Here is a 233,912-nt window from a genome sequence, read left to right as displayed (position 1 = left end):
GCTTAGGTATTTCTTCGACTTGTCCACTCATCCTGCTGGTGATGCTGCTGAGAAGCATAAGTGTAGCCGCAGAGGAAAAATGCGTTGTATGTCAACCTCTTCAGGTTTGAAGCTGGAGAACCCGAGGTGGACAGGCACCCTAGGCAACCCAGCGTCACTCTGCATTTGGGAGCCTTTGTAAGTATTAGGGAACACATGCAACCACGCTAGGTAACCCACACACTACAGCTCCTACACTGAAGAGAGCTGTGACTGAGGTGTGTTCGCAGGGAGAGCGCATGTTAGAACACTGTAGCCCTGTGACACTTAGAATCCAAGAGAAATTTCCACGTGGTCCCTCTAGAGTTTAGGACAAGGGATTGGGATAAGGGATGGACTAAGAACCACAAAGCTCCAGTGGAATCAGGTATGGAGCATTTCCATCTACCAGCTCTGTATTTCATGGGTCTTCTCTTTGTCAGGACTTTCTGTTCTAAGAGGAATGCTACACAATCTTGCACCCAGTTCTATTAGACGTTTGACCCAATAAGTAATTTTATTCACTCATAGGTGGCCACATTCATTCAACAATACTTCTGAGAACCTGCTCAGTACCAGGCAACCACCAAATAGAGTAATACAGTCATCAAGAGACAGTCATGGTCATAGTGTTGAGGTTAGAGTGGCAAAGAGAGACACGTGACTCACGGAGTGACTAATAGCACAAGCTTTGAGGTTGATTATATCTGCCCTCAAACCTTGATGCCACCATCTACAAGCTATGTAATCTTGGGACAGTTATCTAATATCTAACCTCTCTTGAGCTCCTTCTGATGGAAAAAGTGAAGATGATAACAGTAAATGGAACTATATCTAATTTCAACCTTTAAAAAAATAATTGAATAGAAAATTTTTAAGACACCTGGCAAGTAAGTTTCCAAATGGTTGCTTGCTTGTATGCTTCTTTAGTCATGTCTGAGACTCTGTTACCGAGTCCAAGCTTGCTCTGCTCACTGCATGATAGGCCAATGAATCCAAGAGAGGAGGTGTTGCGGCAAGGAAGAGACTTTAGTTGGGAGCCAGCAGACTGAGAAGATGGCAGAGTAGCACCTCCAAATAGCCATCTTATTGGGGTCTGGATGCCAGGTTCTTTTATAGACAGAGAGAAAGAAGCAATGAGGAACTAAAGTCAAAAGGCAGAATAGAGAGGGAGGGGCAGTGGGGAAGTAAAGTGAAAGGTTCTTCAGTCTTGCAAAACATCTCCAAAGGGATGTCCAGCCTTCAGAAGGGTTGTGTTAATCTCTTCTATTCACAGGTGGGCAGGGACAAACAATCTGTCCTTGAACTGAACAAAGGCAAATTAATTTACATTAAACCAGAGGGGCAGGCTCCTCTAAACAAGCCATTGAGTATGATTATAATAATAGAGGTAAGTTAAACAGTTTCCAACCTGGAGTCAGAATTGGCTTTCTTCGTGCAGCGTTTGCAATCCCATGGACTGTAGCCCGCCATGCTCCTCTGTCTATAGGATTATCGCAGCAAGAATACTGGAGTAGGTTGCCATTTCCTTTTCCAGGGATCTTCTGACCCAAGGATCAAACCCGTGTCTCTGGCATCTCCTGCACTAGCTTTTGGATTCTTAACCACTGAGCCATCAGGAAAACCCCACACTGTGGAGATGCACTCACCCTATTCTGGTGGCAGGGAAAGCTTCCCCAAGGAGCCTTTTAAATCAAAACCCCCAAAGAAGACCATACATTAACCAAGGTGAAGAGCAGAGTCAAGAAGACAGGCCAGAGAGACTAGATATTCATGGAGGGTGTATTTGAGGAGAAAGGTTGAGTCAGGAATAGTGACCCTCTGGCTCTTTAGCTGCTTGTTCTCTTGTCTCATCAATTTTCTGTGCCTCTGTTCCATTCCTTTTCCTAAAACCCAGTTTCCTCATGACTGCTCCTCACCCAAAACTTCAAGAAACCAATGGCTTTAGTTTGGTTTTGGTGCTAAACTCAGGGAAAATGGATCTTATAGCTCCAGTGCCTGCCACTGCTTGGGGGGCTCAGTCTCTCGTCTTTGAGTTCAGATTCTCATGAGAAATTTCAATGGGCTCAATCCAGATTATAGACTGATTTCTAGATGCATAAAGTCCTCCATCCCCAAGAGTCAACAGGTGGGACCACATAGAACACAGTTTCTAGGGACCACCCCCTTGAGGATGGTTCAGTTCAGTTCAGTTGCTCAGTCGTGTCCGACTCTTTGTGACCCCATGGACTGCAGTACACCAGGCTTCCCTGTCCATCACCAACTCCTGGAGCTTGCTCAAACTCATGTTCATCGAGGTGGTGATGCCATCCAACCATCTCATCCTCTGTTGTCCCCTTCTCCTCCCACCTCCAATCTTTCCCAGCATCAGGGTCTTTTCCAGTGAGTCAGTTCTTCTAATCAGTTGACCAAGGTATTGGAGCTTCAGCATCAGTCCTTCCCATGAATATTCAGGACTGATTTCCTTTAGAATTGACTGGTTGGATCTCCTTGCAGTCCAAGGGACTCTCAAGAGCCTTCTCCAACACCACAGTTCAAAAGCATCAATTCTTCGGCGCTCAGCTTTCTTTATAGTCCAACCCTCACATCCATACATGACTACTGGAAAAATCATAGCTTTAAGAAGACAGACTTTTGTCGGCAAAGTACTGTCTCTGCTTTTTAATATGCTATATTTGTCACAGAGTTTGTCACTGAGGAGGGTAGAAGATTATTTAAATAAAGAAGAGACTGTGTCTGTATCAGGTCAATGGTAGGATTTTCCAGTGTCTTGCTGCTCAGAGCGTGGTTCCTGGACTACAAGCAGGCCATTACCTGCTAACTGCTTAGAAACGCAGAGCTTCAGTCCTCACCCTAGATCTACTGAACCACAATCTGCATTTTAATAAGATCCCCAGGAGACTCAGAAGCCAATAAAGTGAGAAAGGTGCTTTTTTCATACACCTCCATTTTTACAAATTGGCCACACAGATGACCCAGCAAATAACCATCACTTCTCATTTGCTGATCTTTATTGTGCTTCAGGCACTCATTCCGATGCAACATTCTGGACTTTGGCAACACCCAGAATGGCACTGTGTTTGAAACAGGCCGAGATGGACCATTTATTAAGCCTTCTCCTCCAATCCCTTTCAATCTTTCACTCCTGGCCAGTACATCAGTCCCTTGGTCACTTCAGTGTCTCCAGTTTTTTGGTCTCTTGACTCCTCAGTGGATCTAGTCTCTCGTTTTCACTTTCTTCCAGCTTAGATTCTGTGTTCTCTCACTGCAGTCACTCTTGTGATAGTATCTTCAGTTCTCTTATCCCACACCTGGGCAGAAAGTCCCCTAAAATGCTAACCCTTCTGCTTTCTCAACACCTGTGGCCAGGTGTCTAGTGCAACTGGAGGGGGAAAAAATCATAAATGTCCCTAATTAGAGTAATTTTAGATTTAAGGCAGCCAACCTCAACTATGCCCTTAAAACCATGTGGAAGTCCTGTGTTGCCTGGACAACTGTGCTGTGTGTAGTCCACGCTCCCTGACCCTCAGCAGATGACTCGGCTGCCTAGTTCACAGGGGAAAAACCAAAGCCATTCCATGGGAATCCCCTCTACTTCCCAGCACACCTACACACTCACCTCCGCCCGCCCTCTCCTCCTCCTCCTTCCCTCCAGTGAAAATGGAAGAGATGCCTGTCTGTCTCTCGTGCTCCACGTTCCACTGCACCCCATCATCACAGGCATCTCACAGCTATGATTGTAAGTTTTCTGTGAAAAGCTTTGAAACATGCTCAGTTTCAACCATGTTAAAATGAACAAGCAAAAACCTTGCATTAAACCGGTGTCTCCCTCTGGCTACCACACTCCTCCACACCCTCCCTGGAACTCTTGGTTGCCTTGGTAGCCAGCTTTTAATTCTCCCCTCTTCTCCCTGGAAAGCAGAGCTTACCTCCCATTATAAAGGGGAAAAAATGCCAGATGTACATTTGTAGCTGGGGGAGTGGAAAGTGAGTGTTAGGATCGCTGAGTCATTAAGGCAAGTCTGCTGGGGATTTTTAGGAGGGTTTTGTCCCTGATGAAAGGAGGGAAGCACATGCAGAGAGCTTTCCCTCTAGTCATTGTCATGTGATGATGTGGCCTTTGGAGATGCTTCTGCCATCTTATGACCATGAAGGGTGGGTAAGAATTTCCCAGAGAAACCAACTGGAGTCCTAAGTTCTGTGTTTCTTACATGTTGTGTGCGGGTCTGTGTGTGTGTGTATGTATTGAATGGGAGTGACTCTATGGTCTGAATCATTTTTATCTGGGTATTCCCATGCTCATAGCTGAAAGTCTGTTGACACATTTTTAAAGCCAAACTTTCTGTAAAAAGCTCCATAGAGATCATATCCTCTTCCTCCCTTCCCACCTTTGCCTCAATCACTAAAATCTGGTTTAGCAGCACTACTTCCTGGGTGTTCTCTCAGAAAGGTTCTCATGAGAACTTTTTTTGCTGAATCCACTGGACCCCTTTCAGGTCTCCTCCCACCTGGCCTTTCAGTGGCACTTTACCTTTTAAAATGCAGGAAGTAACCTTTACTATAGGTCTTCGGCTCTTCCCCTGCACATCTCTTAAATATTATTCCCCAGGCTCCATCCTTACCATTTCTGTTCTCACTACATGCTTTGCAAGGGCCGTGGCTTCAGTGTCTATCTCTACGCTAAGGACGCCCACATAGTCCCATATAGGACTCCTCTATATAAATGGACTTCCGCAGTTTGCCAGAAGAGAGATAATTTATGAAGAAAGTCCCTTGTGAAGTTAAATAACTCCTTTAGTTCAGATAAAATTGAATCATGCTTCTCCCCTTCCACTGTCTCTACAGTAAAGCTTCCCTGGAGAGCAGTGCCTCTCCATCCCAACTGGACATTAAATACTTAGGATTTTTGAACACCCTGGTGCTTGGGGCCACACCCCAGGCCAATAATAACAGAATCTCTGGAGACAACACTCAGCAACAGTATTTTTTCAAAACTCTCCAGACAAATCTGATATGCAACTAAGTAGAGAATCACTGGTTAAAGGGCAAAGAATTGGGCTCAAAATCTGGGCCTGGAGTTTCACTGTGGATCTTCATTCTGTTAGGGGAAGCGAGCACACTGACTGAAACCGCCCACCCTCCAGGCACCATAGTAACCATTTGCATGAGCTGTTTTATGACAGGAGGTCCTGGTAAGGAACACAGAACTAATATGCCACCACCAACCTGGAGAGTTCAGAAAAGGTCAAAAAGTGACACCATATGTCCAACCACCTCCCAGAATCCTTCTCACTGGCATCCATCTTGGCCGAACAAGCATGCACCACCAGGAAGGACTCTGAGTCAGAAAGATTGGCTAAAGAAAACACAAACTAATCCCATCACCATAAAACCCAAGACTGTGGCAGAGCAGTTCTCCTGGGTTCTACCCTACTGCTCTCCGCCCACGCACTCTTTCCCAATAAAATCTCTTGCTTTGTCAGCACATGTGTCTCCTCAGCAGAGGAGGCAATGGCAACCCACTCCAGCATTCTTGCCTGGAGAATCCCAGGGACGGGGGAGCCTGGTGGGCTGCCATCTATAGGGTCATATAGAGTTGGACACAACTGAAGCAACTTAGCAGCAGCAACAGTGTCTCCTCAGACAATTCATTTCTGAATGTTAGACAAGAGCCCACTTTCGGGCCCTGGAAGGGGTCCCCCTTTCTGCAACAATTCTATCATCTGAGAAGCCAATAGCGCAGACTGCAGAGCTGGCAGATATTTGTTTGAATCCTGGCATGATTTTTTTTTCTTAATTATTATTATCCAGCTCTATTTTTATTTCCTGGGACTTGTTAGTGAGCTTTGCCAGTGACATTTACATAATCAGTGAACTGGTTTGAGATGGAGCTTCACTCAAGGGGTCACTGGTAGTCCTAACCTCAAGTCCAATGATTCTAAGTAAACAGAACAGATTGCGGGATTTTGAGCCAAGTTGGGTCTCAGTTTGGACTTTCGTGAAATTAGAAAAACAGTACTTTCCCTATTAGCATTTGGTGAGAATTAAAATATTTTAATCATTTGACACATAGTTAAAACAGTGAAGTATGCATATTATGCATTTATTACATGAACGTAATAAAGGTTGTAACAAAATGGAAAAAAAAAGAATATGACAATGTTAAAGAGAAAAACTAAATTATTAAATATAATCTTTATAGTATATAGTTAACCCTTGAACAACACAGGTTTGAACTGTGCCAGTCAACTTATTTGTGTGTTTTTTTCTAATAAGCATGTATTTCACTATTTGTGGTTGGTTGAATCCTCAGATTCGGGACCGGGGATGTGGAAGGTGGGCTGACTGTAAATTTACTAACATAAACAGATTTCCCATTGCACAGAGGAGTGCCATCCCTAACCCTTGAGTTGTTCAAGGATCAACTTTGTATAAAATACCTTTGCATGTGAATCAAGACTGGAAAGGAACATGGAAAACAAACAGCTTAAAAAAAAATTTTTTTTTTTTCTGTTTTCCTGAATGGTTGTGAAGTTCCATGCTTTTGGAGAAGATAGGAAGACTGTAAAGGATACATTTGGAGAAAGCAATGGCACCCCACTCCAGTACTCTTGCCGGGAAAATCCCATGGATGGAGGAGCCTGGTGGGCTGCAGTCCATGAGGTCGCAAAGAGTCGGACACGACTGAGCGACTTCACTTTCACTTTTCACTTTCATGCATTGGAGAAGGAAATGGCAACCCACTCCAGTGTTCTTGCCTGGAGAAGAATCCCAGGGACGGCGGAGCCTGGTAGGCTGCTGTCTGTGGGGTCGCACAGAGTCGGACACGACTGAAGTGACTTAGCAGCAGCAGCAGTAGCAGTTTGAAATAAGGCTGATGTGTAGTAGAGAACTGTGGTACTGAGCACATGTTAGAGGCTCAGTTTTATATCCATTAAAAGCTAAAGGAAAATAAATTTCCCCAGAGGGTGTGAAAATAAATGAGATGTGGTAGGTGAAGCTGATTTTTATACTCTAAAGTGCTATTCACTGGAATGAATCACAAATGATAAAGAGTCATTTGTAGATGTTTTTATAATTGATTTGGCATTGCTACTGAAGTGGATAAAATATGAAACAGTGGTTTATTGCCCATAGCTGGAGCATATGGAGCACTTTCTCTATTTGAAAGTGCAAAATTTGCACAGAGAAATTAGAGCAATGAAATAAATATGCTAATTTAAACCAATCCTCTTGAATAAGATCAAATAGATTTTTTAGCTGAGGAACAGTTTACTGAAGTTCTTAGAAAAACTTGTGAATTTTAAATTGTGTATGTATTGCTTTTAAGGAACTCCTAATTTAGAAATCTGAAATTAGTTTCATGGACAAGGTAAAGACTTTTTTTAGGTTTTGAACTATAATACGTTATTTTATTGTATTTATTTATTTGGTTGCTGGGTCTCAGTTGCAGCACTTTAACAGCACTTAAACAGGGTCTTTAGGTTTAGCATGTGAGATCTAGTTTCCAAGCCAGGGATTGAACCCAGGCGCCCTGCAGTGGGAGCCCAGAGTCTTAGCCACTGGACCACCAGGGAAGTCCCTATAACACATTTCTTAAGAAAGCTCAGGAAAAACTGATGGGAATGACAGTAGGCAGTTATCTTTTGTTACCATTTCATTCAAGATTTAGAATATCCCTGAAAATGATGTTGAGTAAATTAATTAAAATTCCGGCATTTAGCTTTAGGAGCAGTGTGCACTAGGTCTTGGCTTTGTCACTAACTGCATCACGTTTAGTTATTGATTTAACCCTAAGAGTTTCATTTCCTCATTGTAAATGAGAACAATGGGAGAGATTGCTTTTTAAAGATTTGTGGCACTAACGTCATGTGACTCTTTGGCTCTAAGAGAGGAAAGACTGAAGTTAAAAGGAGAAAGAAAGGAAAATGTAAATATATACGTAGTTTACAGATGCAGTGTAGCTGTACTAGCATTTTATACAATGACATTGGGTATTTGGGGTCTTTTTCTGGGGTGGGGGGCAGGCTTAAGATCTTTCTCACAAAGGTGTTTCCTCTATGACAGTTAGATAGCTTTAGGGCCATCACCACAGCATCACACACTCAAGCCCTAACCTGCTCGCCTTGCTGAGGGGGTCCTTCCCCTGTGGCTTCAGTTGTCATAGACCTAACAAAGGGGTAATCACACTTCTTTTCTTAGAATAATGTCACTTTAATTATTTTAAGGGAGACAAGACAGGAATCCAACTATTTCATTGCTTAGGAATCCACATTCATGGTGAAAAACATCTAAAGAAGTAAATGGTATCACTTAACAAACTATGATGTCTATTGCTAATTATGGAAAATTTATCAAATTAATTTTTTCATTGTAAAAATACAGAAAAGTTTTCAAAAATGAAAAAGCTAAACATTCATCATTCTTACTTCTGACTTGTTAAATAAAATAAATAGGACATTACAGAATAGATTTCTTTTCCAGGGAAGAACTTTGGGGAAGTTTTTTGTTTTTGTTTTTTTTAAGAAGCACGTTAAGATGTAGAATAAAATAATTAAATAAATAACAACCAAGGTAAAGAAATTCTCATGCAACCTGTCCATCCAACAGCACACACATTTTTCCTTCTTCAAGAGTCATTTATATTCTCCCTCGTGAAAATATTAGCACCACTTCCCCTTTGGCTGGGTTCCCTGACACTCTCTACAGTGAGAGCAGACATCTGATACTAAGCCTCTATTTTGGGAAAAGATATTAACACTCAGAATACACATAGGAAGAAATCTTATCTAGAACACCCACTGTATTTTTCAACCCCATCCCCTGAAAGAGTGATCTGAGCAGAGCCTCTGGACGTCTGATATAATTACCCAACAGCGCCTTCCGTTCCCCACTGCGGTGGGTTGAATTGTGGATTCCCAAAAGATGTTTACCAAACACCTGTGACTGTAACCTTATTCGAAAAAACAAATGATCTTTGCAGGCGTAATCAAGGTAAGAATCTCGAGATGAGATCATCCTGGAATAGCCCGGCCCTACATGCAATAACAAGGGTCCTTGTAAGAGACGAAGGCCAGGGGAAGACATCCTGAGGCTGCAGTGCCAAGGGTTGCTGGCAGCTGCCCGAAGCTAGGAGAGAGGCAAGAAACAGATTCCCCCTCCTGCCACGAGCCTCCAGAAGGAGATAACCCTGCTGACACCCTGACTTTGGACTTCTGGGCGCCAGAGTTGTGAAAGCATAAATTTATATTGTCGTCAGCCACCTGGTTTGTGGTTATTTGTCAAAACAGTCCTACAAAATGAATACTGGGCACTTCTGGGAATCGCTCCCTCTCTCACTAGAGATGTTGCAAGAAGTTAATAAGGTTGAGGTAAGTCCCCTAGAAGAACCACTTGTTCCACAGTGAAGAGGGTCCTAAGAGAACCATTAAGTAGATGTACAGGAAAGGAAACCTGTTCCCCGTAGAGTATGACGCTTACCTATCAAAGAAGGACCCTGAGTTTTCAATAGACACACAGAACTTTAGGATCATCCTACAATGTCATCCTTACACGCTATACCTGATTCAAGCTGCTACTTTCACTCACGTTTTTTTTTTTTTTACTTTACCACATGGGATGTGGGATCTTAGTTCCATGACCAGGGATGGAGGGGGCACCCCCTGCTGTGGAAGCTTGGAGCCTTGGCCATTGCACCTCCGGTGAAGTCCGACAATAGCATTCTTAAGCACAGATATAAAATATTAGTTTATCTCCACCTCTACTGCTGGCATTTCTGTCAGAAGAACTGCTATACTTGTTAGGTCATAAAGGTGCAGATGACAATACTTCTCACCCCAGTAATTCTGAACCCAGGATTGTAGAGGCAGCTCTAAACAAACACAGTAAGAGACTTGTGAGTTTCAAGGTAACATTACTTGTGATAACAAAAGAGTGGAGGCAGCACAAATGTCCGTTAACAAAAGAACGGATAAAGCCAGTGGACCAGATCTATATGGTGGGATATAGCAAGGAAAGTGAGTGAACATTTCAACATGCCAACATGGACGAATCTCACAACCATAAAGATGAATAGTAACTAAAAAAGTAAGTTGCAGAATGCTCATGCTGCTGCTGCTGCTAAGTCACTTCAGTCGTGTCCAACTCTGTGCAACCTCATAGATGGCAGCCCACCAGGCTCCCTCATCCCTGGGATTCTCCAGGCAAGAACACTAGAGTGGGTTGCCATTTCCTTCTCCAATGCATGAAAGTGAAAAGTCGTGTCCGACTCTTAGTGACCCCATGGACTGCAGCCTACCAGGCTCCTCCATCCATGGGATTTTCCAGGCAAGAGTACTGGAGTGGGTGCCATTGAATGCTCATGAGTACATAGCAAACACTGGAAGTGCCCTGCTCATAAACCCTTAGGCCTTATCATCGCAGCACAGGCCAGTCTAACCCTTAACTGTCAGTAACTTAAACCCTTTGCCAGAGGGGTTGCTCTGTTTGCAAAGCCCACTCTGGCTGCACACGTGGCAAGCGGGAATGCCAGGAAGTTCACACCATCCAAGAGCCAGCCCTCAACCAGTGATCCACAGGGCTTGGGTAGAAATTCTTGGGAGGAATAGTTCCACCGTGTGTCTTCTACTCTGGCTCCTCAATGCGATTAAGGTATAGATGTCCACAGGGGTACCAACTTCTTTCTTGGCTGCTTTTTCTTCCTTGTCTCAGGTACCCACTCTTGCTGGGCCTTTGTGATTGTGACAGCTAATTTTACTGTCAGCTGAGCTAAGTGATGACCAGATGGCTGGTAAAATCTCTCTGGGTGTGTTTTGGGGGGGCATGCCTTGGAAAGACATTAGCATTTGAATGGGCAGACTAAGTAAAGATGGTGGCCCCCACCAGTGCAGGTGGTCACCACCCAACTTGCTAGGGACCTAAACAGAACAAAAAGGCTGAGAAAGAGTGAATTTGCTCTCTCTACTGAGCTGAGACACCTGTCTCCTCTGCCTTTGGACACTGGTGCTCGTGGTTTGTGGGCTCTCAGACTTAGACCAGACTTACACTCTTGGGCCCTGATTCTCAGGCCTTCAGACTCGGGGTTGAATTACACCACATGCTTTCCTGGTTGTCCAGCCTGGAGATGGCAGATGGTGATACTTCTAAGCCTCTACAACCACATGAGTCAACTCCTATAATAAATACAAACCTCCTCTTATATGCATATACACACATCCTATTTATTTTATTTCTCTGGATAACCCTGACTAATACAGTGGCTCGCCTCTCAGATAAACTACTTGTATTAGAATTCATATCTCAGAGAGTGCTTCTGGGCAAACAAAACTAAGGCAGTAGGGCTTTATTTGTATGTGATTCAGAAATAAGTAGAATAACAATCTGTTGTTAAGAAGAGGTGCAGCGTGTAGTTAAGGGTACAGAGGCTAGACTGGACTGCCTGGGTTTGAAGTGTTTGCCACTTACTAGCTGCGTGCCTCTGAGCGAATCTCTAAACCTTTCTGTGCCTCAGTTTCCCCATCTGCTGAATGGGGATGGTAACGATATTTACCTTTATGATTGTTGTGAGGACTAGACTTAAAATATGTAACAAATTTAGAATACTGTCTTAAGAGTCCAAGCTATTAGTACTGCATTTGCAGTAAAACCATAAGGGAAATTTTAAACACAATATTCAGAAGCATTGTAACTTTTTGAAGAAAGGAGTTTGATAGGTTCAGAGCTAGGTATATGGGGGTCTCAAAGGTGCTAGTCAAGCTCTATTTTTTAAAGTTGGGTAATGGATATATTTTTGTTGTTTTATTATACTTTATAACTTACATGTAAACTGTCTTTTAAAATATCTATCAAATAGTGCATAATTTTTTAAAGGTGAAAAAATAATCTCCACCAAATATATTCAAATTTGTGTCTCTTATGATCTCGCGGTACTCTCTGTTTCAGCAAAGGTTGCCCCTCCCCCACTTTCCTAGCATTCCCTGGAGGTAGTGACCTTTCAGACTTTGCCTGAGTGGCCCCTTTCAGGAGACTTTCCCAGACACCTGTACCCTGTGAGGCCCTGGGCCCAGCCCACATCACATGATCCTTCTGGAGTTACTCAGCAACCTTTAAACATATCTTAACTTTTAAAATTCTATCCTTTTGAATGAGCATCGCACTTAAAACATTTAACAATTAGTATATGTTTACTTTGGGCTTCCCTGGTGGCTCAGCGATAAAGAATTCACCTGCAATGCAGGAACTGCAGGAGACACAGATTCGATCCCTGGGTTGGGAAGATCCCCTGGAGGAGGGCATGGCAAGCCACCCCAGTATTCTTGCCTGGAGAATCCCATGGACAGAGCAGCCTGGCGGGCTATAGTTTATGGGGTTGCAAAGAGTTGGACACGACTGAAGCACCTCAGCACACACACATGCACACATATGCTTACCTTTGAAAAAAGATACTTGTGCAAAAAAGAAAACGGTATTCTCACAATATCATCACTCAGCTATCAGTTCAGTTCAGTTCAGTCGCTCAGTCGTGTCTGACTCTTTGCAACCTCATGAATCGCAGCACGCCAGGCCTCCCTGTCCATCACCATCTCCCGGAGTTCACTCAAAGTCACGTCCGTGGAGTCGGTGATGCCATCCAGCCATCTCATCCTCTGTCGTCCCCTTTTCCTCCTGCCCCCAATCCCTCCCCGCTATAACCGCTGTTGATATCCTGATGTCTGTCCTTCAGGACTTTATATTCTATTATACATTTAAAAACAAAATTACATTATAAAGTAGTGCTATTAAGTGATATCCTTTTAAAACTTAATATACTGGAAACATCTTTTTTGGGGGGGGAGGGAGAAGATTTTATTGCAGGAATAAACAGAAGAGATTCAAAGGCTGCTTAGTCAACAGAAAAGAGGCAGAGTTTACCATAAGGATGCCTGGCGCTAAGGAACACAGGATCCACGAGACCCTAGAAGGAAATGCAGGTATGACAGGCAGCAGGAGTTTGAGAAGCTCCTCTAGGGCTCCACCATTAAAATGATTACATGTCGCTGTGTATCCGGGCGTGCTCTTCTCTATATTGACAGGCTTCCTTGCCCTGGGTATTATTTTTTAGGTCCTTAAAGCTTCTGCGTTTTCAATTTCTTCTTTCTCGTGACTTCAGCTTATTGAACCTTTGGCCTTTTTGTGGCCCATTTTTACCCTTTCAGTCTCTCTTTATCTTGTGGCGTTTCACCTTTAGCCTCACTCTGCCAATCACCTAAATCTCTCTGCAGTTTCTATTTCAGGCTTACGAGACTCAGGTTCTGATAGACCCTGACAGTCTTAGGGGCAGGACTTCCGACTCAGGACTTAAGGGGAGTCTGTGGTCAAGAGCCTGGCTGTCCTCGAGCCAGGTGCTCACTGCTGGTCTCCTTGGTTGTGTGCTTCCGCTGCCCCCGTGGCCCTCCTTTATTCTTGCCGATAAAATGTGTCTGGCTAGAGTTGTGGAGCCCTCTTGTGGAAACTCTAGGTATTAAGTGAAAGAAAGTGTTGGTCACACAGTCGTGTCCAACTCTGCAACCCCATGAACTGTAGCCCCCAGGCTCCTTCGTCCATGGAATTCTCCAGGCGAGGGTACTGGAGTAGATTGCCATTCCCTTCTCCAGGGGATCTTCGTGACCCAGGGATCGAACCCACAGTCTCCCACATCGCAGGCAGATTCTTCACCATCTGAGCCACCAGGGAAGCTTTTAGGTATTAAAAGTACCATCATTTGCTTCCAAAATTGTTTTCAAATTATGGGTACATTAATTTAGGGTGATAAAATCAACTAGAGGCTGACAACTATAATTTTAAGAATGGAATAGAGTGGAAGGAAGTGGAAGAGAACAGAACAGCGTAGCATAGAGAAGAACAGAACAGGATAGGTGAGTGTGTCACACTTCCTATGATTGAGTACTGTGTCATGAAAACTTATTTCAGGTGTGTGTGTGTACAACAATGTATACGATATTCAAAACCTTTAAAAACTGGCATGACATAGGAAGAGACGCTCATCATAAATAACTAGTACAGTTGAACTGGTGAGAGACAGCTGCTCCTCAACCTATTATGGATGAGCATGGTTGTGATAAACGTGTTTATTTATTGATATCAGTCACATCAAAAGAACTTGAAAGACACAGTTCTAGGACTCAGTATAGTTATATATCAGAATTTTAATGACCATCCTGTGTGTACAAACGTGCTGCAGTTCATGCAACCTAGTGGCCCTCTCCCTTTTTCCATCTCCTCTCTAATTCCAAGGAACATGAAACAGTCCGACCACTAAGAGAGGCCCTAAGTGATTTGGATACGTGCTCAGGACACAGCTCTCCTGCATATGACACACATATTCGTTCTCTCATCCCTCTCTCCTTTCGTTCTCCTCCTCCTCTCTCTCTCTCTCTCTCTCTCTCTCTCACACAGCATTACTATTTTTAACTGTTTTCCTGTTATTGGAGCAGTGGTAGGGTGGCCTGGTTAACAGCACGGGACTCTAGAGGTTAACTCTTAGGGTTAAATCCTGACTGTTTCATCTACTGGGTATGTGAGCCCATGAGTTAACCTCTCTGTGCCCCAGTCCTTCATCTGCAAGATGGGCATAATAATAATAACAGAGTTGTCTGGGAAGGCTGAATGTAAACTCCTTAGAAGAGTGTCTAGGACATAGTACTCAGTTCAATAATAGCTCTTATCATTATTTACTATGTCCAATGTTTCACAATTATAAGTAAAAATATTGATTCAGTGAATACTTCTGTAGCAACATCTATGGAAAACAGACTTAAGTCACCTTAGGGAAATACATTGCTAGGTGAAACAGATACATTTTTAATTAAAGCTTTTAATAATTTTGCTAAATTATCTACCTGAAAGGACTTTCTTCTACCAGTGTTTGAGAGCGTGTTTCCCAGAAACTGTAGTCAACACTAGGAGTTATGATTTAAAACAAAAAACCCTGCTAATCTGATCAGGAAATATGATATTTATCATTATATCAATTTGCTTATCTTTGCTTTACTAGCAGGGTAGAATAATTTTTCAAGTGCTTATTGGCCATTTATGTTGACCCTCCAGCAGAGCATCTTGAGAATGTGTCTTGATGCTGAGTTAGTTTTACATGAGATTACATCCCCATTAACCTGTAAAACTCTCACATTCAAATCTTTCACACCAGCTGAGCACAAGTCTTGTATGCAATTGGTTCCAATACAGCTTAGCTGAATTAAGTATCACAGCTACCACATCTGATTTCTGCAATGAATTTCTGAGTCTAGCAGTCAGAAAAAGGAAGACATCGGATTGATCTACATTGCACTGTCTTACAAATAGCCTTGGACAGAGGAAGGATGTGAGTCTGAGAATTGGGTGACTACATGTTGTTCAGTTGCTCAGTCGTGTCTGACTCTTTGCAACCCCATGGACTGCAGCACACCAGGCTTCCCTGTCCTTCACCATCTCCTGGAGATTGCTCAAACTCATGTCCATTGAGTCAGTGATGCCATCCAACCATCTCATCCTCTTTCTCACCCTTCTCCTTCTGCCCTCAATCTTTTCCAGCAATAGGGCCATTTCTAATGAGTCAGCTCTTCACATCAGGTGGCCAAAGTATTGGTGATTAATAAGAGCATTTACATATATTTTTAATTACTATTTCTCTGTGGAGGTTATTTGTCAAAACGTTCCTCTTCTCAAAGAAAAGAGAACTGTTTTCATATTGACACTATGCAAAGACCATAGTTCCAAATGGGACAGCCTTTCCATCATCTACAAATGTGTATAAGGCAATTACTGTGTGCTAGGTATGGGAAAGGAGTATGTGTGTGTGTGTGTGTGTGTGTGTGTGTGTGTGCATGCTCATGTGTGCAAGGGCAGGGATGGGTATGTGTACAATGCTTAAAACACAAGCACTTCCCTTGGAAGATTAGCCTTTAGTTGGTAAAGGAATTAGCATCGTATGGAGAGAACGATGCTGAAGGGTATCCAGAAACTGGCATTCTGTTCCCAAGTAGCTCGAACTTACTTTGTCAACTCGGGCAAGTCCCTTAATCTCCCTGCACTTCAGTTTCTTTACCTGGAAAACTAAGAGCAATGAGTCTGTGTTTCTAACAACCCCCCGTGAGCTATACAGTATAAGAAATAAAGGGATGGGATGAGACAAACACATAAGACTCATAAGTGGTTGCTGTCAGGCAGTGAGAGACGGGCCAGGCAAGGGAGAAAGGTTTAAAGCAGGGAGATGGCATGTCTGGGTGAGGCAATTGAGGGGGATCTGTGTAAAAGTTACATCTTAGCTAACTTGGTGGATAGAGCAGAGGGCGTGGGAAACAAAATTGGGGGAACAGCAGGAGCAAAGAACAAGAGCTAAGGTAAGAAAGTGCCAGACGTCTCTACGGAAGGAGAATGAGCAGTTTGGCTGCAACACAGGGTTCACGCAAGTATCCACTGAGATTTCACTGGGAAAATGAAAGAGGAGTGGGGAAGGGCCTTGACCTGGCACAGGAGTTCACCCACAGGGTTCCAGGCCAGAGGCAGGAGGAGTGTCTCAGGATTTCTAGGAGCACCAAGATGAGAGAGGAGCATGCAAGCGTCTGTTAATGCATGTGTGTGGGGAAGATTGATGAGGGGAGGGACTTCCCTGGTGGCTCAGTGGTAAGGAATCCGCCCGCAATGCAGGAGACAGGGGTTCAACCCCTGACGCAGGAAGATCCCACATGCCGCTGACCAGCAACGTTTGTGCACTATAACTATTAAGCCTGTGCTCCAGAGCCTGGGCCCCACAACTACCGAGCCTCCATGCTGCAACTACTGAAACTCGTGCTCTGCAGCAAGAGAGGCCACGGCAATGAGAAGCCCGTGCATGACAGCTAGACGGTAGCCCCTGCTCAACCCACCTAGAGAAAAGCCTGCTCAGCAACAAAGATCCAGTGCAGCCAAAAATAAATAGATGAAAGTATTTTTTTTAAGAAAAGAGTGAGTATGATGGGGCATACTCAGGAGCATGCTCAGTCCATCTATGAGTCGTGGGACGATGTGAAGATTTTTTGAACAGAGTCAACAAAGAGCAGTATTCTGGGGCAACTAACCTGGGGGAAATATAGAGTAGGCTAGAGAACTCAGAGACTGCAGAAAGGAGGCCAGTTAGGAAACTATTAAAGAATTCATGCCCTCGGGCCTAACTCTGGGTTCTGGCAGTGAACGGGAAGAAGTAGTTATGGCTACTGGAGCTTCTGAGGGACTGCTGATAGAAAATTCCCCACAGGAAGCTGGTGATGCAGACTGAGGGTGGAGGTGAGAAAGGCTCCAGTGAAGGGCAGATGGTGGAATCACAGAGTCTGGGAGCACAAAGGAGGAGAAACGCTTGCTCCTCTGAGCTGGGGAAGAAGATTCCCAAATGGAGGAGAAAGAGTTCACACCTCCGTTTTTTTCTTTCTTTTTAGTAAAGTATGGTGCAGTGGGAGGAGGTCTCCTGAGTAGTTTGGGGAGGGAGTTTTGCAGCCAGATAGACACAGGATGATTTTTAGTTAGTGGCTTCACCACTGACGGTCTTCCCTTGTGGCTCAGCTGGTAAAGAATCCACCTGCTATGTGGGAGACCTGGCTTCGATCCCTGGGTTGGGAAGACCCCATGGAGAAGGGAAAGGCTACCCACTCCAGTATTCTGGCCTGGAGAATTCCATGAACTGTATATGTATAGTCCGTGGGGTCGAAAAGAGTCGGACAGGACTGAACGACTTTCACTTTCACTTTCCACCACTGACAGAAGGGATGATGATCCATAAGATTATTTTAATCTAGTTAAGATTCTGCTTCCTCATCTGTAAATGGAGATGTTAATAATACATCGACATTCTAGGAATCAGCAAACTAAAATGGACTGGAATGGGTGAATTTAACTCAAATGACCATTATATCTACTACTGTGGGCAAGAATCCCTCAAAAAAAATGGAGTAGCCATCATGGTCAACAAAAGAGTCTGAAATGCAGTACTTGGATGCAATTTCAAAAACAACAGAATGATCTCTGTGTGTTTCCAAGGCAAACCACTCAATATCACAGTAATTCAAGTCTATGCCCCAACCAGTAATGCTGAAGAAGCTGAAGTTGAACGGTTCTATGAAGACCTACAAGACCTTTTAGAACTAACACCCAAAAAAGATGTCCTTTTCATTATAGGGGACTGGAATGCAAAAGCAGGAAGTCAAGAAACACCTGGAGTGCCAGGAAAATTTGGCCTTGGAGTATGGAATGAAGCAGGGCAAAGGTTAATAGAGTTTTGCCAAGAGAACGTATTGGTCATAGCAAACACCCTCTTTCAACAACACAAGAGAAGACTTTACATATGGACATCACCAGATGGCCAACACCGAAATCAGATTGATTATATTCTTTGCAGCCAAAGATGGAGAAGCTCTATACAGTCAGCAAAAATAAGACCAGGAGCTGACTGTGGCTCAGATCATGAACACCTTATTGCCAAATTCCAACTTAAATTGAAGAAAGTAGACCATTCAGGTATGACCTAAATCAAATCCCTTATGATTAATGTGGTGGAAGTGAGAAATAGATTTAAGGGACTAGATCTGATAGACAGAGTGCCTGATGAACAATGGACTGAGGTTCATGACATTGTACAGGAGACAGGGATCAAGACCATCCCCATGGAAAAGAAATGCAAAAAAGCAAAATAGCTGTCTGAGGAAGCCTTACAAATAGCTGTGAAAAGAAGAGAACCAAAAAACAAAGGGGAAAAGGAAAGATATAAGCATCTGAATGCAGAGTTCCAAAGAACAGCAAGGAGAGTAAGAAAGCCTTCCTCAGCGATCAATGCAAAGAAATAGAGGAAAAAAAAAGAATGGGAAAGACTAGAGATCTCTTCAAGAAAATTCGAGATACCAAGGGAACATTTCATGCAAAGATGGGCTCGATAAAGGACAGAAATGGTATGGACCTAACAGAAGCAGAAGATATTAAGAAGAGGCGGCAAGAAGACACAGAAGAACTGTACAAAAGAGATCTTCATGACCCAGATGTTCACGATGGTGTGATCACTCACCTAGAGCCAGACATCCTGGAATGTGAAGTCAAGTGGGCCTTAGAAAGCATCACTATGAACAAAGCTAGTGGAGGTGAAGGAATTCCAGTTGAGCTATTTCAAATCCTGAAAGATGATGCTGTGAAAGTGCTGCACTCAATATGCCAGCAAATTTGGAATACTCAGCAGTGGCCACAGGACTGGAAAAGCTCAGTTTTCATTCCAATCTCAAAGAAAGGCAATGCCAAAGAATGCTCAAACTACCACACAATTGCACTCACCTCACATGCTAGTAAAGTAATGCTCAAAATTCTCTAAGCCAGGCTTCAGCAATACATGCACCGTGAACTTCCTGATGTTCAAGATGGTTTTAGAAAAGGCAGAGGAACCAGAGATCAAATTGCCAACATCTGCTGGATCATGGAAAAAGCAAGAGAGTTCAGAAAAACATCTATTTCTGCTTTATTGACTATGCCAAAGCCTTTGACTCTGTGGATCACAATAAACTGTGGAAAATTCTGAAAGAGATGGGAATACCAGATCACCTGACCTGCCTCTTGAGAAACCTATATGCAGGTCAGGAAGCAACAGTTAGAACTGGACATGGAACGACAGACTGGTTCCAAATAGGAAAAGGAGTACATCAAGGCTGTATATTGTCACCTTGCTTATTTAACTTATATGCAGAGTACGTCATGAGAAACGCTGGGCTGGATGAAGCACAAGCTGGAATCAAGATTGCTGAGAGAAATATCAATAACCTCAGATATGAAGATGACACCACCGTTATGGCAGAAAGTGAAGAGGAACTAAAGAGCCTCTTGATGAAAGTGAAAGAAGTGAGTGAAAAAGTTGGCCTAAAGCTCAACATTCAGAAAACAAAGAGCATGGCGTCTGGTCCCATCACTTCATGGGAAATAGATGGGGCTCCAAAATCACTGCAGATGGTGATTGCAGCCATGAAATTAAAAGACGCTTACTCCTTGGAAGAAAAGTTATGACCAACCTAAACAGCATATTCAAAAGCAGAGACATTACTTTGCCAACTAAGGTCCCTCTAGTCAAGGCTATGGTTTTTCCTGTGGTCATGTATGGATGTGAGAGTTGGACTGTGAAGAAGGCTGAGCGCCGAAGAATTGATGCTTTGGAACTGTGGTGTTGGAGAAGACTCTTGAGAGTCCCTTGGACTTCAAGGAGATCCAACCAGTCCATTCTGAAGGAGATCAGCCCTGGGATTTCTTTGGAAGGAATGATGCTAAAGCTGAAACTCCAGTACTTTGGCCACCTCATGCGAAGAGTTGACGCATTGGAAAAGACATTGATGCTGGGAGGGATTGGGGGCAGGAGGAAAAGGGGACGACAGAGGATGAGATGGCTAGATGGCATCACTGACTCGATGGAGGTGAGTCTGAGTGAACTCCGGGAGTTGGTGATGGACAGGGAGGCCTGGCGTGCTGCGATTCATGGGATTGCAAAGAGTCAGACACGACTGAGCAACTGAACTGAACTGCATAGTACATTAGCATAGCTGAAGATAAACATTTCCATAAGAAAAAGGCATTGGTTATCTCTAGGTTTGACAACCCTTAACTTCAAGTGAAACCAGGTGTCACGGCAACACAGAATTTTAAGAGACTCCTCCTTTTAAATTTGCATAGAGAAGGAAAAAAATATTGCTAGTTTGTTTCCTCCTGCCACTTAAGAGAGATAAAAATGTCTGACACTTGCAAGCTATTTCCTGTTTGGAGACCCCTGGCCTTCCTGCCTGTTACCCTCTCAAAGTGATGGAATCAAATGCCATGATCTTAGCTTTCTGAATGTTTAGCTTTAAGCCAACTTTTTCACTCTCCTCTTTCACTTTCATCAAGAGGCTTTTGAGTTCCTCTTCACTTTCTGCCATAAGGGTGGTGTCATCTGCATATCTGAGGTTATCGATATTTCTCCCAGCAATCTTGATCCCAGCTTGTGCTTCATCCAGCCCAGTGTTTCTCATGATGTATTCTGCATAGAAGTTAAATAAGCAAGGTGACAATATACAGCCTTGATGTACTCCTTTTCCTATTTGGAACCAGTCTGTTGTTCCATGTCCAGTTCTAACTGTTGCTTGTTGACCTGCATACAGATTTCTCAAGAGGCAGGTAAGGTGGTCTGGTATTCCTATCTCTTTAAAAATTTTCCAATTTGTGGTGATCCACAGAGTCAAAGGCTTTGGCCTAGTCAATAAAGCAGAAATAGATGTTTTTCTGGAACTCTCTTGCTTTTTCGATAATCCAACAGATGTTGGCAATTTGATCTCTGGTTCCTCTGCCTTTTCTAAATCCAGCTTGAACATATGGAAGTTCTTTGTTCACGTACTGTTGAAGGCTAGCTTGGAGAATTTTAAGCATTACATTGCTAGCGTGTGCTGCTACTGCTAAGTCACTTCAGTCATGTCTGACTCTGTGTGACCCCATAGACGGCAGCCCACCAGGCTTCCCCATCCCTGGGATTCTCCAGGCAAGAACACTGGAGTGGGTTGCCATTTCCTTCTCCAATCCATGAAAGTGAAAAATGAAAGTGAAGTTGCTCAGTCGTGTCCGACCCTCAGCGACCCATGGATTGCAGCCTTCCAGGCTCCTCCATCCATGGGATTTTCCAGGCAAGAGTACTGGAATAGGGTGCAATTGCCTTCTCTACTAGGGTGTGAGATGAGTACAATTGTGCGGTAGTTTGAATATTATTTGGCATTGCCTTTCTTTGGGATTGGAATGAAAACTGACCTTTTCCAGTCCTGTGGCCACTGCTGAGTTTTCCAAATTTGCTGGTATATTGAGTGTAGCACTTTCACAGCATCGTCTTTTAGGATTTGAAACAGCTCAACTGGAACTTCATCACTTCCACTAGCTTTGTTTGTAGTGATGCTCCCTAAGGCCCACTTGCACTCCAGGAAGTCTGGCTCTAGGTGAGTGATCACACCATCATGGTTATGTGGGTCATGAAGATCTTTTTTGCATAGTTCTGTGTATTCTTGCCACCTCTTCTTAATATCTTCTGCTTCTGTTAGATTCATAGTGTTTTTGTCATTTATTGTGCCCATCTTTGCATGAAATGTTCCCTTGTGCACACCAGGAGCCAGGAGAGAGGATCAATGTCCCCACAAGAGACTGAACCTGAGGGAAGGCCTCCTCAAGGTGGGGGGGGCGGTGGGAGTGGGGGATTGGGGGTGGCCAGCTGGCATGCAGTACTCTCACATGCCAGTAGGTGCCGCTCCACCACTGCCGGCCCCTGCAGGAGAATCAGAGCCACTCCTCACTGAATCTATTTCTTTAAATCTGCAACCTAGTAATTAGTAACCAGGCTGTTCTCAGGTGTATATTTTTGCCATGTCATTACCGGGAGGAGATTTGTCAGCTTTTTAGATTACTTCTTGAAGTCCCTTTAAAATTACTTTCTTTTATAGTCAGGTATTTGATGATTCTCGGTGATATGTTACATGCTGGAAACTTTCCCCAAAGTGGACAGCAATGTATGTTTTGCTTTCATTCAACATTGAGTCATTGTAGAAAATATAGTCTCAGTAAGTAATTCTGTCAAAATGCTAAGAAAGTTAAGCCTACGTTTGGCATTAGGTGGACTGTTTCAGAGGCTGAAGCCACGTGGTCTCACCAACCTATGCCAGAGGGTCTGATGTGGTGAAAGCAATGGTTCTCAGCAGTGGGCAGGAAGCAGGCTCGAAGGCAGAACAGACTGCTATCAATGTACGTGGCAATTTTGCTTTGGATTATTTTCTTCCCTGGGGGAAAAATGGCCACAGTAAATGGCCTTCATAAACTCCACAGAGGTTCTGTTATGCAGGGAAAAGAACCCTGAGGCTATCAACCCAGCCCCTCTGGGAGCACTCCAAACTGAGGGGAAAGCATTCTTTAAACTGCTCATCCTCTGCTTGTAGAGACTTGTGTCCCAGAACTAAGATCTGGTCCCAAGTGAAGACAAACTGATGATCAATGCTTCTGTTTGGACTTTGTACAGCTAAAGGGGAATCACTAGTATTATACTCTCTATTGAGACTAAAAATGGGCCTGATTTTTTAATATGAGAATATTAATAGATTTCTGGGCAAATTCTGGAAGCAGAGAAATGAACAAAGAGGAAATGACATGGTGGAGAGCTGTCTCCCTTGAGCAAAGGGGCATCTTCTAGTGAGGCTGTATTCAGAGCAACGGCTCTCATCCTTCATATAGGTTTAGACTCTGCTCTTTCTTACAGCTTTCCCTGAAGGGTGCATATGTGTGGTGGGGAAGAGGTCCATTAGGAACCTGCCAGAAGATGGAACAGGTGCCCCCATTTCACGTTTGCAGAGAATCCTCCAAGGAGACCAGACTTGGAGGGTCAAGCCCACATGGGACCAATCTGCTAGAGTACCTTCCATCATTCTATATTAAGATTTGAAGACTCATCCTACGGTCAGTCGTGTCTCCAAGATGCCATTGGGATTTATTAGAGTTTTGTCCTTGGGAAATACCTAGTTTAACCACTGCATTTAGCAGATAAGGCAAGTAAAGTCTGAAGAGGAGAAATGCCCTGCCCAACGTCACTCCAATTAGGAGTCAGATTGGCTCTTCTTATTCTTGCTTATATTAATATATTCCATCCCTTCCTGAAGTTATTGAAATGATATTTTCTAGGAAAGTATATAGTGTTTCCAAAGCTCTCTTATCATCCTCATCACATGAGAAAAAAGTTCCAGCAACCCAGAGCTTACTGTTTTTTCTTTCACCACTGTTTGCTCAGAGTAAACACTCAACAGATCTGTATTGAATAAATAATATTGTAGTGTCAAAAAAAATATATGCTATTGTGGATGAGATGGGGACTCAAACTTTAGCCGTGTTAGGGATTTTACTGAAGTATGGGGTGCAGTTTGTACCGTGAGATACTGAAGTATCTTCCCTCTTTCTGAAGAGGTGAGTGAACACCAGGACGGGGAAAGAGGCTGTGTCCACGGAAGGGCTTAACTATTTTTTTTTTTAAGACCTGTGATGTGGGCACAGTTATAATTTGCATATAATTTAAAGTTTTTCCCTTACGTCGAAATTTCTCTAGTCATGGCTCTTCAGCAAAGCCAGTTACGGGAGCAACAGTTTTACGTTGGTGATGTTATCCTTTCCTCTAAAGTTCAGGACAGCTGAGGAATGAGGCACTAGAAAGAGATGACCTCTCAGCTCCATTACCAAAACGGTGACCTGGAGAATGGGGCTGGCCTGAAAAGCCCGGCCAAATCACCAAATCAGGAGTAGGGAAATGACGAGCTGGCTCTTGAGCTACAGAAGCTTGGTTTTGGGTTTCTTGGTAATAATTTTATTTATTTGGCTGTGCTGGGTCTTTGTTGCTGCACGGGCCTTGCTCTAGCTGCAGGGACTGGGGGCTGCTCTCTAGCTGTGCTGTGCGGGCCTCTCACTGCAGTGGCTTCCCTTGGTGCAGAGCACGGGCTCTAGGGCATGCAGCCTTCAGTAGCTGCGGTTCCTGGCCTCTAGATCACAGGCTCAGTGGTCGTGGCGCCTGGGCTTAGCTGCTCTGTGGCACATGGGATCTTCTAGAACCAGGGATCAAAGCCACGTCTCCTGCATTGGCAGGCAGGTTCTTTACCACTAAGCCACCAGGGAAGCCCCTATAAGAGCTTGTTTTGAAGAGAAGTGGGCCTGGCTTGGATCCTGTAACAAGCAGGACAATGTGAAGACACTCTGGTGTCATTGTTGGCCTGGGTTGGTCTTGGGTCCCATGAGTGGTGAGAATCATGGGAATTCCCAACCTGCCTTTTATAATTGGGTCTCCTTGTTTTCCTAAGGTCGTTCCCTTTTAACACTCCTCATCCTGTAATGAGGAGGCAACAAGTAAGTACAACCCAAAACTTCAGTTTCTGGAGTTAAGCTCTGCTGCTTTCAATAGCCAGATGCAGGTGGCCAGGCATCAGGATGCTCACTGCTTGAGTAGGGAGACAGTCGGTGAGGCTGCTGCTGTGTTCACGTTGGTATGAAAATGAATGCTGATTCTAATACTAGTTCTAACGTTTTAGAAAACATACCATGAGCGTCACTACAATCCACCAGGAAATATCATCCCTCATTCACAGGAGAGGCCAGTGATTTTCAACCAAAGGGCCCCTGTTCTCCACCGTTCTACACTTTTTCATTCACAAGCTCATTCTGATGTTCTTGAAATATAAGTTGTATAACTTGGGCAAAGATCCAGTTTCTGAAAGTGTGTATCAAGTTTGGGGTTGATATAGTTTAGGGAGAGTCTTGTCATTTTACTGGACAACAGTTTGGTTTTAAGAAGTCAGACTGGCAGTGTCCTCCCAACTATAATGTCACCGAAATGACAAGCATAAATGACATATATATGAAATATATTTCTATATTATAAAATTGTGTAACCGTCTGCTCAAGGGGAAGATCACGGTGAGCCTCGCCTGCCCAGTGACTTCTCCCAGGGTGGACTCTCCCACCTGAGGGTCACTTAGGCTCCTCCCATCACTGCAACTCCCCCACGCCCTTATGATGGGGTGCACTTATGATCTATCAGTCCAGACCGCTGCCCAGAAACCACCTGCGGATCTTGTGAAAATGTACATTCTGACTCAGCGCCTCACAGCTCCCAGTTAACAGCTCCCAGGGCGGGACTAGTGCTACTGGCTTTTCGACCACACTCTGAGTGTCCAGAAAAGGTCTAGATCAGCATTCTCTAACATGGGTTCCCTGAAACTTTTTAAATGAAAAACAATAACAAATGGCCACAAACTGGAAAAGTTATCCCTAAGCCCTTCCTCAAAATACACTGTTACAAGTCTGAGGAAGCTTTATGCTCATATCAGTAATTATCTTAAACAGGACTCTCTCCATGGCTCTCTGATGATTTAAAGTTTCAAACTTCTGAGATAAGAGGGTGACTCTCAAGACACTGTTTCAGCACTCTTAATACAATGCTTGCAGTTTATTTCCTGACTGGGCGTGGAGTTAGGTAGGTCTTCAAGGAGTCCTTGGGATGATAGAAGAAACCAAGTTTAAACTTGTGTTTTAATTGCCAGAGTGTTACAATAGGTGCAGAACTTGCTAAAAAATACATGGTAATTGCTCTGATCATGGAGTAAAAATCCAAATAATAAGATCCCACCAGAGACACAGAGCCCAGCCCAGGGAGTGAGGCACTTGTAAAACGGGGGCAGATGTAGCTTTCAGGATAGGGCACATCTGATCAACTAGGAAAGAAAGAAAGGAAAAGAGGCAACGAGGAAGGTAGGGACTGTCTCTCTTCAGGTAACCTTTTTTGAAGCAAGGGCACAAGCTTAGGCTGCAAGCTACTCATTTAAATCTTAACCTCCAGTGTTCTCTGTTATGCTCTCTGTTCTGCTTAGCTTCAAGCAGAAGCTGCCTACCCCACTGCTGGACTCTGGGTTTAGTTTCCTGACAGTCAGGGACAGCAGACAGAGCTTTGTGCCATGGGATTTGGGGGGCAAATCAAGCTAGACAGAAATTTTGGCTCTGATGAATGACTTTCGGCAAGTAACTCACTTCCCTGAGCCTGTGCAGTGAGGATAATATATAGTATCTTTTACCTGGGAGAATTGAGGATTGAGAGGTTATGACCAACCTAGATAGCATATTAAAAAGCAGAGACATTACTTTGTCAACAAAGGTCCGTCTAGACAAGGGTATGGTTTTTCCTGTGGTCATGTATGGATGTGAGAGTTGGACTGTGAAGAAGGCTGAGCGCCGAAGAATTGATGCTTTTGAGCTGTGGTGTTGGAGAAGACTCTTGAGAGTCCCTTGGACTACAAGGATATCCAACCAATCCTTTCTAAAGGAGATCAGCCTTGGGTGTTCATTGGAAGGAATGATGCTAAAGTTAAAACTCCAATACTTTGGCCACCTCATGCGAAGAGTTGACTCATTGGAAAAGACTCTGATGCTGGGAGGGATTGGGGGCAGGAGGAGAAGGGGACGACAGAGGATGAGATGGCTGGATGGCATCACCAACTCGATGGACGTGAGTTTGAGTGAACTCTGGGAGTTAGCGATGGACAGGGAGGCCTGGCGTGCTGCGATTCATGGGGTCACAAAGAGTCGGACACGACTGAGTGACTGAGCTGAACTGAAATGAAACACGATGTATGTAAAAGACCCATCCAGGCACAAGGCATTTGCTGTTTGTTTTAGTATTAATACTACGGAGTATTAAAGGATGGAGCTAATCTTTATGTTAGTATTCATACTAGCAAGCCCTGCTGGGTATGGCTTAGCAGCCAGTAGCCACCTAGAGCCCAGTCTTGGCATCTATAACTTTCCTTCCCTTTTCCACCTTTGTCAGGTAACTTGCATGGAAGTGGTGTGCTAGAGGTTGAGAGTCAGTAGAAGGAAGGGCTGTATGTAAGACCTTGGTGAGGACAGTCACAGTGACACATCTGGAAGACAAGCGCCATATCATGCAATTCTCAGCAAATTCAAAGACCCAAACAAAGAGCGGAGCCTGGAACAGGATGTACCATGAGGAGGAGACGTGTGCTTGTGCCTATGCTGGGGGCAGTGGGGCAGCAGCAGGAGGGTGCCTCCAGGGCAGGGGCCTCGCTCTTACAGGGGAGCGGCAGCAGGTCCCAGCCCCAGGTCTGCAGCTCGTATGCTCTGTCACCTCCCTCTCACTTTCAAGTCATTGCCCAGGGTTGCCAAGACAGAGGGGGAAGTTATGAATCTAATCTGGGCTCAGGTCACATCTCTTGCTATTATTTTTTTCAATGAACCGACTTTGGGGACGTTGTCTCTCTGAGCTTCATTGTGTTTTGTTAATCATGAAATTGGCATTCTTTATCGAACCTCCATCATGGTTCAGGACTAGGATTGCCAGATAAGCAAATAATGCAGAACACAGTTCAATCTGAATTTTAAATGAGCAATAAATTATTTTAGTCTCTAGGACACAGTTGAATGTGGTCACTGTGTAGCATGCGCTGTGTGCTGTGCTTAGTCACTCAGTCGTGCCCAGCTCTTTGCGGCCCCACAGACTGTTACCCGCCAGGCTCCTCTGTCCATGGGGATTCCCCAGGCAAGAATACTGAAGTGGGTTGCCATGCCCTCCTCCAGGGATTGTGTAGTAATTGGTGCCAAACATTGTATGAGACATACACTTAAAAAAAAAATTGTTACCTGAAACTCAAATTTAACTGGGTGTCCAATATTTTACTGGACAACCCCATTCACAGCAGCTGAATGTTTAAGAACATTTAGCACAAAGAAGGTCCTGACGTGACTGCGAGCAGGGGCTGCTCGTTCCTGTGGTTTTTCTGTATTAACTTTGGCTACGCTGGTCTTCGCTGCTTCTGCACGGGCTTTCTCTGGTTGCGGTAAGTGAAGGCTACGCTCCAGTTGCCGTCTGCAGGCTTCTCTTTGCCGTGGCTTCTCTTGTTGTGGAGCACAGGCTCTGGAGCAAGTGCGCTTCAGTAGTTGTTGCAAACAGGCTTAGTCGTTCCTCAGCCTGTGGAATCTTCTTGGACCGGGAATCAAACCTATGCCCCTTGCACTGGGAGGTAGATTCTTAACCCCTGGACCACCAGGGAAGACAAGAGACCGTTGAATTTCACTAATCTCGGCACTAATGATGGAGGTCACTAGTGGCACGTGTATGGATATTTTTATTCTTTATTTTTTAATGCAGGCAACATTGGTTTAAAATAGTTCGTGTATACAACACAATTCAATTTATGTATATAATAAGGGGTGTATACCTCCAAAAGTTTAGTTTCTGTCCAACAGTCCAACATACACTTGACCTTTTTCACCCATTTTCACCTCTTCCTACCCTCTTTCCTCTTTGGCAACCATCAAGCTGTTCTCTGTATCTGTTCATTTTTGTTTTGTTTTTAGATTCCAAACATCAGTGAAATTAAACGGTATTTGTCTTCTCCTGCTGACTTACTTCACTTAGCATAATACCTTCCGGGTCCAGTCATGTCACAAATAGCAGGATTTCATCTTTTTTAAATTTGTGTGTCTGTCAGCGTGTATCACATCTTCTTTATCCATTTCATCCACTGAGGGACACTTAGTGTGTGTCCATATCTTGGCTACTGTAAACCTACAATGAGCGCAGGGGCACATACAGACGCAGAGAACAGACTGGTGTTGACAAGGGGGAGGAGGTTGGGGGAGGGCTAGAGTGGGAGGCTGGGGTTAGCAACCTGCTCTTGAGTCTTCCAACAAATGCCTTACACACGCCCTCTAAACGCCTTATTTTCCAAACTAGAAAATACAGAAGAACTGCATCATAATGAGACAATTCACTCATGTGCTTCTCATTCTGGAGCCTACAAACACTGATTCCAGTGGATGACTGTGGTGTTTGCACTGTACTGACACATTTCTTAATTCTGCAAACTTCTAAGATTTTTGAACGAAATTTTATACAATTATATGATAAAAATGTGTTCACGGAAATCCACCCTTAGTGAAGTGGCAGAAAGGTTAAATTTTAAATAGTACCCAATAGGGCTGTAAAACGACCGGGTTCATTTTGGCAAGTTAAAATATACTTATGATATGGAGTAACTGTAATAGTTGGAGTTAGTATTTCGAATTCTAGAAAAAGAAATTTATAACTTTTCCAAGCATGTCAAAGGAAGTATTGACAAGTTTCCGTATTTCTGCAAGGAAAAAAGAACTGATTTAAAAAAATACAGAATCTTGTATACTTTTTAAGGAGAAATTTTTCATGATGAAATAACTTTATAATGACATGATGACAGAAAATTAAGGAATTTCTTAGGCTAATCAAAATTCAGTATTGTTGGAAGGCCTCAGGGCTTTCCTAAGAATCCTTGCCCAGCTCTCATCCAAGTGATTAGTGGCAAGGGCAGAACCTTCTGAATCCTTCCAGACCTGGGCACAGTTGCACAGCCCATCTCCAGCTGGACTTTCTGGACTGTAAAGGAACTGTGTAGTTTTGGAAGATGACAGGCCTGTTGCATCAAAGAACTTTGGTATTTGCTGCAACTGGTCTTCCCTGTAGCTCAAACAGTAAAGAATTTGTCTGCAATGCAGGAGACCTGGCTTCAATCCCTGGGTCGGGGAGATCCTCTGGAGAAGGGCATGGCAGTCCACTCCAGTGTTCTGGTCTGGAGAACCCCATGGACAGAGGAGCCTGGCGATCCTACAGTCCGTTGGATTGCAAAGAGTCAGATACAACTGCGTGACTAACACTAGTTGTTGTATGGGATATACTTATTGTATGAGATATTAGGCAAGAAAATTCACAGAATGACTCACTAATTGAAAAAGACTTTGAATCAACCCTGCTTACTGGTAGAGAGAATCCACATAATAATTCAGTTTAAGGAATATAGAATGATACACTTAATAGACTACAGAATTTTCCTAGGTTTACTTTAATCCATTGGACTGAAATTATGAATTGTGACTCAGAGACTTTCTCTCCAATTAAAATGAGATTTAGAAAATTAAACTTTTAATTTTGAGATATTGTAATTAACACCCAGTTGTAAGAAACAAAACAGACAGATCCTGTGTGTAATTACCTCCATTTTTCCTGATAGTAAGAGACATTACTTTGCCAACAAAGGTCCATCTGGTCAAGGCTATGGTTTTTCCAGTGGTCATGTATGGATGTGAGAGTTGGACTGTGAAGAAAGCTGAGCGCCGAAGAATGGATGCTTTTGAACTGTGGTGTTGGAGAAGACTCTTGAGAGTCCCTTGGACTGCAAGGAGATCCAACCAGTCCATTCTAAAGGAGATCAGTCCTGGGTGTTCTTTGGAAGGAATGATGCTAAAGCTGAAGCTCCAGTACTTTGGCCACCTCATGTGAAGAGCTGACTCATTGGAAAAGACTCTGATGCTGGGAGGAATTGGGGGCAGGAGGAGAAGGGGATGACAGAGGATGAGATGGCTGGATGGCATCACCAACTCAATGGATGTGAATTTGAGTGAACTCCGGGAGATGGTGATGGACAGGGAGGCCTGGTGTGCTGCAGTTCATGGGGTTGCAAAGAGTTGGACACGACTGAGCAACTGAACTGAACTGAACTGAACTGAACATCTTATAAAAAACTATCATACAATGTAACATCCAGGGTATTAACAGTGATACAGTCAAGGTACAGAACAATTTTATCACCACAAGGACACCTCCCCTTACCCTTTTATACAGCCACATCCAGGTCTCCTCTCACTCCTACCTCCTCCTTGACTTGTGACAGTAGCTACTCTCTTTTGATTTCATCATTTTGTCATTTCTGGAATGTTATGAAGATGGAAACAGTCTGTAACTTTAGGGGACTGTCTTCTTCACAATCAGCACCCCTCAGATCGTTGCATATATTTACAATTCATTCCTTTTTATTGCTGAGAGGTAGATCATGATAAGAGCCTATTGCTGCCCCTCAGTATCTCCTGGGGATTGGTTCTAGGACTCCCATGGACACCAAATTTGAGCATGCTCAAGTCCCTTATGTAAAATGGTGGAGTGTGTGCATATAACCTACACACATCCTCTGTACAGTGTAAATCATCTCTAATGACTTACGATGCTTACTACAGTATAAATGTTATGCAAATAGTTATAAATACAATGTAAGTGCTCTGTAAATAGTTGCAGGTATGCGGTAAACTTGCTTTTGGAACTTTCTGGAATTTTTCCCCCAAATATTTTCGATCTACTGTTGGTTGAATTTGTAGATGTAGAACCCACAGATATGGAGGGCTGACTGTCATTGTACTGGAGTTTGCTTAACTCATACACATATGGCCACACTGTGGCTGTCAATAAAGGATCCTGTTCACCCACTGAAGGACATCGAGGCTGTTTCTAGTTTTGGCTATTACGAATAAATGTTATGCATGAATATTCACATGCAAGTTTTGGGGTGGACAAAAGTTTATTTCCCTGGAATAAATACCAGGAGTGCAATTGCTGAGTTACATGGAAGTTGCATGTTTAGTTTTTAAAGAAACTGCTTGCAGAATAGCTACATGATTTTATATTATCACCAGAAATCTATGAGTGATCTAGCATCCCTGCATCATGACATGGGCAGGATGGAAATGATCAGACTCAGAGACGTTAAGTTACTTCCTCAAAGTCACAAGACTGGTTAATAGCACAGAGCCTAGAGGGAAACACAGCCCACCAAATTTTCTTCTTCAGAAACTGTATTCTTCCATGGAACAAACTAAGTTAGTTACTAGATACTTAGTAAATGTACCAGTAACTTTCAAATCTGCCTTTAACATGAAAAAAAAGTTGGAATACATTCTTATTATCAACAATTTCCTTGAGAAAATCTTTTGAAGGATAGTTGATTTACAGTATTGTGTTGATTTCAGGGGTACAGCAAAGTGATTCAGTTACACATACACATATATATTCTTGTTGAGATTCTTTTCCATTATAGGTTATTATAAGATATTGAATATAGTTCCCTGTGCTATACAGCAGGTCCTTGTTATTTATCAATTTTATATATAGAAATGTGTATCTGTTAATCACAGACCCCTAATTTATCCCTCTCCCCAGCATGTTAGGGGAAATTTTTTAATGCATTGGACAAATGGTTTCTCAGTCATCTTTCTCAAAAGCCAAAGACAGATTCCAGGCTTAATTCAACAAATAAAATGAGGTTGATAATATGTCATAAATGATCATGTATCATATTATCTAGTACAGTTTTAATATTACCTTTAAGTAAAATCACTTGAAGTGATAGAAGGATTATCAAGGGCAGACTTCAGAGGCAATCTGATTTATACATAAGGAACAGAGGGGAATAGGGCAATAGGAATTCTTGTTTCAGAATGTTCCTAAAATGGTAATCTAGTCAGAGAATTCTATATCCAGATGCTACAATGAGATTTTGGCAGGGGAAAATGAGGGGGAAGATGTGTCTAGTTAAAAAGGAAAATAGCAATTAACAGACCAAGGAAAACTGGGTATCTTCAAAAAACTAGCAGAGCTGAGAGCTTAAGCAAGACAGCTCACAGGATGAGGCTGTGTCCCATCTGCAAGGGTTCTTTCCTTCATTGGAAGCAGTCTTTTTCTTTATCCCCCTCCCCCCCCCCCACCGGATGCCTGTTAATTTGCTAAAAGATGAATTAGTTCACATCTGTATTGGAATTAAGGAGAAAACTTATGTTTGGGGGTCAGTCATCAAATATGAAATGAATGGTGTATATGCAAAGAGAACATGGCCAGTGATAACCAAGTTGGCCATGCAAACGTGTTTCCTCTGCTCCATCACCATCAGTGGCTTTGGACAGGGAAAGCAGGATAGAGTTACTAACTGGAGTAGATATGTTACTTTTTTGTTTGCCCTGCATGCTTCCCTTTCGGGATCTATAGGTACATACGTCTCTGTTGAGGCTGTCAGTCAAGGATCCTACTTCCCTGCCCTAGGCTATCACTGGTTGGGTAAGCAACTAGTGCAGGGGAAGGCATAGTCATTCAAGCAGATTCCGTCTAAATCCTGTGCTGAATATTGATAGCAAGAATGAAAAGAATATTTTTTTAATGTATATATAGATGCATAACTGAATCACTTTGCTGTACAGAAGTAATTAACAACACTGAAAATCAATCTTTCCCCTCTGACAGTTGTAATTAACAACACTGTAAATCAACTATGTTTCAATCAAAAAAAAAAAGAGAGAGAGAGAGAGAATGAGTTAGAATCTCTTTCTTTGTTGATGGTGAGTGGTGAGAGCCGAACCCTAAAAGCCTAGAGAGCTGTCAGGAGTAATCTTTCCCAGCCACAGGGAAGGCCTACAGAGAACAAAGCTCATCAACAAGAAAGCAGAAATGAAAGATTAATCAAATATATCACCTCACTTATTGTCCTGGGGACCCAGTCCCTGAAAGATTTTGGTTAACCAATGAGAGAGTCAATTCCTAGGCAGGTTGATAAGAAGTCTGGGGTCCCCAAGGAGGGGAAAGGGATCTGGGGCTCCTAAGGGGGAGAGAGGGGTCTGGAGTTCTCAAAGAGGAGAGAAGGACAAACATTTTTTTCTGTAAGTCCAGAGTTTATGATTGCACAACAAAACAATTGCTCAAGGATATGTTTTTCCTTAAACTCTGTATCAAGGACTATGTAACAATGTATCCTGCTGGAGGACATGTTTCTCCTTCTTCTGTTCAGTTGCTCAGTCTTATCCAACTCTTTGCCACTCCATGAATCGCAGCAAGCCAGGCCTCCCTGTCCATCACCAACTGCCAGACTCTACCCAAACCCATGTCCATTGAGTCGGTGATGCCATCCAACCATCTCATCCTCTGTCGTCCCCTTCTCCTCCTGCCCTCAATCTTTGCCAGCCATCAGGGTCCTTTCAAATGAGTCAGCTCTTCGCATCAGCTGGCCAAGTATTGGAGGTTCACCTTCAACATCAGTCCTTCCAATGAACACCCAGGACTAATCTCTAGAATGGACTGGTTGGATCTCCTTGCAGTCCAAGGAACTCTCAAGTCTTCTCTAACACCACAGTTCAAAAGTTATCAATTCTTCGACGCTCAGCTTTCTTTACAGTCCAATTCTCACATCCATACATGATCACTGGAAAAACCAGAGCATTGACTAGATGGACCTTTGTTGGCAAAGTGATGTCTCTGCTTTTTAATAGGCTGTCTAGGTTGGTCATAACTTTCCTTCCAAGGAGTAAGCGTCTTTTAATTTCATGGCTGCAATCACCATCTGCAGTGACTTTGGAGCCCCCCAAAATAAAGTCTGACACTGTTGCCACGGTTTCCCCATCTGTTTGCCATGAAGTGAGGGGACCAGATGCCATGATCTTAGTTTTCTGAATGTTGAACCTTAAATCAACTTTTTCACTCTCCTTTTTCACTCTCATCAAGAGGCTCTTTAGTTCTTCACTTTCTGCCATAAAGTGGTGTCATATGCATACCTGAGGTTATTGATATTTCTCCCAGCAATCTTGATTCCAGCTTGTGCTTCCTCCACCCCAGCGTGTCTCATGATGTACTCTGCATATATGTTAAATAAGCAGGGTGACAATATACAGCCTTGACGTACTTCTTTCCCTATTTGGAACCAGTCTGTTGTTCTGTGTCCAGTTCTAACTGTTGCTTCCTGACCTGCATATAGGATTCTCAAGAGGCAGGTCAGGTGGTCTGGTATTCCCATCTCTTTCAGAATTTTCCACAGTTTATTGTGATCCACACAGTCAAAGGCTTTGGCATAGTCAATAAAGCAGAAATAGATGTTTTTCTGGAACTCTCTTGCTTTTTCAATGATCCAACGGATGTTGGCAATTTGATCTCTGGTTCCTTTGCCTTTTATAAAACCAGCTTGAACATTTGGAAGTTCGTGGTTCATGTATTGTTGAAGCCTGGCTTTGAGAATTTTGAGCATAACTTTGCTAATAAATGAGATAAGTGCAATTGTGTGGTAGTTTGAGCATTTTGGGCATTGCCTTTCTTTGGGATTGGAATGAAAACTGAGCTTTTCCAGTCCTGTGGCCACTGCTGAGTATTCCAAATTTGCTGGCATATTGAGTGCAGCGCTTTCACAGCATCATCTTTCAGGATTTGAAATAGCTCAACTGGAATTATGTCACCTCCACTAGCTTTCTTCATAGTCATGCTTCCTAAGGCCCACTTGACTTCATATTCCAGGATATCTGGCTCTAGGTGAGTGATTACACCATCATGATTATCTGGGTTGTGAAGATCTTTTTTGCACAGTTCTTCTGTGTCTTCTTGCCACCTCTTCTTAATATCTTCTGCTTCTGTTAGGTCCATACCATTTCTGTCCTTTATCGAGCCCATCTTTGCATGAGATGTTCCCTTGGTATCTCTAATTTTCTTGAAGAGATCTCTAGTCTTTCCTATTCTGTTGTTTTCCTCTATTTCTTTGCATTGATCACTGAGGAAGGCTTTCTTATCTCTCCTTGCTGTTCTTTGGAACTCTGCATTCAGATGCTTATATCTTTCCTTTTCTCCTTTGCTTTGGCTTCATTTCTCAGCTATTTGTAAGGCCTCCTCAGACAGCCATTTTGCTTTTTTGCATTTCTTTTCCATGGGGATGGTCTTGATCCCTGTCTCCTGTAAAATGTCATGAACCTCCGTCCATAGTTCATCAGGTACTCTATCAGATCTAGTCCATTAAATCTATTTCTCACTTCCACTGTATAGTCATAAGGGATTTGATTTAGGTCATACATGAATGGTCTATTTTCTTCAATTTAAGTCTGATATTGGCAATAAGGGGTTCATGAACTGAGCCACAGTCAGCTCCTGGTCTTGTTTTTGCTGACTCTATAGAGCTTCTCCATCTTTGGCTGCAAAGAATATAATCAATCTGATTTTGGTGTTGACCATCTGGGGATGTCCATGTGTAGAGTCTTCTCTTGTGTTGTTGGAAGAGGGTGTTTGCTATGACCAGTGCATTCTCTTGGCAAAACTCTATTAGTCTTTGCCCTGCTTCATTCCACATTCCAAGGCCAAATTTGCCTGTTACTCCAGGTGTTTCTTGACTTCCTACTTTTGCATTCCAGTCCCCTATAATGAAAAGGACATCTTCTGGGGGTGTTAGTTCTAAAAGGTCTTGCAGGTCTTCATAGAACCATTCAACTTCAGCTTCTTCAGCGTTACTGGTTGGGGCATAGACTTAGATTACTGTGATGTTGAATGGTTTGCCTCGGAAAAGAACAGAGATCATTCTGCCGTTTTTGAGATTGCACCCAAGTACTGCATTTCAGACTCTTTTGTTGACCATGATGGCTACTCCATTTCTTCTGAGGGATTCCTGCCCACAGTAGTAGATATAATGGTCATCTAAGTTAAATTCACCCATTCCAGTCCATTTTAGTTTGCTGATTCCTAGAATGTTGATGTTCACTCTTGCCATCTCTCGTTTGACCACTTCCAATTTGCCTTGATTCATGGACCTGACATTCCAGATTCCTATGCAATATTGCTCTTTACAGCTCGGACCTTGCTTCTATCACCAGTCACATCCACAACTGGGTATTGTTTTTGATTTGGCTCCATCCCTTCATTCTTTCTGGAGTTATTTCTCTACTGATCTCCAGTACCGTTTTGGGCACCTACTGCCCTGTGGAGTTCCTCTTTCAGTATCCTATCATTTTGCCTTTTCATACTGCTCATGATGTTCTCAAAGCAAGAATACTGAAGTGGTTTGCCATTCCCTTCTCCAGTGGACCACATTCTGTCAGACCTCTCCACCATGACCCGCCCATGTTGGGTTGCCCTGTGGGCATGGCTTAGTTTCATTGAGTTAGACAAGGCTGTGGTCCTACTGTGATTAGATTGACTAGTTTTCTGTGAGTATGGTTTCAGTGTGTCTGCCCTCTGATGCCCACTTGCAACACCTACGATCTTACTTGGGTTTCTCTTACCTTGGGCGTGGGTTATCTCTTCATGGCTGCTCCAGCAAAGCACAGCTGCTGCTCCTTACCTCGGAGGAAGGGTATCTCCTCACCACCGCCCTTCCTGACCTTCAACATGGGATAGCTCCTCTAGGCCCTCCCCTGCGCAGCCACCACTCCTTGGACGTTGGGTTGCTCCTCCTGGCCACTGCCCCTGACCTCAGACGCAGGGTAGCTCCTCTCAGCCGCACTTAGTGCGCCGGTCACAGCCACCTGCCCATAGTAGTAGATATAATGATCATCTGAGTTAAATTCACCCATTCCAGTCTATCTTAGTTTGCTGATTCCTAGAATCTCAACGTTCACTCTTGCCATCTCCTGTTTGACCACTTCCAACCAGTCCATCCTAAAGGAGATCAGTCCTGGGTGTTCATTGGAAGAACTGATGCTGAAGCTGAAACTCCAGTACTTTGGTCACCTCATGGGAAGAGCTGACTCATTGGAAAAGACTCTGATGCTGGGAGGGATTGGGGGCAGGTGGAGAAGGGAACAACAGAGGATGAGATGGCTGGATGGCATCACTGACTCGATGGACATGAGTTTGGGTAAACTCTGGGAGTTGGTGATGGATAGGGAGGCCTGGCGTGCTGTGATTCATGGGGTCACAAAGAGTTGGACACGACTGAGTGACTGAACTGAACTGAATTTGCCCTGATTCATGGACCTAACATTCCAGGTTGCTATGCAATATTGCTCTTTACAGCATCAGACCTTGCTTCTATCACCAGTCACATCCACAACTGGGTTTTGTTTTTGCTTTGGTTCCTTCCCTTCATTCTTTCTGGAATTATTTCTCCTTCTTAAGAACCTTCGGAATAATCCTGTCATCTTAAATGTAGGGAGTGGATCTGGTAAGATCTTTATATTGTTAGTTCTAATCCTGTTATCTTAAAATGTACATTATGGGAGTGGGTCTAGTAAGATCTTTATAACCTTGAGACATTCTTCTGATTTATTGTAATAACTAATTACAACCAATTACAAGGAGCGGCAGTTGCATGGGGGCAGGAGGGCCAAGAGGATCTACTCCACGTTCAAGGTCAGGAGGGGCGACTGTGAGGAGATAGCCCTTGTCCAAGGTAAGGAGCAGCGGCTGCGCTTTGCTGGAGCAGCCGTGAAGAGATACCCTGTGTCCAAGGTAATAGAAACCCAAGTAGGATGGTAGGTGTTGCAAGAGGGCATCAGAGGACAGACACACTGAAACCATAATCACATAAAACTAGTCAATCTGATCACACGGACCACAGCCTTGTCTAACTAAATGAAACTAAGCTATGCTGTGTGGGGCCACCCAAGACAGATGGGTCATGGAGAGACGTCTGACAGAATGTGGTCCACTGGAGAAGGGAATGGCAAACCACTTCAGTTTTCTTGCCTTGAGAACCCCATTAACATTAAGAAAAGGCAAAATGATAGGATACAAAAGAGGAACTCCCTGGGTCGGTAGGTGCCCAATATGCTACTGGAGATCAGTGGAGAAACAACTCCAGAAGGAATGAAGGGATGGAGCCAAAGCAAAAACAATACCCAGTTGTGGATGTGACTGGTGATAGAAGCAAGGTCCAATCCTGTAAAGCAATATTGCATAGGAACCTGGAATGTCAGGTCCATGAATCAAGGCAAATTGAAAGTGGTCAAACAGGAGATGGCAAGAGTGAACATCGACGTTTTAGGAATCAGTGAACTAAAATGGACTGGAATGGGTGAATTTCACTCAGATGACCATTATATCTACTACCTTGGGCAGGAATCCCTTAGAAGAAATGGAGTAGCCATGATGGTCAACAAAAGAGTCTGAAATGCAGTACTTGGGTGCAATCTCAAAAACGGCAGAATGATCTCTGTTCATTTCCGAGGCAAATCATTCAACATCACAGTAATCTAAGTCTATGCCCCAATCAGTAACGCTGAAGAAGCTGAAGTTGAATGGTTCTATGAAGACCTGCAAGACCTATTAGAACTAACACCCAACAAAATGTCCTTTTCATTATAGGGGACTGGAATGCAAAAGTAGGAAGTCAAGAAACACCTGGAGTAACAGACAAATTTGGCCTTGGAATGTGGAATGAAGCAGGGCAAAGACTAATAGAGTTTTGCCAAGAGAACACACTGGTCATAGCAAACACCCTCTTCCAACAACACAAGAGAAGACTCTACACATGGACATCCCCAGATGGTCAACACCAAAATCAGATTGATTATATTCTTTGCAGCCAAAGATGGAGAAGCTCTATAGAGTCAGCAAAAACAAGACTGGGAGCTGACTGTGGCTCAGTTCATGAACCTCTTATTGCCAATATCAGACTTAAATTGAAGAAAATAGACCATTCATGTATGACCTAAATCAAATCCCTTATGACTATACAGTGGAAGTGAGAAATAGATTTAAGGGCCTAGATCTGATAGAGTACCTGATGAACTATGGACGGAGGTTCATGACATTTTACAGGAGACAGGGATCAAGACCATCCCCATGGAAAAGAAATGCAAAAAAGCAAAATAGTTGTCTGAGGCCTTACAAATAGCTGAAAAAAGAAGAGAAGCCAAAAGCAAAGGAGAAAAGGAAAGATATATCCATTTGAATGCAGAGTTCCAAAGAATAGCACAGAGAGATAAGAAAGCCTTCTTCAGTGATCAATGCAAAGAAATAGAGGAAAACAACAGAATAGGAAAGACTAGAGATCTCTTCAAGAAAATTAGAGATACCAAGGGAACATTTCATGCAAAGATGGGCTTGATAAAGGACAGAAATGGTATGGACTTAACAGAAGCAGAAGATATTAAGAAGAGGTGGCAAGAAGACACAGAAGAACTGTGCAAAAAAGATCTTCACAACCCAGATAATCATGATGGTGTAATCACTCACCTAGAGCCAGATATCCTGGAATATGAAGTCAAGTGGGCCTTAGGAAGCATGACTATGAAGAAAGCTAGTGGAGGTGACATAATTCCAGTTGAGCTATTTCAAATCCTGAAAGATGATGCTGTGAAAGCACTGCACTCAATATGCCAGCAAATTTGGAATACTCAGCAGTGGCCACAGGACTGGAAAAGCTCAGTTTTCATTCCAATCTCAAAGAATGCTCAAACTACTGCACAATTGCACTCATCTCACACACTATTAAAGTCATGCTCAAAATTCTCAAAGCCAGGCTTCAGCAATATGTGAACCGTGAACTTCCAAATGTTCAAGCTGGTTTTAGAAAAGTTGGAGGAACCAGAGATCAAATTGCCAACATCCGCTGGATCATCGAAAAAGCAAGAGAGTTCCAGGAAAACATTTATTTCTGCTTTATTGACTATGCCAAAGCCTTTGACCATGTGGATCACAATAAACTGTGGAAAATTCTTCAAGAAATGGGAATACCAGACCACCTGACCTGCCTGTTGGGAAATCTGTATGCAGGTCAGGAAGCAACAGTTAGAACCAGATAAAGAACAACAGACTGGTTCCAAATAGGAAAAGGAGTACATCAAGGCTGTATATTGTCACCCTGCTTATTTATGTAGAGTACACCATGAGAAACGCTGGGGTGGAGAAAACACAAGCTGGAATCGAGACTGCTGGGAGAAATATCAATAACCTCAGATATGCAGATGACACCACCCTTATGGCAGAAAGTGAAGAGGAACTCAAAAGCCTCTTGATGAAAGTGAAAGAGGAGAGTGAAAAAGTTGGCTTAAAGCTCAACATTCGGAAAATGAAGATCATGGCTTCTGGTCCCATCACTTCATGGGAAATAGATGGGGAAACATTGGAAACAGTGTCAGACTGTATTTTTTGGGGGCTCCAAAATCACTGCATATGGTGATTGCAGCCATGAAATTAAAAGACGCTTACCCCTTGGAAGAAAAGTTATGACCAACCTAGATAGCATATTGAGAAGTGGACATTACTTTGCTAACAAAGGTCCATCTAGTCAAGGGTATGGTTTTTCTGTATGGATTAAGAGTTGGACTGTGAAGAAAGCTGAACGCCAAAGAATTGATACTTTTGAACTGTGGTGTTAGAGAAGACTCTTGAGAGTCCCTTGGACTGCAAGTTGATCCAACCAGTCCATTCTAAAGGAGATCGGTCATGGGTGTTCATTGGAAGGACTGATACTGAGGCTGAAACTCCAGTACTTTGCCCACCTCATGCGAAGACCTGACTCATTGGAAAAGACTCTGATGCTAGGAGGGATTGGGGGCAGGAGGAGAAGGGGACGACAGAGGATGAGATGGCTGGATGGCATCATTGACTTCATGGACATGAGTTTAAGTGAACTCTAGCAGTTGGTGATGGACAGGGAGTTCTTGCGTGCTGTGATTCATGGGGTTGTAAAGAGTCGGACACAACTAAGCGAATGAACTGAACTGAATAACCAGGTAAAAAGTATATAGCTCCCTGCTAAGACTAGCGAGTGGCCACTCTCCATTCCCCTTGTACTGCCTATGTCAGAAGCTTTCTCTGTCCTCTGTCACTTTAATAAAACTCTGCTACACAAAGCCTCTTGAGTGATTAAGCCTGGTGTTTGGTCCTGAAGCTTAATCTTCTTCAGAGATCATGTTCACCATAAGCTATCACGAAATACCCACTACTAGTGTTTTTTATTAATGTCATCTGCAGAGATTAGCATATGACTCTTCTTTCTAGGCTTTCTCACTAAAACTGGTGAAATCATTGAAGCTACCCTTTTGAAGGAAAGGTGGCATGAAAGTTTGCTCTCATGAAATGTAATTCCTTTATGTTCTGTTCTATAACTTGGCTACGATGGCTGCTCAGAGAAGACCACTAACATGAACATTCTTCCCTGTTCTATTATAATAAAATTTACATCAAGGCTCTGTTGTTAACAGGTTCACTTTAGACCAAATGCCCTTGTTAATCATTTTAAGGGTAATCATCAAGTTATGACTGCCCTTTGTAACACAGATGTCTATTTAGGATTAACTTTCAGGGCTTCCCTGGTGGCTCACATGGTAAAGAATCTGCCTGCAATGTGGAAGACCTGGGTTAGATTCCTGGGTTGGGAAGATCCCCTGGAGAAGGACATGGCAACCCGCTCTAGTATCCTTGCCTGGGGAATCCCACGGACGGAGGAGCCTGATAGGCTATAGTCCACGGGGTCGCAAAGAGTCAGACACGACTGAAGCACTTCACTCACTCACTCACTCACTCAGTGTCCGTCACCTTAGAAATATGATCTGACTGCTTTTATTTTTAAGCTTCCTTTTGAAATGGAAATTTGTTCCAACATGGATTTTAAAGGTTCACCAAAATTGTTCATGAATGACTTGTTTTACTCCATTTTTTTCCAGCTTTATGGAGGTAAAATTGACGAATAAAAAGTGTATACAGTTAAGAGTGTACAGCTTGATAATTTAGTATACAGTGTGAATGATTACTATGATTACCACAATCAAGTTAATTAACACAACCATCACCTCACATAGTTACCTTCATTTCTTTTTTTCTTATTCTTCATTTTTTTTTCTTTGCAGGGAGAGTACTTAAGATCTACTCTCTTAGCAAATTTCAGGTGTATGTTACAATATTTTTAATCATAGTCCCCATGCTGTGAGATCCCCAGAACAAGTTCATCTTATAACTGAAAGCTTGACTAGTTATAGAAGCATCCCTTCATGTTCTAGAAATTCCTATTAATTAAATATCTATCTCTGGTCTCAAGTGTTCCTTTCATATTCAGACTCCAAATTACCTGATTTTTTTCCTTAAAGAGATATAAGCTCTTTCTCTCCATTTTTTTAAGCCTTGTTTTATTATCCTAAATTTTTTTCTTCCCTATAAATGGTGAACTGCTATTGAAATTACATTCTCCTATGAATCAGACTGCTTACAAATGTGAGTTAAATAGATAACCAGTTTTAAATTTCATTCTTTTTTATCTTGTATTTCTAAAACTCAAAAAGAATTTGTGAGGAGAAGAAAAAAACTGCAGATGATTATATTTAATAATCCACTTTTAATTTCAAAAATTGAGATATATAAGATATATTAGGTACAAAAATAATTGCAGTTTTACATTGTTGAACTTTGCCATTTGATGCTAGAATAGATTCTTAAATAAATGTGATTATGTTATACATCATTTCATGTGCATTTCTCACTTTATTATTTCTTTTTGCTAATGACTTATTACTTGCTGTTTATTTTACACTTATTTTAAACTATGAAATGACGTTAGACAAAAAGCAAATTTGAGTGATTTTTTTAATTCAAGTTCAAAAAGGGTTGTAAAGTAGTCAATACGACTTGCAACATCAATAATGCATTTGGATCAGGAACTGCTAATGAATGGACAGTGCAGAGGTGGTTCAAGAAGTTTTGCAAAGGAGACTAGAACCTTGAAGATGAGGAACATAGTGGCCGGCCATCGGAAGTTGACAACTACCAACTGAGAGCAATCATAGAAGCTGATCCTGCACGAGAAGTTGCCAAAGAACTCAGTGTCTACCATTCTATAGTCATTCAGCATTCGAAGCAAACTGGAAAGGTGAGAAAGGTCGATAAGGGTGTTCCTCATGACCTGACTGCAATTCAAAAAAATCATTGTTTTGAAGTGTTGTCTTCTCTTATTCTACACAACAACAATGAATCATTTCTCAGTCGGATTGTGTCATACGTAGAAAAGTGGATTTTATATGACAATTGGTGACAACTAGCTCAGTGGCTGAACCAAGAAGAAGCTCCAAAACACTTCCCAAAGCCAAATTTGCGCCAAGCTCATGGTCACTGTTTGGTGGTCTGCTGCCTGTCTGATCCACTACAGCTTTCTGAATCCCAGCAAAACTATTGTATCTGAGAAGTATGCTCAGCAAACTGATGATACATACTGAAAACTACAGTGCCTACAGCTGGCATTGGTCAACAGAAAGGACCCAGTTCTTCACAACATACAACCACATGTCGCACAATCAACACTTCAAAAGCTGAATGAATTGGGCTACAAAGTTATGCCTCATCTGCCATATTCACCTGACCTCTTGACAACCAACTACCACTTCTTCAAGCAATACAACTTCTTGAAGGCAGAATGCTTCCACAACCAGCAGGAGGCAGAAAATGCTTTCCAAAAGTCCACTGAATCCTGAAGCATGGATTTTTACACTAAGGGAATAAACAAACTTATTTCTCATTGGCAGAAATGTGTTGATTGTATAGTTTCTATTTTGATTAATAAAGATGTATTTGAGCCTAGTTAAAATGATTTAAAATTGATGGTCTGAAACCACAATTACTTCTGTATCAACTTAATAATTTACACACTATAAAATTTACCATCTTATTTATATTATACAATTCAGTGTTTAAAAAATATATTCACAAGGTTATGCAATGACCACCACTATCTAATTCTAGAACATTTTTATCACTCCAAAAGGAAATCCCACACCCACTACCAGTCTTTCACCTTTCCACTCACCACTCCCACCTCAGCTTCTAGTAATTACAATTTACTTTCTGTCCCTATGGTTTTGCTTAATATTCTATGAATGGAATATTTATGGAATCATGTAAATGTTATCTTAGGTGAGTGATCTTTGTTTGCCCTGTTTCACCTACTGTAATGTTTTCGAGGTTAATCCATGTTTTATCAGTACTTTGTACCTTTCTGTGGCTGAATAATATTCCACTGTATGGCTGTATAACAGTCTCCTTATCCATTTCTCTGTTGATAGACTTTAAGGGTTGTTTCTACCTTTTGACTATTGTGAATAGTGCTGCAATAAACATTTGTATGTACATATTTGTTTGAGCTGTTGTTATTGTTAGCTGCTAAGTCGTGCTTGATTTTTGCGACCTCATGGACCAGGCCAGGCTTCCCTATCCTTCACTATCTTCCAGAGTTTGCTCAAATTCATGCCCTTTGAGTCAATGATGCCATCTAACCAACTCATCCTCTGCTGCCCTCTTCTTTTGCCTTCAGTCTTTCCCAGCATCAGGGTCTTTTCTAATGATTTGGCTCTTCACATCAGGTGGCCAAAGTATTGGAGCTTCAGCTTCAGCATCAGTCCTTCTAATAAATATTCAGGGTTGATTTCCTTTAGGATTGAGCTTTGATCTCCTTGCAATCCAAGGGACTGTTAAGAGTCTTTTCCAGCTCAATTCAAAAGCATAAATTCTTTGGCACTCAGCCTTCTTTATGGTCAAACTCTCACATCCTTACAGGACTACTGGGAAAACCATAGCTTTGACTACATGGACCTTTATTGGCAACGTGATGTCTCTGCTTTTTAATACACCGTCGAGATTTGTCACAGCTTTCCAGAAGCAAGCGTCTTTTAATTTCATGGCTGCAGTCACCATCTGCAGTGATTTTGGAGCCCATGAAAACTAAATCTGTCACTGCTTCTACTTTTTTCCCATCTATTTGCCATGAAGTCATGAGACCAGGTGTTATGATTTTCGTTTTTTGAATGTTGAGTTTTAAGCCAGCTTTTTCACTCTCTTCTTTCACCTTCATCAAGAGGCTCTTTAGTTCCTCTTTGCTTTCTGCCATTAGGGTGGTATCATTTGCATATCCAAGGCTGTTGCTATTTCTCCCTGTAATCTTGATTGCAGCCTGTGATTCATTCAGCTCAGCATTTCATATGATGTACTCTACATATAAGTTAAAGGAACAGGGTGACAATATACAGCCTTGTCATACTCCTTTCCTAATTTTGAACCAGTCAGCTGTTCCATAGAAAGTTCTACTGTTGCTTCTTAACCCACATACAGGTTACTCAGAAGACAGGTAAGGTGGCCTGCTATCCCATCTTTTGAAGAATTTTCCATAGTTTATTGTAATCCACACAGTCAAAGACTTAGTGCAGTCAATGAAGCAGAAATAAATGTTTTTCTGGAATTCCCTTGCTTTTTCTACGATCCAATGAATGTTGGCAATTTGATCTCTGGTTCTTCTGCCTTTTCTAAAGCCAGCATACATCTGGAAGTTCTTGGTTTGAGTACCTATTTGTTTGCGTGCCTATCTTCAACTCTTTGGGGGAATATATTTGGAAAAGAAATTGCTGAGCTGCATAGTAATTCTATGTTTAACATATTTAGGAACTGCCAAACTGCTTTCCAAAGTGGCTGCACCATACTACTCAGACAAAGAATAGAACAAAATAATGCCATTTGTAGCAACATAGATGCAAGTTGAGATTACCATACTAAGTAAAGGAAATCACAAAGAGGAAGACAAATAGCACATGATATCACTTGTATATGAAATACAAAATATGACACAATTGAGCCTATCTACAAAACAGAAACAGACTCGTGGACGTACAAAACAGGCTTGTAGTTGCCAAGGGAAAGTGGAGTAAGGGAGGGGTGGAATAGGAGGTTGTGGTTGGCAGATATAAGCTGTTATACATGGAATGGATAAACAACAAGGTTCTACTGCATAGCACAGAGAACTATCTTCCATATCCTATGATAAACCATAATGAAATATCTTAATACTGTGTGTGTGTATATATACATGTGTGTGTGTGTGTATAACTGAATCACTGTGCTGTAAAGCAGAAATTAATGCAACATTGTAAATCAATTAAAAAGACTTCAATTAAAAAAAAGTAGCTGCCCTATTCTACATTTCCACAAGCAATGTTCAAGGATTCTAATTTCTCCACATCTTTTCTAACCCTTGTTATTTTGCTTTTTTTTTTTTTTAAATAGTCATCCTAGTGGGCATAAAGTGGTTTCTCATTGTAGTTTTGGTGTGTACTTCCCAAATGATTAATGAATTGAGTATCCTTTCATATGCTTGTTGGCCATTTGTATATTTTCTTTGAACAAATGTCTTATCAAATCTTCTGCTCATTTTTTTAATCAAACAGATATTTTAAAAATTTTGTCTTGTTTTAAGAGTTCTTTATATATTCGGGATACTAGACTGTTCAGATAGACAATTTTCAAATATTTTCTAATATTCTGTAGGTTGCATTTTCACTTTCTTGATTGTGTCTTTTGGTGCAAAATTTTTTAAAATTTTGATGAAGTCCAATTTGTGGGTTTTTTTGTCCTTTGTTGTTTGTGCTTTTGGTGTCATTTCAAAGAACGTGCGCCAAACTAAGTTCTTTTAAAATGAAATGTCAATAGAATCCTTTCTTCTTCCTCACTAGTACAAGCAGTACTCGTGAACTAGTAAAGTACTCGCAGTACTTTAATGGATCTGTGAGTCTTTTATTTACATACTGTTATGAACTGATTCTATCCCCTAAACTTTATATGTTGAAGCTCTAATCCCCATTACCTCAGAATGTGACTGTATTTAGAGACAGAACTTTTAAAGAGGTAATTAAGCTAATGAGAGGTATTAGGGTGGTCCCTAATTCAGTGTGACTCAGCAGCAGCAGCAGCAGTGTCCCTATAAGATTAGGACTCACAGACACTAGGGATACAAATGCCCAGAGAAATGGCCATGTGAGGACACAGCAGGAAGAGGCCATCTGCAAGCGAAGAAGAAGGGCCTCAGGAGAAACCGAGCCTGCTGATCCCTTGATCTTGGACAACTAGCCACCAGAATTGTGAGAAAATTAATTCCTGTTGTTTAAGCCACCCAGTTTGTGGTATTTTGTTATGACAGTCCTACAAAACTAGTACACATGTAGTGGAATTTATATCCCAATTTACTTGGAGATCATTACAGTATTGGTAACATCAAGGGGCATATTTATTCTTTTCAATGCTAATGACCTTCCGCATCAGTTTGCTTCTTTTCAGGAAAAGATTTGAAAAATGACCAAAATTTCCCTTCTGTTTCAAAATTTTCCCTCTGGACTTTGGATATTTGAACCTTGACATCTGATAGCTTCTGATATCAATGGTGACTTATGTAAGTTGGAACTAAGTCAAGGAAGTCTGCTTTGATTTTGTAAAATAATTTGAGATAAGTAAATAAATTGAATTTGGGAAATCAACTGTAGCTAAAATGAATTTCCACATGGGTGGGTCTTCAGATTGCCTACACAGACCTATCTGAGCTTTGTGGCCTGTTGGGGGAAAGGAGAGCAGGCTCACTAAAGTGAGCAGAGTTATTACGGAATAGTATCCATTTCAAAATGCCTAACTTGGTCAGGTCGTGTCTCAGATTAAAAAGTAACCATTGGGACTTCTCTGAAGCCTTCTGCACTTTCACTGCAGGGATTGAAGGTTTGATCCCTGGTCTGGGAAAACTGAGATTCCACATGCCACGTGGCGTGGCAAAAAAAAAAAAAAAAAATCCTTGAATGTCTGCAATCAACCCAAGTTTTCAAAACATCACCTACTTAAGATTTGACAACTTGAACTATGTTTTATTTTTATGAAAAATTAAATATTATATAGTCATTCTAATAATGACAGGCTAGATTATTCAGACCAATAGCCCTGTTGAAAATGTAAAATATTGTATTAAACATGGGAAAATTCTCCTTAAAAATAGATGAATGCCCAACCATAGGATTTGACCTTGGTTCTGAAGCACTGCACAAGAGAAACAGGAAGCAAAATCTGATCCTGCCTGAGGTACAAAATCTAAAGACATGTTCTTCATGCCAAACTGGCTCCTTATAAAGATACACCTTAAGGACAAATTTAATCACATAATTAAACTAACACAAATATCTGGAGCCCAAATTTTCTTCCATTGAGTGACCCAAACACCTGAAGCTGTAAATTAAGTTTAAAGTGACCCCAAGTTAACATATGTCTAAAGGCAACTGTCAAGAAGGCAAGTAATTTCTGGATGGAGGAAGTCACCTCCATTCAAGACCTCAAAATTTCCCTAAAAATAACCTGAGGACAATGAGTGGCACATGATGGAAACAAAGTAAACAAGAAAATAAACCACCATAAAAGAAAATAAGCAAAACAACAGAAAGACCTCAGATATGGGAACTATTAATACTAGGAAAGCAATGTTTTATACTGTTATCAAAAAATTTTAGAAAGGAGCCTAAAGGTAACTTTAGGAGAAAGTATAAAGAGTGAACTAAAATAACTGAAAAAGAACAAATAAAAATTTTAAAATAATTGCAGTAATTTCAAATAAAAGTTCTATAGCTATGAACTGTGTATAACATACTAAGAGACTTAATGAACTGGAAGACAGAGCAGAAGAAATTATCCAGAATGTGATTTAGAGAGAAAATAATGGGACACACAGAAGGAAAATTAAGAGACAGAGAGAATGGAGAAAGAAGGTAGAATATAGGTGTAAGGAGTCCCAGAAGAAGAGTAGAGAGAATGGAAAAGAAATAACATCAATAAGGTAATAGCTGATAATTCCCCCAAAATGAAGAAATACAGTGATCTTTTGATTTAAGAATGAGTCTCAAGGACTGCACAAAAATAAATTTCAAACACAAAATAGGGGGGCTTCCCTAGTGGCTCAGTGGTAAAGAATCCACCTGCCAATGCAGGAGACACAGGTTTGATCCCCAATCTGGGAAGATTCCACGTGCCATGGAGCAACTAAGCCCAACTATTGAACGTGTGCTCTAGAGCCTTGGGGCCACTACTGAGTGCATGAATCATAGCTACTGAACCCCTGCACCCTAGAGTGTGTGCTCAGCAACAAGGGAAGCCACTGCAACTAGAGAGTAACCCCTCCTTCCCACAGCTTGAGAAAAGCCCATGCAGCAACAAAGACCCAGAACAGCAAAAGATAAACAAAATGCCAAACTGGGATAACTACAGAACCCCAAAACCATAGAATAAATGTAAAGGAAGACAGAGAAATTCACAGATGGGTTAACCTCAAAGGAGTTATTACTGATATCATCAGCAAAAGCGGAGACTAAAAGTTGGTGGAAAGCTAATGTTAGGTAGTTACAATAAGAAAAAGGAGTCCAAAATGGCGTTGGCTAAAAGATAAAGAAAGGAAAAAGCCCATAAACATGGAACAAAAGAAAATCCAAGGACTGGAGTGAGAACCTCAGGTGAAACAAACAGCCCTCCTGGCTAGCCCAATTCACATAGGGCAGGCTGAGGAGGGGAGGGGACAAACGTATAAAAAAGAGGAAGCCAAGATGGATTGAGGGCTCTCCTTGGGGACTGCCCCGCCCTCATGCTTCGAGGGTGTACTATCCTTTGCTTAATAAAACTGAGCTGGAACCTAGCTGTAACACTGGTCCACCGTTTCAAATTTTCGCCGTGCTGACACAAAGCCAAAGAAATCACACACTCCCCCGACACTATCTTTTATGTACCAGAAGAAGATAGCGGTCAACCTAGGATTTTTATCCCTTGAAATGCCTTTCAGCATGAAAGTGAGTGGCTTCCCTGGGGATCCAGCGGCTAAGACTCTGAGCTCCCAATGCAGGGGCCTGGGTTCGATTCCTGGTCGGGGAAATAGATCCCGCGTGCTGCAACTGAGAGTTCACATGCTGCAACTAAATGTCCCGAGCACTGAAACTAAGGCCTGGCACAGCCAAATAAACAAATAATTTTGTAAAAAACAAAGTGAAATAAAGATACTTTCAGGTAAATAAAAACAGTGATTTTTGCCATTAGCTGAATCTCTTTAAAGAAAACTCAAAACAAGGTATTTCAAGCAGAAAGAAAAGTGATGCCAGATTCAAAGTCTGAGATCCAACACAGAATGAAAAAGTACACAACTAGAAAATACACGGATAAATCTAAACGAATTTTTACTGCATAAAATAATAACAGATGCACAAAATCTCATACACGAAGGCCAAAACCCAGAAATAACCCAAATGTTCATAACTGATGGATGAACAATACAAGTATATCTATAATGTAATATTACTCACCAACAAAACGAAATGAAATACTGATACACACTACAATATCGAGAAGGATTTGCCAATAAGGCATTCACAGAAAATCTGATAAAAGTTATGACATAAAACAAACAGACCACAGATAGGGCTGAAGACGGATCATGGAAATGGCAAACTAGATCACAGTCCTGGGACATTTTGTTGTTTTAGTCTTTATAACTCTCCCACCTGCCATTGTCAGTGCCTGATTCAAAGAAGATGCTCAATAGACGGTGACACACCTTTTTTTGTTGTTTTTCAAGTATTTCAGACTTTTAGAATAAATCTCTCATTGAAACTCGTACAGATTTATTCTTCCTTCATTTGTACCCAAGTCACACTGGTACTGCCCTGGGTTAAGTATGAACTGGGGAGTCAAGAGAGGATCAAGGCTTGATTCATGATCCCTCACTTGTTAGTGATATGAAATTGGTGTATGTACTTTATATGAATCCCCTAACGTTCCTGTTATGAACTACCACAAACTTAGTGGCTTAAAGTAACAGTTTTATCCCCTTAATCTTTCCATTCTAGAGATCAGAAGCTCAAAATCAGGGCTAAAATCAAGATGTCAGCAGAACTGCATGCCTTCCGAATCGTCCATTTCTTGCCTTTTCCAGCTTCTGGAAGTCATCTGCATTCACTGCTCTGTAGCCTCCTTCCAACTTTAAGGCCATCAGTTATATAACTCCACACCTCTTCATCCATCTTCACATCTCCTTCCTTGACTGTCTCTGCCTGTTCCCCTCTTGTGAGTACATGAGACCCAGGTATCAGATCCCAGAAACCCTACCTATCTCAGTTCAGTTCAGCCACTCAGTCATGTCCAACTCTTTATGGCAGCATGCAGGTTCCCTATCCATCACCAACTCCCAGAGCTTGCTCAAACTCATGTCCGTTGAGTTGATGATGCCACCCAACCATCTCATCCTCTGTCATCCCCTTCTCCTCCACCTTCAATCTTTCCCAGCATCAGGGTCTTTTCCAATGAGTCAGTTCTTCACATCAGGTGGCCAAAGTACGGGAGTTTCAGCTTCAGCACCAGTCCTTCCAATGAATGATCAGGACTGATTTCCTTTAGGATGGACTGGTTGGATCTCCTTGCAGTCCAAGGGACTCTCAAGAGTCTCCTCCAAACATCACAGTTCAAAAGCATCAATTCTTGGATGCTCAGCTTCTTCACAGTCCAACTCTCACATCCATACATGACTACTGGAAACACCATGCCTTGACTAGACAGATCTACGTTGGTAAAGTAATGTCTCTGCTTTTTAATATGCTGTCTAGGTTGGTCATAACTTTTCTTCCAAGGAGTAAGCATCTTTTAATTTCATGGCTACAGTCACCATCTGCAGTGATTTTGGAGCCCAAAAAAATAAAGTCTGACACTGTTTCCACTGTTTCCCCATCTATTTCCCATGAAGGGATGGGACCAGATGCCATGATCTTCGTTTTCTGAATGTTGAGCTTTAAGCCAACTTTTTCACTCTCCTCTTTCACTTTCATCAAGAGGCTCTTTAGTTCCTCTTCACTTTCTGCCATAAGGGTGGTGTCATCTGCATATGTGAGCTTATTGATATTTCTCCCGGCAATCTTGATTCCAGCTTGTGCTTCTTCCGGTCCAGCATTTCTCATGATGTACTCTGCATAGAAGTTAAATAAGCAAGGTGACAATATACAGCCTTGATGTACTCCTTTCCTATTTGGAACCAGTCTGTCATTCCATGTCCAGTTCTAACTGTTGCTTCCTGACCTGCATACAGATTTCTCAAGAGGCAGGTCAGGTGGTCTGGGATTCCCATCTCTTTCAGAATTTTCCACAGTTTATTGTGATCCACACAGTCAAAGGCTTTGGCCTAGTCAATAAAGCAGAAATAGATGTTTTTCTGGAACTCTCTTGCTTTTTCCATGATCCAGCAGATGTTGGGAATTTGATCTCTGGCTCCTCTGCTTTTCTAAATCCAGCTTGAACATCTGGAAGTTCACGGTTCACATACTGTTGAAGCCTGGCTTGGAGAATTTGGTCATTACTTTGCTAGCGTGTGAGATGAGTGCAACTGTGCAGTAGTTTGAACATTCTTTGGCATTGCCTTTCTTTGGGATTGGAATGAAAACTGACCTTTTCCAGTCCTGTGGCCAATGCTGTTTTCCAAATTAATCATATCTGTAAAATTTCTTTTGCCATCTGAGATATCATAGTCACATCCCAAATCTGCACAAACATTGGGCAATGCTATTGTGCCGCGGCCAGCACAAGCAAGAGTCGCACCTGCAAAGGGAGAGAACGGAGCGTCCCCGCGTGGAAAAATAAGAGAGACAAAAGATGGGGTTGAGAGGATCAGACCCACTGTGTCTGATGCCTTCCTTTATTAGGCCACGGTATTTATAGGGTAAAGTACGTGACTTAATACATGTACAAGGTTATTCTTTAATCTCAAAATACAATCACCAGACCCCTACCATTGTGTACAGAATTCAATAAGATAATCTATCTTTTATGATACGTGTATAAGATAATCTATCTTCTAGGACATGTTGCAGGAACAAGACATCCTGGAGCAAGACGACCTGGAGCCTTAAGGGCTACAAGAATTCTTGAGGGTGGCGGGACAGGGAGCTTAGGACAACGCCTAAGGCTCTGCATACCTGCGGAGCAGCTCCCAGGACTTAACCCTTCACGGGCCGTCCCCCGCACTATTGCTTAAAAATATGAGTTAACCATATGTGTGCATGCATGCTAAGTTGCTTCAGTCATGTCTGACTCTTTGCAACCCTATGGACTGTATGTAGCCCTCAAGGTTCTTCTGTCCATGGAATTCTCCAGACAAGAATAATAGAGTGGGTTGTCATGCACTCCTCCAGGGGACCTTCCTCACCCAGGGATCGAACCCACGTCTCTTATATCTCCTGCACTGGCAGGTGGATTCTTTACCACTAGCACCACCTGGAAAGCCCAGTTAACTGTATCAGTTCAGTTCAGTCGCTCAGTCGTGTCTGACTCTTTGGGACCCCAAGAATCGCAGTACGCCAGGCCTCCCTGTCCATCACCAACTCCAGGAGTTCACTCAAACTCACGTCCATCGAGTTGGTGATGCCATCCAGCCATCGCATCCTCTGTCGTCCCCTTCTCCTCCTGCCCCCAATCCCTCCCAGCATAGATCTAAATAAAAGCTTACCTTTTTATTTACTTTATTTTATTAAAAAAATTTTTATTTTTACTTTATTTTACTTTACAATACTGTATTGGTTTTGCCATACATTGACATGAATCTGTCATGGGTGTACATGAGTTCCCAATCCTGAACTCCCCCCCACCTCCCACCCCATATCATCTCTCTGGATCATCCCTGTGCACCAGCCCCAAGCATCCTGTATCCTGTATCGAACATAGACTGGCGATTCGTTTCGTATATGATAGTATACACGTTTCAGTGCCGTGCTCCCAAATCATCCCACCCTCTCCCTCTCCCTCAGAGTCCAAAAGTCCGTTCTATACCTCTGTGTCTCTTTTGCTGTCTCGCATACAGGGTTATCCTTACCATCTTTCTCAGTTCCATATATATGTGTTAGTATCCTGTATTGGTGTTTTTCTTTCTGGCTTACTTCACTCTGTATAATCGGCTCCAGTTTCACCCATCTCATTAGAACTGATTCAAAAAATATGGAATGCTTCATGAATTTGCGTGTCATCCTTGCGCAGGGGCCATGCTAATCTTCTCTGTATCATTCCAATTTTAGCATATGTGCTGCCGAAACGAGCACAAAAGCTTACCTTTTTATACCACCCAAAACTGGAATATGTTGAATGCTTGGAGGAGTTTACTGAACTTGCCTAACCAAGGCAAACTTTTAAAAATGAACTCCTGGCTGAAAATGTTTTAGTCACAGGTTGTTGTAAAACAGGATGGTTGTTGTAAAACAGTATGTCCCTGAAAACACAGCACTCTGGCAGCTGAAGTGTACCTCTCCCAAAACACACTCTGGCGGGTAAGAACAATCATTCAAAGCAGCACCTGTAGCTAGGATTTCTCAAGCCTGTCAGGCCTTAACGGTTCCTGCCTGAACTTGCTTCCCTCCTAGTCTTCTACTGACATCTTCCTGTTTGTAGCTCTCCAGTCACAGATCTTCTTTGGGTTTGTTGAAGGTCTTTGAACACACTCTCCCCTCTTGGTAACAACCTTGTTACCCAGCTACAGCTGGTAACTTATTCACCCTTCAGATCTCAGCCTAATGTTATCTCTAAAGAGAGTCTTTAACCACAAAATATAAATTAAAATACTGCATTTCACTTAATAGAAGTTAATGAAAATTTCATTTCATGATTATATGTCTATTTAATCTGTTTGATGGCTAACTCCCCAGTATGCCTGTAAGCTCTGTAAGCTGGACAGCATATCAGTCTTATCCTCTACTTTATTGCCTGCACTTAGTACCCTGATTGACAATAAATACTATTGAATAGATAAATGGATGCACAAATGAGAACAGTTTAATATACAAGTTATTAGAGTATTTACAGGATGCAAACTTTCACTTGCTTATGGGCTTTCAGACCTCTGTTATTGTTGTCCAGTCACTAAGTCATGTCTGACTCTTTGGAACCCCATGGACTGTGACACTTCAGGCTTTCCTGTCATCCACTATTTCCTGGAATTTGCTTAAACTCATGTCCATTGAGTCAGTGATGCCATAGAACCATCTCGTCCTCTGTCACACCCTTCTCCTCCTGCCTTCAACCTTTCCCAGCATCAGGGTCTTTCCCAGTGAGTTGGCTCTTTGCATCAGGTGGACAAATTGTTGGGAGTTTCAGCTTCAGCATCAGTCCTCCCAATGAATATCAGGGTTGATTTCCTTTAGGATTGACTGGTTTGATCTCCTTGCTGTCCAAGGGAGACTCTTGCTGTCTCAAGAGTCTTTTCCAGCACAACAGTTCAAAGGCATCAATTCTTCAGTGCTCAGCCTTCTTTATGGTCCAACCCTCGCATCTGTACATGACTAATAGAAAAACCATAGCTTTGACTAGATGGGCCTTTATTGGCAAAGTAATGTTTCTGCTTTTTAACATGCTGTGTAGGTTTGTCATAGCTTTCCTTCCAAGGAGCAGGTGTCTTTTAATTTCATGACTGTAGTCACTGTCTGCAGTGATTTTGGAGGCCCCCCCCCCACTCCAAAAAAGTCGGTCACTATTTCCATTCTTTCCCTCTTCTATTTGCCATGAAGTGATAGGACTGGATGCCATGATCTTAGTTTTTTGAAAGTTTTTTTAAAACTCAGTTGATTTTTAAGCCAGCTTTTCACTCTCATCTTTCACTTGCATCAACAGACTCTTTGGTTTCTCTTCACTTTCTACCATTAGTGTGGTATCATCTGCACATCTGAGGTTATTGATATTTTCCCCAGCAATCTTGATTTCAGCTTGTGCTTCATACGCAGCCCTGCATTTCACATGATGTACTCTGCATAAAAGTTAAAAAACAGGGTGACAACAGATTGCCTTGTTGTACTCCTTTTCCAATTTGAACCAGTCTGGTGTTCCATGTCCAGTTCACTCACAAATATAATTCAACCCACTGAGGTCACCTTTCCTGAATGCATTTCTGCTCTGGTAGAAGAAGGCTCAGATTTCAGTGTTACAAACTTCTTGCAGTCTACCTCTCCCTTCCTGCAGCCAACCTCTCTGCCATGGTGATGAATCACATGCCAGGTAGAAGTCTTCACGCTGTGGTAACTGTTTAGAATATGTTTTCTTACTCCTTATCTTGTAAAGACTGTATTACTTGGGCAAAGGCTATGTACAGATATACAAAACCTAAAGCATAAATATTCAACTATGGCCTATCTGGGGTGAGCATTCATAAGTTAAGAAACTGTTTGGAAACAGAACAGCTTGCTAACTCAGCTCTGCCAGCATGTGACTCGGAGGCAAGCTGCTGCTGCTGCTGCTAAGTCACTTCAGTGGTGTCCAACTCTGTGTGACCCCATGGACTACAGCCCACCAGGCTCCCCCATCCCTGGGATTCTCCAGGCAAGAACACTGGCGTGCCTTGCCATTTCCTTCTCCAATGCGTGAACGTGAAAATTGAAAGTGAAGCCTTGCAGGCTTCTCCGTCCATGGGATTTTCCAGGCAGGAGTACTGGAGTGGGTTGCCATTGCCTTCTCCGCGGAGGCAAGCTACACTCTCATTTTTCATCTCAATCCAACATAAGGAAATGTGCCTTAGATAAACCCATTATATTATCTCACAAAAGTGTTATCTCTGATGATAATGACTAAGCAAAGCTTTGATAAACTTTAAAGCATCTTATTCTTTTAAATGAGAAAGTTGGCAGAGATTATTAATAAGGTTTCCTCTATTGTTCAGTTCAGTTCAGTTCAGTCGCTCAGTCATGTCCAACTCTTTGAGACCCCATGAATCGCAGCATGCCAGGCCTCCCTGTCCATCACCAACTCCCGGAGTTCACTCAAACTCATGTCCATTGAGTCGGTGATGCCATCCAGCCATCTCATCCTCTGTCGTCCACTTTTCTTCCTGCCCCCAATCCCTCCCAGCATCAAAGTCTTTTCCAATGAGTCAGCTCTTCACGTGAGATGGCCAGAATACTGGAGTTTCAGCTTTAGCATCATTCCTTCCAAAAACACTCAGGACCTATCTCCTTTAGAATGGACTGGTTGGATCAACTGGCAGTTCAAGGGACTCTCAAGAGTCTTCTCCAACACCACAGTTCAAAAGCATCAATTCTTCCGCGCTCAGCTTTCTTCACAGTCCAAATCTCACATGCTCTATTATTAACACTTAATAATTCCAGAACAGTTTTTGAAGGACTCATGAATCCCTGCCTTTTCTTTGTTGTTCATTCATTCAGCCGTGTCTGACTCTGCAACTCTTAGGACAACAACATGCCAGGCTTCCCTGTCCTTCACTATCTCCTGGAGTTTGCTCAAACTCATGTCTATTGAGTTGGTGATGCCATCCAACCATCTCGTCCTCTGTCACCCCCTTCTACTTCTTCCCTCAATCTTTCCCAGCATCAGGTTCTTTTTCAGTGAGTTGGCTCTTTGCATGAGGTGGCCAAAGTACTGGAGTTTCAGCTTCAGCATCAGTCCTTCAAATGAATACTCAGAATTGATTTCCTTTAGGATTGACTGGTTTGATGTCCTTGCTGTCCAAGAGACTCTCAAGGGTCTTCTCCAACACCACAGTTTGAAAGTATCAATTCTTTGGCACTCAACCTTCTTTATGGTCCAACTCTCACATCTGTACATGACTGCTGGAAAAACCATAGCTTTGACTAGATGGACCTTTGTGGGAAAAGTGATGTCTCTCATTTTCTTTAGAGAAATACTAATTCCATATTTGTCCATGGGATCCCCCTATAGTCCCACAATGAGAAAAAAAACTGTATGTCACCAAGGCTACTTTAAACATTAATTGTTCTCCTTAAACCACAGATGCCTGCGCCTGGCATAATTATTTTTAACCTCGTGACTTCTAAATGCCACTCTGATAGCCTGGCTCATGATTCAATATGAGACCTTCTAACTGCCTTGGATTCTTTCCAGTTTCCAGGCAGTCTTGTGATTAGTTCATATTTCTGCCATGCCCTCACTTCCATCCTCCATCTGACTCTGCTTCTTCCTCAGCTGGGTGGCTCCTTATTTGATAAACTCCTGCTCGGATCCCTAATCTCAAGAACTGGCACTGGAGATTCTCTATCACTTTCATTTTTGGTATTCTTAGGATTCTTAAGATGAGTTCTATAGATGCCTAGGCCCTGAGATTCTGACATTTGCTGTGCGTTCCTTTTGCTTGGAGGATGGGGAAGGCAGTTTTGTGAGAGAGGCAGATTCCTGGGTCCCACTGATCCCTCTGATTCAGAAAGTCTGGGAGGAGGTTTGGGAAATTTCATTTCATACAAACATCCTAGGTATTCAGATGAAAATCATAGCTCTTGCTTTGAGCAACACCAAGAGGGTTTACATGAATGAACTTCAGGGGATCTGGGAACCTCCAAAAGTTTTTACAAGGTCTTGTTTCTATGTGTATTTGTATTTCTCTGAGGGTAGGTTCATAAATTTCAAAAGATGATTTAAGGAGTCCGCGATATAAAAAAACAATTTTTAAACTAATACATTATCATGTTAGATATTTACCTTGAATATGTATATATTTGCCCATTGACAGGTATACATATTGAAGGTAAATGTACATATTCAAGGTAAATATCTAACATGATAATGTATTACTTTAAAAATTGTTTTTTTATATCACAGACTCCTTAAATCATCTTTTGAAATTTATGAACCTACCCTCAGAGAAATACAAATACACATAGAAACAAGACCTTGTAAAAACTTTTGGAGGTTCCCAGATCCCCTGAAGTTCATTCATGTAAACCCTCTTGGTGTTGCTCAAAGCAAGAGATGGCAAGAATACACGGAAGAACTGTACAAAAAAGATTTTCACGACCTGGATAATCATGATGATGTGATCACTAATCCAGAGCCAGACATTCTGGAATGTGAAGTCAAGTGGGCCTTAGAAAGCATCACTGAGAACAAAGCTAGTGGAGGTGATGGAATTCCAGTTGAGCTGTTTCAAATCCTGAAAGATGGTGCTGTGAAAGTGCTGTACTCAATATGCCAGCAAATTTGGAAAACTCAGCAGTGGCCACAGGACTGGAAAAGCTCAGTTTTCATTCCAATTCCAAAGAAAGGAAATGCCAAAGAATGCTCAAACTATTGCACAATTGCACTCATCTCACATGCTAGTAAAGTAATGCTCAAAATTCTCCAAGCCAGGCTTCAGCAATATGTGAACCATGAACTCCCTGATGTTCAAGCTGGTTTTAGAAAAGGTGGAGGAACCAGAGATCAAATTGCCAACATTTGCTGGATCATGGAAAAAGCAAGAGAGTTCCAGAAAAACATCTATTTCTGCTTTATTGACTATGCCAAAGCCTTTGACTGTGTGGATCACAATAAACTCTGGAAAATTCTGAAAGAGATGGGAATACCAGACCACCTGACCTGCCTCTTGAGAAATCTGTATGCAGGTCAGGAAGCAACAGTTAGAACTGGACATGGAACGACAGACTGGTTCCAAATAGGAAAAGGAGTACATCAAGGCTGTATATTGTCACCTTGCTTATTTAACTTCTATGCAGAGTACATCATTGAGAAACGCTGGACTGGAAGAAACACAAGCTGGAATCAAGATTGCCGGGAGAAATATCAACAGCCTCAGATATGCAGATGACACCACCCTATGGCAGAAAGTGAAGAGGAACTAAAAGACCTCTTGATGAAAGTGAAAGAGGAGAATGAAAAAGTTGGCTTAAAGCTCAACATTCAGAAAACTAGTATCATGGCATCTGGTCCCATCACTTCATGGGAAATAGATGGGGAAACAGTAGAAGCAGTGTCAGACTTTATATTTTTGGGCTCCAAAATCACTGCAGATGGTGACTGCAGCCATGAAATTAAAAGATGCTTACTCCTTGGAAGAAAGGTTATGACCAATCTAGACAGCATATTCAAAAGCAGAGACATTACTTTGCCAACAAAGGTCCCTCTAGTCAAGGCTATGGTTTTTCCAGTAGTCATGTATGGAAGTGAGAGTTGGACTGTGAAGAAGGCTGAGCGCCAAAGAATTGATGCTTTTGAACTGTGGTGTTGGAGAAGACTCTTGAGAGTCCCTTTGACTGCAAGGAGATCCAACCAGTCCATTCTGAAGGAGATCAACCCTGGGATTTCTTTGGAAGGAATGATGCTAAAGCTGAAGCTCCAGTACTTTGGCCACCTTGTGCGAAGAGTTGACTCATTGGAAAAGACTCTGATGTTGGGAGGGACTGTGGGTAGGAGGAGAAGGGGATGACAGAGGATGAGGTGGCTGGATGGCATCACTGACTCAATGGACGTGAGTCTGAGTGAACTCCGGGAGATGGTGCTGGACAGGGAGGCCTGGCGTGCTGCAATTCATGGGGTCGCAGAGTCGGACACGACTGAGTGACTGAACTGAACTGAACTGAAGTGAACTGTCCTCAATGAAAAAAAGAAACCTTTCTCCTTTTTTGAGGAATAAAACATGGACTCAGGAATATCAACCTCCTTTTTATAAAGAAATCAGTTTTGATTAATGGTAAACTACGAAATAGTCATTATTAAAGAAAAAGAAAATCATAGGAAGATACATATAAGAAATAAGAAAAATACCAACCCACAATCCAGAATTAATTGCTTAATGTTCCCTTATATTTTCTTTAAGGCATTATTGTAACAGTCTAATACATGCATTTTACTGTATAAGGCATTTTTAGACATTAAAAAAATACAAACATTTTAAAATTGACTAAGGACTGTAGATGCACACACAACATGCCGCACACTTTGCTTCAAGTTCTGGAATGCCAGAGATTTCACATGAAGTAGGTAGTAGGAGTTGGACACGACTGAATGACTTCACTTTCCCTTTCCACTTTCATGCATTGGAGAAGGAAATGTCAACCCACTCCAGTGTTCTTGCCTGGAGAATCCCAGGGACGAGAATCTTGCCTGGCGGGCTGCTGTCTATGGGGTCGCACAGAGTCGGACATGACTGAAGCAACTTAGCAGCACCAGCAGCAGGTAGTATACATGCACAGTAATGGAAGAAAGGATGGTGCCACACTCTCAACCTGTCATATTCATTTTAACAGGAAAAGTACAAAACTAGCAGCTAAAAAAATCTTGGTTCTGGTCCTTCCTCCATCACTTCTTACTCGTATAATTCTAGATAAGTCACTTAATATTTCTGGGCTTCTGATGACTGACCTCTTAGAAGGCATATAATCTTTTTGAAGGCAGGACACAGTACTGCATGATATCCTGAGGTCCCATAAAAACATATATGTAGATATATATATATATATAAACATATGTATCTATGTATGTAAACAATTATGTATGTTAGGTTATTTGGAAAATGCAGGAAGATTATAAAGAAATAAAAAATAATCTGTATGATTATAATGCAGAGATAAAAGCTCTTATTTAGTATTTTTTTCCCCACACCTAAAAATTAAAGCATCATTCACTTTGGCTTGGCATTGTGCTAGAAAGATGCAAAGTGTGTCTAATAAAATGATATGTATCCTACATTCAATTTTTATTGAAGAAGCAAACATTACTGCAAGGGATAGTAGTAAGTTCTACAGATTTGTATAAGTTAGGAAAAGACATAAAATATAGCACTTGTATTGATACAAGCAGAATGTTGAATGCACTTTTTGTAAAAGCTACACAGTTGGCAGCCTACTATTATATCTTACAATATATGTGTTTCACCATAACATACAACAAAGAATGCTTCATGACTCCCACCTTCTATGAGATGCCCTACACATGAGACAGAAAACTGGAAAACAGAATTAACGTATTGATTTGTACCTGTATTTAACATAACGCTGGGCAAGGACTAATGCTTAATAAACATGTATTTGTATAGCCTTTCACCTCTTTAGCTAATCACATTATCAGCTTCTGTGGAACAAACAAAGAAAGTGAACCTTGCACACATCAAAGCCGAGTCCAGGGTATTTAGAAGGCTAAAAGGAAAGCTACTGAACAGGGCTATCAGTCGGAACAACTGCATCAAGTTGCCCAGTCACAGTAACTGTCCCAGTCAGCCAACTTCAGTAGCACAGGGGTGAAACTATATGTGAGGATGGTTCACAAGGATTACGAAAAGGGTGACCAATGAAGGATTTGTGTGAGTCAGCCTGGGTTGTGCAGCCTGGTTGTGCAGTCAGCCTGGGTTGTTGGTAAAACGGTGAGAAGAGAACAGGAAGGGGAACACCAAGAAAGGGTTCCTACAGGAGTTTGTGTGTAAGAAAGAGCAGAAGGCAGACCCATGAGATGGTGGACATCATTTTATTTCCTAAGGAATTCTTCAAGTTTGATGTGGCAGACTGCAAATCTCTCTCTCTCATCTCTCTCTCTCCCACACACACACGCACACACACACACACACGTGTGTGTGCCATGACCGCTTCACTTTCCTATAGGATTTCCACCCATCAAGAGACATGGTCCCAATGAGCCCTGTTTGGGGACAACTTGTAAGGCTCACTGGGAATTTCTCAGAACTAAATCATAGGCAGGGATGAAGGAGCTCTGAGAGCAACCATTTTATTTCCCAGGGAATGCCATGATCTACCTGGGGTTTCAATGATTAGCTCCAGACATATCTGTTAGCAGCACAAGTAGGTTTCTAGACCTTCCCAGGAGTGCCCTGACTATACCACCCTGCCTCCAATCACATTCTTGGAATTACATGGCCCTGCTATAGAATCTTGAGGCTCTCCAAGGCTATTTCTGAACTCTCTTTACAAAGGTTCATTGTTTATTCAAGAATAGTATATTCTCATTTGCAAAATTCTATTTGGGAAAATGACAGCCCTAAAATCTAAATGGTTTTGTGTCCCAAATAAGTCCCAGGATCCAGAAGAGACATAGGAAACACCTTATACACAATATATTATCTCAATGAAGCAAGAATTCAAGGTTGAATAAAAGCTGATACACTACTGTGTAAACATCAATATGACAGAGTATCTAAAGCTTTTAAAAAGATATGAAAGTATCTTTAATCTTACTGCTTCAAAACTATTTTATTTCTACTGACCTAAAGTAGGTCTTTTGAAGCTTTGTCATAAAAACAACAAGTTGTCAAGTTTCTATTTATTTTAGAAGAGAAGTAATCAGTAATGAAGTAAAAGTCGCTCAGCCGTGTTCGACTCTTTGCGACCCCAAGGACTCTCCATGAAATTCTCCAGGCCAGAATACTGGAGTGGATAGGCTTTCCTTTCTCCAGGAGATCTTTCCAAACCAGGTCTCCTGCATTGCAGGCGGATTCTTTGCCAACAGAGCTGAAGAGTCTTAACTTTCTTATCTTGGTACTCAATTCAATGTTTCCTTGGAAATATTTTGTATCGAGTAATATGCATAGACTGGAATGGGTGAATTTAACTCAGATGACCATTATATCTACTACTGTGCGCAGGAATCCCTCAGAAGAAATGGAGTAGCCATCATGGTCAACAAAAGAGTCCGAAATGCAGTACTTGGATGCAATCTCAAAAACAACAGAATGATCTCTGTTTGTTTCCAAGGCAAACCATTTAATATCACCGTAATCCAAGTCTATGCCCCAACCAGTAATGCTGAAGAAGCTGAAGTTGAATGGTTCTATGAAGACCTACAAGACCTTGTAGAACTAACACCCCCAGAAGATGTCCTTTCCATTAAAGGGGACTGGAATGCAAAAGTAGGAACTCAAGAAACACCTGGAGTAACAGGCAAATTTGGTCTTGGAATGTGGAATGAAGCAGGGCAAAGACTAATAGAGTTTTGCCAAGAAAATGCACTGGTCATAGCAAACACCCTCTTCCAACAACACAAGAGAAGACTCTACACATGGACATCCCCAGATGGTCAACACCAAAATCAGATTGATTATATTCTTTGCAGCCAAAGATGGAGAAGCTCTATAGAGTCAGCAAAAACAAGACCAGGAGCTGACTGTGGCTCAGATCATGAACACCTTATTGCCAAATTCAGACTGAAATTGAAGAAGTAGGGAAAACCGCTAGACCATTCATGTATGACCTAAATCAAATCCCTTATGATTATACAGTGGAAGTGAGAAATAGATTTAAGGGCCTAGATCTGATAGATAGAGTGCCTGATGAACTATGGAATGAGGTTCATGATATTGTACAGGAGATAGGGATCAAGACCATCCCCATGGAAAAGAAATGCAAAAAAGCAAAATGGCTGTCTGGGGAGGCCTTACAAATAGCTGTGAAAAGAAGAGAAGCAAAAAGCAAAGGAGAAAAGGAAAGATATAAGCATCTGAATGCAGAGTTCCAAAGAATAGCACGGAGAGATAAGAAAGCCTTCTTCAGCAATCAATGCAAAGAAATAGAGGAAAAGAACAGAATGGGAAAGACTAGAGATCTCTTTGAGAAAATTAGAGATACCAAGGGAACATTTCATGCAAAGATGGGCTCGATAAAGGACAGAAATGGTATGGACCTAACAGAAGCAGAAGATATTAAGAAGAGGTGGCAAGAATACACAGAAGAACTGTACAAAAAAGATCTTCACGACCTGGATAATCATGATGGCATGATCAGTCATCTACAGCCAGACATTCTGGAATGTGAAGTCAAGTGGGCCTTAGAAAGCATCACTACAAACAAAGCTAGTGGAGGTGATGGAATTCCAGTTGAGCTATTTCAAATCCTGAAAGATGATGCTGTGAAAGTGCTGCATCAGTATGCCAGCAAATTTGGAAAACTCAGCAGTGGCCACAGGACTGGAAAAGCTCAGTTTTCATTCCAATCCCAAAGAAAGGCAATGCCAAAAATGCTCAAACTATCACACAATTGCACTCATCTCACATGCTAGTAAAGTAATGCTCAAAATTCTCTAAGCCAGGCTTCAGTAATACATGCACTGTGAACTTCCTGATGTTCAAGTTGGTTTTAGAAAAGGCAGAGGAACCAGAGATCAAATTGCCAACATCTGCTGGATCATGGAAAAAGCAAGAGAGTTCCAGAAAAACATCTATTTCTGCTTTATTGACTAGGCCAAAGCCTTTGATTGTGTGGATCACAATAAACTGTGGAAAATTCTGAAAGAGATGGGAATCCCAGACCACCTGACCAGCCTCTTGAGAAATTTGTATGCAGGTCAGGAAGCAACAGTTAGAACTGGACATGGAACAACAGACTGGTTCCAAATAGGAAAAGGAGTACATCAAGGCTGTATATTGTCACCTTGCTTATTTAACTTATATGAAGAGTACATCATGAGACAGGCTGGACTGGAAGAAACACAAGCTGGAATCAAGATTGCTGGGAGAAATATCAATAAGCTCAGATATGCAGATGACACCACCCTTATGGCAGAAAGTGAAGAGGAACTAAAAAGCCTCTTGATGAGAGTGAAAGAGGAGAGTGAAAAAGTTGGCTTAAAGCTCAACATTCAGAAAACGAAGATCATGGCATCCGGTCCCATCACTTCACGGGAAATAGATGGAGAAACAGTGGAAACAGTGTCAGACTTCATTTTTTTGGGCTCCAAAATCACTGCAGATGGTGAGTGCAGCCATGAAATTAAAAGACGCTTACTCCTTGGAAGGAAAGCTATGATCAATCTAGGTAGCATATTCAAAAGCAGAGACATTACTTTGCCGACTAAGGTCCGTCTAGTCAAGGCTATGGTTTTTCCAGTAGTCATGTATGGATGTGAGAGTTGGACTGTGAAGAAGGCTGAGCACTGAAGAATTGATGCTTTTGAACTGTGGTGTTGGAGAAGACTCTTGAGAGTCCCTTGGACTGCAAGGAGATCCAACCAGTCCATTCTAAAGGAGATCAACCCTGGGATTTCTTTGGAAGGAATGATGCTAAAGCTGAACCTCCAGTACTTTGGCCACCTCATGAAAAGAGTGGACTTATTGGAAAAGACTTTGATGCTGGGAGGGATTGGGGGCAGGAGGAGAAGGGGACGACAGAGGATGAGATGGCTGGATGGCATCACTGACTCGATGGACGTGATTCTGAGTGAACTCTGGGAGTTGGTGATGGACAGTGAGGCCGGTGTGCTGCAATTTATGGGGTCGCAGAGTCGGACATGACTGAGCTACTGAACTGAGGTCTGTCTAGCCAAAATTTAGACTTCAGTTGAAGAAAGTACAGAAAACAACTAGACCATTCAGATATGACCTAAATCAAATCCCTTACAATTACATTATGGAAGTCACAAATAGATTCAGGGATTAGATCTGATAGAGCGCCTGAAGAACTACTGATGGAGGTTCATAATGTTGTACAGGTGGCAGTGATCAAGACCATCCCCAAGAAAAAGAAATGCAAAAAGGCAAAATGGTTGTTGAGGAGACTTTACAAATAGCTGAGAAAAGAAGACAAGTGAAAGGCAAAGGAGAAAAGGAAAAATATATCCATCTGAATGCAGAGTTCCAAAGAATAGCAATGAGAGGTAAGAAAGACTTCCTTAGTGATCAATGCAAAGAAATAGAGGAAAATAATAGAATGGGAAAGACTAGAGATCTCTACAAGAAAATTAGAGTTACAAGGGAACATTTCATGCAAAGATGGGCTCAATAAAGGACAGAAATGGTATGGACCTAAGAGAAGCAGAAGATACTAAGAAGAGGTGGCAAGAATACACAGAAGAACTATGCAAGAAAGATCTTCATGATCCAGATAACCATGATGGTGTGATCACTCACTTAGAGCCAGACATCCTGGAGTGCAAAGTCAAGTGGGCCTTAGGAAGTATCACTACGAACAAAGCTAGTGGAGGTGATGGAATTCCAGTTGAGCTATTTCAAATCCTGAAAGATGATGCTGTGAAAGTGCTGTAGTCAATATATGCCAGCAAATTTGGAAAACTCAGCAGTGGCCACAGGAGTGGAAAGGTCAGTTTTCATTCTAATCCCAAAGAAAGACAATATCAAAGAATGTTCAAACAACCACACAATGCACTCATCTCACACGCTAGTAATGCTCAAAATTCTCCAAGCTAGCTTCAACAGTATGTGAGCCATGAACTTCCATATGTTCAAGCTGGATTTAGAAAAGGCAGAGGAACCAGAGATAGAATTGCCAACATCCATTGGATCATCGAAAAACCAAGAGAATTCCAGAAAATATCAATGTTAGCTTCATTGACTATGCTAAAGCCTTTGTATGGATCACAACAAACTGGAAAATTCTTCAAGAGATGGGATTATCAGACCACCTTACCTGCCTCTTTAGAAATTGGTATGCAGGTCAAGAAGCAATAGTTAGAACCAGACATGGAACAACAAACTGGTTCCAAATTTGGAAAGGAGTATGTTAAGGCTATCTATTGTCACCCTGCATTTTAATTTCTATGCAGAGTACATCATGAGAAATGCTGGGCTGGATGAAACACAAGCTGGAATCAAGACTGCTGGGAGAAATATCAATATCCTCAGATGTACAGATGACACCACCCTTATGGCAGAAAGTGAAAAGTAACAAAAGAGCCTCTTGATGAAAGTGAAAGAAGAGAGCTAAAAAGCTGGCTTAAAACTCAACATTCAGAAAACTAAGATCATGGCATCTGGTCCCATCACTTCATGGGAAATAGATGGGGAAACAATGGAAATAGTGACAGAGTTTATTTTGTTGGGCTCCAAAAAATCACTGCAGATGGTGATACAGCCATGAAATTAAAAGACACTTGCTCTTTGGAAGAGAAGTTATGACAAACCTAGGGAGCATATTAAAAAGCAGTGATATTACTTTGCCAGCAAAGGTCCATCTAGTCAAGGGTATCTATGGTTTTTCAGTGGTCATGTATGGATGTGAGAGTTGGACTGTGAAGAAGGCTGAGCGCCGAAGAATTGATGCTTTTGAACTGTGGTGTTGGAGAAGACTCTTGAGAATCCCTTGGACTACAAGGACATCAAACCAGTCCATCCTAAAGGAATCAGTCCTGAATCTTCATTAGAAGGACTGATGCTGAAACTGAAACTCCAATACTTTGGCCACCTTATGCAAAGAACCGACTCATTGGAAAAGACCCTGATGCTGGGAAAGATTGAAGGCAGGAGGAGGAGATGACCGAGGATGAGATGGTTGGATGGCATCACCGACTTGATGGACATGAGTTTGAATAAGCTCTGCAAGCTGGTGATGGACAGGGAAGACTGGCATGCTCTAGTCAATGCGTCACTAAGAGTCAGACTAGACTGAGCGATTGAACTGAACTGAGTATACACAAGCATTAATTTCATGGTGTCTAAACTCATTCATAAAACTCATGCTCCAAAACGTGGGAAAGGGCATCTTTCAGTACCTTTCATTTTTCTGAAAACTAGTGGTGATATGGAATCACATGTTCTGTAACTGGAAAGTTGACTTCTTAAGAGAATCCTCCATGAAATACATTGGAATGTTAGTTCCTAAGAGAAGCTTTTGTTTACTTTAGTGTAAACCCATATCATTAATATCTAATGTTCTTGACTTCTGAATATAAAGTAATACATGAATGGAAACCAGCTGTCCTCTGAGCTAGGTGAGACAGCTCAAAGCACACAGGCATAACTTAAGTGGAGTGTTCATAATGACTTCCTAGAAAGCTATTAATCCTGCTAAATAGGGAATCTGTATACTAATCTCTCCTTTTTCAATGCAGGAACTATAATGATAGTGCATCCATGGGAGTGCTTCCTAAACAGCAAGTTCTTTTTCCTCTTGGACATGAATTCTATTCTTTCTTGACCATTAAAGACTCTTTGGTTCTATCTCTTCACAGCTTATCCCCACTGTGCTACACTTTCTTTTTTTGAAAGTCACAGACAATTTATCTTTCTTTAACTAGATTAGGAGGAAAAAAAAGTGAAGAACGCATTGTGAGCGGAAGTGCATGCTAAGTCACTTCAGTCGTGTCTGACTCTTTGTGACTCTGTGCACGGTAGCCTGCCAGGCTCCTCTGTCCATAGGGTTCTCCAGACAAGAATACTGGAGTTGCCATAGCCTCTTCCATGGCAGGAAGCAGTAAGAGTCTTTTGGGGTCTGGCATTGATTTTCATAGCAGAACATACAGCAGAGACGTGGGAACACACAGGTTACTCTTATGTTCTCTAACTATGTTGCTTAAAGGGATGCTGTTGCCATGCTAGTTGGCTATGCCCCACAAGTAGTGTGCTGGTCTTTCCCCAGAAATCTTTATCCTAGTCTTCATCACAAGGAGGGCACTGCCACATGCTCTTGGCCAGAGTCTCTAGTCCAAGGTCCCTAATTTGGCTGACTACATCCTGCCCAATACGCCTTTTGTCATCACAGCTTGACATATGGTGACTGATTTCAGCCTGGGGAAGCTGATGGAGAGCACTGAAGGGACAAGTAGCCCGTGTGTTTGTGACGTCAGGATGATTCTTTCTCCACTTGATAAGATGATAAGGAAACCTGCAGGCACTAATCTGGTGGTGTTTTTTTTTTTTTTTTTAATCATAGGGGCATTATAATAGCTTTTCAGGGTCCAGGGAATCATGCAAATTTCTTCCATGTTGGAAGTGAAGAAGCCAAGACAAACAGCTCAGCCAAGACACACTCTCCCTACAGTTGCCTTCAACCCACACCCACTTTACTCTGCCACACTTTCTAAAGCACTTTCTAACTTATAAATCTACAACAGCTTTCTATTGTCAAAAGAAATCTTGAGAGACAATGTGGGATAGCAGAAAGAGCCCCAAGTAAGGCCAGCTTGTGGTGTGTCTCCACAGCTTTCACGCACAAAAAGTGAAAAATATATTCTTCACTCAGTCATGTCTGGCTCTTTGTGACCGCATGGACTGCAGCCTGCCAGGCTCCTCTGTCCATGGGATTTCCCAGGCAAGAATACTGGAGTGGGTTGCCATTCCCTGCTCCAGGGGATCTTCCTGACCCAGGAGCCAAACCCAGGTCTGGCTTTTCATCAGTCATTACCATCTCTCCATCTCTCTGTATACAGCCCCAGTATGAATCTCTCATCTCACCCAGCCTCTTCACTGTCCTTTACACGCCTGTCAACGTGGCTGTCACTTTCAGAAGGAAAGCCCACGTTCCTCTCTCCTTACCAATAAACACGTTTCCTCTGTGGCCATTTAATTCCAAATTTTCTCTGAGTTAGCACTCATAATAACCTTTCTCATGTTTTAGGTTTTAAAATACTATGGCACTGGTATTTATGAACTATTAATATATGACATCTCCTGACACTCAGTTTTCAAAAGGTACCTCTTCTTCAGTTATTTTTGCATGTACATTTATTCCTGTACCTTTAAGTATATAAATATTTTTTCTAACTCTTAATTCCTCCTTCTTCCCCACCCTTCCCTCTTTTTACACAAGATTTGAAATCATTTAAATAACAAAAAAGGGAACGATAAATAGATACTGTTCATATGATTCAAATTTTGCTGAGCTTCCTGGCAGCTATAGCTTAAAGGAAAAGTTGTTTAAATCTCATTAGCAGAAAAGAGGAACCATGCCAAAAACTTTCAGTAAATTTAGCCCTAAAAGAAAGGTTTTTACAATACAGTATACTAACACATATATATGGAATTTAGAAAGATGGCAATGACGACCCTGTATGCAAGACAGCAAAAAAGACACAGATGTGTATAACGGACTTTTGGACTCAGAGGGAGAGGGAGAGGGTGGGATGATTTGGGAGAATGGCATTGTAACATGTATACTATCATGTAAGAATCGAATCGCCAGTCTATGTCTGACGCAGGATACAGCATGCTTGGGGCTGGTGCACGGTGATGACCCAAAGAGATGTTATGGGGAGGGAGGTGGGAGGGGGGTTCATGTTTGGGAACGCATGTACAACTGTGGTGGATTCATGTCAATGTATGGCAACACCAATACAGTATTGTAAAGTAAAATAAAGTAAAAATAAAAATTAAAAAAAATAAATAAAAATGAACGAACACATCTAAAACATAAGAATAGAGAACATTTTAAGGCAATAAAATAAAAATACTAGTTTTCAAAAAAAAATAAAAGAAAGGTTTTTAATGTGAGACATCGTAGGAGATATTGTAAGTGATGTAATGAACAACATCCTTAACATTTTTCAAGTTTGATATAGTTGCTTCTTGAGAGGGCCTCCAATATGGGTTCAAGACAAAACATTAATATAAATCTAGTGAAGATGATACTTTTAAAAAATTCTCTCTAGTTTCTTGCAGAATATTGCAGCCATGAAATTAAAAGACGCTTACTCCTTGGAAGAAAAGTTATGAGCAACCTAGATAGCATATTCAAACATAGAGACATTACTTTGCCAACAAAGGTCCCTCTAGTCAAGGCTATGGTTTTTCCAGTGGTCATGTGTGGATGTGAGAGTTGGACTGTGAAGAAGGCTGAGCGCCAAAGAATTGATGTTTTTGAACTGTGGTGTTGGAGAAGACTCTTGAGAGTCCCTTGGACTGCAAGGAGATCCAAACAGTCCATTCTGAAGGAGATCAGCCCCGGGATTTCTTTGGAAGGAATGATGCTAAAGCTGAAGCTCCAGTCCTTTGGCCACCTCACGCGAAGAGTTGACTCATTGGAAAAGACTTTGATGCTGGGAGGGATTGGGGGCAGGAGGAGAAGGGGATGACAGAGGATGAGATGGCTGGATGGCATCAGTGACTTGATGGACATGAGTCTGAGTGAACTCCGGGAGTTGGTGATGGACAGGGAGGCCTGGCATGCTGCGATTCATGGGGTCTCAAAGAGTCGGACACGACTGACAGACTGAACTGAACTGAACTGAGGTGCCTAATAAATACTTGTTAGTGACCTCTCTAAGGGAACATTTACATTATTTTCACTCAAAAACTAGCGATGGAAATCTGCAATGTTTTTCTCTTACAGGCATCTAAGTAATCAAAGAGAACAGGGGAGGTAAAGAAAGCCAGCTCCCTAAGTTAGTAAAGTTTTGAAAGTGAAAGTGAAGTTGCTCAGTTGTGTCCGACTCTTTGTGACCCCATGGACTCTAGCCTACCAGGCTCCTCCATCCATGGGATTTTCCAGGCAATCAATGGTTTATTTTCTCTGCAAAGAAAGTTACGAGTCAGACTTTCCACCCAAAGGAAGTAAGAATTTGGTTGTCAGGCTGAAAAGATATGGTTACATCGAATTAGAACAGATTTTAATATTGATTCTGACCTTTGGCAGAGTCCTCAGTGAGGTAAGAGATAGAGAGGCCTCTGGGCTAGACGGTGTTTGTCAGATGGAGTAAAATTCAGGCTTTGTTCTTACCCAGACACTCCCAGGGCAAAGCCAGTGGCAGAAGCTGAGCTCTGCTGAAGGAAAGAGGTAAGGTGCCCACTTCTGAAGTCAAAGAAAACTTACCTGTTGGAACAGGCACAGGAAGGCCGCCTGCGGATCAAAAAGGGAGAGAGTACCACTCCATAATAAATGTGGACCTACCCTCACAGGCCTCTGTGGTGGGATCCATCTTAACAAAAAGTTGTGTCCACATGTTGGGGAGGGTCCTAGAATTAAGATCTCTCTTCAGGCCGACTCACAGCTGCCTCTCCAGGATCAGCAGTATGGCAGAGTACCAATCCAAGTCACTCTGGGCTGGAAGCCCAAACAGCAGGCTTGAATCTCATTCTTTTCACTCATCTACCTGGACCACGATTGCCCATCATCAGCCCTGTTACATTTGGGGATGGATAAAGCCTCTTGATGAAAGTGAAAGAGGAGAGCGAAAGTTGGTTTAAAGCTCAACATTCAGAAAACGAAGATCATGGCATCTGGTCCCATCACTTCATGGGAAATTGATGGGGAAACAGTGGAAACAGTGTCAGACTTTATTTTTGGGGGCTCCAAAATCACTGCAGATGGTGATTGCAGCCATGAAATTAAAAGATGCTTACTCCTTGGAAGAAAAGTTATGACCAACTTAGATAGCATATTCAAAAGCAGGGACATTACTTTGCCGACTAAGGTCTGTCTAGTCAAGGCTATGGTTTTTCCTGTGGTCATGTATGGATGTGAGAGTTGGACTGTGAAGAAGGCTGAGCACCGAAGAATTGATGCTTTTGAACTGTGGTGTTGGAGAAGACTCTTGAGAGTCCCTTGGACTGCAAGGAGATCCAACCAGTCCATTCTGAAGGAGATCAGCCCTGGGATTTCTTTGGAAGGAATGATGCTAAAGCTGAAACTCCAGTACTTTGGCCACCTCATGCGAAGAGTTGACTCATTGGAAAAGACTCTGATGCTGGGAGGGATTGGGGGCAGTAGGAGAAGGGGATGACAGAGGATGAGATGGCTGGATGGCATCACTGACTCGATGGACGTGAGTCTGAGTGAACTCCGGGAGTTGTTGATGGACAGGGAGGCCTGGCATGCTGCAATTCATGGGGTCGCAAAGAGTTGGACACGACTGAGCGACGGAACTGAACTGAATTCCTTCATGTAGGGGGCTATCCAGTATCGGGTATTTGGCATCTCTGGTCTCTACCCATTAAATGCCAATAATATTCCCACCTGTAGTCACGATAATCAAAAATGTTTTCAGATATTGCTGAAAGTCCTATGATGGGCAAACAACTTCCTTTGTCGAGTTACTGCTTAGAATGTGCTGGGATAGGTACTCAATAGTCCCAGTAAAGCCCACTTATGGCTAGATTTTAGTTGTCAGAGGATACATTTGTAGTCTGTATTTCATTTCTATGTACTTTGTCTTAAAATTACTGTAAATATTCCTTTTGAAAATTTAGGTTTGTACCAGTTGGACTAAAAGAAAATGGAATTTTCCTCACCCTAGTTTAGGAAGGTAACTCAGAGCCCTGGAGGACAGTAATGAGTTATCTCAGGGAAGCACCCAACACACAGATTAGAGAGGCGTAGGGGGAGAGCTGTGGGTGCTGGAGTTTTCCCTTTAAAAAACTCACTACTTTTTCCCCCTGAAATTTCATAGGATATCTGTATTTTTCTTTGCAGCCTCATGCAAATGTTTTCATGAGCTCCCAATTCGTACACCTAAATATTCACTGACCATGTCCCCACTGTTTCAAGAGGGAGCTTTCATGCAATATCACTCATTGTCCATGACAGGAAGAATTGTCAAGGTCAGTAGAAGGAAAGAATCATTGATTACAGGCCCCCAACAGGAAAATATGTACATTGCATCTCCTACAGTTCTGCCAAGAGAACACACTGGTCATAGCAAACACCCTCTTCCAACAACACAAGAGAGGGCTCTACACATGGACATCCCCAGGTGGTCAATATTGAAATCAGACTGATTATATTTTTTGCAGCCAAATATGGAGAAGCTTTATACAGTCAGCAAAAACAAGACCAGGAGCTGACTGTGGCTCAATCATGAACTCGTTATTGCCAAATTCAGACTTAAATTGAAGAAAGTAGGGAAAACCACTACACCATTCAGGTGTGACCTAAATCAAGTCCTTAACAATTATACAGTGGAAGTGAAAAATAGATTTAAGGGACTAGATCTGATAGACAGAGGGCCTGATGAACTATGGATGGAGGTTTATGACATTGTACAGGAGGCAGGGAACAAGACCATACCCAAGAAAAAGAAATGCAAAAAAGCAAAATGTCTGTCTGAGGAGGCCTTACAAATAGCTGAGAAAAGAGGAGAAGCCAAAAGCAAAGGAGAAAAGGAAAGATATTCCCATTTGAATGCAGAGTTCCAAAGAATAGCAATGAGAGGTAAGAAAGCCTTCCTCAGCGATCAATGCAAAGAAATAGAGGAAAACAATAGAATGAGAAAGACTAGAGATCTCTTTGAGAAAATTAGAGATACCAAAGGAACATTTCATGCAAAGATGGGCTCAGTAAAGGACAGAAATGGTAGGGACCTAACAGAAGTAGAAGATATTAAGAAGAGGTGGCAAGAATACACAGAAGAACTGTACAAAAAAGATCTTCACGACCAAGATAATCACAATGGTGTGATCACTCACCTACAGCCAGACATCCTGGAATGTGAAGTCAAGTGAGCCTTAGGAAGCATCACTACGAACAAAGCTAGTGGAGGTGATGGAATTCCAGTTGAGCTGTTTCAAATCCTGAAAGATGATGCTGTGAAAGTGCTGCATCAGTATGCCAGCAAATTTGGAAAACTCAGCAGTGGCTACAGAACTGGAAAAGGTCAGTTTTCATTCCAATCCCAAAGAAAGGCAATGCCAAAGAATGCTCAAACTACCACACAATTGCACTCATATCACTAGCTAGCGAAGTCATGCTCAAAATTTTTCAAGCCAGGCTTCAGCAATACATGAACCGGGAACTTCCAGATGTTCAAGTTGGTTTTAGAAAAGGCAGAGGAACCAGAGATTTAATTGCCAACATCCATTGGATCATCGAAAAAGCTGGAGAGTTTAGGAAAACATTTATTTATGCTTTATTGACTATGCCAAAGCCTTTGACTGTGTAGATCACAAAACTGTGGAAAATTCTGAAAGAGATGGGAATACCAGACCATCTGACCTGCCTCTTGAGAAACCTGTATGCAGGTCAGGAAGCAACAGTTAGAACTGGACATGGAACGACAGACTGGTTCCAAATAGGAAAAGGAGTACGTCAAGGCTGTATATTGTCACCCTACTTATTTCACTTACATGCAGAGTACATCATGAGAAAGGCTGGGCTGGAAGAAGCACAAGCTGGAATCAAGATTGCCAGGAGAAAAATCAATAATCTCAGATATGAAGGTGACACCACCCTTATGGCAGAAATTGAAGAACTAAAGAGCCTCCTGATGAAAGTGAAAGAGAGTGAGAAAGTTGGCTTAAAGCTCAACATTCAGAAAACGAAGATCATGGCATCCGGTCCCATCACTTCATGGCAAATAGATGGGGAAACAGTGGAAACCGTGTCAGACTTTATTTTTTTGGGCTCTAAAATCACCGCAGATGGTGACCACAGCCATGAAATAAAAAGACACTTAGTCCTTTAAGAAAAGTTATGACTAACCTAGACAACATATTCAAAAGCAGAGACATTACTTTGTCAACAAAGATCTGTCTAACCAAGGCTACGGTTTTTCCAATAGTAATGTATGGATATGAGAGTTGGACTATAAAGACAGCTGAGCACCAAAGAATAGATGCTTTTGAAGTGTGGTGTTGGAGAAGACTCTTGAGAGTCTCTTGGACTGCAAGTTGATCCAACCAGTCCACCCTAAAGGAGATCAGTCCTGGGTGTTCATTGGAGGGTCTGATGTTGAAGCTGAAACTCCAATACTTTGGCCACCTGATGCGAAGAGCTAACTCATTTGAAAAGACCCTGATGCTGGGAAGCATTGAAGGCAGGAGGAGAAGGGGACGACAGAGGATGAGATGGCTGGATGGCATCACCAACTCAATGGACATGACTTTGAGTGAACTCCAGCAGTTGGTGATGGACAGGGAGGCCTGGCGTGCTGCAGTCCATGGGGTTGCAAAGAGTCGGACACAACTGAGTGACTGAACTGAACTGACTGAACAGGAAACCAGCTACTGCAGCAACTCAGCCAATGAGAAACAGTCATCACCGCAGACTCTCACTTTTCTCCGACAGACTAATTCAAAACAAAACTTCCTAACTTCCTCTTTTTTTGTCTTATAACGTTCCTTTCTTTTGTTGCACTTGCCTTTGGCTTTTGCTATAGCTTGCTTGTCCTGAATTGCAGCTCCTCTGGTATTTTGAGTAAACCCATTCTGGTAAAACAACTGACTGATTTATTTTTAAGGTCAGCATCACTTGATGATAAAAAACGGGATCCCAAGAAAACCTCCAACAACTCCCAAGGTGTGTGAGCAACCCAAAAAGCCCAGAGGTCATTGCTTTCTCACTGACCATGAATTTGAGGAAAAGAGTCTCCTGGATTTCAAGCCCACACTCTTTGCATTTTGAGTTCAGGCTTTATTTGGGATCTGTTTGAAGGCTTTGTTCTTTCTGAGTGTTCATATGGCCTTTGGCCCAATTCCTTTGGAACTGGGCTGTTCCCACTGCAACTCTGTCTATTGGAACTCTGTTTATTGGAACTGTGTTGACCTTTAGCCTCATTCCTTTTGGAACTGAGCTGTTCCCACTGGAAGTCTGTCATATCAGAACTCTATCAGAACCGTCCTGATCTTTAGCCTAATTTCTTTTGGAACTGGGCCGTTCCTATAGGAATTGTATGTTTGAGAATTTTTTTTTGTTGCTTTAGAGGAAAAAAATCCCAAAGAAATGGGATCCCAGTCATCAGAATGCTTTGAGGGTACCCCCAGCCAATTTTATGTTTAAAAACTTGGATCTCTCATTAAAAAGAATAACATAATGCCATTTGCAGCAACATGGATGGACCCAGAGAGTGTCATACTGAGTGAAGTAAGTCAGATGGAGAAGGAGAAATATCTTATGATAGCCCTGTGGAATCTAAAAAGAAATGATACAAATGAACTTACAAAACAGAAAGAGACTCATAGATTTAGAGGACAATCTTACAGTTGCTGTGGGAAGGACAGGGGAAGGGATAGGTAGTTTGGGATGGACGTGTACACACTGCTATAATTAAAATGGATAACCAATAAGGATCTACTGTACAGCACACCAAACTCTGCTCAATGTTACCTGGCAGCCTAGATGGGAGGGGGATTCTGGGGAGAATGGGTACATGTACATGTATGACTGAATCTCTTCATTTTACTTGAAACTATCATAACATCATTAATCAGCTATAACCCAATACAAAATAAAAAGTTAAAAAAAAAACAAAAACCTTTCCTCATGTGCATTTCTAACTCAATAGACTGACTTAACCAAAAGTAACTGAGAACACTAATGGCCATTATGCGGAACTTCCAAAGTCCTCACACTTTCCTTCAAACTGAACTGGACAGCTGTGGGCGCTAAAGCTGTCAAAACCTAATGGGACACATATTTTCAATGATATTTTGAGGCTTCCAAGCATTATCCGGGGTCTAAAATTACTTCTCTGCAAATACAATTTCTAAATTAACTGAGGCAAACAAACGACTAAAGAAAGACAAAACAGCTTCTCCCCCACCACCTCATTTTCTGAAGGCAGCCCCTTGTGCCCAGCCCCCTCCCCTGGTGCCACCCTTCTGCCCTGCTGCCCCCGCAGTTTCCCAGTCTCATCCTTTCACCAAGCTGCCCCTTTCCCTGAGCCGCTCCTCACCTCTCCCTTCTCTGAGGCTATCAGAACCTTTCCCTTTAAAGGTTTCTCTTCTGAGGATCCAAATAAACCCCAAACGTCTTCTGTTTCCTGGACTATAAGGCCAAATTGAGAGCCCTGAAGTAACTGAGGAGCCCCATAGGTTTGCTGAGGTATTTAACATTGTTGTTCAAATTAGCCAACCTGCTGTCTCAGATTTGGGTCAGTTAGTCCACTTGCTTGTTGCTGATAGTCAAGCCAAACAGTGAACGAATTTTGCTGGATGGGAACATCCTGAACAGGTGTAGAAAAACAAACTCTTAACTTTAAGCAAAAGGCTAGAACGCTGGCTGAAAACTTTCACTGGGCAATTACAGTAGCTCTTCCTAAGCCTGATCGAAATAAAACGAAGGCTTGCCCACAGAAATCTGAGGAATCCCTTCATGGCGATTATAACAGACTTCAGATCATTTTCAAATGAAATTCAGGTCTTCCTTCAGATGCTGAATCCACTCAGGTAGGCTTTAACTCTATGTTTATTAGTGGGCTGAACTAGGATCTCTCTCTGGGTTGGAGTAGGAAGCCATGTCTACTTCAGAATTTAGTTAATTTAGCAAATCAGCTCATTTGAACTCTAGCTGACTCACCTAAATGAGAGACCACTAGAATTCTTAATTTTCAACTCCAGCAAATGAAGGCCCTGAAACAAAACTGAAAACCTCCTAGTGGGACTTTGCTGGTTGTATAGTGATTAGGACTCCTTGTTTCCCTGCAAGGGGCATGGGTTTGATCCCTGGTCAGGGAACTGACATCCCATGTGTTGTGTGGCCAGGAAAAAAAAAAGACTATCAAAAACCTCCTATTATTGCTGTTTTTCAGTTCAGTTCAGTTGCTCAGTCATGTCCGACTCTTTGCGACCCCATGAATTGCAGCACGCCAGGCCTCCCTGTCCATCACCAACTCCCGGAGTTCACTCAGACCCACGTCCATCGAGTCAGTGATGCCATCCACCCATCTCATCCTCTGTCGTCCCCTTCTCTTCCTGCCCCCAATCCCTCCCAGCATCAGAGTCTTTTCCAATGAGTCAGCTCTTCACATGAGGTGGCCAAAGTACTGGAGGTTCAGATTTAGCATCATTCCTTCCAAAGAAATCCCAGGGCTGATCTCCTTTAGAATGGACTGGTTGGATCTCCTTGCAGTCCAAGTGACTCTCAAGAGTCTTCTCCAACACCACAGTTCAAAAGCATCAATTCTTTGGCGCTCAGCCTTCTTCACAGTCCAACTCTCACATCCATACATGACCACAGGAAAAACCATAGCCTTGACTAGACAGACCTTAGTCGGCAAAGTAATGTCTCTGCTTTTGAATATGCTATCTAGGTTGCTCATAACTTTTCTTCCAAGGAGTAAGCATCTTTTAATTTCATGGCTGCACTCACCATCTGCAGTGATTTTGGAGCCCCCCAAAATAAAGTCTGTCACTGTTTCCACTGTTTCCCCATCAATTTCCCATGAAGTGATGGGACCGGATGCCATGATCTTCGTTTTCTGAATGTTGAGCTTTAAGCCAACTTTTTCACTCTCCTCTTTCACTTTCATCAAGAGGCTTTTTAGTTCCTCTTCACTTTCTGCCATAAGGGTGGTGTCATCTGCATACCTGACCTGGCAATCTTGACTCCAGCTTGTGTTTCTTCCAGTCCAGCGTTTCTCATGATGTACTCTGTATATAAGTTAAATAAGCAGAGGGACAATAGACAGCCTTGACGTACTCCTTTTCCTATTTGGAACCAGTCTGTCGTTCCATGTCCAGTACTAACTGTTGCTTCCTGACCTGCATACAGATTTCTCAAGAGGCAGGTCAGGTGGTCTGGTATTCCCATCTCTTTCAGAATTTTCCAGTTTATTGTGATCCACACAGTCAAAGGCTTTGGCATAGTCAATAAAGCAGAAATAGATGTTTTTCTGGAACCTCTTGCTTTTTCCATGATCCAGTGGATGTTGGCAATTTGATCTCTGGTTCCTCTGCCTTTTATAAAACCAGCTTGAACATCAGGAAGTTCACAGTTCATGTATTGTTGAAGACCAGAACCAAAATCTTGAACAAAAGGTTGTTACAAATTCAAGTGCTCCAGGAGTTTTCAGCCCTTTAGCCAGTTTAATTCCCAAGACCTCCTGATTCCCAATGATGGGGCCTCCTAGGAGCTACCGGAGCTCTTCCCAATCCTCCCTCTTAATCAGCTTAGAGACACCACTCTCCTGATTGGGATTGTATCTCTCTGTCCTTACGGACCCAGAGCTACCTTCTCAGTGCTCAACCAACTGCTATAAAGCAGCCCCTGCCTCAGAGCACTAAGAGAGTTCAAAGAGTGAGGATCCTTAGTAAGCCTCCCCAGGTTTCCATCTCTAAACTTGGTCCCTTTTGTTGAGGCCTTCTGAGAGATACACACCTTTTTTTCTCCTTAGTTCCTCTGCTCCTATTCATTTACTAGGCTGAGGCTTCTTAGAAAAGTATCACGCTGGAATTTCTGTCTCCTAAAAGGCAAAAACAATGCTAGAATTTGACAGCAGCAATAGCCAACCAAGTGAACTGAATGACGTTTCACCATCTTTTATTTGCTTTTATTTTTGTTGGCACTATAGCTGAATATGGGGACGCTGACCATTTATCCCAATTGGATCAGCTACCACCCTCTTTATGGGAAAAATCTTCAAGGGATATTTGTAGAATCCACAGTGCATCCCCTGTCAAGATTCAAATAGATCCCTTAAAGACTCTCTTCAGAATTAATACCCTATAAACTCAGACAGTAAAGCGTCTGCCTGTAATGCGGGAGACCCGGGTTCGATTCCTGGGTTGGGAAGATCCCCCGGAGAAGGAAATGGCAACCCACTCCAGCACCCTTGCCTGGAAAATCCCATGGACCGAGGAGCCTGATAGGCTACAGTCCATGGGGTCACAAAGAGTCGGACATGACTGAGTGACTTCACTTCACTTCAAGGCATCAAGCCATAACAGAGGATTGCAAGGCTCAGAGCCTCATGACCCTCTGTTCCAGTCCCTGTGTGCGGTGTGCGTGTGTGCACATGCACGCTCAGTCGCTTCAACTGTGCCCAACTCTTTGCTGCTCTATGGACTGTAGCCTGCCAGGCTCCTCTGTCCATGGGATTCTCCAGGCAAGAATACTGGAGTGGGTTGTCATGCCCTCCTCCAGGGGATCTTCCTGATCCAGGAATCGAACCTATGTCTCCTGTACTACAGGCGGATTCTTTACCCCTGAGCCATGGGGTAAGCCCTCTAGTCCCTGTAATACCCATTTTACCTGTAGGAAAACTCAATGGCTCCGATGAACATTCAACCAGAACTTACAAGCAATAAACAACCCTTTCATCCCTTGACACCCTGTTGTTCCCAACCTCCACACACTACTGACATCCAGTCCCACTGAAAGCACATTGTCACTGCAATTAATTTATGGAGTACATTCTTTAGTATTCCAGTTGATAAGGCTAAACAACACCCTTTTGGGCTCACTTGGAAAGAAAGGCAATAAATTTGAATAGTAAAGCCCCTGCATTTCATAGGAAGTTTGCCTTACTCTAAATCATGTTTGCCTTACTCTTCATCACCAACAAATCATGAAGGTTGATTTGGATAGTGTAAACTTTTCTGCAGGCTCTACTTTGTTATAATATGTGGGTAGTTTGCTTCTCTGCTCCCTTTCTCAAGCTTTTTCACAGGAAGACAACATTCATGCGTTAAAACAGCCTTGAAGGGACGTAAAGTCTCCAATTAAAAACTGCTGTTTGCTCAAACTCAGGCTTGATATTCAGCCACTTCTCAGTCTTTTGAGCTAGTCACAGCACATCCAATGCACCTGGCCTCTGCCTCTTTTGATCAACAGCTGATAAAAAGGAGATAAATTTCATTATCATAAAGGCCTAATTGCTTGTGTTAAAAATAACCTTGCTTTGGTAGAGCAATCCTTTCACAGCATGCTCCCAGGAGGCAAAGACCCTAAGCATCACACTTTGCAGCCTGCCTGTTGGAAAAGACGCCTCCAGAAAGACTCCCTTCAGCCTCGCTGGAAAGCCCCTATTAGGTATTGCTAACCATTCCTTGTGCTGTCAAACTCTATGAAACAGGCTCTTGGATTCAAAAAGCAATTCTTCTGCTATTCCCAAATAACCTCATTTTTGCTGCTAAAATATTACTGTTTTATTTTTAAGGTTAACAGTGTGTAACTAACTTCACTACAATTGAGATCTTATTTGTATACCATGAGTATCCATAGTCCCTTACATGTTAATATTTTTAGATAAACTTCACATGATAGAAAAGGAATTCTATTACAGGGAAAAACTTTGTGAATAACTTTTTTTTCCCTTATAATAAGTGCATAAATGAAGATATAGCTGGTCTACAGGAATTAGGTGTTGCCGTGATATGAGAAATTGGGCTTCCCAGGTGGCTCAGTGGTAAAGAATCTGCCTGCCAATGTGAGAGATGCAGGAGACACAGGTTTGATCCCTGGGTCAGGAAGATCCCCTGGAGGAGGAAATGGCAACTGACTCCAGTATTCTTGCCTGGAAAATCCCATGGACAGAGGAGCCTGGTGGGCTGCAGTTCATGGGGTCGCAAAGAGTCAGCCACAACTGAGAACGCATGCACATGATGTGGGAAAGAACCAGGAACTTCGACAGTTCAGTTTACTAATTAGATTAGGTTGGTTTCTTAGAAGCCTGTGATATAAAAAAATTCAATATTTATGTATAAAATGAAACACTACTTGACGTCTGTAACTTTACCACAAAGTGTTACAACATTGGAAAGGCAAGAGATCCAGAATAGCCAAAATGATCTTGAAAAAGAAAAAAAAAGCTGGAGGACTCATATCAATTTCAAAACTCAATAACTATAGTAATCAAGACAGGGTGGTACCAGCATAGGACAGACATGCAGGTGAATCAAAGAGAACTGAGAGTGAGAAGTAAAGGGTATCATGTATGGTGCACTGACTTTTGACAGAGGGGCCAACACAGTTTAGTGGGAAAAGTCTTTTCAACCAATAGTGGTAATAGGACAACTGCATTCCACATGCAAAAGAATGAATTTGGGCCCCTACTCCGTACCACACAGAAAAAGTAACTTAGAGTGAATCACAGGCATAAGTCTAAGAGCAAAAACTACATAATTCTTAGAAGAAACACAGGAGTAAGTCTTCATGATCTCAGATTAGGCAATGATTTCTTAGCTACAACAGCAAAACCACAAGATTGATTAGCAGAACATTATTAAAATTAAAACAGTTTGTGCTTTAAAGAACACAATCAAGAAAATGAAGACCACCCACAGATAGGAAAATATTTGCAAATCATGTATCTGATAAGGGATTTGTATCTGGAATATATAAAGAACTCTTACAACTCAACAACACAAAGGCATTTATCCAAAGAAGAGACACAAACAACCAATAAGCACCAATAAGAACAGATGCTCAACACTTAGTCTGCACAGAAATGCAAATTAAGACAGTGAGCTAATATATCCCAACTATTGGGATGCTATAATCAAAGAGATGGACAATAACAAGTGTTATTGTTACATTGTTATTGTTATTATGGCAGAGAGAGATTGGAACCCTTATACTTTGCTGGTGGGAATGTAAAATCACGCACCCACTTTGGGAAGCAGTTTGGCAGTTTTATCAAACCAGTCAAATCTAGAGGAAATCAATCCTGCATATTTATTGGAAGGACTGATGCTGAAGCTGAAGCTTCAATACTTTGGCCACCTGATGTGAAGAGCTGACTCACTGGAAAAGACCCTGATGCTGGCAAAGATTGAAGGCAAAAGGAGAAGGGGATGGCAGAGGATGAGATGGTTAGATAGCATCACTGACTAAATAGACATGAATCTGAGCAAACTCCAGGAGATGTGGAGGCCAGAGGAGCCTGGTGTGCTACAGTCCATGGGGTCACAGAGAGTATACAACTTAGCAAATGAAAAACAATAACAAATGTTAAACACAGAGTTACCATATATAACACAACAGTTCTATTCCTAGGTATTTACTGAAGATAACTAAAAACATATGTTCACACAAAGACTAGTACATAAATGTTTATAGCAATATTATTTAAAATAATCAAAAGATGGAAACAATCCAAATGTTCCTTAAATGATGAATGGATAGACAAAATGTAATATACCCATACAATGTGATATCATCAAGCCACAATAGGGAATGAAGTATTGATATATGCTACAACATGGATAAATCTCAAAAACATGCTAAGTGAAAGAAGCTAGTCATAGAAGACCACATATCCTGTGATCCTATTCATGTAAAGTGTCCTGAATAGGCTGCTGCTGCTGCTGCTGCTAAGTCGCTTTAGTCGTGTCCGACCCTGTGCGACCCCATAGACGGCAGCCCACCTGGCTCCTCCGTCCCTGGGATTCTCCAGGCAAGAACACTGGAGTGGGTTGCCATTTCCTTCTCCAATGCAGGAAAGTGAAAAATGAAAGTGAAGTCACTCAGTTGTGTCCGACTCTTCGCGACCCCAAGGACTGCAGTCTACCAGGCTTCTCCATTCATGGGATTTTCCAGGCAAGAGTACTGGAGTGGGGTGCCATTGCCTTCTCCACCTGAATAGGCAAATCTATATAAATAGAAAGTAGATTAATGATTGCAGAGAGCTGGGGAGGTGGTGGCAGTCTTTTGGGGTGCTAAAAATATTCTAACGTTAGATTATGGCTATTGGATAAACCTGTAAATATAGTAAAAGCCACTGATTTATACACTCTAAATGAAATCTTAGGAAACTGCCTGGCAGTCTAGTGGTTAGGACTCTTTCACTGGATGGGACACAGGTTCAATCCCTGGTCAAGGAAATCAGATCACACAAGTGGCGTGGCAAAACTAAATAGATAAATGGGGGCACTTATGGTATATAAATTATATCTTGACAAAGCTGTTAATTTATGTTCTGCTTAGTAATGCAGACTTTTTCTGAGATTTAAAGACATCATGGTTATCTTAACTCTTCCCTAGGATTTTGGTGGTAAATTTTTATATACAGTAAATATCACTAAAGACAACTCCAAACCAAAGAATAGTGCTAAGAAAATGCCCTTTGTATGTTCATCTGCTGTTGGTAGAGAAGTTAATTTTTAATCTCAGGTTGATTTCTTGATATCCAGAATGCTTTAATTTGCTTCGAGTTGCTTCCTGAAGTGATCACCTGTCTACTGCCCATACTCCCTCATTAAAATAAAAAAAGATCACATAATTATTTCTTTAATATGTTCATTTTATATATTGGAATGAAAGTAGATTAAAGATCTGTTCCATAGGTTACAGCTGTTTATACTATAACTCATTACTTCTCAGAGTCACAAGTCTTAACAGCTAGCTGTGCATATCTAACGGAGAAGGCGATGGCACCCCACTCCAGTACTCTTGCCTGGAAAATCCCATGGATGGAGGAGCCTGGTAGACTGCAGTCCATGGGGTCGCGAAGAGTCGGACACGACTGAGTGACTTCACTTTCACTTTTCACTTTCCTGCATTGGAGAAGGAAATGGCAACCCACTCCAGTGTTCTTGCCTGGAGAATCCCAGGGATGGGGGAGCCTGGTGGGCTGTCGTCTATGGGGTCGCACAGAGTCGGACACGATGGAAGCAACTTAGCAGCAGCAGCAGCAGCAGTGCATATCTAAAGTGTAAATTCCTGGTGTTTTTACACTTTTCACAGTGAAACTTATCCAGATTTGTCTACAGGAGCTATTTCTGTTTGTGGTACACTGAGAAAGAGCTACATAGGATGAAAAATGAAAGGTCTCATGGGACTAAAAATGAAATATCCTTTATGGCAACTTAAAAACCTTACTATCACTGCTTGGGCTTTCCTTGTGGCTCAGTAGTAGAGAACCATCTGCCAATACAGAAAACACAGATTCAATCCCTGATCCCAGAAGATCCCACATGCTTGCAGCAACTAAGCCTGGGCGCTACAACTATTGAACTTGTGCTCCAGAGCCTGGCAACAACAGTTACTGAAGCCTGTGTGCCCTCGAGCCTGTGTTCTGCAACAAGAGAAGCCACAGCAATGAGAAGCCTGTGCACTCTGCTCTCTGCAACTACAGAAAAACCCACGCAGCAACGAAGACCCAGCACAGCCAAAAAGAAATAAAGTTAAATAAAAAACGTTATTATCACTACTTGTAGTAATTACAAGGTTTTCTTCACAAAAATATTTTGACTCACTATCAATTTTTAACCTTGGGACAACTTCTTGTTATCAATATATGTCATGTGCCTGAACATACGGCTCAAGAGCCACTATCAGCCACCCCACTGCAAGAGATGTAAACTAATTCAAATTTAACCCGAACAGAATTCAGAATCTTCCATTAAAATTCATATTATGTGTTTTGAAGAAAAATAAGTCACTTTTAACTATATGCTTTGGGGAATTATTGGTAGACTTGCTTATTCATATATTTTTAAAGATTACCTTTGCTCCCCTGCATACCCGAGTGATCCTTTGCATTCAGTCCCAAGGGTTTTTTCTTTCTAAGAATCCAGGAGTCTTTACAGAAATATTGTGTTTCCCTTTAAATTAACAAGATTAGGAGGCACTGAAGCTAAGCGACCCTAAATTTTATGGCACCCTCAGATATTAGCTATGCAAAAACTGTAAGAGGTACCAACATTTACTAGGGAAGAGAAAAAAATACTTTGAAGTTTATTTTTGACTATTTTTTAAATTGTGTTTAAGAATAATACCTTGCAAACCAATTTTAACATTATCCAGAACATAGCATCTAAATACTATGATAGTTTCTTTCCCCACATCCTTGTAAGCCAAGTTTAATGTTATCTAGAACATAGCATCTAAATACTATGAGTGAAGTTTTTTTCCCCACATCTTCACAAATTACTACAACTTTATAATCCCTTATCTGAAACCTTATTTGGCCTGGCAGATTTCAGAATTCAGAACATTTATCAGAAAAGTGTGTCTGCAACATATTATGTAACACCACTAGCAAGCACAGAAGATGCACTGCAACCAAACTCATTTGTATTTTTGTAGCAAACTTACAAATACTCATTTGTATCCTCAGTTTCCTTCTGGTCACATTTTACAAAGTTAGGAAAAGACTGGGACCTGGGACGGACATGTTAATTCGAAATCCAGTTATTTATATGATATCCATTTCACAGTCACTGTAAACTATTGGCCTTTTCTTTCACAAAAATGAAAATGTATTTAAAATGAAAACTGAAACAGTGTATTTCCAGGAGTAAATGTAAACTAGATTTGCTTGTGAAGCTATGTTAATTGTATTATGATCTTTCTCTAGCACTTGCCTAGCTCTCTCTGGTTAAAAACTCATTTCTTGGTGAGACAGTAGAAGGTATCAGGTCCCCCTGAAGCTTGCAGTGTGAGTCCCTGCGCGCTTCAAGGTCCTCGGGCAGCAGGGAGACCTGTGGGAGGGTAAGGAAGCTCTGACAGCCCAGTGCTGCAGGATGTCTAGCTGGGCAAATTTCAGCCTCAGTGGATGAAGCAAAAGAGAGACCAAGTGGGGATTTATGTGGTTACTGTTCTCTTGGTAGGACATGGAGGGAACGACAGTATTCCTCCTTAAGGAACTTACTTGGGAGTTACAAAAAGTGACGAGGAGTTCTTCACTTTGGGAAGAGCGGCTACTAAGTAGGAGCTAAGTAGGAGCTGGAGCTAGAAGAGGAACAGCGCAGCAAGCTTGCACTTGCACAGCTTGCGTGAAAACAGGCCATTTGTTTTTATACCGGTTCCAGAAAGCGGAGCGCAGCCCGCCCTCAGCTCCAGCCACGTCCCGAGTGAGGCGCTATGGTCCACCGGCTGCAAGCAGTTACTGGCAGGCTGGGTTCGGACTGTGGCCCTTACGGCCCGCCCGCCAGGCCTGTCGGTGGCTGGCAGCTGACCTGGAAAGCCCGAGAGAGGCGTGGCCAGGTCGCGAGACAGCGCAGACCCCGCCCGCCCTCCGCGCCTTCAAGGACCGGGCGGGCCCCCAGAGCATGCCAACCAATCCCCGTTTCCCGGTGACCGCGGGGCGGGACCCTCGCGGCTTTCCGTCCAATTCGCGCTCTTCTGGGCTTGAGCGGAGCAGGCCGGTGCAGCAGGGGGTCGGGACTATTTGGCTGGCGGAGTTTGCGCTGCCTCCCTCTCTCCCCTAATATTTTGGGGGTGGGGAGAGGTTAAGGACAGAGTTAAATAGTGTAGAGCAGCAGAGGTGACAGGACTCGGCGGAGGTGACTTCGGGCATGTCGCTGGCCCGAGTCTGAGAGGTACTCCTGAAGTTGGGCCGCTGGGATGGTCCGTGGTGGTGCTTCGTTAGATTGCTGTCACCTGGTGGCTTTTAAAGTGTGCGGAGCTGCCTTTGTGTTGGTGGGGGTCGTCTCCGAGCTCTCGTCGCCCTCTCTTCCTGTCTCTGGAGCCAGGCTTTGAACTTGCAGCCCTGCGATAAATCGCCAGCACCAGGCCCCTGGGCACCGGGAGGTACACTGTTATGGGGGGCTTATCTAACGGAAGGGAGTGCGGTTGTCCTAGCAGTTAACCTAGTTAATCCGTGTAGTAATTTTTATCTAGCTTTCTGGCTAAGGAAAGGAAATGGCAACCCACTCCAGTATTCTTGCCTGGAGAACCCCAGGGACGGGGGAGCCTGGTGGGCTGCCGTCTGTGGGATCGCACAGAGTTGGGCACGACTGAAGCGACTTAGCAGCAGCTTTCTGGCAGATGGACTTTTTGCGTGTTTGCTGTGAGTTCCGAAGGGATGAGACTTGGCGCCTCCCATCCCTTTAGTTGTATGTCTTCCACCCTCTTTTACTAGTTTTTGTTAATTTTTTACTCCTGGAATTGTTAAGCTTGTTTTCGCCCTGCCCACAGTTCACCAGCTCAGTTCACACTCCTGTGGTTCCTGAACAGAACTGTTGCAACAAGCACTTGGCAGTCCTAAACAACTCGTCTTGGTTTACCGGTATGTGGTAATCTATTCCTTTTACTTCTTTTTCCTGATTCTGTTTTGTACTCAGAGTTTCATCTTACTGCTCCCAGTGGGCACTGTAATTAAGTCCGGCATCATCACTTTCCTAAAGCATTTATTTATAGATTTTTTTGGAATTGTATTATTCAGTCTTTGTGATTGAGAGTTCAAAACAATCCTCCATGAAAGAATCTGATAATTCACGTTTTTACTGTGTACCTCTTGCTGAGTTAAGACCGTAGTGAGTATGGAATTGATCGTCGTGGTCTCAGATGCCTAAGGTGTAAGTGGCACGGATGTATACAGAGAATAGTTTGTTTTTCTACATAGGTGTATTAGTTTCCTATTGCTTCATAAAAATTTATCACAAACCTAACAGTTAAAAAACAAATTTATTAACTGGCATCGCTATAGATGCAAAGTTTGGGTAGGTTTAGGTGGGTTCACTGCTTAGTGTCTCACAAAGCTGAAATGAATTTGTTGGTCCCGGCTTTCTGAGGGAGAATCCATCTTCAGATTCACTGAGGTTGTTGGTAGAATTAATTTCCATGCAGTTATTAATTTCCATGCAGAATTAATTTCCATCAGGACCGAGGTTCTCATTTCCTTACTGGCTGTCACCTGGGCCTTCTCTCAGTTCCACGGGAGCATGTGCATTTTCAAAGCCAGACAGCACCTTCAACCCTTTTCATGCTTTTAATCTCCCTGACTCATCTTTGGCCACCTCTTGGAGAAAGCTTTCTGCTCCTAAGAGCTCAAGTGATTAGATTAGGCCCACCTGGCTAATCCCTCTCCTTTAAGGTCAATTTTGCAATAACACCATCACAGTCCAAGAAGTGATAATCTCATATTCACAGGTTCTGGGTATTAGAGGGGGCAGAATCAAGAGGGCCACTTACAGAAATCCTGCTTAACATGATGTGGTTGTCTCAAAACTAGATTATTTTTATAATTCAGTTTCAAAGGTATTAAGGAAAAAAATTAACCCTAACAACGACTCTGATTATTTGAGTATCCTCTCTATAAATAAAGAAATTTAGATAAAGTTATTTGTCCCAGGGCATGTGAGTAGAAAATGACGAGTTGGTATTTGGACCCAGATCTGCATTTCCTTTAGTCCTAAAGTCATGTTTATGGATGGTCACAGTGAAGTGCAGTCAGTCATTTAGATAGGAAAAAGCTGAGGAATTGGAATATTTGTTGTATCTCAGTTTTGGATTATCTCTTTATATTAGTGGTATAGCAGCATAAGTAAAAGGGTTTTTTTTTTGTTGTTGGTGGTGTTTTTTTTGTTTGTTTTTCTTAATACATCTAGAGGAAGGAGTCCAGGGCTAGTAGGAAGATGCTAATAGCCTCAGTACCTGTCTCCTGTAAATGGGTCCGAAGTGCTAGTCCAGTTGGCACTTTCCTGCTTGGCAGTGAGGAGGAGAGAAAGCAGAGGAGAACACCTGTAGTTCCTTACAGGGGCATGATATGGAGGCAGCATACACATCCAAAAGCCATACCGAGCTCCAAGGGAGAGTAGGAGAGATACAGCTATGTGGCCTGCTACCTAGCTAAGACTCAGGATTCTGTTAAGAAAGGGCAAGAATTATATTGGCTTAAAGCAGTCTCTGCCACACCATTATTATTATTTTTTTTAAATAATGTTTTATTCTGTAACTTTCTGTGAGTGGAATATACTATTTGACTTTGCTATTAGTTTTAACAAGTAGTATTTGAAAGGACAGGAAATTCTTAATATTACTGTTCCTTGATTTCTCAGCTGCTATTTTAATATATAATTTTAAAGGCTTCTTTGAGCAATTTCTTTTTCTATTCACATTTTGTGTTACTTTGATTTCTCTGAAAATTAATACATCTGGAAAATGTTCAAGATTGCTTTACGATACTTGATCATTCTGTGTAGGCCTCACTGCACAATTAGGTTACAGCAGCTTGTCATATGACTTATGCATTCTGTAATATTTTGTAAGTTTATGATTTAATGACTCTTCCGTACCTTTTCATATTTTCCTCTTGAAATTTCTTTCTCTCAAGTCTATTATCCTTTTCTGTACATCTGCATTCTACCTACCCATTTAGACTTACTGTAAGTCCCCTCTCCCACTATCAGGTATGGGAGGAAGATTATGGTCAAACAGATCTGTATTTGAGTTGTTGGTTTGATCTTAGGCAATTTACTAAATCTCTAAGATTTGACTTATGTAAAATGGCAGTGAATGCCATTTTTCATAGAATGAAGATGAAAGAGATGACACATTTTCTGTCACACTTACTGCAATACTTGGCTCAATAAAATATAGTGATATTGAGGATCACTCCTTGACCTCTAGCAATTTGAGACTTCTTTTTTTTTTTAATTGATTTTCTCTCTCTGACAAATCTGTGAATTCCTAAGGACTAGAACCAAGTCCTAGATATACTGTGATTCCTAAATGTTGACGTAGTGGATTGAAACTAGTATTTAAAAGAATATTTACGAGAGTTAATGATGCGGGCTTTTTTTTATAGTGTTCCTATTGTGACTGCATCATGGAAAATCAACTGGCTAAATCAACTGAAGAAAGGACATTTCAGTACCAAGATTCCCTTCCATCACTGCCTGTTCCTTCACTTGAAGAATCATTAAAAAAATACCTTGAATCGGGTATGTTTGTGATCTTTTAATGTATGTTAATATTGCTAGCAGCTTAACTGTGAAATTGTCAGAAGTTGATGAAGGTCTAATTGTTTTGTCCTCTAAGTGAAAAGTGAAAATGAAGTCGCTCTGTCGTGTCCGACTCTTTGCGACCCCATGGACTGTAATCTACCACACTCCTCCGTCCACGGGATTTTCCAGGCAAGGGTATTGGAGTGGGTTGCCATTTCCTTCTCCAGAAGATCTTCCCGATCCAGGGATTGAACCCAGGTCTCCCGCATTGTAGGCAGACGCTTTAACCTCTGAGCCACCAGTGAAGTCTTTGTCCTCTAGGCTCATGATAATTAAAAGTATCCTTAAAATGTCCAAAACTTTTCTGTCTTTCTCTCATGTTAATTTTTCCATAGTTAAAAAGCCACGTAGTACTATTAGGTTTACAATAAGTAGCAGTCCTCTGCCTCGTTTCCCCCACTGCATTTTCAAATATCTACTTCTTGTGTTATCTCCAGATTTAAACTAACATTCATATACAACTCCTTCTTAGATTTTTTTAGTTGTAGATATTATATGTTAGTTCCTAAAAAGATGAAGATTTAGCTCTCCTACACACCCCTAACCTCCAGCTTCATTTCTCAACATTTATGCAATCTAACATATCACATTTTCCCTCTAATTTTCTCACTGTTGCCCAGAATCACCATTTGCAATTTAATTAGTGTTCACCTGATTTAAATCTGGATTTACCCAAAGTAGGACTTCCCTGGTGGCTCAGATGGCAAAGCGTCTTGCTTACAATGCGGGAGACCTGGGTTCCATCCCTGGGTCGGGAAGATCCTCTGGAGAAGGAAATGGCAACCCACTCCAGCACTCTTGCCTGGAAAGTAACATGGACGGAGGAGCATGGTGGGCTACAGTCCATGGGTCTCAGAGAGTCAGACACGACTGAGTGACTTCACTTTCACTTTCACTTTACCCAAAGTAATTTACCAGACCATGGAGGGTTTGGGGGTATGCAATTATTCACAAGAGAACCATTCAGGGTACAGTACTGTAATTACCTTTTCGCTGCATTTTTTTTGTTTTTTCCTCATTTTTCATTTGCTTGCTTTGCTTCGTATCTACAACTAACTCACTCCAGATATCTCACTACACCTAAAATCCCTGAGTCCACTTAAATACACGAGATAGTCACTCAGTTTCATTTCTTCTTGGAGACATCCCTCCTGGAGCCCCCTCCCTTCCTGTTGGAGTTAGTGTTTACTTTTCTCAGGATGGCTGGAGGTTCTGTAGCCATCACTCTGGTGGTTCTCTTCACCTCTCTCTCCTGTGTTGGATTCCCTGGTTCCTGGGATCTGTTTTCCTCTTTTTGTTTGCTTATTTTGAAGTGCATCTTTAGAGGCTACTTGAGAAAGGGTGTCTGGGAGGAAAAGAATGTTTTTATGTTACTCATGCTTGATTGTTTGGCTGAGTATAGAATTTTGGGTTGAAAATGACTTTTCCAAAGTTTTGAAGGGACTGTCTGTTTCTCTTGAGAAACGTGATGCTGTCCTGATGTTTGACCCTTTATATGTGACCTGTTGTTTTTCACTCCCTAGATGTGTTTGGAAACCATTTCTTTATCTCTGTTATTCTGAATATCTCAGTGATGTACCATGATGTATAGGTATTTTCATTATTTCTCTGAACATTCAGTGGGTCCTTTCTGTTTAAAAAGTTATGTTCTTCAGTTCTAGGAAATTATTCTTTTTTTTAATTAGAGGAAAATTGCTTTATTATGTTGTGTTGTTTCTGCCATACAACAAAGCAAATCAGTCATAATTATATGTATATCCCATCCTTCTTGAGCCTCCCTCCCCCACCACATTCCACCCCAGAAATTTTTAAAGTATCACTTGTTTTGTAGTTTTCTCCTCTCTTTTTTTTCACTCTCTTTCTGAGAGCAGCTCCTATTACTTGGATCTGGTTCTTCTGGGCAAAGCTTTTAATTAAAAAGTTGTTTTCCTTTCATTTTATTAGTGAAAGTGACAATGTTAGTCACTCAGTCATGTCTGACTCTTTGCAACTCCATTGCCTGCAGTCCACCAGGCTTCTCTGTCCATGGAATTCTCCAGGCAAGAATACTGGAGTGGGTTGCCATTTCCTTCTCCAGCAGATCTTCCTGACCCAGGGACCCAGGTCTCCTGCGTTGCAGGCAGCTTCTTTACCTCCTGAGCCCTTGTCCCTTTTTGGTCCGTTTAATATTTGGTATCATCAGTCCTTTTTTGGTCTGACTCCTACATGAAAGGCTTTCCTCTAATATGTGGCAATCCTTTGTCATTCACATTTGAATCAGATCCTGAGAAGCTTACGGGGAGCTCTGAGTGTGTGGGTAGACCTTGGTGACCTGTGAGCCTTAGAATGAACCATAGAGGGTAACAGGGCAGAGATCGAGACGTTCTATTAGGACATATCCAGATGCCCAGACTCCTTTCTCTTGGACTGATATTTTCCCTGAAGAATTCTCTCATCTTTTGCTAAGAAGGCAGAAGCCTGATGGCTAGGGTTTGGAGAGCTGAGTGGAGGAAGAAGCAGGAGGGATCATTGCTCTAGTGTGCACTTTCATTGTTAACCCTCTGTTTAAAATGTGAGCTGGAATCCACGTATTCTGCTAGTCTGGTACAACTTCTCCTAAGGGTAACATATTTCTAACGCTATTAGCAGGGAGGAAGTTGTCTGGCTTTCTGGCATGTAGGAGATTCACAAGGACGGGTGTGGATGGGGTGGTTGTCAGCTGCTTTTATAGGCAATGAAGCACTTATACTGTTTTCAGCCTCATATTGTCCCTTGTCTTTAGAAGTCTGTGTGTCTTGAATTCTTGAACCTTCCTAGAGTTCCACTGCTTGTTGTTCCACAGGACTTGGCTTGCTTGTTGGGTTTGCACCAAACTCTCCTTACCTTCCCACTTCTTTCTAGTCCCTAGGCTATGGATACTTTGTCCGTTCTGTGGTCAGTCACCATTTCCCCACGTGTTTTCTAATTTGTAAAGTGGTAACCTCTCTGCTGTCCTCTCTTCTTTCATGTTCTTTGTCCTTATAAACCTACACCTTTTTAGTAATTCTCATTTTAGTGAGTTACTAGAAGTGAAGATATATTTATGAACTTAGTTCCCTTTGTTTAACTGGAAGACCTGATTTTTTTTTTTCTTTTTTTGTCACCTACTTTCATCTGGGAATTCTAGTTTTTTTTAAAAAAAAAAAACTTTCTGACTATTCACTTGTGCTCTCTGAATGCAGCTATTTAAATTAACTTTAAGATTTTGAGGAGGCAAAAATAAATCAAAAGGAAGATATTAATGTCCCTTGATTTCTAATTAAGGGATTTCTACTTTCATCTATAGCTTAATTTTCAGAACACTTGGTTTTCATGGTCTAGGCACCTTGTATTCTGTGTATGTGTTCATAAAGAAAATCATTATTGGCCACAAGTGATCCGAAACTGCTCCGGGAAGGCTATACACTTAAATCTACATATATGCTGCATTTACATTCATAATGTTTAAGGCTCTGCTTGAAAGAAGCTCTAATTTCTCACAGTAATGGGTAAACAGGATTTACTTTTCTATTGGACTAATAACTAGGTGATAGTCCTGTGTGTCATTTTAACTATCATTGTCTAGAATGATTTTAAAATAATTTTGGGAGAAATACTTATCAGACTACATAGTATCCATTGTTTTATTTTTTGAAGTATTTTGCATTATTGCTTTTCATGTTATAAACTAATTTAGTGGACTGCTCTTATATATACATAAGTGTTTTATGTAACTGAGTCAAGATTTATGTAAGTAATAGTAATTGAGGTGAGTTTGTGGTATTTGACATCTAAATACTTTAATGCATATTTCTTCCTTTTACAGTAAAGCCATTTGCAAATGAGGAAGAATATAAGAATACTGAAGCAATTGTCCAGAAATTTCAAAATGGTATTGGAAAAAAATTGCAGCAGAAATTACTTCAAAGGGCAAAAGGAAAAAGAAACTGGGTATTTATGTTATTGTATTTATTGGAATATTGATACTTAATGAAAAGTAAACGTGTATCTAGCTTTCATTTTAAAATTATTACTGTAGAATATACTGTAGAATACTATTACTGTAGAATTATACTGTAGAATCCTTAGTGTCGTCTTTACCATCCAAATGAATGAATGAATTGTTTAACTCTGGGGAGTTTTAAGTATTGTGTGTGGGTTCCTCTTATTATGTGGGGGAACTTGGTAAAATGCAGAATTTCTGGGAACAGTGATTCTGATTCAGTATCTTGGGAAAGGGTGCCCTGCTAAGTCACTTCAGTTGTGTCCGACTCTGTGCGACCCCATAGACGGCAGCCCACCAGGCTCCCCCGTCCCTGGGATTCTCCAGACAAGAACACTGGAGTGGGTTGCCATTTCCTTCTCCAATGCAGGAAAGTGAAAAGTGAAAGTGGAGTCGCTCAGTTGTGTCCAACTCTTAGTGACCCCATGGACTGCAGCCTATGGGATATTCCAGGCAAGAGTACTGGAGTGGGGTGCCATTGCCTTCTCTGAAGGGTGCCCAGATATCCTTATTTAACTACCCTATGCAGTTTTGATGCAGGTCATCTTTAGACCATGTTTGAGAAAAACATTTTGTCCAGATAATCATAGCCTAAAAACCCAAAATACTAAAATAGATATCACATTTATGGTGTGCAAATATTTATACAGTGCACAGGAGAAAAGGGCCGTTAGAAAACTGGAGTGAAGAATGGTTATGAGTATTCTGTGTTTCAGTTGGGTAGATTGAGGAAACATTGGTATAAAGATTTCAGTAATTTTTCACAAGGAATCTTCTTTGATTTTTCATCTTAACTACTCTACTTCTGTAGGATGAGTTTTTGTAATTTAAAATACTGCCTTAGTCTAGAAATGATGTTTTTAACTATCATTTAGTTTTAGAAATAAAAAGCAAGCTGATCTTTTTTTGTCGTTTAGATACCTATAATGGAGTAATACAAGTTTATATGTCTAGATTCCTTTTTTCTCAATTTTGAGCTTTAAGTGACTTTAAATTAGGATAAACGTTAAAGAAGTCATTGTTCTGCCTGTATCCTTTTCACTTATATTTTTTCGAATGACTGACTATAGTTTGTAACATCAAATTCTTCAAAAAGAGCTCCAGGTAATTTGATGAGATCCACTTACTTACACATGAAATTCAGTTGCAGTTGTGAACAGTACTCTGAGAAAACACACCTAGAGTGCTTTGTTGGATATTGGTAGTTTTAATATGCTCTGTCTGAAGGTGTTTCTTTCAGTGCTTTCTTGTTTCACATTTTTGATAATGTAGTTAAACTTGAATAGTACTTAATTCAGATCCCATAATTCCCAAAGAAAGAAATGATCACAATAGCATTTTTACTATTTGTAATGATTTAAAATGAAACATGTTTTTAACTGTTAAAAAGTAATTAAAGAAAAAAGAACAAATAGAGCTTTTTTTTCCTTCTCAGCAGTTACACCTTCAGGTATTGATACTATCAATAGCATTAGGCTGATGTTTTTAATTTCTTTTAGCTGGAAGAGTGGTGGCTGAATGTTGCCTACCTGGATGTTCGTATACCATCACAACTGAATGTCAACTTTGGGGGTCCTGCAAGCCATATTGAACACTACTGGCCTCCAAAGGAGGGCACACAATTGGAAAGAGGAAGTATAAGTCTTTGGCATAACTTGAACTACTGGCAGCTATTAAGAAAGTAAGGATAGTTATGTCAATTCAGTTACATATTTACCCAAAGTCTCTGGTGGCAAAATGTTGAGAAGCTTAATTTACTCATTTGGGGATGAATACTATAGGTGTGACTGGTTTAAAAGTTTTATAATGATTTCTTGGCCAATATACTTTTGTTTGTTTGTTTGTTTTAATAGAGAAAAGTTAGCTGTTGAAAAAGTTGGAAATATTCCTCTAGATATGAATCAATTCCGAATGCTGTTTTCCACCTGCAAGATTCCAGGAATTACTAGAGATTCAATTATTAATTATTTTAGGACTGGTAAGTAGAAAACGTTTGTACTTTTTCTGGTAAAAGCATTGGAATTTGGATAGTTTTTTAAAGATTTATTTATTTTATTTATGGCTGCGCTGGGTCTCTGTTGCTGCACGCAGGTTTCTCTAGTTGTGGTGAGGGGGGCTTTGGTAGTTGCAGCACACGGGTGTAGTTGTTCCTCAGCATGTGGGATCTTCCTGGACCAAGGATTGAACCCATGTCTCCAACTTTATCAGATGGATTGTTTACTACTGAGTCACCAGGGAAGCCCCAGAATTTGGTGGTTTTGCTGCAGTTCTTCTGTGATGCTGTGGAATGTACTCTGTTGTTGGCCGTGCTGTGTGCCTTACAGGATCACAGTTCCCTGACTCGGGACAGAACCCAGCACTGAGCTGGCAGGGAATTCCCATGATGTTATGGAATGTACTATTTCGAAGAATATTTCTTACTGGATTTTGACTAGTTTTATTGGATTTTGACTTGGCCTAGGCTTTCTATGAACCTTATCTTTCAGCCATAGTGATTTAGCTAGAAATAATTTATGGAATTGGATTTTTTTTGAAACTGTCTTACATGGTTCAGTACAAACCTAATGCTTGCATTGTATCATTTGATCATTTGAAATGGTCATTTTGGAAAATGGGAAAAGCACACATTCTGTGCAAAGGTAGGGTACCTAAACAGTGTTGAAATGTGTGTTTATGAGTTTGCAGTTAGACTATATGGTATGTTGTATTTTTTCTTAAGCAGCAACAGTGGAAGAGGGAGTGAAGGATTTTTGCGAGGGAGAAATTATAATGTTGGGTATGGAATCTACTCTGGTTAAGGAGAAAATTGAAGAAATTATGTGTTGATGGGGATAACAGTGTGCTAGCGACTGCAGCTAAGAGGCTAGTCTCAGTAAGGAAGCAATAATTAGGCCTGGTTTGAGGTTTTCACTGTTTTTTGTTTTTTTTGTGTGCATGCTAAGTTGCTTCAGTCATGTCTGACTCTCTGTGACCCCATGGACTGTAGCCCTCCAAGCTCCTCTGTCAATGGGATTCTCCAGACAAGAATATTAGAGTGGGTTGCCATGACCTCCTCCAGGGGATCTTCTGACCCAGGTTACTTACCCCTTAAGTGACAATTAAGGCTAATTCAGTTTTGCTTTTCATCCTGTTCACCTCGTTTTGCCCAAGAAGTTCAGACTTTGAATGTCCTCTCTTGTCATCTGGATTCATCGAGCAGTGCATAACCTCATCTGACCCAAGTTTCTCACTGCTGTGACCCACCTTCCACTACTTCCCTAAAGTCTGCTGCTGCACTTCATGGAACTCATGGCCAGCAAAATCCTTATATCCTCCTCCTTTTCTCGGAAAGCTCCCCTTTCCTTTTGAAAGCTGCTGTTTCTGAAACCTGGTTATTTTTTTCACACTTTTGCTGTGACCATCTCAAATGGAGACTTTGTTTTTCTCTTATACTTTGTTACTAAAGGGCGAAAGGGAGAGTAGAAGATGTTGGTCTCTTTATTTCCCACTGCACTTTCCATTTTATCTTTTTCCTTACAGTTTGAGCTTTTGAAAAAAAGAAATGCTAGCAGGCTGTGTCACCCCTGCTTGTCATTGCCCCAGTGATGTCCTTTTTGATCATTTTCCTTCCTTCATTGATGGGTTTAGCACCAGTCTCACTGACTGTCTCTCCATTACTACCTCAGTCACATCCTTGATAACTTCAGCCTCCATGTGTGGATGACCCATGGCGTCTCTTCTCCTTTCTTTCCTTCCTCTAGGAATCTGTACTCCTTCTCAAGCAGCCACCACTACTATGGCCATGCCCCAGACTTGCTTATAATAAAAACTCTCTCATCTCCAACAGTGCAGTTATAGGCATCTCACTCTGACCTCCACTTTCTCTTCACAACTCACTTCCTTTAGGTCTGCCTCAGTCGTTTTTTTGACACCTTGACTTAAAATCCAGTGACTCTGCAGTTCTTCACTTCCATTTCTCCCTCCCCACTGCCAAATCTTCACATCTTTCTGTGATTTTTTGCTCTTCTTACCTCTCCCCAGCATATATTAAATACGCTCAAACCTTTGCTCACCTGCCCCCTCCTCATCTCCATCCCCACCTCAAAGCTGTGTAGATTTTAGTCTCCTGCTTTTACTCCACATATTAAAGACATCTGCCCTAGTAGTTTACTTGGCCAGAGGAATCCACAAAACGTCACTTTTCTCAGTTAACCGCACGTGGATCCAAAGCACTACCTTGCTGTATTTTGTCAGGATATTCTCTCACTTTCAGAGAAGACTGTTTGATGACTTTCTCCATCTTTATTCCTAGCTAACGAACTCTTTTACTTCTCAACAAATGTAATGTTTTTATCATCAAAGTCGCTAACCTATCTGGCAGGAAGACTAAATGATCTCCAGAAATGTCCACTTCCTAATCCTTGGAACCTATTGAATGTGTTACCTTAAATGATAAACGGGAATTAGATTGAGAATGAAATTAAATTCGATAGTCAGTTCAGCTTGAGATGGGGAGATTATCCTGGGTTATTCACCTGGGCCCAGAGTAATTGCTAGAGTTCTTCTAAGAGAAGAAAGAGAAAGCAGAGAGAGCCAAAGGGTAGAAGCCTGAGGAAGTTATGATCCTCCCTTGATGGCATCAAAGATGGAGGAATGGAAGGGATTCCCTGCTGATCCAGTGGTTAGGACTCAGCACTGTTACTGCTGGAGTCTGGGTCCAGTCCCTGGTCAGGGAACTAAGGACCCTGAAAACTGTGTAGCACAGCCAAAAAAATAAAAAAAAAATTTTATTTTTAAGATGAAGGGATGGAGCTCTGAGTCAAGAAGAAATATGGGCAGTCTTTAGAGGCTGAAAAATCAAAGGAAACAGATTCTCCCCTACAGCCTCCAGAAGGAACCCAGACTCAGGGATAACCCTCATTTTAGCTCATTTTAGAGACATTTCAGACTCAGGGATAACCCTCATTTTAGCCCATTTAGAGACATTTCAGACTTGTAGTCTCCAGAGCTGTAAGACAATAAAATTTTCTTGTTAGTGGTGATTTATTACTAAGTTAGTGGTAACTTATTACAGCAGTCATAGAAACATATTCATTCAAATGTTGGCCCATTTTGCAGCCCCCTTGCAGTGCACTATTACATATTCATATACTTTGTCTTCTCTCTGTAAAGATGGATGAACTGTTCTGATTCCTAAGGATAGCCCTTCTGCATGATGTCCTGGGCTCCACCACCTCTTGTTTAATCAAGGGCCTTGCTTTTGCATTATCCTTCTCTCTGTGCTACATTAACAATTTTCCCTCTTGACTGGGTTGGACAGATTTGTATTATGTCCCATCTTAAAAAGAAAAAATTGACCCCTTGCATTCTTTCAGTGTCACACCCTAGTCAAAGCCACCATCACCTCTCTGGTTGTTCTCCCCTGGACCACTTCAGTTACCTCCTAACTGATCCTGCTATATATTCTCTTCCCGCGTATAATCCCTTCTTCATATGGCAGCTGGAATGCCCTTTGTAAAGTATTAATTAGATGACATTATTACTGTCCTGATTAAAACCTTCCATTGGCTTCTTTTCCATCATTTTTAAAATTTCAAGCCCTTCCTAAGGCCCGTAGGATGTGGCTGCAATTTTTTCTGCCATTCTGCTCATTTCTCTCTGCTGCAGCTGCACTGACCTTTTTCTCCCTTTAAGCAGACCAGCTCCTTTTGCCCTAATGCCTTTGCGCTTGCTGTTTGCTTTGCCTGAAGCTCTCTTCCTACACACATTTCTGTGTTAGCTCTTTTGCTTTTTTTCTCTGCTCAAATGTCACCTCTGATGTTTATCCTTAGGTAGCACCCTCTGTCCTCGTCTCCCCAAGTATTAACTTGGCCTCAGGTTTATTTCCTTTTTATAGTACCAAATTTTAAGTAGTAGAGGACAATAAAAGGTAGTGACGGTAAATGTAAAAGGATTTGGAAGTTTATGAAGGGGAAGAAATGGTTTGGAAATAGCCACGAGGGACACAGAAAATACATACCCCAGCTCCGAGGAAAGAGGACTTGAGGAAAGAGGATATAAGAGGAAAAATAATAGTGCTTTCAGGAAATAGTTCTTCCTCATAGCTAATGAGTAGATATCATGAGATAACGTGTGTAAAGCATTTAGCACATTTCCTTATACATATCAACCAATAAGTTTACTTCCAATGGTAGTATATGTCTTTCTTAACTTTCTTCCCTCCTTTTTTGAGAGGGAGGTGGCAGAGATCATATAGAAAGACCCTTGTCAGGGCCTAGTACTTGAAAAATGGGACTAAGTCAGAATAGTCTGTTATTTAAAAATCTCAAAAATAAATAGTTCCTGGGTAATATGTGCCAGATGAATCATACAGTCAATTGTCAGTGGCTTACCAGGTGTTATCAGAGCCTTAGGTAACACTACAATTGGGCAAAATTCTTTCTTCTTGCCACTCAAGCACAAAGTACCCTTATTCTACTGAAAAATAAATTTTACTGAGAAATCCTAGCTAGATATTATTGCAGTTTAATAATCTGATGATCAATCAACAGTAAAGTAATCCCCCAAAGAAACTTAAATAACTCTCCTCCCGGACTTTTCTGCAACCCCTTCCCCCTCCCAGCCTATCTATAAATAAAACTAGAAAGCCCTGTAGTAGTATGGAATTTATATGACTCTTAAAGTATACAGAATTTGAAACATGAAAATCTAAATGTTTTACATAGAGAGGTTTCAAGAACATGTATTTATGACATATTAACTGAAATTTTATCACCTTATTAAAGTGTTTTTATTCATGTGACATATTGATGAATATATAATAAAATATTGGAGGAATGATTTTTTTCTGTTGGATATAAATATGCAGCTTTTACTCTTGCTTTCAGAGATTTGAGTCTTGTGTTTTCTTTTTTTTTTTTCTCCAGAGAGAGAAGGACATTCCCCAAGTCACCTTGCAGTGTTGTGTCGAGGCCGAGTTTTTGTCTTTGATGTAATGCATGAAGGCTGTCTGATGACTGCACCAGAGATTCAGAGGTTTTCAAACTACTTTCTTGAGTCTCATTAGGTTTTAAACTTTTACTTGAGTTAAAAAAAATGTTCGACAGACATTACCTTTTAAAAAGTGATAGTAAGCTGAGAAATAAGAATTTTATGTATGCTAATTTTTAAAAGCCTATTTTTATTTTATTTTTGATTTAAATTAGCTTTTCATTTTACTCATTGTATATGAATAAACTCTCCTTGGAGAAAAGATAAACATTACAAACATTACTCATCCCATTCGCTGCCCCAAAATTAATCACTTTTGCTAGCACAGTGTATTCTGTCCTTTCAGACCTATTGCAATGAATTTACATGCACATACAGATTTTTTTAAAAAAGAACATATATATGTATATTTTACATATAGTATGTAGTAAAAGTGAAAGTTGCTCAGTCATATCCGACTCTTTGTGACCCCATGGACTGTAGCCTGCCAGGCTCCTCTGTCCAGGCCAGAGTACTGAGTTGGTAGCTGTGCCCTTCTCCAGGTGATCTTCCCAACCCAGGGATCGAACCCAGGTCTCCCACATTGCAGGCAGATTCTTTACCGTCCGAGCTACCAGGGAAGCCCATAGTATGTATTTTTATATATATTTATATATATATATATATATTATATATAAATAAATAATGTATAATACTGTATAAGGAAATGGCAGCCCACTCCAGCATTCTTGCCTGGGAAATCCCATGGGCAGAGGAGCCTGGTGGGCTGCAGTCTGTGGGGGTCACAGAGAGTTGAACACGACTGAGTGATTAAACAGCAAGCAGAGTATTATTTTGGATGTGTATATTTTTAAAGTTAGCATTATGGAAAATTTCCAAAGGTAGAGGGAATTATATAATGAAGCTCCTCCATGTAGTCACCCCTAGATTCAACAGCTATTATAGTAACTCCTAGCTTCAACAATTATAAATTCATTGTCTTATTCAGCTATGCCTCCTTGTGCCCCTCCTGTCACTCCCCCCCAGATTATTTTAAAGAAAATCTCAGACGTAATATCCTTTCACTATAAATAGTAAGCTTCTCTAAGATATAAGGACTCTTAAAAACATAAACATAAAAAAATTACCACACCTAATGACTTGCTTCTCCTAAAATATTAACAAGAATTCTTTAATATATTAATATACAATCAGTTGTTCAAATTTTCTGGTTTGTCTTCTAAAATTGTATGTATGTGTATATATTTTTATTGAGCATTACAAACCTGTACACAAGCACACACAGAAGTCCACAGTTAAATACTCATGCATTTACCACCCAGGTCAAGCTACAGAACATTTCCATTATACCCCTTATACCAGAAATCCCCCTTCTCAAGTGTGATCGCTTAGCTTGCTTGCAATTTTTATTAATACAAAAAGTACTGCTCTGAAAATTCTTGTATAAGTCTTTGATGTATACATGCATGCATTTCTGTCTCATTACACTCAGGAGAGGACTTGGGGGATCATAGTTTATGTGTATGTTCAGCTTCAGTGATCATGCCAGTTTTCCAAAGTATTTGTGCTGATCAACACTTCCCACTAGTATAGGAGTGTTGTAGGAGTTCGTTATACATTCTCGATATGAAGCTTTCGTGGATTTCAAAGTGTCTCTTTGATCATAAGAAATTCTTCATTTGAATGTAGTCCAGTATAACAATATTTTACCATATGGATTATACATCTTGTGTACTGTTGATATTTTTTTCTAATTTTTTAAAATTGGAGTATAATTGCTTTACAATGTTGTGTTAGTTTCTGCTGTACAATTGCATGAATCTACTATATTTGTACATATATCCCTTCCCTGTTGAACATCCCTCCCTACTCTCACCCTTCTAGATCGTCATAGAGCACTGAGCTGAGCTCTCAGTGCTAAGCTCAGCTCAGCAGCTTCCCACTAGCTATTTTACACATGGAATGTATCTATGTCACTGTTACTCTCTCAGTTCCTCCCACCTTCTCCTTACCCCCTCTATGTGAATAGGTCCGTTCTCTATGTCTTTGTCTCTGTTCTTGCCCTGAAGATAGGTTCAAGAGTACCATTTCTCTAGATTCCATATATATATGTTAATAAACAATGTGTGTTTTTCTTGCTTCACTCTGTATGACAGATCCTAGGTTCATCACATGACTACAAAGGACCCAATTTCATTCCTTTTTATAACTGAGTAATATTCTATTGTATCTTCCTGATCTGTTCATCTGTTGATGGACATTTAAATTCCTTCCATGTTCTGGCTGTTGTAAATAGTGCTGCAATGAATGCTGGGTACATGTGTCTTTTTGAATTACGGTTTTCTCAGGGTATATGCCCAGTAGTGGGATTGCTGGGTCATACGGTAGTTTTATGCTTAGTTTCTTAAGGAACCTCCATACTGTTTCCCATAGTGGTTGTATCAGTTTGCTTTCTTACTAGCAGTGCAAGAGGGTTCCCTTTTCTCCACACCCTCTGCAGCATCTATTGTTTGTAGATTTTTGATGGTAGCCATTCTGATTGGTGAGGTGATACCTCATTGTAGTTTGGATTTGCATTTCTTAGGGATGTTGAGCATGCTTTCTCCATCTAGTCAAGGCTATGATTTTTCCAGTGGTCATGTATGGATGTGAGAGTTGGACTGTGAAGAAAGCTGAGCGCTGAAGAATTGATGCTTTTGAACTGTGGTGTTGGAGAAGACTCTTGAGAGTCCCTTGGACTGCAAGGAGATCCAAGCAGTCCATCCTAAAGGAGATAAGTCCTGGGATTTCTTTGGAGGGAATGATGCTAAAGCTGAAACTCCAGTACTTTGGCCACCTCATGTGAAGAGTTGACTCTTTGGAAAAGATTCTGATGCTGGGAGGGATTGGGGGCAGGATGAGAAGGGGACAACAGAGGATGAGATGGCTGGATGGCATCAGTGACTCGATGGACGTGAGTCTGAGTGAACTCCGGGAGTTGGTGATGGACAGGGAGGCCTGGCGTGCTGCAATTCATGGGGTCGCAAAGAGTCGAACACGACTGAGCGACTGAACTGAACTGAGCATGCTTTCATGTATTTGTTGGCCATCTGTATGTGGTCTTTGGAGAAATGTCTGTTCAGGTTTTCTGCCCATTATTTTTATTTATTTTTTTTTTTAATTTAATATTGAGCTGCATGAGCTGATTATTTTTAGGGGTTTATTTTTAGGGGTTAATCCCTTGTCAGTTGCTTTATTTGCAAATATTTTCTCCCATTCTGAGGGATGTCTTTTCATCTTATTTATAATTTCCTTTGCTGTGCAAAATCTTTTAATTAGGTTCCATTTGCTTATTTTTGTTTTTATTTTCATTGCTTTAGGATGTGGGTCATAAAAGATCTTAATGCAATTTATGTCATCTAGTGTTCTGCGTAGATTTTCCTCTGAGTTTTGTAGTGTCTGAACTTCCATAAAAAATTTTTTTTCCTAACACATTGTTTGAAAGATATTTTCTTACATTGTGCTCTAAACTTTCATTCTTTTATCTTTCACATTTACATTAAAAGTCTGCCTAGAATTGATTTTTGCATGTGTCATGAGGAAAGGAGTAGTTTTATGTATTTAAAAATAGTTTTTTAAAAAATAATTAGTCGATTTATGTTTGGCTGCGCTGGGTCCTTGTCACTGTGCTCAGGCTTTCTCTAGTTGCAGCGAGTGGAGACTTCTCTTCATTGCGGTGTGTGGGCTTCTCATTGTAGTGACCTCTCTTGGTGCGGAACACAAGCTCTAGGGTGCGCAGGCCTCTGTAGTTGCCATGCACGGGCTTAGTTGCTCCGCAGCATGTGGAGTCTTCCCAAACCAGGGATCGAACTCATGTTCCTTTCAGTGGGAGGCTGATTCTTAACCACTGGACCACCAGGGAAGTCCAGAAAATAATTTTATTTTAGGTATTTTTCTGCAGTTCATTTCTTTTAGTGAATAATAAGACAATAATATATTCATACTAGAGTAAAGATTATCAACCTTACTCTTTTTAACTGTCATATAGAATTCCACCAAATGGTCATACTATATGGTTTGACATTTCTCCTTTAGTACCTGTTGATGCAGTTTGCATTTGTTACTATAAAAAACAGTCAACATTTTCAAGCATGCCTCTTCGTGTATTTGTGAGAAAAATATCTGTGTTGACATTAGAAATGTACTTTCTGGATCATAGGATACACCTTTAAATTTTCAAAGAGAGTCAGATTGTCATTGACAGCAGCACTATGTTTCCTGCTAGTGTTTTAGGAGGATACCTACTTCTCTGCATGGTTGCTGACATGGTATAATTAAACTTAAAACATGGTGAACTGACCCATGAAAAATGGTTTTCATTGTTGCCTGAATTGACACATCCCTCATAACTACTGAAATTGAACATATTTCTATATGTTTATAGGTCACTCATATTTTCAATGAGTTGCTTTTGCCTATTTTTCTATTTGCTATTTTAAAATTCTTATTGATTTGTAGCAATTATTTGTCTGGGCACTCATCCTTTAGTAGTTATATGGGTTGAAAACATTTCATTCCAGTTAGCAAACTTTTTTAATACTTGAACAGGCATTGTTAATTTTGATATAGACAAAAAAGATCCATTTTTTAGGGTTTTTTTTTTTTTTGCTTTTGTTTCTTGGATAATCTTTGTCTGTTCCAGTTGTATTTTAAAATTTGTTCCAAATTTGACATAAAATAATTAGATCAGGCTTATTACTTGGATTACTGAAAGCCACTCTCTCAGAAACTGTATACATGTGATTTGTGGTCTGAATTCAGCCTGTAGCCTGTTTTGCTTGGATAACAGAATTTGAATTGCTATTTAAAAATCAGGAGAATTCACATAAACATGGACTTCTGGTTTTATTCATATAAATACTTGGATTTCTGTTCTTCATTAAAATAAAAGCCTTGTTTGTTCAGATTGTTAACTCTGATTCAGCCTCACAGGTGGTTTTCTTGCTTCCCTACATTCTCTATAGTCATCAGTCCTGTGACTTTGAAAATTCATATTTGATCGTGTCTCACCTTTGCTTAAAATTCTTGAGTAGTTCCTGGAGGTCTAGCTAGCAGTCTCTTTTTTTTTCACTGTGGTCTCGCTTGGACCTTCGCCTGTCCCTTCAACCTTGTCCTGCTCTTCCTCCCTCTGCATCCTGTTCTTCTACCCAGTGTCTCTGCTTGCAGTTCTGATGTGTTAGGTTATCCGTAGCCTTTGCATGTGCCCATGCTTTCTATTGGACTGCCTTCCCCTGCCTTGTCCACCTTTTAAGTCAGAATTGCTCCTCGTGCTTTGTTTCTGCTCACATGGCACCACAGGCTTACTACTTCCTATTTTATGTCTAACCTCATAATTTCCCATTCCCTTTCCCCTCTCCATGGCCCAAGGACTTAGCCTCTTATTTATCTCTATTATATTGATTATTAAATTGTATTGAAGTCATTTATTTCTATATTTTCACCTTCAGATGGAGCTCAAAGAGATTACTTACCAGATTTTTTTTTAAATTCCCTCTGCTTAATACAAAGCAGAAAGGTGTGGGTGTGGAGGTGTGAGTGAACTGAGTGATTAGGCCAGCTCTATGCATTAGGATGGAGAAGGCAATGGCACCCCACTCCAGTACTCTTGCCTGGACAATCCCATGGATGGAGGAGCCTGGTAGGCTGCAGTCCATGAGGTTGCGAAGAGACGTGACTGAGCGACTTCATTTGCACTTTTTACTTTCATGTATTGGAGAAGGAAATGGCAACCCACTCCAGTGTTCTTGCCTGGAGAATCCCAGGGACGGGGGAGCCTGGTGGGCTGCCGTCTATGGGGTCGCACAGAGTCGGACACGACTGAAGCGACTTAGCAACAGCGATAGCAATGCATTAGGAAATTTTATTTAGAAACATAAGATATGTATTAGTAGTATAAGATAGATCGGTCAGATTCTGAATCTTATGAGTTGGTGCCTCAAAAGAGATGTGTTAAAATTTGCAGTAATCCAGGAAAGAAGTTAAAGTTTGGAACTTTAGAATATGGAACACTGTTCATAAACAGTAAGATTCTACTGTATGATACAGGGAACTATATTCAATATCTTATAATGAACTATAATGGAGAAGAATCTGAAAAAGAATATATAAAACTGAGTCACTTTGTTGTATATCAGAAAGTAACACAATGCTGTAAATCAACTGTACTTCAATTTAAATTTTTCTTAAAAAGAGATAAATGCAGAAAAAGTTTTGGAGATAAAATTAATTTGAATTGGTAACTGGATTTAGAAAGAAAGGAAGCTATTACTGAGTAAGTAGATAGTATTATAACAGAAGAGGAAGTAACCTTTCAATTTTCAGTTTTTTCTTGTTTTTAATACTGGCTTTGAGGCAATTCCCATACTACACAGTTCACTCATTTAAAGTGTATATTTCAGCATTTCTTAGAATGTTCAGAATTGTGCTGTCATCTTCACAATCAACTTTAGAACATTTTTGTCACCCCCCAAACTAACCCTGAACTCATAAGCAGTAATTCCCCATTTGCTCCCCAACTCTTACCCATCCATTGGCAGACATTTCTCGTATTTCCCCAACACTCCCATCCCACCAGCCTGAGGTAGCCTTTCTATCTGTTTCCCTTGACATTTTGTCTCTATGGTTTTCCTTCTCTGGACATTTCATAAAAAGGGACTCTTAAATGGCCTTTTCTATCTAGGCTCTTTCACTTAGTATACCTTACATTTTCAACATTCATCCATGTTGTGGTGGTCCTCAGTGTCAGCAGTCCTCAGTCTTTTTGGCACCAGAGACTGGGTTTCCTGGAAGACTGTTTTTCTATGGACATGCACTGGTTTCATGATGATTCAAGCATATTACGTTCATTGTGCATTTTATTTCTATTACTATCACATTATAATATATAATGAAATAATTATGCAGTTGTCACTTGTCACTCAGTGATAGGGTTTTGATACGAGTCCGTAAGCAATTGGTTTATCATGATCCCTGTGCAGTCAGACCCCTTCACTAGTGATGATCTGTATCTGCAGCCGCTCCCCAGAGCTAGCTAGCCTCACCACCTCAGCTCTACCTGAGATCCTCAGGCATCATAAGGAACTCACAGTCTAGATCCCTCACGTGCGCCGTTCACAGCTCCTGTGAGAATTGAATGCCCCTGCTGATGTGACGGGAGGCAGAACTCAGGTGCTAAGTGGGAGCAATGGGAAGTGGCTGTAAATACAGTTGGAACTTTGCTCACTCACCCACTGCTCACCTCCTGCTGTGTCGCCTGGTTCCTGACAGGGATTGGAGACTCCTGGTAGCATTTACTAGTACTTCCTTTTTTTTTTTTTACTGAATAATAAAGCACTTTATGGCTAGACCACATTTTATTTAATTATTTATCCGTTGATAGATGTTTGGGTTGTTTTGACTTTTTGACTGCTGTGAGTAACGCTGCTGTGGCCATTCTGTGTATAGGTTTTTGGGTGGACACTGTCATGGGTGTATTCCTTGGAGTGGAATTGCTGGATCGTACTTCTGTGTTTAACCGTGTGAGGAACTGCCAAGCTGTTTTCCAGTATGAGTGTGCCATTTCACATTCACGTCAGCAGTACTTGAGGGTTCCAATTTATTCTCATTCTCACCAGCACTTGTTACTGTTAGCCTTTTTGATTGTAGCCATCCTAGAGAGTATGAAGTAGGATCTCATTGTGGTTTGCAGTTGAGTCTGCATAATGGTGAGATTGAACAGATTTTCATGTACCTATGACGCTAAACTCTGGGAGGTAGTGAAGGACAGGGGAGCCTGGCGTCCTACAGTCCATGGGGTCACAAAGGGTCGGATACGACTTAGCAACTGAACAACTTGGAGAAATGTCTGTTCAAATCCTTTACCAATTCTTAATTGGGTTATTTGTCTTTTTTATTATTGAGTTGTAAAACTTTATATATCCTAGATGTAAGTCCCTTATCAGATACATGAATTACATATGGTTTTCTCCCATTCTAGTGTTTACTTCACTTTTTTCATGGTTGCTTATGAAGGGCCAACATTTTAGTTTTGGTAAGAGTTCAGTTTATCTGCTCCTTAGTTGTTTGTACTTTTAGGGTCATATCTTAGAAACCATTCCCTAATTCATAGTCATGGAGAGATATCTGTGTTTTCTTCTAAGATCAGTTTTGTCTTAATTTGTAGGAAGAGGTCAGGGAGATAATTTTTAAATGTATATTTAATTTGGAATGTTGGCAGAAATTGAGGTGGATATATCCAACAAGCACTTGGAAATTTGGTACTAGAAATTTAGAGAGAAAATAGGGTTAAAGTTAGAGATTTGGTTTGCCTCTTAGGTAAAGGTGATAATTGAAGCTATTCAAGTAGTGGATGAAATTACCAGAGAAGAAACTTGTAGAAGAGGTTGGGGGAGGCCAGTGAGGGGAAATTTGGGAAGACACACATTTGACGGTGGATAGAGAACAACAGTCAGTGAAAAAGACCAATAGTCAGTGAGTTAGAAAGACTACAATGTAACAGTGCTACAAAAGCCAACACAGAATTTCAAGATTGACTCCTGGGTGGTAAACGACTTTATAAGAGAAAAATGAGACTGAGATAAAGCTGCTAGATCTTACGGGATGCCATTGCTAATATTCAGAAATACATTTTCAAGATAATCACTGGAGGACAAAACCTGATTACAGTAAATTAAAGAATGAGTGGAAAGTAATGAAGGCAGATTTTGAGGAAATATCAAGGATAAACTATTTTAAAAATATGTATGATTCTAAAGTATAAATACTGTTAATGCAAATTTTTAAATATAAAAAAAATGCATGTGTCCTGAAAACAAGTCCATAGATAGTCAAATTGAAAGAGAAGAGGGGTAATTACAGTTACCTAATCTATACCTCTTTTTACAATATGAATAGAGAAGTTATTTTTAAATCACCTTTGAGGTATGGTTAACATATAAATCTGTACATATTTTTCTGTACAACTGGATGAGTTTGGAGATAAGCATACATTGATTAAACTATTACCATAATGGATACCATAAGCATATTCATCACCCCCAAAGGTGTCCTTCCCTCTTTATTTGTAAAATTTTTGGTGGTAAGAACACTTACCTTAAGATCTACCCTCTTAGCAAATTTTTAAGAGTGTTGAGTTCAGTTCAGTCGCTCAGTCGTGTCCGACTCTTTGCGACCCCATGAATCGCAGCACGCCAGGCCTCCCTGTCCATCACCAACTCCTGGAGTTCACTCAGACTCACCTCCATCGAGTCACTGATGCCATCCACCCATCTCATCCTCTGTCGTCCCCTTCTCCTCCTGCCCCCAATCCCTCCCAGCATTAAAGTCTTTTCCAATGAGTCAACTCTTCGCATGAGGTGGCCAAAGTACTGGAGTTTCAGCTTTAGCATCATTCCTTCCAAAGAAAGTACAGTTTTATTAACTACACTATGCTGTACAATAGATCTCTAGGACCGACTTATCTTGTATAACAAACTATGTGTCACTTGACAGTGCTGTGCTTAGTCGCTCAGTTGTGTCCGACTCTTTGTGACCCCATGTCCTGTAGCCCACCAGACTCCTCTGTCCCTGGGGGTTCTCTAGGCAAGAATACTGGAGTGCCATGTAATACATGGTTGCCATGCCCTCCTCTCAGGGATCTTCCTAATCCAGGGATTGAACCCAGGTCTCCTGCATGGCAGACAAATTCTTTACTGTCTGAGCCACCAGGGAAGCCTAAGAATACTGGAGTGGGTAGCCTATCCCTTCTCCAGGAGATCTTCCCAACCCAGGATTCGAAGCAGGGTCTCCTGCATTGCAAGTGGATTCTAATGCCTCCTCATTTTCTCCTTAGCCCAGCCCCTGGCACCCACTATTCTTTTCTGCTTCTAAGACTTTTATCTATTTTAGATTCCACATATAAGTGATACCATGTAGTGTTTCTTCTGTGTTTAGCTTATTTCATTTAGGATAGTGTCCATCAGGTTCATTCACATTGTTGCAAACAGTGGAATTTTCTCTTAAAGCTGAATAAAACTCCATTTGTATGTTTATACCACATCTTGTTTATTCATTCATCCGTTATTAAATATTTAAGTTACTTTTGCTTCTTGGCTATTGAGAATAATGCTGCAAGGAACATGGGAATGCACATGTCTCTTTGAGACCTTGGTTTTAGTTCCTTTGGATATGTACACAGAACTGGGATTACTGGATCATATGCTGTTGGTGCTAAGTCACTTCAGTCGTGTCCGACTCCGTGCGACCCCATAGACGGCAGCCCACCAGGCTCCCCCATCCCTGGGATTCTCCAGGCAAGAACACTGGAGTGGCTTGCCATTTCCTTCTCCAATGCGTGAAAGTGAAGTCGCTCAGTTGTGTCCAACTCTTAGCTACCCCATGGACTGCAGGCTACCAGGCTCCTCCGTCCATGGGATTTTCCAAGCAAGAGTACTGGAGTGGGGTGCCATTGCCTTCTCCGGCTGGATCATATAGTATCTCTGTTTTTAATTTCATGAGGAACCCCCTTGGTTTTCTATAGTGGCTGCACCAACTGACAGTTCCTCCAGCAGTGCAGAAGGGTTTTCTTTTCTCCACATCATCGTCAGCGCTTGTTACTGCTTGTCTTTTTGATAGTAGTCTTTCTGACAGGTGTGAGAGGATATCCCATTGTGCTTTTGATTTACATTTCCCTGATAATTAGTGATGTTGAGCACTCTTTCATGTACCTCTTGGCCATTTTTATATCTTCTTTGGAGAAATGTCTGTTCAGTTCCTTTGCCCATTTTAAAATCGGGTTGTTTGGTTTTCTGGCAATTAAATTGTGAGGGTTCCATGACCTCTTACCAGATATATGGTTTGCAGATATTTTCTCATATTCTGTAGTTTGCTTTTTCACTTTGTTGTTCCCTTTACAGTGCTAAAGCTTTTGGTTTGATGTAATCTTATTTGTCTATTTTTACTTTTGTTGCCTGTGCTTTTGGTATCCTATCTAAGAAATGATTGCAAAAGGTTAATGTCTGGAAGCTTTTTTCCCATATTTTCTTCCAGAAGTTTTATTTTTTCAGGCCTACTATTTAAGCCTTAAATCTATTTTGAATTGACTTCTGTGTAAGGTATAAGATAGGGGTCCAGTTTCATTCTTTTTATGTGGTAATTTTCCCAACACTGTTTACTTAAGGGGCGATTTCCCATGTATTCTTGGTCTCCTTGGCACCTCAGTTGACTGTAAGTGGATTTATTTATAGGCTCTCCATTCAGTTCCATTGACCTGTATGAGTGTTACCTGTGCCACATTGTTTTGATTTCCATAGCTTTGTTTGGATTGGCCAAGATGTTACAGAAAAACCCTAATGAACTTTTTGGTGGACCCAGTATATTTTTGGAAAACTCAGCAGTGGCCACAGAACTGGAAAAGGTCAGTTTTCATTCCAGTCCCAAAGAAAGGCAATGCCAAAGAATGCTCAAACTACCGCACAATTGCACTCATCTCACATGCTAGTAAAGTAATGCTCAAAATTCTCCAAGCCAGGCTTCAGCAATATGTGAACTGTGAACTTCCGGATGTTCAAGCTGGTTTTAGAAAAGGCAGAGGAACCAGAGATCAAATTGCCAACATCCATTGGATCATCGAGAAAGCAAGAGAGTTCCAGAAAAACATATATTTCTTCTTTATTAACTATGCCAAAGCCTTTGACTGTGTGGATAACCACAAACTGTGGAAAATTCTTCAAGAGATGGGAATACCAGACCACCTGACCTGCCTCTTGAGAAATCTGTATGCAGGTCAGGAAGCAACAGTTAGAACTGGACATGGAACACAGACTGGTTCCAAATAGAGAAAGGAGTACATCAAGGCTGTGTATTGTCACCCTGCTTGTTTAACTCAGAGTACATCATGAGAAATGCTGGGCTGGATGAAGCACAAGCTGGAATCAAGATTGCTGGGAGAAATATCAATAACCTCAGATATGCAGATGACACCATTCTTATGGCAGAAAGTGGAGAACTAAAAAGCCTCTTGATGAAAGTGAAAGAGGAGAGTGAAAAAGTCGTCTTAAAACTCAACATTCAGAAAACTAAGATCATGGCATCTGGTCCCATCACTTCATGGCAAATAGATGGGGAAATTGTGACAGACTTTATATTCTTGGGCTCCAAAATCACTGCAGATGGTGACTGCAGCCATGAAATTAAAAGACGCTTGCTCCTTGGAAGAAAAGTTGTGACCAACTTAGACAGCATATTAAAAAGCAGAGACATTACTTTGCCAACAAAGGTCCATCTAGTCAAGGCTATGGTTTTTCCAGTAGTCATGTATGGATGTGAGAGTTGGACTATAAAGAAAGCTGAGTGCCGAAGAATGAATGCTTTTGAATTGTGGTGTTGGAGAAGACTCTTGAGAGTCCCTTGGATAGCAAGGAGATACAACCAGTCCATCTAAAGGAAATGAGTCCTGAATATTCATTAGAAGGACTGATGCTGAAGCTGAAACACCAATACTTTGGCCACCTGATGCAAAGAATGGACTTATTGGAAAAGACCCTGATGCTGGGAAAGATTGAGGGTGGGAGGAGAAGGGGACGACAGAGGAAGAGATAGTTGGATGGCATCACCCACTCAATGGACATGAGTTTGAGTAAACTCCAGGAGTTGGTGATGGATAGGGAGGCCTGGCATGCTGCAGTCCATGGGGTCGCAAAAAGTCGGACACAACTGAGCAACTGAACTGTATAGTCTTTATAATGGTTTTAAGTAACAATGGCACATGTGAAAATATTTAAAACTACATGGTATTTCTATTTTGGGGATTAAACCCAAGTATTAATTGGGTATAGAATAAGTCCTCTGTTACTATATTCACATAGTTTTTAGTTAGATAAAATGTATATGATATTTGTGAGTTTATGTACCAGAATATTTTTAAATTTCTCCATTATGCAGGGCATTTACTTGGATCTTGGAAGTGCATGTACCTTTTGAAAGTATAAATTATATCAAACGGAAAATTTATTTGCTTAAGCTCTTGTCAAGTATACTGATGATATTAATAGGCACATAATCACTGTGGCGGAAAAAAAGGTGTAGGAGATAACTCCATTGCTGTAGAGACCATAATCCCTTTCTTTGGATAATACGGAATACAATATTATTCTTCGGATAATATTTTAATTAAAATACTTAAATACTAATAAACTTTGTAACCTATGAAAGGCCAAAGTAGCTAGTGCTCCTACCTGTGCTCTTTTTGAATATTCCTTATTTAATCTTCCAAAGGCAATTGACATACATCCAAAAGAAATGCCACAGTGAACCCGACGGACCTGGGGTAGCAGCATTAACTACCGAGGAGCGAACTCGATGGGCTAAGGTTATAATTTACATTTTTCTTTTCTTTAGAGGTACAATTGACTTACAACATTATATTCAGGTATACACATAAGGATTCAGTATTTGTTTCTATTGAGAAATATCACAGTAAATCTAGTTAATGTCCATCACCGTACAGAAAATTTAAAAATATTTTTCTTGTGATGAGAACTTTAAGATCTACTCTCTAGCAACTTTCAAATATGCAGTACAATATTATTAACTATAATTTAGAATTGGGGAGAGGATATACTTTTATTTTGTTTACATTTAAACTTCAAACACTCAGCTCAAGGACATGCTGGCCCTTGGAAATAAAGACAAATGAACAGACAGCTTTAAGCTTTAAGCAGTTTTAAATATATTGTACAGTATTGAACAATCAGAAAATCTAGGGGGAGGCATAACATTATGTGTGGTTAGTCACTCAGTCATATTGACTTTTCGTGACCCGTGAAATTGTAGCCCGCCAGGCTCCTCTGTTTATGGGATTCTCCAGGCAAGAATACTTGAGTGGGTAGCCATTTCCTTCTCCAGGGGACCTTCCCAGCTGAGGGATCGAACATGGGTCTCCTGACTTGCAGGCATTTTCTTTACTGTCTGAGCACTCAGGAAAGCGAGCATAACTTTATAGCTTTATACATTTAGCAGCACAAGTGTAGGGACTAGGCATGCTTTTGGAGAAGAAAACCTGTTCAGGACTCAGCACAGAGGTCCTTGAATTTACACTTTTCTTGATGAACCTTTTCGCTAACTTTTCAAAAACCTGTTGAGCTTTTCTGACTATTTTATATTTAACTTGTAACATTTTATTTTTTCTTCTTGCCCTTTAGGCACGAGAATATTTGATTAGTCTTAATCCAGAGAACCTGACTATATTAGAGAAAATTCAGAGCAGTTTACTGGTATTTTGTTTAGATGATGACAGTCCACATGCTACACCAGAAGATTATTCTCAGGTATTCGACTATCTTGTTCTGTTATTTCTCTTTTTTTTCTTAAGAATTTGTTTGTTTGTGGCTGTGCTGGGTCTTTGTTGCTTTGCATGGGCTTTCTTTCCAGTTGTGGCAAGCGGGATGTACTCTCTGGTTGCTGTGCGTGGGCTTCTCGTTGTGGTGGCCTCTCTCGTTGTGGAGCACAGGCTCTGGGGCATGGGTTTCAGTAGCTACCACTTATGGGCCAGACCTCTGTCCCCTGTGTTGGCTGATGGGTTCTTAACTATGAGACCACCAGGAAAGTCCCTTGTTTTATTTCTTCCCACAGAGTTTTCTGGAGAACTCTTGTGTAAATTGAACATGAGAAGAATTGTTTTTTTTTAAGAATCACTTTATTAAGAATAATTGACATGCAAAAAACTGTATATATTTAATGTATACAACTTAGTTTGAAGTATACACCTATAAAACCACCTTGAAACATAATCATGACAACAATCGTTTCCTAGATTTTGGAAACATCTTTTATCTTGGAAAGGGGCAGCTAAGAAAAGAAAGCACAAATACTAAGTCATAAAATATAAATATTTTGTGCGAGCTTTTAAAACATTTTCTTAGCTACACACACATAAGATTATACATAAATAATGCTTTGTAAGTCCTTGCCACGTTGTTCAGCTCTGTTTAGAAACAAAGAAAATGAAGTTGCTCAGTTGTGTCCGACTCTTTACGACCCCATGGACTGTAGCCTCTGTCCATGGGGTTTTCTGGGCAAGAGCACTGGAGTGGGTTGCCATTTCCTTCTCCAGAGGATCTTCCCAACCCAGGGATTGAACCTGGGTCTCCCACATTGTAGGTAGACGCTTTACCATCTGAGCGGCAAGGCTGCTTAGACAGATCTTATATGTTGTTTAAAGAAGTATAAGTATTATTTGCTTGTCACATGCTTGTCACATGGCAGTGGTTCCCAACCTTTCCATTAATTATATATACAGAAAATTTGCATAAGGCATGGGGGCAAAATGAGCTTTTCAAACCAAAGGTGACATGAAAACCTACCTATAGCCCACAGCAGTAGGCCTTGATACCTTAGTTGGTGAGGTCTGTCCTAAGAATTACATCACTCTTGTGACTTATTTTATCATTTGGTTTTGTAGAACACACTGACGTTAGTGAGTTTAAGGATAATTGGGGTTTTATTTATTTTTGGGGGGACATTACCATTTCCTGGGAAAAAAATAAAAGATGAGCAGTTGTATTTGTAGGAATCTCAGAATCTGTGCATCCATCAGTATTAAATAAGAGAAATAAATAATATTGGATTGAAAATTTTTCTGACTTCAAAACAGTTTTTCCCTCGTTAGCTGCTTTTTTAAAAGTAGAATCAACAAGCTTCTTGAGGAAGGATATATTTTAATTAAATGTTGCTCAGTTGCTGCAATGTACAGTTAGACATATTTAGATTGCTGCTCATTAAATATACACACATGTGCTCACACACACAAGTACATACATAATAGAAGTTTCACAAAACAGTAATTGCTTTGACTGTGATATACTCTGATATTTATGTTCTGTTGTTATTCTTTTTGTAAAGATGTTTACAGTGATTTCCTGACTCACTTATAGCCAAAACCTAGCATTTGAGAAAGTGGCTTAGTGGGATATGAATTCTTGAAATGTTTTCCTTGTAACTAGATTTTCATGACTAAAGTAATCAAAGCTTCTTATCCTATTAAAGTTGCAAACACCTTGTCCTTTCACTTTGATATTCTCTAAACATTCATGAATATTGTCCCATCCTCTTTTCTGTTAGAATTTCTTGGATTTTGAGTATTTAAATAGTCAGGACCTAAATTATTATTTCTTGAGACTAGCTATTACTTTATTAAATTTGGTTTACCTGAAGAGAGGAAAAGTGAGATCATGTGTGTTTGTGTGTATTTAAGATACAAATACTTAAAAACCAATATGAAGATTCTTTTAATTTGAAATAATAAATTTATTTTAGGTTTCTGTGAAGATTCTTAATGGAGATCCAACAGTACGCTGGGGTGACAAATCTTATAACTTGATTACCTTTTCTAATGGAGTATTTGGCAGTAATTGTGACGTAAGTAAACTACTGAAGTTACTTTTCCCTTTTACTCTTTTCAGTTAAATGAGTGGCAGTAATCTACAACAGTTGGGCTGTCCTGTGGCAGGATAATAAATCATTTTTTAGCTTTATGGCATTAGAGTAAAAGCTTTAGTTATGAATTCTCAGTGAAAACAGTATAGGACAAATTATTTTTGTCTGTAGTTAGGCTAACAGTTTGATGTGTGTCTGTAAAATGGAATTTGCATGTATCTTTATGTAGTAGAAGCTCTTTTAAAATCTACTGCTACTTGTTGAAAATTAAAACACATTTTAAAAGGTATAGCATTATGTGTATGTTCTGTGCTCAGAGAAATGTCTGTAGCTATATTTGTACATTTACCTAGTAATTTTGTAACCTTGTTAAAAAAAAATGACACATGATCTTTGGAACATTGTTTACTTCTGGATATTAAAATATGTGGTGCTGGATAGCTTTTTTTTTTTTTACCTTCTTTATAAAATATATGTATACACACACCCAACTTGTTTCTCTTCTGTTCTCCTATGGTTGTCTTTATAATCTCTACCTTGCCATTTGCTGATGGACATTCAGGAGGTCTATGAACCAAGAAAATGAGGAAATCAACCTAAGTCAGAATTCCAGTCTATATTTATAATCTTGTTATATAACTTTTCATAAAGTATATGACTTAGTATAAAGTAGTATGAGATAGATTTGTTTGTTTGTGTCTGGGGGCTTTCCTCCAAAAGATTTAGTGACTGTAAAATACTAAAAAGACCTGTAATGTTGATCTGGGTTCAGTAGTTGTATTAATCAGTAATTTTTTTCAGTTTTAGGTGATAGAAACCTAAACTGTCATCACTTTACAGAGATATTTATGGCATGGGGTACAGCTAAATTTGGGTTAGGCTGACTTCCAGTGTCCAAATGCTTTCATTAGAAAATTCTGCATTTTTTGGCCTCACTTTCCTATGCTCAGCTTTATTTTTGTGTAGACGATACCACGTGATAGTTTTACCTGAAGTCCCATGTTTTCACAGCTCTCCTAGTAGGTTATTGTTCTCCATGGAAATAGCCAGCTTTTTTTTTTTTTTAACCCCTCTGGTTCCAGCAAAAGACCTGAGAATAATGCTGGTTGGTTGTATCAGCCTGTGTGAATCTTGTGCACATTCCAGGGAGTCCACCTGGCCTGGGTCACATGCCAAACCTTGGGACCCAGCTAGTAGAATCACTCACTCATTCAAACCACCACAGAGATGTGCGCTGGTTGCCTAAAGAAAAATAAAGTAGTTGTTACTGCCAAAGAAGGTGGAGTGGTTGCCGTGCAGGTAATAGAATGTCTGTTAACAGTTGTCTTTCTTCTTCCTTAAGAGTCCCCTGTTGACAAAAGATTTCTTGTTAATTGCCTCAGCTTTTCTCTCTTCAGCTCCTTGTTTGATTCTTCTTAACCTCCTCAGTCTGGTTTATAGCCTCACTATTCCCTGGAAACTGTGCTTTGTAAAGTAGTTAACAACCTTCTGGCTTCGATGTCCCTCTTCTTCGTGCGCGTCTCACGTTGCCTTCATCCTAACAGCCTCTTCCTGTCTCCACATTCTAAAACTGAGCTTAATATTATTCATAACCAGTTTCCCCCTCTGCCTGCTCTCTCTTCTGGTTTGTTTGCACTTATATTTTTCTAGTGTTTACTTGGTACTCTCATTTTGAGAGTTTTGTTTCACTGTGTGTTAAATTGTCCAAACCGAGTGTTACATTGTTATGTAAGGGTTAAGTTACTCTCATCATCAAGAGTTTATCTTCTTGCTTTCCTCCCTCACTCCCAGCCCCCTAAAATTACCACCTTGTACTACTTTGATTTTTACTGATGGCAGCAATATCCTGTGGTTTGCTCAAATTCAGGAGAAAGTAATTTTAATCATATTTTCTATTTTGGGATAAAAATTCTGGTCCTATAATGAGCATGCGTCTTTGTACAACTGAGATACTTTCTTTCAGTAAAGTGTGTGGACACATTTTATGTGTATGCATTATTGCCCATATATTTATAAAATTGATCTGATGGTCTTCATTAGATAATATGCTTTCAAAATTCCATGTAGGTTACTCTTGCAACCCAAGATGATTACCGAAAATACCATTTAACCTAATATAAAACATTATTAGTAAAGCATATATACTATAAAGTTAATTTGCTCTTAATCTAGAGTCATGTTGCTGCTCTCTTACGTTGGTACTAGAATAGGTGCTTTATTGATTAGACTACATAATCGCATTTCCCTCTCGGAATTTAAAATCCTGGGGTCAACTGTTTTGTCTTCTCTTTGTTAGAGGGTTTTGTGAAGATCACATTTGTTGTTGTTCAGTTGCTCAGTCGTGTCCGACTCTTTGCATCCCCATGGACTACAGCACGCGAAGCTTCCCTGTCCTTCACTCTCTCCCAGAGTTTGCTCCAACTCATGTCCATTGAATCAGTGATGCCATCCAACCATATCATCCTCTGTCACCCCCTTCTCCTCCTGGCTTCAATCTTTCCCAGCATCAGGGTATTTTCCAGTTAGTCAGCTCTTTGCATCAGGTAGCTGAAGTATTGGCACTTCAGTATTGCTCTTCTTACTGGTTGCATTTTAACACTATTGTCTCGGTGAAATAATATATGCAATGTCTGTGAAAATTCGTTGTGAAGCTACAGAGTACTATGCAGGTGTGAGACGCAGTTAGAAAAGGGTTTGCCCATGACTCGTGGGTCTTGTTACCTGTGCTGTCACTGGCAGCTCCATCTGCTTTTTCATAGAGCTCTCACCGCTCCTTAACATTTTACCACTGTGTATGTATGTGTGTGTGCTTCCTTTACCTTCCAGTACAAATAGCAGTTGTTTTCTCTTTGTGAGTCATATTTGCTTTACATCCTTTCCCATTACTTCAAGAGCCCCAATTAGGTGCCTCTGACTTTAACTATTCATTCTTTCTCAGAAAATAAAATACATCAATTACTTACTATACTGTAGAATATCCCTGTCTTTATCATTATGAGTTGAGGCATATGAGAATTCTGCTCTTGTGTGTTAAGAGTGGGGCAAAAATGAAAATAAAATACTGGGTCAAGTCTTAACTTACATAAAGTATTCAAAATCTTGTATGCTTTCATTTTAGCATGCTCCTTTTGATGCAATGGTTCTGGTAAAAATCTGCTATTATATTGATGAGAAAATTCTTGAGAATGAAGGAAGATGGAAGGTATGTTAGAACAAATGATTTCCTCCTTTTTCGCCTCATATTTTGATAGATACAGTATTTTTAAGTTTTCCCTATTTTCAGGGCTCAGAAAAAGTACGGGATATACCGGTTCCAGAGGAGCTTGTTTTCACTGTGGATGAAAAAGTACTATATGACATCAACCAAGCTAAGGCCCAGTATTTCAAGCAGGTAGGTTTTTCACTTTTCTCTTTGATAGTTAATACTTGAACTTTTAACTACTGTGTATGACTATTTGGCTATCATCCACGTATGATGGCATAAAACATTTAAAAGTTGTAGCTTTTAACACCTTTATTTCTGTTTTATTCGTTTAATGCTAATGATAATTTGGTTATCTTTGGGGGTATTCTCCTTGGGTATATGTTCACTCTTCCCATTTAATTCTGTTTGTTAGGCGTCTGATCTCCAGCTTGTGGTGTATGCCTTTACATCTTTTGGCAAAAAGCAAACCAAGAAGAAGCAGCTTCACCCTGATACATTTATTCAGCTGGCACTTCAGCTGGCCTATTACAGACTTCATGGACGGTGAGGACCAATCCTTCTCCATTTTCAGAGTCTGGAGGCCGAAGGGGGTATCTGTACTCTAGCTGTCCCACTGCAACTCCCCAGCGTCTCCGCTGAGGTTTTTTCCCTCTTGGCACTGTGCCCTAATTTGTACTTTCATCAGCAGTGTTGTTAGGTTTCCGTCTGTGACACTTTGACAGTCTTTCCTTGTTTTTCTCTACCTTGATACTTTTGAAGTACCTGTTCTCATCTTACAGAGGTTTGCCATGCTTTGGAATTCAGATCACTTGGTTTTCCTGAAGCCTGTTTTCAAATGGGTTCATGACAAGATACAGTTTTATGGAACCTAGTCTTTACTCATTTTTAGGATAAGAGAGATGGTATGTTGTGACTTTCTACATCCTAAGCAGAAGTGGAAGCTTCTTGATCTTTTTAAAATTTTATCTGAGAATATGTATCTTTACGTTTTTAAAGTTTCTCTTTGGTTGAGCTGGGTCTTCATTGTTGTGCGTGGGCTTCCTTTAGTCGCAGAGGGCAGCAATTACTCTTTGTTGCTGTCCATGGACTTCTCATTGCAGTGGCTTCTCAGGTTTTCAGTGTACATGTCTTTTTGTCTCCGTGGGTAAACTTAGTCCTAAGTGTTCTTCTTGATGCTATTGTAAATTGTTTTCTTGATTTACTTTTCAGATTACTTATTGCTAGTGTATAGAAATGCAACTGATGTTTGCATGTTGACTTCATACCCTAAAAAAACTGAATTCATTTATTAGCTCCAACACTTTTTTTGTAGATTCTTTAGCATTTTCCATATATAAGACCAGATATCTGTGAATAGAGATAGCTTCAGTTTTTCCTTTCTGATTTGGATGCCTTTTCTTTCTTTCTTTATAGCTAGAACAGCCAGTACTATGTTGAATAGAATTGGCAGAAGCAGGCATCCTTGTCTTATTATTCATCTTTGCTGGGAAGCTTTTGGTTTTCCACCACTGAGTATGGTGTTAGCTGTGGGTTTTTCATAAATCTTTATCATATTGAGGAAATTCCTTTGTTCACTTTTTATTATGGGAGAGTGCAAGATTTTATAAAAAGCTGTTTCAGTGTCAATTGTGATTATCATGTAGGTCTTCTTCTTCATTCTATTAATGTAGTATATTACATTGATTTTCATATGTTGCACCATCCTTGCATTCGTGGGATGAATCTGACTTGGTCATGGTGTACAGTAAGATCCCTACATACAAATGAGTTCTGTTCTGAGTGTTCATTTGTGAGTCCAGTTTGTTAGTAAGTCCAACAAAGTTAGCCTAGGTACCCAACTAACACAGTCAACTGTATAGTACTGTACTGCAGTGGGTTTATATATTTCACACAAATAATATATAAAAAACAAACACAAAAAATAAAACGTTTAATCTTACAGTACAGTACCTTGAAGAAGGCAGTAGTACAATGCAACAGCTGGCATATGGAGGCTGGCATTGAGTGAACAGGAAGAGTTACTGACTGGAGGAGGCAGAGATGGGGAGATGGTGGAGCTGAAGGATCATTAGCAATAGGAGATGGAGGGCAGTTTGAACAACCACTTGCAGAGAATGCATGCTCATGACAGTGTACGCCAGACATGTGAACTAACTTACATGATTGATGTGGACACACGTTCACATCTTTGAAAGTTGGCAACTTGAAGGTTCATATGTAGGAGACTTACTGTATCATCCTTTTAATCTGCTGTTAAATTCAATTTGCTAGTAAAGTGGAGAGGATTTTTGCATCTATTCCCTGATGGCTCAGCATGTAAACAATCCACCTGCAATGCAAGAGACATAGGAGACATGGGCTTGATCCCTGGGTCAGGAAGATCCTCTGGAGGAGGAAATGGCAATCTACTCCAGTATTCTTGCCTAGAGAATCCCATAGACATAGGAGCCTGGCAGGCTACAGTTCATGGGGTCCCAAAGAGTTGGATGTGACTGATAATATTTGGATTTTGGACATAAGGAATATCGGTCTGTAGTGTCTATTCTTACAGTGTTTTTGCCTAATTTTGGTATCAGGGTAATGTTGGTCTCATTTTATGAGTAAGGAAATGATCCCTCCTCTCTAGTGTTTTTGGAAGAGTTTGAGAAGGATTGGTGGTTGATTTTTTTTAAATTTAGAATTCATCAGTAAAGCCATCTGGTCCAGAACTTAACTTTGTAGGAAGGTTTTTGATTGCTGATTCATCTCATTACTTGTTATACGACCTGTCATATTTCTATTTTTTCTTGAGTTTGATTTGCTCATTTGTGTATTCCTCAGAATATGTCCATTTCATCTAGGTTATCCAGTTTATTGTAAATGGTTGTTCAAAATATTCTCTTACGGTGCTTTTTTATTTCTGTAAAGTCAGTAGTAATGCCCTCTCTTTCACAGTTTATTGTAATAATTGATGTCTTCTCCCTTTTTTCTAGTCAGTACAGCTAAAAGCTTGTCAAGTTTGTTGATCTTTACAAAGAAAAGAATCAACTTTTGGTTTAGTTCACTTTCTTTGTTTTTCATATCTGTATTTTGGTTATGTCTACTGTGGTCTTAATTTGTTTGTTTGTTTCGCTGGCTTTGGGTCTAGTTGGCTCTTCTTTTTCCTAATTCCTTAATGTGTACAGTTAATTTACTGATTTGAGATTTTCTTCTTTAATATAAATATTTAGAGCCATAAATTTCCCTCTGAACAGTACTTTTGCTTCATTCTATAAATTTTGGTAAGTTCTGTTCTGCTTTTCATTTATCTCAGTGTGTTTTCTGATGTACCTTGTGATTTCTTCCCTACCAGTTGGTTAAGAGTGTGTTGTTTTATTTCTACGTATATGTGAATTTTTCAGTCTTTCTTCTGTTGCTTTGTAGCTTCATCCTGTTGTCATTGAAGAAGATACTTTGTATGGTTCCAGTCTTTTTAAATGTATTGAGATTTTCTGTGCCCTAATATATGGCTATCCTGGTGAATGTTCCATGTATACTTGAAAAGAATTTATATTCTACTATTTCTTAGTGGCATATTCTCATTCTGTCTTTTGCACACATGCACGCTAAATTGCTTCAGTTGTGTCTGACTCTTTGTGACCCTATGGACTGTAGCCCACCAGGCTTCTCTGTCCATAGGTTTCTCCAGGCAAGAAACTGAACCTGCATCTCTGCATTGCAAGTGGATGCTTTACCTTTGAGCCACTGGGGAAGCTCCTGTCTTTAGGTGTAGTTGTTGTTCAAGCCTTCTCTTTCCTTGTTGATCTTATGTCTACATGTTTTATCCTTTATTGAAAGTTGGATATTGGAGTCTGTGACTGTTGTTGTAGAGCTGTCTAGTTTTCTTTTCAATTCTGTTAGAGTTTGCTTCACGTATCTTTGAACTCTCTTGTTTGGTACATGTATTTTTATAGTTGTTGTGTCTTGATGAGTTATATCTTTCATCAGTATATAATGTCCTGTTTGTCTCATTCAGCTTTTCACTTAAAATACAGTTTGTCTGATAATAATACTGCCACTCCAAATAGAAAAAAAAATCTGTAGCCACTCCAGCTCTCTTCTGGTTACCATTTTTTTCAACCTTTTATTTTTAACCTAATGTGAAGTCAGGTGGGCCTTAGGAAGCATCACTACAAACAAAGCTAGTGGAGGCGATGGAATTCCAGTTGAGCTATTTCAAATTCTAAAAGAGGATGCTGGGAAAGTGCTGCACTCAATATGTCAGCACATTTGGAAAACTCAGCAGTGGCCACAGGACTGGAAAAGGTCAGTTTTCATTCCAATCCCTAAGAGAGGTAATGCCAAAGAATGCTCAAACTACCACACAGTTGCACTCATCTCACATGCTAGTAAAGTAATGCTCAAAATTCTCCAAGCCAGGCTTCAGCAATATGTGAACCGTGAACTTCCAGATGTTCAAGCTGGTTTTAGAAAAGGCAGAGGAACCAGAGATCAAATTGCCAACATCCGCTAAATCATCGAAAAAGCAAGAGAGTTCCAGAAAAACATCTATTTCTGCTTTATTGTCTATGCCAGAACCTTTGTGTGGATCACAATAAACTGTGGAAAATTCTTCAAGAGATGGGAATACCAGACCATCTGACCTGCATCTTGAGAAACCTGTATGCAGGTCAGGAAGCAACAGTTAGAACTAGACATGGAACAACAGACTGGCTCCAAATAGGAAAAGGAGTATGTCAAGGCTGTATGTTGTCATCCTGCTTATTTAACTTATATGCAGAGTACATCATGAGACACGCTGGGGTGGAGGAAGCACAAGCTGGAATCGAGATTGCCGGGAGAAATATCAATAACCTCAGATATACAGATGACACCACCCTTATGGCAGAAAGTGAAGAGGAACTAAAGAACCTCTTGATGAAAGTGAAAGAAGAGAGTGAGAAAGTTGGCTTAAAGCTCAACATTCAGAAAATGAAGATCATGGCATCCGGTCCCATCACTTCATGGCAAATAGATGGGGAAACAGTGGAAACAGTGGCTGACTTTATTTTGGGGCGCTCCAAAATCACTGTGAATGGTGATTGCAGCCATGAAATTAAAAGACATTTGCTTCTTGGAAGAAAAGTTATGACCAACCTAGATGCATATTCAAAAGCAGAGACATTACTTTGCCATCAGAGGTCTGTCTAGTCAAGGCTATGGTTTTTCCTGTGGTCATGTATGGATGTGAGAGTTGGACTATAAAGAAAGCGGAGCCAGAAGAATTGATGCTTTTGAAGTGTGGTATTGGAGAGGACTCTTGAGAGTCCCTTGGACTGCAAGGAGATCCAACCAGTCCACTCTAAAGGAGATCAGTCCTGGGTGTTCATTGGAGGGACTGATGTTGAAGCTGAAACTCCAATACTTTGGCCACCTGATGCAGAGAGCTGACTCATTTGAAAAGACCCTGATGCTGGGAGGGATTGGGGGCAGAAAGAGAAGGGGACAACAGAGGATGAGATGGTTGGATGGCCTCACCGACACAATGGACATGGGTTTGGGTAGACTCCGGGAGGTGGTGATGGACAGGGAGGCCTGGCATGCTTCGGTTCATGGGGTCACAAAGAGTCAGACACGACTGAGCGATTGAACTGTACTGAACTGTTCTCATATCTAAAGCAAATCTCTTGAGGATAGTATGTAGACTATGCTTTTGTTCATTTTGCCAATCTCTACCTTTGGAGAGTTTAATATATTTATATTTAAGATTATTACCGATGAGGGAGAATTCTGCCCCTTTGCTCTGTATTCTGTAGGTCTTATGTGTTTTTGTTCCTCAACTCCTTCATTCCTGCCTTTTTTGGTATTTAGTTGATTTTTTTTTTTTTTGGTAGTGTACCATTTTGATTTCCCTGTCTTTTTTGTCTCTATTTTTTAAGCTGTTTTCTTTATGGCTACCTTGGAAATTACATTTAACATCTTAAATTTATAACAACCTAGTTTGAATAATACCAGCTTAGTTTTAGTAATATACGCTGTGCTTTTGTCCATCATGGTGCTGTCCTCTTTATTTTGTCACAGATTACATTTTTTTACATTGTGTGTTCATTAACATAAATTTTTATTGCTATTTTATGTATTTTTCCTTTAAGTAAAAAAACCGTTAAGCATTTTTGCTCTGTCTCCCATGTTTCCTATAAATGGACAGTTAGATTTGGAAACTTGAAAATAGTAATCAGTAAATTTTATTATTTTTTATAACAGTAAATCAAATAGTTCATCTTATTTGTTTCCTATCATATCCTGTTCAGTTTTTAAGCCAACATCCATTATAAAGTTTCCTCCTTGATATTTTTACCTAATGGTTTTAGTGGCCATTGATGATCATTACCAAGATCTCTATTATTTCATTACAAGTTGCTGAGTAGTGATATTTTTTCATTCATTCTTACTGCCTTTATTTTTAATTTTTTTAAAGGTTTTTTTATGTGAGCCATTTTTAAAGTCTTTGTTGAATTTGTTACAGTATTGCTTCTGTTTTGGTTTTTTGGCCAGAAGGTATGTGGTATCCTAGCTCCCCAACCAGGAATTGAACCCACACCCCCTACATTGGAAGGCAAAGTCTTAGGCACTGGACCAGGAGGGAAGTCCCTAGATTGTTACTTACACTTTCTCCTTCACATTTTGAAAAGATACTATTTCAGCCCGGGGAGATAGTCTCATAGAAACACCGAACAGAGGAGGCCCAGTAACTATTTGAGGGAATTTCTTGGTGGTCCAGTGGTTAAGACTGGGTGCTTTCACTGCCATGGACCCAGGTTTGATCCCTGGTCAGGGAACTAAGATTCCACAAGCTGTGTGGCATGACCAAGAAATAAAAAAGCATTTGACCCCTTTTAGTGCCCACTTGCAGACCTTTTACTCTAATTCCATTTGATTGCTTTAACTGAATTCCTATCACCAGGAAAGAGAGCTTTGTACCAAAAATTATTATATCATTTTTATCATTCTCCAACCCATGAAAATAGTCATCATCCTTGGGCAGCAGTTCCCAACCTTTCTGGCACCAGGGATGGGTTTTCTGGAAGACAGATTTTCCATGGGGAGAGGGGAGGGATAGTTTCAACATGATTTAAGCACATTACATTTATCGCGCACTTAATTTCTAATATTACATCAGCTCCACCTCAGGTCATCAGGCATTAGATCCCAGAGGTTTGAGGACCCTTTGCCTAGGAAAGGGAAACTTATTAAATAATGCTTTTACTTAATTTTACAGTCATTCAAGCTCTGTATGAGGGAAGGAAAGGCCAAGCACTCTGTATTCTCTATTGCTGTGTAACAAATTACCCAATATCTTAGTAGCTTGGAACAACAAACACTTCCTTGTCATCTCGCATTTTCTGTCAGGAAGCCAGGCGCTGCTTAGCTGGATGCCTCTGACTTCAGTTGTTACAGTCAGGGCGTCAGCCAGCGCCATGCCCTCACCTGAAGGCACTGCTGCAAGAGGATCTACGTCTAGTCTCACACACACGGTTATTAGTGACGTGCCTTTCCTCCCAAGCTCGAGTCTCGAGGCCTCTCTACGGGGCAGCCCCCAGCATGGCAGCAGGCTTTCCTCAGAGTGAGGAAGTGAGAGCGCATGAGAGAGCTCACTTTGTAACCTGATTTCAGAAGTGACTTCTCCCTGCTTTTGTCCTGTTCTTTTTGTTAGAAAGAAGACACCGAGGCCATCCTACACCCAACGTGAGAGGTTATACCAGGGCATTAGGAGCAGGAGGCAGGGACCACTGGAGGCATCTTAGAGGCCACCTACCACAGACACCAAAGCATACAACCTGATGGCAGCCTTTGAAACATTTGTTATACCAAGCCTGAGTAGTTTTCGCTCTTGGCTGTTGAAAATATCCTCTTGTTATTGAAAATCTCAGTTGCAGTCTATATCATAGAACTTAATCTCTGACCAAAGCCAGCTTTACTAGGTAAACTTTTTGTAGTAACATTATAGTGTTTTCTTTCTCATGATACATTCTCTTTCGTTTTCATTTTTTCTTATAGTCCTGGTTGCTGCTATGAAACAGCTATGACAAGATTATTTTATCATGGCCGTACAGAGACTGTGCGACCGTGTACCGTAGAAGCAGTCAATTGGTGCCAATCTATGCAGAATCCTTCTGCCAGTGTGAGTATTCAAAAAGAAAAAAGATAAGTTGTTTGTTCTAAAGGAAACCTGATCCTTGCATAACTAACTTCTTCAAATCCCTGAATCAGTAAAATATTTTCAAACCTTTTTTCCTGGGAACTGTCAAACATTTCTTCATTTGCCAGTGAAGTATGTATTTGGAGAGAGTAAGAAACAGGGAAGACCTGATAAGCCCATTTGTATCATCTTCTAGGCAAAGTAATTTCCCACACCTGAGTATTTCACTACTGTTGATCTGCCTTTAGATAACACTCGTACAATGCAGACTGTTCCCAAACGCCTTTACAAGGAAACTTTTCTTGATGTGGTTGAACGTTTTTGAAATGAGATTTTTTTTTAATATTAGAACCAATATAGCTTTATATGTTTTGTTTTGTTTTATACTCAGTTTTAAGCATTTACCACAAAAGGGTAGTACATTCTCACTGCTGTTTTGGTATTGCATTCGCTTCTTTAGTCTTGATAGAAATAGTTATATATTGTTGTTTCGTCACTGTCGTGTCTGACTCTTCACGACCCCATGGATTGTAGCCCACCAGGCTCCTCTGTCCCTGGGATTTCCCAGACAAGAATAATGGAGTGGGTGACCACTTCCTTCTCCAGGGGATCTTCCTGACCCAGGGATCAAACCCCTGTCTCCTGCATTGCAGGCGGATTCTTTACCACTGAGCCACCAGGAAAGCACCTAGTTATATACGTGTTACCTTAGTTTAATTTCATGGAGCTGCTTAATTATCTTTTTTGTACGACTATGCTTTCGCTTTGAAATCAAAATTGCTTTTGTCTTTATACTTGTTAATATCACTTTAGTGCTACCCACAAGTTCCTATTTTCTTGTTCTGGAAAGGAAATAAGTTTCAGAGCATATAGGAAGGAAAAGGCAGTGGAAGAGGGGGTAAGGGTTGGGGGGAAGGATAGATTGGAAGTTTGGAATTGACATGAACACGCTGATATATTTTAAATGGATAACCAACTAGGACCTACTATAAAGCATAGAGAAGTCTGCTCAGTATTCTGAGCATAATAACCTAAATGGGAAAAGAATCTGAAAAAGGATGGATAAATGTATATGTAGAACTGAATCACTTTGATGTGCACCTGAAACTAATACCAAATTGTTAATCAACTATACCCCAATATAAAATACATTTTTTTTAAAAAGGCAATAGAAGAAGTGTGGAAAAAGACACAAAAATTATGTGTCTCAAGGTCTTTCTTGAAATCTTTCTTTTTTCTCTTCTAAATCACCCAAATTCTAATTACTTTGAGCTCAGGTTTTTCTGTTTGGTTTCTGTACAGTTTGTTATTAAAGTATCTCTTGATTTTTAATACAGCTTCTTGAGCAGCAGCGCATGATGTTAGAAGCTTTTGCAAAACATAATAAAATGATGAAAGACTGTTCTACTGGAAAAGGTATTTACACTGGAATTACTATCACTCAAAAAAAATTCTCTTGTGCAGGAAACTCTTCTAACTTCAAGTTTGGGGTTCTATTGCAGGATTTGACCGTCATCTTTTAGGCCTCTCACTCATAGCAAAGGAGGAAGGCCTCCCTGTTCCAGAACTCTTCACAGACCCCCTCTTCTCCAGGAGGTAACATAAAGCGGTGTCTTGTCACCTCAGCAGTTCTTCTTCCTGGATGTTAAAAGCTTTTCAGAAACAACATAAGCCTCTGTAAGCCTAGTAAAATATCCTTTCTTTGTGCTGTACAGTGGAGGAGGTGGAAACTTTGTTCTCTCAACCAGTCTGGTTGGTTATTTAAGAGTCCAGGGCATGGTGGCTCCCATGGTGCACAATGGCTATGGATTCTTCTATCATATCAGAGATGACAGGTAAGGCTGCTCTTTTTCATTCTTACTGTGCTCATTTTTGTTGTTTGAATGTCTTCCCTCCACTATGATTCTGATGTTATCATCTGTCACTTGCTCCATGGGCAGTTATTTTTTACCACTTAGGTGTTTGATGCATAATTAGTCTCTCTTTCCTGCTTTTGAGACTTCAGTGAAATCAGTCCTTGAGGTGTTTTGTGCACAACACTGTTTCAAGATTGACTCAGTGACCATGTCATCATCATCCTCCAAAATCAGTACACATATTACCATACTTGTTCTGCCTCAGGTATTTGATGCTAAGTTCAGGTAAAAACTGACGGTCTGTACATATGTGGTTGTTAGTACAGTCATAGACAACAGCAATGATACCAAGACAAGAGACAAGGTAAATTAATTTACATTCAGGAAAGGATGGTTTACCCTTTCAGATGCATTCCATTTTTATTATATGGGGTTTGACTTAAATTTTTGGAGCGTGAGAAAGAAAATACTAAAACTTGGCAAGAGAGAGGCGGAGAACAAGATAATTAAGAATTGACAAAGACTTGGAAGGTCCCCATTCATAGAGTCTGGCTGTTTCTTTTGTAAGAGCTTGGGTCAGGGAATTAAAATAATGAGGCTACATTTAGCACTGTGTGAATAAGAAGAGAGCAGGCTAAGAGACATTTCAGGTGGAATGTGAAAAATGGAAGTAATGGTATGTCTGACATGTTTCACTTTCTAAAATACTGTTTTTCTACTTTTCCTTTTTTAAAGAATTTTGTATTATTTTTTTCAAAATTTAATTATCTGCCTCCATGTCAAGAGTGGTTTGTGTATACCCGAGGTGCTTGTGTTTGTTGCCATCTAAGTCTTAGATGGCATATTCCGATAGTCATATTTGCAGTTTCTATACATTAATTTATAAATTAATGATAAAGCTTAAACATGGATCTTATTATCCTTTTTTGTAATAGGCAGAAGTCAAAAATCATCATCGCATACAGAGACAACTGAAGACTGTAGCATATTTCCTGGCAAGCCATGGGTCTCACCTTGCATGCAGGGCTAAGAGTTTAGGCCAGATATGCCTCAGGGCTTTGACTTTTTGAAAAAATACATTTTTCATGATCCTGGGATGAAACTTCCATTCACTCACTCAGGAAATATTTAGTGAGAACTTACAATGTGCCGAAGATTGTTTTGGGTGCTCAGGACACAAGACAGACGAGATCCCCTCTCTTGTAGATTGTAGTTTTCACATGGGAAATAGGAACAAAAGGCAACAAATAAGTAGGGTGACTGCAAATAATGATGAATATTGCAGAGGAAATAATTGAGTCACTGTGGTCATAGAAACAAACTGGCGGGGAGACAGAGCACTGCTTTATGTAGTGTGTGGTCAGGGGACGTGTCTGAGGAGGGCTGATGAGGCTGAGATGCCGAGGGTGTGAAGGAATTCATCATATGAATCGCTAGGACAGCCCTCCAGCACCTGTCCCCTGCTCGCTCTGCAGCAGGTCCTCGGTGCTCTTCTTGCTTTCGCCTTTCCTTTCCTGCAGACCATTCTCTGCGGAGCAGCCCTGATGGCCAAATGGAACCCAGGTCATACTCTCCTACTCAGAACCCTCCGAGGGCTTTTCCTTTCAGTCACACAAGATCCAGAGTCCTCCTGAGAGACCTCATGATCTTGCTCTCATCTGCCTCTGACCTTGTCTCCTGCAGTGCTTCTGATTGCCTCCACTCCAGCCACAAAGGCTACCTTGTACCTGCCAGGAAAGCACTGTCCTCGGGGCCCTCACAGTTGTGATTTCCTCCTCTTAGTAGTCTCTTCCGCAGTATGTGCAAGGTGATCCCCTTATTTCAAAGGCTCTCATCAGAGAGGCCTTCCCTGATCACCTAGAGCAGCAGTCCCCCTTCTCCACACACACCTGTTGTATTGTGACATTTATAACCACCCAGTGTGTGTGTATGTGTGTATTATCTATCTTTACTTCCTAGAATATAAGCCTGTAAGAACATGATTTTTAATTTTTTTTTAATCTCCAGCTCAACATGTTGTGCTCATTCCTATTTCCCAGTGACTTTGTGTTTAATAGAAGCACAGAAGTCTGAGGATAGGGAAGAGCTTGGAATATTAAGGGGCAGTGTGGCTATACATTAACAATTGAGTGGGAAGTTGGTAGAAGAAGAGATAGAAGAAGGGGAGACCAGGGCTAAAACTGGTAGGAAGGGCAGTGTTCTCAACCCTGAATGCATCTGAGAATTACCTGGAGAGCTTTAGAAACAGTATTCCTGCAGGTACTGATTTGGTTGGGGTACTCCATTGAAGTAGGGCCTTGTAACATGGTAAGGAGTTTGGATTTCCTCCGAAAAGTAACGGGAAGCATTTTACCAATTTAAAGTATTAAAGTTACTTGTTTAATTTACATTTGAGAAGGACCCTTGGCTGTTATATGTGATATAAATTAGGTAGATAGTAATATGAACAAGAATGAGATGAAAGAAATCGGGAAGCATGGATGGTATGTATGTTGAACAAGGCAGTTGATACCGAAGGTGGAGGGCAGTGGAGAGGTTTGCGAGATGTTTTGGAGGTAGAGCCAGTAAGACTTATTGACGGATTACTGATTCCAATGGCGGCATTTACTGGGATGGAGAAAATTAGAGGGGAAATGGGCATGTTAGGGTGGAAGTAATAATTTTGTTTCGTACATGGTCACTTCAAAATTTCTGCTAATATAGGAATTAATTATAATTTGTATTTATATACAAGATAATATGCCAGTAGGCAGTTGGATATATGAGTTTGGAGCTCAGAAAACAAGTCAGAGCTCAAGGTGTACTCAATTTCTGAGTCATTACTGTGTATATACCCCAAATACATAGAAATTCTCTGAAAGGAATTTTTCATTCATTGTTAAGCTTGCAAATGTGTGACCTAGAGAAAGTTATTTTTGAAATAGCATTTTATTTTATGTGTATTTCATGCTCATTGTTAAAAATATTTTGTAAAATATGGAAAAATATAAGAACAAATTTAACATTTCTGTTATAAGACATGACATTATTTTTCTAATCTATAATGTGCATAGATTATAGTGTATGCTTTTTTATAAATGTAGATCATATCATAAGTATTTAAGCATCCTTTTTGTGAATTGCATTCTCAATATTATTTCAGCCATTTCTCAGTGCCATTAAATATGCTTTGAGGTATTTTTGGTTGAGTAATATTTAGTCTTGTTGTTTAGTCACTGAATTGTGTCTGACTCTTTGTGACCCAATGGACTGCAGCTCGCCAGGTTTCCCTGTCCTTCACTATTTCCCAGAGTTTGCTCAAACTCATGTCCTTGAGTCAGTGATGCCATCCAGCCATCTCATCCTCTGCCGCCCTCTTTTTTTGCCCTCAATCTTTCCCAGCATCAGTGTCTTTCCCAGTGAATTGGCTTTCCGCATCAGGTGTCCAAAGTATTGGAACTTCAGTATCAATCCTTCCAATGAATATTCAGGGTTGATTTCCTTCAGGATTGACTGATTTGATTTCCTTGCAGTCCACGGGACTCTCAAGAGTCTTTCCAGCACAGTTGGAAAGCATCAACCTTCTTTATGGTCCAGTTCTCACATCTGTACATGACTACAGGGAAAACCACAGATCTGGCTATACAGCCCTTTTATCAGAAAAGCGATGTCTCTGCTTTTGAATATACTGCCTAGGTCTGTCATAGCTTTCCTTGCAAGGAGCAAGCAAGCGTCTTTTCCTTCCGTGGCTCCAGTCACTGTCCGCAGTGATTTTGGAGCCCAGGAAAAGAGAATCTGTCACTGCTTCTACTTTTTTCCCCTTCTGCTTGCCGTGAAGTGATGGGACTGGATGCTATGATCTTAGTTTTTTGAATGTTGAGTTCTAAGCCAGCTTTTTCACTCTCCTCTATCACCTTCATCAAGAGGCTCTTTAGTTTTTGGCCATTAGAGTGATGTCATCTGCGTATCTGAGGTTTAGTCTTATGGATTTCCATAATTAAACCACTTCCCTACTATTTCCAGGTTTTCTCGCTACAAATAATAATATGATAGTTAGTGTTTCTTATTTTATCACATCATTGCCAACTTTAGGCATTATAAAGCAGTCTGTACAAATTTTTATAGGAAAATATAACCTAACCTGAATTCATATGAAGCAAAACATTTTCTCTTTGTTTATTGGCATCTGTGCATATTCTTTGGTGAATTGTGCATGTAGGAATGATTATTCTTTCTATAGTTTAAAAATGTAACTGAATTTTTAAAAAAATTTAACATATAAATAGAAATTGTTACTCTTTGCGAAGAAATACTTAGCTTTTGCTAAATATTTGAGAGGTGTATGTACAGTATAGCTAGAAAATGCCGACTGATCATGAATCACCAGTGAAAGCAAGGCAGGACTTTCTGTAGGTTCCTGTATATCTTTCAGCAAATATAATCCACGCAAACATTGGTTTCATTATTATATACTAGGCCGGAACACATTTTTATTTCATTCTGCGTAATCTAAAGTACATGTCAAAGATACCTACTTTCCTGTCTTAATTTTCAGTGATGTGAAAATCGCATGGTCATCCATAGATTTATATTATACAACATTTTGATTTTAACTTGACCATAATGCATGTTTTGGTGTAGAAAATTTGTGTGTCTGTAAAGGGGAAAGCTAGTTCCAAGAGAATTAATTAGTAGCCACATTTCTGCTCTGAGCCCTCGAAGAGCCAGGCTTTCTTCCTATTTATTTCAGCTTCCTGGGGCCACCTTTATCTGCTACTACATAGAGGATTTCTTCACCAGGAGCTTCTAGAAGGACATAGTGTGGAGGGCATATCTCGGCTTCAAGAGTTTCTCTGGCTTTTCTAGAAACAGCCTTTCTCTCCTCTTACCCTTCTTTTTCTATTTTATTATTTTTGTTTACTCTCTTCAAGTATTCTTTAAAAATAGTTCAAGTTTTATTGCAGACAGTGGCATGAATGCATTTAACTCATCCCATTTGTGGCATGTTAGGAAGGTCTTTTATAGGAAGAGGCGAGTTTATTTAGCACACTAAGACCTAACTCCAGAGCACCCTCTGACTAGTTTCTCGTTCCCTTTTGTCCTTAGGCTCTAGTTACAAGGTAAATTAGGTGTTGTGCTACATGTAAAAATGTGGCATTACTTTCTATTGTATCAGGTTACATTTGCCCATAGTGAGCAAGCAATCCTATTTCATATATGAATAGCCAGGTGGAACAAAGGTCATGGCTTTCTTCACTGCTACCACTTGGAGCCTTTTCATAATGGCATTTTGTTGTACTTAATCATTTATTATTTGTACTTTGCAGGTTTGTTGTGTCCTGTTCAGCCTGGAAATCATGTCCAGAGACTGATGCAGAGAAGCTAGTTCAGCAGGTTTTTTGTGCTTTCCATGACATGATGCAACTGATGGAAACGTCTCATCTCTAGAGACTAATCATTTATTAAGCACTTACCAAAATATATAATTGGGTGCCGGGAGTGGATGGTATTGTGAGATAGGAAGGGATGTTGACTGAAGGAAACTTGTTAAATGTAGAGATCAGTGGAATCATGCTCTCAAAATTTATCCTGACATAGAAAGTAGAAGTACTTTTAAGCTTCCTCTGATGCAGCAGGAATGCAAATTACAATATGACTGTAGAACTATGCAAAGTTTAAGATCAGCCTCAACAATGCAAATCTACAGATTTTAACAGTGCAAATCTAACTCTTAAATATCTTTGTTGGTACCTAAGTAGGTAATAAGTCTTCTTCCTGGACATCATCATAGAGTCCATCTTTCAAGCACTTTAACATTTTCTAGTTGCCAAAGGATATGAAATACATGATTGAATGCTAACTTCCCTGAAATCAGTGGTTCCACATTCACCACAGGGATATAAGCCTACTATGTTTGGGAAAGACCACTACAGTTTAATCTAAAAGTTTATGTTGAACAGATAGAATTAGGTTGTAGTAAGGAGGTTTACACCCTCTGACACATACAAAAAACCCTTGCAAATTCATTATATCATTACATTGAATTGCCCAAAGTTTGTTTGGGTTTTTCCATAGCATTTCCATAGTTTTTCTTACAGAAAAACCCAAGTGAACTTTCTGGCCAATCCAGTAATTAGTTTTGTGAACATGAACTTAAAGCACTTAGACTTAATGACTTTAAAAGGATTGACTACTAAATCAGATTCTCAGGATTTCTTTTTCCTTTATTCAGTTTTGTAGTTTTTACCCTCAGAAAATAAAATTTTCAAAATCATACAGCTTCTTGTTTTGTGTTTGATTCATTCCTCTGTGGCGTTCTACTTTCAGATCAGTTGCATATTTGTTGTCTAATAAATACCCCCAGAACTTACTGTCTTACAGCAGGTGGTCACCTCATGATGCGTCAGTGGACCCTGCCCACTCACATGGCTGTGCTGCTATCTTGCCTGAGTTACAGCACTGCTCGTACCAGGCAGGCGGATGAGGCTGGAAAGTCTGAGACAGCCTCACGCCCACCTGGGGACATGGTGGCTGGGACTTGTCTGCATGGTCTTTGATCATTCAAGATTCTAGCCTGGACTTCTGAACTGGGCAGTGGGAATGTTCTAGTAGGGAAGGGTGGAAGTTGAAAGACCTGTCGAGGCCTAGGCTCTGAAGTCACATTGAAGTCACATGATGTCCCTTTTGTGTGCACTTGGCTGGAACGAGTTACCAGAGCAGCCCAGGATCAAGTGGAGGAGGAGAAAGGTTTTACCTCATGGTAAGAAGAGCAGCAAAGTAATTTGTAAATGATTTGGAAAATGTACGTGAGTGTGCACAAGGGGGCATGGTTTATTGGGGGCCATTTTGTAGCAACCTACCACAAACATTACAATACATTTAGTGCACTGGTTGTAGAATATATATCCCTTTTTGGTTACATTTTCATAGGTTCTGGTTTTGATGACTGGTTGTCATTGTTATTCCTTTGTGAAAGCATTCAGAGTTGGCCTCTATGGGATTTGGTGTATCCTTAAGAGTTAATATAGACTACAAAGATGAAATCTGAGTCAAGACCTTTATACTCACTAGTACAAGTGTTGACTTGACTGTCAGCACACTTAGAATCATTTAGGTGTTGTTTTTTTTCTCTCTTTAAAAAAATATTTAATTGGGAAAATTACTTTATAATGTGTTGGTTTCTGCAGTACAACAACGTGATTCACCCGTAAGTATACATATATCACTTCCCTCTTGAGTGGCCCTCCTCTCCCCACATAGTGGTTGTACCAATTTACCTTTTTCACCAACAGTATAGGAAGGTTCCCTTTTCTCTACACCCTTTCTAGTATTTGTTATTTGTAGAGTTCTTAATGGCCATTCTGACTAATGTGAGGTGATACCTCATTGTAGTTTTGATTTGCATTTCTCTAATAATTAGCAATGTTGAGCATCTTTTCATATGGCTGTTGGTGATCTGTATGTCTGTCTTCTTTGGAAAAATGTTTAGAACTTCTGGCCATTTTTTGGTTGGGTTGTTTGTTTACCCAGTTGTAGAGCTGTACATTTTGGAAATCAGTCCCTAGTTGTTCACATCATTTGCATATATTTTGTCCCATTCTGTAAAAGCTTGTCAGTTTGATTAGTTCCGTTTGTTTATTTTTGTTATTACTTCTGTTGCCTTGGGAAACTGACCTAGAAAACACTGGTATGGGGACTTTCCAAGTGGTCCAGTGGCTAAGACTCCATGCTCCCGGTGCAGGGGAGCCCAGGTTCAATCCCTGGTTGAGGAACTAGATCCCACATGTTGCAACTAAAAAGATCCTGCATGCCACAATGAAGACAGAAGGTTCCATGTGCCACAACTAAGACTTGGTGCAGCCAAAAAAAAAAAAAAATGGTATGAATTATGTCAGAATGTTTTGCCTATGATCCCTTCTAGGAAGTCTCATGGTGTAATTTTATGTTTGTCTTTAAGCCACTTTATTTTCACTTACAGTGTGAGGGAGTATTCCAACTTCATTGGTTTACATGAAGCTGTCCAGCTTTCCCAGTACCACTTGCTAAAAGAGACTGTCTTTTCTCCATTGTATATTCTTGCTTCCTTTGTCAAAGATTAACTGACTGTAGGTGTGTGGCTTTACTTCTAGGCTGTCTGTCCTGTTCCATTGATCCACAAGTCTGTTTTTGTGCCAATAACATGCTGTTTTGATTAGCCTTATGGTACTGTCTGCAGTCTGAGAGGGTTAGGCCTCCTGCTTTGTTCTTTTCCTTCAGGAAAAGAATTGCTTTGGCAATTCTGTGTCTCTTATGGTTCCATATGTATTTTAGGATTATTTTAGTTCTGTGGAAAATGTCATGAGTAATTTGATAGGGATCAGATTACATCTTCAACGTACAGTTATATATACCTAAACTTTTTACTTTCTTTTTTTTATTCATATATAGTTGATTTACAATGTTGCAGGTATACAGCCAAGTGATTCCATTATTTTTATGTCTATTTTTCAGATTCTTTTCCATTATAGATTATTTCAAGATATTGAATATTATTCCCTGTGCTATATACAATAGGTCCTTGATGTTTATTTTTATATATAGTAGTGTGTTTCTGTTGATCCCAGATTCCAAATTTATCCCTCTTCCCCTATGTCTGGGTCTTTTCCTGTTTTGTAAGTAAGTTCATTTGTATCATTTTTTTTAGATTCCATATGTAAGTGTTATTATATGGTATTTGTCTGAGAAACAATAAGATAGTGACTGATATTATTAAGGTAATCTCTAGGTCCATCTATGATGCTGCATATGGTGTTACTTTTTTTATGGTGAGTAATATTCTCTCCATACATTTTTGGTAACTCAGAGCCAGGCTGTTTTCATACTGCATCAAGCCAGATGTTACTTTTAACAACTAAATGTCAAAAGCTGTAATAGACAACCCCAAATTGGATGTTCCAAGTTGGAATAAGATATGCCTATGTTTTATGGTGACTTATAAAAGAAGTCTCTAAATCAGAAAAACTTGTCGGAATTTATTTTTAAGATACACTATAACAAGAGTTCATCAGTTCTGTGTCCCAGCCTGGACAGTGACCATAGAGAAATAGATCCCTCGCTGTGCCAGCAGCTGCTGGTGTGTGCCGTGCTCCCGGACTCTGCCATTCTCAATCACCACTATCAAGTCTGCGTTCTGGATGGTGGACAGCCGGTGAGCGATCACGATGCAGGTGCGGCCCTCTCGGGCTTTGTCCAGGGCTTCTTGGACAATCTATTAATAAATCAGAACAGAAGCCTTACCTTAAAAATTATAGAAATAAGTTTTAAAAGTAAAGGAAATCCAAATATTTTACCATCTATACAAAAGAAAGTTACCTTTCATTTCTCATGTCATCTTTGAATTTTTAGCTTTATGTATTGAGTTTTACATAGTCCGTCTTGCATACAGTTATGTTCTTTATAATAAAAATGTATTCTCAAACTAATCTTCACAAGAGTAAATAATTTTCAAATAATCTTCACAATCTTTAAATTTTTGAACTAGTCACAAAATAATTTAACTGCTTCAATTTTGAGTGTTTTATTTCCCAGTTTTTCCATTATTAATATGCTAAAGAATTCAAACAAAAAGTGCAATAAAAGTACTTTTTGTGTATAAAATGTAATCATTTTAGAAAATTTGGAAAATTCTGGAAGGAAGGGATGAAATAAAAATATTTTACCTCAAAATAACTGCTGTGTACATTTGTTTCCTTTTTTCTGTGCTCACCTATCTTTTGAAATTTTTATTGAAATATAGTTTACAATGGTGTGTTAGTTTCATGTATGCAGCAAAGTGATTCAGTTACATATATCCTTTTTCATATTTTCCATTATAGATTATTACAAAATGTTGAATAAAATGCCTCTTACTATATAGTAGGTTCTTGGTTATCTATTTTAAAAATAGCAGCACATATATTTTAAAATCAAACTCCTAATTTATCCCTCCCCTCTTTGATAACCATAAGTGTTTTTTTCTATGTCTATGAGTCTTTGTTTTATAAATAAGTTGTTTTGTATTTTTTCTTCGATTCCACATTTGCATGATATCATAACGGTGTTTCTGTCTCTGACTTCACTTCGTACGGTAACCTCTAGGTCCCTCCATGTTGCTGCAAATAGCATTATTTCATTCCTTTTATGCCTTATGAGTCCATTGTTTATATGCTCCACATCTTTATCCATTCCTCTGTCGATGGACATTTAGGTGCTTCCATGTCTTGGATGCTGTAAACAGTGCTGCAGAGAACACTGGGGTGCATATGTCCTTTCAAACCAAGTTTTTTTTCCAGATATATGCCCAGGAGTGGGACTGCTGGATTATATGCTAACTTTACTTTTAGTTTTCAGAGGAACCTCTATACTGTTCTCCATTGTGGCTGTCTGAGTTTACATTCACCACCAGTGTGGGAGGGTTCCTTTTTTTCCCACACCCTCTCCAGCGTTTATTTTTTGTAGACTTTTTGATGATAGCCATTCTGACTTGTATGAGGAGTTACCTCACTGTAGATTCGGTTTGCATTTCTCTAATAATTAGTGACGTTGAACACCTTTTCATGTGTTCGTTAGCCATCTGTATGTTGTCTTTGAACAATATCTAGGACTTCTGTCCTTTTTTTTTTTTTTTTTGCCAGAATTCTTTAAAAATAGTGAGCGGTTTGTGTTTTTTTCATGATTGACTGCTTGAAAAGTTTTGTTTTATAAATTAAATGGGACATGAAGTGGGAAGCCATACCTTCTCACTTTCGGTATCCAGTGCTGATGTAGCTTCATCCAGCAGCAGGATGCGGGGGTGTCGGATGAGGGCTCGGGCGATAGCAATCCTCTGTTTCTGCCCCCCGGAAAGCTGAGTCCCCTTGTCTCCCACTCTTGTTTCATATTTCTGCAAGTTAGCCATTAATAAAGTTAGTAAAGTTCTAGTTTAGAAAAATCCTAATAGTATATTGAATAAACTTTTATTTAACACTTGACAGTTCTAATTATAGGAAAAAATACGTAATAATAAAGTTTCTATAACATAAACTACGATGTGCATTTACTTTTTTTTTAACGTGACATTTCCAAAATCAAACTAGAATGTTAATGATCTTAGTTTTCATTTCATTTCATATCCTGCAACAAATTGTCCAATTCCTATCATTATCTGAACATCAGTTCCCTTCTCCAGGGGATCTTCTCAACCCAGGGATTGAAGTCTCTTGCATTGCATAGGCTTCCTGGTGGCTCAACGGTAAAAAATCTGCCTATAATGCAAGAGACCTGGGTTCCATCCTGAGGTCAGAAGATCCCCTGGAGAAGGGAATGGCTACCCACTCCAGTATTCTTGCCTGGAGAATTCCATGGACAGAGGAGCCTGGTGGGCTGCAGTCCATATGGTCGCAAAGAGTTGAACACAACAGAGCAACTGACACTTTCTTTCACTCCTGCATTGCACGCAGATTCTTTACTATCTGAGCCACCAGGGACGCCTCATCTCCTGTCACTGGAGTCCTAGAATGGTTACATGTCAGTGTTCAACATTATTTAAAATATTCACATGACCCACACAGCCCAATTTATTCTTTTTAAATTCATTCATTCACTTAAATATTTACTGACTACCTGTGGGAAGTATAAAAATGAATTTGCCTCTGTTCTTATCCTTAAGGAATTTGTAATCGAGAGAAAAAAATACATAGCACACAATATAATATTAAATTACTTGTAACAGAAAATTGTGTCACTGAATTCTTACCTTAGTTTTCAAATCCGTACTGATCTCACTGCAATTTGGCTATAGTCACGGCAGCTAAAGTAAAGTGAAGTCGCTCAGTAGTGTCTGACTCTTTGCGACCCCATGGATTGTAGCTTAGCAGGCTCCTCTGTCCATGGGATTTTCCAGGCAAGAGTACTGGAGTGGGCTGCTGTTTCCTTCTCCAGAGGATCTTTCCAACCCAGGGATCAAACCCAGGTCTCCTGCATTGCAGACAGGCACTTTACTGTCTGAGCCACCAGGGAATCCCCAAGGTTGTGTTGCCTGCCTGCTGGGGACTCGAACACTGGTCTCCCGTGTGACAGGCGGGGATACTCAGCACTATACTAACGAGGATGGCAGCTAATGAGGTAATAAATAGGGAGTGTTGCGGACTGGAAATTGGAGAGTACACATCCTCTCCAAAGAAATCAAACACTAAAGAAAAACAACCTTATGACAAAATTAACTCAAAGTGGATAATGAAATTAAAACTAAATTGTAAAACCATAAATTTAGAAAATAACCAGTGGAGAACATCTTTAGGACCAAGGCCTAGAAAAAGAGTTCTCAGACTTGACAACAAAAGCACAATCTGTAAAAGGAAATAAAGGATGGTGATTGCAGCCATGAAATTAAAAGACACTTACTCCTTGGAAGGAAAGTTATGACCAACCTAGATAGCATATTCAAAAACAGAGACATTACTTTGCAGACTAAGGTCCGTCTAGTCAAGGCTATGGTTTTTTCTGTGGTCATGTATGGATGTGAGAGTTGGACTGTGAAGAAGGCTGAGCGCCGAAGAATTGATGCTTTTGAAGTGAGGTGTTGGAGAAGACTCTTGAGAGTCCCTTGGACTGCAAGGAGATCCAACCAGTCCATTCTGAAGGAGATCAGCCCTGGGATTTCTTTGGAAGGAATGATGCTAAAGCTGAAACTCCAGGACTTTGGCTACCTCATGCGAAGAGTTGACTCATTGGAAAAGACTTTGATGCTGGGAGGGATTGGGGGCAGGAGGAGAAGGGGACGACAGAGGATGAGATGGCTGGATGGCATCACTGACTTGATGGACGTGAGTCTGAGTGAACTCTGGGAGTTGGTGATGGACAGGGAGGCCTGGCGTGCTGTGATTCATGGGGTCACAAAGAGTCAGACACGACTGAGCGACTAAACTGAACTGGGACCTCATCAAAATTAAAAACTTAAGCTTTGCAAAAGACCCTTTTAAAAGGATGAGAAACAAAACTACAAACTGGGAGAAAATATTTGGAAACTACATTTCCAACAAAGTACTTACTAGTAAGTAGAACATATAAAAATCTGTCAACACTCAACAGTAAAAAACAATCCAATTAGAAAATAGGCAAAATACATGAAAAGACATTTCATCACAGAGGAAATATAGATGGCAAATAACTAAAAATGTTCAACATCTTCTGCCATTAGGAAATGCAAATTAAAATCACAATAAGATATCACTGTGTACCTATCAGGATGGTAAAGTTGCAACAGCAAATGTTGGCAAAGATTCAAAGAAACTATATCCCTCATCCCTGCTGGTGGGAATGTGAAATGGCAACACCACTTTAGAAAACTGTTTAGCCATTTCTTATAAAATTAAACTACCAATCACCATATGGCCTAGCAGTTATACTCCTGGCATTTATCCCAGAGAAATGAAATTCAGGTTCACACTAAAACCTGTACACAAAAACTTATAGCAGCTTTACTCTTAAAAGCCCAACTGGAAACAGTACACCTCAATAGGTGACTAGTTTAAAAAGCTGCAGGTCATACAGTAGCTCTAGTGTAAGGAACCACCATACAGTTCTCCATAGTGGTTGTGCCAATTTACATTTCCACCAACAGTGATAGGAGCATTCTCTTTTCTCTGCAAGACAGAAATAGAGTTACAGATGTAGAAAACAAACATGGTTACCAGGAAGGAATGGGGAGCAGGATGTTAAATTAGGAGACTGGGATTGACAGATACACTCCACTATATATGTAAAAGAACTAGTTGCAACCTACTGTACAGCACATGGAACTCTGCTCAATACTCTGTAATGGCCTCTATGGGAAAACAATCTTAAAATTGAGTGTATGTGGAGACACACATATATACATAATGTATAATCCTATATATATATATGATTCACTTTTTGTATACCTGAAACTAACACAACATTGTAAACCAACTATACCCCAATAAAAAATTTTAAAAGCTGCAGGCCATCCAGACCATATATCCATCTGATTCAGTAATAAAAAGGCATGAACTACAGAGTTAACACACGAGAGCTTCAGGGAATTACGCCAAGTGAAAATGCTAATCTCATGTACTTATATACTGTACATGTCTTTATATAACATTCTGAAAGTATGACAGAAATGGAGAACAGTTATTTGTTGCCAGGGGTTGTGGGGAGTGAGAGTAAGGAGGAGGGGTGTGAGCGGAAAGGTAACATGAGGAATCTGTGGTGATGAAAAGGTTCCATATCCTGACTGGAGCAGTGGATGTGAGTCTCACATGCAATAAAAGTGAAGAGAACTAAGCACACATGTATACAAATGCATACAAGCAAAACCTGCGCATTCTGAGTAAGGTCAGTGGGCTGTATCAAATTAGTATCATGGTTGCAATACTCTATCACTTTTGCAAGATGTCATTGGAGAAAACTAGGCCAAAGGTACATATGATCCCCATATTCCTTACAACTGCACGTGAATCTATAATTACCTCAAAATAAAATGTTTCATTATAAAAGAAAGTGCCATAAAGGATAAAGCAAACGGCTATAGTGCGAATGCAGCCCACAACAAACAGTTTGAGGTGACTTAACAATTGCCTCATTCGTTTCCCATGACATTGGTACAAGATAAACACCACAACTAATATTTCCATTTACCAATAAGGAAACTTGGTATCATGGACTTCAGTGTGGAGTCCAAGGTCACAGTGCTAGTACAGAAGCCAACTCTGGGCCCTGCTGGAGGAGGAACACAGTCTGCAGTTGATTGCGACCACATCCAGGAAGTCACCAGCTCACTTACGTGGGGCAAGGTCTCAATGAAAGGATGGATGTTGGCTGCTTTGGCCGCGCTCACAATTTCTGGCATGGTTACGGGCCGGCTATTGTCCCCATAGGCAATGTTGTCGGCAATGCTGCAGTCAAACAGGACGGGCTCCTGGGACACGATTCCAAGTTGGGCTCTGAGCCACTGGATGTTGAGCTGCTTTGCTTCGTGACCATCTAGAAGCTGAAAACCAAACTCCACAAACTGTAAGAAGGACTTAAACAAAAGAAAACTGAACAGTATGTTACTAAGAGGACTGTGGCACATGGACATCGGCAGCTTGTGAAATACCAAGCCTCACCGCCTGTAAGCTCTTACACTGTAAGAGCCTGTAAGACCCACACAGCCAACAAAAAGGCAACTCAGCCATCCCTTTCTTGTTCTACCTGGGAAAATGGTAGCACATTTGGCCCTGTCTTTCCACATTACTCTCTCTGTTCCTGTCCACCTTCATCTAGGCAAGTGTACCATCCTCTGCCCTCACCACAATATTGTAAAGTAATTAGCCTCCAATTAAAATTAATTAATTAAAAAAAAAGAAGCAAGCAATGCAGTGTCCTACTTGTATCTGCTGTCGCCTGAACAGCTCTGACCTTTCCCCTTGACACTGTGCCCCTTCTCCAGGCACACCAGGAAGAAAAGCAGGTCAGTAGCAGGGCCCCACAATCTGAAAGCTGCTTATCTCCTGTCTTAGCCCCCTCACCTCTCTTAGCCTCCTCATCTCTCTTTCCCCTGAGAGCTAGCAGTCTTCACCTACCCTCACTGTTGGCTAAGATGGCAAAGAATCTGCCTGCCAATGCAGGAGACTGGAGTTCAATCCCTGGGTCGGGAAGATCCCCTGGAGAAGGGAATGGGAACCTACTCCAGTATTCTTTCCTGGAAAATTCCATAGACAGAGGAACCTGGTGGGCTACAGTCCACGGGGTCACAGAGCTGGACAGGACTGAGTGACTAACACACAAGGACCAGAGTTTAACTGAAAGTGGACAAGTTCAAGAGTAGTATCTTTATCTTTGGTGGTGGTTTTATTTTTTGTTTGTTGGAAGCAGGAGGCCTGATGCTTCTAGAGGAGCCTTGTGATGTGCTAAGTGACGATACAGCTTCCACAGTGCAAAGGACACGGTGAAGAAATACACATGAGTCCAGCTAGTCTTTGCCTTTTAAGAAAGAAATCCCCACCAGAGGATTAGCACAGCATATCTGCAGAGTACTGTTGAGCTGGTTTGCCCATATTCATATCTTCATAGTAATTGTAATACTGGAAACGTAAGGTTTTCCCCCAAAGAAACAACTCAAGAAGGTTTAACATTCTGGTGACTGTCTACATGGGGGTTGGCTCCCTGGGCCAGGTCGGTGGGTACCATCCCAAGGTAATGGGAGATGCAGGCATTACTGGAAAGAGCCACACTTCTGCTCGAACAGGTCCAGGGGCTAGACACCAACATCAATGCTAAAAGCCAAATATTAGAGCCCTGGGGGTAAGGATCAACGAGAGCCTCAAGTTCAGGGTTAGAGAGATGGCCAAGCGGAAGGGAGGGGAGGGAGTCTGGGAATCTGCTCAGAACTCTGGCAGGAAGCGAATGTGTGTTCACTCAGGGGGATCCGGCTGGTGCAAAGGGCCCAGGGTGGGGTAGAGATCAACTTCATACTCAGTCCTTTCTGAACTCCACTCAGTTCCAGATATTCTACCCGACTGTCCCCATATATTTGTCTGACTGTGGGCACCAGTTTGGGATCCACAGAATGTGGTAATTTTTTCATTAAGATTATAGGTCTTGCCCGATAGTGCCTTAAAGCAGGTTACTGATCTCAGAAAGCATGCTCACCACTGTGCCAGCCAAGGGGTCATAGAACCGCTCCAGGAGCTGGACGACCGTGCTCTTCCCGCAGCCGCTGCTGCCCACCAGGGCCAGCGTCTGGCCCTTCTTCACCTCCAGGCTCAGCCCCCGAAGCACAGGTACGTTTGGCCGGGTGGGGTAGCTGAACACGACTTCATTAAGTGTCACATTCCCTTCAAACTTATCCTAAAAAATAGGTATGTTTATATTGCTATTATAGTTAGTCTGATAAATCATTGGAATAAAAAGTATAAATTCAAGGAGGCTTTAACAGACACTACAGCAGGGTAACATAAAATCTGTGTTCAGCACAAGTAGTGGCACCAGGTAGTATTGGTAGCAAGTTGTTATAAAATGAAGATGGGAACCAGGGGTATGGGTTAAAGAGAGTCATAGAGTTGTCATATACACAAAATGAAGATGGAAACCAGGGCTACAGGTTAAAGAGAGTCATATTTTAGAGTTGTTATATATACAAAATGAATATGGGAACCAGGGGTTCAGGTTAGAGTAAAGAGAGTTGTAGCGTTGTTGTCTAAACTCAAATTTTCTGGGTCACCGAAGACAAATATCCCAAATGATAATTTAGCAGCAGAAGCCAAGTCACTGACTCAAGGCTCAAAGGCATGGGGATTTAGAGCAGTCTTGGTGGAGAGCCCTTAACTCTAGCCCTGCGGCTTCTTTAACTCACTCACTTGGCATAGTAATTTTATCCTCCTACTCCGGTACTCTTGCCTGGAAAATCCCATGGATGGAGGAGCGTGGTAGGCTGCAGTCCATGGGGTCGCTAAGAGTCGGACACAACTGAGCGACTTCACTTTGACTTTTCACTTTCATGCATTGGAGAGAGAAGTGGCAACCCACTCCAGTATTCTTGCCTAGAGAATCCCAGGGACGGGGGAGCCTGGTTGGCTGCTGTCTATGGGGTTGCACAGAGTCGGACACGACTGAAGCGACTTAGCAGCAGCAGCAGCAGCACTCTGAATAAAGTAGCTGTCTTATCATTTATAACACAGTCATTACACCAGGTGATGAGAGCCAAATTGCTAATGCAGTTACTCACAATATTAAAGCCACATACTTTCCCTGCAGATGACTCAATTTTCATGGAAATTATTTAGTTCTAGTATATCTGGATATTTGGTGGTGGGTTTTTTTTTTCACTTTTGATGTGCTCTACTTCAGAATCCTTGCAACCTTCTATGAAATTTGAAAATGCCAGGAAAGTTGGCCAAATATTATTAGCCCTGTAACTATCACAAAGCTAGTGAAGTCAATGTCAGCGTAATCACTACAAATTTATTCTGTGGTTACAGTTGCCACTTGACATCTGCCTCTCATCTACAAGGGCTAAGCCACAAACTTCTGCAGCCGCTGACCTTCAACAGCCCTGAAAGGGGTTCAAGGCAGAGATCAGGAATGAGGCACTCTATGCTCTGGGAAAACACTGGCAGAACAGGCCTACAGACAGACATTTTCAGGAGAGAATTTTATGAACCCAGTTTCTTGCATCGTCTCATAACTAGAAAAGCACTAATCAGCAGAGACATCTGTTACTTGTGACTAGCAGAAAACCTCTGCCAAAATGTGTGCCTGACCGCAGGTAGTCCCTTCAGTAAAATCAAATGGAACACTGACATTCCCCCCACCTCTTCGGAGCAGTCTCTCAGAGCTGTGTGAGGTGCTGTCTCCCGGCTATTGGCCTCTTTTTGCCCCAAATAAAACTTAACTCACAACTCTCACATTGTGCTTTTTTCCTTTTTTTCCAGTCGACATGATCTAGCAGACAGAAAACCTTGAGGAAAAAATTAACCCAGTGCTCATGAGACAGCAAGGAACTCACGGGCCTCAGGCCTTCTTCACTGTGGCTGTCAATCAGAGGTTGTCTTTCAAAGAGCTTGAATAAGTGGGCTGCAGACAGCTTGGCTTTAGCATAGTCTGGAGCGAAAGAACTAGCATGTCCTAGAGCCACAGCGCCCAACACAATCGCTGAGAACACCCTAGACGGAGGCAGAGGAATTTTGAAAATTAGTTTATGTAAAAGAGCTGACTCATTGGCAAAGACCCTGATGCTGGCAGAGACGGAGGGCAGGAGGAGAAGGGGATGACAGAGGATGAGGTGGTTGGATGGCATCGCCGACTCAATGGACATGAGCTTGAGCAAACTCTGGGAGATAGTGAAGGACAGGGAAGCCTGGCGTGTGGCAGTCCATGGGGTCACAAAGATTTGGATACAACTAAGCATGCTCTGACTTCCTTCAGGACTTCTCATGTCCTGGATTTCATGGAACTTTGTAAAGTCCTTCTCTCTCCAGAAGTTCCTGATCAGAGAATCAGAATTCTACTGATAATTCTCAGGTAATGCTACTGATTAGCTGCATACCCTGTTTAGAGTTGAGGGAACTGGAGCTCTGGGTGCTGAAGGGACTTGATCAGGACCAGATCAGGAGTGAGACTTCGTCCTGACTCTACAGCCCTGACCTCCAGACAGTGGCTTCCACAACCCCACTCCCCACCTCTCCACTGGGCAAACGATAATCATCAGCACTATGCTTACAGAATTGTTATTAGGCAAAATAAGCCTTTACTACAAACAGCTTTTCTCTTATAAGTAAAATATCTATTGCTACAACCCTCAAAAAGCAATCGTCTTAACCTAAAGGTCTATTCTCCAGTTAAAAGAATGGATATGGATGATAACATCTAGGAAGAACTAGAGATTCTGAGATCTGCATGTGCGTGCTCAGTCACTCAGTCGTGTCCAACTCTTTGTGATCCCATAGCCCACCAGGCTCCTCTGTCCATGGGATTCTCCAGGCAAGAATACTGGAGTGGATTGATGTGCCTTCCTCCAGGAGATCTTCCTGACCCAGGGATCTAACCTGCATCCCTTGATGTCTCCTGCATTGGCAGGTAGGCTCTTTACAATTAGTGCCATTTACAAAGCTATTTACTTCTGGGATCAGAGCTCCCCAAAGAAAGAGAAGCGTAGGAAGATCTCTAATAATAATGGAGAACTTAAAAAAAATTTCCCCTAAACTTCTAAGGTTTTTTTTTTTTTTTAAGCTGTTTGTATCGTCTCTTTTGAGCTACATTCAAATAAGTGAGACTAAAGTTCCACAAGCTTGAAAAAACCTGAATCAAATTGAATCAAACTCCATGCACTGAATCTTCTCTCCTTTGCTTCTGTACCCTGATATGGATTAGATAATTCTGGACTGGGTATCATGGCACTTGGCTTCTTGTTTTGGTTTGTAAGTTAATTTTTTTTCTATTTTTAAATTCTTTTTTAAAAATTGAAGTATAGTTGATCTTACAAGATTGTGTTAATTATTGCTATGCAGCAAAGTGTAAACCTAATTATTAAAGTGTGTTTTAAGTACACGAGGCAGAGGATGGTGAGCATTCATGTAAATACCTGAGAAGGTTGATTACCAAAAATCAAATTTTCAAAGAGAGATGAACAGCTCACCCATAGCTAGCTGCCTGGCCTTCCTATAGAGCCTGCAATGCAGCCTTAGTATGAAAGCCTTTAAAGGCTATCTTCCAATTACCCAGAATTTAACATTTTAAAGATAAAAATAAGACAGCTTTCAAAAGCAGGGCCAATTTCTTCGATGGTGTTTTTCTAGACAGAATGCATACTCCGAGTGGTAATTCCCAACTGGCTGTTTGCATCTGTCTCTGAAACCACTTTCTACTCTCCATCTCTACCTGACACCATCTTCCTTCCTCTGTGCCTTAGAGGCTGACCTACAGGGCCTGCATCAAAAGGTTTCCTGCTCCTCTGGCTCCTGATGGCGTTTGGCAAGGACCAGCATAGTAGGGATGGAGGCTGGAGGAGAGGGACCAGGGCATTTGTTGCGTTGGCCCCTTTCCTGGTGGATACTTGTGGTGTCCCCCCCAACACCGCATGCTGGGTTCTGAAAATCCCTCCCTCTTCTTGCCCTTTAGGCTTCAGTAACATCCTGGTGGTTCCTAGCTAGGCACTGCTGACCTCGATACATCTCACACCTTTAAAAATAGACCCTTAATTTTTTTAACTGGAGGATAATTGCCTTACGATGTTGAGTTAGTTTCTGTTGTACAACAATGTATACACATATCCCCTCCCTCTTGAGCTCCCTCCTCCACCCCATCCCTCCCCCCTAGGTCATCACAGAGCACTGAGCTGAGCCCCCTGTGCTATATAGCAGCTTCCCATTAGCTAGCTATTTTATACATGGTCATTTATATATGTCAGTGCTACTCTCCCAATTAGAGACCCCGTACTTTGCAAGACCATTTGTCCCTGCTAGGATCCTGACTGATGCAAAGATACATATTCCTTTTTCATGGTTATTTTAATTTTGGAAGAAAACAAAAGAACAGCTTGTAAACTCTTTTACTTTGTCTGTCTTGACCCTGTTTTTTTTTTTTTTTAAGTTGTTTGCTACTGCTTTAAAAATCATCCCATCACACCAGAAATATCCCAAGTGATCTTAAAAGAATAGCTTCCCCTTGGCAAGACTAGACTGCAACCTAATTGAATGTATTTGGCATATTTCGAAAGACCATTGGTTAGCCTTGGAAACCAAGACAATAGGAAGGCTAAGAGGCAAGAGTGGGCAGGGTCATCCCAGGTCTGGTTAGGGAAGACAGTCTTTCCCAGATTTCACTCATGCATTCCTATCCTACTGGCAAGGCCATCTTTGGCTGCCCATAAATGGTAAGCTATTTAACCTCTCGCAGTTTTCTAACTATGTTTTATTTCCACATTGAGAATACCGGCTATCCTCCTGTCCTATGTATTACTAGAAGTCTGGTTTATGATCGTGTTCACTAGCTTGGTTGACTTCAGTCCACTCGACAAATGAAACTATCCTTGGAGTACTGACAACATCCAATTTCTAGAGTAGATTCAACTCTGTGGCTTCATCATAAATTAGTTTTTCAGTCTACTACAAACTTTTGCATAGACCTACTGAAGCTCTGTTATGGAATAATCTCAATAAATTTAAAAAGATTACTTACAGAATAACATCTCTGAAGCGCATGTGTCCATTTACGATGAGATAGGCACCAAATCGGAAACAACCAGCATAGGAAAAGTACATAAATGCTTGGGAAGTACTAAAACTAAGCCCATAGACATGTGCCTTCCGCACAGAATTCCTGAAAAGCAAATCAGTATATCTGTAATCATCTCTTCAGCTGCTTTAACACTGGGTTATACAAACAACGCAGCTTCTAAGTTTAGTCTACCCATTAAACTCTGCTCCCAGTTATAATCAGAGGAGGTGATTTAACCTCTCTATGTATCAGTTTTCTGATTTGTAAGAGGGGGATAACCAGGATATACAAAACTGCTTTGAGATCTAAATAGACAATATAAATGTCTAGCACAGTACTTAGCTCACAGTTCAGTTCAGTTCAGTTCAGTCGCTCAGTCGTGTCTGACTCTTTGCGACCCCATGAATCGCAGCACGCCAGGCCTCCCTGTTCATCACCATCTCCCGGAGTTCACTCAGACTCAGGTCCACCGAGTACGTGATGCCATCCAGCCATCTCATCCTCGGTCGTCCCTTTCTCCTACTGCCCCCAATCCCTCCCAGCATCAGAGTCTTTTCCAATGAGTCAACTCTTTGCATGAGGTGGCCAAAGTACTGGAGTTTCAGCTTCAGCATCATTCCCTCCAAACAAATCCCAGAGTTGACCTCCTTCAGAATGGACTGGTTGGATCTCCTTGTAGTCCAAGGGACTCTCAAGAGTCTTCTCCAACACCACAGTTCAAAAGCATCAATTCTTCGGCGCTCAGCCTTCTTCACAGTCCAACTCTCACATCCATACATGACCACAGGAAAAACCATAGCCTTGACTAGACGGACCTTAGTCGGCAAAGTAATGTCCCTGCTTTTGAATATGCTATCTAGGTTGGTCATAACTTTTCTTCCAAGGAGTAAGCATCTTTTAATTTCATGGCTGCAGTCACCATCTGCAGTGATTTTGGAGCCCCCAAAAATAAAGTTTGACACTGTTTCCACTGTTTCCCCATCTATTTCCCATGAAGTGATGGGACCAGATGCCATGATCTTTGTTTTCTGAATGTTGAGCTTTAAGCCAACTTTTTCACTCTCCTCTTTCACTTTTATCAAGAGGCTTTTTAGTTCCTCTTCACTTTCTGCCAGAAGGGTGGTGTCATCTGGATATCTGAGGTTATTGATATTTCTCCCGGCAATCTTGATTCCAGCTTGTGCTTCTTCCAGTCCAGCATTTCTCATGATGTCCTCTGCATAGAAGTTAAATAAGCAGGGTGACAATATACAGCCTTGACGTACACCTTTTCCTGTTTGGAACCAGTCTGTTGTTCCATGTCCAGTTCTAACTGTTGCTTCCTGACCTGCATACAGATTTCTCAAGAGGCAGGTCAGGTGGTCTGGTATTCCCATCTCTTTCAGAATTTTCCACAGTTTATTGTGATCCACACAGTCAAAGGCTTTGGCAGAGTCACAGAGGATGTTCACATGATAGTTGCTATTCTTATTACACATGAATATCTAGCAATTCAGACATTCAACACATGATATAAGCATGATTGTTGTGTCAAAAACAAAGGATGTTAGAGTTAAGACTAAAGTTTGAATTGTCTAAATTCGATTGTCTAATATTATTATCTCATCTTCTGTGACTAGTTATAGTCTCTTACGTTTTGGATTATAGTCTGTTCATGTTTGGGGTTTGGAAAAGTAGGGTCAGTGAGATCTACAGAGGCACATCAGAACTTGCTGGAACTGGATCCCACCAGCCCAAACACAATTTGTTCTATACTATTTCTAATTAGACCTCATGCTACCCTCTACTAGTTTCGCTACTTTATTACACTTCATTATTCTAAATCCTCCAAAAGAATAGTAATTCATTTACTTTCAGATTAGAAGGAAGGCACTTGGCAAGAGGGAAAATTCAAAGTATAACTTATTTGGCTAGTTTAACTTATGTGCTGTAAGCATAGTATTACAATACTTAATGGTACTGAACAGTTTACAGTGCTCCTGACCTGTATGTCAAACGTCAAAGGGACAGAAAAATGTCGCTATGTGAAGTATACATAACTAAGAAGGTGGATACACTGAGAAATTCACAACTATCTCTGTCCAAATACGTAAGTGTTCAAAACCACTGTTCTAGTCCACAAAGTTGTGATTCAGCTTGTGTTCAGTTCTGTTAGTGCTAAAATATATCCATTCATGAGAACGGGCCCTAGTTGGAAACAAGTGGCAAACAGATGCTGGAGGCTTGTTGAGTTGCTCAAGAATAAACGAGAGAAACAGACTGTCTTTGTTTTCAGGATAGGATGGATCTGGCCCTCATCCAGAGAGCAAGGGAAACACTTTAACCCCAAAGCAAGTCTCATCTTTGGTTTCAGTTCAGTTCAGTCACTCAGTCGTGTCTGACTCTTTGTGACCCCATGAATCGCAGCACGCCAGGCCTCCCTGTCCATCACCAACTCCCGGAGTTCACTCAGACTCACGTCCATCGAGTCAGTGATGCCATCCAGCCATCTCATCCTCTGTCATCCCCTTCTCCTCCTGCCCCCAATCCCTCCCAGCATCAAAGTCTTTTCCAATGAGGCAACTCTTTACATGAGGTGGCCAAAGTACTGGAGTTTCAGCTTTAGCATCATTCCTTCCAAAGAAATCCCAGGGCTGATCTCCTTCAGAACGGATTGGTTGGATCTCCTTGCTGTACAAGGGACTCTCAGGAGTCTTCTCCAACACCACAGTTCAAAAGCATCAATTCTGCGGTGCTCAGCCTTCTTCACAGTCCAACTCTCACATCCATACATGACCACAGGAAAAACCATAGCCTTGACTAGACGGACCTTAGTCGGCAAAGTAATGTCTCTGCTTTTGAATATGCTATCTAAGTTGGTCATAACTTTTCTTTCAAGGAGTAAGCGTCTTTGAATTTCATGGCTGCAGTCACCATCTGCAGTGATTTTGGAGCCCCCAGACATAAAGTCTGACACTGTTTCCACTGTTTCCCCATCTATTTCCCATGAAGTGATGGGACCAGATGCCATGATCTTCGTTTTCTGAATGTTGAGCTTTAAGCCAACTTTTTCACTCTCCACTTGCACTTTCATCTTTGGTTTAGTCTTACACAATCCAAAGAAAATAAAGGCTTGAGCAATTGCCTAAAAGAATGTTTACCTGAATCACCAGATGGGTTGTTTATGTTGCCTGCACTGGTGGAAAAAAAAAAAAAAAGTACTTGTGCAGCCCTCTGTTCCTGTTAGCTCTCCGAGACTCAATCGTACTATTTTTATAAGAGATATAAAAATCCAATCCTGTAGTCCAACTGCATCAAAAAATTACTTGTTTTCAGTGAGATAATTATTGAAAAAAGGTCATCCTTATAATGATATCATTGTTTGCAGCAGCAATAAAAACTGCAATCAAAAATTCAGCCTAAAAATTGCAATCAATAATACTAGGTTCTTAGTAACAATCATATGCTCATTACCTGTAAGCTCCATACAATTTTTCAACGTACATGGATTCAAATTTTCTTTCTTGGGTCAAGGACACAACTGTCCTAATATTTTCTATTGCCTCTGTTGCAATCTGTAACATAGAACAGATCTTGATTAGAAGTGGGGCTTTTACTGCTGAAATAATAAATAATAATACTTCTGAAATAAATAAATATACATGTATTTATTATATATATAATATATTGTATATAAATAAGTCTCAGGGCTCTGTCCAAAGAACTCCAAAGCTTGCACTGATGAGTTTTCAATTCCTTCGGTTTGTAGAGCATGGTCATAATGTGTTATTCAAGACAAGCTCTGTGAGAAACCTGGGGCATCTTAAAGGCACCACCGGTTGTGCTATTATGCATGGTGGGCAAGCCTTCCTATGCCCTATGCTGAGAGACAGATCAGCTTAGGGCAAGAACAGTGGTCTGGACACGAAACCTAATTCTATTCCCAGCCTTGCCACCAGGCAATTACTTGACTGGCTTTAGTCAAACCCCTCTGCGACTTTGCTTTCTTTATTGGATAGGATCTTAGAAGAGATAGTCATGCTAAGTCACTTCAGTCGTGTATGACTCTCTGCGACCCCATGCACTGTAAGCCTGCCAGGCTCCTCTAACCATGGGATTCTCCAGGCAAAAACACTGAAGTGGGTTGCCATTTCCTCCTCCAGGGGATCTCCCGAACTTCGAGACTGAGTCTCCTGTGTTGGCAGCTGGGTTCTTTACCACTGAGCCACCTGGGAAACCCCAAGTGATTTCTAAGAATCTACTGAAGGTGCAATCATTTCTTCCCTAAGGCACACTGCTTCTTAGGAAAGAAAATGCTTTTGCTCATATGAGAACATTCCAGTTGTAAACACTACGACCTGGCCTTAATGATGAAACCAGGACAGACATCTGACAGATTTAGGCCACTTGGATTTAGTGTCTGCACTTGAAGGCAACTCTGTGACTTGGGAGGGCGTACAGATACAGAGGTTAAGGTCACCAGGGCATGTGTAGGAAGCTGGCCTGAACATTCAGCGACTGAGGAACAGAACAAATGTCTAGACAGACTCAGAGACGAGAGAGCTAGTGGCTCTAAGAGAGGACCCCAGGGACCCTGCAGTTACCATCAGCTGTGTTCCCCGCACTCCCGCATGTCCTTATGGCAAACCCTTTGACCCAAACCCGCCAGAGTGGTTTTCTGATTGTGACAGCTAAACCACCCCTGACTGAAGTTAATTGTCTGTGACTCTGCTATTTAGCCTTAATCAGAGTTCTGCAGTTGATTCATCTAAACCATTGGCACAAGGAGCATGAGGCAAAAATCTAAAATGAAATCTTAGGTTGGAGACTTTTATCTCAGTTCTCAGCTTCTGGAACCCGATGAAAGAAAGATAGTCAATACTTCAAGCTGAAGAGCCTTTTATCTTTATTATAAATGAAACATCTAACAGTAATCACAGCCGGAATAGAGAATGTGTTCAGTCATGTCCGACTCTGTGTGACCCCATGGACTATAGCCTGCCCAGCTCCTCTGTGCATGGGATTTCCCAGGCAAGAATACTGGAGTGGGTTGCCATTTCCTCCTCCAGGGAATCTTCCCAATCCAGGGATCAAACCCACATCTCCTGCATCTCCCGAATTGCAGGTGGATTCTGTACTGCTAAACCACCTTGGAAGCCCCAGAATAGAGAATACAGATGGGCTTTCACTCTGTGCCAGATATTACCTCACGTGACAAGATATTACCTCATGTGTTGAGGTTCATGTTTTTATTCCTGTTTGCATAGGTGAGGAGCTGAGGCAAAGAGCAGAGAAGTGACTTGCCTAAGGCTCCAGAGTTCATGAGTAGGCGGGACAGGATTTCCTACCAGGCTATTTGATGCCAAGTCCCTGCTCTTAACCCATTATGCTCTTCTACTTTCCCTGCTTTGCAATTTACACAAGGAGAAACTAGTTGTTAGGACTTTCACTCAACTTCTCCTTTTCTGGTCCCTGGATTAAGTGCTTTGAGGGTTCATTCTGGGTCAGTAGGCCCCGTATCTCAGTCAGCAGGCAGGGCCTGAGTCAAGAGGGTGACTAAACAGCCTCCCTCCCCTCTTCCCAGTCCAGCAACCAACACCCTCATCACTAAGCCTCTTCTGGAAAATGAAAATGGGAAATTATCCCAAGTCCCCATGTTCCCACATCATGACTAATCTGCACACAGGTCAATGAAAGCTTTAAAAACGAACAAACAAAGAACAACAACAACAAAAAAAAACCAGCGGTGTGGCAGAAGAGCAGAGGGCAAGGGTCGGGGGGCAGAGATTCCAAGACCTTTCTAACCCTCATTTTGGGTTAATCAGGAGTTGACAGAGTAAACCCAATTGAAAGATGATTGAATTGCTGATAATTAACATTTATAATGATTAACCTCTCATTAAAAAAACAAAACCCTTATTAGGTTAAAGCAGCTACTAAAAATATTTCAGACTGGTCAACGTGAGTTGTTCATCCTCTGATCCCTGAAACGACAGAGTAGTAGAGGAAAGGAACCTGGAACATTATCTGGTAAAATTTCTCACATTATATAAGTGACAACTGAGGGCCAGAGAAGTGAGGGATCTCCAGTATGATATACTGAGCGGCTACAAGGCCAGGAGACGGATGATCAAGAATGGCGTTTTGTTTGCCAAGCCGTTCCATTCTAACAGCCCTGCTCCTGCCAGAAAACTCTGGCAACTTTCAGTGTCATTAGCCATTTTTAACAGAAGTAAGGCTCTATTAACTAGATTCAAGATGTTTTCTTCCATGTAACTGGTCTAAGAAAAAATGATCTTCACTCTACCTACTGACAGTTTCCCTTCTGAAATGTGAAAAGCGGTAGGGTTCAGGAGAAAGGGAACAAACACTCTGGGGTGGCTTTTAGTGGCGATAAACAAAACAAGGAAATGACACCATAAAGGAGCCACAGCCAGCAGCCAAGAGGGTCTTCCAGGACTCTGGGCACCTGAGAGCTGAAGTCTGGGAATCATGCTGACTGCTCTTCTTCCCCATGAGCGAGACATGCTATCTGCCCCACCTCAAGTAACCATAACTGTATTAAGGCCTAAGCAGTATTGTCTGTGAAAAGGCTTTGCAAATGCTGTGCTATAGAAACTACATCACAATTTTCACTATTTCTTCACCTCTTAGTGTTTCAATGTAGCATAATATTTACGTAAGTAAGGGTAAAAAAATTCCTGGTTGTTGACTACACTTAACATTTAAATACATGTATGTGTAAATAAAATGTAGGCTTAGACACATTTAAACCCATATGAAGAGGCTATATGGTAAAGAACTTTGAAGTAGACCAGGATTTGAATCCGAGCCATGCCTTTAACTTGTTTCATTCTTGAGTTCCGCATTTGTAAAATTGGCAAAACATTAGTACTTGACTCATAGGATTCTTGTGAGGATGAGTTGGGACATATAAATACTTAGAACAATAACTGGCTCAAAGTAAGGTCCAAGTTTAAGTGTGTGCCCAATTGCTGTTACAATTAGAATCACAAATCTGAGCATTACTGCCCTCTGGTGGCTGCCTAACTTAACTACAGAAATCACAACCGAGAACAGGACTGTCTTCTTAGAACAGTACACATATTTCTCTGCCTTAAGGACTCTTTGTCTGTAAAACAGGGGTAACCTTTGTCCTAACAATGGCATCAGTGTACAAAGTAAAAGGTAAAACGAACTCTGAAAACTCAGAAATTTTCTGAATATAGCACTTTCTATACACTAAAATTTTACATTAATTATCCCATTTTCAAGTTCTAGGCATTGACACAGTAAGATATTTCATACTCAGTGCTGACCACTATTAGTTGTCGGGAGCACTAACATTACCAAAATATGCATGTTGTAACAAATCAATCAAATAAAACCCATGTCTTAACAACCATACTTATATCAACTGAAGCCTTATTTGACCCACCTTTCCAGCAGTTTCCAGTTCCTTTTTATCTCTTTTGGCATTTCCAGCCAGCAATTTCATTTCAACAATTCCTGATACAGCAATAATTGGAACAACCGATAGCAGCAAAAGGGTTAATTGCCAACCGTAGATGAATGCTATAATAATACCAGTTCCAAGGTTAGCTGTATTCTGTGCAATCAGAGCCAACCTGGTCCCAGTGGCCTGGATGAGCAAAAGAAGAGAGGGAGCTGTATTTTAAGTTGCAGACCTGTGAGCTACAGCCTTCAGCCTCCTGGTCAGAACCATGAGACAGGGATTTATGCCTGTGCTAACATTTGCTCTCTTTCATTACAGTAAACCCAAGATTGTTGTTATTGTTTAGTCGCTCAGTCATGTCCAACTCTTTTGCGACCCCATGGACTGCAGCATGCCAGGCTTCCCTGTTGTTTACTATCTCCCAGAATTTGCTCATACTCATGTCTATCGAGTCTACGATGCCACGCAACCATCTAGTCCTCTATCGCCCCCTTCTCCTCCTGTCCTTAATCTTATCCAGCATCAAACGAGTTGGCTCTTCTCATCAGGTGCCCAAAGTAGTCTCATGCATCACTTGGGAGGCTCTGCAGGTTAGTCTTGGTCTGTGCCTTTCAACTCTCACTCCTTTCCTGACTACATGGATTCAGCATCACAGAACCAAGTCACCATTGCTCTGCTTTGGGGAGAGGCTATGGGGCACATACACTTTTTCCTGAAGGCAATGTTTAAAGAGCAAATAAACCTCGGACACTCTGGTCATTTTAAAGCCTGTTTGCTTCACATGTATAAGAGGGAGGCTCATGAGCTCCAAGAGACCATCAGTTGCAAAGGATACATATCCTAAAAGACCATCCTCTGGAAAGCCTTCATAAAGATGAAGTACTGTTTCTACCAATCAGAAAATGAGGGATGTCATAGGGACATCATAGGTGACATCTTGCATTGTGCAGAAGCAATGAGCTTTGTGTAACAGGCCTCAGCTCCAAGGTTGGGGGCGAAAGCCAGGGAGAGGGCTCCTGAGCCAGTTATTGGTTCAGGGTTGGATATGCGACCCAAATTAAATTAGATTTAAAGGAAGGGTGTTGGTTTGGTGGTTGAGGTCCAGGTATGCCTTCTCTTTCATGGGATGCTTATAGCTCCAGTTGCTCCCAGAAGCCACCTTGTAGCCACAAGGGAAGGAGCCTCAGGGTGAAGCCAATTCTGAGGACTGAAAGCTGCTCAGAGTTAACAGACAGAGTCCTGGGTCCTTCTGGACACTTGTGAACCAATGGATCCGTCAACCCTGATGTCTAACCTTCCTCTTTGTTGTTCAGGCCAGTTTGAGTTGTCTGTTATTTGCAGCTGAGGCAGCTTAACAGTGGCAGCTATGCCATATGTTTATCCCAAACCAAGTTAAAGAAAATCAGTAGTAGAATGAGGTCTACATACCCCTTGGACTTGGGAGGCATCCATCGCAAGTCTTGTAGAAAGTGCACCCGTACTGTTTTTATGATCATCAAACCAGCTCATGTCCTAAGGCACACAATACACCTTTAAATTAGTTCCAGATTAACACAAGCAGAGAAAAATCGGATGAAACATCTCAAACTCTCAATGCTGAGGAAGTACCCACTCTGAACTTGGGTGTTGGAGTTTGGGGGAGACCTCCCATGTGGTGGGGAGCTCGGGTCCCTGCCCTGAGCACACACTGGGAGCCCACAGGACCCCTCCCAGCTGTGCCCGGAAAGCGCACCAATGGGGGCGGGGCTTATCCAGATTGCAACCGAGCTCACTGCCAGCTTCACCTGAGACTGTGGCGCCTGCGGGTCCATCCACCCACTCCTCACAACCTGTGCTCCCAGCACGTGCTCCCTGATGGGGCCACTCCTCTCACAAAGGGTGGCGGAGCTGGGCTGGACATGGCTCTTTCTTGTAAATTCTAGGCACGAGATCCTCAGCCCTGGTTTCTCACCATGTTTAGTTTTGTTTATCTGAAGCAGGGATTAAAGAGGCTATCTTAGGGCTTCCCTGGTGGCTCAGTGGTAAAGAATCCACCTTCCAACACAGGAGATGCATTTGATCCCTGGCCCAAGAAGGTCCCACATGCCGCGGGTCAACGCGAAGCCTGCGCAGCTCAACTACTGAGCCTGTACTCTGGAGTCCGGGAGTCACAACTCCTGAAGCCTGTGTGTGCCCAGAGTCCATGCACTGCAGCATGAGAAGCCCATGCACCATGACTAGAGAGCAGGCCCCTCCTGCAGCAACTAGAGAAAAGCCTGCACAGCAATGAAGACTCGGTGCCACCAAAAATAAAGAAATAAAAATTTAAAAATTTCAGGTCTTAGCTATGATTTTCATTATATGCCCCTCATCCACAGAATCTTTTAATTTCATATAAAATAATTTCCCCTACATAGCAACAGTTTAAAAGACACTGAAAAAAGTCTTGCACAAAATATGATTCCAGCCCTGTGCCCTCCTGTGAACCGGAATGTCATCAATTCCTGTCAACCACATGGATAATATTCTGGCCCTCTCTTAAGCCTTCTCTATAAAATAGAGAATTTATGCTTGCACATCTTCCCACAAGTTCTGCACTAAGCTGTCACCCTCCTGACAGGGCTGACAATGCATGTGATAGTCCCAAAGATGAGCACACCATCTGGTACATAGTGAGTGATGCTTGAGTGAACCAATAAGTGAATTAACATGGAAGAAGAGCTCAAACAAAACTCAATGGTGACGCCCATAGTAAGTTGCGTCAACTGTTGGGCAGAACCCCTGCCAACCACTGCTGCCTTTGTTGAAAGGCATCCTGGAGTCTCAAGTGACTCCTCAGGGCCTGCAAAGAATCCAGAAAACAGAGACAGATCCTTGAAGTGAGAGTATCCACATGGATAGAGGGAGCTGCAAAATAAGCCCCCAAAGTCATGACATACTAGCCCCTATTTATTACATTAGCTAAGCCTATTCCCACGAAAACCTTAAGACGTCTTTGGATACTGAAGGACTAGAGCAACGAGAGGGGATCTGACCAGTTCCTGCACGAACACCCAGGGCACACGGCACCCAGGGCAGCATGCGAGGCTCGAAAGGGAAGGAAGAAATTGCTCCGGTGCGCACACCTACCTGTCTCAACATCGCTTTAAAAGCCATTGACCGAAGCCTCGTGGTGAGGATCTCACCAGCCTTCCCAAACGTGAAGCCCTGGGCAAGAAGAAAGCCTCTTGTCTCTCTTAATCATCACCAGCATTCTGACACAAGTGTGTGCATTCACATGGAATTCTATAATGTTTATATATGACTCAACTATTCAAGTAACAAAGTCTATGATCAGATACTAACTCAGAGTCCTAACTTCAAATTCATGTGCTTCTTTTGCTATTTCAGCTGGAATAGATAAACAGCAGGACCTACTTACAGCAAAGAGAACTATATTCAGTATCCTATGATAAACCATAATGGGAAAGAATGTTCTAAAATGTTTATATATGTATAACTGAATCATTTTGCTGTACAGCAGAAATTAACATTATAAATCAACTCCACTTCCATAAAAAAAAAAATAAAAAATTCATATACTGGTAAATCATTGGTATGCAATAGAATCCTAAGACCAAAATCCTTAAATGTATCTTAGAAATTGGCTTCTGACCCATTCTAAAGAGACTTCCTTTTCAAAATTCTCAGGGACAATATCTCAGTGAGAATCAGTTCAGTTCAGATCAGTTGCTCAGTTGTGTCCGACTCTTTGCTACCCCATGAATCGCAGCACGCCAGGCCTCCCTGTCCAACACCAACTCCCGGAGTTCACTCAGACTCACGTCCATCGAGTCACTGATGCCATCCAGCCATCGCATCCTCTGTCGTCCCCTTCTCCTTCTGCCTCCAATCCCTCCCAGCATCAGAGTCTTTTCCAATGAGTCAACTCTTCGTATGAGGTGGCCAAAGCACTGGAGTTTCAGCTTTAGCATCATTCCTTCCAAAGAACACCCAGAACTGATCTCCTTCAGGATGGACTGGCTGGATCTCCTTGCAGTCCAAGGGACTCTCAAGAGTCTTCTCCAACACCACAGTTCAAAAGCATCAATTCTTCGGTGCTCAGCTTTCTTTACAGTCCAACTGTCACGTCTATACATGACCACAGGAAAAACCATAGCCTTGACTAGACGGACCTTTGTTGGCAAAGTAATATCTCTGCTTTTCAATATGCTATCTAGGTTGGTCATAACTTTCCTTCCAAGGAGTAAGCATCTTTTAATTTCATGGCTGCAATCACCATCTGCAGTGATTTTGGAGCCCCCCAAAATAAAGTCTGACATTGTTTCCACTGTTTCCCCATCAATTTCCCATGAAGTGCTGGGACCAGAAGCCATGATCTTCGTTTTCTGAATGTTGAGTTTTAAGCCAACTTTTTCACTCTCCTCTTTCACTTTCATCAAGAGGCTTTTTAGTTCCTTTTCACTTTCTGCCTTAAGGGTGGTGTCATCTGCATAATAATATCATCTTAATTACAACCTTCAGAGTGTTCCTAATGCTTGAAGCAAAACAATCTTTAATGCAAGTAACAAAATTCTATGTTGGGATGCATTTTGGCTCCTGTAGTACAGAGCATATTGAAAAGCAGAGACATTATTTTGCTGACAAATGTCCATCTAGTCAAAGCTATGTTTTTTCCAGCAGTCATGTATGGATGTGAGAGTTGGACTCTAAAGAAGGCTGAGTGCCAAAGAATTGATGCTTTCGACTTATGTTTCTGGAGAAGGCTCTTGAGAGTCCAGTGGACTACAAGGAGATAAAACCAGTCAATCCTAAAGGAAACCATCCTTAATATTCATTGGAAGTACTGATGCTGAAGCTGAAGCTCCAATACTTTGGCCACCTGATGTGAAGAGCTGACTCACTGGAAAAGACCCTGATGCTGGAAAAGACTGAAGGCAGGAAGAGAAGGGGGTGATAGAGGATGAAATGTTTGAATGGCATCACCAACTCAATGGACATGAGTTTGAGTAAACTCTGGGGGACAGTGAAGGACAGGGAGGCCTGACATGCTGCAGTCCATGGGGTTGCAAGCAGTCAGACACGAGAGCCAGACATGAATGAGTGGCTGAAAAACAACAACAAAAATTGGTCTCCAAGCTTTTTGGCATCAGGGACCAGTTTCATGGAAGACAATTTTTTGACAGATGGGGTGGGGAGATGGTTTGGGGATGATTCAAGAGCATGACATTTATTGTGCACTTTATTCCTATTAGTATTACAGCAGCTTCACCTCAGATCATCAAGCATTAGATCTTGGAGGCGGGGGACCTCTGGTGTAGACAGATGTCTCTAGCGCTGGCTCCAAGTGAGTTTGCTGCTTCCCCGTCACAGCTCTGTCTGCTCTCAGACCAGCCAATGGTCAGGCTACTTGTCTTCTCCCAGCATCCTTGCCAGACACTTCCCTCTTTCTAATTATAGAGAGCAGCCCAGATGCCCACAGTTGGGCTTGCTTCTGGGGCCCTGGGATGGGCCTCCAGCCACGTTGAGTGTTGGTGCAGGCACGTGGGGTGCTCTTTGGGAGCACATATCACTAAGCCGAGAGGATGGGTGGTCAGTGCCCCCGGAGTCCAGGCCTAGAGTTTGCTTATTTCCTAGAGTACCTTTGCTGGCGGATTGCTCAAGGCCTGGCCATCTGTCCACTGTTGGTGTAGCACATGTTTGTAACTAGCTCCACTCCCTAACACACCTGGGCTTGTGGCTACATTGGACACTGAGTTGCCACCAGCAAGGCAATCACTCCTAAACAAAAAACTTGGCTTACTTTTACCGCTGGCTCAACTATAGCAAAAGAGAAACACACTAGGCATGACTAGGAAATATTTTGTGGACTTAATGGATTGTACTAGAAAGGCACTGAACTAAAGAGACAAAAAGCCACTGGTAAAAGTCTAGGTAGACAAGTACAATCAGAGTTTACTAGTTCATTTTTGCCAGGTCTATAATATCTAAAATGCAGTATAATGTGCATTCTTTCAAACAGTTCATCAATTAGGGAAGAAAAGATCAGAGAAGTTACTTGATATTATGTAAAAAGTAAGGTGGTTTAGACAGTAAAGAACTGCCTGCAATGCGGGAGACCCAGATTCGATCCTAGGATCAGGACGATCCCCCGGAATAGGGAATGACTACTCACTCCAGTATTCTTTCCTGGATGATCTCATGGACAGAGGAACTTGGTGGGTCATAGTCCATGGGGTTGCAAAGAGTCAGACACTGAGCAACTGAGCAACTAACACTTTTGGTTTCAAAAAGAGAGTGCTGTTGTACTGATTTTTTCCAGTTTATGTCTCATTGTGTTTAAATGGGACTTATGCTGTCCTGTGAATTAAAGTCTCTTTTCTCCCTGGCAATGAGTGTCTGCAGAGGGCCAACCTGTAACATGATGTAACTTAGCACCCAGGGAAGTCACAATGTCTACTACTTAGGACTCTGCCCTCTCAAACAGCCTTGTGCCAACTGAGTCTGCAATTCATTTCAGTCTAAGATTTGGAAACTCCAAATCAAAGCTAAGAATTAAAAAAAATTTTTTTAACTTTTAAATTGGAGTATACTTACTTTACAATGTTGTGTTAGTTTCTGCTGTACAACAACATTAATCAGCTATAAGTATACATATAAGGATACTTATATCCCCTCCCTCTTGAGCCTCCCTCCTACTCAACCCCTGTGCCACCCCTCTGGGTCATCACAGAGCACTGAGCTGAGCTCCCCGTGCTATATAGCAGCAAAGCTAAAGTTTGGATAACCTGTTTTTTTATTGGATTTTGATTAATGAATAATTAATCTATATTAACATATAATTAATGAAAATCTAATAGATAATTAATCTATATTTTCTACTTAAATATAGACTCGATAAAGAAGATCAAATTATAGGTACCTACCTGAAGGAAGAAAGTAAAAAAGGAAATAATTCCCAGGCCTAAGAAAAGCAATGAGAACATGTTGCATTTCTGCTGCTTCACTTCATCGTCTCCTGGTCCAAAAATCTACAAGAGAACATTTAAAATACCCACTTGGATTACATGAACCTTGTATATTCCTCCCAGAAACAACGGCTTGGGCATCCCATTTTAAAAACTAGGTTTTGCATATGTGTTGTTTCTTTTTTAACTGTGGTAAAATATATGTAACATCAAGTTAGCTAAATGGTAATTTTAAGTGTACTACGCAGTGGTGTTAAGGATATTCAGAGTGTTGTACCACCTTCGCCACCATCCATTTCCAGAAGTCTTCATCATCCATAATGAAATCCTGACCCATTCAACAGGGACTTCCATGACCCCACCCTTAGCCATCAAGTCCCACCATTCTACTTCCTGTCTCCATGAATTTGAGGAACACAGTAAGTGCCCTACATATGAATGAGCTCAGTTCCAAGAGCAGGTTCATTAGCCCAGTTTTTTTTTTTTTTTTTGTAAATCCAACAAAGTTAGCCTAGATACCCCAAGAAACACGATTGGCTGCAGAGTAACAAGTTTATAATACTTATCACAAATGCATACATAAAACACAAACACAAAAAATGAAGGAAATATCTTTAATCTTATAGTACAGTACCCTGTAAAGTACAGTAGTGCAACAGCTGGCATACAGGGCCTGGCATGTGAGTTTGCACCTTTGCAAGTTCACAACCTGAAGGTTCGTATGTAGGGGACTCACTGTGCGTGGTTACTGCCATGGGCTGGAACGCTGCACGTGGACTGAGTGTGGCTGCACCATCATGTTTATTCCCCTTCTTCTGCACCTGCTCCTCCCTCTGCCTGAGCTCTTCTGCCCTTCACCTGCCTCCCCCCACCCCACAGGGTCTTGGCCCAAAGAGGCCTCTCCTGACCAAACTGCACGAAACAGCACCCCCAGTGCCAGCCCCTCCACTGCCTGACTGCTTTTAAAATGCCTGCAACCCTGTGACATGTAATATACTTGTTTTGTGTGTGTGTGTTATGCGTCTGTCCCAATAGAAAGTAAACTGTTTGGGGGCAGGACTGGTTTATTCTGTTTTCTACTTAATCTCCAAAAGCTCCATTTGACACTAAGGAGAGACCCCCCCATATAAATACAGCCCACACTGTTTTTGAATTGCAAGAGAGTCAGGGATTGCCTTATTCTGTACTGTAAAAACAGTTGGTGGGTTCTCCTTAATTCATTTATTTTTTAATTTGTGGTCTTAATTGCAGACCAACATTCTAATTCAGAAGCATAATAAATTCTTTATATGATGGGGAATAATTCAACTCTAACAAAAATTCTCTCCAATAACATTAGAGATTAACTAAGGACATAAAATATAAATGTTGGGTTTTATGGAGCCTTAGATATTTCTGATCACTTCTGATAAATGTCCCTCAGGGAATTTAACAATTGGATTGTAGGAGTTTTCCTTCTGTGTCTCAGCCTCTCCAAGCCTTGTAAGGATTACTGAACAATGATGTAGTAAATAACACTTTTTAATACTTACTTTGAGGTAGACACCCTTAAATGCTTTCTGTATATTAATCATTACTTATAACATCTCTCTTTTTAAAAATTTTTATTGGAGTATAGTTTTTATCATCTCTTAATCATCAGCCATCCTAGGAGGTAGGTTCATTTTACAGATGAACAAACTGAGGTACAGCAAGGTGAAGCATTTGCCCAAGTATGCACAGCAACTGGGGGCTTCCCTGGTGGCGCTAATGGTAAAGAACCCATTTAAAGATGCAGGAGACGTAAGAGACGTAAGTTCTATCCTTGGGTCAGGAAGGTGCCCTGAAGAAGGACATGGCAACCCACTCCAGTATTCTTTCCTGGAGAATCCCATGGACGGAGGGGCCTGCTGGGCTCCACAGGGCTGCAAAGAGTCAGACATGACTGAAGCGACTTAGCACAGCAGTTAAATGGTGAGGCCGGTCTGAGCCCAGAGCCTGGCCTCTTCAACCCTTGAGACGTGAGCTCTTCCCCCACCCCGACCACCCAACCACCCTGTGAGGTGAGCATCTCGTCTCCACAAACAGGGTGGGGATCACGGCCTGACCCCAGTTACCCGAACAAGGAGAGAGAATAGAACGCCTCCTTCAGGGATCTTCTGTGGGGGTTAGTCGCTAAGTCGTGTCCGACTCTTGCAACCCCGTGGACTGTAGCCTGGCAGGCTCCTTTGTCCATGGGATTCTCAGGCAGGATTACTGGAGGGGGTTGCCATGTCCTTCTCCAGGGATCTTACAGTTTCCAATTTCCTTGACAGCGTAACTGGCCGGCTTTTTCTTTTGCCTTGTGGCTTTCCTCCACGGGGAGTGAAAGCCTTTGGCTTAGGTTCACTGGAGGCTGCCTTACTGCGGAGGGGACCGGCTGGGCATGAGAACTGAGTTCGTGGCTAAGTGATTTCACTCAGGCCATCCAGTGGTGTTCCCACACTCACCGCTATCATTTCTGAGAAGATGACTGAGAAGGCCGGCTGGAGCGCCCCATTGGCAACGGCGCACAGGGTTCCCACCACTAAGTAGGGCCACTCTGTCTTGTTCAGTTTCAGGATCTTCAGAAAAGACACCGGTGGCACAGATTCATCCTAGAACACACACACATCAAGACAGACAGGCAGCAACACCACAGGCACCAGAGTGTGGACCCGGAGAGGGCCTGGCCTCCCCTCCAGGAACTTACAAGTTGGGCGGAGGGAATGCCTAGGCCACAGCAGACCACGGGAGGGTCAGACAGGATGTGACAAGATGCTAACTATGTCCCTGTCAATCCTAAAGGAAATCAACCCTGAATATTCACTGGAAGGACTGATGCTGAAGCTCCAGTACTTTGACCACCTGATGCAAAGAGTCCACTCATTGGAAAAGACCCTGATGCTGGGAAAGACTGGAGGCAGGAGGAGAAGGGGACGACAGAGGATGAGATGGTTGGATGGCATCACTGACTTAATAGGCATGCGTTTGAGCAAACTCCAGAAGATAGTGAGGGACAGGGGAGCCTAGCATGCTGGAGTCCACAGGGTCGCAAAGAGCTGGACGTGACTGAGTGACTGAGCGACAGCAGACGGACTGCACAGCCTGAGCCGGGGGAGTCCACCACCCAAGAGGCAGTCCTCGCCGTGTGGCCAGCCTTTCTCTATCCCAGCCTCAGCAAGTGAGCGGAAGCGGGATCTGGGCCCCAGATGCCCTAAAATTCAAGTCATGATGTTGGGGTCACACAAGGTAAGACCCACGAATAGATGAGTTAAGCATCCTCACCAACACAAGGCACCGTGATTCATCTGAGGACCTGGGCCTGGTCTCCTCACCCCAGAACCCTGCCTCGCACCTTATCCGTGTCATGTCCTAACTCACAAAACTCAAGTACCCACGCCCTTTTCTTTCACCACTACTAACGGCAGGGCAGACTGCCTTGCTCTGCATTCCCTACAGACTTCTGCTTCATAGCTTCACTGGCTTTCTGATTCCCCCCTGTTTGTTTACACGTCTCTGTGGCTTTGTTTTAAGATGTCTTGGCTCATGCCTCGGCTTTCCCTGTGGCTCAGATGGAAAAGACTCTGCCTGCAATGCAGGAGACCCGGGTTTGATCCCTGGGTTAGGAAGATCCCCTGCAGAAGGAAATGGCAACCCACTCCAGTACTCTTGCTGGGAAATCCCATGGACAGAGGAGCCTGGTGGGTTACAGTCCACGGGGTCACAAAGAGTTGGACACGACTGAGGGACTAACTGAATGGCCGACACTTTATCTCCTTAGAAACGGCCCAATGCCTGGCACATACCAGCTTCTCAGCAAGTGCTGAGCTTGACGTTTGGTCAAGCATGAGGGATTTAAGTCACATAAAGGAGAATGTTCTAGGGAATTCCCTGGCAGTCCACTGGTTAAGACTCTCTTAGCACCTTCACTGCCGTGGGCCCCGTGTACAATCCCTGGTCAGGGAATTAAGATTCCACAGGCTGTGTGGGGTGACCAAAAATAAAAATAAAAAGGAGAAAATTCTGATTGTAGAGGTGGTTTCACAGTAAACTAGATACCATATGTGCCTAAGGAAACCCATGGCCTTACAGTTGTTTAAATAGGTCACATTTGTGTCTCTATGAAATAGAGAACATAGGAATAGTTTCTATTCAGCCCTTTGCTTTCAAACCACCCCTCTCCTCTACATTTTTAGGGTTTTTTTCCCTCCCTAGTTAGCACTATCTTTTAGATCTGGCCTCCAGCCTGATAAAGGAGCTCAGGCTGCTTTTTGCAAGCAAACAGTCCTTCTAATCAGATTTAATCTCCCCCTCTCCCTGGGCACACCGTTCATCCCGATATGATGGCACCGAGGACAGTCGTATTGATTGTGGCATTTTCTGCCTACCCCTCTTTGCATTTCTCCAAGAGATGTGCTCCTCTAAAATACCAGACCCTAAAGATGTAACAGTGTAACTATCCAGACAAATGAGAAAATGAGAATCAAATACTTCACAGCCAAAAAGGGAGAAACTGACTATCTTACTTACAATAATATAGCAGCACAAGATACAATGTTATTCTCTTTCCATAAATACAAAGATTGAGACTGCTAAGAGAGCCCTTCTTATCTCTGCAGTGAATAACACCGTAGGCAGAAAAAAACAGTGGGCAGAGAAAAACAGACACAATGAACTCTCAGTAGGATCAGTCGCTGCAGGCCAACACAAGAGGTAAAATACACTCAGGTTTTATTAACTGTTGTTTAGTTGCTAAGGCAAGTCTAATTCTTTTGTGACTCCCTGGACTGGATGTAGCCCACCAGGCTCCTCTGTCCATGGGACTATCCAGGTAAGAATTCTGGAGTGGGTAGCCATGTCTTCCTCCAGGGGATCTTTCCGACCCAGGGATAAAACCCTTGTCTCCCACGGGCAGGTAGATTCTTTACCACTGAGTCACCTGGGAGGCCCCAGATTTTATGAGTAAATAACATCAAAGTGAAATGAAAGTTGCTCAGTCATGTCTGACTCTTTGCAACCCCATGGTCTATACAAGTCCATGGAATTCTCCAGGCCAGAATACTGGAGTGGGTACATTTTCCCTTCTCCAGGGGATCTTCCCAACCCAGGGATTGAACCCAGGTATCCTGCATTGCAGGCGGATTCTATACCAGCGGAACCACAACGGAAGCCCAAAAATACTGGAGTGGGTACCCTATCCCTTCTCCAGGGGATCTTCTTGACCTAGGAATTGAGCCAGGGTCTCCTGCATTGCAGGCAGATTCTTTACCAACTGAGCTATCAGGGAATAACATCTAAATATACTCCTAAATCATTTCTTAAAATCATAAAATATCTTTTCTTGGAATGTGTTCCCTTTCTATTTTAAAAGTTTCTATTAACTTGAATTAATAACGTCCCAGTTACTTCTCTTGAGGTCCTTTGACTTTTGTACTGTAAACATGAGATTTGTGTAAAAATTTGTATTATAAAGTGCAAGATGTTGATCTAAAAAAAAAAATCCCAAGGTTTCAGTGAGAAATATTAAATAATGTACACTTTTGCTATTTCTGGTTATTCTGTCCTTTTTCCTAGTAAGAGAATTCCAGTTTCACTCAGGGTAGCAATGCATATAGCAAAAAGGTTCAGTTTTCTACCCTCCCTTGTAGCTAAGTATGGACATGTGATTAAGTTATGACCAATGACATAGTTTATTTTTTTTAAGTACTGTATGAGATGTCTAGAAAATCTTTGTTTCTTCTTGCTGCTTGGAACATAGATGTGATGGCTGGAGCTTCCAGAGTCATTTTAGATGACTGAGAATGAAAGCTACTTGCCAGGATAATGAGAACAAATATGAAACGAGCCTGAGTCCATGGTAACCATGGCGGAGTTACCATTGTAACCCTGGGTTTCTCACCTCTAAGTTTTTTGTTGTTGTTTTTAAAAGAGAAAATCTTATTTTTCTTAAACTGATATTACTCTGGGTTTCCTAGCATAGACAATCCAAAGTAATCCTACATAATAGATTATGCAAATATTAGGGCCTCTAACTTTAGACCAGCCTTGTATTACTCTGGATCTCAAAAATGAATATGTCATTTTAATTTGAAGCATCTAAGCACAAAGGCTATGTTTTGGGCTCCCTTCTCAATGGAAATCCATTGTTAATTGGAATTGATTTTGATTTTTGACAAGTACAATTAATATTGGATATTTCCTTCTTTTAAGAAGGATATGGCTCATGGTGGGAATCTTCTGTGCCTACAATGTACTTGCAAGGCTATGGATTTCACCAGCAAACTAAACAATGAAAAATAATTGAAAAACAACTCACAAGTTCACTGCTTTCCACATCAAAGCCATTCTGATACTGTCGGGAACTCCTCAGGCTTTTATGAAGAGAACGCCTAACTATGGGATGAGTCAAACCCATGGGAGGCTTTTCATCAGCGACTTTAAATTCTTCTGACTGGATCTGGCTTCCTGAAATCTAGAAGAAGAACAAAATATTGAGTTGTGTGTCTAGATGGATGTAACTTTCAAGTTTAGAACCAGTAACTACCATTTGTCAGGCATCTATTTTGTGTTAGGTGCTTTTCAAAAAAAAAAAAAAAATATATATATATATATATATAACAACTTTATTGAGACAAAATTCACATGCCATGAAATTCACCCTTTTAAAGTGCTTTTTCTAGCATATTCAGGTGGTGCTCATCACTACAAACAAAACTAGTGGAAGTGATGGAATTCCAGTTGAGCTATTTCAAATCCTAAAAGATGATGCTGTGAAAGTGCTGCACTCAATATGCCAGCAAATTTGGAAAACTCAGCAGTGGCCACAGGACTGGAAAAGATCAATTTTCATTCTAATCCCAGAGAAAGGCAATGCGAAAGAATGCTCAAACTACCGCACAGTTGCACTCATCTCACACGCTAGTAAAGTAATGCTCAAAATTCTCCAAGGGAGGCTACAACAATACATGAACCGAGAACTTCCAGATGTTCAAGCTGGGTTTATAAAAGGCAGAGGAACCAGCAATCAAATTGCCAACATTCGTTGGATTATTGAAAAAGCAAGAGAGTTCCAACAAAACATCTACTTCTGCTTTATTGACTATGCCAAAGGCTTTAACTGTGTGGATCACAACAAACTGTGGAAATTTCTGAAAGAGATGGGAATACCAGAACACCTGAACTGCCTCCTCAGAAATCTGTATGCAGGTCAGGAAGCAACAGTTAGAACAGGACATGGAACAACAGACTGGTTCCAAATAGGGAAAAGAGTATGTCAACGCTGTATATTGTCACCCTGCTTATTTAACTTATATGCAGAGTATATCATGAGAAATGCTGTGCTGGATGAAGCACAAGCTGGAGTCAAGATTGCTGGAAGAAATATCAATAGCCTCAGATATGCAGATGACACCACCCTTATGGCAGAAAGTGAAGAAGAACTAAAGAGCCTCTTGATGAAAGAGAAAGAGGAGAGTGAAAAAGTTGGCTTAAAGCTCAACATTCAGAAAACGAAGATCATGGCATCCAGTCCCATCATTTTATGGCAAATAGATGGGAAAACAATGGAAACAGTGACAGACTTTATTTTTGGGGGCTCCCAAATCACTGCAGATGCTGACTGCAGCCATGAAATTGAAAGGTGCTCACTCCTAGAAATAAAAGTTATGACCAACCTAGACAGCATATTAAAAAGCAGAGACATTATTTTCCTAACAAAGGTTTGTCTAGTCAAGGCTATAGTTTTTCCAGTAGTCATGTATGGATGTGAGAGTTGGACTATAAAGAAAGCTGAGTGCCGAAGAATTGATGCTTTTGAAGTGTGGTGTTGGAAAAGACTCTTGAGAGTCTCTTGGACTGCAAGGAGATCCAACCAGTCCATCCATCCTAAAGGAAATCAGCCCTGAATATTCATTGGAAGGACTGATGCTAAAGCTGAAACTCCAATACTTTGGCCACCTGATATGAAGAGTTGACTCATTTGAAAAGACCTTGATGCTGGGAAAGATTGAAGGCGGGAGGAGAAGGGGATGACAGAGGACAAGATGGTTGGATGGCATCACTGACTCAATGCACATGGGTTTGAATAAGCTCCAGGAGTTGGTGATGGACAGGGAGGCCTGGCGTGCTGCAGTCCATGGGGTTGCAGAGTCGGACACGACTGAGCTACTGAACTGAACTAAACATGTGCTTATTAATTAACCTTGCAGCAGCCTCACATGGTAGGTTTTGTATTTCAAATGTGGAAACTGAGACTCAGAGGAGTTAAATTACTTGTCAGAAAACAAAAAATTTTTGACTTAACTTTTTTGGAACCCACCCTCACCCTCCTCCCCGCCATGTGCTCCCAAAGGTTAATATTCAGAACAGAGAATTACTAGAAACAAGCCACATAGTCAAGTTTAGAGAAATGATCAAGCAGTTTATTACACATTAATGTAATTACTGCTGAGGACATATAAAATGATAGTATTTGGATGATATGTATCTGAAATATGAAGAAAAAATAAAAATATGTACATATTAGTTATAGTTGTCAAAGCAAATGTATAAACTTTTACAAATGTAAGAATTGTGTTTACAGGATAAATATTTTTCAGTTATTTATTTTGTAAAATTGCTCAAGTGACTAATTTCAATAAAAAGGCAAATCAATAATTATCAATAGAACCTGCTTTAGGAAATAGAGTGAATAGTTGTTATTGTTGTTGTTTTAAAGGAAAACCAAACTCAGGAATTCCCTGGAGGCCCAGAGGTTAAGAGTTCGCACTTTCACTCCTGTGGGCCCAGGGTTTGATCCCCAGTCAGGGAACTAACATCTCGCAAGCCAAAAATAAAAAACAAAACACCGAACTATTCACTTCCAAGAGCCATGAGTCTTGCTATTGGCTTCATTAGGATGATCTAGGAAGTATTTTAAGGTCTATGGACCTCTCCCAACTACCAGAGATCCTGGCCTCAGTCTCTTACCCCGACCACTACTCTGAACATCCCTAATCTACTGGGGGAAGGACCCATTAGTCTGAACAGGCAACCAAGAATCACTGTTGTTTTAAACAACCAGTTCAAAATGTTTTTGGCATTTTCTTTTATTTCCTTCCCTCCCCACCTTTCTCTTTCAAGATTCTTTCAATGACTCTGAATTAAAGTCTCAGATGTATACTTGGCATCTTTCTGATACTTCTCATTTCTCAGTACAGCATTAGCTATGTGATATTTTAATAAAGAAAGAATACTAGAAAAAACAACAGGAAAACTTCCCAAGAAGCAGATACCTGCGTGTTTGCAAGCCTGAAGTAGACCCCTTCCTTCTTCATTAGTTCTCTGTGGCTTCCTTGCTCCACAATGATTCCATCGTCAAAACCAGCGATGACATCTGCATTTCGGATTGTAGACAGTCGGTGTGCTATCACTATGGTGGTCCGGCCTTCCCGGGCCTAGAGGGGAAAAGGACAGGCACGAAGGACGGCAGGGTTACACCATCCTTGCACTGTTGATCAACACACAGTGAAGCACACAGATGGGGGTGTCTGCGGTTAATGGAGAGCAGCTCACCATCCCTGTGTGATCAGGGCACAAAGACATCACTCACATGTGAATGGACACAAGGGCATTTAAATTCTGGACCAGACAGGAGGCCAGTACCCCAGGATAAAGATGGATAACTCTGGAGTTTCTCTAATGTTTTCACACCATTGTGAGGAGCCCTGCTTCTGAGTTATATGATATGCTAAAGACTTTAGCAGAAGCATGTTCAGAAGTTGTTGCCACATAAGGCCTTCTCCAGAGCACTTCTGTATGATTTCTTCTGAAGTGCCTGCAATTCTGTAATTAGTGTGATTGTAATTCTGATGGACTATGTGCAGGCACCTTAGGTGAAAACATATCCTGAGGTCTGGATGGTTTAAATTATGGTTCAAAGACTATCTCAATCACAAACTCTGGAGTGGGGCCAGTAACTGTGATTTTTAACAAATACTTTGGGTGGTTTTTATGGATACTGAAATCTACAAATCCCCCCCTAAGTAGTTCAGTGAACTCACATGTCATTAGCTTGATGGGTTTATGAATGGGCATTTATACCCTTGAAAATGTCCATCAAATTATTTACATTATGTCATTAACAATAGTTATTTTTTTTAATATTCATTACCCTGCAGCAGCAGCTGCTGCTGCTGCTGCTGCTAAGTCGCTTCAGTTGTGTCCGACTCTGTGTGACCCCATAGATGGCAGCCCATCAGGCTCCCCCGTCCCTGGGATTCTCCAGGCAAGAACACTGGAGTGGGTTGCCATTTCCTTTTCCAATGCATGAAAGTGAAAAGTGAAAAGGAAGTCGTTCAGTCGTGTCCGACTCTTTGCGACCCAGTGGACTGCAGCCTACCGGCTCTTCCACCCATGGGATTTTCCAGGCAAGAGTACTTCTTGATTGGGTTGCCATTGCCTTCTCCTATTAGACTAACAACTTCTTAAGACCACTCCTACCTACTCTGAGGCAATAAAACCACATTGTTAGGATGGTATTTAGGGTGTGGCCCAAATCACCTAAGTAGTTAAAAACATAAAAACGAGAGGCTAGATTCATAATAGCCAAAAAGTGAGAAGAATCCAAATGTTCAGCTGATCAAAAGATAAACAAAAGGTGGTATATCCATACAATGGAATAGCACTGGGCCAAAAAAGAAATGAGATTTTGATATGTGTTTCAGTATGGATAAATCTTGAAAATATGATGCTAAGTTAAAGAACTCAGTTAAAACAGACCATGCCTTGTATGATTCTATTTATAGGAAATGTCCAGAATGGAAAAATCCAGAGAGAGAGAAAGATTAGCAGTTGCCAAGCTCAAGGGTGAGGGTAGAATAGAGAGTGAGTACTATGGGGTACAAGGGTTTGTTTCTTTGTTTTTTGGAATGATGAAAATATTCTGCAGTGAGATCATGCAGATGGTTGCAAAATCTTGTGACTATATTAATACTAAAAACCAATGAACTGTGCATTTAAATAGGGTGAACTTCATGGTGCATGAATCTTTTCAAAAGATTCATCAATCTTTTTTAAAAGAGCATCCACAAAAATTCTGAAAAAGTTAATAAGTATCTGGGTAATATTTCCACTAGATACTAAAACATAAAAAGCTACAGCAATTAAAACAATAAAATCCAGGGGAAGCTATCACATGAATGAACAATTTGGTAAACAGAACCAAACAGAGATTCCAGAATAGACATACATTTTTAAGAATTAGTGTGTGATAAATATGCTTTGTCTATCAGTAGAGAAAAGGCAGACTATGTGATTAATGGTACTGAGTCAATTGTGTAAGCCACCTGGAAAAAAAATAATGTGGTCTTTCTTCTTCAGGCCTTTTACTAATAACCAGATGAATCAATTATGTTTCAATAAATATAAAAGAGCCTGGTAGCTCAGATGGTAAAGAATCTGCTAGCAATGGAGGGAACCCAGGTTTGATCCCTGGGTCAGGAAGATCCCCTGGAGAAGGAAAATGGCAACCCGCTCCAGAATTCTTGCCTGGAAAATCCCATGGACAGAGGAGCCTGGTGGGCTGCAGTCCATGGGGTCACGAAGAGTCGGACACGATGGAGTGACTTCACTTTCACTTTTCACTTTCATGCATTGGAGAAGGAAATGGCAACCCACTCCAGTGTTCTTGCCTGGAGAATCCCAGGGATGAGGGAGCCTGAGGGGCTGCCGTCTATGGGGTCACACAGAGTTGGAAACGACTGAAGCGACTTAGCAGCAACAGCAGCAGAGATTTGACACAAAAGAATATTTTCAAATACCCCCCACGATGACAAGACACTGGCAAACAGATATCCTAGATTCAAGGAGACCAACTATTAAGAAATTTGGAACTTCTAATTTTGGATGTGCAGGTGGGCTTCCCTGGTGGCTCTGGCGGTGAAGAATCTGATTGCAATGCGGGAAACCTGGGTTCGATCCCTGGGTTGGGAAGATCCCCTGGAAGGGAGCTTGGCAACCTCCTCCAGTATTCCTGCCTGGAGAATCCCACAGACAGAGGAGCTTGGCGGGCTGCAGTGCATGAGGTCACAAAGAGCTGGACACGACTGTGTGATTAAGCTCACAGCACAGGAATGAAAGGTAGGCCCAAACAGAGGAAGCACTCATCTATTAGGCTTTTTGACTTCTGAGAAAAAAGCATAAATGGAAACTTTGAGGGATCATTTCATTAAATCACTATTTTCATTCTTTTCCTGCCCCTGCAGTATGGAAACACTATGAGTAGAAGAGGGACATACGTACAAAACTTTGTGATTATTGACTTTCTTTAAAAAATCAAAATATCAAGTCTGCTGTTCTATTCTTCTTTAAGATTTTATACTGAAAAACCTATTATTTATTTTGAAGAATGGTTGCTATCTATTGAGCCGAAAGCAGATATGGTCATTAATTATTTTTTTCTAATGTAGAACTGTATTATTCAATGAGCTAGGCCATGGTAATCAATTCAGTAAAAATTTATTCAGGCTTTACTATGTGCAGGCACTGGAGTGGGTGTTATAGAGTAAACATGAGCCATTTATTAGTTCTGCCTCTTAGGAGAGAGATAGAGAAAGCATATAAATAAATAGCTAAGTACAATAACATGGTGCCAGACAAGAGACAGTGATAAACGTAGAAAGGGGCTACAAAAGGGAAGTATTATGCTTCCAGGCTAGGTAATCAGAGAGGAGAAACAGTAATAGTGTTACATCCTTATGCTCCTCAAAGGACAGAGAATTACAAAACTCAACTTTCATTGTTAAAAGACAGTTGTTTTTAACCAGGTAGACCAGCCGACTGACTGACCAGTATCACTGGGGAAAGTGCAATAATGAAGGACTTCCCTCTTAAAGACATAGTTTATTGTCTGGAAAACATATCAGTTATCTTGCAATGTATGGAGTCAATTCAGTAGATTATAACCATCTGTAGCAACTATGGTAGATAACAAATGGCCACAAAACACTTTAAGGCTATTCCTTTTAGAGATGGACTGTATTTTTCCACCTCCTCAAATCTGGGCAGGCCATGTGACTAGTTTTAAGCAAAACATGTGAAGGAATGAATGCTTGTTCAATGTCCGAAGCATAGACTTCAAGAGGCCTTACAGCTTCTGTGTTTGCCAACACAAATTGCTAAAATTCAAAGAAGTAATGTATCTAAATATGAATTAAAACTTGCAAGGATACAACTTTTGTTGACAGAATTCACATCATGAAAAACTTGTCAGCAATTCTGTTTGTTTAGCACAGCAAGGGCTACTACCCTGAATGCACACATCCTAGAAAGTTTTGGAACCTAAGTCCTAGGGCTGACTAGGAGTTTTTTCTCATAAATATTCCTTATCATACATAACTTTATGCTAAAAAAAAATCTATATTGACATGTTTTAAATCAATTGTTTAATGAATGCATGTATTTGTTTTCATGATTTTCTGATTTAAGTCACTTCTAATTAACCAACCAAATATAAGTCCCCTGTGTATTATATTTTGGTTCCTTGAGACTTAATATACATGAAAGCAATGTAATTCAGTACAAAAATTTATGAGGAATAATTATCATATTCTCAATTATTAAATTACATTATATAAAATAAGCCAAAATGTTAATATGATAAACCACAAAGCCTGAATTAACTACAGTTTATAGCACACAAGGAGGTTGTGTTTACTTAGGATTCAAGTATACATTTTCCTGAGAAAATAAGGTTCATACAGCTTATCTGTATAATTTCGAGAGATATATATATATCAGATATATATATATAATATATATACATACACATATATATGTATGACTGAATCATTTTGCTGTATACCTGAAACTAATGCCACATTGTAAACCAACTATATTTCAATAAAAACTGAAAAATAAAGTAGGTCAATTCAAAAAAATGAAATTCCAAGAGGCAATTTGGATAGACTAAGTAACTTGCACATTTCATGACAAAACTTTCTGAAGTCAAAAATGTTTATGATATTTATGTGTTTGAAATCTATTTACATAGTGTCATCTGACTCTAGTTTTTATACTATGTTGTTATGACAGATGACATCAGCACTAACCTTGAAAGTGTCCCAAGGTAAGGTTCATCCTGTGAAGCTTCAGCTTAGTAAAGACGATAGTGAGAGATTTAGAAACACTGAGCCAGGCCCATGAGTTCAGCAGCCTTGAAATATGTTCCTTATTTATATGCTTAAAGAAACACACAAATTGAACTTTATTTCCAGAGAAGCACCCATTCACTTTTATGAACAGATAAAGATGATGTACTGCTACAAAATATGGCGAGTATTTTGAACTGCTTTTCAGATGGACCACTGGGTAAGTAATCAGAGTTTTCTTTGTACATTTTACCACAAGAACTTTTGATCAAAGTCCTAACCTATATGTAAACAAACAAAACCCCCAAAGCTAAGCAGTTCACTGCACAGGTCTGGACTGGGGGATAACTGCACCTTGGTCCAACAAAGCAAGTCAGTAAATGGGCTGCCCACGTCTCTCTGCAATGTGCCTGGACAGAAAGGAGAAATCAAGAAAGTCCCATGGCATTGACCTGTACACACTGCTGTATTTAAAATGGATAACCAACCTACTGTATAGCACAGGGAACTCTGCTCAGTGTTATGTGGCAGCCTGGATGGGAGGCGAGTTTGGGGGAGAATGGATACATGGATACGTAAATGCTGAGTCACTCTGCTGGCACCAGAACCTATCACAACATTGTTAATCAACTACACTCCAAACGAAACACCACGTTAAAAAAAAGTCCCACGGGAGAGCTGCATCTGCTCTCATATTCATGTTTTTCAGCCTAGGCCCGCAAAGCGTTGGTAAGAATTTCAATAAAGTTTCAGGGGGCTGGTCCTTCAGGCGTTGAGGATCCACTGACCTTATCCAGGGCCGCCTGAACCTCAGCTTCACTCTCCGTGTCCAGCGCTGAGGTGGCCTCGTCCAGCAGGAGGATCTTGGGGTTGCGAACCAGGGCCCGGGCGATGGCGATTCTCTGCTTCTGTCCACCGCTCAGCTGGACCCCTCTCTCTCCAACCAGGGTGTCAAATTTCTACAGCAGAAAGCATGGTAGAGCTCTTGAAATATTTCAAATAGAAAAAGCTATGGAGTCTAGGAATTCATGGAAGACAACAGGGCACTTCATTTTGACTAGTGTAATGAGTCACAAATCATAATAAATCATATCACATTCTAAAAAACTACTAACACAAACTCTAGAAAATTTCCTATGAGTCATTGTACCAAGCTACACTCCTTGACCCTCCAAATGGATAATTCAAGGGACTTACCTAGCAAAGTTGGACAACCTGGAACCTCAAACATTATTAGCTTATTTAAGCTTTGAAGAAAGAACTCGGTGGCATGAAGTGAAGTTCAAGGGCACTTAAATTAACAGAGGCTTTACCTGTGGTAATCTCATGATAAACTCATAGGCGTTGGCTTCCTTCACAGCTTGCTTTATTTCATCCATGGTGACATTTCCACGGCCATAACGGATATTTTCAGCAATGGTGGTAGCAAAGAGCACTGGCTCCTGACTCACCACTCCAATTATTTCCCTCAGATACTTTACATTAAATGTCCTAATATCCTGCCCATCGATGATAATCTGAAGAAACAAGATACTTTCATTAAATATTTTAAACCATCTGACGTTGAAAGCATTTGTTACCAAAAAAGCCTTAGCTAATACGTGATTCATGTTGTACAGCAGACACCAAGACACCATTGTAAGGGAATTATCTGCCAATTAAAAAAAAATAACAATAAACGCAATGGGTCCATACAACCTCAGTGAGCTATTTATTATTTTACCACATGACATGTAAATAAAATGGTGCTAATAAAATTTTTTCTTTTCCTTTTTTTGGCCATGCCACTTGGCTTGCGGGATCCTGGTTCTCAATCAGGGAATCAAATCCAGGCCCACTGCAGTCAAAGTGCTGAGTGCTAACCACTGGACCGCCAGGGAATTCCTACTAAAGTTTCTTCATTAGCACTCACATAATATTAAAAGTCAGCAGCAGTAATTTATATCTTTGTTCTTTTAAAAGACACTTTAATGGGATTATCAGCTATTTCTGATATTTTGAATGCTTTAATCTTTTATTTAAATTATTACCATTCAATTTATACATTGGAATCTATTATTTTAATTTGGGTGTTTTCAACATTGGTATAGAGAAGGCGATGGCACCCCACTCCAGTACTCTTGCCTGGAAAATCCCATGGACGGAGGTGCCTGGTAGGCTGCAGTCCATGGGGTCGCTAGAGTTGGACACGACTGAGCGACTTCACTTTCACTTTTCACTTTCATGCACTGGAGAAGCGACTTAGCAGCAGCAGCAGCAGCAGCAGCAGCATTGGTAAAACCATCTTTTAAATAATCTTTATCAGAACTTTACATATTATTTTTAGAATATAGCTCAATAAAATCTGTTTGCTGACAAGACCAAAAAAAAAAAAAAAACCTTAGCTAATGTTTAACTTATTTCAGTGGTTAGAAATGGGAATTGGAAATCAAGAGCAATGTGCAAGCCTAAAAATAAAGTCTTTTCTCTCTTTTGATTTTATTATCTTATGTATACTGTTTTTCATGGATGGAATATTCCCCATAAATGATTATATATTGAGTTATGTATTTTGGCATAACTATGTATTTTTGTTTACCATTATTAAATCTGAATTAACTGTCCATTTACCTACCTAGTCTACATATCACTTTGATGGCATTATGGTGTTTTACTCTACATAATATATCAATACCATAATGTACTTCAGCATTTCCCACCTGCTGAGTATTTGGCTTCGTGCAAAGCACACTGAAGGACAATCATAGTAGAAGGACAGAATTACCAGACTGAAGAGAATGTTTTATTTTTTCTTCTCCAATAATAATTGCTTAACTCATACGATGACTGGCACATGTTGGGTATTTATTATTTGCTGAATAAAGGTTGAACAAACTCTCTAAAAAGATTTTTAATAATTTACAGTGGCAGCAGGAATATATAAATATATATTTGCTTCACTGTAATTTACTGGCTTTATCATATTAATCTGTCTTTTCTAGTTAATAAGTATATGGTATAGCTTATATTTAATTCATATATAAGTGAAATTGAGCATTTCTTGACTCTTTTTCACAAATCTACATTTATTCTCAAAAGATATGCATGTTCATATCCTCTGACAGATTCATAGTAATTTATAAAAGAGTAATATAATAGTTTTACCATATATCATGAATTTTTCATTCAATTTATTTCTTTCTTAAACTATAGCTTTACTGATTTTTATTGGAGAGAGGTTTAAGGGAAAACTGAATCAATCAACTGTACCACTGGGCATTTTTTTCATTATTTCAACAGTAAGAAAACAGTTAAATCACAATGTGAACAGTGAATATCTCTGAGTTACAGAATTTCTGAAGGCTTTTTTTTTTTCTGCTGTCATGTATTTTCTTTTAAAAATGTATTACTCCAATAGTAATTTTTAAAATAAGATGTTTTGAAATGCTTATCCTCAATGTAAGTATTTACTAGGTTCTTTTTTAAAAATAGAGAAAACTGTTTATACTTCAACCAACCTAGAGTTTGCTTTAGGAAATGAGAAGGGGCCCATGTTCCTACTTGGTGTATCAGATTTTTCAAAGAAATTTTGTTAATTTTATTAAAGAAAGTAAATAATTCGTGTATCCTAGAATCTCTGTCCTATATTAATGCCTTTTTGTGTTTTTATGTTTTTCTGTGTAACTTGTAAACTTCTGTTTTCATAATTATAATACATTTCAAAGTCAGGTAAACTCAATGTTTGCAAGTCAGTACAACTGAGGAAATTTGAATATTGACTGTGATAATTCACAGTGACTTTGATAATTGTTTTGTGATTAAGAGAATGTTGTCTTCTCAGAAAATACATTCTGCTTTGCTATACGCCTGAAACGAACACAAAACAACATTGTAAAAAAAACCTATAATCCAATAACATTAAAAAAAGAAATTATATTCTAATGTATGTAAGGGTCAGGGGGCCATAATATCTTTAACTTACTCTCAAAGTTTCAGGAAAAAAACTGGTATGTATGTTTGTGTTGTGTTTTATACATGCACACAAACATGCAGTAAGAAAGAGATGATAATAAGGCAAGTAGGTCAAAATAAAAACAATTAATAAATCTGGGTGAAGAGTATATGTGAGTTCCTTACTTGAAACTTTTCTGTAAGTTTCAATTTATAATAAAAATTTTAAAAGATCAAAAAACTATACCCTAGGCTGTTACTGTTTCTCATATCCCCAGTTTCATGGAGACTGTTCCACTTTCCCCTTCAGATATCTCAACACTGAAGAAAACTCAACTGTCTTTGATGAATTTAATTACTGGCCTAAGATTCCTTGTGACCCTGAACACAAGCTTATTGACAATTACGAATGTGGAACATTTTTAACCAAACTCAGTAAGTCATTGAAAATAATCCTCTCAGTGGTTTGGATGACTGTTTTCCAGTGACATAGTGGATTATGAAAAGCTTAGTTGGAACAGAGGAGAGCATTGTCTAGCTTCTTTGAGTTTTATCATCTTGACTACTTTTGTCAAAATATCCCAAGGGTTTGAAGGTCTTATCCAGCTGCATTGCAATTCCATAGCCTTTTTCTTTTTATAACCAAAATTGGATTCACATGCAAATATGTTACCAAAAAAAACATTTCTAAGGGCTATTTGATACCCAGCTTCCCATTTTGAAGAGCGGGGTTCTTCCCACTTACCCTCCCCACATCAGGGTCATACAGCCTCTGCACCAGCTGGACTACTGTGCTCTTCCCACAGCCGCTGTTCCCAACCAGGGCCACCGTCTGCCCGCTCTCTACCTTCAGGTTGAGGCCCTTCAAGATCTTTAAGGGAAGAGAGAAAAAGAGTACACTTCACATCAAAAGCCTGAAAGAGAAGTAATTTGACTCAATTTTAAAGTTGGAAAAAAAGTATTAAATAAGGGACTATAACCCCCAAAGGAAAAGGCACATACATATGAAAATAATAGAGACTGTGGATTCCTGAAGATGATTAAACAATCAATCAAATTAGGAATCCCTATAAATATAACTTACAATACCTGGACATCAGGCCGAGCAGGGTAAGAGAAATGAACATCTTTGAACTCCAAATTCCCTTTGATGTTGTCTGGTTTGTGTCCTCTCTCTGAAAAACTGTCAATTTTAGGATCCTAAACAAAACAAAATTCAATGGCTATTCCATCACAGGACAAACAATTGCATTTTTAAGGAATATGCCTAAGCAATTCCAAAAACAGGACCCAGAAAAGCATAATTCCCTTCACGTGAGTCAGAACCCAAGTTGAAGACTGTATATGTGTGTGTGTGTCTGTATGTTTGTGTTTATGTCTGTAAGGAAGTATTCCTTCTCTGAAAATAAGTTTCTCATAAAAAGTACATAAGGGAGATATAATTTTCATTTCATATGATATTTCACTTTAAGTTTCTGGCATATCCTCGTAAATTTTCTAAATGTACATTCCTACAACTGCAATTACAAAATATAGTACAATTGATAGATCCAGGTATTTCAGCATTTAGTGAAAATTAGCTTATTCCTAAACATTAAGTGTGATGGACTGGATTGAGAAGATTGAACAATTGGTTAGGGACAAGTTAGTTTGGAATGATATAAATTCTCAATATATGCAGAAGCTGAACAATTTTCTCATGACTTAGATTAATGAAACAGCAATTGCTTGGACTAGACAATTACATTTCAGTTAGCTAGTTAGCATTTTCTCCGTGTAAATCCAGAGACCACATTTAATGTGTCAAAATGATTTTCTTTATTTCACTTCAGTCAGGATAACTTATGCAATACAATTGATTAAAAATTATATCATATATACAGTGATCTTTTTTTTTTTTTGAGTGAGGGAAACCCACAGCAAAACATACTATCAATTTTGGTCCCACCAATCATTTTTCCATCCACTCATCCTGTCTACAAAGCATAATATTCTCAGTCTGGATACAAAATGAAAGAGAAAAGGAGAAAAACTAGGAAGACAAACATCTTTGCTTTGAACTCTAATAATAACACACTAGTTCAGATGCACTTTCCTAAGTGAGATCAGTGCTATTTGATTTAAGATAAGCATTCAGAAATATTTTTTCTTTAAAATAAAGTTTATTGGAGAGAGAATTTTTTTAAAAAAATCTGTTCTCCTTTATGAAAGTTCTTTCCACATTCTGCCTTTTATTCCCCAATTGGCTAACTCAAAACTTATATTTATTAAACCCTAACTTGAGGCAGGCATAGTAATAAGCACTCCTAACCTCATTTATTCCTCACTTGAAATCCCATTTCTATTCTTTATTATTATTTTGTATTGATTCTTTAATTTGGAACCAGTGTGAATGTTACAAATAGTCAAGTCTAGGCTTAACCAAAAAAAGTTTCCTCATCATTTAGAGCTGGTTTTGATTACTGATCTTGGGATCCTGTGAGTTCTCAGACTCAGAATATAATGCAAATAATTAACCTTGAAAAAGAGGTACTTTTTAAAGCTTTCACAAATATTCAAAAGAGGCATTTGGTTTTATTCATTAATAAGCAGAGGTTTTTCATGTCACTGAATTTTTACAGGACATTTAACATAAAGCCAGATTTAATTATCCAGGCCTCAAAAAATTTCAGCATTAAAAATAATAAATGACTCACATTATCAATAATAGCAAAGATCGCATATGCTGCTCCTCTTGCATTGGCAAAAGCATCAATACAGGGAGCAGCCTGTCCAATGCTGAAGGCTCCAATCAGGATTGAGAAAAAGACCTGAGCAAAAGAACACAAGGAAAAGTTACATGTCCCATTCCAGTGTCCACTGCCATCTCAAACACAATGTGTTTGGAACACAGGCTACCCAAGGTGTCAAGATTAGGTCTATCCCTTGAAAACTTTTTTCAGTACAAAAGCAAAATTTATAAGATAAATTTTTTTGCACAAATGGGTTTCTTCAACCTCAAAAATATTTTTTCATCTATCTTGTCAAACTATTGGTTGTTCTTCTCCTGGGCTTAGACAAAATGACAAAGATTTTTCAAACCTGTTGCCTTGATTCTGAAGCCATTGCCACCGGAGGAAAACTTTTCCGTCAGTATTATTCAGTACTAAATTATTTTCTCTAACTATGCATGGAATTACACAGAATGTTCAAGATGAAACAAGGTAGATTTTGGCCCCATATAACTTTCCTTAAAAAGTGCCATGTTATATACATATATACATTTTGATAAGATTTTTAACATTAAAGAGTAACGGTTCATGCATTATAAATCACATCTGTGTGCATTAATTAATAATTCCTCTACACAATTAGCCTGTACTACAGCACACAAACTTAACACATTTCCCTTCTTTTTTTTTTTTTTTTCACTAGGAAAACAAATTGATACAGAAAAGTCAAGACTGTAGTTTCAGGAATCCAGGTTATTAGCATACATTAACTGAGAATAACCTAAATGAAGAGAAATGACTCCTTTCTCTCTGGGCTTGGTGAAACATCTACTTATAGTTTGGCTTTTCTCAGAAGATAACAAATAACAATAACACTTAACATACCAGAACTCAAATATCTATCTACTATCTGCAATACAGAGAAAGACCAGCAAGAGAGCAAAAAAATGTCCCTACCAGAAGCAATGCTAGAAAGTTAACACACTCGAGTTCTCGGTCTTTATGAAGAGGGTGTCACTGGGCTCCCTGCATCATGCGAGTCACTCTGCTCCCCTGTTTGGGAGAAGTCACTGTCTACACCCAACAAATGGGGAGACCAGGCCAGAGAGGATGAATACCAGAGTCAGGGCTCAATCTCCCTGCTTTGTAAAATTTAGCAAACGAGGAAGTAGAGAGAGGTGGAGTGCTTCCAAGCTGACAAGGAGAGGGGACCAACATGAGAAAAAACAGACTCAGCAGTCATGAAACCTCATCCAGCCAAACAGCCCTCAACACTTCAGTGGGGGTCTGAAGGTACCACTCTAGAGGACATTCTGAAATGATAAATTTCCATAATGCCCCTAAGTCATCATCAAGGGGTCAAACTGTGTTCCATGTCCTCTCTTTAGAAAGACAGGGAAGTGCAGGTTTTAAAACATGGCTAGTTGAATGGTTATGTGTTGTCCTGACCATCACTGACAAGGAAAGAAGATCACAATATGTTGCTAGTTTATAAAAAAATTTACAAAAAGATATGCATAATGCAATTTAGGTTTCATGAGAAAAAACCCATATACAGAAAATAATCTGGAAGATATACACCAAAAGTCATCATTAAGCATACATGGATTTTTAGATCATAAGTAATTCTAATTGTAAGTAATTTCTAATTTTTAAAAGTACTCTAATCTTTTGTATAACTAGTATGTATAATTTTTCTAATCATAATGAACTTATTTTCATTTTATAAAAGAAAAAAGACTAAAATCACTTTTCATCTTATATTTGGATAGCCAATATGATACAAATTTAGTGTTCTCTCATACTACGACCTATGTATAATAATGTTTACTTCTTTATATAATGAAAATCACAGGCACAATGAAGATGGTACCGATTGATATTTGTTCATTCATAAATTCTTTCCAGCTTTCTTTATATGCTCCATATGTTTCTCAATTGGTCTAACCACCTGTGATGCTCTGTGTATTCTAGGAGGCCAGCTCTGCCCACAGGACTGAGCAAAGATAGGCCACAAGTAAAAAGGTTAGAACCATGGTTCATCCTTCAAAAAGGAGGAAAATAAAAGAAGAGGTATATAGATAAACAATATTTTCAGATTTGTCACAAATATTAGGAAAATGACTTACTGTAATTGCATTTCCAATAGTGTATTCTTTGGCTATAACTAGAGTGGATCCATACCAGAAGGCCAGTGCATACGATGCATATATTAGCAGGAAGGCAGTGCCCATAGAGATGTTTGCTGAAATAGCTTTTTTAATTCCAATCCTTTTGGCATTTTCTAAATGTTTCTGATACCTACCAGAAAATGAAGGGGGAAATATGATAATAAGAATCCATGAAAGTGAAAGTGAAGTTGCTCAGTCGTGTCCGACTCATTGCGACCCCATGGACTGTAGCCTACCAGGTTCCACCGTCCATGGAATTCTCCAGGCAAGAATACTGGAGTGATTGCCATTTCCTTCTCCAGGAGATCTTTCCAACTGAGGGACTGAACCCTGAGAATCCATAATCTTAGCTATATTCCCCTCCTGGACAGCTAGAGGTTTAAGGGACAAAAACCATCAACCAAGAAACCTGTGGAGACACCCAGCTTCCCAGGAATTGAACCAATGCAGGGTCAGCCTGGACCAGAGTCCAGCTGAGCCTTTTCTCTACTGGCCTGGACCCATCTCCCTCGGTCCCCACCAGTCCCACCACTGTTCCCATAGCTGATCCAGGACTGAACTCCCAACCCTGAGTGAACCTCACTATCAACCTTCATGGCCAGCATCACAAGTCAAGGTTAAGGAGGAAGAAGAGAAACCAAGCCCACCAGGAGTGACACCAAAATGTAAACTGCAAACACTATTTGGGACTCTTAAAGCAGTTATATTCTCGAGACAGGCTAATTCGTCTTCTCTGCTGTCCCACTGGGTGAAAGTGAGAGTGTTAGTCACTCGGTAGTGTCTGACTCTTTTCGACCCCGTGGACTGCAGCCCACCAGGCTCCTCTGTCCATGGGACTCTCCAGGCAAGAATCCTGGAGTGGTTGCCATTTCCTCCTCCAGGGGAGCTTCCTGACTCAAGGATTGAAGCTGGGTCTCCTGCATTGCAGGCGGATTCTTCACCATCTGAGCCACCAGGGAAGTCTGACCCCATTGGGTAAAGGATGGGAATTTTACCCGTTTGTGTACTTATACTCCAGCCTTTGCTTTTTTGCTTTGCTTTGGTTTCTGTTTTGTTCTGTTTTTGATTAAGCCAGGGTACAAGGTATAAAGAGGTCACTACTTATGGGATATAGTTTCTTACTCAACTCTTTTAGATTTTAGTTTCATCACTTGTAAAATGGAATTACTTTTTAAAAATTGAAGTATAGTTGATTTACAGTGTTGTGTTAGTTTCAGATGTGCAAAGAGATGCAGTTATACACACACACACACACACACGTATTCTTTTTCAGATTCTTCTACCTTACAGATTATTACAATATATTGCGTATAGTTCCCTGTGCTATACAGTAGGTCCTTGTTGCTTACCTATTCTATATAGAGTAGCGAGTATATGTTAATCCTAAACTCCTAATTTCCCCCTCCCCTCCTTTCCCTTTTGGTAACCATATGTCTGTTTTCTATGCCTGTGAGTCTGTTTCTGTTTTGAAATAAGTTCATTTGTATCATTTTTCCTAGGCTCTGTATTATCATAGGATATTTGTCTTTGTCTGCCTTACTTCACTTAGAATGACAAGCTCTAGGTCCATCCATATTGCTGCAAATGGCATTATAAAATGGAGTTACTAATGCCTACCTTGCTAGATGATTGCGAGGTTGAAGGACAATGTCAGAAAGTTGTTAGAACAGTGCTGGCACATAGTTGGCAAAATCTGATAAATCCTATTCTTATTCTTATTGCTATTGTTTTAGAATTTAATCTCTTCCTAAATACCACTCATTCTATTATAACCATAATTTTAAATATTAAGTAAAATCCATTATTACTGGCTTCTGGGATTTGACATAAAGGTACACGTGTCTAGAATGGTTCTGTTAAATAACAACATTTTTCCCATCAATTTCAGTTAAGCCTATCATTCCATGCTAGATGCAGAGAGTGTATAAAATTTAATTTTGATTCCTTAAAGTCACAAAAGAAAAAATCCACTGGATGTACAATGAAACTTATATCACATCCATTAGAATGTTTCTAACAGAAACAAACAACATCATATCTTTTTTAGTCTAACCAAATAAGATGCTGAGAATTTATTCATTTTTTAAAAATGCATCCTGCCACCCAAAACTATATCTTTTAATTACTTAAAGCACCTAACTCTCCAGTGTTCTTTCCTCAGTGTTGGGCCATGCACTGACTTAGCAGAGCTGCGTCCCTGGGGAGACAGCTGGCACCACTCGCCCAGCGCTGTGCTGAATCCCAGGTGGCCCGGCTGCAAGGTGTGGGCAGGGAGGTTTACATCAACCCCACGTGACACGGGTTCCAGGGACAAGGATGGACATGCTGTAATTACCTTTGCTTAGATGGCTCGCCTTTTGCAGCTAATGGAGCGGCACTGATTACACTCACATCCTGAGGTGTGTGGGCTATTGTGTGCAGGAAGCAGCAGTGAGAGAGAGAAAGGAAGAGGTTAGAGAACCAGGCACAGGTTGGCTGTCAAGAGCACTTAAGGAATAGAAAAACAGAAGATGAAAAAGAGGGGAGAGGGGAACCTTTGCTTTCAAGGCTAGAGAATTTCCAGAGAATTTCTCTTTCATAGAGTCAGGGGTATCAGGAGTCCTACAGAATGGCAAAAGAAAATATTTTACATGGAGTCATACTTTAGTTATATTAGGGTATGTTATTATTTAAATAAAACTGGTTGGAGAGTTGAGTAGCCTTTATTAGTGGGGTTTGTTCTGGCCCATACATTTTTGTCTATCAACTCCCCTTAGAGCAGAGGCACTTGACCTGGAATCCCTGGTTAAGGAATTTGACCAGGGAAAAATTTACACTTTGCAAAGGCACTCGACCTGGATCCCTGGTTAAGGAATTTGACCTGGGAAAAACTTACATTTTTAACTTTGCTAACCCCTAACCAAAATTCAGCATTTCCTTCGATTATCAGTGCAGGCAACAAGCCTCTGTAGTGTCAGCAGTAACTGTGAATGTGTTGCCAGTAGAAATCCCAGATCATTTTCATATCACGTTCTACTTTTTACAGATATCTTGAAATACATTTTACCCACAGACCTACTTGGAATTACAGTAGGTATTAGACCTACAGTTAGTTCTTGATATTCAATAGGTTAAAAATAGAAGCATGGATTTCAGTTCAGTTCAGTTGCTCAGTCATGTCTGACTGTTTGCGACCCCATTAACTGCAGCACAATAGGCCTCCCTGTCCATCACCAACTCCAGGAGTCCACCCACATCCATGTCCATTGAGTCAGCGATGCCATCCAACCATCTCATCCTCTGTTGTCCCCTTCTCCTCCTGCCCTCAATCTTTCCCAGCATCACGGTCTTTTCAAATGAGTCAGCTCTTCGCATCAGGTGGTCAAAGTATTGGAGTTTCAGCTTCACCATCAGTCCTTCCAATGAACACCCAGGACTGATCTCCTTTAAGATGGACTGGTTGGATCTCCTTGCAGTCCAAGGGACTCTCAAGAGTCTTATCCAATACCACAGTTGAAAAGCATCAATTCTTCTGGCTCAGCTTTCTTTATAGTCCAACTCTCCCATCCATACATGACCACAGGAAAAACCATAGCCTTGACTAGACGGACCTTTGTTGGCAAAGTAATGTCTCTGCTTTTTAATATGCTGTCTAGGTTGGTCATAACTTTCATTCCAAGGAGTAAGCATCTTTTAATTTCATGGCTTTAATCACCATCTGCAGTGATTTTGGAGCCCAGAAAAATAAAGTCAGCCACTGTTTCCCCATCTATTTGCATGGATTTATTGTATCACAACTTTAAAAATGTTTTGATGACTGTGCCTCATTATAATTGGTTTCCTATATAAGCCTATGTATTTTGTTTTATGCATTTAAAATCATTATTCTAAGAAGGAGTCCATAGATTTCATCAGACTTTCAAAGAAGTCCATGGAATATAAAAAGTTCAGAAAGTATTAAGTGTTAGTCACTCACTCATGTCCAACTCTTTGCGATCCCATGGACTGTAGCCCACCCAGGCTCCTCTATCCATGGGATTCTCCAGGCAAGAATACTGGAGTGGGTTGCCATTCCCTTCTCCAGGGGATCTTCCCAACTGAGGGATAGAACCCAGGTCTCCCACATTGCAGGCAGATTCTTTACCATCTGAGCCGCCAGGGTAGCCAAAAATGGTCAGAACCCTGCTGTAAAGTCTGACAAACTCCAGCCATCAATAAAGAGTGTGTATGTTTTGTGGGTAAGGGGTTTATATTAGGCAAAGGAAAGCAGTAGACACATGTGCATGCCTGCATGCTAAAAGTGTCTTCAGTTGTGTTTGACTCTTTGTGACTGTATGGACTGTAGTCCTCATACCACAAAAGAATAAGTAAGAAAATGTAATAAAAGCAAGTTCTTTGAGCCAGTGGACAAAGGACCTTCCTGACCTCTCCAGCTCTCTCTTCTGGCCCCCAAAAGCGATCACAGTCCTGATGGCCCCCAGAGCTTCTTCCGCCACGGCACCTGCTTTTGCATACGCAGCCAGTTCTTTGTCACTAAACGCTGAGAGTATCTGGAAAGAAGAGAAACACATGACTTTTGAATAGGGAAAAAAGTTAGAAGACACTCTGATCAACTCTTCAACTTACTTTTTCTTCCCAAACCCTGTCCTTTACCAAACACAGTAGATATGAAGCAAACATCACTCAGTGTACCACATCCAACAGCTTCTTCCATTCCCCTACAAAGGCTAGGTGTGATCTGCCTTAATGAACTCCTCCACAGGAAGTTGTAAGTAGCTCTGGGCAGGAAAAAGCTCTCCACATCTACTATTATTTTCTCTCTATTGATTTCTCTGTCTTTGTCTGTCATGCCACTAACCTTAAACCAATCATCCCCAAGCTCTGCTTGTCTCCAGCCCTAGCACAATTTTTTTTTTTTAATTTTTGGCCACATGTAGAACCTTAGTTCCCTGACCAGGGATCGAACTGGCACCCCTTGTAGTGGAAGGCATTAGCCAATGGACCACTGGGGAAGTCCCCCTTTCAAATCTTTTGATTACACAATACTTCACCTAACTTGTTGGTTCTTTTCATAGATCAAAGATGTAGAAATAAAGAATAAGTCATTAACAAATGACCAGGTCTCTTCCCTAGCTTCCCCTTCCGTAATCTCATGAATAAGTGTAAAGAGATAGCATTTAAAGAAAAATCACAGGAAGTTGACAAGCCTGCTCACAGGTCTGCATGGTGGGGAGTACTGTCAGCTCTGACCCTCTGTCACGATGATTAACTGAGATGCTTTCCTTTGCCCCTTTAAAATATTTCATGAGTGAACAGAATCTTTGGAGATAGTTTTTGGTGGACACTGAGCCCACCAGCTTCCCCAAATTGCTGGCATACTGATTAAAAGCAACTTTCCTTTCTACCAGCTTTGGCAAGTAATTATTTTTTTCAAGCAGCCAGACTTGATTCAGTAACAGAGTGAGGAAAAAGAAAAAGCTAGGCACATATAATTCACTAGAAAGGGTTTTTGGTAATAGTGTTGAGTTCCACATCTACTACCTTTTTTTCTCTATTGATTGCAAACTAAACTAAACTAAAATCTTACTGCTGAGAAAGGACTCACCATCCTTACTATTATTGTGTAATGATTTTTAACCACTTTGAAAACCACATTTCCAGACCTACTCATGGATAGTCTACTGAATTATAAGATGGCTAAACAAGATGCTGCAGGAGAAAGCTAAAGGAAAAATCGAAACACAAGAGATGCTAGTCGTCTATTAAGTAAATAATCAACCCCAAAATGAGCAAAAATTGCCAGTAACATTTCTCAACCCTGGAGTGTTGGCTGAAATGGAACAGGTTATGTGGACCTTACTGTAAGGCAAAATTGGCAGAGTGCCAGGTAACCATCACAATTAAACAGCAAATCCAAACTTAGTTAAATGTTCGATATTCATGCAATAGTTTGAAGTTATGTTATATTTTTAAGCTGGGCTTCCCTGGTGGCTAAGATGGTAAAGAATCTGTCTGCAATGCAAGAGACCCAGGCTTGATCTCTGGATCAGGAAGATCCCCTGGAGAAGGGAATGGCAACTCACTCCAGTATTCTTGCCTGGAAAATCCCAAGGACAGAGGATCCTGGCGGGCTGCAGTCTATGGGGTCGCAAAGAGTCAGACACGACTGAGTGACTAACTGAGCGATGTACCTTTTAAATTATGTTTCCTTAAATAGGGACATAACGATTTATGTGATTTAAATTACTATGCCAGGAGATTTACCCAAAGTAATAACAACAGTGCAGGGACTTCCCTGATGGTCCAGAGGTTAAGAATCTGCCTTCCAATGCAGGGAACACAGGCTCAACCACTCATCAGGGAACTAAGATTTCACATACCACTGAGCAACTGAGTCTACCCACTACAACTATAAAAAAGTCCGTGCACCACAACTAGAGAAACCCACGCAGCACGACAAAAATCCCATGTGCCACAACTAAGACCTGACACAGCCAATAAATAATCATAAAAATAAAAATAATCAACAATATTTTATTGATTTTAAAACAAGTTAAAAAAAAAAGAGTGCAAAAACTGTATTTGAGATAAAAACTGATGTTTTCGTTTTTTGGCCATGCAGCATGTGGGATCTTAGTTCCCTAGCCAGGGATCATACCCACATCCCTTGCATTGGAAACTCAGAGTATCAACTACTGGACCACTAGGGAAGTCCCATATCTGACATTTTGAATCACATTAAAAATAATCTTCCCTATTAGAGCACCATATTAACAACATCCTTCTGCAAGCGGTTTCGAATGACATTTAACCAGATCTGTACAACATGTAACCAGAATCCTGCATCTTGAAGATAACTCTGTCTGTGTCAGGTAACACATGTGGTCATGCCCATGTTTCACATACCTTTGCCCAAACAGCTGTAGAGAGTCCCAGGACAGGGCTGATGGCCATTATCACAAGAGTAAGCTTCCATCCTCTGATAAACCCCACTATGAATCCTGCAAAAAACGTGGCTATTGCTTGAAAGAACATTCCAACCTTGTCACCAATTCCTTCACTGATTTTGGAGATGTCACTAAAAAAGATCACACCTAAGTGGTTACAGGCAGGAGGTCTTCAGTCAGAAAGGCGAAGCAAACATCTAACCAACACAGACACAGGCAAAGCTCGTTCAGATGCCCGCAAGCCCCTCTCACAGTCTTAGCTTCTTGAATGACACTTTCCCCACCTAAAAACTGTACAAAGGAATAAATTCAGGATTAGTTCACGCTTCTGGGAAGTCAGTATCATTAAAAGTTGATGCTGTTCAGTTAGTTAATCCTATTAGAGAAGGATTAGCATTTTGAACATATGCCTCAATTTGTTTGAAAGTAGGAATAAGGAGGCAATGGCAATCCACTCCAGTACTCTTGCCTGGAAAATCCCATGGACGGAGGAGCCTGGTAGGCTGCAGTCCATGGGGTTGCAAAGAGTCGGACACAACTGAGAGACTTCCCTTTCACTTTTCACTTTCAAGCATTGGAGAAGGAAATGGCAACCCATTCCAGTGTTCTTGCCTGGAGAATCCCAGGGATGGCAGAGCCTGGTTGGTTGCCATCTATGGGGTCACACAGAGTCGGATACAACTGCAGTGACTTAGCAGCAGCAGCAGGAATAAGGAAGGGATCCTTCCTTCTACCCGTGGTGCTATTGTTAGCCCACTCTGTTCTCAGTACAGCAGTCAGAGTGATCCTTTGGAAATGGAAGTCTGAATATGCTACTTCTCAGGTCAAAAATGTCCAGTGGCAGACCTGAGGTCCCTATGGAGGCCAGCCAGGACCAAAATGCCCTGATCCTCCTTCCTCTTGAACATTTGCTCACTACCCTCTCGCCAGGATCTCCAGCCAGAAAATGCTAATCATCTATCACCCACTGCTGGAACGTAAGCAACAAGAGGCCAGAGATCTTTGCCTCATTCACTGTAAAATCACAAACATCTAGCACAGTGTTTAAGAAGCCCTCAATTCTTTGTTGAATAAGTGAAGGGTCAACAAGAACTAAGAGAAGTCTCTTTATGAATTCATTCAATCCCTGATTCACTCATTCATCCATCTTACTGGAGTGCTATCTTAATATCTTTCTGGCCTGTGATGAGCCCCATGAGAGAGAAACAAGTAAAGGATGTGAGTGTGTGTGTTAGTTGCATCCGACTCTTTGGGACCCCATGGGCTGTATCCTGCTAGGCTCCTCTGTCCATAGGATTCTCCAGGCAAGAATACTAGAGTGGGTTGCCATTTCCTTTTCCAGGGGATCTTCCCATCCCATGGATCGAACCCGGGTCTCCTGCATTTGCAGGCAGATTCTTTACTGTCTGAGCTGTCAGGAAGCCCCAAAGGATGTGAGCTCAGTACGCAAAGACACCTACTTATATAACTGAGGCCAAAAAAAAAAAAAAACCTATCAGGTAAGGAAAATGCACTGTGGCATAGGCTGTAACTGCTAGAGATGGCTCAGATCATCTATTCCCAATACACACCAAATGTTTAATTGAGCAAATTTTTTTTTCATTTAAAATCTTCCCTTGACAAGTTTGCACATAGCTAGTAGTTAATTTCTCTATGGATGTGTAGGTAACAATATACTTACTCTGTTAGCCGTGTATTGAGTTCAGTGATGTCACTGATGTCAAACCAGCCTATTTCTTGTCGAAGAATAGCATGAAAAAACTCTTGCCTAATTTTCTTAATCTGTCGGCCAGCTGCCAAAGTCCAAAATGAAACCTGTATATAGGCAGCAACAAGAACTCCAGCACCTAATCCTGAATAATAATATGCATATCTGGAAAATAATTCAAAAGTTTCTTTTAAATAGAGTCTGTATGTTTGGAAGAGAAATATTCAGAATTGGAAATTAATAAATTTACTGACAGATCACAAAGACCATGTAAGACATTATAACATGTACATATTTTTTTTTTTCTCTTTTCTTACTTTATAATAGAACAGTGGCCAACCTATCCACTTGAATTATCAGCCAAAGGTAAAATAAAGTTATGTCATTAACTGCAAACATACAGTGGTGTTCATGAATGATCTTTAAACTTATATTGATAATCTGTAGACACAATTTGACTCTTCCATGATTCACATTCTAGACTTGCATATCTCACTGTTCTGAAAAGCTTCACCACATTGCAAATACAGGAATAAATAGGCTGAACATGCAAAATGGCTGTTAGTGTTAAGTTTTTCCCATATTGTTTACACAAAGAACAAAAAACCCTCTTCCTGATTGGCAGAAGTGGAAAGATTTTTTAAAACCAATGCTAAAATGTTATGAATTCAAATCAACTCAGAGTGTAGTCTTAACTAAATTGGAGGGAAGTTAGTATCTTTAGAAATAATAAATTCAATTTCATTACTCTCAAATATATTTTCCTTTCAGGCCACGACGGCAACAGACAGTACTCATTTAAGTCGGCAACATTAATTGAAAAGTAAACACAGATGTTATGTGACAGGCTTTGAGGATTTCTACTAAGAAGCTGAAGAAAGGGGAAAAAAATGCCATAAATGATATTATTAGATCAACAGACCAAACGGGAATTTGGATGGTAGACCAAAGTATTGTATCAATATGAAATGTACTGAGGTTGATAGCTGTACTGTGGTTATGAAGAGAATGCCCTGTTCTTGGAACCAATCAAGTATTTATAAGTAAAGGACCATGCTCTGGGCAACTTACTTTTTTAAAATAATATTTATTCATTTGGCCGCCCTGGGTCTTCATACTTCATATTTCACTTACTTTAAATGGCAGGGAAGGGGGTATAAATGGAAACAATAGGATAAAGAGTCTAACAAAAGCTAGAGTATACAGGGATTCTTTGTACACGCTTATAACTCTTCATAAGGTTGAAATTATTTTCAAATAAAATGTTTTTTAAAAGCACAGTATAAAGAAGTATGTATGATATATACATATATTAGCCAATTACCTAGTCATTTCTTCTTCCAGAATTTTGCCTGGATTTAGCATTGCCAACGAAAAATTCACTAAATAAAAACAAAATTCAAATAAGACATTTTTGAAAGGCACTGCTGGGTTTTTAAAATCTTTTTTATCTTTCCCTGTCACTCTCAAGTCACTCTTATCATCTGGCCCATGTAAAGGGCCCTAGGGTTTAGGTGCATCGAGGGTCCAGTTGGGGAAGTAAAGCCCCCCCGCCCCAGGTACTGCCCCCCTACCAGAGGCCTTGGGCCTTTAGCAACACAGCTTCCTAGAGCAGCAGAGAGGAGCTGATGAAGGGCATACAGAAGGCAGAGGAAGAAAAAAGAAATGTCCCACATAGAAACACAGGATTTAACAGGCACTTTTTTCTTAGTGGTGCAAAGCACTTTACAGATACTTGCTTCTTTTGATTCTACGTTACTATATGTGTGTGTTTCCCTTACATGCTTCCTCACAACATAAATAATGGAAAGTCTGAATTACATTCATGGCAAAGGGAGAAAAAGACAAGAAAGATCACTGAGCTGCTCAAAGACAAGTCAGTGGATCATGGTGATCCGTCAGGGTCCTGCATTCCTTGTCTTGGTTATTAGCAGTCCTGTAAACTGGTATTTTTAAAGCAGTATTAACTGGAAGGAAATGGTCTTTTACTTTGAACTAATTTTGATAAAAGTGTCACTGTGCCTTTTCTGGTTCACATGTTTTCGTAACAGCTAGGATCCAGTGAGCATTTATTATATGCTGGGCACTGTTCTGAATACTATATTACATGGTTTAATTATCAGAATTCCATAGATAGGACGATACAGGTAGGGCTACATCATAAATTCCTATTTTACAGATGAGGAAACTGAAGCACAGGGATATAAAGTAACTTAGCCAAAGTCACTCAGTTATTACAGTAAGTAGGCTGAGAGTCCTAACACTCTCATACAGCACCCGACACTACACACCGACTGGTTCATGTGGTAATGACTTATTTTCACTTAACAAGCACAAAGTAAAAAAAATAAATAAAAAGAAAAAGAAAACAGCCCACACCGACTGCATTCACAGCGTAACAGGATCAAATGCTACCACAGCACTGTCGGGAAAACACACCTGCCACAATGCCAGGAGAGAGACCAGGCTCTGTTCCTTTATCACGTGCAGACAGCCCTGAGGTCACATTTTCTGGGTGCTGTGTTACCAAAGGGAGATGAGGTAGAAATTTATTTTAAACTTAACCTACCGTCAGGATCAATTACCAGGCCTGTAGCCCCGATGGCGGCATAATTTCTCCCTCAGGATTGTTCTTTCTATAGATGTTCATAGCAAACTGTTTCTGCCTATTAGTCTAGCTCTTTATCAGCTACTAGGTCCTTGAGGAAGCAGACTCTATTTTGCTTCTGTTCTCATCCATTCAGTTCTGTGTGCTCATTTGCTTCCTGAGTTCATAAATCTGGCACCCTCGATAGCTTTGTTGGAAGTGTGTTTGGAATGAGAGGCAGACAAGCTACATGAAAGCTGAAGTATGTGCAGAAATCATTGTTCAAAACCACAGGAAACCTGCAGATTATGTGTACAGGGCTATTTCCCCCCTGAACTTAGAAAGCAGGTGAAATCTTAAAATGACTTTTTTCTCTCCTCCAACACCAATATTATAACTCAAATTGATCTTCTCTCCTAGGAAATAAAAATCTACAACCATTACAAACTTGACCTGCTCCTTTCTCAGAGTCCCAGGCCAAGAATGGCAATCTAATTCTGGGTAAGTAACCCTAGAAGCCCTACAGCCCCTAGGAAACCAAGTTTCTGCTGCTAGAGGACCAAAGTGTGACACGTGTGTATGAATGTGCTCCTTCAAGAGCCATGCGATGAAATCTGGAATGCTAGATCTGGAAATCTCACGGGATTCAATCTGGAGGAGGCTGCTACCTGGTCTTCCCAGATGCTATGTGTTAGGCTTCAGCCTCATAAACAGTCTTCAAGCAGTTATCTGGTTGAGTGGTCTGCAGCACTCTCTGCCTGTTAGAATCATGTGGGGTGGGTGGAAAAAAATATAGTTGTCCAATGGGGACAACAGAAGATGAGATGGTTGGATGGCATCACTAACTTGATGGTCGTGAGTTTGAGTACACTCCAGGAGTTGGGGATAGACAGGGAAGCCTGGTGTGCTGCAGTCCATGGGGTCGCAGAGTCAGATACGACTGAGCAACTGAACTGAGGCTCCATCCAACACCAGCTGAATCAGAACCTCTAGCTGAGACTAGATCATAATCTAAAAATTGCTTCCAATTGATTTTAATATACCAGGATGGAGAACTCCTTCTCTATTCTGCCTAAATGCCTCCCATAGCGAAGAAATGGGAAATTCTAAAACTGCCTTTTCATTTTAGAGAGCCCCCATATACTCCATACATTTATACCTTTTATAGATGAGGAAACAGAGTCTAAGAGTGGTTGTTGCATTTCCAAGTTCTTACAGCTAGTTTCCCCTCAATATTTATGTTCCAGACACTTGACATAAGTCATCTCATTTAATTCTATCAGCAAGCCTACCTTTCAAAGGTGATAACAGTAGGGATTATAGAGGTTAAGTAATTTGCCCCAAATTCAGGTACAGGCCTCAGTAATAAACGTATACCTTAAGGAACACTCAAAGAGACACTAAATAAGGAGAGCTGTCACTTTGAGTCTCAAAGTAAATCGATGCCGGCCTCCCTTGATTCAGTCCAGGACTTCTTTTATTAATATTACATGGAAACACTTAGCACAAGACAGAATTGCTGGATGTCCAGGCAGTTTTAGCTGTATGGGTAATAAATCAAGGTAACTGGGCTCAAAAATGTCTTTTCCTTTCATCTATGTGGCAATGCAAGGGCACTCAGGGTGTATCAATTTCTCCACACAACATTATTACAGCCACACAGACTTGGCATGAAATATCAAGTTCCTAATACTCGGTAGAAACCCTGTTTCCTAGGACTCCATTCTTAAGGTTTGGATGTGGAATGTTTTATGCATAGTTTCTGCACAACTGAGTCATTGTGAGGGAACAACCTTGTCACGGAGACTTTATTCTGTTGACAAGGATGGACTCTGTTCACAATAACTCATTGTCAGACTGTCTTGTAATTTAAACCTTTTTTTTTCTTCTTTCTCATCTCATTTGGCTCCCATTGAGTCTTGCTGTCCAAGAATCCAACAATTCTAAAAAATAGACTCTAAACAAACATTATCTTGGTAAGACGAGCTAGAGAGCTCAGCTAGGGACACCTGAGGACTCTGCCATCTCTCAACCTCCATGACTTTGGCTAAACTTTACAAACCTAAACATATAAAGGAGCTCTCTGGATTCAGAGTGAGCATGAAATGTAACAATTCGTTTTCTCCAAAGAGCCATGGGAATATTATTTGTACAAACCTAAAGAGTGGACACTGGCATTAATAACATTTGAGGGACTTCTCATTCCAAACCCTCCAAGACAATCAAGTCGCCTAATGACAAACGTGGCTGCAGAGAACCAAGTGTCATTTAATTCGGAGGTCACCGAAACTAAGTTGGCAACTCTGGTCATAGGTCTGCAAGTGACTCGCTCATGCCATTCCCCAGAAAGACCTTGAATTTGGCCCTGGGCACAGTACGTGGCACCTGTCTGCCATTCCAGCTTCAAAGCAATTCGGTTGCATAATTAGAAACACATTAAAAATGAACAGACTGCTCCAAATAAGGAAGCTGTGAATTACTCTGGTGTTAGCAAAAACAAAAATGGGATTAATAAAACTAGACCAAATGTCAACTTCCCTGGGATAAGTACATTGCATCCAATTAAAAAAAATTAACTGTGATAAGGTATGCATTACAGTCTTAACCATTTTAAGTGTATAGTTGCTGCGGCTGCTGCCGCTGTGTTGCTTCAGTCATGTCCGACTCTGTGTGACCCCACAGACGGCAGTAGTGTTAAATATATTTACACTATGGTAAAATCAATCTCCAGAACTTTTCAGCTTCCCTAACTGAAACTCTGCCCATTAAACAACTCCCCATTTCCTTATCCTCCAGCCCCAGCTACCACTATCTTCTTTTTTGTTTCTATGAATTTGGCTACTCTAGACACCTCCTATAAGCAGAATAATATATTTGTCTTCTTTCACTTAGCATAATGATTTCACTTTCACTTTTCACTTTCATGCATTGGAGAAGGAAATGGCAACCCACTCCAGTGTTCTTGCCTGGAGAATCCCAGGGACGGGGGAGCCTGGTGGGCTGCCATGTATGGGGTTGCACAGAGTTGGACACGAGTGAAGTGACTTAGCAGCAGCAGCAGCGGCAGCAGCAGCAGCAATGTCCTCAAGATTCATCCATGTTACAGCAGGTGTCAAAATTTCCTTCCTTTTTCAGGCTTTTTAACACTCCATTGTATGTATGTAACAACTTTTGTTTATCCAGTTATTCATCTGAGTTTTTAAAATCCTAAATTGGAGCCAGTTTTGATTGATATATTCTAATATGGGCATCCTCCTGTTCTGTGTGTGTGTATTATACATCTATAAATCTTAGAAGTAAAAGAAAAGTAAATTAAAAATTCCTAGTTTCCTTAAAGACTTTTAAAACTATCCTATCTTACTCTTTACAATATTTGTGTTAAAGGTTTGGCCACTGGTCAAATACAACTAACCCAGTTAAAACTTTCCCAGACACAACTTTTAAAGGAGAAGGTACAGCTACCTACATTGGCAGTAGAATGTGTACAGTCATGAGCATGGTATGGGCGGTAGAAAGACCTGAGTCTGAATTCTTCCCTAACACTGTGTAATTTTGGGAGGTTATTTATTCTCTCCAAGCCTCAGCTGTCTTCATGTGTCACTGAGAATAAGACCTAGCACGTGATACACACTATGAAAGATTTCTGTTATTTTTGTTACAAAGAGGTTCTTCTCAGAGACAGTAGTACTAGAGAATAAATAAACTCTTTTTGTAGGAGTGTGCTTTAACTATTTAAAGGATGCTTCTATTAGACATCTAAAAGGTATTAATATTCATCAATATTCATGTAAAGAGATCCTATTGTATAAATTAAGCAATCATGTCCTTAGGTAATTACAACCAGCCCTACAATGCTAACCAAGTATGTAGCTCTCAGCACTGAACACTGGAAACTTCCTGAGTGTCATCTAAATACAGTCTACTGCCTCTCAGGTGCCTCTACTGGGGAGGCTGCCTCCTCTTTATTAGCCGTCTCCTGCACATCCCCCATCTGAGCAGCAGGGCTCCACTCGGTCTCCAGCTAGAGCCCGCAGGTCTCTAGGGAGGAACTGAGCCATCGCGCTGGGTAGAAAGCGTGGCCATCTTCCTTTCTGTGTTAAGTCTGTCTAATATGAAAATAACTTTGTCCATTGGAACCTCACTCCAATGCTGCTGACATAGCTCCTCATATAGATGGCATTAACTTATGTGACTCCTTTGGCACTTCAGTAATTTTAGTCCTTTGGGTGAGTTTCAAAGCACATCATTCTCATACAGAATCCATTCACTCTTTAGTAAAGTGCTCTGTTAAGGAACAGTCAACCTTGTTGATCCAAATATTAGAGACAGAAAGCAGGTGTAATTTTAGCAAGAAGGATAGGAGAGAGAGGGAGGGGGAGGGGAAGAAGAAAACATCAGAAACAGACCTGCAAGCTGAGGACGGCTCAGAAGTATTGCCATGCCAACTGCTGCATTTTGAAGCGAGCTCATCAATAGTCATTAACTGAATGGACACTGTGCAGACATGCTCTGCTCTGGGTCCACCAACCTCAAGCAGACTGACTTCCTTACTTTATTGAAACTCAAAGCTTTCTGGAAATTTCCTTATTCTATACTTAAAGCCCAATAGCATACACTTATTTGTTGAAATTTAACTAATTATTTGAGGAATTTTACTGAGAATTTTAAAACTCCTATGATATCTGAAGCCACCCAGCTGTCCAGACCATGAAGCAAGACCATGAATAGAAAAATCAATTTCTAATCTTTCACTCAGTTAAACAAATGAATACATCTATACATCTACATATCTCAATTAAAGAAATGCTTACCTGGAAGGGAGAAATTTCCTCCAGTATTAACAAATCTGTCAGTCATTTCTCCAAATACTATCATCATGAGGGGCAGACCTGATCCATGAGTTATGGCCATGATAGTGCCAAAAGACATAAATAACTTATCCTGCCAATCAGAGTATCGAAACTAAAAAAAAGTAGGAAAGAGAAGAGAAGAATACTTAGCTTGTAAACAGAATTTCTCTTTTTTCACAATGTATGTTCTTTGGATTTTTCTTTAAGGTCAGTAAACGTTCCAAATAAATGTATTAGGGAAGAAAGAGAATTTCAACTCAAATCATCGACAGAGTAATTTCAAGAGTCTATTTATTTTGTATCTGTGTGGAAAAAATTCTAATTTCATTTAATCAGTGTCTTATTTGGATAAGTGATTGCAATATAATCAGAAGGGACTAAGATTTGGTTTCATTAAGAAATACTGTTTGATCTTCCAGAGCTCCTGAGGTAGTGAATTAGAAACAGCTAGGTGTTGATGTCATTTACATACACACACATAAAACATCCTTTAAAAAGACATTCAGAATATTTTAGAGGGAGAATTATAAAGGGCGGAGAAGGAACAGATATCCTGGGTTTTGAGGATAAGGCCCTTTTAAGAGGCTTAAGTTAGCTTTTGGAAGACAGATCAATAGCGAAGGGCAAGGAACTTAAGGAGTGCCTGGGTGTGTGCTTTAGGGAAGTCTTGCTTATGGAGATGATAACCACTGTAGAATCTTGAAGGACAATGGGGAATTAGCGAAGAAGAACTGGGGAGTGCAGAGAAAGTGGGGGAAGTGGGGGTTTAGAACAGCAGGGTGACTGGAAACTACGAGTCCTCAGGGAACTCCACGTGGTGGAATTTCTAAGCACACAGTACAGAGCATGGAAGATAATATTAGAGAGAGGCCTAAAAGGCCTGGTGGCCACACCAACTATCTTGGATGTAGTACCGTCTATAGAGGGCTTCCCTGCTGGCTCAGCTGGTAAAGAATCTGCCTGCAATGTGGGAGACTTTGGTTCAATCCCTGGGTTGGGAAGATCCCTGAAGAAGGGCAAGGCTACCCATTCCAGTACTCTGGCCTGGAGAATTCAATGGACTGAATAGCCTGTGGTGTCACAAAGAGTCAGACATGACTGAGCAACTTCCACTTATCACTTATAGAGGGAAGTAGTTATACCAGTAAAGTGCACGACACCCAGGAACTAACCAGCGATCAGTGTCACAATACTCCAAAACCCTTTGTCCTTCACCACCTGTTTTAGTTCTCTCCAAATTCCCACTTTTTCTCCCCATTTCTGATTGACTGAAACTATGCCTCTCTCTCTGTTCTTCTTTCGTCCTCTGCCTTCCAGACTACATCTCCCGTCTCTTAGTTTTCCATTTCTATACTTTTCCCTTTGTCCCTCACATCTCTCTCATCTTTTTAACCCTTATCTCTGCCCATTTCCCCACCCCACTCCCTTTGGGGGCAAAGGAAGGAACAGTCATCAAGAGAATGGGTGATGAGTCAGGCTGGGCAGAGTGGGGTCCTTGAGAGTGGAGGCTGAGTCAGAGGGAGCCACCATGCAGGGGCACCCTGAGGCTAAAGCACAAAGTGGGGGGGGGTGGTGGGGGGCGGTGTGCCAACTGCTCTCAGGGATTTCCAGAAGTTCGGTCTGGGAGATCAAATTCCATCATTAAACACAGAGGGCAAGCAAGAGTGTTGAGAGAGGCAAAGGGTGGGAAGCCAGGTGGAGCTTGGAATGAAACAAGGCAGGCAGGTAAAGTCCAGGGCAGGTGGGAAGGGCCCCTAAAATTGCCACAAAAGGGACCAGTGTCCCCAAGGTTCACCTTAGTGGCTAGAGGGGAAGGGAGATAGAGCACTTGAGTTTCTGGGCCACAGCTCAAGCATAGGAGCAAGTCAACATGCAATGTTGTCTCCACCAAACATTTACGTGAAACTGCTAGTGCTGCTGCTAAGTCGCCTCAGCTGTGTCCAACTCTGTGCGACCCCACAGATGGCAGCCCACCAGGCTCCTCTGTCCCTGGAATTCTCCAGGCAAGAATACTAGAGTGGGTTGCCATTTCCTTCTCCACGTGAAACTGAGGAAAGTTTTAAAGGCTTCTCATAGTACATTTGAAACTCATGTAATGTAATATATTCACTGCACCTTAATTAAAGAGTTTCTCATATTAATGAAACAAAATTCTGTCACCAAGCTTCAGTGAAAATTCCAGGAATTTCACAGTAATATCCTAAGTAACCTAGATCTGTTTCCAGTGATTTTTCAACAGAAGAATGCCTTTCTGTGTTGTGCTGTGCTTCGTCACTCAGTCGTGTCCGACTCTTTGCAACCCTATGGACTGTAGCCCGCTAGGCTTCTCTGTCCATGGGGATTCTCCAGGCAAGAATACCAGAGTGGGTTACTCCATGCCCTACTCCAGGGGATCTTCCCAACCCAGGGATCGAACCCAGATCTCCCTCTTTGCAGGTAGATTCTTTACCATCTGAGCCACCAGAGAAGCCCGAATGCCTTTCTAACCCCTATTACAATGCAGTCTTATACTGAACCTCAATCAGAACAGCAGCAAAAAAATCTATTAGGACAGTGAAAAGGATTACACTTATATTTAAGGTTAAACTTTCAAATTCAAATGAAAACTTCTGTTTCTACTTTAAGGTTTGTGACATTTTGTTTGCTATAAGAGGCTGATTTAAAACCTTTGCATTAAAACCAGATTTCTCTAAAGTACTGAACTGAAAAAATGTTACCCTCACTGAGATTTTTAAACACAAAAGTCACAAGCATAAGGGAGAAGAGAATGAAACTTAATAAGCTGGAGACTTCAGATGACATGCTTTTTTTTCTTTTTTCTTTTTTTTTTTTTTTACCAACTTCTTTGTTATCAAATAATAGCTGTCATAGTTTGGAACATATCATATTCACTAAAAGTAGGCAAACATTTTCTTGGGTCCCCTTGCTAAGACATATTACAAATGAAAAAAAGATTTGACTTCTTCCAAAAATAGGTTGGCTTGCCCTGGACCAGTAGAAAACCACTGAGGATTATCATAAACATCTGAATCTAATAGTAAGTTCATATTTAATCAATTTTCCTGGAGGCCAATGTGAACATAGATTTCTTAAGCATTTACAATTTTCTGTAGTTAACAATCTCCTTATATGCAAGTTTATTTTAAGGTAAATTTGTGCTTGTGTGTGAAACAAGTGCAGAGATGTATTTTTCTGAAATTAATTGGTTTGTATGGTGCTTCAAACACCAGTCCTAACTTCAATTTCCCTCTATACCAGTTAGTTCTGCTCTCCCAGCCAGCCTATCCCTACCTGTTTTATCATCCACCTTGAGAATATGGGCCATTAAATACAATGAGCCAATCCAGGGCATATATCTTAAAGTACTCCTCACTACAGATCCAAGATATCAAACTTAAATGAAGGCAGAACTGATTCAAAGTTAATATTTCACAGCTTACCAATGTTAATGGTCCAATCAAATTTACTTTCTTCATTTTTTCCTTAGCTTGGCTGCTGTAAAAAAATATATATATATAACCAAATTTAAAAACTCTTACAAAATATTTCACAGTCAACTGAATATAAATTTAAGTAGTTACCATATTTGAATATTATATTTTCAAATGTAAAAGAGTGATGTCCACAAATTGTCAAAATTATCCAGTTTAACACATGGTGTAAGGCAATAACCAAGAGCAAAGGAACTGTCCAAGGCACTATAGGAATCTCTGGATAACCGGGGAATGGTCACCTGCCTGCAGCATGCATGCACAGAAGGAAGATGACCATGTCAACAATGTCTGCAAGATCAGTTAATTCTTCATGTGCTAAAAAGGTACATCTTGATCTAAAATTAGTAAAGGCCACTCTTCTGAATGATTATAGGGAGTGCCGTCAGGAAATCCTGTCGGCTCTACAGTCAAAATACATCTCGAGTTCACTCGCTCTTCACCACTTTCATAACTATCCTAACAGTCCGGAGAACTCCTGCCTTGTTTCTCCACTTCCGCTCGTGCCCACTTCAGTCTATCCGCAACGCAACACTCAGAGGCATCATTTAAAAACACAAGTCACATGCTTGCTAAAGAGGAGGAAGAGGCGAGTGACGGACTGGGAGTTTGCGATTAGCAGATGCCAGCTATTACAAATAAGATGGATGAACAACAAGGTCCTCCTGCAGAGCACAGGGAACTGTATTCAACTTCCTGTAATAAATCATAATGGAAAAGAACATGAAAAAGAATGTGTGCGCAAATATATATATATATATGTATAGCTGATCATTTTGCTGTATAGCAGAAATTAACGCAACATTGGAAATCAACTATACTTCAATAAATTAAAAAAACTCTCAGGTTATATTATGCTGCTACTCTGCTCAAAGACTTACAAGTGGCTTCCACTTTTCTCAGAGTAAAAGCCAGATCCTTACCCTGGCCTCTCCGGCCCCACACGATATTCTTTGTTGCCTCTCTGAGCACAGTGCGCACTCCCACCCCTGCCAGCTCGGCCCCAGTCACCCAGCTCTCTCTGCTGCTGCTGTCATGTGAACACTCCAAACACGCTCCCCCTGCGGGGCCTGCATTACCTCTGCCGGGAGTGGTACATATATGCCACAGGGCTCTCTCTTTTTTTTTCAAGTTCTTGCTTTAATATTGCCTTCTCAATATGACCTACCTTAACTACCCTATTTAAAATTGCTTTTTTGCACTCCTGATTTCTTTAGCCTTAATTAACGTGTTCCCATAGCATTCATTACCTGCTAACAATTGTTTGCAGGACTAAGTGCCCCTGGGAAAAAAGAGTTTATGGATGCTTCTTTTTCACAAATGACCACCTATTTGCATAGATCTAACTTGATATTACTTAAAGCCCAAGAGTGCCCCTGGTTTCCTGGTCTGGGATATCTGATGCCCTTTGGTGATAATCTGTCTCAGAAGCCACAGGCTATTAATCTGGTTTTAGGTTGGAAATGCTGTTGCTTCCTCAGTCTTCCGTATAGAATGAAACACAATCTGGTTCTCCCCTGAGGCAGGAAGATGGAATTTGATGTAATATTTTTCTCTTACATATCTTGGGCTTTAATTCCATGCCATATAAAGACTAGTTGCCAGATTCTAGCAACTACATATTCAGCATATGTATTGTTTGCATCTATTCTCAATAATAAATAAAAGCTAACTGTAGGAGAGCAGACTTTTTTTACCTAAATGCATTCATTTAAATTTCCAGGTAAAGTTTTATTCACAGGACTTGATCCCAAACTATCTGGAACATTTTCTAAAATCAAAGGACTGACATCTGCAATGAAACGTGTTCACAAGAATGTGACAGGCAAAACTGCGTGATCGGAACGACCATGGAACTCTCAGTTTTCCCTAGACCACTGAAGTGAGCTGAACTTCCTTTAGCATACAAGTTTTGGTCCATTTTTTATAAAAGTGTGTCTCATTACACTTAAGTTCATAATCTTAACTTTTTCTTAGTCTTTTATACTCTTTGAACTGTCTTCTTCCCGACACAAGGCTGTGAGCGCCACTTCTGAGCACTTCCTTGGGCTCTGTTGTGTCACTGTGTCTTTTGCAGGGGTAGCCCCTCTGTACACTCACCAGTGTTTAGCCAGTGCAACACAGAAACAGACTTCTTGGAGAAAATGCCATCTATTTATAGATTCACAGTCAATTCCAGCCTAAACTGCCAGCGAATGAAAACCACCTTTTTCTAGAAGAAAAAATACCACCCGTTGGTTTTCCAACTTTATAGGGCAAACTAGATATTCTGTGAATGAATACCCAGTACATAGAAGAAACAAAGCAAGATCATGTTTGAAGAAATTAACAGACTAAAATAATGCCCTGGTTTAACCACCAGATAGGCATGTTCTCTGTTAACTAATCAGGCCACTTGCAGCTTGAGGACCCACTACAGAACCTGATAAGTGTGTCCCTCTGGGTGATCACTGGATGACACAGGTCAGTTAGTTCTGGGTGGCTTGGCATGAACTCAGAGACCACAACAGCCTCAAATTTTGAGGCTGAAGGCAAAAATGATTCACTGTCCTCAAAGTGAAAGAGGGACAAAGACAGCTTGCCACTTACTGATTGCTTACGCCCCTACTAAGGTGGAGAAGTGAGAGTGACGAGGGCCCTCGGGAACCAAAGAGCCAGCACAGGGAGAAAGACAGGCCAGCAGAGAGAGGCAGAGGTCTCCCCCTCGCATCTGAGCAACACTTTCTTTGGAAGCGCAGGTAACCCGCCCCAGGCTGCTCAAGGTTCCCCTCCCCAACTCACCCCTCACCCCCCAGAGGGAAGAAAGAGGGAACCGGAGAGCTGAGAGGAGGGTGGGTAAAAGGAGGAGGAGGAATAATGAGTGGAAGGAAGGAGCTGCCTGCTTCACTACACTTGTTTAAAAAGCACGAGCATCAGACATCTGCTGTTGATGCTCGGAAGATCAGACCATGCTTATGAAAGTTTTCTGGAAAAGTCGTGAGCTCCAAAATGCAAGGAATGTTACACCACACATGCTCATCGAAGGGCCCTGCACAAAGGGAAGGGGGCGCTTTCAAACCATGCTCTCTTTCCTGGTGGTGTTTATTGGCTAAGTCGTGTCTGACTTTGCCACCCAGAGGACTGTAGCCCACCAGGCTCTTCTGTCCATGGGGATTCTCCAGGGAAGAATACAGGAGTGGGTTGCCTTGCCTGTCTCAAGGGGATCTTCCCAACCCAGGGGTCCCGGCGTGTCTGAGGGATTCTTTACCACTGACCCACCAGGAAAGCCAGCCTGTCGCAAAAGAAGCCTCAGTGACATTCCTTGGGTAAAGTCAGAACCACAGAAAAGACTCTAAGGAAACTCCAAAACAAAGGCCAAAGGCATCATCCACTCAGCTTCTTTGCTCGGCGACATGTGGCTCTGCTGACTCGCGTGTAAAGAGAAAAGCAGAAAAACGGTGGCCGAGGGTGGTGTACCTGCGGACGCCCAGTTCAAATCCGTCCTCCCTGGTCTCGGTGATCCGGAATGTTGCGATCCTTCCCACCTCTGGATCCATCTCAGCCTGGGGAGAAACCAGTCTCAGGTCCAAGGGCACCAGCCCCAGCTTGGGGAGGTCGCCCAGCCTCCTCACAACACCCCCCTCCCCACCCCGCCGGGGGGTCGGGGCCAGCAGACTGGTCGGGGGACCGGGAGGACCGCGCGGATGCCACGCTGCCCGCTGCGCGGAGCCCACCTTCCCGAGCTTCCCGCGCCCGGGACTGCGCCTGTCTCCGGCCGAGCCGCTGGGCGCGCCGGGGCTGCGGCCGCGGGGCCTGGGACTTTGCTCGCCCCCGCCCCCGCCCCCCGCCCCACCCCGAGAGTGTCCGGCCCCAGAGACGCCTCCTGAAGCCGCCGGGGCCACGGCCCCGGGCAGAGCAGGCGCTCCAGCCGCCAGGCTCGCTCCGCACACCCCGCGGGGACGGGTGCCCGGCGCGCCGCCCTCCGCTGCCGCCCACCCCCGGCCAGCCGCCAGCCCCCGGCCCGCCGCGCCAGCTGCGGCCGATAAGCCCCGCGACCAGCCTGGTGCCGCGGGGTGTTCCGAAAGCCTGGCCTGCGGGCCCCTCGAGCCCTCCAGAGTGACTGTCACACTCCTTCAGAGCAGTTTTCTTTTTGAAGCCTTGCGGGGACAGTTTGTACATGCTCACCAATGATGCGGCAGCTGAGGGACCCCTACGCTCGCCTCCCGCAGCTTCTGCATCCCCGGGTCTGCTCCCCGGGGGGCACCGAACCCACCCGTCTCTCGGGATGCTGAGAACAGGGCAGGGCCGCCCAAAAACATCGCATTAAGCTCTTCGCAGGATAATGCAGTCGGTGCCTTCTTAACACCAGAGAAGCCTTTCTTAATACGGAGAGGCCCAGAACTTTAGGGCTGGAGGGCGCTTTAGAAATCGCCAAATTCAACCGCTTCTCGCTTCTCGTCCACTCCCTTTCCAATAGGAAACTGAAGCCCAGGGAGGTCGAGTCTCGCCTGTGGCTACATCCTCAGGACCAGGGTCCAGTCTCCAGTGTCCTCTCCTGGAGTCCTCTTCTGATCCTGGACTTCTCTCTGCGCGCGCAGGTGTCTCTAAACCTCGCGCTCACGGGAATCCTCTGTGGTTTTCTCATCCCTTTTCATGAACCTCGCGCCACACTCCTTCTTAAAGGGAAAATCGAAAACAGGGAGCAACATGTTACCATAGCTTTGAAGCCAGTGGGATTCAAACTCAGAGCTTCCTATCTCACTAGTTATGTCACCTTGGACACTTTCTCGCTTCTCTAAGCCTCAGTTTCCTCATATGGTAACATGAGCATAAAACACCCCCCTTACTAGGTCACTGTGAGGAATAACCAAGAAGGTAGAAGGAGCTAGTACTGAGCCTGAACCAGAATACACTCCATACACATGGCTTCCCCTCTTCCCAGCCAGGTAGCAGGGTTACCTGCTGGTCCTTGCTCCTGCTGTCTTGTGAACACAGAAGTCATCCCCTGGCTTTCTCGGGTTCCCAGAGAAAATTAACAAAGAGCATCCTACAAGAGGAGGTGCTGTCGGCAGACCTTGGACTCTCACCTGTGTCACTTACTGTTTGGCCTTAGGCAATTTACTTGATTTTATGGAAACCGTAAAATTGAGGTGTTATTAGGATTAGACATAATGTGTGTAAAGTGCCTGGCATATAAGAGGTATTAATAGTTACAAGATCAGAAGAGACTGATGAGGAGAGACTGGGATAAGAGCCAGGAGCTCCAGCACTCACTCTAAAGTATGCCACTTATCTCTACCCCGCTCTGCATATCACCTTTAGCTAGGAAGAACCTGACTTGAAGAGATGACTTAGAGTTGACTGAAACTGTGGCATGTTCTAGAATTATTAGAAATGAATTTATTTACAGGTTTTCCTAAAAATGTGTTTTCTTCTTAGCCCATCTACCACAATCAGGAGGATTCTCTTCTTTGATCAACCAGAATTCCTCTTCTTCACAAGTCTAACAGGTGGTCAGATCACTATTTAAAAAATACTCTACAATTAAAGCAACTGAAATTGTTGAGCTGAAAGAAAGCTTGGTGGTGACAGGAGAACATTATAAAACTCTGGCCTGGAAGGAGACGGTAGCCTCTTAAGTTTCTATAAAGGACATCTTGGGGGAGTGAAAAGGTAGACATGTGAGAAAGTAGGAAGCTTCTGAACTAAACAAAAACAAAAACAAAAACCAACACACAGGAATATGACATTTTCCCCTGTCAGAGTCAGTTCATAAAGTTGTCCCTATAAAAAGTGTTCATCACATGTGGCTTGCATCTGAGGCCTGTGTATGGGGAGAGAGAAGCCATGCCCAAATGACTGTATTTATGTATTTGCCTGTGTTACAGCCCATTCCAAGGGCTACTTTTACATTTATCTAATAACAATAAAACAACCTTACCTGGTGCATCCATCCGGTTAGTCATTAAAAAACAGTATTTAAGCCAGTGTGATAAGCCGGAGAATTCTCCATGACACTCAGGCTGTAAGAAATCTCAACTTTCTTTTGTTGATAGGATATTGAGAGAATCCTGCTTTGTTCTCATTGATGTAGAGTTAATGTCCTTCCCTCTGTCTTACTTCTTCTACATGTTCCATTAGTTATTTTTCTTTTTTAATCTTAATTATTGCTTTTTGGGGATTATTTTTATTCTTTGGTTCTTTTCTCTTGATTTAATAAGTACATATTTCATTTTCTATTTAACAGTTAACTCTTTCTTAGAGATTATGACCTATCTTTGACTAAACAGTGGTACTTTTTTGTCTTCCAGGCCAATGCAAGTACTTTAAAATTCTCAACCTCATTTATCCAACTCTTACTTACACACTACTACCTGGGTTTGATCCCTGGGTTGGGGAGATCCCCTGGAGAAGGAAAAGGCTACCCACTCCAGTATTCTGGCCTGGAGAATTCCATGGACAGTCCATGGGGTCTCAAAGAGTTGGACACGACTGAGAGACTTTCACTCACTCACTGTCATGTACTTTAATTTTTTTCTATATTTTAGGACCCTTATGAGAAATTATTTTATAGTCATTATCATTTAGATTTATCTATACATGTATTACCCTTTTCTTTCTCTTTATTTCTTCCTACATCTCAGAGCCTCTATCTTGGATCATTTTCCTTTTACCTAAAGAATGCTCTGTGCTTCCTTTAGCCAGTGATAACTTTTCTCAACTTTTTTTCCTGAAAAGTTATTTCACATTTATTTAGGAAAATTATTCAGAGATTTGCCTTTGTTGTTGTTGTTCAGTTGCTAAGTCGTGTTGGACTCTTCGTGACCCCATGGACTGCAGCTCGCCAGGCTTCCCTGTTCTTTACTATCTCCTGGAGTTTGCTCAAACTTTTGTCCATTGAGTCAGTGATGCCATCCAACCCTCTCATCCTCTGTCACCCCCTTCTCTTTCCGCCTTCAATCTTTCCCAGCATTGGGGTCTTTTCCAGTGAGTCAGCTCTTTGCATCAGAGATTTGCCTTATTGGATATTAAGACTTTTATTGTGAAACTATAGTGATTAAAGCAATACATTTTGGACAGAGATAAACAAAATTAAAGTGAAACAGAATACAGATCTTATAACTGACGGAGCCAGAATTCTGATCCTGCTAGTGTTCTTAGCCACCACATTAACTAGTGCAGGGCAGTGGGGATGGAGAAGATGGGTCAAATGTATCAGATGGTTAAAACACCTTCTTCCTCCAATTCATTGATCTTAGCATATTTTAACTGTTTCTCACTATTTTGGTGTGCTGTCTTCCATTCATCTTGCAGACATCCACAACCCTTTGCCTTCTCTCTTTATCAGGTTTCTTGGTAAAAGCACAACTCTGGCTAATTTAAATCATCCAACTACTGCAAGCTTCCAGCATGTAACAGAGCATGGCTAAAGAAAGACAAAAAACCATTTGACTTGTCCCACCATGAAGCTAAGTGACCCTGTACTATATATTTAATGTATTTACTATGCTTATTGTTTATTGTCCATTCTGAGGGATGCAAGATTCATAAGAACAAAGTTTTTGCTGTCTTATCCACTGCTGCCCAGTAGTAACTGTTTCCTTATTCACCCTTCCACTGTGTCAGACCATTACTTCATGCTTCCTTTTCCCTCAAATATCTTTCAGTCATTTTACATCTTCACATTCTGCTAAAGTACTATGCGTCTTATCTCACTGATAAAAGTCACAGTGTTTGGAAGGGAACTGCCATAATCTCCTGCCGTGACACCTACCCACTGACCAGCATCTGCACCCAGCACCCTGCCTTCCCTAAATGAACCAGCTTCTCCAAATGAACTGTCCATGCCCTTATATGCAACCAGTCCTTTCATTTGTACTTTTATGCTATGGATCCCAGCCCCTCAGGAATGAGTTCTTTAGCAGACATTATTCCTTCTCTCTCCTGCCTCGTCAACTTTTCTGTCCCTGCTGGACCACCCATTTCTTCATCTTAAAAAACACTCTCTTGACCCCGCTTTTCTTACTGACTGCCCCTGCATTTCTCTCCTCTTTGCAGCTAAGCTTCTAAAAGAGTTCTATCTCTTTCTCCGTTTCCTGTCTTCCTGTCCTCCCTAAAACACACTCACATCAGGAGTTTGACCTGTCACACTCCCAAAACTGCCCTGGTTAGGTCACTGATAACCTCTACCGTGCTACATCCAAAGGTCAATTTTTTGTCCTTATCTGACTTAACAAATTCAAGCAGCTGACGAATTTGTCTTTCTCTCTTCCCTGACACATTTTCCTCACTTGAATTCCAGGACACCACATGTTTCTTGGATTTTCTTCTGCTTTATGGCCACTCTTTCTCAGTGTCCTTCAGTTTGTGCCTCTTCTTTCTGCCTCTCAACCAGCACTGCAGTGCGCCGAGGCTGACGCGTGAATGTCCTCTGTAATGTCAGCCGGTCTCATGGCTTTAAATACTATCTGTCTCCAACAATGTCCAATTTCTTTTCTAATCTAGACTTCCTTCCTGAATTCCTGGCTTATATATACAACTGCATTTTGATCTCTCCACTTGGATGTTTAATGTGCCCAACCTTGACTCTTGACCTTTCCCCTAAGCTGGCCTCTCCAACAGGTGTCTCTCCTTTTCAGTTGACACCTCCAGCCATCCAACTGACCAGCAAAAATATTGAGTCATCCTGCATTCTTCTCTTTTTTCCCCACCTCATACTCCATGAGAAGATTTTATAGGTTCTGGCTTCAAAATATATGCTCAGTTGCTCAGTCATGTCCGACTCTTTGGGGCCCCTTGGACTATTGGTCCTGCTAGGCTTCTCTGTCCATGGGAGTCTCCAGGCAAGAATACTGGAGTGGGTTGCATTTCCCCCTCCAGGGGATAGATCATCCTGACCCAGAGATCGAACCTGGGTCTCCTGTGTCTCTTGCATTGGTAGGCAGGTACTGTATCACTGCGCCACCTGGGTCTGACCATCCGTCTCTCCCCAGTCCTACCAGCATGGTGCAAGCTGCTCTCATCTCTCGCCTGACTGACCACAGTAGCTCCTTCAGTCTCCTCTGCTCCCGTCTTTGCCTCCTCTCCTGCCTTTGTTCATTCTCAAAGCAGAAGCCAGTGATTCTTCTGAAAAGTGGCTCCGATCACGTAACACCTCAAATCCTAATTCCCCAGAGGCCCCAGTCCACTGGGAGCCTTGGCCTGCAGTGGCTGGCCCTCTCTGCAATGTTTCTGACCTCATTTTCTACCTCTCTCCCTCCCTCACTCCTTGCCAGGCACACTGGCTTCTTGGATGTTCCTCAAACAGGACAGAATTACACCTCAGGGTGTCTGTGCTAGCTGCTCCCTCTGCCCCGAAGTCTCTTCCCCCAAATACTCACATGGCTAAAACCTTCACCTCCTACACGCCTCCTCTCCATTCCCATCTTGTCGATGAGACCACTCCTGACCTGCTTAAAAACCGCATCTCTTACTCCCAGGACCCCCAGTTCCCCTTTACTCTACGTCAGTTTTTCTTCCCACACCACTTCCCACACCTAGTATACTATATAATGTATGAAATGACTATGCTTGCTGTTTATTGTCACCTCAGTAATACATCAGATCCAAGGAAAGAAAGGTATTTTTCTCTGCTTTATTCAATGAGGTAGCCAACATTTGCTACCCATACTTACTAAGTACCAGACCTTGTGCAAGGATTTGAGGACATATAGAAAAATAGGTCTCAGCTCCTGCCTCAAAATGAACTGAGAATATATCAAGACAAAAATCAGATCTCTATAGTGTTTTATAAAATTATGAAGCCATCACACACAGGTATTACCTCATTCAAATCTCAAAAGAAGAAGCACGTTCAAGGTAAACAAGTGAGGTGGTATTATTCTCAGTTTAAAAGTGAGAAAATTGCAGTTCCTAAAAAGTGAATGGCATTAGGACTCCCTGGGGAAGACTTGTGCCAGCAGAGTCATGCCTATCTCTGTATCTGTCCCCACAGCACTTGGAAGGTCATTAAATGTGTACTGAATAGATCCATACCTTTAAGCTGTAGCATAAAAGATTTACATGTAAAACAGAATGCCTTACAACTAAGAGCCAAAGGGAAGAACAAACTCCATCTACCAAAGTATTTTAAACTACTTAATATTTTGTATATTTTATATAATATTACATTGTAATAACAGAATATACTATTTCATCTATCTTATATTATATTTACATGTGTATTAATTTGCGACAGTTTTCTCTGCAGAGAGCATGATGGAATTGGCTCTCTGTGCAGCGGACCTTCAGCTTGACGGTAATATTCTCTGCAGTGTTTCTCCCACTATGTTGTATCTGTGGAGAACAATTCTCTGACTTTTCATCTCTGAAGACAGACTGTTAGATGTGATCTTTGACTGTTATATTTGCATGTCACCACACTTCACTGGTGCTTCACTAGTAGCTCAGCTGTTGAAGAACCTGCCTGCAATGCAGGAGACCCCGGTTTGATTCCTGGGTCAGGAAGATCCCCTTGAGAAGGGATAGGCTACCCACTCCAGTATTCTTGCCTGGAGAATTCCATGGACAGAGGAGCCTGGAAGGCTACAGTCCATGGGGTCACAAAGAGTCGGACACAACTGAGCGACTAACAGTTTCGCACTTCACTACATTCTGTTTCCAAATTTCCTGCCACCGATACCTCTGCTTAAATCTTCGATCTTCCTCTCCAGGTTGATAGAGTAAAATTTCTCTTGTCTTCACTGCTTTCAAACCATGTTCAATCTTACAATTTTCTCCCAAAATTCTTTTCAAAAACCTTCTTATCTGCTTGAAAAACAAAAATTCCTCTCCACCTCTTATCTCCTAAAAATCCTTCCCTTTTGGTCTCACTTTTCTTTGCTCGTTATAAAATTCATCTAACTTTGCTCCAGCACTTTGGAAGGCATTTGTAAGATGTTAAGGATGAGGGTAATGCTGATTTCCAATGTAACTGGCTTTAATGGATATTTCCAATGATCTCTTCCTTGCCTATTGTGTGTATGTTCAATTGTGCCCAACTCTTTGGGACCCCATGAACTGTAGCCAGACAGGCTCCTTTTGCTGTGGAATTATCCAGGCAAGAATACTGGAGTGTGTTGTCATTTAGAGATCTAACCCACATCTCTTGTGTATGGTGCACTGGGAGGCGGATTCTTTACCACTGTGCCACCTTGGAAGACTGAACTCTTCCTTACACCCTCTTAAACCAGGGTAGACTTGCAAAGGTATGACAGAAGTTAAAATTAAAGCAGTTGGGAAGAAGCATCATTATTAATCACCAATGTCATATCATTTCCTCCAGGATAGAGTAATGGCACATTGAGAATGCCCAGGTCTCACTGCCTCATGGAATTCTGTGCCCTGTGAGGATTATGGTAACAGTTGGGTAGACAGGAAGGAGTGCAGGGTGCCAAGGTTGGAGAGTGAATGAATAAGCCCAAGGTAGGGTCACTATGCTTTGGGTCATTAATGTTGACTCTTAAGTTTATTCTAAAACTGCACATTTTTAAAATATTATACTTCATAACAGATTAAAAATATTTGCTCATATCATACTAAAATACCTATGGATAACATAACAAAGAAGAACAATAACATTAAGTTTGCATTTGATCTTAGTTCTCAGTGACTCACTATTTCCTAGCCCTAAAATTGTGGCATCTTAAGGGTTCTTCAATCATGTTAGAGAGTATTGTGAGACATTCAGAAATATACCAAAGCAAAGTAATATGGGTTTGCAGTCATCTGTGCAATATTTTTGGAACTCTACTAACATTCGGTAGAATCTACAACTCTCTTTATCTCACTCTTTTGCTACTTAAAAACTTTTAATTTTGAGATGCTTATAGATTCACGCATGGTTGTAAGACAAATACAGAGAACTCGCTGTATACTTTTCTTAGCTTTCCCAATGGTGATATGTTCTATTTATGTCTCTAAACTGATAAGGGGTATTGGTCTGTTAAGTGATATTCCATTGAAACCTGGACATCTGAGGTATTCTGTTGTAAGATTCCAGACCTTACTGAAACCTTTAGTTCTCCTTGATTTGAGGACAGTGCCCCACCAGGGAGAGGGTGTCATTCTTCACTTGGTTTCCACTGACACTGAGGTGGGAGGGGCTCCTTGTTGCTGCAAAGCAGAGGCAGCGGGGCTGACCCCCCACTAGGCCTGCACTGATACCCTCCTGGCTTGGCAGAGAGGGAGTGCATTGTTACAGCTCTCCACGTGGTCTCTACTGACACCACAGTGGGGAGGCAGCCTTGTTACTGTCAACATGAAAGCCCTGAGCCTCCACTAGGCCACCTCTTCTCAAATCCTCATCACTGCTAGGTAGGGATGAAATGTCGGCTCCCTGCTGGCAGACAGTGAAGCTGGGGTGCACTTGTTACAGCCTCGTGAGGGTGGAAGTCAAGGCTTGCCACTCAGTCTTTCCGGGCATGGGTCTGGAGAATACCATAGTTTTTCCTATGATGTTTGGCTAGAGTAGAGGCTGCCATCTACACACTTTCTATTTTGCTGGGCTGCCCCTTTCCTGGTCCTTTGGCTAGAGAGCTGGCTTTTGTTGGGGCTTTTTCTCTGTACACACTGGCATTTCTGGGTTTTCATCTTCTTCAGCTCCAAGCTGACATATATAAGGCAAGAAAAAGCAAAACAAGACAGAAATATCAGACAAAAAAAAAAAGAAATAAAAGATCAAAATTGGAAGGAAGAGGTAAAATTATCACAGCATACAGATGATATGATGCTCTATATAGAAAACTCTAAAGACTCTACATGAAAACTATTAGAACTGATAAATGAATTCATCAAGATAGCAGATTCAAGATTAATATGCAGAAATCGGTTGTATTTCTTTACAGTGATATGAACTACAAGAGAGAGAGAGAAAAAACAACACTCCCATTACAATCCCATTAAAAAAAATATCTAGGAACAAATCTAACCAAGGATGTAAAAGACTCATACACTGAGAACTGTAAGACATTGATAAAGGAAATCAAATATGAATCAAGAAAATGGAAAAATAATCATGCTCTTGGACTGGAAGAATTAATATATGTAGCTAAAATGGCCATACTATCCAAAGAACTCTACAGATTTAATATGATCCCTATCAAATTACCCATGACATTTTTTTATAGAACTGAAACAAATAATTCTAAAATTTAATTGGAACCACAAAAGGCCCGGAATTGCCAAAGCAATCCTGAGGAAAAAGAACAAAGCAAATCTATGGATCAGAGTAGACAGTCCAGAAATAAATCCACACACCTAAGTTCAATTAATCTTCAACAAAAGAAGCAAGAATGTAAAGTGGGAAAAAGATAGTCCCTTAGTAAGTGGTATTACAAAAGCTAAGAGCTGCAGTTAATGAAGTTAGAATACATCCTCACACCATATACAAAAATAAACTCAAAATGCCTTAAAGACTTAAATATAAGACATTACATCATAAAACTTCTGGAAGAGAACATAGGCAAAACATTTTCAGACATAAATCATACCAATGTTTTCTTGTTTCAGTCTCCCAAGGCAGGAGAAATAAAAGCGAAACTAAACAAATGGAACCTAATCAAACTTACAAGCCTTTGCTCAACAAAGAAAACCATAAAAAAAAATGAAAAGATAACTTATGGAGTGGGATAAAATGTTTGCAACCATGCAATATGGTTGCAAATTTTATTATTGGTTGGTTAAACCATGCAACCAACAAGAGCTTAATTTTCAAAACATACAAACAGCTAATAAAACTTAATTTCCAAAACATATAAACAGCTAATAAAACCAACAATATTATTACTGGTTCATTAAATCATGCAACCAACAAGAGCTTAATTTCCAAAACATATAAACAGCTAATAAAACTTAATTTCAAAAACATATAAACAGCTAATAAAACCAACAATATTACTGGTTGATTAAACCATGCAATCAACAAGAGCTTAATTAATTTCTGAAACATACAAACAGTGAATAAAACTCAATAACAAAAAAACCAAACAACCCAATCAAAAAATGGGCAAAAGACCTAAAGAGACATTTCTCCAAAGAAGACAAACAGATGGTCAAGGAGCACATGAAAAGATGCTCAACATCATTAGTTATTAAAGAAACACATATCAAAACTACAATGAGTTATTACCTCACACCAGAATGGGCATCATCAAAAAGTCCACAAGTAATAAATGCTGGAGAGGGTGTGGAGAAAAGGGAATCCTCTTGCACTACTGGTGGGAATGTAAATTGCTGCAGTCACTATGAAAAACAGTATGGAGGTTCCTTAATAAAATTAAAAAATAGTTACCATATGATCCAGCAATCCCATGCTATGCTGTGCTTAGTCACTCAGTCATGTCCAACTCTTTGCAACTCCATGGATTATACAGCACACCAGGCTCCTCTGTCCCTGGGGATTCTCCAGGCAAGAATACTGGAGTGGGTTGCCATGTCCTCCTCCAAAGGATCTTCCTGACTCAGGAATTGAACCAGAGTCTTCTGCATTGCAGGCAGATTCTTTACCAACTGAGCTACCAGGGAAACTCCCCAGCAATCCTACTCCTGGCCATACATCCAGGAAAGACAAAAGCTCTAAATCAAAAGATGCATGCACCCCGATGTTCACAGCGATTTTTAGCCGAGACATGGAAGCAAAACAAATGTTCACTGACAGCTGAATGGATAAGGAATATGTGGTAAATCTATATACAGAGGAATATTACTCAACCAGAAACAGAGTGAGAATGCCATCTGCAGCAGCACAGATGGGTCTAGAGACCATACTAACTGAAGGAAGTCAGACGGAGAAAGGCAAGTATTATATCACTTATAGGCGAAATAGTAAAAACAGTACAAATGAACTTATTTACAAAACAATAACAGACTCAGACATAGAACACAAACTTATGGTTACCAAAGGGGAAAGAGGGGAAGGATAGATTCGGAATACGAGATGAACAGATGCACATTACTACATACAGAATAAACAACAAGGATCTGCTGTTAGCACAGGGAACTATATTAAATATACTGTAATAAACTATAATGGAAAAAGAATATATACATGTATATAAATATGCATGACCAAATCACTTTGCTGTACATCTGATATGCAACATTATGAACTATACTTCAATTACAGAAAAACAAAAATCCCCACAAGCCAAAACAAAAATGAGGAACTCACCACCATGTCATTCTTTGGATTCCAAGTTCCTTGACATGGTTGTCTTCTCTTCACTTCTCCTAGTATTCTTATGGTTGTTTTATAAATAATGTTCTGTGTTTCTAGTTGTACTTAGCAGGAGGAATAGGGAAAAATATGTCTCCTCCATCTTCTTGGAAGTTGCTGCTGGATTTTTAAAATCCATTTTCTCTAATTGGATGCCAAGGCAAAGGAAGATTGTGAACCAAATGAGCCAGTCTTTCTATTTGTTCATCAGTAGAAAAAGCGATATGAAGTATTGGATTAAAAGATTTCTCTGACTTATCTGCTCACTCTCTTCCTCCACACTCTCTCACCTTCTTAGTAGATGATGATGGCTACTTACAAAAATCTGTGTTTTCATATGTAAAATATGCAGGTAGGTGGATATTTCCTGGCCTTAAACTTACTCTATAGTAAAATATGAAGTCAAATGCTGACAATTATAGGGCTTATCAAAGTAGAACAATGAGGTGCCACTAAAAAAAACACGGTGCGGACTTTGCTGGTGTTCCAGTGGCTAAAACGCGATGCTTCCAGCGCAGGGGGCTCAGGTTCGATCCCTGGTCAGGGAACTAGATCCCTCACGCCACAGCTAAGAGTCTGCATGGCACAACTAAATATACTGTATACTGCAACTAAGACCCAGCACAGCCACATAAATAAATATGCATATTCTTAGAGAAACCAGGGTACAAGATCTTCATAGTTTTATGTTATGCTCTATTATACTGCCTTAATTATTCTAACGTCTTTTTTTTCCCACTAGACTGTGATCTCCTTAGAGAAAGCAGATGAACTAAATTTACCCAGCACATTGCAAGCACCTGGTAATCACTCTTCTCTACCTTCTCTCCCACTTCTCTTCTACCCCCAGCTGGTTCAGGAGTCAACACAGAAAGCCCAGAGGAGAAACTACATCCACAAATCATCTGGGCTTAAGGGCTCGGAGAAGACCTCTGATTTGAAATCCAAGTGCCATCAATCAGTCCCTCAAACTAAATCTCGCAGGAAGTGCGGGTGACCTCCCACCCACCACACACATCCTGCAAGATTCTGACACAACAAGCACTGATGGATGAAAAGCAAAGGCTGATGGATCCTGTCTTCCATGTCCCTTCTCTGAGAGTTCTGACCAGTTTTGTCAATATTTGTTCAATAAATATTTATGGAGGTGGAAAAGGATGGATTTTAAAGAGCAAGGTTTTCGAAACTGTGACCTGAGGAGCCCACCATGTGCTTAGATGACAAGGGTTCCCTGGTCACGTAAGTTTAAGAAGTGCTGGCTACCAGGCTGCTGTCTCGGAGGTCAGAAGGATACCAACGTTTTGAGAGTTCTATAGTAACAGGTCATTTAGCTTTTTAAAGATACGTTTCTTTTCTCCACTCCAAGACCACAATATCCATTGAAAATACAAAATTCATGTTCTCTAACCTCACGCGTGAAGCTCTATCTGAAAGAAATAATTCTAAAAGTCCAAAAGCAGGGAATAATACAGAAACAGATAAGAGTGAAGAGTGGAGCATGGGAAGGAAGAAGCTATGATCCGACTGAGGCAACAGGCAGGTAAGGGGGCACGGGATATGTGCTGGAACAGATTAGGTAGGATTCCAGACTCACAACCATTATGGAGAAGCTTTTCAGAAAGCAATCATTACCTCGTCACGAACGGCGGCTTCTTTTTGAATAGCTGTAGCTGTCTTTTATCAGTTGAAGCCCCATGGAGTGGAATGGCACACTCTAATTAGGATATTCAAGGAGGGTTTAACACAGTGACTGCTTACAAAGGTATGAGCAGAACACAGGGTATCGTGGAGACACCGTAACGGATAGGACGTATGTTGGGGCCATGCAAATGGCTGGGGGGCTGTTGCCCAGGCCAGCATGGGTGAGGGGAGGGAGGAGGTACCAGATCACTTATGAATGTCATGTAGAGAAAACTGCTTTGAGAAGGGCAGTGATCCCCTCCAACCGTACCCCAGGTTTTCCTTTAGCTGAACCCACAGAAGTCAGTCTCCCAGGGCGGAAAGCCATATGGAGAGAAGGGAGGACAGCAAACACACAAGGGTGAAAGGAAGAATCTGGCGCTTGTCTCAAGAGGAAGAACCTGGAGACTGGCGACTCTGCCATCTCCTGCCCAGCTGTGTCTACTCATGGTGCACACAGTGCTCTGCAGAAGGCATGGACTAGGCCAAGACCCTGACTGAGCACAGACAAGATGTGCAGACGGCAAGATCAAGCGCTCGCTGTCAGGTATGTTAAAACCTGATAACCAGAGAAGGAAAGAAAGCAACCAACTGAAATATATTGTGAAACATAGAAAGGTGTAGAAAGCATATGGTAGGTTGATGCCGAGAATTTGCAAAGCTAACCTGTGACCTTGCCCTTGATATGCAATGCTAGTATGTAAAACCGTCAGCCAAAGTGGACTTTCTGGCATAAATGCAAATTTTGAGAATCTAAAAGGTACTTGAAATTTAACTCCATCCATTAATAGCCAATAAAAATTTTAGCTGCTCCAAAAAATTGCCTTCAGAATTCAAATACATGCAAAAGATTTATTCATGAATTCGAACTTTCATGAAACGTCCAGTAGTTTGTATTGAGCCTTTGACACTCTTAAGTATTTGTTCTCACAGAGGAAATCCATGAAATTATTTTTTTCACTTTAACCCAACCATTTCCCTTTAGCATATTGCTCTCTAGGTTCTATTTATATGTACAAGTTCAAGACCTGGGCTCCCTGATTCCAAACAATTTTACACCATTTAAAAAAATTAATTAATTCATTTTTTATTGAAAGATAATTGCTTTACAGAATTTTGCTGTTTTCTGTCAAATCTCAACTTGAATCAGCCATAGGTATACATATATCCCCTCCCTTTTGAAGCTCCCTCCCATTTCCCTGTCCATCCCATTCCTCTAGGTTGATACAGAGCCCCTGTTTCAGTTTCCTGAGCCATACAGCAAATTCCCATTAGCTATCTATCTTACATATGGTAATATAAGTTTAAATGTTACAGTCTAAGGAAGCAGATTATTGTGGCCTTATAGTGAATAGTGAAGTCGCTCAGTCGTGTCCGAGTCTTTGAGACCCCATGGACTGTAGGCTACCAGGCTTCTCTGTCCATGGTATTTTCCAGGCAATAGTCCTGGAGTGGATTGCCATTTCTTTCTCCAGGAGATCTTCCCAACCCAGGGATAGAACCCGGGCCTCCCACATTATAGACAGACGCTTTACCATCTGAGCCACCAGGGAGTGTTTCCCAAATAATTCAGGTAGGTTCAGCCGTAGCCTGGCAAGAACTGCCAGTCTTCCAGGCAACACAGACCATGCATGGAAAAATGACTTACTGCCCGAGTCATTTATTTAAAGACCATCCATGGGAAAATGACTTATTGCCCGAGTCATTTATTTAAAGTCTAAAAAGAGTGGGAGCAGCAGGGTCATTGCCCACACTGACAGACATGTTTTGCTTAAGTGGAGATTGGATAGGGACAATGGACTCTTTGAAGTGTTAGTCACTCAGTCGCGTCCGATAATTTGCGACCCCATGGACTGTAGCCAGCCAGGCTACTCTGTCCATGGAATTCTCTAGGCAAGAATACTGGAGTGGGTTGCCATTTCCTTCTCCAGGGGATCTTCCCAACCCAGGGAGTGAACACAGGTCTCCTGCATTTCGGGCAGATTCTTTACCGTCTGTGCCACCAGGGAAGCCCAATGCACTCTTTGGGAAATGCAAAAACTGTCATACTCAAATTCTGATAGAACAGAAAAGCTTCAAATGCCATTGTTTAATGATAAAATAAATATTAGAAGTATGATCTTGATAACATTGTTTAGTTTTCTCCCTCTCTTCACTAGAATGCAAAAAACAAAAACAAGAACAAATAAAACCCTCTTTCTCTCACCTTGCCTTTCCCCTCCTTCCCAAAAAGAACAGTGTGATTTCTGGCCCAAGATGCTAGGATGCTGTGGCCCCTGATGCTTGTGGTTGAAATATTCCGATAGCAGAAGCAGTCCTGCAGGTTACCCACATGTGCAAAGGTAGCAAGCTAGCTCTCTATAGTGTGTTCGTGTTCTTTTCTTCCTTTAGGTAAGGAGTTTGTAAAAGGGTGATATGTCCATCTGCATAACAGAAATATCAAAGAAGTTAAATCTGATTTATTTCATAAAATCTCACTGCACAGGTACCCTTGTAGGAATGTGGACACCTGAAAGTAAGGCATATCTCAACACTCTCACTATTTTAAACAAACTACAGCAAGAATAAAAATATATCTATTCTGGGACTTCCCTGGTGGAGCAGTGGGTGGGAATCTACCTGTCAATGCAGGGGACATGGGTTCAATCCCTGGTCCGGGAAGATCCCACATGCTGTGGAGCAATTAAGCCCCTGCCCACAAGTACTGAAGTCTGTGTGCCTAGAGCCTGCGAACCACAACAAGAGGAGGCCCTGCAGTCGTAAGTCTACACACCACAAATAGAGAGTAGGCCCTGCGAGCTGCAACTAGAGAAAGCCTGCACACAGCGACAAAAACATAAAAAAAAAATAAAAAAAACCCAATCACACAAATAAATAATAGCAATTGTGCCATTAAAAGAATAAAGCATTTAAAAAAATTACACCTATGCTGGCACACCTGGCCCTTCAGGCTCAGTTCCTGGCTTCCTGGCCTCATCCCTGTGGTGGCCACCACCCACTCCGCCCAAGCCAGCACCTGAAACTGCCCGTGAGTCACTTCCGATGCAGCCTTCTGGGATGTGCACACTGCTCTCTCTGTGCCCAGATTTCCTCTAGCGTCCATCTGACAAGCCGATACTCAGTTCTCCAAGAAACTTCTTTAACCCTCAGAGCACTCCCAAGAGAAGTGCTGGCGTTCTGTTTAACTTCCCTCAAAGTCTTGTGTAACAGCACCTACACATTACTAACCTTGTTTCCTGCCTCCTCAAACTGTGAGCTCCTTATCACTGTGCTCCTAATATCCAGCCCATAGGCACTTAAGTAATTGTTAGGTGAAGAAACACAAAACAGAACTTTCTTTTCATGCAAGAAAACAGCTGGCCTTGAAGAGCATGACCTGAAGGCAACCAATATTATTATTATTGTTGTTTTGTGATATTCTGTCTGATAAGCATTGTCCTAAATATTATAATATCCAGTGTTCAAGTAGTCCAGTGAAGTAGCTATTGAAATTCCATAAGGCCCAATGAGGAAATAAAGACTTAGACACAATCAGTAACTTGCCCAAAGAATGACATGTGTAACAAACAGCCAGCCAGGAGAGAAACCCAGGTTTTCTGGCTGGAGAACCCTGATGCTTCTCCACAGAACAACCGACAATCAATAAGAGGGAAAACATTTAAATTGAGCTGCCTAGCACAGAAAGCAAAAATGTTCCATTTCCAATTCAAAGGTCACTTTTCCTTATGACCAAAACTGGCTCTTTTGAAAGAGTCCTGGTGAAAACATTTCATCATGTATCTTTGCCTCTTGCACACATCAGTGAGCATTCCCGCTTTTCTCTTTGCTCTCCTGAATCCTCCCGATGCCAAGAGCAGAGGTCTTTCACCTTGGTGTTATAAGTGCCAAGTGGGACAAAGGACTACAGTTACAGACGGCACTCCTGAAAATCTCGTCTGATCTCTTTTCTAAGATCAACAGATCTTTTGTTGTTTTCACTTAACAGATATTCTTAGTGAGGACTTCTAACGTGCAAAATGCTGACTAGGGTGTTGTTACAGCCTACAGGATACTTTTGCAGTTTTCAAGAGTTAGTGAAGTTTCAAGGTAAGTGAAAGGCTTTCCAACTCAGAGGGCTATTACTCGCTCTAGTTATCAATTGGCTTAAAATACTGGGTTTTTATGACTCATGGTTCTGTGGATTGACTGGGCATAGCGGGTGGGTCTCGTCTCATGAGGATGCAGTTAGGTGCTAGCTGGAGCTGGTCATCTAAAGGCTTGAATGGGTTGCAGTCTGTGGTACCCCCTCACGTGGCTGCCATTTGATAATGGCTGTAGGCTCTGCTGAGTCAAATCATGTGGCCTGCCCACGTATCTCGGGCTGCTTCCTATGGCACACTGGCTAGGTTCTGACAGGGAAAGGCAATCATAGTTCAAGATCTGATCCTCAGCTTACAACACTCCCGAACTGCATTTTGTCAGTAGGGCTCCCAGAGGAAGCAGGCCAGTGCTTCCTGCCACTCTCTGCCTGGCTCAGCCAGCTCCAACCACAACATCCTTCTACGTGTACTTCAAATGCTTTTAAGTAGCGGCTGAAAGCCTCTACTGAAATCAGAGTAGAGGCTGAAATTCCTCCACCTGAAATGCTGTCCCTTCATCCCCAGGGCCTGTCTTCTCCACTCACACCACTTCTTGGGTAACTCATTTTTCATTTTAGCCCACATAATCAGCACTTGAAGAGCAGCAGATCTTTAAGTTTCACCATATGATTCTATCTTTAACCTTTTGTTGTTAAATAATCATAGACCCACAGCAAGTTGCAAAAATTGTAGAGTCCTGTGTACCCCTCATCCAGCTTCCCTAAATAACAGCAGGTCAGGAAGCAACAGTTAGAACTGGACATGGAACAACAGACTGGTTTCAAACAGGAAAAAGAGTACATCAAAGCTGTATATTGTCACCCTGCTTATTTAACTTATATGCAGAGTACATCATGAAAAACACTGGTCTGGAAGAAGCACAAGCTGGAATCAAGATTGCGGGGAGAAATATCGACAACCTCAGATAGGCAGATGACACCACCCTTATGGCAGAAAGTGAACAGGAACTCAAAAGC

General features: G+C 41.1%; 2 protein-coding genes and 1 non-coding gene across 7 annotated transcripts; 1 reads left to right on the top strand and 2 right to left on the bottom strand.

Moving 5' to 3' along the window:
- Window positions 1-54,907: 54,907 nt before the first annotated feature.
- LOC138080507 (U6 spliceosomal RNA) lies at window positions 54,908-55,014 on the bottom strand. The gene has a single exon (XR_011144967.1). It is a non-coding gene; the product is annotated as a U6 spliceosomal RNA (small nuclear RNA).
- A 34,143-nt stretch (window positions 55,015-89,157) lies between these two features.
- CROT (carnitine O-octanoyltransferase) lies at window positions 89,158-139,564 on the top strand. Its single transcript, XM_068972772.1, has 18 exons — window positions 89,158-89,282; window positions 89,881-89,971; window positions 92,492-92,627; window positions 96,514-96,638; window positions 98,190-98,371; window positions 98,544-98,668; window positions 103,596-103,704; window positions 116,950-117,043; window positions 117,876-118,001; window positions 119,989-120,090; window positions 123,227-123,310; window positions 123,392-123,499; window positions 123,726-123,856; window positions 131,330-131,453; window positions 132,809-132,887; window positions 132,974-133,067; window positions 133,187-133,306; window positions 138,634-139,564. The coding sequence occupies exons 3-18, from the start codon at window positions 92,513-92,515 to the stop codon at window positions 138,752-138,754; spliced, it is 1,839 nt and encodes a 612-aa protein (XP_068828873.1). The 5' UTR covers window positions 89,158-89,282; window positions 89,881-89,971; window positions 92,492-92,512; the 3' UTR covers window positions 138,755-139,564.
- Window positions 139,565-142,324: 2,760 nt separating this feature from the next.
- On the bottom strand, window positions 142,325-215,461 carry LOC138080079 (phosphatidylcholine translocator ABCB4). Of its 5 annotated transcripts, none has more exons than XM_068972995.1 (27): window positions 215,362-215,461; window positions 211,855-211,909; window positions 208,376-208,526; window positions 202,302-202,359; window positions 200,951-201,142; window positions 199,229-199,400; window positions 196,748-196,872; window positions 192,302-192,473; window positions 190,158-190,271; window positions 188,551-188,661; window positions 188,207-188,332; window positions 184,845-185,048; window positions 184,320-184,490; window positions 178,678-178,839; window positions 175,722-175,877; window positions 171,874-172,020; window positions 169,364-169,468; window positions 165,567-165,644; window positions 163,887-163,970; window positions 162,441-162,644; window positions 158,477-158,577; window positions 154,985-155,125; window positions 151,815-151,971; window positions 149,960-150,157; window positions 148,110-148,337; window positions 144,060-144,206; window positions 142,325-142,553 (listed from the first exon to the last, which is right to left on the bottom strand). In XM_068972995.1, exons 1-27 carry the CDS (start codon window positions 215,439-215,441, stop codon window positions 142,350-142,352), a joined length of 3,843 nt encoding a protein of 1,280 aa, XP_068829096.1. In that variant the 5' UTR covers window positions 215,442-215,461; the 3' UTR covers window positions 142,325-142,349. The 5 variants fall into 5 exon arrangements, with proteins under 5 accessions (XP_068829096.1, XP_068829097.1, XP_068829098.1 ...); XM_068972996.1 differs by having other exon boundaries at window positions 148,110-148,316; XM_068972997.1 differs by lacking the exon at window positions 171,874-172,020 and having other exon boundaries at window positions 148,110-148,316.
- Between the last annotated feature and the right edge of the window lie 18,451 nt (window positions 215,462-233,912).

This window comes from Capricornis sumatraensis, chromosome 5 (assembly GCF_032405125.1).
Source record: "Capricornis sumatraensis isolate serow.1 chromosome 5, serow.2, whole genome shotgun sequence".
Classification (NCBI taxonomy): domain Eukaryota; kingdom Metazoa; phylum Chordata; class Mammalia; order Artiodactyla; family Bovidae; genus Capricornis; species Capricornis sumatraensis.
The sequence above is the reverse complement of the archived record's forward strand: the minus strand, read 5'-3'. Positions and strand labels throughout refer to the sequence as shown.

Excerpts from the sequence above, each read along its gene's own strand:
- LOC138080079 (XM_068972995.1), bottom strand. The coding sequence starts at position 215,441 with ATGGATCCAGAGGTGGGAAGGATCGCAACATTCCGGATCACCGAGACC. Across the intron at positions 151,972-154,984 it reads CGCTTCAGAGATGTTATTCT|GGTGTTCTCAGCGATTGTGT; the intron begins GTAAGTAATCTT and ends GCCTCCGTCTAG. Across the intron at positions 144,207-148,109 it reads TCATTGAGACCTTGCCCCAC|AAATATGAAACAAGAGTGGG; the intron begins GTAAGTGAGCTG and ends GCTAACTTGCAG.
- CROT (XM_068972772.1), top strand. The coding sequence starts at position 92,513 with ATGGAAAATCAACTGGCTAAATCAACTGAAGAAAGGACATTTCAGTAC. Across the intron at positions 131,454-132,808 it reads TGCAGAATCCTTCTGCCAGT|CTTCTTGAGCAGCAGCGCAT; the intron begins GTGAGTATTCAA and ends TTTTTAATACAG. Across the intron at positions 133,307-138,633 it reads TATCATATCAGAGATGACAG|GTTTGTTGTGTCCTGTTCAG; the intron begins GTAAGGCTGCTC and ends TGTACTTTGCAG.